At 45.4% G+C, this 242,042-nt stretch overlaps 10 protein-coding genes and 1 non-coding gene across 22 annotated transcripts; 7 read left to right on the forward strand and 4 right to left on the reverse strand.

Moving 5' to 3' along the window:
• Positions 1-26,543: 26,543 nt before the first annotated feature.
• RGS3 (regulator of G protein signaling 3) lies at positions 26,544-125,498 on the reverse strand. Of its 6 annotated transcripts, XM_060251819.1 has the most exons (24): positions 125,414-125,498; positions 117,559-117,708; positions 108,443-108,493; positions 105,613-105,671; positions 104,664-104,758; positions 103,685-103,753; positions 102,591-102,651; positions 100,301-100,391; positions 99,447-99,514; positions 92,839-92,920; positions 92,076-92,181; positions 90,228-90,573; positions 88,646-88,685; positions 82,705-82,889; positions 80,755-80,838; positions 78,585-78,696; positions 77,194-77,237; positions 65,332-65,460; positions 51,959-52,630; positions 43,402-43,478; positions 33,222-33,323; positions 32,325-32,386; positions 31,333-31,499; positions 26,544-27,860 (listed from the first exon to the last, which is right to left on the reverse strand). In XM_060251819.1, exons 2-24 carry the CDS (start codon positions 117,704-117,706, stop codon positions 27,675-27,677), a joined length of 3,036 nt encoding a protein of 1,011 aa, XP_060107802.1. In that variant the 5' UTR covers positions 117,707-117,708; positions 125,414-125,498; the 3' UTR covers positions 26,544-27,674. The 6 variants fall into 6 exon arrangements, with proteins under 6 accessions (XP_060107802.1, XP_060107803.1, XP_060107804.1 ...); XM_060251820.1 differs by lacking the exons at positions 117,559-117,708; positions 125,414-125,498 and adding an exon at positions 115,249-115,451; XM_060251821.1 differs by lacking the exons at positions 99,447-99,514; positions 100,301-100,391; positions 102,591-102,651; ... (4 more) ...; positions 117,559-117,708; positions 125,414-125,498 and adding an exon at positions 97,561-97,929.
• TRNAS-GCU (transfer RNA serine (anticodon GCU)) lies at positions 98,923-98,989 on the forward strand. Its single transcript has one exon. It is a non-coding gene; the product is annotated as a tRNA-Ser (tRNA).
• Positions 125,499-137,806: 12,308 nt separating the features above from the next.
• On the reverse strand, positions 137,807-150,830 carry C12H9orf43 (chromosome 12 C9orf43 homolog). 3 transcript variants are annotated; one of them, XM_060251735.1, is made up of 12 exons: positions 150,675-150,830; positions 148,074-148,280; positions 146,553-146,718; positions 145,226-145,325; positions 144,574-144,707; positions 144,230-144,308; positions 142,245-142,354; positions 141,740-141,917; positions 140,532-140,592; positions 140,288-140,430; positions 139,690-139,813; positions 137,807-138,184 (listed from the first exon to the last, which is right to left on the reverse strand). In XM_060251735.1, exons 2-12 carry the CDS (start codon positions 148,234-148,236, stop codon positions 137,937-137,939), a joined length of 1,506 nt encoding a protein of 501 aa, XP_060107718.1. In that variant the 5' UTR covers positions 148,237-148,280; positions 150,675-150,830; the 3' UTR covers positions 137,807-137,936. The 3 variants fall into 3 exon arrangements, with proteins under 3 accessions (XP_060107718.1, XP_060107719.1, XP_060107720.1); XM_060251736.1 differs by lacking the exon at positions 150,675-150,830 and adding an exon at positions 150,365-150,560; XM_060251737.1 differs by lacking the exon at positions 150,675-150,830 and adding an exon at positions 150,365-150,555 and having other exon boundaries at positions 141,740-141,914.
• On the forward strand, positions 150,676-154,262 carry POLE3 (DNA polymerase epsilon 3, accessory subunit). 2 transcript variants are annotated; one of them, XM_060251739.1, is made up of 5 exons: positions 150,676-150,891; positions 152,132-152,233; positions 152,525-152,610; positions 153,207-153,325; positions 153,424-154,262. In XM_060251739.1, the coding sequence occupies exons 2-5, from the start codon at positions 152,168-152,170 to the stop codon at positions 153,594-153,596; spliced, it is 444 nt and encodes a 147-aa protein (XP_060107722.1). In that variant the 5' UTR covers positions 150,676-150,891; positions 152,132-152,167; the 3' UTR covers positions 153,597-154,262. The 2 variants fall into 2 exon arrangements, with proteins under 2 accessions (XP_060107722.1, XP_060107723.1); XM_060251740.1 differs by having other exon boundaries at positions 150,684-150,891; positions 152,159-152,233.
• An 8,175-nt stretch (positions 154,263-162,437) lies between these two features.
• Positions 162,438-176,230, forward strand: ALAD (aminolevulinate dehydratase). Of its 2 annotated transcripts, none has more exons than XM_060251162.1 (12): positions 162,438-162,630; positions 166,275-166,414; positions 167,135-167,185; positions 169,224-169,320; positions 169,477-169,612; positions 170,285-170,368; positions 170,995-171,083; positions 171,543-171,598; positions 172,603-172,690; positions 173,695-173,781; positions 173,934-174,063; positions 175,003-176,230. In XM_060251162.1, the coding sequence occupies exons 1-12, from the start codon at positions 162,466-162,468 to the stop codon at positions 175,068-175,070; spliced, it is 1,191 nt and encodes a 396-aa protein (XP_060107145.1). In that variant the 5' UTR covers positions 162,438-162,465; the 3' UTR covers positions 175,071-176,230. The 2 variants fall into 2 exon arrangements, with proteins under 2 accessions (XP_060107145.1, XP_060107146.1); XM_060251163.1 differs by having other exon boundaries at positions 162,438-162,522.
• Positions 176,231-179,689: 3,459 nt separating this feature from the next.
• On the forward strand, positions 179,690-184,890 carry HDHD3 (haloacid dehalogenase like hydrolase domain containing 3). The gene is made up of 2 exons (XM_060251490.1): positions 179,690-179,816; positions 183,511-184,890. The coding sequence occupies exon 2, from the start codon at positions 183,518-183,520 to the stop codon at positions 184,253-184,255; it is 738 nt and encodes a 245-aa protein (XP_060107473.1). The 5' UTR covers positions 179,690-179,816; positions 183,511-183,517; the 3' UTR covers positions 184,256-184,890.
• Positions 184,891-187,388: 2,498 nt separating this feature from the next.
• Positions 187,389-197,961, reverse strand: BSPRY (B-box and SPRY domain containing). 2 transcript variants are annotated; one of them, XM_060251397.1, is made up of 6 exons: positions 197,153-197,961; positions 195,862-195,960; positions 192,852-193,082; positions 191,474-191,499; positions 189,776-189,900; positions 187,389-188,484 (listed from the first exon to the last, which is right to left on the reverse strand). In XM_060251397.1, exons 1-6 carry the CDS (start codon positions 197,381-197,383, stop codon positions 187,964-187,966), a joined length of 1,233 nt encoding a protein of 410 aa, XP_060107380.1. In that variant the 5' UTR covers positions 197,384-197,961; the 3' UTR covers positions 187,389-187,963. The 2 variants fall into 2 exon arrangements, with proteins under 2 accessions (XP_060107380.1, XP_060107381.1); XM_060251398.1 differs by having other exon boundaries at positions 187,389-188,489.
• A 2,224-nt stretch (positions 197,962-200,185) lies between these two features.
• Positions 200,186-213,448, forward strand: WDR31 (WD repeat domain 31). Of its 2 annotated transcripts, none has more exons than XM_060250962.1 (10): positions 200,186-200,315; positions 204,038-204,138; positions 204,937-205,057; positions 205,717-205,791; positions 208,769-208,913; positions 209,003-209,103; positions 210,037-210,104; positions 210,780-210,921; positions 211,932-212,094; positions 213,230-213,448. In XM_060250962.1, the coding sequence occupies exons 1-10, from the start codon at positions 200,301-200,303 to the stop codon at positions 213,388-213,390; spliced, it is 1,092 nt and encodes a 363-aa protein (XP_060106945.1). In that variant the 5' UTR covers positions 200,186-200,300; the 3' UTR covers positions 213,391-213,448. The 2 variants fall into 2 exon arrangements, with proteins under 2 accessions (XP_060106945.1, XP_060106946.1); XM_060250963.1 differs by having other exon boundaries at positions 200,273-200,315; positions 204,042-204,138.
• A 6,116-nt stretch (positions 213,449-219,564) lies between these two features.
• Positions 219,565-222,924, forward strand: RNF183 (ring finger protein 183). Its single transcript, XM_060250917.1, has 2 exons — positions 219,565-220,051; positions 221,640-222,924. Exon 2 carries the CDS (start codon positions 221,699-221,701, stop codon positions 222,278-222,280), a length of 582 nt encoding a protein of 193 aa, XP_060106900.1. The 5' UTR covers positions 219,565-220,051; positions 221,640-221,698; the 3' UTR covers positions 222,281-222,924.
• Positions 222,925-224,188: 1,264 nt separating this feature from the next.
• PRPF4 (pre-mRNA processing factor 4) lies at positions 224,189-236,711 on the reverse strand. Its single transcript, XM_060251806.1, has 14 exons — positions 236,552-236,711; positions 236,011-236,188; positions 234,897-235,083; positions 234,704-234,791; positions 233,631-233,710; positions 233,340-233,433; positions 232,761-232,855; positions 232,557-232,615; positions 230,979-231,102; positions 227,795-227,884; positions 227,212-227,334; positions 226,202-226,309; positions 225,991-226,109; positions 224,189-224,793 (listed from the first exon to the last, which is right to left on the reverse strand). The coding sequence occupies exons 1-14, from the start codon at positions 236,576-236,578 to the stop codon at positions 224,600-224,602; spliced, it is 1,566 nt and encodes a 521-aa protein (XP_060107789.1). The 5' UTR covers positions 236,579-236,711; the 3' UTR covers positions 224,189-224,599.
• CDC26 (cell division cycle 26) lies at positions 236,613-238,200 on the forward strand. The gene is made up of 2 exons (XM_060251808.1): positions 236,613-236,946; positions 237,841-238,200. Exons 1-2 carry the CDS (start codon positions 236,737-236,739, stop codon positions 238,015-238,017), a joined length of 387 nt encoding a protein of 128 aa, XP_060107791.1. The 5' UTR covers positions 236,613-236,736; the 3' UTR covers positions 238,018-238,200.
• Positions 238,201-242,042: the final 3,842 nt, after the last annotated feature.

Raw genomic sequence — 242,042 nt, forward strand, 5'->3', positions numbered from 1 at the left:
GATTGATTATATACTCTGCAGTCAAAGATGGAGAAGCTCTTTACAGTCAGCAAAAACAAGACCTGGAGCTGACTGTGGCTCAGTTCATGAGCTACTCATTGCAAAATTCAGGCTTAAACTGAAGAAAACTGGGAAAGCCATTAGGCCATTCAGGTTTGACCTTGATCACATCCCTTATGAATATACAGTGGAAGTGAAGAATAGGTTTAAGGAACTAGAGTTGATAGACAGAGTGCCTGAAGAACTATGGACCAAGGTTTGTGACATTGTACAGAAGGCAGCAATCAGCATCATCCCAAAGAAAAAGAAATGCAAGAAAGCAATGTGGCTGTCTGATGAGGCTTTACAAATAGCTGAGAAAAGCGAAAGGCAAAGGTGAAAAAAAAAGATTCACCCAACTGAATGCAGATTTCCAGAGAACAGCAAGGAGAGATAAAGAGGCCTTCCTGAAGGAACAATGCAAAAGCAATAGAGGAAAATAATAGAATGGGAAGGACAAGAGATCTATTCAAGAAAATTGGAGAAATCAAGGGAACGTTTCATGCAAAGATGGTCATGATGAAGGACAGAAATGGTAGGGACCTAACAGAAGCAGAAGAGATCAGAAAGAGGTGGCAAGAATACACAGAAGAATTATACAAAAAGGATCTCAATGTCCCGGACAACCATGACAGTGAAATCTATGACCTTGAGCCAGACATCCTGGAGTGTGAAGTCAAATGGGCTTTAGAAAGCATTACTAACAACAAAGCAAACGGAGATGGTATCCTAGTTGAGCTATTCAAAGTCCTAAAAGATGATGCTGTTAAAGTGATGCACACATTATGTCAACAAATTTAGAAAACACAGCAGTGGCCACAGGATTGGAAAAGATCAGTTTACATTCCAATCCCAAAGAAGGGCAATGCCAAGGAATGTTCAAACTATCGCACCATTGCACTCATTTCACATGCCAGCAAGGTCATGTTAAAGATCCTACAAGTCAGGCTTCAGCAGTATGTAGATCGGAAACTACCAGAAGTTCAAGCTGGAGAGGTAGAGGAACTAGAGATCAACTTGCCAACATTTGCTGGATTACGGAGAAAGCACGAGAGTATCAGAAAAACGTCTATTTCTGTTTCATTGACTATGCTAAAGCCTTTGATTGTGTGGATCACAAGAAACTGTGGCAAGTCCTTAAAGAGATGGGAGTACCAGACCACCTCACATGTCTCCTGAGAAACCTGTATAACTGCAACTGTCAGAACGGGATATGGAATAACTGATTGGTTTAGAATAGGAAAAGGAGTTGGACAAGGATGTATATTGTCACCCTGATTATTTAATTTATATGCAGAGTACATCATGCAGAATGCTGGCCTGGATGAAACAGAAGCCGGAATTAAGATTGCCAGGAAAAACATCAACAACCTCAGATGTGCAGATGACACTACTTTAATGGCAGAAAGTGAGGAGGACCTAAAGAACCTCTTGTTGAGAGTGAAAGAGAGCACAAAAGTAGGCTTGAAACTCAACATCAAAAAAACTAAGATCGTGGCATCCGGCCCCATCACACCTTGGCAAATAGAAGGGGAAGACATGGAAGTCGTGACAGACTTCACATTTCTGGGATCCAAGATCACTGCAGATGGTGACTGTAGACATGAAATTAAAAGACGTTTGCTCCTTGGGAGGACAGCTATGGTGAACCTGGGCAGTATAATAAAAAGCAGAGACCTCACCCTGCCAACAAAAGCCCATATAGTCAAAGCGATGGTATTCCCAGTAGTAATGTATGGCTGGGAGAGCTGGACCATAAGGAAGGCCGAGCACAGAAGAATAGATGCTTTTGAGATGTGGTGCTGGAGAAGACTCTTGAGAGTCCCTTGGACTGCAAGAAGATCAAATCAGTCAGTCCTAAGGGAAATCAACCCAGACTGTTCACTGGAAGGTCAGATGCTGAAGCTAAAGCTCAAGTACTTTGGCCACCAAATGAGAAGGGAGCACTCCCTGGAGAAGACCTGATGCTAGGAAAGACAGAAGGCAAAAGAAGGGGACGGTAAAAGATGAGATGGCTGGACAGTGTTACTGATGTAACAAACACGAATTTGAGCAGACTTCAGAGGATGGTGGAAGATAGGAGGGCCTGGCATGACTTTGTCCATGGGGACGCAAAGAGTCGGACTTGACTGTGTGACTGAACAATAAAACCATGAAGTACCAGAGATCCCCGGGTGAAAGCTCTGCCACAAATACACCAGGTACCTAAGGAAACTGGAAGTTTCTCACTGTCCCCCAGTTTGCAGTAGGGAGAGAATAATACTGGCCTACTTTGCAGGACTGGTGTGAGGCCTACAAGAAGATAAGGCATTTGGAAAACAGAATGTTCTGTCGGTGCTAAATATTGCATTATTGCATATTGCAGCTGAGTCCATGAGAATCAGAGTTGCTTCTGTGACATCATGATAGCATAGCCAATCCTTGCCACAAATAGGGTTGCCAGCTCTGGGTTAGGAAATATTTGAAGATTTTGAGGGTGGAGCCTAGGCAGGGCAGGGATTTTAGCAAGGCTGTGGCCACCCTCCAAAGCAGCCATTTATCCAGGGGAACTGATCTCTATTGCTTGGAGATCAATTGTAATCGTGGGAGATCACCAGGCCCCACCTGGAGGTTGGCAACCCTAGCCACACATGATGTCTTCACAAAACCCTTCCCCAAATCACCATGTAAACATTGCAGAGGTGTTCTTTAAGGAGCATCTATGTAGCGCTTTCAAAATGGTTCACTCGTATCACCTGACCTTATTGGTTGACAGCTCTGGTTTGGGAAACACCTGGAGATTTGGGGAGTAGAGTCTGGAGAGGGCAGGGTTTGTAGAGGGGCAGAGAGGGACTTCTGCATGGTATAATAATGCCATAAAGTCCATCCTCCAAAGCAGTCATTTGTTCCAGCGGAATTGATATTAATTTTTTTATATGTTTGTTTATGATGTTAAAAATACCACAATTTAGAAATAACAACAAAAATAATTTTAAAAACATATTTAAAACTATAATCTATCCTATAACACTATATTCACAGCTAGATTTTTATCTTTCTTACAGTGGAATTGATCTTAATAATCTGGAGATCAATTGTAATATAGAAGGGGTTGCCAAACGCTTAATGTAATAGCCAGATAGAATAAACTTCAGATGTTTGAGAGCTGCAAAACGGAAGGAAGGAAGGAAGGAAGGAAGGAAGGAAGGAAGGAAGGAAGGAAGGAAGGAAGGAAGGAAGGAAGGAAGGAAGGAAGGAAGGAAGGAAGGAAGGAAGGAAGGAAGGAAGGAAGGAAGGAAGGAAGGACATAAATGGGTGGAGGGAGAAGGAGGGAGGGAGAGGTGGAAGTAAAGCAACTTTAACTTTAAATGCATTCTCTAAGCTGCTGGCTGGTGGTGGAGGCTTCAAGAGCCACACAATATGCGTGAAAGAGCCACATGTGGCTCCCAAGCTACAGTTTGGCCACCTTGGTAATAGAGGGAGATCTCTAGGTGCCATCTGGAAGTTGGTAACCTTAGGTTAGACCAATATTATTATTCCTGTACTGCAGAAGGAGGCATTGGGGCTGAGAAAGCATGGCTTGCCCAAAGCCATTCACTGAGCAAGTCTACAGCACTGGCGAGATTTTAACTGGAGACCTCGGAACCCATACACAACCCATTCTTCTAACCACTATGCTATGCTGGCTGCAGAACTTCGCCAGGAAGTTTAGCTGTTTCTTACACACAGCTGGAGTCTGACGTATCCAATTAAGCATTTATTTTCCCTGAGTAAGAGAGAATTTAATGATTGTGTGATGCTAGAACCAGGCAGCCAAGGATCACACACATGCACACACACTCATCAGACCAATTAGCCATTAAAAGTCACACAATCTCCAGCTGAGCTCTATTGCTAGGGAGAAAAGCAGTTCCCTGGAGGTCAGATTTGGCTACAGGGCTACAAATCCCTTATGTTAAGGGATACTCTTTATTCCCAGATAGCACAATTCTCCATGTAAGGAGAAGAGGACAGATAAGAGGTATTCGTTGCTCTGGATAGTCGGAGAGCTTAATGTTTGTGGTGACTCTCCTGTAAAAGAATCACTGGCTGTAACTGCAAAGTGTTAAACAAAATCTAATTGTGGAAATCTGTGGGTTTCTGCAAGCAACGTTAAGGGCTAGAGAATCTGATTGAAGGATAATTCCAACTGCGGTAACATCCTGCAAGGTTGCTTTGCCCCCTTTTCAAAAAAAGCAAGTGGGCCCCCTTCATTTATCTTGACATTCTGTTTTTCTTGTTCACAGCGCCAGTTCATAACAAAATCCTGCTCGCAGGAATACAGCAAAGGCTTCCATTGACAAAGAGGCAGCTAGAAGGAGGGGAAAGGAGGCCTCCTATTGTTGCAGCAGGGGAAGGGGGAGGGATTGCAGGCCAAAGTTCTTGGTCTGAACATGAAAGTTTTTACATGGGTATTCCAGCAAAGAGGTTTATTGGGGCAAGATTAATGTCTGCGTTCCGTTTTTGTAGTTGGGGAGGAGCTGTGGCTGAGTTGCAGATCATCTGCTTGGCATGCAGAACGTCCCAGATTCAAGCCTCAGCATCTCCAGTTAAAAGGACCAGGCAGTAGGTGATGGGAAAGATCTCTGTTCGCCTGAGACCCTGGAGAGCTGCTGCCAGTCAGAGCAGAGGATACTGACTTTAATGGACCGATGGTCTGATTCAGTATAAGGTAGCTTCATGAACGACTGAATCTTCTTAATGCCAAGCAGCTAGATTAGAGTGTGATGCTGTAGACTGGAGCCTTCTGCGTGGCAACTGTTTCTCATGTTCCTTCCTTTGGCACAGTGGCAACAGAGCAGCCACACTAGTTTCCTCCATTGTTTCCTTGCCTCAGAATTCCCCCTCACTGCACCATTGGAGGAGTTGGTCTTTTTCTAATGGCAATTGACATTGTACAAGATGGCACTGGAGTTTCTGTGGCCACTAGTTTAATAACAAGACACAAGACACTTGCACTGTTCAGTGATGTTTGCATACATCCTCATGTTGTGATCCTTACTAACAGCCCTGTAAGGTAGGCCAGGATTATTCTCTCCAATATTGTGGATGGTAGCCTGTGAGGTTGGCACAATTTTTTAAAAAGTATTTTTATGAGGAATTTTTAAGCAAAACAAAACTAAATGTCCAATAAAAAGGGAAAAAAGAAAAGAAATCAAGAAAAAGCTGAAGAAACATACCAGTAAAACTTTCAAAATTTCTTGAAGACACAGACAAATACAGTTACTTAAGTCTAGAATTATGAAAGTTACACTAAATGACAATATAACCTCTTGTGCGAGGAGTTGTGTCTGCACCTGGAAGTCATGGCGACCTCTAATGACTGACCCCTGCTGGGGGCCTGGTAGATATTCAGACAGGTGGCTAAATGAAGCCTGCGCCCCCTCCTTCCCACCTTGAAGCAGGTCTCCCATCCTAGTACTCTGAATGTGGCCAAGTCCAGGCAGCCAACCATAAAACTTTGGAGTCAAGAACCCGGTATGCAAACAGAGGGTTTCCTTCCACCTCCCTCTCCCCACCCCAGCACTTTGCAGCCAGCAGCTCCATCCATTCCCCCTTCCCTGGCCCATTCCACATGGCTTCCTCCACCTCCCTCCTCTCCACCTGCTGCTTTCGCTGCTGCAGTGCACTGTGCCCTGCTCAGCTCCCTCAGATCTGGCTGCCGCTGATGATGCTTTGCAGGCTCAGCCATGGCAAAAACTAAAAGAAAAAAAGCAGGCTGTGACCCTGGAGGGCCCCCTGGGGAAGGGGGGCCCTGCCTGAAAGTCAGGGGGCAGTGCCCCTACTAGGCCCCCTGTGGCTACAGGCCTGCCTGGGCTATAACCTCAATGCTTCTTCTTACATTTCTGTTATTTAAAAATCTCTGTAAAGGTACAATTTGAAGCAGGCAGTTCACAATTCACTCTCTTAACCACTATGTTACACCAGTTTGCATGGAACTTTCCTACCCAGGGTCATCTTGGAAGTACTTCCATTCCTACACAAAAAGGAAACACACATCCACAGAGGGAAGCCAGCCACATGAGAATGGGTTTTTGGTAAAATGCCATGAAGGTTAATTTTGTGTGCGTTTACACAGAAGTAAGTTCTCTTTTGTACAATAGGACTTCTTTCCAAGTAAGTATGCATAGGATTGCAACCTTAGCCTTTTAGCCTCAGATGGCAAAACAGATCTAGAATTGATGCCTTGTCAGATTAGCTGGATCTTGACTCAGAAACATTCTTCAGTCTGTAGGCTAGTCCATTTTGCTATCAAACAGATTAGGAGTGAGGGAATCACATGATTCTCCCATTTGATCACCTCAACAATCCTGCAAGACATATGAACAGAAAGAAGGACTGATCCAAGATTCGTGGCTGAACAGAGATTTGAACCCTGGTCCTTCCTGCAACAGTACCGTAACAGTTACACCATAATAGCCTTCTGTTACTCTCTCCAGATCCTACCTAGAATGACAACCAACTATTTAACAGGGAATGCACAAATCAAAATTCCACAGGCCAGAATTGACCTTAACTGGAATTAAATGCGCCATATTGTGAAAATATGACATCACCAAGCCCCTCTCTATGACATCGTCAGGTCTTGCCAAACAGACAAAAGAAAGACCACCATCTAATTTCATAGATAAATTGCAGGCCTCTGAAGCCTCAGTTTCCTCAGGGTTGTGCGGGGAATGAAGAGGGGTTTTAACCCTTCAAACCTTCACTATCCAAAACTTTACTCCCTGATTTGTTGTGGACTCCCCTCCCCCAACCCTGCCCTCCTTAGGCTCCACCTCCAAAATATTTCCCAACCCAGAGCTGGCAACCTTAAGTCTATATTTTATTTATTTATTCCCCACCTTTCACTCCAGTGGAGACCCAAAGCTGCTTATACTGTTCTCCTTGCCTACTTTTTATGGCATTGTTTAGTTGGCAGCGAGGTACCCTCACACTACAGAGCCTGGCACCTTCTCAGAGCTGAAGCCAATAAGGGTCAGAGAACCTACCAAAACCCACTGAGTCGCCAACATGGCAATGGGGTTTCAGGCCACACCACACCCTGGAGGGTTGCATGCAGTCCATGGTTGATATGTTGTTGACTCTCTGGTCGATTGGCTTTCCCAGATAAGAAATATTTCCAGGTTCAGTGTAACATTCTGGCTGTTCAATAACAACCTAGTTTGGGCTGTGCCTGGCTGGCTTCCTGTCTTCTTCCAGCCTGTTCTTAACTGGGTCAATATTTTGCCTTTGACCTTGGCCAGAGAATGACTCCTGGACTTCCAATGGACCCTTTCTCAGCAGGGATGTATTGTGTGAACCTCCCTGGCAATGCTGACTCTAATCTGACTGTGACACAATCTTGGCTCTACCTGGGTTATCTGTGATGTGGGGTAAACAGTCATAAACTGGTATGACGAAACCAAAATGTCCCAGGCAGGGGGGTGATGGATTGACAGCTCCACGCCTGCGGTGACTGGGATGCCAGTTAAAATGAAGGACTTAGCCAAAGGGCACTTACACCCACTTTGCTGCCCACAGCCCTTTTCTGCCAGGGCTGAAATAGATGAGCAGGCTGGCGTGTTTCTTTCCGAGCTGTTCAGTCAACTGAATTCCCATTAACTCTTTTTGCGGTAGCCTCGTGAATGCAGATCTGGGGATTCAGTGGACTGATTGTCCTCCACAAAGGGGCATATTGTTTTCTGGAGAGTCACACTCTTTCATAAAGCTGAAAATAAGCCGGGGCTGCTATTGTTGAGGCCTCTACTTCCTTATCGGCATCAGTGGCCGCAGCCGCAACAGCAGGGAGCGACTCAATGGAAACAGTCCGGTTGCTTTGAGCTAAAAAAGACTGCTGGAACCACCAGGGTGGAAATGTGACAACTTCTGCCCACCTGCCCCTCCTCCCCACCCTTGAGGCCTGCACAGAACATCAGAGGACAGAACAAAGTATGGAGGGCACAGACTTCATGAGGACTAGCCACGTGAGGAATGGAGGGACAGAAACATGCCAAACCCTTTCTGGTGCCTCTCTGTCCACGAGCCTTCCCCGATGTACAGGGCAGGACTCCAGAATGCCTTTGTTGCTTCATTTTTTCCTTTTCCTTTTATAATTTATCTACTTTAAAAAAACACACAACCAAATATTTTTTAAAAATGAAACCTTGATGAACTAGTTAGAGAAAGTATAGCTAGATAAATGCATCATGATAACCGATACACAGGAATGAAAGATAAGGTTTTTACAAGAGTAACAGGAACAGACAAGTTAAATCCTGAAGCAGAACCCAAGCTATTCTTTTTCTTGCTATCAATAACATTCCTGCAATTGAGAGCCTTCTTAAGCAGGTCTACTCTTGAGTAGGTCCCATTTAATTCAATGGGGCTAACCCCCAAGAAAGTGATTGGAGGCTATATTACTTATTTAATATTTCAGTGTTCATACAGGACATTTAAAGCTTCAAAGCACCTCACATATGGTACAATCCATTCTATTAGACCACAGTAAAATTCCAAGTAGACTGGTTTAGGATTGCTCTGATAATCACCCTTGTGATTACCCTATAAGGCAGGCTAAGGTAATCATGGCCCTGAGAGTTAGAGATGGTGGGGGACAGAGATTATTTGGACCAGGACAATGTTGAGCCATTGGGAATAGCAGTGCCCTGGCGGTGTGCTTGTTTTGGTGCCTCCAGATACCAGTTCCCTATGTAAATGATTACACAGATTTCTTCTCTAGAGAAAGCATGGTGCAAATGCTGCTCAGAGTTTCAGACGGGAGGCTCCCCAAAACACCAAGACCCATCTGCTCATCAGCAGCGTATTCCAGTCTTTGATGATAGCCTGGATCAAAGACAATATTGTGGTTTCTACCATCCTATTTTTGGAATGCACATAATTACAGCTTCAGCCCTTGTTCCAGAGAAGCATGACATGATCTTGGGATAGGAAACTCTGAAGTCAAATGTACAAAAACATTGGAGTGACTTCCTTCTCAAAAGCCTCATTCTACATTTTTTTTAAAAGTGTATTTGGCCTAGTGCCCCTTTTCTTCCAACCCTAAAGCAGGGAAGATCTCTTTGGGGGTAGACAAATTGCAGAACAATCTCTCACTGCAAGTCACTCTTTCCAAACATGATCTCAGCCTGGAAATATTTATGAATGCTCCCTTGCTCTTTACGGGAGACTATTTGCCAGGATCTTGAATAATCAGAGTTCTGAAAGTTATAGTAGGAGGAGATACTTGGGATTTAGAGGCGGAGACTAAATAGGTGTTTAATTATGGCATTGGCTTGGCACTGGATCCTAAGTAAGCCATTCACATCTGGACAATTCTCTCCCCTCCCTTCAATCAATTTCTCTTAAACTAAACTCTTAAAAAACACATATTTGGAACATCTGGTGAAAGACTTCCCTCTCTCAGTAAGCAACAGTGACTGTGTTAATCCTGAAAGAAAGGAAAGGAAAAATAGCTTTTAAAAAATAAAAGCTCATGTGTTTTATTGTAAAGGTTTATTTTTAAAAACCCCCCACCAAAGGTAAACTTGCATTTCACAGGATTCTTTATCCAGAAGACCAGAAAGGAAGCTAAGTTTCAAGCATACACAGAGGGTGCATTCATGCTACACTAGATAATGCGTTTTGCAACCAGATTCTTACTGTGTAAGAATAGCAAAAATCTTGCAAAACGCATTATTTAGTGTAGTGTGAACGCACCCTGAGAGTTTTCAGAGAAACTAGAGGCCCTTGCTTTGTTGATCTTGAGCAGGCTGTGTGAGCTCAGCTTAAAAACAAAACCAAACAAAATCTACATCAAAGAAAAAGGCAAATTTGCTTGTAAGAGTTTATAAGGTATTGAAGCACTGCACTTTGTTGACCATATCTGAAAAGTGTCTATGGAAATTTTTTCTTCTAAAGTGAAACCTGAATTTTTCAGGAAGTAGAACTGTGCATCCAATATCTCACATCCTTGTCAATTTCCACTTGCTCCATGAAAAACATCCTATTTACTGGCCAGGGCATTTGGGGCCTACCAGATCCAGTTGTCCATAACCTTGAGGATGGGCTACTGGAATGTGGTCATCATGAGGCTGCTTCAGAGCATATGAATGCAATTCTTTTCCCTACCTGGCTACCAGCCAACATTTCAGTGGTCTAGCCAATACAACTGTGTCATCAGGAAACCTGCACTAGGGAAGAAGGAAAAGCCAATAAAACTCCAGATGTTGCCAGGCCCCAGCTGTGCTCCCCAGGCTCTTTCTTCTGCTCCCCATGACCCTACCCACAATCCACCTGTTCTGCCTGGCCTGGTTTCAGTGGCCCTTCAAAAGGCATGCAGTATTTTTGGAAAAAATGTAAATTACTTTGGGTCTCCAGTGAGACCATTAATATCTAATTATGATTAGTATTATATCTGCTCGACAATCATGTTTCCATCCCCTGCTCTCCTGCTGAGTGATTTTACGATGAGCAAAGGGCCCAGTTTGGTCTGGAGTCTTCAAGTTGCTGACATTTGCAGAACTCACACACAGATTCAGGCTGCCAGCTCTGACCTGGGAAATACCTGCTGATTTCAGGGCAGCACCTGGGGAAGGAAAGAGCTCAGTGGTGGATAGGGTTGCCAATCCCCAGGTGGGGGCAAGGGATCCCCCGGTTTGGAGGCCCTCCACCTGCTTCAGGGTCGTCAGAAAGCGGGGGGAGAGGAGGGAAATGTCTGCTGGGAACTCTATTATTCCCTATGGAGATTTATTCCCATAGAAAATCATAGAGAATTGATCCGCGGGTATCTGGGGCTCTGGGGGGGGGCTGTTTTTTGGGATAGAGGCATCAAATTTTCAGTATAGCATCTAGTGCCCCTCCCCAAAATACCCCAAAGTTTCAAAAAGATTGGACCAGGGGGTCCAATTCTATGAACCTCAAAAGAAGGTACCCCTATCCTTCATTATTTCCTATGAAAGGAAGGAATTGAAAAGGTGTGCCGTCCCTTTAAATGTGAGGGTCAGAACTCCCTTTGGAGTTCAATTATGCTTGTCACAGCCTTGATCTTGGCTCCACCCCTAATGTCTCCTGGCTCCACCCCCAAAGTCCCCAGATATTTCTTGAATTGGACTTGGCAACCCTAGTGGTGGATGTGATGCTATAGACCAGAGCTCCCCAACCACCAGGCCATGGACTGGTACTGGTCTGTGGCCTGATAGCAACCGGGCCACCCCTTTTGCCTGTCTGGGACCTGGGCGGATGAAAGGGGCAGCACAGCCTCACTCCGAAGCTGCCTCCCCTGTCTCAGAGCAAGGCCACACTGCCTCTTTTGTCCACCTGGTCCTGGGCTGGCTGAAAGGACAACAATCTTCCCCTACCCCTCATTTAAAGACCCACAGGATCTGCAGGGGTCTTTAAATGGAAGGGGAAGGCAGATTGGCTGCTTCTGCCCCTCGCTACCTACCAGGGAGGCAGCAGAAGTAGCCCCAGGCTCCCCCACATATACAGACCCTTGGGGTGCGGCAAGGACAGAGGCATGGGTGGCCTGGGGCAGAAAACTCCTCAGCACTGCCCCACCCCCAGACCCTGGAAAAATTGTTTTCCAGGAAACCGGTCCCTGGTGTCAAAAAGGTTGGGAACTGCTGCCATAGACTGTGCCTTCCAAAGCGGCCATTTTCTTCACGGCAACTAACTCTGCGGTCTGGATTCACATATAATTCTGCAAGAACTCTGGGCTGTACCTGGAGGCTGGCAACCCTGGGTCCAAGTTCATCTCCACTTTAATAGAAAAGGGGAAAAGGTTCTTGAAAAAAAAGGAAAAATGCTATGGAAAGGTCTTTCTAACACTTCCTAGTGTTGGTATGCTTTCTTCCTTTTGATGAAAACTGACCTTGCATTAGGAGCCTCTTTGCTACAGCATAAATGGTGTCATGAATAAGTGGAAACTTCCAATGTTACATAAAAGGAACACTTTCTCTGGCCATACCAAGAGCAGCAGGAAACAAAGAACCGTGAAGGAACAAGCTTTTCATTGTCCAACAGGCAGCTAATGTGATGGACAGACTGAGATTCGGATCAGGGAGATCTAGGTTCAAATTGTTGCTTGGATACAACACTCAGTAGACCTTGGGCCTCGCCTCTTGCAGCTGTGGAGAGCCAATTGTAGTATAGTGATTAAGGGCTGTGAACTCAAATTTGGAGAACCAGGTCTAATTCCCCACTCCTCCACATGCAGCTGCTGGATGACCTTGAGTCAGTCACAGTTCTCTCAGAGCTGTTCTCTCAAGAGCAGTTCTCTCAGATAGCCAGTTTGGTGTAGTTGTTAAGTGTGCAGACTCTTATCTGGGAGAACCAGATTTGATTCCCCACTTCTCCACTTGCAGCTGCTGGAATGGCTTTGGGTCAGCCATAGCTCTTGTAGTTGTCCTTGAAAGGGCAGCTGCTGTAAGAGCTCTCTCAGACCCACCTACCTCACAGGGTGTCTGTTGTGCGGGGGGGGGGGAGGTAAAGGAGTTTGTGACTGCTCTGAGACTCTGAGATTCAGAGTATAGGGCAGGATATAAATCCAGTATCATCATCTTCTTCTTAGCTCCACCCACCTCACAGATTGTTTGTTCTGGAGAAAGGAAGGGAAGGTGATTGTAAGCTGCTCCAAGACTCCTTCAAGTAGTGAAGAGTGGGCTATAAAACCTACTCTTCTTCTTCTTCTTTCAAGACCTGATGAGTCCTTGTCCAGATCCATTTCCTGACACTGAAGGGCCATGCACTGAGGAGATATCTGTAGTCAATAAGAAGCATTCCCATTTCTTTTGTCTCAGGCTCTGGTTCCTCCTAGGCTTGTCACTTTAAGCCAAACCTATAGAACAGAACTGCACCCATTAAAATCCATGGTGAGCAGGCTGAAAAACCACCCCCTCTCTTCTTAGCCAGGTCACAAATTTTAAAGCCATTAACAATTTTTAAGACAGGTATTTATGCAGGTGGCAACCACCTCCTAGAAGAGGCATTCTGCAGTTCTTGTTCAAACTAAAGGGAATGCCTCTTCTCATATGGCGACTGATGCAAAAAAACAAAACAAAACCATGCCTAACTGAAAAAAACGAAGCATGTTCCTTGCTTTGAAACTCCTGCTGTATTCAGGAATGTATTTAAGCAATCAGTGCTACTGCAAGGAAGAAACCATGGCAGCTTAGACTAGCTTTCCAAACACAATTAAGCTAAAAATAATAATTTAAAAATCAAAACAAATAAAGAAAAAACACAAGTGCATAGTAAAGCAAAATAAACTAAAGATGCAAACATATGTGGATTTAGCGGCTTCAATGATTAATGAGAAAAAGTCACACAGTGAAGGGATAGCGCTAGTTTGCGAACTTTCTGCAGGATGAGAGTCCTGATCTTGTTTGAATCATTAATTGTTAAAACTGAGAGAATAGCCAATGTCGTGACGTTTATACATCTGATTTCTCCCTATTCCCCCTTGCCGTTTTCACATTTCGTGGGTGATCATTTCTTTGAGAAATTAACAAGGAAGAAACATTGACACACAGCACCAGAGGCTGCGAAGGCAGCCGCAATGAGAAATCTGGATTCACGAGCTGATCAGAGGACTCACGTCGGGAAGAATGCAGGAAGCCAACCACAAACCCCTTTCCTGTTTGTGCCAACTCCCTGTGGGTTCTGCTTCCCCTCCCACGCATGAGCTCATGATTCAGAAGTGTCTGAGTTCTGCTCTCTGGAAGTTTAAATTTGATCTTGCAAGTGTTTGATCTGAAAGTTGGCTGTCTTTCTGGGATCACGTGGCAGTATGCCTGACTCTTGATTGGACAGCCTTGGAGCATGAGACAGAGTGCCACTTCATTCAGAAATATCACTAAAAGAAACAGGGCCTGTTGGGAAGGAAAGGAGCGTGGAAAAAAAACCGCCTAGGGTCTTAAAAGCCGATGGCGCAGGGAATGCTAGTCACGTTGCTTTTAAATGACATACAGATTTGCTTGCTTGGTGCATGGCAATACTCTAAACTGGAGGCTATATACAAATAGTGGGACCACAGTGAGTGAGTATTTTGCATATACTAAGCTAGAGGCTTTCAGAGAGCTTTTAGGAAACAAGATGCTTATCAGGGTGCTCCTGATGAGAAAATCAGTACTGTCAGTTTCCTCAAAAGACAGCTTGTCCAACACTATTACTTTCCCCTGTAATTTGCAGTCACCAGGGTAGTGTTTTACTTGATTATTCTGGGGCTCATCCCTTGTTCATGCAGGGTGAAAGTAAGGTTCAAATGGGTCTGGGCAGGGGCACCACCGCACCACCAGCCAGAACTTTTTTTGGAGCAGGAACGCACAGGAATGTAGTTCGAGCTGGCCTGGTGTCACTTAATATGCAAACGAGTTCCTGTTGGGCTTTTTCTACAAAAAAAAGCCCCACCACCACCCATGAACCTATTGTGCTCTGGCATCTTCTGCAACACATAGAAACTATGTGACTAGTTTGTCTTTACTTAATTACTTCATTTATGCCCCATTTTTCTCCCCAGCAGGAACCCAAAGTGCCTTACATTATCTGCCCCATTTCCATTTAACCCTCACAACAATCCTATGAGGTAGGCTAGGCTGAGAGAGTGCGACTAGCCAAAAGTCAGCCCAGCAAGCTTTCATGGCAGAGCCAGGATTTAAACCTGGGTTTCTGAGATCCTAGTCCAACCCTCTATCCAGTACACCATGCTGGCAGTAATGTAAAGAGGTTCTTTCCCGAACAAAGAAATGGAATATATTTAATGAAAGTAGGACATTAGAAAGCTTCAGCTCATCCCTATAAAACTAATGGGCAGGAAAAAAGAAGGGGGGAGGAGCTGGTTGATATCCAGTCTGGCACATGGGATGGGGAGGGCACAAACTGTTTGACCTCCAACTAAACTCCCGGTAGACAAAGGCTCAATAACACAACAAAATCTAGAACTCCACATCTCCTTCTGAAGCGTCAGAAGTGCATTTAACTGAGCTGAACACATATACTGACTCTATCTACCATCACTTCCACTTCCTCTCCTCTCTTTGCTGCTGCCCCTTATCAAGGCAGAGGCCCACTTTCTGTACAAGGACCACCCACACTGGTGGCATCACAACAACATGGAGACATTGGAGACCTGTGTGGTGTCACAGGAGGAGTGGTTCAAGATAAAGAATGGGGAAATTTCCCATCTCTCCAATTAGTGATGCCAGTCTCCAGGTGGGACCTGGGGATCCCCTGGAATCACAGCTCATCTCCAGACTACAGAGATCAGTTCCCCTGGAGAAAATGGATGCTTTGGAGGGTGGACTCTGTGGCATTGGACCCTACTGAGGTCGTTGTGTCCTCCACAGGCTCCATCAAATCTCCAGGAATTTCCCAATCTGGAGCTGGAACCCCCCCCCCCCACTGGTGACCAAGGAGAACCCACCAAGCCTAATTCCAGTTTCTATCTATAAATACTTAGGGGTGTAAGCAGGCCAATTTCCCTTTTCCTCTTTTTTTCTCTCCCCTCACCCTTTTTCATTGATTCTCAGTATTCCATTCCTCCTAGGACATGCTCATCAGGGTTCGTTTCTTCTTTTGGTTAATTCACAAAATCCTTTCCCTGGAAACCCAAGTATAGTTCCCGATTATGCCACAACCTCAGCCTGCTTTGGGTATGGCCCTGCTTCATTGCCCACCCCCAACAGACAAGGGAGCATCAACTGAGATTGCACCCTGACCTGGGTAGCCCAAGCAAGCCTGATCTTGTCCGATCTGGAAGCTAAGCAAGGTCGACCCCAGCAAGTACTTGGATGGGAGACCTCCTTGGAATACCAGGACCAGGAGGCAGAGGTAGGCAGTATCAAGCCACCTCTCTGAACATCCTCCATGCCCCAGTAGGGGGGTCATCAAAACTCACCATGACATCCAGGCACGCATGCATACGCACATATACAAAATTACCAAAAATAAAAGCAAATAAACTGAGATTGTATTCCTAACAGTGCATTTTATTTACATGATGTCAGTAATCCTTATGATGGCCCACTTACAATGCAATCCATCGGACTTAGGAAAAAGGGTTAACTACTTAAATTTGCACTGTTTGTGTACCATGAGCCTCTTCCCTATATTACAGATGCTGGGGTGGGAAGTGGGAGGGAAAGATCACATCAGGACAAACTTGAACCTGGGACATGCTGGCTCACTGGGCACAGCAGCTCTCAAGATTCTCTGTTGAAATGATGTTTGTCCGCATTTGGGCTTCAACCGAAGCCCACAGAAAAACCACCAAATGATGGTGTTCGCTGTTCTCCCCTCCTCGTAGTCCTGTTCTTTTCCTGGATGGGGCACAGCTACTTTCAGCTCCTCCTGCCTTGGCAGCAGCTTTCATTCTTGGCCTGTTTCTTAACCTGGCAGAGAGACTGTTGTTTTAATATACCCCTAAGTGCTGAGCACAGGAAAAAAAAAGAGAGTCTGGAGTGTATTTTTTTCCATCTGTTCTTTTCTGCACCCAGCAGTCATGTGTTTTTGCCAAGCAGAAAAGACTTCAGTTTATAGCACAAAGAGAACGAAGGAACTGAAGTGTGGATCAGTTTGGCCTGCAAGACGGGGCAGAACGGGAGATGTTGTGCATACCAGGATCAGTCACCAGCATCTTTAGTTAAAGGATGTCAAGTGGCAGATGCTGGAAAGGACCCCTCTCTGTCCAAGGTCTGTAGAGGTACTCCCAAGCCCAAGGAGAAAAAAAACCCTAAACTCCATGGTCCAGTAGCTCTATTAAAAGCAGCAGCTCCCCCCACACACACACACATACTCACACTCACACATGCATACAAGGCCTGTGCTCTAGGAACACAGGCTGTGGTGCTCCAGGATACAGCATTGGCTCCTGACAGAATCACAGCTTCTGTTTCTAAAAAGCAAGTGATTGCAAATGGCTGGAAGAAACCTTTTTGTAGGCTCCAATATAGGCAGATCTGCTTTGGGGGTGCCGCTGCCTTCAAGGCTAAAATTGTCATTCAAAGTACACATTAAACAAATAGCACAGTAATGTCATGGATCTAATAATGAAACTGGCCTAGCAGAAGCAGCCTCTTGGAACTGTGGAGCCAGGAGAAATGATGCACAGCATAAGAAAAAGATGAAAACAAACACTGCAGAAGAATATCTGGCCAACACAGGGAGTAGAGGAGAGGTAGCAAAGAACAGCTTAGAACAATGCAAAAGAGGCAGGTGTACACTAAAAATTTAAACCAGCTCAGCTATCTTTCCCAAGACATCCTGGGAAATGCAGCGCAAAGGAAGCTAGATCTTATGGAACAGAATTCTCAGCACCTCGACATACTACTATTCCCAAAATTCTTTGGGGGAAACCAGGGCTTTTTTTTTTTTTAGCAGGAACGCACAGGAGTACAGTTCCAGCTGGCTTGGCATCAGGGAGTGTGGCCTAACATGCAAATGAGTTCCTGCTGGGCTTTTTTTTGGTAGAAAAACTGGGGGAAACTATGAGCAGCCCAAAACACACATATGTCTGCAGAATAGGCATGCTCCAAATAGGGCCAGCCAAGTTATCCAAAATACATTCCCCCTTTCAGTTAATTCTGATTAGTTCCAAAGGTCCCTTTCATGCACACTTCAGAACTATTATTGCACAACGTGCTTTCCCCCTATAACATTAAGCAAAACATTTTTCTGCTTAAAAAAGTACCTCCAGATTAGCTGGAAAATAAAGCATTCCCTGGAATGTTAAATTTCTACACACTTCCTTAGTTATTTTGGGGGTAAGATGTGCTGAGCAGAATAATAATAATAATAATAATAATAATAATAATAATAATAATAATAATAATAATCCCTAGAGGATACAATATTTGCTTATAAGTGCCCTGGAACCTGCCCTCCAAACATGACTGTTGGTTCTCACCCTCCCAAACCATCTCAGCTTGCCAAGAATTGCAGCAGCCATGAAACACTGGCCAGAGACCACAAGAGCCAAAAGGTGGGCTCCATGGTGGCGCTGGAAAGGAGCTCCAGAGGCAAAACATGAGGGTACTATAAAAGCTCTCGCCTGGTGACTTTCAAGCGAGATCCAGTTGACTGCTCAAGAGAGCATGTCAAAAACATCGGCACAAGAATGGGATCACTTTCTGCAAAGATCTCCTCTGAGAGACACCAGGCCCCTTCTCCAAATTTCATTTTTTAAAAAGTACATCTCTCGCCATTTTGGTTACAACGATATTATGAAAATCCATGCAGCTGTTGATTATCCAATTTATAAGCTAATGAGGGGCAGGGAGAGAGAACCATTACTATGGCCATGGGGTTTTTTGGCAGAAAATCCCCAGCAGGAACTTATTTGCATATTAGGCCACACACCCTGACAGCAAGCCAGCTGGAACTGTGTTCCTGTGCGATCCTGCTCAAAAAAAAGAAGATGCCCTGATGACTGTGAAAGGTTTCTGTAATCATGGATAGGAGATACTTCTAGGGCTGTGTTCCAACTAGACCATAAAGCAGCTCTTTTAGGAAGGAACTCCACAGAAGGTGTCATTCCAGGGGGTTCCCTCTGTACTTATTTCATAAAGGAAAAACATAAAGGCTCAGCTTTATTTGATTCATAGTCTTGTTGCCCCTAACAACCCCTCTCCATCCCCTAAAAATAACATGGCAGATTTTTTTAAAAAACGCAACCAAGCAAATGGAAAATGAAATGAAATTTCCACAGCATTATATCCAAAGGAATCTAAGTGAGCGAGAGAACCCCAGCTGTTGTGGGTGGATTCTCCTGTTCTTTTGTAGCGCCATGGTAGAACAAGCACTCTCAGCATGTAGAATTCCTGGCTTCAGGATCAAACTTCTTCATTGTAAAGGCGCTCAGCCCAATAGCAAGGCTAAGAATGAAACCCAAACGAAGCTATTAGCAGCCTACCACCCATCAGCATAGATCAGGAGGTGGGGCGGGGGGGGGGGGGGACACTTCCAAGCAATTTTTCCATAAACCCAGCTAGGAAATGGGTACATTGGGGGGAATAGATCAAAAAGAAGAATGGAGGGTCTCTTCCCTCCCTCGGTCAATCATGGGTTATCAATCCCCACACTTCTTTTGGGTTTCATAAAGTACGTACCGTCTATGTGGCTCTGTCTACTTATTGTTCTCTGACATTTGCCCAATACCTGGTTCCATCTCCGGCCATACATGCTGAAAGTTTTCTGGGGCCACTTACTAACAGTTGCTGGTTGCCATCTCAGGCAGTATTTGATGCTGTATAGGTTTTTAAATATTATATTGACTCTGTTTTGTCTTTGTGGAGAAACGCCATTTTGGGCCTGTGTTTGTCTGGGAGTTGGCTGCAGGAGTCTGTCAAATTGGAGTCAGGCTTCGGCCTTGTCTTTTCCTCCTCCTCCCACTCTTCCTGTCTGGAACCAGCAATTCTGGGGGAGCCTCCTAGAGGGACAGGAAGTCCTTCAGGCCTGTCTCCCAGAATGCTGCAAGAGAAGCAAACCAGTTCCTGGGTGGGAACTGAATTTTTATATAGGAGTTTTTGGGTGGGAAGCCCGCAGTTAAAGTTGGCAGTCAGTTGAGTTCAGTCTTGGAGTAAAGACAGACTCGGGAAGGGTCAGGCTTGCAGCTGTCCAAGTAAGGTGCCTGCCCTGCATGGCATCCAGTTTGGGCAGGTATTGTAACAGGAGAGAAGGAGCATTTTTTTCCTTACTATGATTTATTTCTACTGTTCACTTTTTAAAAAATGCCTGTAAGTAGTTGTATACTTTAAACAAATGTTATGTTTGTTTAAAGTGAAGTCCCTCAGTACCACATAGTTTCCCCAGCCGCTTGGAACGCTAGGAGTGGGTTGGGTAATCCCTAGGGTGGATAAAATGTACAGTCAAGTGGTAATTGACTCATGGCAACCTTGTGAAGCTCCACCTCATGGGGGTTTTCAAAGTAAGAGACAAGCAGAGGGTGGCTTGCCATTGTCTTCCTCTTTATAACAGCCCCTATCTTCCTTGGTGGTCTCCCATCCAAGCACTGACCCTGCTTAGCTTCCATGCTCTGATGAGCTCAGATTAGCCTGGGCCCTGAATACATAGCATTTATATAACACTCAAGAATACTTGACATACATTAGTAATCTTTTCAAACAGTCTTGTAAGGTAGGACAATATTATTAAAGTCATATTGTCCACAGGGGGGGTTATAAGCAGGGTTGACCTAAGGTGTGCAGTTCCAGTGCTTCATAGTGACAGCTGCTTCAAAAATCTTTGCAGTTCTCTAAATGTTTTCAAAAAGCTGCAGGTAATTTCCCCAGAATCTCAAGGTATGCCTTCCCTAGGGTTGCCAGCAATGTTCCCTCTAAACTGAGGAGTCCTGTGAGCAAAAATTATACTTTGTGGGCTACTGGCATTAAAGTTATGAGTTAGCAATTTGGCTACTGCATAAATTGCTTTGCTCTGGGACCATCCTTCCTGAGCTAAAATAAAAAATGTGTGAGCTGGAAACTAAAAAAAAATGTGAGCTAGCTCACACTAACTCAGCTTAGAGGGAACACTGGTTGCCAGGTCTGTGTTGGAAAATACCTGGAGACTTCAGGGGTGAATCTGGGAGAGAGTGGGGCTTGGGGAGGGGAAGGGCCTCAGCATGGTACAATGCCATAGAGTCCACCCTTCAAAGTGGCCATTTTCTCCAGGGGAGCTGATTTCCTCCACCTGGAGATCAGTTGTAAAAGCAAGAGATCTCCAGGCCCCACCTGGAGGCTGGCAGCCCTACCTTCCCTGGGTTGCAGGGTAGGAGAGGGAGGCAATGCTTAGCACAGAGAATCCACTTTCTAGTACCAGGCACTCTCTGGGTGGGTGTAGAGTGATGGTCTGCTCCCTACAGAGCAACTCTAGCCTGTTTCTACTCCTACCTGACGTTCAGCACTTCCCCCTCAGAGGCTGAAATGTCTCTCCTTTGAGCTATTAAAGAGCCATTCTGGCGACAGCTTTCCCTTCCCATCACCTATAAATCAACATTGGCATTGCTAATTACAGGCCTGTGAAACTCTAGGAAATATTTGCCAATGGAAAAATAAAGTGAGGTTATTACACAGCTGTTTGGGCTAGAAAACATGGCTGCCCTTTACCAAAGACAGCACCTGCTAGTCAACAAACCAGCCGGCCTTGCCTGCTTCCCTCTAGCAAGAGGAGCATTTTCCTTCCATGTAAACTAATGTTTTATTAACTTCAGCCGTCATACAGGAGGGCTTTTGTGATTCATGAGAATTGCCTGTTATGGGACAGAGGTATGTACATAACCCGGTTTGCAGCTCTTGTGATGAAAATTTCCAATGTTGCCCCAGGCAGCAGCATTTTCAAAGAAAATGGAAGCTGAGCCTGGAAGGTCACCAGGAAAATCTGCATTCAGACCCCTTCTGCTGCCCTTCTAGTTAAGATTTCCTATGGTTTATGTAGGGTTGCCAAGTCCAATTCAAGAAATATCTGGGGACTTTGGGGGTGGAGCTGGGAGACATTGGGGTGGAGCCAGGAGCAAGGTTGTGACAAGCATAATTGAACTCCAAAGGGAGTTCTGGCCATCACATTTATAGGGACCGCACACCTTTTAAATTCCTTCCCGCCATTGGAAATAAGGTAAGATAGGGGCACCTTCTTTTGGGGCTCATAGAATTGGATTCCCTGGCCTAAGCCTTTTAAAACTTGGAGGGTGTTTTGAGGAGAAGCATCAAATGCTATGCCCCAAATTTGATGCCTCTACCTCAAAAAACAGTCCCCCAGAGCCCAATACTCGCAGATCAATTCTCCATACCCTCTGGGAATCAGTCTCCATAGGGAATAATGGAGTGCCCAGCAGACATTTCCCCCCCACCCCCACTTTCTGATGATCCTGAAGTGGGGGGAGGGCCTCCAAACCATGGGATCCCCTGCCTCCACCTGGGGATTGGAAACCCTAGGTCTAGGGCCAACACACCAGCAGCTGTATCTCAATCTCTGAGTCACCTTTGAATACAGAAATACTGTCCCATTATCTATACGTTTGCCATTTTCCAGTTTAGATCACTGCAACGCAGTCTCCTAGGGGCTGACATTGGAAACTGTCTGGAAATTGCAGTTGTAAAAGTTACCCTTTTCTCAGGAACACACAGAAGAGAACCAATTGGCCAAACTGTTGTTTTTTTCCTCAGGAGGTGGTGGTCTCTCCTTCCTTGGAGATTTTTAAACAGAGGCTAGATGGCCATCTGACAGCAATAAAGATACTGTGAATTTCGGGGAAGGTATTTGTCAGTCTCCTGCATTGTGCAGGGGGTTGGACTAGATGACCCTGGAGGTCCCTTCCAACTTTATGATTCTATGATTCTATTACTGTTAAAGTCATCAAAAAATTAGCCCGATCCAGAAAGTACAAAGACAAAACCACTACCTCCATAGGAACCACCCCCCACACACAGGGCTGGCCCTAGACTATCTGGCACCCTAGACAAAGCTAACTTCTGGTGCCCCCTTCCCCACACTAATAACCATGTGGGAGTTACCAATTTGGTGCCCCAGAAGGCTGGCACCCTGGACAATCACCTAGTTTGCCTAGGGGCAGGGCCGACCCTGGTCCTGCACTTTATTATCTGCCACTGAAGCCCTTCATGGGATGTCATCTCATGCAGATTCAATATTAGCATACATCCAGTGCCTGGCCGCCTTGGTGGTTGCCCCAGCACTTTCCCTGAAGAAAGACTCCAATTTCTCTTCACTTCCCATGTTTTGCAGAAGATGAAAACTTCATTTTTTTCTTCTGCCAGGCATCTGCCTGTTCTACTGTTTTTATTCTCTGAGCCTTCTTGGAAACTAAGCAATATAGGAATATTGCAGATAAACAAACCTCTGCCTGAATCACAGATGCTGGTTCACTGCTCAATGACAGCAGAAGCAACGATAGAGCTTTATCATCTTATTGCAGACTGCTGAATTATCATTTCAGCTGAAGTCATCTAGCCATGAGTCACCAAGGTACGTTCGTCACATGCCTTCGGCAAACCAGCTCCGGTCAGTTTGGCAGCAGGAGCCCTTTGCCTGGAGTCTGGCCAAAGCTATCCCTACTCTGGTCAAAACCAGGTTAGATTACCACAATTAGTTATACGTAGGGCTGCCTTTGAAGACTGCTTGGAAACTTCAGCGGAACCAGAATATACCTCTGAGGCTGTTAATTAGAAATATCGGAAGGGGCAAGTGGGGACCCAGGAGGCTCAGGGAGGGGGAGAATCCCAACCTAGTGTCTCATTGCTGGACCAACCACTTGCTGGACAGCTCACCTCTCCCCCACTCCCCTCATGTCCCAAGAAATTTGCAGGGGGGTTTCACTCCTTACGACATTCCCATGTTCCCCTCCAATCAGCTTTCCTGTGACCCAGCAGAAGAGGGTGGAAAGTGGAGAAGGAGCAGAGGCTCACCCCTGCCTTGCCCAACAGCCTGCCTCAAGCTCTGATGCCTTAGCAGTGGCAGAGGGCACAAGCTACCACATGATTCCAAAAAGGCTGGTTCAATGGTAGATGGGGGAGAAAGCGGCTTCCGGGAGGCAGTAGTTGTTTAAGAACCTTCTCCACTTTAAAGGTTTCAGGTCTCTATGCAAACCTACAGAGGTTCCCCAAGTTTAGAGAATTATCCCTCTTGGAGATAAAGTCAACATGGCCCCAATCTGTAGCTTTAAGTAACTATAGATGGGCCATGTCAACATTAGTGATGACTGTGTATCTCCAGTCACAAGTAAAAAACTGACGGCTTTGACCTCTAAAGTCCTAAACTTCTAACTCGTCTTTCCAGAAGGTGACCATCTTGTACATGAATGTACATGGCAGAGATTTCTAAGAGGCCTGCCTCTGTGTATCCTTCACCTGTGCAGGTTAGGTGAGCAGCTACTAAGGACAGTACTTTTCCAGTGATGGGACTATCTGCATGACTCCTTTCCTCCATCTGTTTGACCACAGCCAACATTTTAGGCCCCCAGGCAATGATACTGTTGTTTCCAATGTCTTTCAACGTTTTACAGTACAGTCTTAAGCCAAGCTATGCCTTTTGAAACAAAGCCCATTGTCTTCAATGGACTTAAAAGAGTGCAACTCTGTTTAGGATTGCTCATTATTATGCTACTGCTTTTGAATTTGTTGAATTATGTATTTTCCTGTGCTGTTTATTGACAGACGTTTAGCCTACTTATGAACCACAAAAGGCAGAAAACATTTGTTAGGTTAAGGGGCAAATCACAACTCTAAATGAGCAGGAGGGGGTTTTTTAGCATAGGGGAAATCTGGGAATTTCCAATAATCCACAGCAGAACCTCTTCACCCATCAAGGAACAGGAGAGATTGCATCTTGGTTAGACCAAAGTCCTTGCCAAGTAGTTCTCAAACATGCGAGGCTATAGAGGTGCTGTTTAATAGTTTAAAGGCAGCTGAGGCAGTAACATTTAAACAGGGCACTGTAAGTTTGCAGCAGACAACACTCAGTTGCCTATCTCTTTTCCGTCAGTCTGGAGAGGCAGAGGAATGCTGAACTGGTGTCCAAAGTCCATAGTGGATGTGTGGGAGTGAATTGAGTAAAATTAATCTGGCCAAGCTAAAAAAGACTGTAACAAGTGCTGGCCCAGCAGTAGGAGTACAGCCTGTTTTTGAAGGAGCCAGACTGCTTCTGAAAACCCTGGGTCCTGACTCCCAGCTCAGATACAGTACTGCTTGTGAGCTGTCCAGGGGGCATCACTGCCCAAGTGTGCTTTTCAGGCAGCTTGTGCAAACCGATTGGATCTGACCTTTCTGAGACAAGAATTACCTAGCCTCTTACTTCACGACATTCTGTTTAGATTAGTTTGGAATCGCCATAGTCCAGATCACAAGAGGGAGAAAATTATTAGGGGCAAGGTGCTCCAAGAAAAAGTCTTAGAGGAGTTTTAAATTGAGTTTGTAGACCCAGTTTAAAGCATTGGCTTTGACCTTTAAAAACCAAACTGGTCTGGACCTCCCCACACACCCACGATGTTACTGAAGGTCAGGTTTTGTGATCCAGCATCTATGCCGGGGGGGGGGGGGTAGACAAAACAGGGCTTTTTCAGTGGTGGCACCACGACTGCAGAATCTCCTTCCAAAGGATGCCTGTGACTACATCTGTCAGCCTTGTGAAGTGAGATTCAGGCAGCACCTGCTCAGATTTTGGGACCGACACTGGCATTGCTTAAGTTGCATTTATTTGGAGAGGATTGAAATAAATGTATGTTGAGTGCCACGTTGATTGTGAGCTCCATTAGGGAGAGTCATAGTGTGGCTGGCAAAAAATATATACAGATATCTCAAATCAGATAGCTCCCATCCTCACTTTCTTTAAAAAATAAAAATAGTATTAACAATTTAAAAAAATAGAAACTTTAAAAACTATGAGCAAAACCTATAACATAGGATAGGTACCCTATCACTTTTAATAAAATTGCATAAATTCAAAATATTTATGATTTCTAAAGGAGCTTGTACTCTGTGTCATTTGGTCTAATTTCTCTACTAGGGGTGACCATTTTGTTATCAATGTAAGGTATTTCTGATATGGGTCTGTTTGGGACCATCTTCACTTTCCCTTGCCTTTGCACCTAGGGCACAATTTGAAAAAGTTCTTTAAAAACTGCTTGCAAAATACTCACGCCTCCGCATCACTTCTAACTCAGGGGCAGGAGAATGTTCACAATGGCAATTAGAACAGAAGGAAAGAGCACAAGCCCAGGTCAGCCACAGAAAAGAGAGGGCACTACCATGGAAGGACAAACAACTGCTGTGATAGTTCTGGAGAAGAACTGGCTTTATGTCCCAAGTCAGGGAAATATCTCCAAAGAGGGGTAGAATTTGAAAATGTATAGTTTACATAGGCTCTTCCTGGGATCCCATTAACTCCATGCAGCTGTAGCTAGAGGTGACAAGAGAAAGTAGCTGATAGATACCTACTTCATGGTCTAGCCCAAAGGGAATGGAGACTGGCCATGGAAGATGCTTGGATTTGTTTCTAGCCAAGCAAAGCAGCTGGAAACAGACTGGGAGAGGCATCCCTTCAACAGCTGCTCCCTTCAACCACCAACAACAAAGGCTTAGCAAGCTTCACTCAATGGGGATTAATGGGACTTTCCTAAAAGGCCCTGAAGCTCAAGGCCTGGGCTGGGCAGAAAGAAACATGGATGAAAGCTTAAACTCCTCCATTGAATGGATTTTTCCATGCCAGGACCCAGCTATGAAGCTTGAGCAATAATGCTCCAAGGAGAGACGGGGTCTCTGAGCATGTCTAGAATATCTACCCCTATAATAACCAAAACCAGCCCTCCTATAGCTGCAAATAGAACAGGCAGCATCATGACCACCACTTGTTCCAAAACTATTTGTGGGAAGAAAAGCTCTCTTATTTAGATGAGCGATTCACCAAGGGGCAGAGCCCAGATGCCAAAGGCCAGGAATTGTCCTTGAAGTTAAATAAAGCAAGGGAAAGGGAAAGGAGAAAACAGGAAGAAATAAGGAAGCCAAGAAGAAGTTCTATCATCTCTTTATTTATCCTAAATAGCCATGACATCTCAAAAAAAATTGTTTTTACTAACTGCAGAGATGGTTCTGAATTGTAAACCAGGCACTTGGCCAAGAGGCTGTCTGGCAGACTCCTAGAGGAAGAACAGATAAGAGTCTTTCTGGGCCAAACACTACCAAGCAGGTATATACACACACACACATTCTCTCTTTCTCTCTCACACACACACAGCTTTCTCACACACACTCTCCCAATCTGACTTCACACTGCACAGAGATTTATACAGCTGGATTTATCTATACAAAGTTTGCCACTGCAGTGATATTCTGCATATCCCACCCACCCCCCATTTAACAATTTCCCAGCTGCCTGCTGCTGGGGTGGAACACATTCAGGAAGGACTCAAAACAGTTTAAAACAAAAGATGCTGAACACACAAAATCTGCACCCATTCCACTGCGAGACCTCCCCCACCACCCCCGCTGGACATACATTAAAAATGAAAGAAACGATATTGCACTTAAATTAAAGAAAGGGGGGGGGGGACTTAAGAAAGTTGAGAAGTTCTCCCAGACACAACTGGTTGTGCATCTGGTTAGAAGAGTTCAATAAATAACCCTAGAGACAGATGATTGGGGCAGGGGGGAGAGGGAAGGGAGAAGCAGTTGGTCTGCTGGCCGAGTCACATGAGGAGGGGGAGAGCGGAGACACTGAAGTGCTGATCTTCCCCAGTGTGCGAGTCTTCCTTCGTCTACTTTGAATCACCAAGGGATAGAGGAGTCCTTTGGGAAGGAGCTGCAATGCTGCCCACAAAAGCCGTCTGGTTCCTTCTGGAGTCCCTGTGTTCAAGCCATCTCCGTGGTGTTAGAGGGGGAAAGACAGCTTTGAATTTCACAGTGGTCTGGTGGGATCACAGACCCTTCGCCCTGTTCACATTGTCGTACCAAAGAGAGGGGAAAAATAGCAGTTCCAGGATGGGATGGTGCCCGACGACTTAGCTCTCCAACCCCAGGTCCCTTCCAGAGGCAGATATGGCTTCCATGTCCTGGCAGTGCCCTGCCAAAAGGCAGCCGCCACTCCTATGTAAACATACACCTCCCATACAGTCTTCCTGGAGAAGCAGGCCCTGCTCCCCTCTACAACACAGGGCTGGGCTTCTTCTGGTTAATGAGGTCCAAGTACAGCTCTGAGCGGAGGAAACGGGGATAGGAGTCCTTCTCCATCAGCCCATAGATACGTCTCTGGGCAAGATCAAAACAGCTCCGGCTTATGTTTTGCATGTTTTCTTTGGTGTGCTCCCGAGTATAGGAGTCTAGGTTAACCTGGAAAAACAGATGCCAAAAAACCCCAAATCAGTTACTTTACCTCGGCACAAAAGCAGAAACCATAATGTCAATTCTAGATCAATAGCAAAAAGGAGGGCAGATGTCGGTGGAACAGCTGAACAAGCAAGAGGAAACACCAGGTCATATGTTAAAAAGGTAAAGGTAGTCCCCTGAGCAAGCACCGGTCATTCCAAACCTTTAATCATTCTAGTTGCCCTTTTCTGGACTTTATTATAGCATTGGAAAAAGTCCAGAAAAGGGGCAACTAGAATGATTAAAGGGTTGGAACACTTTCCCTATGAAGAAAGGATAAAACGCTTGGGGCTCTTTAACTTGAAGAAACGTCAACTGCGGGGTGACATGATAGAGGTTTACAAGATTATGCATGGGATGGAGAAAGAAGTACTTTTCTCCCTATCTCACAATACAAGAACTCGTGGGCATTCAATTAAATTGCTGAGCAGTCTGGTTAGAATGGATAAAAGAAAGTACTTCTTCACCCAAAGGGTGATTAACATGTGGAATTCACTGCCACAGGACGTGATGGCAGCTACAAGCATAGCCAGCTTCAAGAGGGGTTTGGATAAAAATATGGAGCAGAGGTCCATCAGTGGCTATTAGCCACAGCATATTATTGGAACTGTCTGGGCAGTGATCCTCTGTATTCTTGGCTTGGGGGGGCAAAGTGGAAGGGCTTCTAGCCCCACTTGTGAACCTCCTTTTTTTTTGGCCACTGTGTGACACAGAGTGTTGGACTGGATGGGCCATTGGCTTCTCTTATGTCATCTCTGAGTTGGGGTGACGTTGTACCATGACATTTTCACGGCAGACTTTTTTTTGATTGGGTGGTTTGCCATTGCCTTCCTCAGTCATCTACACTTTCCCCCCAGCAAGCTGGGTACTCATTTTACCGACCTCGGAAGGATGGAAGGCTGAGTCAACCTTGAGCCAGCTACCTGAACCCAGCTTCCGCCGGGATTGAATTCAGGTCTTGAGCAGAGTGCTCAGACTGCAGTACAGCAGCTTTACCACTCTGCGCCATGGGACTCCTTAGGTCACATATTACCCCCACCCTTAAAAAAAAATTTTTTTAGCTCTATGTATGCGCGCGCATACCTGGAAGTCATGGTGACCTTTGGTGACTGACTCCTACTGGAGCCTGGAGGATATTCAGGGAGGTGGCTGAATAAAGCCTGCCCTGGATAAAGCCTGCTGGTATTCCAAGGAGGTCTCCCATCCAAGCACTTGACAGAGTTGGCCCCGCTTAGCTTCTGAGATCTGACATGACTGGGTTCACCTGGACTATCCAGGTCAGGGAAGTCACATCTTGTTTGGCTGCAGTTTTTGCGCAGAGTTGAAGGAGATGCAACCAAGGCACTCTTGTCAATGTTATGCGCCCCTGCTCCACTACCATCTCTGTTCACACAGATGCTGCTGCAAATGCTGGCCAAACCTGTGGCAGCAGCAAGACAACAGACTCAACAGCCAACTCAGCAAGACACAGCACCTCAGTCAACACCACTGCTCAACTCGCTTGCCTGTCTCCAACGTGCTACTCTGCCAAGCAGCCCAGCTAGCCTCCTCTCAGATGGAAGCAGAGTGGAAGAGAGAATAATGGCTAAACCTGCCTCAGCCCACAGCAGCTGGAGCTCTGAAAGGAGGCTCGCTGGCTGCTTGGCAGAGCAGCAAGTTGGAGACAGGCAGCAAGGCCGGTGGTGGAGTTGACTCATTTGCTGCAACCTGCAGGGTTGGCTCTTTTGGTTTGTTCTCCCACAGCTGCCCCAGGTTGGGCAGGCCTTGGCAGTTATTCTCTCTTTCAAGGGAGCCCTGGGAATTCTAGTTCTCTGGAGGGAAGGAATGGGTGCCAGCAGGGCTTTCTTTGTAGCAGGAGCTCCTTTGCATATTAGGCCACATAACCCTGATGTAGCCAATCCTCCCAAAGCTTACAGGGCTCTTAGTGCAGGGCCTACTGTAAGCTCCTGCAGGATTGGCTACATTGGGAGGGTGTCTAATATGCAAAGAAGTTCCTGCTACAAAAAAAAGTCCTGAGTGCCAGGGATCTCGAACGCAGCACTTTTCCAATGCAGCCATGAGAATCTGTTGCAGCACAAACAAATATGGGTTTCTGTAGCACCTCCAATGCTAAACATGTTTAACGCAGCAGATGCTTTTGAATCTGATGAAGTCTGTTAAAGCTTCCGTCACAATAAACCTGTCAGCCTTTGGCACCACAGAGCTCCTCGTTTACCTCTCTTCCTCCTGTTTCCTAGAATTCTCTGGGGGAAACCATGACAGGCGAAGCAGCATAAAACCCAAGCTTAAATGTACACAGTGTAGAGCGAGATGCCTCCTCTCTCCATGGCTGCCTCTTAAATTCACAAGTGAGGCCCACAAAAGGGGTCTTGAGAGGCTCCCAAGCAAACAAAAAAAATGGAGAGGGGGAGGCTTTCTGTGTGGTGCCAATTTAGACGGATATATTAAATCAACATTCAGTCTCAAAGAGTTTCCAAAAATTCAAACTCAAAAATTTCAACAAAGCTGTAAACTGTACGTTTTTCAGCTTCCAGACTGAAGGCCCAACTGTACATTGTGTTTCCTCACATCCTCCCTTGGCCCTGTCAAAAAAAATAGTCTGGTGCTGCGGTCACACAAACTAAACAATGCACTTCCAATCCACTTCCCAATTGGACTTTCCAACTGGATGTTGCCAGTTCACACAGTAAAATCCAGTTGGAAAGTGCACTGAAAGTGGATTGAAAGTGCATTATTTAGTGTGTGTGATCGCAGCCCGGGAGATAAAATATTGGGGGAGGGGGAAAAGAACCCAATTCCCAGGCACGCAAGGGTCCAATCAGGAGTGGGACTGCAGCACACAAGCAGAAGGTGTTTCACCCTTCTCTCCCTGTGCCATTTTCTGTACCTGAAACAGGCCTGAGGAGTGGCTATTTGCTCACCTGGGGAAATGCCCAGGGAGTACACACAAAGCTCCCAACAGAACAGACAGCAGCTCCCTGCGGTCATTTCACGTCAGGAAAATGTCTACTGGACGACTTCAGCCTCTTCACACACCATGGTCCCAAGGCTGCCGGCCTCCAAGTGGGACCTGGCGATCCCCTGGAATTACAGCTCATCTCCAGACTGCACAGATCAGTTCCCCAGGAGAAAATGGATGCTTTGGAGGGTTGAAGGCAAATAGATGGGGGCGGGAAGGAAGGGAGACGTGGATGCATTCTTTAGATGCATTCTCCAAGCAAGCTGACAGGGCAGTGGGGGCTTTGAGAGCCACACAATATGTGTAAAAGAGCCACATCTGGCTCCCAAGCTGCACTTTGGCCACCCCTGCCATAGACAAAACACTGGGGAAGGGGGAAAAGAAGGAACCTCCCTGTGAATAAATCTAAGTTTGCTCTGCAGGAGCAAGACACCTGTTATGCATCATCCTCGCAGCACCCTGCATTCCTACACTCACTTCTTTGCAAGACTGGATAGCAATGTATTCTGCAAAGATCTTCTTGGCTTTCGATGTCATCTTGGACTGGGATTTGATCTTCTTGTAGTCCTCGCATGACAGCCAGAACTCCAGATTCTCTTCACTGAACTCGGTGCGTAAGAAGGCGCGAAAGGCCGCCAAGCCATCTGGAATGAAGGAGGCACAGCCTTGAAATCCAAAGCAGGCACACTTGGAACCAGGGGCGTTTTTGGCCTGCTACCCTTTGGGGCACCTCCCAACCCATGGGGAAAAACACATCCCTCTACACATGAACACAGGAAGCTGTCTTATGCTGAATTGGACCCTTGGTCCAGCAAAGTGAGTCATGTCTGCTCAGACTGGCAGCAGCTCTCCAGGGTCTCAGGCTGAGGTCTTTCAAATCACCTACTGTCTCTCTGGTCCTTTGGGACCTGGGACCTCTGGGTATGCCAAGCAGATACTCTACCACTGAATCACATCCTCTCTATTAGTTACAAGGAACTTCATATGCAAAGATGTCCTCTGAACATCACATGCTAGGGCCAAGTGAAAAGGGAGGGCTACTATCTCCCTACTCTCCTCCTCCCACTTAAGAGCTTCCTGGAAATGTCTGCCACTGCCAGAAGTTTTGCCCAGATGGAACTGCAGTCTGACATCTGCTAACCTTACTCAACTGACAAAGCAAAGTGAGCTGTGGCTCTCAAAAGGCTCTGCCGCAATGAAGGCCATTTTTAAGGTGGCCCCAGGCTCTTTGTCTGTTTCAAGGAATGGTCAGAACCAATACTCCCTTCTAAGCTATGGAGTATTGTGAGCAAAAATTCTACTTAGGGAGCGACTAGTATTAAAGTTGTGAACTACTACATAAATCAGTTTGCTCCAGGGCCATTGTTCCTGAGCTAAGACAAAAACGTGTGAGCTGGAAGCTTAAAAACTGAGCTAGCTCACACTAACTCAGCTTAGAGGGAACACTGGTCAGAATAAAAGGTCCTTACATTTATGTTGAAGCAGCTTTTCCAAGGACTCTCCCCATTTGAGAGCTTCTTCCACAGTCGGCCTATTGGGTGGGGGGAGAGAAAGACAGTTTGCTTAGTGTGAGAGAGAGACTGAAATGACAAGCAGAAGGAAAAAATCTCTCTCCCACACCTGGTACAATACCTCCTCCGGAAAAAGAGATTTTGCTGAGAAAGATTCTCAAATGCTACTTCTTAAATTCCCTCAAACACAAAAGTGAATGTGTTCTCCTATCTTCCCCCCCCCCCTCCCGCTGCAAAAAAGATGAAATTTTATATTCTTTTCCTTAAGTGCTTAACTTTCCAGGCGTGCGTGCATTTACTAATATTCAGGTTTTTATAAAAACAAAAATATAAAAGGTAATACTAAAAAACAGTCTGAAAATTCTCATCTTAAAAAACAAAACAAAAAAACACCTCCCCGAGGAAAATACAAAAGCACTCAAAAGTTTTAAAAACGTCATGAAGTTCTGAATTGGTCCAAAATCTGCCCCATCCGTGCCAGTTCACCCTATTGCCAGAAACCCTTCAGAGCAGCATCCACCAACAGAGTCAGATTTAAGCCAAACAATGGGGAGAATTTCCAGGCTGACACTTTAGACTGGGGGCTGTAGGTTCCTGCAACCTCAACCAAACCATTGGGCATTTGGGCAAAGAGTTTTGAGGGGCAATTCACAAACAAAGCGCAGGGATGGGGAGGGAGAATGCCTCTACTCGTCTACTCTGAGAACAAAGCAAACGCCAGCCCAGTTTTGCTACTTTGGGATTCGAGGTGTATGTACAGCAAAAAGCCTGGTCCCCTGAGCTGTAAAATGTATTCTTGCTGTTCCCTTGGAAAGAGAAGCTCAGCGTCTCCTAACCAGGAGTCCCAAGACTTACCTCAGAGACTTTGAGACTTTGTCCAGTTTGCTTGGGGGGTGTCCTCCAGGAGATTCATTCCGCCGTCGGAAGATGCCCAAACGGTTCTTCATATCTTTGGCCCTGCAAGAGCAAGCCACGAAGAAGGATTAGTGGCGCAGGAAAAGAAGGTATCAGCAGTTCCGCAAGAGAGCCAAGAAGCTAATTAGATTTAACTCCTGCCCCTTCCCCCCCCCCCCACACACCATCACTGCCCTTGAAAAACGGTGCCAGGTGCAAGCCACCCTTAAAAAGGCATCCCCTAAACTCAGCTGAGCATGCTTAGCAGGGATTAGCAGCAGTGCAACAAGGCACAAAGCGCCTGGGCATAAGCAGAGTGCTTCCCGTCAAAGCACCACCCGCATCCAAGAGCAAGGCTAACGAATCCGAAGTCTTGTGAATGAGTTCTGAGGGGCGAGGAAAAGGCACTCTGCGTAGGCTCAGAGGCAAGTCGAGAAAAGAAGACAGGAAGGCGCCCTCTCGCCCCCATTCTACAAAAGCGCTTCTGCCCAACAACCGGGGAGGCTGGATCGCCAGCTTCTCCGCGGCCCGTCCCGAGCAACCTACTCTTTCATCGTGTGCCGCCGCTGCAGGCTGACGCCGAGCCGAAGCCCCCGGGGCGGCGCCCCGAGCAGGATCTCGGCGTGGAACTCCACGGGCTGCGGCTTGGCCGGGTCCCGAAAGAAGGGCATGGCGAGCTCCGGGCCGTCCTTGCCTTGAGCGCAACCTGCCTGCCTCTGCCCGGGCTCCTAGCCTAGCGCCGCTCCAGCCCACTCGGCCGAGGCCGCCTCCCCGGCTGCTGCACGTGCGCGACTCAGGCAGAGCAGGGAGGGAGAGCTGGCCGCCACGCCCCCCCCCCCCCCAAGCTGCTATTAATAGACGCGCGTAAGGAAAGCCAGAAGCCGGCCCAAGCGCGACCTGCGACGGGCTCTGCAGCTGCCAGGCACGCTGCGCAATGCCGCCCCCTGGTGGCCGAGGCGCGGAGGTGCAGGCGCTGGAAGGCCAGCCGCGGAGGCATTTGGCACATGGTCAGGGGGCCCCTGCAGGGCAGCAGCCAGGATTTTACAAGTGGGCGCGTTTTAAAATGTCAGAGGGCATCCTTTCCCGTCCACTGCGGGGCTTGCCGCTTCTCAGAAGCTTTCTAGGGAAGGGGCAAAACCTGGAAGCTCTGAATGTGGCTAAATTGCTGTATCCAACCCTAAAACTTTGGACTGAAGAAGGGACTGCACCTTATGAGCTAGCAGGGGGGTTTCCTTCCACCTCCCTCTCCCCCACCCTGGCACTTTTCAGCCAGGAGCTCCATCTGCCCCCCCTCCTCCCAAGATCATTCCACATGGCTTCCTCAGCCTCCCTCTTCTCTCCCTGTTGCTTTTCCTATTGCAGTGCACTGTGCCCTTCTCAGCTCTCCTTGCTCTGACTGCCATTGATGACACTTTGCTGGCTCAGCCATGGCAAAAAGAAAATGAAAAAAAAAACCAGACTGTGCACTGGAGGTTGGAGGAGCTGCCTGGAAGTCAGGGGACAGTGCTCCCACATGCCCCCCTGTGGCTACAGGCCTGGGCCCCTGGAAAGCAGGGCTCCGGGCTTGGGAATGGTTCAATGTGTTGCTGTCAGCGTGTTTTAATCCTGTCCTTCCTCCAAGGTGCTCAAAGTGGCTTAGGCAGACCTTTCCTCCCCCTCCTTCATTTTATCCCCACAACAATCACCGGGCTTCAAGGCAAGTGGGGATCTGAACTGGGGTTCCCTGGCCACTGGACAACACACTAAGTATTACACCAAGCTGCTTGGGATCTCTGCCCAGTTGCAAATTTCTCTTTCCCAGCAGGGCTTTGGTGCCAGGTATATAGGAAGCTGCCTTATGCAATGACCACTGGCTGAGGTAGCCCAGTATTGGCAGGCACAGCTCTCACTGAGAGCTTCTCAGGCAGAAAAGATGTCCTTCTCCAAATCAAAATATGCTAGAAAACAGAGCAATCTGAGCTCTTCCCAGCCATTTCAGTTTTCTGATGGTGTGATGTGTAGAAACTCGACAGGTGAAGATATGCAGAGAGGGGAGGGAAACAGTCCACATTTAATTAACTGGCTTTTTACATCCAGTGCCTCCTTCAAAGTGGGAATATATGCTTCCCCATCTGCAAGCCACATACAAGGTCATCCAACTTCACAACACTCCTGCAAAGTAGGATTAGGCTAAGAGACAGGCCCAACTTCAGAGCTTAGCAGATTATTGCACATCAGTCTTCAAGTGTGACACGCTCTCCTACATTGTACTCTCTTTTCTAGTTTTATTGCCTGGCGGAATACAGAAAATGTGCCCCAAACCTAGTCAGCCCAGGCTAGTCTTGTAAGCTAAGCAGGGTGGACCCGGGATAGTATTTGGATGGGAGACCTCCAAGGAAGTCAAGGGTCGCTATGCAGAGAAAGGCCATCTCCATCCCCAAATGGGGGATGGCCATCTCCAAATGTCTCTTGCCCTTAAAACTCTATGGGGTTGCCATAAGCCAGTTGTGACTTGATGGTTAACTAATTATCATCCGGCAGTGTGTGTAGATAGCCAAGAGAGCCTAAGATTGTCTGGCAACCAGGTGTTTAGCATTCTATACCACTAGTGTGGAATGAGCTGGACTTGTGGTGGTGAGCTGGACTTGTTTTTAAGGCAAGAGACATTTCAGAGGCGATTTGCAATTGCCTCCCTCTGCATCTCGACCCTGGTATTCCTTGGAGGTCAGCCATTCATTCATTTATTTATTTAATTCCATTTATATCCCGCCCTCCCTGCCGAGGTGGGCTCATCCGAATACTAGCTGAATACTACTGCTTAGCTTCCGAGATCTGACGGGATCAGGCTAGCCTTGGCTATCAAGGTCAGGCTATGACTTGATGGAACTTTCTACCTATACAGAAAATGTATTGTTGTTAATTACTACATCTTTATACCCTTCTGGTCTAAAAGAGTGAGACAAATAAACTAAGTCTCCATTCAGCAACAAACTATTAAAAACCACACCAGTCAACCTTGTGAGCCTGAGAGCAAGAACTTTACTGAAATGTTTGTAACAGCACCCAGCACCGTATAAATCAAACACAACCCATCTATTAATTAAAAACTACACTACAGGGAACATAAATGCCATGTAATCCAATCTGTCCATCTCCAAATGTAGGAGGATCCCCCACCCCAACACTCCTGGACACAAAACAAGGGAACGAGAGAAGGTACCTGCACTAAAGATTACTCAAGCAAGTGATCCAAGCCAGATGCTGCAGGCTGAAAGACAATTTCCACCCTCTCCAACAAATCAACATGCCCCAGGGGAGGCAAGTCCTTTCCCATTATTGCAGAGAATCAGCAGAATACTCCCTACTCCACTGTTACTTATTTTGCAAATTTACCTATTGCCTCTCCAGAGACCTGCACTAGGCAGTGCCTTTTATCTTAGATAAGCCCTTTCCTAAGAGACATCCCAGGGATGAGTTTATTAAGCAAACTTCACACATAATTCTGGTTGCAACTTGCAACTGTAGCAGTCCCCAAAGCATGGTATATGGAAGTGTTGAATTTTGCAGGGGGAACCCCCCCCCCCCAAACACACACACTTTAGCATTCTTCCATGCTGTCATGTGAACTCTTCATCTGTCCTGCCATGTATTTCTAAGAGGAAGCTGAGGACCCGGGCAACGGAGTCCTTCTGCCCCCACCCCTCAAATCTTCCACTCCAAAGCAACAGACCTCCAGCAGCCCTCCCAGTTCCCGGAACACAGAATGGGATAAATGAACCCTCATAGAATTATTTTCAAAGGCAACGCCTGCTTTCTCTCCTCACCCCCTTACTCTCTCCGGCATATAAAAGAATATATACCCAGGAGAGGCAAAATAGAGTTTAACTGCAGAGCAAACACAGGAGAGATGGAAATTCACCGGTGGCTTCAACCCCCACAACCTAGAGCCAAAACACGATGCAAAACGTGGAAATATTACAAAGCCCCCTGGCACATGCAGAACGTCTCTCGGCCGCTGAGTAACCAGGGAAACGCGCCGAATTGAAGAAAGGTTTCTAGTCCACACGCTCAAACCACAGCACCCATTGCAAAAACTTTTATCAAAGAATTCCGACACAAACAGCGGGTCTCGTTCTAAAGAAATTACGGTAGCTGCTGCTTTGTGGGAGACTGGCATGGAGTCGTCTCAAAGAGGGGACTAATCTTACCTGGCCAGGTACCACTCCGAAATGTCCCGGAAAGCGGGATACATCTTAGGAAGTTTCTGAATATGCTACAGCTACTGGAGACTAAGGGGAAATACAAAAGCCACCGGAATCCTCCGTTTTAAGGGGCAGGCAAAGACTCTCTCCTATGCACACACATGCAAAACACAAAGTTATGCCGGCCACAGACACCGGGCTCACTCTGGCAAATGACCATCCCTCGTTGCTGCAGCCTTAATAGAGCAGCTCTAAACAACTGCAGCCTCCCCTCCCATCGCCGCCCAACCACAGGCAAGCGTGGAAGCAGCGGCACCCCGCGGCTGGGCCCTGCTACAGCAACTTTGTTGTTCAGTCGCCGAGTCGAGTCCGACTCTTTGCTACAGCAACTACACGCCCATAATAGGCAAGAGGCGCCTCTTACAGCGAAAGATGTCAAGTTTTTCGACTGACAGCTACTAGACAAGCTCAGTTCTGGGGGCACATGCTCAGAGGCGCTCTTCGAGGCCGTGCCGGTGCCCTTCTCTTCCCCACACCGGAGAACCTAGATTTCTTTCACTGTCCTTTTTGGTGAAACGTTAGATAAAGTGAAACAGGAAACCAGGGCTTTTTTGAGCAGGAACGCACAGCAACGCAGTTCCAGCTGGCTTGCTGTCAGGAAGTGTGGCCTAATATGCAAATGAATTCCTGCTGGCCTCTACCAAAAAAGCCCTGCAGGAAACTATTTTAGGGGGATATCAACCATTGTGAAACAAAGGTTGTTGTTGATGTGAAGAGACTGCAATCCTGCCCACTGCTTATGGGGGAGCAAGCTGGCAAGTAAGAAGGGAAGTGCCATAAGGAGACAGGAGTGATAGGCTTGCCAGGCAGGGCCTAGAGATTTTCTGGACTTCCAGCAAATCTCCAGACCACTGGGATCAGTCCCCCTGGAGAAAATGGCTGCTTTGGAGGGTGGACTATACGTGGCATTGTCCCCTGTCCTGCTCCCCAGGCTCCAAAGACTCCAGGAATTCCCCAACCCAGAGTTAGCAGCCCTAAGGAATGGCAATGGCATGCAGGTGATTTGCCTGTTCACTAGTCTTGCTCCTTTTGCATCCAGAAGGCAATGGTGGTTTTGGCTGATAGCCTCTGAGCTCTCTTAAGTACCTCTGATCACTCAAAGAGCACCTTTTCTCTCCTGACATAAGGTTGATCAGGGCTGTAGCCAGGATTTCATGTTTGGTGGGGCCCACCGCAGGATCTGTTGTTGGGGGGGCCGGGGGACACCCAGTTTGGTGGCCCTGTAAACTGCCTTGAGTTCCATAAACTAACCCTCCCCCCCGGCCATCGCTCTGCATGCTTCGTTAGCGAAGGGGAGAGAAGAAAGCGAAAAGATCAGCAGCCATGCTAATACTTGTTCAAAGTGGCAATGAGCAAAGGGGACAGACTGGGGGCCCTCAAATGGAGGGGCCATACAGTTGGAAGGGGGGGGGTCAAAAGGATGGGCCCAGCCCCCCCGCCCCCCCTGTAGCTATGGGCCTGAGGTTGATCCAGGTGGGCAGCCATCTTGCTCTGAAGCAGTAGAACAAAGTTCAAGTCCATTAGCAACTTGAAGACCAACAAAGTTTTATTCAAGGTACGAGCTTTTGTGTGTGTGCACACTTCCTCAGATACTCTAAAATGGAAATTTACAGTCCGTACCTATCCAGATGTCTGCATTTTGTAAGAAAGGAAATATCAATCTATACCTGTGTGAGTTTCATTGCATTACAAAGAAACTCACACAGGTACAGGCTGATATTTCCTTTGTTACAAAATACAAGAAACTGGATATATATAAACTGTTAACTTCAATTTCAGTGCATCTGAGGAAGTGTGCATACACATGAAAGTGTACCTTGAATAAAACTTCGTTGGTCTTAAAGGTGCCACTGGACTCAAACTTTGTTCCTCCTTACATGAAGCAGCTTTGGTGGCTGCTTTGTTTGTGTTTAAGGGCAACATAAGGATAGTGTCTTTGAGCATGTGCAAAGTATGCGCTTTTAAAGACACTTATTTTAAATGCAGACAGGAGGGAAGGGAAAGTATAAATGCTTTTAACAATATAAAAGAACCCTCAGTTATACAGAAATGAAGGTAATGTTCCCCCTTCCCCACTGATCACACACAACCTTTCCCCCCCTGGATTTACATGCTCTTATTCCAGAAAACTGCAGAGGAGGATAGCATTCTGAGAAAGTCACTTCTCGGGGAGGATTGCCAGTTATTGTGATGATGTGTATGTGTGACCTTCTCCATGTAGCTTGGCTCATTTGCACGAGTAATATTATCCTTTAAGGACCTTTCCATTCCCCAACTTGGACAGCCCAGGCCAGCCTGATCTCATCAGATCTCAGAAGCTAAACAGGGTCAGCCCTGGCTAATATTTGGATGGGAGACCTCCAGGGTTGCTGTGAAAAACCAGGCAACAGCAAGCCACCTCTGAACAGCTCTTGCCTTCAAAACCCTACAGGGTTGCCATAAGTCAGCTGTGACTTGAGAGGAAAAAAACAGCAAAAAAGGACCTTTCCCTGGTGCATCTAGTCTCGATGGTGCAGGTTAGTCAGGAGTGGCAGGGGGAAAGGGGCTGGTGGATATGTTGAAATAACTACACTGCAAGGAAGCCGCACCTCTGCTCAGAATTCTGCACATGCAGGATGGGCACAAGCAGAATTCCCTTAACGGTGTGTAAGCACTGCCTATAAATGGAGGATCACATCTGGAAAAAATGAAGTAATAACAAAGAGAACATCTTAACACATGCAGAGGGCATTCCCTCACCAATAAATCTGGCCACCTTATACTCTCACAGTCGTGGAATAATACCAACTGCAAGCCAGTAAGGGCTACTGGCTAGAATAGGGGTCCCCACCTTTTATTTTTTTGCCATCAAGTCAAGCTGACTTCTGGTGATGCCTAGTGGCGCTTGAAGGGAAAGGGACATTCAGAGATGGCTTGTCATTCATTGCCTGCCTCTGCACCACTATCCTGTTATTCCTTAGAGATAACCTTTCCAAACACTAGGGCCTGTAAGACGGAGCTTTTCTACCAGGCATTTGGTTGAGGCAGCAGGCGTCCTATCCCATCGGCTGACCCTATGCTGCGATACCACCTCTGCTGAAATATTGATTTTATACTATCCGATGTTCAGTATATTATGATGTGTCCAACTGAGCCCCCAAATTGTATTGTTTACTTTTATTGGTTTTAATTGCTGTTTTACTGTTTTAAAATGTTGTTATCCACCCTGAGCCTGTCTGGGAAAGGGCAGGATATAAATTATCTAAATAAAATAGCCAGGGCTGGCCCTGCTTAACTTCTGAGATCTGACAAGACCAGGCTTGCCTGGACTATCCAGTTCAGGGCAACTACCCAACTTTTTTGAGCCAATAGGCAGTTTTGTAATTCTGACAGAGTGGTTGGCGCAACCACCGAATGTCAGGTGGTGAAGTCATGAGACACTCTAGTAGTAATTCTTCAACATTTCAGACAGGCTGCTTTAACAGGATGCCCTTTTAAAAATTAACATATTATTTAAAAATATTTCCTGGCATATACAGAATTTACCTTTAGCCATGCAGTGAAGATCCCTGTGCTGTGGTAGCAGCTGCGGTCAATTTAGAAATCTGTATTGTCACTCAGATGTCCAGAGGCCAATCACAAGGCCTGATGGGCAAAAACCCTACCTGGCCCCACCCACTTTCTAAAAACACTTAATGGACACCAGGAAAGGTGTTGGTGGGCACCATGTTGGAGACCCTGAGTTAGAGTGTTTCCACACTGCCAGGAAGCTCACTAGCAGTACAGCCCTAGGCCCTAGCCTGCCCTTCATGGCCCATTGATTCCAATGAACTCAGAGTGGGTTAACTCTGTTCAGAATTCCATTGTAGGTGAGTTGCTCACTTTCTCACAGGGAAGACGGTGCTGAGTGAACGCATGGGACTGCCTTGTACGGAGTCAGACCACTGGTTCATCAAGGGCAGCACTGTCCACTCTGGCAGATGGAGGTTTTCCAGGGTCTCAGGTAGAGGTCCTTTGCATCGCCCACTTCCTGATGCTTTTAACTGGAGATGCCAGAGTTTGGACCTGGAATTTCTACATACCCAGCAGATTTTCCACCACTGTCACGAACCCTCCCCCCTCACCTCCCACCCCCGATGGTGGAGAATCACAAACCACTGAGCTCCTTGGAGAAGGTGGGATCTGTTCATCATCAGCCCACTGTGGTTCATACCCTCCAACAGCACACAGACGAGTCAGAAATGAGCAGATGCTCTTTTTAATCCATGACTTTTGGTTCCCTACTGGCTTTGTAGATTTGGTTCTATTGTGTACACAAATTATGCAGTTTTTACATGCAATGTATATTCAAATGCAAGGCAGATATCATTCGCAACATTATTTTTTTATGCACGACAATGATGTGTCTCCTCCGAGCAAAGTCGGAAGCCTTCTGCCAGCCTCAGAAGCCTCTAATGGAGGAAGCTGAAAGAAGGCACATAAACATGCATCTTGGAAGATATCAGATTGGATATTAGCTGTTGATCTTTTCAAACAGGGCATGTCATGGACACGATAAGCACTGCCGGCAGTGTGAACCGTGCGAGCAGTGGGGACGACGATAGATTTGATGTTCACCTCCTCAGTCAAAAGCCTGGCAGAACTGTAATAGGTCCTGCTGGGCCCTGATTTTAAGTGGGAGCAGGGGTAAAATTCTAGCAGGAGCTCCTTTGCAAATTAGGCCACACCCACCTGATGTAGCCAATCCTCCAAGAGCTTACAAAAAAGAGCCTTGTAAACTCTTGGAGGACTGGCTACATCAGGGGTGTGTGGCCTAATATGCAAAGGCGCTCCTGCTAGAATTCCACCCCTGAGTGGGAGCATGTTCCACCAAGCCACAGCCAGGGCAAAGAAGGCCATGGCCCTTGTCAAGGCTAGTCAGATCCATTGGGCCAGGATCTACCAGAAGGTGTTAGTCAGCTAAGTGTAAAGCTCTTTTGGGGCATATATGGAGAGAGTCAGACCCATAGGTATGTTGGTCCCTGACTGCATAGGGCTTTAAAGGTCATTACCATAATCTTGAGCTGGATCCAGTACTCAACTGGCAGCCAGTGCAACTGGCACAACATCAGGTGACTGTACCCCTGCACAGACATTGCCATCAGTAGGCATGCTGCCACATTTTGCAATAGCTGCAAAATGATTCAGACCATTGGTCCATCACTGTCATCAGTATTGTCTTCTCAGACTGACAATGGCTCTCCAGGGTCTCAGGTGGAAGTCTTTCCCATCACCTATCACCTGATCCTTTTAGCTGGATTGAACATGGGACCTTATGCATGCCAAGCTGATGCTCTACCACCAACCCACAGCCCTTCCCTTCAAACTTTGGTCAGTGGAGTCACTGGAGACATTTCATGCATTTATGTATCATGTATGCATAATGCAAAGAAACAAAAAAAATGATCCATGGCTGTTCAATTCGCAAAAGAGAAAAGCAAAGTCAAGATCTGGATTTGGGGGGATGAAACAGCCAAGATAAGAAACTTGACATCATTCCTAATAAAAATAGGGAAATGCTTCATATGAACCAGCTGCTGGCCCAAGGCTGCCCAGGTCTTCTGTGACATCACAACACCAGAGCCAATGGCAGCCACAACCCTTCTATCTGTACAGCATCACTATGAGATCTAGGCAGATCAACCACTCACAGCTCTTTGAGGAAGGAAAAGATCAAAAATGTGATCAGACAGCAGGAGAGAAACAGAAGTGCCTTTCCATTGTCAGTGAGAATTCAGCAAGCCCCTGGCTTTCCAGACACAAGGGTGTGGCTACCAAACTGAGTTCAGTCTCAGCATTGGAAGCACTAGGACTCAGGCACAGAGAACCACACTTAGAGCCCACTGCTGGTAACGGGGGTTATCAGGCCTCCTCACACTTACAGGTTCTTGTTCATCCTTTTGCAGACAGCTATGGCTTCTTGGGCGCAGGCACAACCAGGATCCAGCATATGCTGCTGCTGCGAGTGGCGGGAAGAGAAGAATATGTGTTACTATTTATGGTCCATTATGTACATACTTATCCTAACCCCTTAGGACCATAGCATATAAAAACGTTAAAAACTAGGCTAACCAGATTATACGCTGAAAATTCAATAACTGGTAATGCTTGGCAAGAGCTGAGCTTGCTAGACTGAAAAGCAAAAGGAAAAATGGCAAGACAGCTTGTTAAAAATAGTCTTGTAATCTCTAACATTAGTATAAAGCTCAATGCAGTCTTTCAGTTATTCTTTTGACTGTCTTTATTGTTCTTAAGGCAACTCAGGCAACCATGAAAATAGGATCCAAATCTTTAAAAAAATCAAAGAAAATCAAAGAAAAACCCAGTTATTGGATTTTAAGATAATAAAGTTTCAGCTTTCAAAATCCAGGATTTCTATGTTTGCATCCAAGTGCCACAATGTACTTTTGGGTCTCCCCAGGAGTGTCCATTCTCCCCTCATGCATAGTGCTGGGGCAGCCTCAAACAATCATTTACATTTTAATTATATTCATTTCATTTTTATCCTGTCCTTCCTCCACAGAATTCATGCCCTGCCCTTGTGGCTCACAACAACCTTGCAAGGTAGTCTGAGCTGTGAGAGAATGATTGGCTGAAAACCACCCAACAAATCCTTGGAGCTGGGATTACTAGCAAGTCAGCCCTATCATATCCCAAAGTGCTCATTCTCCTATAGTTGTGCACAGGCCTCGTTTTGGGAAGGAGCTCACAGGAGTAGCGCTCCGGAACCTCTTAATTTTATTGTGCTCTTTCTTTCTTAACTCTCCCCCCCCCCAATACTTTGTTCAAGCCCTGCGAGAATTTTGCTGAACTCTGAGATTTGAAAAACTTTCTAATATTTTCCCCACAAAAAATGGGAAAATAATTAAAACATAAAACAGATGGAAATCTTCCTCATGCCACTGTGACCGCATAGGAGAAAGTAATTTACAAAGTATGATGGGAGTAAGGTTTTATTATGACAACCCTACTTCAAGAAGCATTTTAAGGTAGAAGCTGAGCTGATATAATTTAGTACACCTTCCGGTGATGTCAGGGGTGTGTGGCATATGCAAATGAGTTGTGTTAATGAGCTCTGGCACTTCTTTTTCTACAAAATGACCCTGGTTGTGCAAAACATCAAAGCCTTGGGAGCCCATATGTTCTAGTCATTGCAAGAAGTTGAAGGGAATTTTGCTTGAGAATCCACACACACAAACACACCATTCATTTCTGCTCCCTGCTCCTGCAGACCCAGCCGTGGGAACCGGCTCCCCAGCCAAAACCTCAGGCCCCGAGCTTTCTTAGGCTTCCTTCCCCACTAGGTGAGGCTTCCGGAGTTTATCGCAGAGGCGGCCGCCTTCCCAGGCAGATATATCTCCAAGCATTCTGTGTGCTCCTGGCACTTCCAGCTAGCCCCAAACACATTTCCTCCCATTGTTGGTGGGGGAAAAAACCCACTCTGCTTTCATGCAGAACAAAAGACAGAGAGCAGATGAGTGCTACATGGCTCTCCAGAAGCACTGAAATACATACAAATACATGATCCCACCGGAGGGAGTAGAGAGAGGGAGCAACCCATCCCCAGCAAGGAAGGAAGAGTGGTGTGTGTTTGTACAAGGCTTTATAGCTCTAAGCGACTTTTGTTTTGCTCTGAATTGCACTGACTGATAAGGTGAAGCTGACTGGTGGATGGGACTGACTTTTGAACACAGAGAGTGCCAGGTGGCCTTTTGGATCTCCTCCAGTTCTGTGATTATTCGGGTGGATACAGGCTGGTATGCTGAGAGCACAGGAACTATGCTGAGTATTGTCCACAGTCTCGTTCCACAAGGGCACAAACTGGCACTGCCCACAGAGCTTTGGAATTCTAAGAAGCTCTGTGTTCTGTTTTTTCTTTTTTATAATCAGGTTTCTAGTCCTTTGTGAATTACTCCTGCTATTCATTTTGCTTGCCTTGGGATACTGAAAAGTGAAAAAGTAAGAACCATTCGCATTTATGCAGCGCTCAAGTGTTCAAAGAGCTTCACTGATCCATACATCTGGAGGATGCTTCCGTTCTTGACCCCCATCAGTCTGGCTTTCGTCCGGGTCACGGGACAGAGACAGTGCTGGTCGCTCTGATGGATAATTTCCAGCGGCATTTGGATCGAGGCAGCTCGGCAGAGCTGGTGTTGTTAGACCTCTCGGCAGCGTTCGATACGGTCGACCATCAGCTGCTGACTTGCTGTCTCGCCAACGCGGGGATTCAGGGGTTGGCCCTACAATGGCTCTCCTCGTTCCTTGATGGTCGGGGACAAAGGGTGGCGATTGGGGGTGAGCTGTCCCAGAGGCACTCGCTTGATTGTGGGGTGCCTCAGGGGGCAGTTCTTTCCCCAATGTTATTTAACATCTACATGTGCCCCCTTGCCCAGATTGCCCAGAGGTATGGGCTGGGTTGCCACCAGTACGCTGATGACATCCAGCTCTATCTATTCATGGACGGCCAGCCTGACTGTGTCCCAGAAAACCTGGACCTGGCATTACAAGCCGTGGCTAGATAGCTCAGGCTGAGTAGGTTGAAACTAAATCCAGCGAAGACAGAGGTCCTTTGCTTGGGTCGCCATGGTCTGGGAAGTGAAATTCCCCTACCAGCTCTTGACGGTGTGCCACTGACAATGGCGCACAGGGTTAGGAGCTTGGGGGTACTACTTGAGCCTGCCTTAACCATGGAGGCCCAGGTAGCAGCCACTGCTAAGTCCACATTTTTTCATCTTAAGCAGGCGAGGCAGTTGGCTCCTTTCCTGGAGCAGGACCATCTGGCAACAGTGATCCATGCAACGGTCACCTCAAGGTTGGATTACTGTAATGCCCTCTACATGGGACTGCCCCTGTGCCGAACCTGGAAGTTGCAGCGAGTGCAGAACGCCGCTGCTCGGCTGTTATTAGGGCTCCCTAGACGGGAGCACATTCAGCCGGGCCTTCGGGGACTGCACTGACTGCCAATAATATACCGAGTCTGGTACAAGGTGCTGGTTATTACCTTTAAAGCCCTATATGGCCTAGGACCTGCCTACCTTAGGGACCATCTTTTCCCATATGCCCCCCAGAGAGTGCTGCGATCTGGCTCTCGAAATCTGCTTGTAATCCCCGGGCCAAAGGAGGCCCGGTTGAAGTCAACTAGGGACAGGGCCTTCTCAATCACAGCCCCTTGCTGGTGGAACCAGTTACCGGAAGAGGTCAGGGCCCTGCGGGACATTGGACAGTTCCGCAGGGCCTGTAAGACACTCCTCTTCCGGTTGGCTTATAACTGACCGGCACTGAAATACTCTGAAGGAAGTCTATAAGATAGCACACTGACATTGACTGACGTATTGATATATTAGTTGTTTTAATTATGTAAATTATTGTATTTTAATTCTGAATTTTATTGTTAGAACTTTTGTGCTGTGAGCCGCCCTGAGCCCGCCTCGGTGGGGTAGGGCGGGATATAAATCAAATCAAATAAATAAATAAAATACAATAAACCTGTTAAGGCCAGTATTATTTATCCCTTTATTGATGACAGGAAGAACTGAGGCTGAGAAAGAATCGTTTGCCTAAAGTCTTTTGGGGCAGAGGCAAAATCCAGTCTGAAGGATTTCTTTGTTCATGTTCATATATGAACAATATATTGGCACAATGTGGCCAACACAAGCCAGCAGTCCCTATGTTTTTCAACAGGTTCTTTCTTTGTCCTCCGCCCTCACTGGCTTGCAATCAATAGGACTGCCGTATTTTATCACTTGCCCTGCTGCTTTTCCTTTAACACGTGTGTGTATGTGTTTGTGACTTCATTTCCATGCCAGAAAAAAAAAACTGCTGGCAGCTTCATTTCTGCAAGTCTAGCTGCAATTAAAGGCACAGGAGCAAGAGCGGTTCAAAAGGTGACCACCCCCAACAAGCCAAACAGCTCAGAATCTATTGATGTTCAAGGTCATTCCACCCAAGCTGAAAAAATATGCTCCCCATATCATCTTCCTATACAACACTTCATTCCATCCAAGGTAGACTTAGTAAAAATCCCAGCCCAGTTAGGGACTGGCTGGAAGTCCGTTCTGTATAACAGTAGCCATAGCAGCCGACCTCTGCAAAGGATTATAACGGGCCACATGGTTTAATAGCGCGCCAGACTTGACAAACGCCTGTCTTGTAAAAATGGGCTACAAATAGATGTTGCATTCTGACAGAAGATGCCAGCAACAGAACATTAATAAGCAGTACAGCTTTCATGAGGGAAGTGCAAGGTCAGTTCAGATCTCACATAGTGCCAATTTTATGTTGTTTGAGCAACTTGTGATCATGAGAAATGATTCAGACAACACCCCCACAGACAGTAATGTCCAGGCTGGAGGCGGGGAATAGCCACTAATCAGTCAGTCATGGCCATCTTCCTCTCTACCATCAGTCTAACTGTGTAAATGAGGCTCAAAGTTGCACATGCATTTAATTCTATGCCTTCGCCAGCTGTCAAGTTCTCTGCTGCCACTAGAGGGCAGAAATGCACTTCTAGTACCCTGTGGGAGGGTCACAGAGGGGGACAACGTGTTCAGATGGCAAGCGTCTGAGCTCCATTTACAAACAAGGGAATGCACCAGGCGCTGGCCAGTCTCAGCCCTACCAGTGAGCTTGACTTCCTGCAGCTAATTGGTTTAGAGGCCTGTGAGCTTCCAAGCAAGAGCTCCAGCCGAGGCTGAGTATCAGTAGAGGGACCTGCTACAATCTGGAGCGTTACACGAGCTCACGGTACCCTCAAGCTGCCACCCCAGATCCAAGCCACATTGTAGGTGGGACAGGACCCCCACTTAGGTTTACCTCTTTAGGACCCCTGGGGTTGTCAGGGCAAGCTGGTGCTTTTGCCACTATGTGGAAAGAAATACAAAAATATGATGCATTCAGCAGGGCCGGCCCTGCCACTAGGCAATTGCCTAGAGTGCTGGCCTTCTGGAAACACCCATGTGAATCAGTGACGTTATCAGTGGGGGGGGGGGGGGGTTTGCAGAAGTTAGCCTTGCCTAGGGTGCCAGATAGTCTAGAGCAGGCCCTGGCATTGAGTTCTGTAGACCCTCACTGCAAGAGGAAGTGGAAGGGAGGAGGTGAAAAACAGACAAAAGCAGCTTCTTGTTATATCTGGTTGCTTATATCTTCTGCCTGCCTTGGCAGACCTTTTGTATCTTTAAGAGGAGGCAGAAATTCAACATGTAAAAGTATTGTTCATTTCTGCAGCTCCATGTTGGAAGCTGTACCAGTGGAATTTCAGCCACAATCCTCCTTCTGAAAGCCATTTGCTTTGGTTTCCCCCTCTTCTATTGGATGCACCATAAAGAGACTCAGAATTCCAGATCTTTCTCATCTTCAAGGCAGAACACAAGAACTGGGAGTTGGGGAGAGTTCCGGGCAAGATCACATGCTGAAGGGAAGGGTTATGGCCTGCCTTTCAAAGAACAGAGGCCCTGGAGTCATGGAGACGCTCCACTCTGAAAGGTGGGGCTGCACATTAAGCAGCCAGCCAGAATGAGAGGAAGTGGCTGGCTCCAGGGTGGAAGCAGGGAAACCAGCCAAGAAGCATGGGCAGCTCAGGGTGGGATGTGGGCTCAGAGGCAGAGTACAAAATGCATCTGTCCTTCGTGATGTGGCATAGTGGATCAGAGAATGAGCTGTGATCTGTTCAGATCTCTCCTCTGCCACAAATTCACTCTATGGCCACTCTCTGTCAGTCTCAGACACCCCTCCACAACATGGTGATAACAGCATCAGCCTACCTTACAGGACAATTATAAAGATAGCATTGAAAGCGCCACAGAAATGCTTTTAATTTTAATTTTAGATTTATATCCCACCTTTTCCCACAAGTGGGTTCAGGGTGGCTAACAACACACGTATTATTCATTACAGAAGATGAGAAGATAAAAGATGGGAGGAATAAAATTGGTTATGTAATACATTTTATTGCCCTGCTTATGAACAGAAACTTCCAGGTGTCACAGAATTCTTCATCAGGGAGAATGAAAAAAAGTTCTTGTGTGCCTTTGATATATGTACACTAGTATCAAACCATGCCTAATGACAAACTTATTTTGTATGTTGCCTCCTCTCTAACGCAGGAACCCCTTGGATATTCACTGTGGAAAGAATCCATGGCAGGGTTCAGTTGACTTAGTATGCCCCAAAGTATGTGCAGAGTAACTTTTCATCACTGTTAAGTAACTGCAATACATGTGCACTTCTGGGGTCAGAGGGGTTTCAGCTTCAAAAGGACAGGTTCCAGGCAGGGCTGATCCTCAGCTCCCCATACTTGGGATATTATTTTAGTTCACAGCCTTGCTTATCAGGCTTCTGGCAGAGAAGGCTGATGGTTCTGAATCTGGGTGCACAGAAGGCATGCAGGCCCAAAGATAGACACGGCACAGGCACTTCAAGGATAAGATTAAGGAAATATGTAACCTTCTCCTCTTCTAGCTTTTCCAGGACAGGGAATGCATCTGAGAGAGTTACATTCAATTCTAGCTTCTAAACCCTTAAGGGAAAGAAAATTACTTTAAATAAAATCAAAAGCTTGAAAAGGGAGATTCTTGTGATGCTGAATTCTGATCCAAACAACAGAATTGCTAGTTTTTCAGCACTGGTGCAGAATTTCAGGATGCACACAGCTCAGTGTGCCTCTGAACGGAAAGGTCAGAAGGACTGGACAGCTATCTAAAAAGACTGACGTCTCAGAGCCTCTCTTACAAGTTAACCAACGCAAGCAGAGACAGACCCATTATCCTGCCTGAAACAAAATCAAGTCTTCCAGTACGAGGCTGGCTCATAAGAGTCCCACAATAATATCTAACGTGCATATAGTACATTCTGCATTGAAAATGCTCTGCATACATTACCACAGTCAGCCTGACAACTACCCAGTAACATAGGCCTGTGCTGTTACCCCCACACTGCAGATGGAAAAACAAGAGAGATGGGCTTGCCTAAGCTCACAAAGGAAGTTTGTGGCAGAGGCAATATTTGCACCAGGGACTTTCCACATAATAGCTCATAATAACACATAATAACGACATGTTCCAGTTGTGTGGAATGGCATTGAAATTTTTTTTTAAAGGTAAAGGTGGTCCCCTGTGCAAGCATCAGTCATTTCCGACTCTGGGGTGACATCGCATCACGACGTTTTCATGGCAGACTTTTTCTGGGGTGATTTGCAATCGCCTTCCCCAGTCATCTACACTCCCCCCCCCCCCAGCAAGGTGAAAAATAAAGGACAGCCTAAATAAGCTCAGAATGATGCCATGGGAAGGAGCGACTCCTGCCTCCCCTCACGCCATTTCCCAAACATTTTAAGGGTTGCTAGCCCCCATGTCCTGGCAGGTGTTCCCCCACTTTTGGGAACTTTGAGAGTGAAATCCCACTCCCAAAGAGTGATGTTGTCACACAATGTCCCTAAAGTGGTGACATAACTTTCAGGTGACAATGTCCCTAATACGGTGACGTCGCCCCATAGAATTTTGCCCCCAAACCAGAGTATTGTTACTGATTGATGATATCACGTCCGGGTGATGTCATCACATGTGCGACATCCCGCCCACCCCCCGAATGTCCCCCAAATACCCCAGACACAATGAAGAGGGGACCAGGCAACCTTCAGTATCGGGAGCAGCAAAGACAAGGACTCCCCCACCCAAGTGCCATTCCCATGCTGTAAAATGGCTCAGGGGGCAGCGGCAGACAGAAGCACTTCCTCCTCCATAGGGCGCATTCTGAGCCCTCTTGACCTCGCCTTTCTTTTAAAAACAGCCATTCCCTGCAAGTGTGATGTGGCAGCAGGGAACCCAAGCTGGGTCTGGGGAACCCATCCCAAACTCATTGAAGCTCTGACTGTGTACTGCTCTCCCAGCTTTGAGCCAGAAGATAACCTCTGATCCCACCCCACAACCTTGTGCCAACAGTCTCCAGGGCCAGCGTGCTTCTTTCCTCCCCCAAGAGCTCACTAATGCTTTCCCTGGTGTGTAAGAGGCTATCCCTGCACCCCCCAGAGCAAGCAGGAGAGTAGGAGGGATTTGGTGCTTCTCAATCTCAGGAGCGCAGGGTCTACTCAGAATCTGCAGAAGCAAGCCAGGACAACCCTGGCCTAGAGCCTTAGAAACAGCTGAAGTATTGTTATTTCTTATTCCAAAGAGACCGTCAGCCAAACGGAACTGGGTGTTTGTTGTTTGCTCCGTTAAACAAAATGCCCCTCCCTCTCCCATTCACCTACAGAGTGGGGAGGAAACTGCTATCGGGAAAACCCCATGACAGGGAAGAACACCAACAGCATAGAAAAACGGCACGATGTGGGAGCAGCTAAATCAATCAAAACAGGCCGTGCCCTCCCCGCCTCGGGGCCAGCATAGCCCACCCATGAGTTTCTGTCCCCCTCCCACCCCCTCCCTGAAAGCCACCCAGTTTGCATACCTTCCGGTGCCCAGCAAAGAGCAGACCGAACTGGTGAATGGAGCTCCCGTTCCCTGTGAGCTCTTTCTTGAGCGTCTTGGGGGATGGCATTGTCCAGCCGGCGGTGGGGCTCTGCCCCTCGGCATAATTCAGGCTGGTGTCGGAGCTGAAGCAGTGGCCGCCCCAGGACTCGTGGAGGAGGCTGCCTTCACTGTGGGTGCGTCGCCTCAGGGAGTTCTGGACACTGAGGCGGCAGGCTGTCTCACACTGCAAAGTGTCGATCATGCTGGAGCGCTTCATGTCGCCCCTGCACAAGTAGGCCTCATCGTTTTCCTCTTCTTCGTCTTCCTCCTCTTCTCCATCTTCCTCTTCTTCCTCCTCCTGATCCTCTGGGCTTTCAAGCTCCAGAGTGGCGATGCCTGCCGTACCCTGGCTGAAGGTGCTGTCCAGTTGCAGCTTGGGGATTGTGAAGGCCACAGGACAACTGCAGGGCCCTGCCTCCTCCTCCTCCTCCTGGCGTTCCACAGGGCTCGTCTCCTTGTCCTTTTCCGTAGGGGCATCGGGAACCTCCTTCACAGTCTCCTCCGGCATCCCCTCTGCCAGGTCCCCTTTCAAAGGGTGGGCAATAGGGCTGCTTACATCTTCCCCCACAGAGGGCATGGCCCCTGGTTTCTCTGTCTCAGGCTCAAACATCTGATGGAGGAGAAAAGGGGAAAGAGTGAAGCACAGGCAGTAAACATATTCCAGCATTTCAAGGAAGGGGAGACAATAGAAGGCTGGGTTAATGCCTTAAAGCACAAAACTGGCGCTGGGTCCCACATCTGTGTGAAATGGATCCACTTGTCTCTACAATTCAAAATCCTGTTTAATCCCTCCTGCAAAAGAATCATGAGAAATGTAGCTCGGGGAAGGGGCAGAGAGATGTAGTGACCGTGAAGTAGGTTCAAATCATTCACAAAGGTTTCCCAGGCGAGCAGCCATTCTCCTTCAGCTTACCCCACCTCACAGGTTTGTTACGAGGACAGGCAGGGCTTTTTTTTTTAGCAGGAACACAGTTCCAGCTGACTTGGCATTGAGGGTGTGGCCTAATATGCAAATTAATTCCTGATGGGCTTTTCCTACCAAAAAAGCCCTGAAGACAGGCAGCATGTAATGACAGCCTGAGCTCCTTGGAAGAAAGAGGGGGTAATAGTTTGATATTTAAAATCACCCTCCTACGTTCATTTATAAAACTAACGGTCCCCAGCGGGGTTTCCCATCTGGAAGCCACGATGGTTAAGCAGGACTAAAACCTTGTCTGTGTTGCCACAAAATGGGGGAGGAGGGAGAGACTCGGGCCAACCAGAAAACGCTGTCAGGTTCTGAGTCAAGAGTCCTCCTGCAGTGGAGGCAGCTGTTTCCGAGTCAGTGCTCCCTACAGACCCAAAGATGATGCCTCCTGGGCTCTTCTGAAACCACCTCCTGGGCCCAGTGAGGTGGAAGAAAGCTAGAATTGAATGGGTGTTTTTGCTGGAGTAAGAAACAGGCATCAGAAAACACCATCTGCAGTCACTGTGATTCCTATGGGCACTGCAACGGGGATCACCACCTGCGTGAAAGGCAAACTAATGTCAGATTCATTGACCAGCCCGGACCTGGGGAGACAGGGGGAACTAATCACACCTAACCCAGAGAGTCTGCTCCACTTAAAGCTGTGAGCTCATGGGTGAACCAAAACTGGCTTTCCATCAGCATCCCAGAACAGCCACTGCCCTCAAACACCTCCTGTGGCTGTAGGAAGGGAAGCCGTCTCCCGCACTCCTGGCACCTGCCGACTGCTTCCTTAACAGGAAGGCAAAGCAGCCCCCCGAGGAAAATGACATCTCTGGTTCCAATAGCAGCTTCTGGAAAAACAGAAGATGCCATTGGCTGTGGTTCAGCTACAGAGAAATCCTTTTGACGCTGCACCACTTAGTGAAATTAGCCTTGCAGACTTTGGGGGCCCATTTTGCCACCACAGTGACTGCCCAGGCTGTTGTCACCAGGCTGCGCCATAGAAAGTTCTCTCCAATCCATCAGAAGATGAAATGGCCCTTAGTCCCCTGGTGATTTACTCCCAAGAGAGTGTCGGTAGCAGGACTGCAGTTGGAGAAACACTCTTAACTTCCAGACTTTTTGCGCAGGGCTTCGGCAATCGCTTGCATCCATCGAATTGGCTATCAAACATAATTCTAAAGGCAGCATAACGCAATCTGCTTGGCTCTTTCTATGATTCCCTGATCCCATCCAGAGGGGAAGGTAAGAGGTTCTAGGACAGGGGCAGCCAAACTTGCTTAATGTAAGAGCCACATAGAACAAACACCAGATGTCTGAGAGCCGCAAGACAAGGAGGGAGAGAGGGAGGAAAGCAAATAGATGGGTGAGGGAGGGAGAGGTAGAAAGAAAACATATTTAACTTGAAATGCATTCTCCAAGCTGTCAGCTGGCTTGGCGAAGTGATTTAAAGACAGAAATGCCTTTTCCAAATTGGCCAATGGGGTGGTGGGGGCTTCGAGAGCCACACGATAACTGTAAAAGAGTCACATGTGGCTCCCGAGCCGCAGTTTGGCCACCCCTGTTCTAGGAGGAAGGGCTTCATTCTGGCAGCCTCTTCCATAGAAAAGAACAAACCAATAGAGAAGTCAGATGGTACTGAACTCTTTGGCCAGAATCTCAATCTCTGGGGGCTACAAACCCCACCCACGAAGGCCTGGTGTGCACAAACCTCAGGAGAGTGTAAAAGGGAGCCCCTGCAGAACTCTGTGGCTTTGTTGATTTGCTTGGTAATTTTGTGCAACGAACTGGTTGAAGGTGAAACTACCCCTCAAGACTTTGCTTATGGGCTATAATCATTCTTGGGAAAGGCTGTAGAGACTCATCCACGAACTGCCCTCAAGACGCATCCCTGTGCTGACGACAACCCACATTAGATAAAGGCTGCACAGGAAATGAGCAAGCTCTTTTAAGATGGGAAACTTTTTCGGATTAAATTAAACCCTGCACAAATTCAATCAAAGGACCTGACGCGAGCGAGATATGAACTAAAAAGCTCCTGGATGCTCACGGCACTGAAACGCCAGCCCTGCAGCTCATCTGGGCTCTGCTTTGAAGCTGGATATGAACACAACAAACAGGAACCTTAGCTGTTGTTTTGGGGGTTGTGGTTGCCAGCCTCTAGGTGGTGGCTGGAGATCTCCTACCACTACAACTGATCCCCAGGTGAGAAAGATCAGTTCATCTGGAGAAAATGGCTGCTTTGAAGGCGGGCTCTATGGCATACCCTTTTGAAGTCTCTCCCCTCCCTAAACTCCTCCCTCCTCAGGCTGCACCACCAAGATCTCCAGGTATTGCCAAACCCAGTGGTAAATTGAGGCCCAGTCCCCTAATCCTGGATGTGTATGAGCTGACTGTGGTTACTTGGGAAGGGAGATGAATTCTGCCTGGGCTCAAAAGAAAAGTTTCTTTCCCCAGTCGGCCTACTGGCCCTGCTGGATCAGATCAACGAGTTTATCTCTCCCAGCATTCTGTTTCCAACACAAGACAGCTAGACAATTTGCAAAAATTTACAAGTAGGGTAAAAAAGCAATCCCCATCCCCATGTTTGTGGCAAGCATCAGGCACGCTCAGGTATAGTGCCTCTGGATGGGAAGTTTCCAGCCTATCACAGTTGGCAGCCATCAACTGGTGCAAGGAGCAGCCGGCTCTTGTCCTCCACTCCCTCCCCCTAGTCTTTCTTTCCATAATTCAATCAGGTTGACTTGCTCCTTGTTTCTGCCCTGATGCCAGCGTGGCCAACTTAAACAAACAGATGCAATCAACTTTCATACGGCCTACATTCTTCATGGGTGGACGTCATACAGCTGCAGTTTCTTTATCAGCTCGCGGCTGCAAAGTTGCCACTTATGGAGCAGAGGGAGGAACTTGGGACTGATTAGCAGGAAAGTGAAGAGGTACTTGTGGGGCCTCCACAGTGTGCTCCGAGAGGATAGAAGGGCACCTCTACATTAGGGTGGTTTGGTACTCGGTGCGCATCTCTGACGCACGTTTGGTGTGCTTGAACTCTGCAAGCCTTGCGGCACTAGAACACAGCTGCTTGAATCCTCCATGTGGTAGATGCCAGGAATGGTGGGTTGTGCACTTGTGTTGCACAGTTTGCAAAGAGCGTGGGGCACTCCTTGTGTGCAAGATCTTGACACCACATGGAAGTAGGGTTGGCAGGTCTCCACAGCTACCAACAGGGGATGGGGAGATAGGGCTGCTGGGTTGGGGAACTCTTGGATATTTGGGATGTAGAGCCTGGGGAGGAAGGGAGATCAGGCCATACAGTCTACCTCCCAAAGCTTTCATTTTCTCCAGGGAAATTGATTTCTGTAGTCTGATGAAGAGCTGTAATTCTGGGAGATCCCCAGGTTTTACCTGGAGGCTGGCATTCCTACCATGGAAGACAAGGACTGCAAATGCAGCTCCAAAATGGGGCAAATCACTCCACTGCCCCCACCACCAGAGCAGTTTGGGCTCAGGAAAACAGTACAGCCAGGAGCCCTCCCTGCTGTGGTCCCAGGGTGCATGTGCCCACTGCAGTTTTAAAAAGCAGTTCCCCACAGCAGCTGTGTGGCTGCAGGGAAAGCAACGCTAACCCAACTTATGAAAAAACAGAGATCAAAACACCCTAGCCCCGATCCATTGCACAGTGCAGATCTGCTTGATCTTAACAGGCAGAAGATCAATAGTTGTTGCTTTTGCATTCAGGAACACAGACAGCCTATATTAATTCTAGCCTGTTGTGTAGTTGTTCAAAATAATGCTCAGGATGCTCAGATTGGCAGGACTGCCATACTTTTCACAGCAGAATGACATTGTGTATGTGAGCTGCTCTGCACACCAGCCAAAACCCCCTCTTCAATCCACCAGTCCACAAATACAGAAGTCCTGCTTTCCTTAGCATCCAATCATCCTATCCCCACAGTTTACAGGCCAGGCCTAGTGCCAGAATTTGGTGGTGGGGAAAGGCAGATGGTCCACTTAAGGAGTTTGGGAGAAAGAATCATACATCAATGCAAAGCAAAAACATACCCCCAAACAAAAGCAGACTAATTTGCACATGTCGTTAAAGGTAAAGTAATAAAACTTCAACAGCGCTAAACCAAAAGTGCAATCAGTCCCAGTGCGTGTTGGTTGTTCCTGGGTTTCTGCTGGAAGATGAGAGCAGCTTACCTTCTTCTTGAGAACCTACATAAAATACTGCCTGCCTCTTGTGTCACTGTAAAGTAAAAGGGCTGGAAATTCACTTTGAAATAAACAACCCCAGAAAGCTAAGGCCAATGAGAATGGAGGTAATGTTTTCTTTGCAGAGGCTAGCCTTCCATGAGCCACTCACCAACCGCACATCTCAGCCAGGAGTCCCTGTTCAACTGCAATAGCAGTCAGCAGCCAAAAGCTGTGCTAGGGAGAAGAGGTAAAGGACTGCAAGCAAACACTGTAACATCTTTCACTCCCCCACCCTTGCAAGGAGGCAGCTGGTGTACAGCACATCTGTACCAGCTAGTCTGCTCCTCCATCTCACATCCTGTCCCACTGAGCACTCCTAGGTTTCTTGGCATCAAACAGCAGAAGCACCTACCCAGTTTATGGCTCTCCAGGCTGCTGGTCCAAACCACCCCCCGCAACTGAAACCCCAAGCAACCAGCACCACGGCACTTCCCTGGCACCCTGCAGAGCCACGCGTTGTGAAGGTCTTCCTGCAGCCAGCCGATCCTTCTACGCTTATTAATGCTGCAGGTGTAAAAGCTGTTCCCCAGATAGTGATCCTCAGAGTCCACTGATCTATTTCCGGCTCTGCCAAGGCTCCCTAGAGCATCTTATACACCACAATAAGGAAAAGGGCGAGTGACCTTCTCAAATAGGAAAAGCCCCGTCCTTTGGCTCCACTTGCCTCTTGGATTAGCTTTCCTTGGGCTCCCTGTTCTTTCAGGACAAGGATGGATTAAGGCACTTGGGGACCCCTGTGCTAAACACAATTTGAAAAGCTCTGCCATTGAATCCACAAACCATTAATCTGCCACTGCTGTAATCTGCAATCATGTTACTATGCATATGCAAAAGCCGCAGGTGAAATTTCTGGCCTCAAGCCATGGAGTTCCACAGAAAACCTGCCTACTCATTCACTTTTCAGCTGATTCAGTTTGTGTTGCTGTTTCAGCACTGTCAGTTGTTCATTTCAGTTAAAGACTCTCCCCACACCCACCCCAATCATTTTGCACTGCACCATACGTTTCGTATTCTCAAGGTAGCCAAAAGAGGTTATGCTGCAGTGCATCATGGCTACCCTCTCCCAGTCTTACAGCTTCAAATCAATTTGCCACCCTTGAGAACTCCTTAGGGCAGGGACTGTAAAATGCCACATACATAGATGGCTCTGTATAAATAATATAAATAAAAGAACAACTGAGCCCCTGACCTGGATAGCCAGGTAAGTCCGATCTCATCAGATCTCAGAAGCTAAGCAGAGTCGACTCTGGCAAGTACTTGGATGGGAGACCTCCAAGGAATACCCACTGCTGGGAGGCAGGGGCAGGCTTTATTCAGCCATCTCTCTGAATACCCTCCATGCCCCAAGTAGGGGTCAGACACCAGAGGTGGCCATGACTTTCAGTTTCTCTTTCTCTCATATATGCACATAAAAATACAAAAGAGCAATCTATCAATGTAGCCAAGGGTGTTGTCACTCAGCACAGAACAGCATGGGTAGAGGGCAAGGCCCTGAGGCTGACTGATCAAGGGATGGGTCAGTTACCCCGCATTTTCACTGACTAACGCTGACTTATATCTTTGGACCAAGCCAGCTGCCCAGTCGCCTCTCGTGGAGCTTGGCAGCAAACAGAAGGAGCAATGAGGGAGATGCGTGAGCAGGAAGCTTGCTGAAGAGCAGGTCTGATTAATAGGAGCTCTGGCTTTTAATTGGCAGTTAAGCTGCTGATGGTTTAATCACACCAATGAATCAATAGATGCTTTTCAGCCCCACTCACTCTGTTTGAGAGAGACAGTGTCACCACCAGATTCTAGTGATTTGGCTGAGAAGGGGGGAGAGTTTCGGCAACACTGAAGGGCCTGGCCTGCTCCTGGATACATTCAAGGGTACTTTGCAAAAAAACCCCAACAACACCACAAACCAAAAAACCCCAGAGCATGGGTTGTCATTCTGTTTGTTGTAGCTACATAGGATGGTCCTCCATCTAAGTATTCATCTAAGCCTTCTTCAAAAGCCATCCATTGCTGGTGGTGATAAACATGGTGATAAGCCATTGTTGGTGGTGATAAACCTGGCAGGGGAATCTGTTCAATGGGACAGACACTGCCAGTAAAGGTCTAGCACTGGAGAGAATATTCCCTTCCTTCCTCTCCTCACATATTGGTAGCCAGGGCTTTTTGGGTAGAAAAAGCCCAGCAGGAGCTCATTTGTACATTAGATCACACCCTCTGGTGTCACCATTTTTGCGCAGGGCTTTTCTGTAGAAAAAGCCCAGCAGGAACTCATTTTCATATTAGGTCACACCCCCTGATGTCACCATTTTTGTGCAGGGCTTTTCTGTAGAAAAAGTCCAGCAGGAACTCACTTGCATATTCAGCCACACCCGCTGACACCAAGTCAATCAGAATTGCGTTCCTGCTCAATAAAAGCCCTATTGGGAGAGCACACTGCATAGGCCGCCTCGTGAAGGTGCCCAGGTACCAGCGAACTCCTCTATTGGCCATTTCAGCTGCACCAACAACCACCAGTGGGGCAGTCTCTTCCACAGCCCCTTTTTATCCTGCAGAGTTTCTTTCTATCTGCGTGGGACAGAACTTCATAGAAGTCCCCAGCTATCGAGTGCCTTCTTCCACTCTAGCTGTGTTTACCTACCACTCAGCTCAAAGCGCTGCCCTTCCCATTTTTAGCTTTATGCTCCATGTCAGCTAAGTGCTAATTATGCAAGGGACTCACTTATCATTAAGGCAGGCTGAAGTGCAAGTATGGTCCTGGCTTTGGAAACAAAGAGGTGCTGGTCAGGCTCCAACACGCCTCAGTGTACAGGGAGCAACTGGCAGGGCCTTGTCGTTCCCCAAGGGAGTGTGGGATGTAAACACCTCCCTGCCAAAGCAGGCTGCCATGGAACATCACAGACACCTGGTGACTTCCTCTTGGCACACGCCAAAGAGCAAGTCTTTCCAGTGAGCACATTCAGGTCGATTAAGGAATGCTGACCTCATGTTCCCTGTTGCAAGGCAGGGAAAGGTAGGGTAGATTTGAGGCACCCTTTAAAGGGCAGCCACCAGTTCGTTATTTCATGTATTTATTGATCTCAGTGCTCTTATACACTGTTGTATGAAATGCACTCACCTTTGGGGGAATGGTTGCAAATATGTATAAAACCTTAAACACTGAGTTTGGGTGTATTAAGGGGATGGAAAGGGAGTGCCGGGAAAGGATTTTCCCTTAGCAGAAGAAACACAACAACAGGAATGTGCGTGCACAGTGCATGCATGCATGAGCATGCATTGCCAGTTTGGGGGAAGACTAGGTCTGCATTTGGCTTTTCCACTTCACATAGCAAGAGCCAATCTATTGCTGAACTCAATAGATTGAAGATAGACAAAAGGAAGTACCTTTCCCCCCATACAACACAGTGTGGGTGAAATTCACTGCTACAGGATGTGGTAATGGTCACTAACTTAGATGGCATTAAAAGGGGATCGGACGCATTCATGGAATGGCACTCTCTCAATGCCTGTGAGGCACAACCACTAAATGGAATCTCTGTGTTCAGAAAGGGTATCACTCTGGAAACCCAGTTGTTAGAGGGCAACAGGAAGAGGAGGCTTTGACTTCCGTGCTCCTGTTTGTGGGGCCTTCCTGGACATCTAGTTGGCTACTGTGGGAAATCAGAAGCTGGAACAGGTGACTTTTGGTTTCATTTGGTAGAGTTATTGTTAACACTGGGCTGAAGAGAGGTAACAGCCTGGCAATGCAGAAATCAATAGCACAGTCTTTTATGATAATCAAGAAAGGCCTCTGGGCCACTAACTAGGATGGCAACTGGCTCTTCCCCCACCACAAACACTCCAGATCATTAATGTGCCACCAAAGGGTGGCACAGATAGCCAAAATTTGGGGTGGCTTCTTGGAAAACTGACAGATAGCATCAACATTCAAGCCTGTCTGGAACCTGGACCTGCTCATCTGAAAATCCTGCTCCTTATACTTCCAGCCATTTAAGGATAGGCTGTGGTTATTCATTGCTGAGGTCAATATATTCTCAGCATGCTCAGCATTCCCATATGCTCAGAGGCTCTCTTGGCATTTGTTACTCCTTCTCCTTCAGATAAACTCTAGGGCTCACTGGAAAATGGGTTTCAGGCTTGGAGAAACCTTGATGCAGCACTGGTTTATTTGTCATCCTAAGCACTTGCCAGGAAAGATGTGATGTAGATATGATCAGCTCCGCAACCACCAGCCACCACCCTAAACTTATTTTCTATGCCAGGGTTCAGCCTGCAAACACATTAAGTAATCCTTAAAGAAGAAAGAACGCTTCCAACCATGTGTAGACTGCTTTCCTTCGCCAACAAGTATGCACAAAACCATTGCACACATGGAGTCCAAAATCTGGGCCAGTTCTGCACTAGACCTTTAATCCTAGTCCAGCCCTGTCCCCAAACTGATTTTCTACGCTAGAATCATAAACTCATAAAGTTGGTTTCCATGATGCCATAATTCAAGTGTAGAATGTCAGTTTGGGGACAGGGCTGAACCAGGATTAAGTGAAGGTTTTTACCAACTGAGCAATTTGAGTGTGCCAGGGTGCGTGTTTGTATCCACTTGATCTCATCCTCTACTCATGAGCAAATCCCACACCTCCCAGTGCTCTTTTTTAAAACTTGAAACTATACAGACAAGACCACCAAGGACAAACCCTTCCTTGTGGAAGAACCCTTCTTTCCAGAAAGACTGAACTGAATGAGTTTCGGATCTATGTGGATCGGAAGGCTTCTTCTGCATCACCCCACCCATATCTGGCAACCACTTCTAACTGTTTCCTCCCCACTTCTCTTTGCATGCACTGGGGGAGAAAGGGAAGGCAGGTGCAAAGGAACAGCATGGAGAAAACTGCCACGTGGCAGTTTTGAAGCACAGTAGCCATAACAGCAAAGCAGGGAATTGTCCCCACAAGGAAGCAATCCACAAAGACCTTCACTTTCAAACAGCCCTCCCAATAGCGTGGCTCCCAGAGCATAGCCTGTGGGCATGATGCACTCCAACTCCTCAGGTTTCTCTGTCCTGTCCTGTTACCATCACCCTAAGCAATATACCCACAATAAACATGTACAATTGCCAGAAAGTCCTTTGAACTCAAGTTTTTGCAAGAATAATTTTGCTTAGCTATGAGCTTAGTTAAGGCGGTGGGGGGACGGCTGCTCCTGTCTGTACAACAGCTGCAAGGGAGGGTTCTATGCCCTTGCCCCCCTTCCTACTCCCCCAGCACCATCAAGTGCTTCTCTTCCCATTAATTGCCAGCCTCACTACCCAATCTGCTGCTCCACCTACCTCACCCATCCTGATACCCAGGTGCCACTTAAAGAAAACCAGCACTGCTCCTGTGTCATTAGCAAAAAGCTAGCTGAGAAAAAAGAGTGGGGGAAAGCTGCATCCTGCTTTACCTCTACCAGTCAGGCTGCTACAGTGGCAGAGGAGCGCAATAAGGGAAAGCATTAAAAAAAGCTAGTGGTCTCCCAACTTCTTTTGCAAGTTGTATTGTACTTTGCAAGAAATCCTACCAAAAAAACCCAGTGAGACCTTTTAGTTTAATGCACCATAAAGCCCCGATTCTCACATTCCACACACATAAAACCAACACCCCTTGAAACTTAGCATTAGTTAATCTGGAATTAACTACCACACTCTCGTTCTCAACTTAAAGCCAGTAAGGAAGACCTGGTATCCCTGCAAGCTGAAATCTTGCACTCGTTTTGATTAAGAGGTAAAGCCCGTCCCTTTAGCTATCCCAGCTGTGAGTTTTGCTGGGTGGCTTATAACACTTTAACTACCTGTGCCCCCCAAATGCTCACAGTCACATATGAATAGTTATTAGCACCACGAAGCCACAGGTACATTACAACAAGACAATTTTAAAATCAAGCAAACAAAGGCTAAAGGATGCCGAAGGCAAACAAAGCCTTCTTAAGTAATCTCACATGTTTGTTCTCAAATCCACCCAGATAAAGACACAATATATACATATATGCCAAGCCCTTCCACTCCCATATCTTGATCTGAACTGCTAAAAGCCAGCATACATACCACAGCACCTAACAAAGTCCTGAGCTGGGGGCTGGAGGACAGGAGAGCAGGCACAGGAGATGCCAACTCCCAGCTTTCACGACAAGCTTGTGATCTCCGAAGCTACCGCTTGGCACCACATCATTTAAAAGGACCCAGCCCTAGAGAGACGGGCAGTGAGGTGGGTGAGGCTGCTGCTGACCTGGTGCCAGGCATCTACTTAGCAGGGTTTCAGAAGGGGAGTTCTGGAAAGGGGCTGCAGGCCGCAGGAGGAAAGCCAGAACGGACGGATGGATGCCTGCCGGCTCCGTTTCTCTTCTCTGCAGTGAGCAACTATCCTTGGCTGGGAGAGCGACACTCACACAAGATTTTATTGTCCTCTCTAAATCACATCATCATTGGATTAAGCCCCAGTTAGGACCTTTGCCAGAAAGCAGCCAATTCAAATTACCCTCATAACTCCAGATGCTGAATTGATCCTGGCTGGACAGAGGCAGGCACGGCTGGCTCCCACCCTTCCCGGGGCTGGCCAGGAACAAAAGCTTTCAGAACAGGCCTGCCTCACATTGGCCGGGGTCGGAGTGGTTTCCGGTGCACATCGCCTCCCTCCGGATCGGAGAAAAAAGACTCCATGGTGCAGCCAGTCCAGTGCGAATGTTCCTAAGACTGCTCCCAGGAAACGGCCCACAGAAAAAGAAGGGAAAGGACTGGGGATGCCAACACTTTTCCCACAGGGCTCTTGCGCCTTCAACAGCTGCAGAAATCCCACGTGTGAGCCCTTGCACTTTGCTTGAGTCAGCTCCCCATCCTGTAGCCACCATCCCTTCCCTGTCAATCAACCAGAGGCAGACCTGTAGCCACGGGGTGGGGGAGCTGTGGGGGCACTGCCCCTTGATTTCCAGACGCCCCCCCCCCCCAGACTACCAGGGGGCCCTCCGGGGTGCAACTGAGAAGCAGCAAGCCATGCAGTGGATGGGAAAGAGTGGCCCCTGACTTTTAAAAATATATTTCAGTAACCGACACATCACTGTAGCTTATACGTCAGTTATGGATTTTAAGCTATATGCCAGTTACATTTGGGAATGTAAGGATGCTACAGTATAAAACCAGTAATTGAACATAACATTGTAGCCTAATGCTACTGCAATATGTCAATTACCAGTTTTTCTTAAAGCCCCAAACAGCCCTCCATATCGTCATGGATTCTCCACTTCTCCAAGCGGTGAGGAACTGCAGGGCAGGGAGACAGGATGCTGTTTCCTTCTGAGTAAGAGAGCACTGGAACCATCCAGCGCCTTCTCTGGTTCATTTGTTTGTAAAGATAAGTGGTGAGCGGACAGATAGACCTAGTCCACAGAGCAGCATCCAGTTGGGGACCCTCAGCACCTTTTTCCAGACAACTGCACAACTCAGGTCTGCCTCCTCCTTGCCGGCCACAGGGCATCCCCCCAGCAGCCTTTTCTCTCTGCCCAACCACATGGGTCTTAGCCTCTCATCCCGGCTGATGTCTGTATCCTGGCTGGTAGTAGCTGCTTGTCATCAAAAGTCACTGCAGGAGCCCCTTCCTCAGCACCCCTGGTAGAAACAACCACATCTCCGTTGGCAAGCAACCAACAGATCCAGGGCAAGGAGGGGAAAAGGAAACAGCCATTATTATGCTGTACCCCCCCCCCCTCCATATTACAATAACAAATCAGGACCAAAATAGCCTTGAAAAATAAACAAGGGATTTCTCAACTTGCAGCCTCAACCATCGGAATTTGCCTTTGCAGTCCAGTGGATCAGCCCTTGAGATGATCCATGTGCTTTGTACCCAGATCATTAATTAGCTAGAACTGGCAGGCCAGGTGGATCTCACAAAGGCACAGCCTGCCCAGCATCTCATAAAATCATAGAATCATTGAGTTGGAAGGGACCTCCAGGGTCATCTAGTCCAACCCCCTGCACAATGCAGGAAACTCACAAATACCTCCCCCTACATTCGCAGGATCCTCACTGCTGTCAGATGGCCATGTTTAAAAACCTCCAAGGCTCTCCCTCTCAGGCTTGCTGGCTTCCTTACCTTATTCTCTGCAGGAGGGGCTGTCGGGGTGGTCATCTGCTGCTTTGCAATGTTATCAGCCAAGCACCAGCAGACTCTCTTCTTCTGCTCATGGGAATGAGCCTCCAAGCTCAGCAGGCACTCCAGTTTCTAGTGTATAGGAGAGAGGATGAGGTTAGCCAAAACTCTGCTTAACACCTGAATGGAAGGAGCCAAAGCTCAGCTGTCTCCTAGATTCACAAGCTGGGAAACTCCAACTGCAGCTGACAAAATCCTATACAGTCCTCAATGGTTTCCATCCAGCATACCTGAGAGCCTAACGGTCTCCAACCTAAGGATCCTTTACAGCCTCTAATATCTACAGAGGGCCTCTTTCTCGGGGCCAAGTCACATGTGGCTCAGATTCTCGGATGTGTATTTTATTTGCAAAGAGCACACCAGGGGAGGGGGAAGCAAGATGACAATATGGAGCCTGGCAACGGCACTCGGAAAGGTGGGAAAATTCATCCCCTCCATGTTGTTCTCCCAACTGGAAATTTTCTCCTGACTACCTGCCCCCCACAGGTCCTTTAAGTCTCAGGAAGGAAAAAAAAGACAACATGCGTCTGTCTTTTTCCCTCTTACGCAGGACTAAAGCAATTGGGAGGGGTGTTTCTAAACTGCAAAGAGCACATGGGGGAGAAATTAACCCTTTTCATAGTAGTATGGCCCTGATCCACATTATCCTTACACACACTGCGGCTGTTATTTTGCAGCTCAGATACATATCTGGGAATCCTTCTATGGATGTCCAGCATAATGTGTCATTTTGTCCTCATTGACACCGTGCATGCATCAGATTCAGATGGGAAGTATGAAAAAGAAAGCATCTCTCAATGTCTATCCCCCAGTTATGGAGACTTGCCAAAGTCCAAAGCTTCCAGGATGACAGGCATACCTGGATTGGCCTGGCACTGGGGGCTTAAGGTTAAATCAGGTTAACTCAGGAGACAGTTAGCACAGTTAAACAAAGCAAGCAAACGCAAGTGAAACAAAGCAAGCAAGTTTGTGGGCAGCAGTGTTTTTGTAACCTGCCCTGAGCCTTCAGAATGAGGAAGGCTGTAAAACAACATTCAGACAGACAATGTTTCCATTACATCACACATGAGGACTAGGCAGGAGGCTGGTGCCTGGTTTTAGCCAAGATGCCTCTCGGGACTCCATCGCCCAGGAAACGGACCTGATGCTGAATGGCAGGGATTTGTCATTCACTTACAAAGGTTGCCCTCATTTCAACAGTGGCTGTTAAAGCAAAGCCTGTCGTGAGGAGGAGGCAGTCGAATGGTACAATCTGTATGCTGTGCATGCGTGCTCCATCCCTCCTTCGGTTTGTCTTTGTTTTAACTGGATTTGTTGTTTCTGACAGGTATTATGGCTGCCAGGACTCCCGTCTTGGTTTGAGGACTGCCTTCCTGCTTAGTCCACAGCAGCTTCAGTAGTACCCAGCTGCATCCTTTGCCTCAATAGTACCCATTTTCCTGTTACTCTGCCTGCATGCCCATGGCTTGCAGTGTGACTCTTAGGAGACACTGAAAGTTTTCGGGGAAGGCTGCCCATTGGGAGGGACTCTGGGTAATAAAACAGCTGAAGCCACAACAAGGCTCCTTCTCTGGGGAGTGTGCATTTGTATTTCCAACCTTCTGCAAGCAACAGAGCAGCTGGTGCCAATGGTCATCTGTGGACACAAACTTGTGAATTCTATGCTCTTTAAATATCAGGGGCAGAGGACCAGGATCCAACCAGGCACAAAGCTTTCCGCCCATGCAATTTCCCCAACTTGAAACAGCTTGAAGGAACCACTATTTGGTCTGTCAGTAGCTGCAACGTTTACTCCAACAGCGTGAATAGCAGCTATCCCCCACCCCTGATACTACAGTTCTGATCAGGATCTGGCCCTTATGCACCTGATTTTTAAAGGAAAAATAACTGCTAGAAATTCCATTTTTTGGAATCCCCCGAACCTTGTGTAGTTGATCCCAGAGGCAGTCTAGTGATGGCTTTAAGATCTCCAGTAAGTCCACTGCCTGCTCCTGGAAGCTTTTTCTTTCCAGGTGGTGGTTCCTAACACATCCTTGCTCTTAGCTTTTCTTCCCAACACCGCAGGAGAAGAAGAGTCCAGTTACTCTGGGCTATTTGAGAAGCATGAGTGGGCTATTTGAGAATGGAGTGAGATTCTCTTGCACTCTGCTTCCTCCATGGCCTCCAGGCTCTTCTCCCACTGGGAAATAGATCTGACAGGGCCCCAACATACTAGCCCTATTCTGCAACCAGCCTTGAAGTTCAGCTCCTTCACTAACCCACAGAAACATCTCCAAGTTCTCCTCACCTAGTTCTTTTGCAGAGCCCTGCAAAGGGATGGGTTTTTCCCCCCTCTGTAATGACCATTTAGAAAATTCCTTTTAAAGTTGCCTGCCCCCAAGAACAGCCCATTGTCCTTTTGGGGTGGGGTATTTTTGTATTTGTATGTGAATGTAGAATCATAGAAATGTAGAGTTGGAAGGGACCTCCAGGGTCATCTAACCCAACCCCCTGCACAATGCAGGAAACTCACAAATACCTCCCCCTAAATTCACAGGATCTTCATTGCTGTCAGATGGTCATCCAGCCTCTGTTTAAAAACCTCCAAGGAAGGAGAGCCCACCACCTCCTGAGGAAGCCTGTTCCATTGAGGAAGTTCTTCCTAATGTTGAGCCGGAAACTTTTGCTTTAATTTCAACCCATTGGTTCTGGTTCTACCCATTGGTTCAACCATTGGTTCTGGTCCTACCCATTCTGGTTCAACCCATTGGTTCTGTGAATGTGTGTGTGCACTTGGAAGTCATGGAGACCTCTGGTGACCAACCCCCTACTGGGAGCCTGGAGGATATTCACAGAGGTGGTTCAATAAAGCCTGTGCCTGCTTCTGGCTCTGGTATTCCAAGGAGGTCCCCCAGCCAAGTCCTTGCCAGAGTTGGCCCCACTTAGCTTTTGAGATCTGACAAGATCAGGCTTGCCTGGCTATTCAGGTCAGGGAGAACAGCCCATTGTTCAGAACAGAAGGGAACACATCAGTGAGACACAAAGAGTGAGATGCGTGGAGCAAGGGATATAGATCCCCTCCCCATAACAGAATGCAGCAGTGAGCATGGGTGCACTGGTCTTGTACGCTCACATAGATGAAGCGTGCACTTTAACAGAAGGCTCCAGCTTGCTCCCCGGAGCACCAGAAGAGGGTGATTTACGAGAAACCAATTTTGATTAAAAAGGCACAAATGGAACTGAGACTGAGATTGGGTGGGAAGGACAGAATTGGCAGTACTATCCGTGTAGATAATACACCATTTGTATGGACCATCAGAGTGTCCCCCAAGAGGGAGCTGGAAAGACATTTCCAAGTGCTTTCCATCAAGAGCAATTCAAAAGCTCGTCTCCTAATCCCTCTGCCCTCGCCACAGCTAATGGAATTAACGGCTTGCATCAATTCGATTAGGTCCGGCTGACAGTAATGTCATGCAAACTTGCTGCACAGAAAGGGAGGAACGGTCTAAGAGATGGCTCACATATGTACCTGACTCTCTTGATCAGAGGAGGCAGGATATTTATTTACTTCTATCCTGCTTCCTGGAAACTTGACTTTCAAAGTGGCTTCTGGTGAAATACAAAATCTTGTACTTCTACAGAAGGCTAGGGGGTAGAGTGGCCTTAACCCCACTCCTTTGACTCTGTTCAACAGCCCCCACCCTTTGAGGGTTTGTGCACTGTGTCATAAGACAAGCTAGGGACCCTGTTGGCATAGGGTTGCTGGCAAACTGTGGGGGTGGAACTGGGGGAGGGGAAGAATCACTGACACAATGAGGTCATTTCCAAGTGAACAGCCAGGTCATAGCCCCCCTCTAGAATTCCATCTATCTCTTTGGTAAATACCAGCAAACAGAGGGAATTCCTAGAGGATAGTCACTGGAAGTGACATCACAGAGTCTGCAACGTTGTCCCTTCCATTTTTCTCCTAATGCAGGCAATGGAGAATGGGGATGGCAACTGGCAAGCCTATGTTAGTATACCATTTGACCTGCTGCCTAACCCTGTCAATACCTGAGCTAAGTTACTCCCAGGCTGATGGTATTGGGAGATTTCAACATCCATAATGAGATGACACAATCAAATGCAGCTGACTGCCATGACAACCATTGATCTGTCTCAAGCCGCATGGTCCCATGCACATAGCTGGTCATACCCTCAGTGCCATGCTCTCTACACAGTGCATATCACCAGCTTTGGGAGTAGAGGAGATGAATATATAACCTTGCTGTCCTGGACAGATAATTACCTAGTAGGGTTTAGACTCAAAGCCTCTGCAACAGTGGAGGACCCATTGCATTGGTAACACCCTCAGAGAAAGATGGATTCCTGACAGTCACTGCTGAGAGGGGGGTGCAAAGGTCCACCTGATATGGCTGACAGTCATGCTGAAGAACGAACAAGCTTTTGGAATTAGGAGGCACTATCTGCCCTCTCCCTTGCATTGAGTCTCACTTGATCGCCTGGCTCTTAGCAGAACCGGGGGATTAAAGTGCAAGGGACAACAATTAGAGTGACTATGGCAGAAAACTTCAGCTGAGTCAGACCTAACACAGGCTAGAGCCCATTTGACATCTTACTCTGTGACACTGATGGCAGCAAAGAAAAGGCTCAACTACTATTGCTTCTGTACAATGCAGTTTAGGGTTCTAAGATGCCTATTAGGACTGTCAACCTTCAGGTGGGTAGTAAAAAAAGGGGAGAAGGTGGGGCCTGGAAATCTTCCAGTATTATTAATGATCTCCAAGCTGCTTTGGAGGGCAGGCTGTATGGCCTTGTATTCCCTCCCCAAACACTGCCATGCCCCAGGCTGCATCTCCAAAATCTCCTGGTATTTCCCAGTGTAGAGCTGCCAACCCTTTATCTCCCCCTGATCTGGGGAGCAAATAGGAGAACCATCAACAGCTCACTGTGATTAATTTGCGAAACCCTTTGCAGATAAAAATAGTTGCTATCCAATCCAGCTTCCCCTTAATGCCAGTTAAACAGACAGATCCTGATGTTTCTGTTTGTCCCATTCAACCTAAGGATTTAGATAAGCCTCTCAGAGTTGTGAGGTCTACTACATAACCTCTAGGTCTATGGCCTTTGCAGCCCCTGAAATCAGCCAATGGTGATCTGCTATGGTGCTAAGCATCTATTAGCAACGCCTCTTTGAAGAAGGGATGGTTCGATTGAAGGAGGCCACAGCTGGATCCTCTTTTTAATGTAAGAAATCTTTATAACGTGCGGATTTAAAAATTACAGACTGGTTTCAAACTTCCCATATCTATGCAAGATCTTAGAGTCAAACCCTCAGTGCCATGGAGCGCAGGTCCATCAGTGGCTATTAGCCACAGTGTGTGTGTATATATAAAATTTTTGGCCACTGTGTGACACAGAGTGTTGGACTGGATGGGCCGTTGGCCTGATCCAACATGGCTTCTCTTATGTTCTTATGTTAGTCAGTGGTAGCCAAGCAGGTTTAAATATTCTTGGATGAAAATGAATATTTAGATTTTTTTAGTCTGGATTCAGGCTAAGTTACAAAGACTGCCCTGAGCACCCCATTAGATCATCAATGGAGGAGTGTTTGTTGGTTCTCCTGGACTGCTCTGCAGTTTCTGATACCATTGATCATGGTATTCTTCCAATCTAGACCATCTGGCTAGGATGGGCCTGCAGGAGCAGTTTTGCATTACTTCCTTGAGAACACGTTCCAGAAGGTGGTGCTGGGGGACTTTCACTCAGCCCCACTGACTAGTAACTTACAGGGTACCACAGTGGTCCATCTTGTCCCTCTTTGATATTTAACTTCTACATGAAACCACTTTGAAAGATCAACTGGAGATCTGAAGCACAGTGACAAGAAGCAAATTCCAAGGAGGCAATACAAGTGGTAAAGTGGTGCCTGGAGACAGTGAAGGATTGATTGCGTGTAAATAAATCAAAATTTAATCCAGACAAGATGGAAATGCTGTGACTGAAGAATAAGACAGATCTATTCAGGCTCTGCAGCCAGGAGGTGATTGTAGACTCAGCATTGTCCTTGGATAAACAGATTCTGAAGTTGCCTCGACCTCTTGCTTCCAACTAAGGCTAGTTCACTACCTGCACCATTTTCAGAGAAAGTTGCACTTGCCTCAGTCACACATGCCTTGGTAACATCCAGGGTAGATTACTGTACTATGGCTCATGTGGGGCTGCCCTTGATGATTGTTTAGAAACTTCAGTTAGTACAAAGCCCAGCTGCCTGTGTCCTCCTCACTGGGTTGTGCTATAATAATCATACAAACCAGTGATAACCCAGCTGCACAGTTCCTAAACTCAATTAAAGGTTTTACTGCCGCCACACAGAAGGCCCTAATAGTCACCACTTCGTTTCTGATGATGGTGGAACCTAAAGCAGGACCCCTATTGAAGTTGTTTGCATTTAGAAAATGCATATGCTGCAGACCAAGGATCTGCTCTGGGAGGCTCACGAAGTAAAAAAATCCTGTCCAATAAAACCATAAAAACCACGAGATAAGAATTATCAATATTAAAAAAAAGCCATAAAAACAAGCCAAGGGAGTAGAAACAGGATAAAACAACACTCATCAGCCTAACATGGTATTCATACAAAAAGGTCCTCAGGCTAGAAGCAGACCATAAAAGTCACTTTAAAAAAGAGAGATGGAGCCAGCTCAGTTGAAGAGCCTGCGTAAAAATTAATGTTTTGGCCTGGCACCCAATGGACAGTAAGAAAACAGCAAGGGGAGCCTCAAGATCTTGATTTTCAGACAGGGGGGAGTTAACCTCAATGCTTCAACCGCAATGAGAGGGCTCCCGCTGGGAACTGAGAAAATCCTCTTGCTACTTTCTTCCCCAGGACAAATTCACAGTCTTTGCAACCTGAAGTTTCCAGGTCAGGAATATATACATTTTGTCTGAATTGAAACTGAAAGAATGCTCCATACTTATCCCTTTAAATTGTTTGCTTTTTGAGCAGGAGTAGGCAAACCCTGGCTCACGTACCAACAGCAGCATACCAAATCATTTTGCTCAGCATGCAAGGGCAGTTATCCGACCAAGCATCCAAGGCAAGGCAAGCCCCTGAGGCACCGACAGCCCCACTGGGGTTCAGCTTGCTCAGGGTGCATTTGGCTACGTACAGCTCTCCTCTGTCCCCGCCTTCTTGTTTGCTAGCACACCGAAATCATCACAGGTAGGAGGGTTTTTCCCCCAACACTCAGGCCAGAAAGGTTGCCTGCCCCAAATTTAAAGTGTGTGAGCCTCCTCATGTTTTTATATAAATAATTGGCTGTGACTCATGATAGGGACGCAGCAAGTCCTGAATGATGACTCATGCTCAGATGTAACGGGCAGCCTCCTCCAAGAATGGAAAGTTCTGTTCACATCTGCATATGGGGTGTGATTAAATTATATAGTCACATTGGATGCAGAAGAATTATCCACCCTCTCCCACTACAAACTGTACTGGGAAGGAGCCAAAGCCAAGAACAGCTACTCATGCAGAGATGCAGCAGATGGCCTCCTCTTATGCGGAGACACTGTATCTCACAGAGGGCTTTAATTTCTTTTTCTTTCCTTCCACTTTTAAAAAAACTTTTACTGTTGTTGCCCAATATGTACTTTGGAAATTATTGTATCTGCAAGGTCTTACCTATTTCAACAGTAGGCCTCAAGCCAGCATTTAATACACTCTATCTGCGGGGCTGGCAGGGCAGGACAGAAGGTTCTCCATGGTATAAGGGGGACTTCAAAGAGATACTGACTGAAGGAGCAGGTGCTTTCTCAACAGGCTCCCCTCCAAGTTCCAGCTACACAAGGCCTTTGCTGTAGAGAGTCAGGCACTATGCCCAAGGATATCATCTCCAAATATTTTCTCTAAGTCAGAGTTATTCACTGTTCAATGCACAGGGATGCCCCCTGCTGGGAAATAAGGCAAAGTGCAACACTGTTATTCTTGCACTTCTTGAGATGCAAACAAGGCAGCTGGCCACTAAGAACAGGAAGAATTTCGTTCAAATGAAGTTGGTTTGCAGTCAGGGTGCTACTTGATAACATGAAGTGATTTGGACTTGGGATGTGTGCTTAAATAGGTCATGGGATATGCCGTTGTACCAACTGTTGCTTGTCAAAGGACTGATGTCTTCATTTGTTTGTTCACATATAGTGTTTTCCTCAGCCAGAGAGAAGAGGTCTATACCAGGGGTGGCCAAACTTGCTTAACATAAGAGCCACACAGAATAAACATCAGATGTTTGAGAGCCACAAGACATGAACATCAGATGTTTGAGAGCCACAAGGAAAGAAGGAAGAAAAGCAAATAGATGGAGGGGAGGAAGGAGGGGAGGGAGAGATGGGAAGAAAGCAACTTTAACTTTAAATCCATTCTCCAACCCACTGACTGGCTTGGCTTGGAAAAATGAATTAAAGAGACAAATGCCTTCTCCAAGCTGGCTGACAGGACAGTGGGGGCTTTGAGAGCCACACAATATGTGTGAAAAAGCCACATGGCATGAGGCTCTGAGCCCCAGTTTGACTACCCCTGGTCTATACAATGAGGAGAACATTTGAAATCTACAGTTTGGCTGAGGCTGCAGGCTAGAACTTGGAGTTTTTAAAGGAGCAAATAGAGCTGAAGGCAACTAGCCTACTGGCTCAGGACGCCACAGTAGTCTTTCGCTCTACTTTGAGAAAGCCCACTTTTCATTGCTGCTATTCCTAAGGTTTCCCAAACACGCATCAGGCCGGCCACACATTAGACCTGATCTTTGCGTCCGGGATTTTGGTGGACGATATCGCTGTAGAAGCGGTACCATGGTCGGATCACCTGGCCCTCAAGGCTCGTATGAGTGCGCCGCCCCGACCCTGTATGGGCGGCGAGCCTATTTTGGCTCGCCTGCGGAGCCTGATGGACCCTGAGCGGTTCCAAATGGCTCTGCGGGATCCCTGGCCCCCTAGCGATTCCCTTGATGACCTAGTAGAGGCCTGGAATGACAAGCTATCTGGGGCAATCAACGAAATCGCTCCCTGGCGCCCTCTGCACCCCCGTAATAGGCTGGCTCCGTGGTATACCTCGGAGTTGCGCCAGCTGAAACAGGGACTCAGACGACTAGAGAGGCGGTGGCGGCATACTCGTGACAAAGCGACGAGAACATCCTACAGAACGTTTATGAAGTCTTATGAGATGGCAGTCAAAGCCGCAAAGAAAGACTACTTTGCGACTAGGATTGCATCTGCAAATTCGCGCCCAGCACAATTATTTAAGATAGCTGAGAATTTGACCACTCTGCCTCAAGGCAGACCAAACATGAGGGAATTGGAAATAGGCTGTGAGGCTTTTGCGAAATTCTTTGCAGATAAAATCTTGTCGCTCCACCAGGACTTTCCCGCCACATTAGATGCAGTACAAGAACCCGAGGCTCCGTGCCTGTCCTCTGGTCTTGCCTTGGACCACTTCGACACACTCAGCCTAGGGGAAGTCGACGGAATTCTCTCTACTGTGCGCCCTACAACTTGCGATCTTGACCCATGTCCCTCCTGGCTAATTAAATCTTGCCAGAGGGAACTTAGATATCCTATACGGGATGTCATAAATAGATCCCTCTTGGAAGGGCAATTTCCAACAGCATTGAAAGAGGCTATGGTCCGCCCCCTCCTCAAAAAAAGTACAGCAGATCCGGCCGAATTGGCGAACTACCGACCGGTCTCGAACTTACCATTTTTAGGTAAAGTTATTGAGAGGGCAGTGGCACTACAGTTACAGAGTTTTTTGGATGACACTTCCGCCTTAGACCCCTGCCAGTCCGGCTTTCGTCCAGGCCATGGGACGGAGACAGTGCTGGTCGCCTTAGTGGATGACCTCCAACGGCATCTGGACTGAGACGGCGTGGCAGTGTTAGACACGGTTCGACACGTGTTAGACCTGTCGGCTGCGTTCGACACGGTCGACCATCGGTTACTGACCCGCCGGCTTGCCGACGCAGGGATTAGGGGGTTGGCCTTACAGTGGCTTTCCTCCTTCCTTGATGGTCGGGGACAAAGGGTGGCAATTGGGGGAGAGCTGTCCCAGAGGCACCAACTAGTGTGTGGAGTGCCACAAGGGGCAGTCCTCTCTCCGATGTTGTTTAACATCTATATGCGCCCCCTTGCCCAGATTGCCCGGAGGTTTGGGCTTGGGTGCCATCAATATGCAGATGACACCCAGCTCTATCTACTAATGGATGGCCGACCTGACTGCGTCCCAGAAAACCTGGACCTTGCATTGCAGGCCGTGGCTGGTTGGCTCAGGCTGAGTGGGCTGAAGCTGAATCCGGCGAAGACGGAGGTCCTTTGTTTGGGCCGCGGTGCCCCGGGAGGGGAAATCCCCTTGCCAGCTCTTGACGGTGTGCCACTGAAAGTGGCCCACAGAGTCAGGAGCTTGGGGGTTCTTCTGGAGCCTTCATTATCTATGGAGGCACAGATAGCGGCCACCGCGAAGTCCGCGTTTTTTCATCTTCGGCGGGCAAAGCGGTTGGCCCCCTTCCTGGAGCGCCGGGACTTGGCAACGGTGATTCATGCTACGGTCACCTCCAGACTGGATTACTGCAACGCCCTCTACATGGGGCTGCCCTTGTGCCGAACTCGGCGGTTGCAGCTGGTGCAGAACGCAGCGGCTAGGCTGCTATTGGGGCTTCCAAGATGGGAGCACATACGGCCAGGGTTGCGCAAACTGCACTGGCTGCCAGTGGTCTACCGAGTTTGTTACAAGGTGCTGGTCATGACCTTTAAAGCCCTATATGGCCGAGGGCCTGTCTACCTGAGGGACCGTCTCTCCCCATATGAGCCCCAGAGAGCACTGAGGTCAGCTGGTAAGCACCAGCTGAATATCCCTGGGCCAAGGGAGGCCAGATTAAAGACCACCCGGGATCGGGCCTTCTCCGTTGCGGCCCCACTACTCTGGAACCAACTCCCGGAGGAGGTACGGGCCCTGCGATGCGTAAATCAATTTCGCAGGGCCAGTAAGACATACCTCTTCAAAATAGCCTTCGCTCATACCGAGCTAAGATAGTGTCGCTGTGTATGTTTCTTTTTTCTACTAAATCAAGATCTATTTAGCACCTTAATGTTAATTTTAATGTAACTGTATATTAATTTTATTGTTTTATATGATTTTATTATATTGTATTGCATTTCTGAGTTGTGAGCCGCCCTGAGCCTGCTTGTGCGGGGAGGGCGGGATACAAATAAAAAGTTATTATATTATTATTATTATTATTACCTTCCTCTCCGTTTCAGCTTCCAGGAGGTAACGTACACTGCCTCCACCAATAAAGTGACACAGAAGAAGCTGGTTGACAGGTAGAGGTTGTATGCCACAAAACCCAGGTTTGTCTGTGAGGTAAACAGAGCCCCCAAAGTCCTTTCTTGGCAGGCTCAGATGCTCCCTTCTTCCTTCCCCTCAGATGACAAACAGGGACTAAAGACTTCTGGGTTGCAAATACACTGCAGTTTGATGCAACTTCTGAGCTGAGTGAAACTGTGGTTTTGTTCCATTGTGTACAAACCAGGATGGATTAGAATCCTGACTTGCAGGCAAGAGAACAAAGCCATAGTTTGGGGTTTCATTTGACTGAGACGTCACAACCAACTGTGGTTTGTATCAAACTAGGAGATTTTCAGTCTCAACCCTTTGAGTTAGGGGAGGAGGAAGGCAGTACTTGGTGGCTCATTTGTAACACAATCCAGCTAAGTTTTGTTCCTGACATCTGAATGCAGCCTCTAGAACAGTATCACAGCACATACTAACACAGTGCTTACCTCAGCCAGATAGAGGATGCAGAACTTTAGATCCTCAGGGGAATCTATAAAGGAAGAATTTAAAACCTCATTTTAGATTTCCATACGCACTCAGAATGTGGCTTTCACAAGAGGACACATCTTCCTAGCTAGGGGAGTTTATTTCCTGTTCTGCTCATCATTTGTTTGCTTTTACCCATCCACCCACACACTCCCGAAACAAGAAAAAAAGTGTTGAATCCTATAACTCTCTTCCACTAAGTTTTCATTCAGCAGAGAAATGCTTCTTCCCCTGACCTGTAGCCGAGCAAGCCCAATCTTGTCAGATCTCGGAAACTGACCCTGACAAGTACTTGGATGGGAGACCTCCTTGGAATACCAGGACTGGGAAGCAGAGACAGGCTGTATCAAGCCACTTCTCTTAATGTCCTCCATGCCCCAGCAGGGGTCACCAAAAGTCACCATGACTTCCAGGCATGCACGTGTGCACACACACACACACACAAATACCAAAAGAGAGTGGGAGAGTGAAAGGCTTCCTCTGATAAAGTCTATCTCCACTGGAAACAGTCATTCTCCATAGCAAAAAACAAACAAACAAAAAGTGTTTCTTTGTTGAAGGAAGACTTAGTAAAAGGGAATCATAGGATCCGACTCCCCAAAATGAAGTGGTTCTGAAATTACTGGCCTCATCCCACCCTCCAATTGTTTCTGCCACAGATCAACAAAACCCTTTTCATGAAATTATCCTAACATTATTATTGATCCTACCTAACAAGGGAAGCTGGATATGTCTGGCTCCCAGTGTAGGGTATTTAAATATTTTGAAATTTCATTTAGGAAAAAATATGCATCAGGAGGAAAACATGATAGTGGTTTTATGATTCTGGAAAATGTGGTATTTTCTCTGCCATTTTTTCATAAATATTCACATTTTCATGCATTGTATTTCTGATGAAATAAGCTTTCATGGGGCCAAAATGCTGAAATATGTAATAATAAATACTAGAGTTCTGAGCCAGACCATCAAGCTGATTGGTAGTAGGTGGTTCAGGAGTGCCAAAGGCCCACCTCAGCACCAATATATAGTTAAGTACTGGAAGTCATCGATTCAGGATGTTATGACACTAGGTGTTTATATTTTATTTTTAAATATTGGAAACATTCATAGAGGATGGGCTAATCAATCAACAGAGCAAAACAGAACTTCTATGTTCAGATGCAGTCTCCCTCCAATGCCAGGTGCTGGGACAGACAAGAGGGGGTGGGCTGTCACTTTCAAGGCCCTGCTTGTGTCAAGGAACCTCAGTTGGAAACAAGAAGGCTGAACTCAATGGACTGTGGTCTGCCTGCAGTTGGACAGCTTGAAAGATGTTGAGCCCCAAAGCCCTCCTTAAGCATGGGAGACTCACCCTCTTGCAGTCTGACATCCTGCAGGTAAAGCGGATTCCGGAGGACGTTGCAACGGCCCGGTTCGTCTTCTTTGGTGAACAGCAGCAAGTCTGAGTAGATGAAGAGTGTTACCTGGACAAGGAAGGAAAAGAAGTTAAGGCTAATAGGACTGGAAGGAATTAAAACACCCCAGCTGCCAAGGAGATGACTGTATGCACATAAAAAGCATCAGCCTTTACCATCTCAACACATACAAAATATAAGGCTTGTTTTTCCCTTCCCCCCAAAAAAACAGTGACTCTTTCATTATTAGCAAAGATAGAATTGAAAATAAGTTGATTACAAAAGTCAGCTGAGAACAGTCTAAGGCTTGATTTAAATGTGACACCAGCAACACAAGAACACTTCCCTATGGGACGCCGCACTCACTGGGGTGTTACTTGTGTAAAATAGCAGATCAGCATGAATCCTCTACTGGGATTTTGCATTCACATGGGGTCCATTCAAACCACACACAGGTAGCTGTCATATTTCAAATGAGATGTACCACAGGAAAGTGCTTTCACTTCAGTTGGTGACTCATTTAATGAAGTCTATGGCTCCTTCAGGGTTTTACTGAGGATTCCCACCCATTTAGAGAACAGGCTGCAAAAATAAGATCTCTGGTATTTTAAAGTCTTCTGAATTCCAACCAGTTTGTAGCCTCTGGTTCCAGGACACATCAGCATCCTTTCCCCATTCTGACACAAACCAATTTCCTCCACCCCAATGAATTGGTAGAGTGCTGCCATCAGCCCCCTCTCATATGTGTTTTCTTTTAAGGTAAACAGGTCATGTGCCAAGAGAATGCTGAACATGGAAGTCCTTCTCTGCTACAGACCCGGAAACCCATGGTCCAGATCTTGGAAGGTCATGGCCGTGGGAACTGCAATCAAGTCTAGACAGGATGTGATTGAAGCCGGACTAAGGATCCAGGCAAAGGACCGGTTCTGGCACAGATCCACACACAGTCCGTAACCACCACTCCATCCTGTCTCCCACTCCATTTCATTTCATTTACATATTAAGCCACATCATAGGTCTTGAAGTGCCTTCCATAAAATGCAAAAGGCAATGAAATCACCATTGCAACAATAATTAAAAGTAACACAGACAACTGCACATTTTTAAAAAAATTATGCATATCCCACTTTCCTCCCTAATGAGGACCCAAAGTGCTGTACATCATTCCCCCTTTTACCATTCTATTCTCATAACAAATACCCTGTGGGGTAGGTTAGGCTAAGAATGTGTCACTGGCTCAATGTCATCCCTCAAGCTTGCATGACAGAGCAGGGATTTGAACCTGGGTCTCATGGATCGTCACTGGACACTGCAACAATGCTTGACAACACTTATCATAGCCGAACTCAGCAAACGCACCCACCCACCCATTAAAAACTGTGGAATTTATTGATAGAAAAGAAATCAATCTCTGGGAGTGAAAAAGCCTTAATGGGAGACAAAGAGTGATTGGTTGAAGGAGGGGGGAGGAAGCCGTGTGTCTCTTGGGAGAAAGTCCCCCCCCCCCAAAAAAGAGTGCACCAGTCCTATATCAAAGGCACAGGAACAGAAAATGTTTATCTATTTATTTACCTTAGATTTCTATCCCACCCTCTCCGCAAGCGGACTCAAAGCATCAGAAGGCAGCGCTGCCTAGCGGGAAGCAGTCCCAGCAGGGGCTTTTCCCAGGTGGGCACAGCCAGAGCACCAGTCATATACAAGCCAGCATTTCATAGAGGTTAAAAAACAACTATGCTTGAAGCTCCATTCGGGCTATGAAGCCTCTTGGAGACCCTCAACCGATCACACACTCTGCACCTAACCTGCTTCACAAGGCTGTCAGGAGGATAAAACAAGGCAAGGTGGAACCGCAACTGCTGCTCCAAGCTCACTGGGGGAAGGAGAAGATTAGAACAAGACACATAGAGGATTCCATAGCAGGAACTTGGGGGAAATGGGGCGTGCTGCTCTTGTTAAGACTTTGTCCCCGTCCCGTGTTCCTGCTTTGGCAGCATAGGAGACTCACTGCATCCATTGTTTTCTTTGTAATCAAGGCATTAGGAGAGCAAATATGGGCTTGCTTCAATTTGGAGCTAGTGTTAATAAACATGCACGTTGATGTGGGTTGGGGGAGGCCAAGATTCTTACCTTTGTAGGTTTGTTTCTGGTCTCATGAAGAAGCAGCTCTTCTGACAAAAGCAGCGTTCGGGCTGGATTGCAAAGGTCAAGAGGCTATAAATAAGAAACACATATTTAGGGCATCCAAGGAACTCCCCTCGTGCCCCCCCCCCCACTAAGGGCCACATCAGCTTCTCACTCCCTGCAAGCTCCTGAGTGCAAAGCACCTCTTGTGGAAGGAAAGTCCACAGTCCAGCTAAGTGATAAGAAGGGGTGGGAGTGTTTTGTGAGTGGGGGGATGGACAACTTCACACTTCAAACACCTGCGTCATGCAGGAGGCTAAGAAAAGAACTGGTGTTCTCTGCTTCTGCGTGTAGAGTGACTGTTCTGCAAAGCTGGGGCTTGGCTGTAAAAAGCCACAAGTGGGAAACTTAGCTGCAACAGCCCACAGCAGCCACCCAGGTGCAGCACGTGGGAAGCAGGAAGTGCTTGCAAAAGGTGCCCACATGAGAGAAGAGATGAAAAGCCCTACAGCAGGTAGCTTTCTTCCCTGCCACAGCTGCCACCCCCAAAGTCTATAGACATCTTGGTTTCTGAGTGGATACTGGAAGCTGACAAAGCTTTTGCTGAGGCGCCCCAAATTCACCACACTTGCCTATCTCTTCCTTTGCCATGATGTTAGAAATGGCTTGACCCGATTGGAAAAACCAGACACCTTCCCAGGGTAGCACAGCTAACCACCTATTTCCCTCCCTACTTACCTCCCTAGTACATTTTTATCCTGCTCGTCCTCCAAGGAGCTCAGGGTAGCATATATGGTCCCCCAATTTATCTTTATAAAAGCCTGTGAAGTAGGCTATACTGAGGTAGTAGCACTGGGAGCCCCACAACTAAGCGGAGATTTGAACCCACATCCCCCAGGTCTGAAATCCAGCGCTCTCCCACACTGGTCCTCTGAGCAGCACTCATGTTAGGGCTCTTATGTTTCATCCAGAACATGCTGCTTTTTCCACAAGCCCAAAGGTTACCCCAGCATTTCCTGAAACGTCACAAGCGTTCTGGGGTGTATTTTCATTTGCAAGAATGTGCTGTATATTACCCTCCACCAACACCAAGGGAGCCGAAAAGGCAGTCTGAAAGAGACCTGAATTGCTTGTCCCCCACCACCACCCCCACCCCCGGGCCGCCTGTTCTGTCTATTCACAAAGTTTCTGTCCTTCAGTTTTCAAAATATGGTTGGCAATTGTAGGGTGGGGATCTCCTCTTCTGCCTGCCTTACAATGCTTTTTGCCCACCTTTCATCCTCCAGGCACAGGGTTGCCAACTCCAGTTTAGGAAAGTCTTGGACATTCTCCCCCCCCCCCATCACCAAGGGAAGGCAAAGTTTGAAGGTGAGGGGGCTCAGCAGGGATATGACGCCACAGAGCCCACCCTCCAAGGCTGCCAGTTCCTCCAAGGGGACTGATCTCTGTAGTTTGGAATTCAGTTGTAATTCTGGGAGAACTCCAGGCCCCACCTGGAGGTTGGCAACACCAGACTGAGCTGGTGCTGCTGATCCTTAGCCCCATCCCCTCATCTGTCCTTCCCCTCTTTCAGATATACTATTCACACAAGTCCCTCTTCTCTGGCCCCACCTCCCTCCTCCACCATCAAAAGCTGACTGTAATCCTCCAGCATCCAGGCCATGGATACGAGGGCATCTCAATGCACTTCAGTTGCCTTCCAGACAAATCTATTGGCAAGCAAGGACAGTTCAGCATCACAGTGCCCAGCAGTCAAAACCATACACTGGAGGGATCGAGGGATTGCCTGCCACCAGCCAAATGAGTCAGGTGGGTACCAGAGGGGCAGTCCTGGTTTTTTTGTAACAGATAAGCACCTCTGCAAGGAGGATGTCCTTTCTACTGGGTTTCTTGGTCATCTGCTACCTTTGATCACCAACCTCATCAGCAATGCCTGCAAGAAGCTGAAAGACCTACCTGCACAAAGATGGGGAAGACCAGCACTTTGGGAGCCAGCGTCACATATGTGCCATAACTGGAGTGAGCAATGTTGGGCCTCACCAGAGTGCAGTTCTGGGAGTTGCTGCCGTGGCCCTTGATGGTCTGCACTGTCTTCATGAGTCGGGATTTCTTGCCATGAGAACCCCCTTTACACGTATTGCCTAGAAAGAGGGCAGAGGAAAACAAGTGTGTCAGGAGGGCTGATATTTGTTGGCAATTTCTGCCCCAGATTGTTTGAGCTCTTATAATAAATCAATAGCAGCTTAATGCCGGACCACATCTCAGACCATGCCTGCCTGTCCCAATCTGTAATTTATTTCAGGGTTTTTATCAGTTAGTTACTGCAAGGACCTTTCTTGCTATTGAAGCTCATTTGGAGAAAGGATTTCATACTACCCTTCTTCCACCTAGGCTGACCAGATGGGGAGGAGGGGAGGGATTTCAATGGGGTATAATGCCATAAAGTCCACCTTCCAAAGCAGTTGTTTTCTCCAAGTGAACTGATCTCTGTCGCCTGGAGATCAGTTGAAAGCCCAGGAGATGGCCAGCCATCACCAGGAGAGCAGTAGTCCTTTTTAAAAAAAACCCCAAAAACCTGCTACATTAAAAATAAAATTTTGGCCAGCGCAGCTTTTCTCTCAGCTGCATGAGCTACCTTAGCCAAAATTCCTTCAAAGCTTTTTATCCTCCCTCTCCAATATATATAAGTGGATTTCAAACTAAAAACTGTTCACAAAATGGTTTATGAGTAAAAAACAAAAACAAATAAAAACAAAATGGAAAAACTCTAAGCTTAGGGAAAAGAAAACATAAAAACACACAAAAACATTGAAATTATCCATTAATTTCCAAACAGCAAACTGTATAAAGGACTTACACTGAAAAGAGACCAGGGAGGAATACATACAGTCTTGCACATCTCTGGAGACACCACAGAAAAGGCCCTGCTTCTAGATGATGGTGACTTTGCCTACCAAAATGAAGGGACTTGCAGTTCCAGAAGCTCTTCCCTTCTTTGCATCTGGTTGTGCCCATGCCTTGAATGAAGCTTTTATCTCTTGTGGGCTCAGTCAGTGAGTAAGCATCTAGCTACCTCCTCACAGATCTTCATAAAGGTGCTCTGTCAGTTAGACCTGCTGTTATCTGTTTGCAGTGGTTACTTGGTTTGTCGGTCTTTTTGTCCTTTATGATTTTACAGTCCTCCAAAATGGCAGGATGTGCACATGTGGTTTGCTTTGAAAACCTAAGCCTGCACCCCAAAAGAGCAGACAAGTAATTGATATATATGGGAGTGCTAGTGTGTGTGCTTGGAATAATGGTGCTTATGCATTGCTTTTTATAACAACATGTTTACTTAGGGAGATCAATAAGCTCTAGCAGTGGTTCCAGAAAGTTTTCAAGTTAATCAAAGCTCTTTAAGCTGAATTTTTAAGGGAAGGGGGGTGAGAGGGAGGAAGCTGATGTTGAGCAGGATGGGGAAAGCTCCATCTCAGCCTTAAGAGAGAATGGAGGTGCAAAAAAAAGATATCAGGTTGCAAAGACTTGCTACTTTCTCACTAAAAACAGAAATGCCAGCAGGAATTCAGACCTGTACCTAGTAAGCATTGGAAGCAAACTAAACTCTGCAAACAAAGAAGTCAGGTTGCTTGGTGCAGAAGTTAGGTTTGCTTGGTGCATACTGTTGGCTCCTCTTTTTCAGCATGAAGAACACAAACCCTTCCATGCAGCTTTAACTGACTGGGAACACCCGGAAACAGTCGAGGAATTGTTTTTGTAACTTATTCATCCACTGCTCGGTCCCAATGCAAAACTTTTCCAAGAGTCAATAGGAAACAGAGTCTAACGGAAACATTGAGTCAATCCAGGTTATTATTGGCCAATTCGCTGAAGGCATTTCAATGAATTTCCTACACAGCCATTCCTGTTGCAGAGAAACTGGAAAACAAAATTGCTAGTGCACAGTTTCGACTGCCTCCACTTCACAGTGGCGTTCTGACACAACAGCAACCCAAAGTTGCATCTGTTTTGCCAAGTTTGGCTTCCCGGATATCGAGAGAGTGCTGATGATGTCATCCTTGGTCCAGGCTGGCACAGACCTTACTACAAGGTAAGGCACCGCCCCCACAGAACTTGGAAGCCCCAAGCAGCAGTGAGAGAATGAACTAACCCACAAAGCACAATTTTAATGAAGATGATATTGGATTAACATCCTGCCCTCCACTCTGAATCTCAGAGTCTCAGAGCAGCTCACAATCTTCTTTATTCCCCCCCACAACAGACACCCTGTGAGGTGGGTGGGGCTGAGAGAGCTTCCACAGAAGCTGCCCTTTCAGGGACAACCACTGCCAGAGCTATGGCTGACCCAAGGCCATTCCAGCAGCTGCAAGTGGAGGAGTGGGGAATCAAACCCGGTTCTCCCAGATAAGAGTCCGCTCACTTAACCACTACACCAAACTGGCCCAGTGCTGCGGGTTTTAACAGTTGGTGCATTTTAAAAAGACTTTTCTGCTGGTGTATGCTTTTACCATGTTTTATTTTGAGCAACTTCGATGGAGAGGCAGCATAGAAATTTTCTTGATAAGCAAACAACAACGAATCAATTGAAAAATGAAGGGAACACAACAACAACTCCTCACTGGAAAATTCTCCTGCAGAAATTCTAATGAGCTCAGCAGCACCTGTTCAAGGGTACACCAAGTTGCACTTTGTTATCCTCCTTGGGCCCCCAGACTTGGGAGAAAGGCATGAAAGCCAGCTTTAGGCTATTCCCTCAGCCAAATACCACTCACATCTGTCAGGCAGGAGGAATAATAACACCACCTAATCATTCAGGAATGCTGCTATGGTGATTGTTTCAAAGTTGCAAGTAAAAGTCTCTAGGCACAGGGGAAAAGAGCAGAGGAAGTCATGTGAATTCACTCTTTAGCTGAGTGGCTACAGAAACAACCGTAAACTAGTGTGCTTATAGCATGGCGGAGTGGTTAGTGTGTTGGACTAGGACCTGAGAGACCCAGGTTCAAATCCACACTCTGCCATGGAAGCTTGTTGGGTCACTCTCTCTCAGTTTAACCTACCTCACAGGGCAGTTGTTGTGAGAATAAATGGAGAAGAAGAGAACAATGCTGTAAGCTGATTTGGGTCTCCACTGGAGAGAAAAGCAAATGTAACTATCTAAAGAAATAAATATTGCCTTTGCTATGAGCCTGTTAAAGGGGTCTTTGGAAAGCCTGCTTCTCTCTCAGCCTCCAGCCCATTTGCAATGCAAGGCCAGTAATAATGATCTACCTTGCAGGGTTCCTGTAAGGATTACAAAAAAAGTATCTATGCAAAGCACTTTGAACACTTAAAAGGGCTGAAGTAATACAAAGCATTTGCAGATCTTCCTGTGTTTTTTGGCCAGCTTTCTCTTCCTGTATCAATTTGCAAGCAGATGGTAAAAGCAAAAGGCTACCTCTGGCGAACCTGCAGCCTTTAGCCCAAATTCCCCCAAAGCCCCTTCTCTCTAGGAACTGCACAGGGAGATAACATTGCTCTTCCCCTGCTCCCAGAAGGCATCAATGCTTTGGCGGGATCAGCAACCATGATACCAATTTAGCCCCAACCTATGGACAAAACCTGGCTTGGGAAATACCTGGCTAGAGAATATCTGTGGCTGAAGAAACAGATAGGGCCTGCATGGTGTCTGGAGAGGGCAAGATTTAGGGAGGGGACTTCAGTAGGATATAATGCCATAGAGTCCACCTTCCAAAGTGGCCATTTTCTCCAGGTGAAGTGATCTCTATCACCTGGAAAGCAGTTGTAATCCCAGGAGATCTCCAGCTGCAACCTGGATGTTGGCAACCCTACTATGGGCATACCTTGCAATCACACATTTCATACTAAGGAATGAATGGCAGGGGGCAACAAGCTAAGGGAAAGAAAGGGATGGCCTGCCCACTGTCTCAGTTCTATTTCTGTCCTGGCCACCAGATTTCCATACATATCTCTCTGGTTCAATTCAAAGGGTGTTCCTCGATCAAAGGCACGCTGGGAAAGATGGAAAGCAAATGAAACTGCAGTCCTCTCAGAACCAGGTAACCCATGCCCACTTCCACTGACAGCAAACACTCCTGAATGTGGCTGGAGAAACAGATAGGGCCTGCTCCAAAGTAAATAAGTCTGGCTTATTCCATTAGCCTTTTGGAAAGAGCTTGTGTGCTCTGAGGTAAACAACAGTCCAGACAGAGGAAGTTAATTGGCAAGGGCTCAGAACAAGCTGCTGCTTGCCATTTGCCCAGGGACCAGCCCCAGAGGGGAGCAGGGAGACCGCCAACACTTCCAAAATCCACTGAGACAGGCGAGCAAACTTTTAAGGAGCTCTTTTGATGCTTCTTGGCCAGAAGCCACTAAATGGCAGCAGTAATAACAATATTTTGCATTTCTACAGCACATTTCGAACATTCAAAGAACCTCCAGTTCTTTCAGGTTAAATTCTTACAACAGCTCCCTCAAGTAAGCCAATATTATCATCCTTTCTGTGGTGCAGTTAGGTGGGGTTAAAGGTGAGAAAACAGTGGTTCACTTAAGGGCCAGACTACTGGGATGTTGAAGTTCTCTGATGGGAACTCCCAGACTATTTTTGGCACTACTTAAAACCATCCACAGAGTCGGATATGGATCAGGCAAGGAGTTCTGGGGGAAGAGGGCTGATCCAGCCCATACTGTTTTTTTATTTTAAAAGAGCCCCTAGAGCATTTTCAAGCCTTGGTAGAGAAAAAAGCAGTCTCAATATATGTACCTGTCTTTTTCCCTTACTGGGACTTAAGCAGCACAGGGAAGTCATTTCTGACTGGATAACCCATGGGGAGGAGGAAGAATTAACACTACTTGCTCAGTGCTCTAATCCATTTCTCCCACAGCTGCTTTCCTGGATTTTCCAACCAAAGATCTCAAAAATCATGCATAATTTGGCCCTATGATTACCTCAAAATTCTGTGGCTGAGACATAACTTGACCAAACCCACAAAAGACATTTTTGTGACTACCTCATGACAAACTGAAGCAACCAACTAAGAGGAGAAAATTATTTCTCTAACTTATAGTCCTGCTGATATAACAAACAAAACAGTCTTATTTTTACACTAATTTTTAAAAGCCAAAAGGTTCTTAAGGTTTTGTATGTAGATAATCTGCAAAACAAGGTACACCCACAAATCTCAGATCTTTCACAGGGTTCCAGTACATTTTCTGTTTTAATAATAACCACTTTTTCAATAGTAACTTCATGGCTGCAAATACAGGCAGACTTCAGCTTTGTAAAGGGACTGGAGCTTTAAAAACCAAGTTCAATTTCACCAGAAAGTCACTAGTTCCATTTATTATGGGAGAATGGAAGTATCTATTTTCTGATGAAACAGAGGAAGTGTCATATTGCCTACTTGTAAAGTCATGGAGGGCTTGCTGAGTCACAAGTTCCACACAAAATGATAGCTCATGCTCAAAAGCACATTTGCACGTAACAGTGAGCAGAAAAAGATGCCAAGATTCAAAATGCAGACACCTCATCAGGCATCTGTCTCCAGAGTGCTTATTGTTTCATTTAATGTTCCTTCCAATGCCTGCCTGCTAGAGAAAGCCAAGTCAGTTTGGTGTAGTGGTTAAGTGCGCGGACTTTTATCTGGGAGAACCGGGTTTGATTCCCCACTCCTCCACTTGCAGCTGCTGGAATGGCCTTGGGTCAGCCATAGCTCTCACAGAGTTGTCCCTGAAAGGGCAGCTTCTGTGGAAGCTCTCTCAGCCCCACCCACCTCACAGGGTATCTGTTGTGGGGGAGGAAGGTAAAGGAGATTTTGAGCTGCTCTGAGATTTGGAGTGGAAGGCAGGATATAAATCCAATATCTTCTTCATATTCTCTGACAAACCCAGCAGCTAAACTCACCTCCAGGAGTTTTGCCATCCTGGTACACAGGCCTCAGAAGCTGAAAGACACAAAGCAAGAAAACAGGAGTTAACTCCTCCATGAAAGGCACCACTGCAGCTGTTAAATCTTCCATATGTGCTGATCTATGACCTTAATAAACTATTAGTTCATTCATTCAATTTCCCACAAAACTGAATGTTGGGAGCAGAATTTAGCAAAAGGGAAACCTTAGCTTTTATTTCCTAATTGGGGGACAGCATCTCGAATAAAATGCAAACACTCTAAAAAAAACCCCCAACATCTGTGCCAGGAAGCCTGAAGACACAGTCAGCATGCCTGGTTCCATCTTGGGAAATGTGGTAAGAACAAGGAGCCCCAGCTGATGGGCTGAGAGAGACTCATGCTGGAGAAACAGCTCATCAAAGGGTGAAACAGTTCTCAGGCATTAACTGAAAGATTCCAGGTCTGAACACCTCCCCATATAAAAGAAATCTCTTTCCAGATAAATCCAATAGCGTGTCAGGGAAATGGCTAAGCTGGAATCCATCTCCCTGACATCTAATTTTCTCCATGCAGGTAATTTTATTTGAAGGCAAGTATTCCATTCTGCAAGGCCCCATCTGCAAGCCAAGGTGGTTCACTCCAGGAGCACTTCTAGCTGTCAAGGGTTCTTGCCATTTCTATTTCTGTGTACCGAATGTCTTAAGAATGAGGAGGGAGGGGGTGCACGACGCCTGCCTTAGCTATGCTCTGTCCATTGCAACAAATATATGTATTTATTTCAGCCCTGCAGAAAGGAGTAGGCCAGTACCGCAAGGTCGCGTTTATCTTTTTGCAGGGACAACTCAGCTGCCAAGTGTCTAGAGAGAAAAGGTAGTGGTGGGAACTAATTTGTTTGCTCTGTGCGGGCTTTTTTGCACTGTATTTTGGTGGAATGCATAACGGCCCTTGGTGAGGTATAAAAGACTGGTCACCTCATAGGTGAACCAGTTCTGACATAGTCATGTACTGCTACTGATCTATCTATCAATAAAGACAGCTTTCTGACCACACTGGAAGTCTTCTTTAATATAGTCCCAGAGCTGACACTAGCATGCAGTGAAGCTTGGGGTGCAGCTTGTTTGTTCTTAACTTGAAAAAGAAGACCGTAGATTTATACCCTGTCCTTCTCTCTGAATCAGAGTCTCAGAGTGGCTTACAATCTCCTATATCTTCTCCCCCCACAACAGACACCCTGTGAGGTGGATGAGACTGAGAGAGCTCTTACAGCAGCTGCCCTTTCAAGGACAACCTCTGCAATAGCTATGGTTGAACCAAGGCCATTCCAGCAGCTGCAAGTGGAGGAGTGAGGAATCAAACCTGGTTCTCCCAGATAACAGTCCACACACTTAACCACTACAACAAACTTGGCAGGTGAAAAGGGCAGTGCCAATTCCGAGAACTGGTGTTCCTTTTCTGAGAGATGTAATGAAAAGGCACATGAACAGAAGAGCTGCCTGGGCCTGAAAACCTCTGTGAGCTACTAGAAGAGCATGGGTAAGCAATGGGCCTCACAGCCCCCTGAAGGGCAGGGCTGGATTCTCTTCTGGGGTGCCCATACCTGGCTTCCTGGATTGAGAGGTGCCAGAATGATGTAGTTCTTGTCCCCACCTGTAGAGGGGGGTCGAGAGAGTGGGGGCATGGTACGCTGGGTGGCCTTCCCAAGCTCTGTGTAGCGCTCCCAGCCGTTCAGCACCAGACCCTCGTTCCCATCATACACAACGTGGCAGCTTTGGCGGTGCTCAGGTGGACGCGGCCGCAGCAAGCTGTTCTTTTCCCGTTTGTTGGGTGGGGACTGCAAGTCATATGTTGATTTGCAAGAAGAGCGGCGGATGACGGCTTCTAGGCCAGGTTTGACCCGAGGAACGATGCGCCACACCAGTAGTATGATCTCCCGTGAACAGTTTCTGCAAGAGGTGTAGGTATGAGGGGGTGCATCAGTGTAAAAGAGGACCTCATGTGGGTTCAGACTCTCCCCCCAAAATAAAATACACCAAGCACCATGAGATGGGATCAAGCTAATTTAACTCACAACCTCATGATTTCAGAGCCCATTGCCCCATTACCATCAAAATGCAGCCCAGACCTCCAACTTCCTCAGTCCCAGAGTCTCAAAGGCTCCCCTGCCTCCCCATTTTAGAGAGTCTTTCACAGAGGACAGATCTAGCAACACCTATTTGCCGTAGCTGCTAATTAGAGGATATTACAAGCTATATGCCAGGGGTGGCCAATGGTAGCTCTCCAGATGTTTTTTGCCTACAACTCCCATCAGCCCCAGCCAGCATGGCTGATGGCTGGAGCTGATGGGAGTTGTAGGCAAAAAAACATCTGGAGAGCTACCGTTGGCCACCCCTATGCCATGAAAATTAAATGCAGCCTTCATGTACAAAGGCAATAGACTCAAGTGCCAGTTGCTGGAGTCAAACAAGTGAGGAAGTATGTCATCACAGACACCCCCCCATGTTAGTGTTGACCTGGATAGCCCAGGCTAGCCTGATCATGTCGGATCTCAGAAGCTCAACAGGATCAGCCCTGGTTACTGTTTTAATGGGAGATCACCAAGAAAGTCCAAAGGGGAGGGATGGTGGCTCAGTGGTAGAGCATCTACTTGGTAAGCAGAAGGTCCCAGGTTCAATCCCCAGCATCTTCAAATAAAAGGGTCCAGGCAAGTAGGCATGAAAAACCTGGAGACCCTGGAGAGCTGCTGCCAGTCTGAGTAGACAATACTGACTTTGATGGACCGAGGGTCTGACTCAGTACAAGGCAGCTTCATATGTTCATATGTCCCTACTTGTGTGTATAGACCCCTGAGTGTGAACTTCCCCAGGCAATCAGGAATTAATTGGGAGGAAAAGACTAGATAAATTAATGGAGGATATATCTATCAGCAATAATTATCCAGAATAGTTAAAATAACCCTCCTTTGTCCAGAGTCACTATCTCCGAGTTCCAGATGCAAGGACTAATAATCAAAAATGGCCATTGCTTGCATGCCCCAACAGGACTTCAGTATAATGCCATTAAGTATGGTATGTATTATCTTTTCTCTTAACTGCATTATTTTCTGCTACTGCAATTCCATTTTCTGCAGTGTTCATTTTTGCATCGTTTCTAAAATTTGTAATCCTAATCCTAATCTCATGCTTTTTGACTGTACTGTTTTACACTTGGTAACCTGTCCTGGGTTTCAGTGGGAAAGGGAGGTGACTATAAACAAAGTTAATAAAATCATGAATTTCCAGAAACATTTGGATGGCCACTGGTGGGAACAGACAAAATCCTGTAGAGCAGTTCCTCAGACTCTCTCACCGGAACCCCTCCTTCCCATCCCTCTCTCCTGATCCCCAGTACACTCAGAGCTTGGCTGCAGTACAGCCACACCACCCATCAACACATGTGCCATAGTCACCGGATTTCATGAGCCAGCTCCACACACTTCCAGTGCTCGACAGGTTGCTCATTGAGTTTAAGGACAGTGTCCAGTTGCTGTAAACCGGCCTTCTCCGCAGGACCACCTGAAAAGGAGTGCGTGTGAGAGTTTATCTGCACAGAGAGATTATCTAGAAACTCACCCACATACAAGGTTTTTAGACATCTGTTTTTATATAGTTCTATCCATGGTCCAGCCCCTGCCCCAAAAGAGTAGGGGGATAAGAGTAGGGTCCTGCTGCTGCTTGCACTCACCCTGCTCAGGCTGCTTGCATAAGAGACAGCTGCTCACATCCACCCTGTTGGGGCTCGGTGGCAGTCCATCATGCCTGCCCCAAGCATGGCTCAGCTACCTGGCTTCCAGTGACAGGTCGTGCTCATCTCACATAGGGCAAGAGCTGTGTCTTGCTTAGGTTTGGTGAGGGGACAGGCATGGCAGGAGGGCTGGCACGGGGTGGCAGAGATTCTGTGGGCTCTGCTTGAGCTTTGTGCAGGGCCCCAGAATCACCAAAACTGCCCCCTGAGGAACACTACGGCTCTGTAATGAAGGATCTTTATCACGTACACCAAAATATAATTGCCAACTTTTTCAAAGAGAGGCAGAGACAGTTGTAGCACAGATACACCCTTTAAAGAAAACATGTGGCAGGTGTCAAGAGATGCTCAAACATATTTTTTTAAAGACTACCATTGCAAACCAAACCAATCAACCCACTACTCAGATCCACTGCCCCTGGTCTCACCAGAGTCCACAGCCTGCACCCGGACAGGTGAGTCACAGCAGATGGTGAACCCGAAGCCATTTTTTCCTCGTGGGATTGTGATCTGAAAGCAAACAACAACATCACACATTTTAGTGTTTTTTAAAAAGTTGCATTGTAACATGGTCTAGCCCTACAGTGGTCACAGAAAGGCAAAATCTGGGGCTTGGAACAGGGGACAATATGAGATGTTCCCTGCGTGAGCTCAGACCTTAGAGGTGCAGCCAGCCATATTAGGGACCATTTTGCTCTGTCCTTGTGGTCTAACTTCTGGAACTTTCCATTTGCCCAAGGTGAGCAGTAAGCAGAAAGGTTAAACCTATCATGTGGAGGACCATCTAGCCCACATCCATTACCACAAACACCGTGCTACCTAAGCCATATCCGGGATCACAGAGAGGTTGCTAACACCACAGCAGCTATTAGTAAGAATTTGTCATAATCTTCTGACAACTCAAGGGACTTTCCAAAAGTCAGAACTCACTCTGTGGTTTGGACCTTTAAAAGGATTTGGTATTTGTGCAAAGATTTTCAGTTCCATCAGCTAGCATAATGGAATGTTTCCTCTTGGTCTTCTCTGAAGTTGGTTTAATTCTCACTTAGAATCTTTGTGTTGCCAGCAGCAACATGCACTCCATCAAAGTGCCCATCTTTAATGGTCAACCAGTGGCAGGAAGAAATGAGGGAGCACATGAGGCTGAGGACTTCTGAGGCTCATTTTGGGACCAAGCAAACTGCAGTTTTTCTTAGCTATCTGAATACAGTTATCTGCACTGAATACTCACCAGCTTTGATTCTTTAATAGCAAATCTCCCACATTAAATTGCTTCCAGTTATTACAGTATTAAGATGCAATGATTTCATTTACACTTGTACTGAAATTTAGGAGAGCAGCTCTCCACTCTTTGAAACACTTCTGTTTTTACTCCTGTTTTATTGTATGTGTATTATATGAGTAAATTTTGCTCTATAACTTACTTTTACTTTCTTTTCTTTTTTTATCTGCATTGTTCATCTCTTCTGAGATACTTGGAATAGGATCTTAAAAGGGAAGGGAAGGGAAGTGGATTTCCATGGGAAACACTCTCCGTGGCAATACTAGAGCTTTCCTGGAAAGTAAATGGGTGTGGAAATGTGTTGCACCCACATAAGAAGCAGAGCTTACGTGGCCTGCCAAAGGTATGTAGCTGTTTTTCCCCCATTACAGAAGCATAGAAGGGAACAGAAACGTCCTGCTATTGAGTGTCAAATGTTAATGACGCTATAGATTAGCCATACAGAAAACAGATAACATTAGCTGCTAGGTGTCTGCACTGATTACCAATAAGCTCATAGGTCCCAAGGTGCTGATTCTTGCCTTTAAATTTGTCTCAGCCTAGGCAGTGTCTACCTCAGAGGATCTCTCCCACACATGCATACCTCCCTTTTCCCTCAGGTGAACACTGCTTTATGTCTTCTCATTTCTTGAGAACTCAGAGTGACACCCCTCCTACAATTGTGATACCTGTCCTATGGAAGTTTCCCTTTAGGAAGACAACTGAGCAAGATGTTTTGGGCAGTCTCAACTTGTTTTTAACTCTTGCCTGTTGCTTTGGACATATTTCCTCTTTTGCTTTCTAAATACTTACATCAGGGGTGGCTAAACTGCAGCTTGGGAGCCACATGTTGCTCTTTCACACATATCGTGTGGCTTCATTTGTCTCCTTAAATCACTTCTCCAAGCCAAGCCAGCCACTAGCTTGGAGAATGCATTTGAAGTTAAAGTTGCTTCCTTTCCACCTCTCCCCATCTATTTATTTGCCTTTCCAACCTTCCTTCCTGCTCTGAAACATCTGATGTTCATGTCTTGCGGCTCTCAGACATCTGATGTGTATTCTATGTGGCTCTTACATTAAGTTTGGCCACCCCTGAGTTTCATTGTTTGGTTTCATTGTACATTTGCAATGATGTTCTTTCTTAATGGAAAAGAAGTTCCATAGACAGAGAAAGACAGTTTAATTGGATAACCCGAGGGAAGAGAGGAAATGCTGTGTGACTGGCAGCCTCCTATAAGGGTTCTCCTTGAAGTGACCTGTGGGGCATACCCATTCATGGTCGGGCCAAGATGCTCAGAATCACATCTCTTGTCAAGTCCTGGTGATTCCAGAGATGTCTGCCAAGTTTCCTGTTTGAGCAACAAAGGGGAAGGATCTGCCCTTCCGATTTCTGGGAAAGGCAGCCCAAAGGAAGATCCCTACTGAGGCCTCCCATGTGAGCCCCCAGGGCCTAGTCAAAGGAGACATTAGTTCAATGACACTCCTTCAAGCAATCCTGAAGACTGGGAGACATGGAAAGCATCCAGTGACAGCTTGCAGCAGACCCACTGAAAGTAAAGAAGGGGTATGCAAGCTTTTTTCAGTTCATTCTCAGTCACAATAAACATACTCATTTCTCTCGCTAACAGGATGTCAACATTATTAAGGCATTTCCACAACAGAAGAAATCTAAAACGGAGTATGCATATAGTATGGGCGGGGCCATAACTCAGTGGCAGAGCACCTGCTCTGCATGAAGATCCAAGGTTCAATCCCCAGCATCCTCCATCTTCAAATATGTTGAGTGGTAGGTGGGGCCTGTGAGACCACCTCTTCCCATATGAGCCCTGGAGAGCTTTACACTCTTCCAACCAGCACCTCCTGATGGCTCCCGGTTTAACTTGATAATCCCAGAGAAGAGAGGAAATGCTGTGTGAAAGGCATATAGGGACGTCTGCTTAGCCTTGACCAGAGCGAGGGCTTCTTCAGTCCTTTCCCCCAAACTGGTGGAACATGTTCCCACTTGAGATCAGGGCCCTGTGGGACTTACTTCAGTTCTGCAGGGTCTGTAAAATGGAGTTGTTCCACCAGGCCTTTGGTTGAGGTGGTGGATGGTCAACCATTCCGGCCTCCCCTGTCCATGGTCCCATTCCCAGTACCCTGCTGTTCTGGATATCACGTGGGCATAGGAGTTTCCTGGGGTACCTATCCCTGCCTGACATGAGGCACAGGTTTTTGTTATTATCTGTTGTTGCCATTCATTGTTCTATTGGTTTTTATTGTTTAATGGTTTTATATTGTAAGCCACCCTGAGGCTTCTCCTGGGATAGGGCAGGATAAAAAGCAAACGGACAGGTGATGTGACATACCTCTATCTTAGGTCTTGGAGAGCCATTGCCAGCCACAGTAGAAAGTACTGACCTTGATGGACCAATGGTCTGGTTCAGTTTAAGATAGCTTTATGTGTTCATGACTCCTCCTTATGAGAAATAGCTGAAACTCATGCAAAGAGAACCAGTGTGGTGTCCTGGTTAAGAGTGTGGGACAAGCATCTAGGAGACCCAGGTTTGAATCCCCACTCACGTTATGGAAACTTGTTGGAGGACCTTGGGCCAGTCATACTCTTTCAATCTAAACTACCTCACAGGGTTGTTATGAGGATAAAATGGTGTGTGTGTGTGCACCTGGAAGTCATGTGTGTGGGTGTGCATGCACGTGTGTGTGTATCTGAAGTCATGGTGACCTCTGGTAACTGACCCCTACTAGGGACCTGAAGGATATTCAGAGAGGCGGCTAAATAAAGCCTGTCCCTGCCTCCCGATTGCTGGTATTCCAAGGAGGTCGCCCTTCCAAACACCTGCCAGGGTTGGCCCTGCTTAGCTTCCGAGATCTAATGAGATTGGGCTTGCCTGGGCTATCCAGGGCAGGGCTACAGATTAACAATTCTTGAATCATCTGGATGTCCAGCTTGCACCCCAACTAAGAAAACAGAAAAAGTTGGGAGTTTCAGTCAAGAGAATATTAGAGAAATGGGCAGGCAGCTCTTCCTTCCAGACAAACCACAGAAGCCCAAGACACAACCAATGAACTGGGAGTTACCACAAAGCTGTCCAAGTTTAACCCAACCTCTGGGGACAGGATTAATAATGGCTGTTAGTCACAGCAATAGAACTTCCATGTTTATAAGCAGTATACCTTCAGTTACTGCTGGCAAGGTCGAACAAAACAAGGATTGCGCTCGCTATCTTCTCCTGTTTAAGAAGTCAAGATCAGTTCAGCTTTGGTTCTGAACCAGAACCGCCATTCATATGAGATAAAAATAAATGTGTAACTAAAGGCAAACGAATCAGAAACGACACACAAAGAACAGTGCAGTGCAGTTCCATGTGGGTTGACATCCTAACTCAGCAAGGACCCCACTACGTGGTTTTAGGCAAGCCACTCTCTCTGTCTCTCAACTGCATTCTCCCCCATATGTAATATGGGGATAATTATAGTCTACCTCACAGGGGTGTTGTTCACTTCAGGAAGCAATATGTAAACACTAAATATTAGAGTATTACAGCTATTACATCTCTCACACAGATCTTTTACCACCACAACCACACTACAGCCTCAAATGTAGTCAGGGAGGCTCCAGTCTAAAGGGACAGACTTTAAATTGGTTGGAGAATAAACTACATCAACCCAAGCCCTTCTGGGAGCCTGTCTGTGCCCTACATTGCCTCTTTATAGTCCAGTCACATAGACCAGGTCCATGGTATTTAGCCACTGCTGGAAGACTCCCACGACATAAGCTTCCAGCCACCCCTGTTTTGTCTCATGCACCCACACCATAGCCCCAAAGAACTGCACGGCCTTTACACCTGACACAGGCACACACTGGCTTTTGGGATTCAGAGGCACCAACCTGCTGGTAGCGCTGTTCAGAGCACACTCGGCATAGTCCATTGAACCGACTCATGTCCAAGGCCTTGAGGCTTGTGGCCGGCCCATTAAAACCACAGCATCCCCCTTTCTCCCAGGCAAACCAGAGCAGGAGAGACCCCCTGTCTCCTTGCTGCCAGACAGCTGAGAATAAGCCTCTGCAGTCCTGGCATGGCTGCCCATGGGAACCCAGCAGCTCCGCAGAAGAATGGCAGGAAGCCACCCCTCACCTCCCAGGCTGCCTCCGCCATGTGCTGCTTTACGATAAGCAAAGAGGCTTCCTGAGAACTCCGAGGGATGAGGAAGAGAGAGAGAGTTCAGAGTCAAATTCCTGTCAGCTCTCTCGCTGAGGCGGCCTTTGTTCCCTGCCGCATTGGCTACCGTGTTCTCACAAACACTTGGAGGATGCTGAAGCAGCCATTCGCTGGCGCTGCCACTTCATGACAAAAAAGGGGGGGTCCTTGGATTCACATTCATATTCAGGGGGAAGGTCCACAAGCAGCCAAGGAAATAAAGCTGTTTTATAGAAAACTCTCTTTCTCTCACACACACATACTCTTTGCCAACAGAGACCCCAAGCAAGCAGCGAGGTCTATTGACATAGCTGGGAATTCACGCATTCTCATCTTCATATCCAAGCACAGAAAACAATAACCCCCCCTCTTAACTAAGTTCAAGGCATATTTGAAGACTTGCCTTCTCTTTGCTAGCCCACAATCCCTTTAGCTCTGAGCATCATCTGCTAAGACAACGAAGTGGAGAAAGAGTCACAGTTGTGATGCCTTTTCTCTTCAGCAGGTGTACGACAGGCAGAAAAGATGCCATGTGCTGAATGCTCCTTTAGAGCAGAGCATTAAGGATGCCAAGAATGCTTCACCTTTAGATTTCTGCCTGCTTTGCAAGCTGCTGAAAAACACGAGCCTTCCTCTGCCCAGAAGCAGCAACTGCAGAGGAAAATCTTCCATAAAATGTTGGTGGTTTAGAATTTGGAGGAGGGGTGTACATAGGAGAAGGGCTTTTTGTGTCTATTTTCCCTGCCTCTTCCAAACTGTAAGCCAAACTAGACATTTGGCAGCAACTGTGAGTCTATGATGCCCTGTCACAGATCAAAGCAGCAAGAAGAAGGAACACTTTGGAGATGAAGAAAGTTTTCATTATAGCATTCCCCCGCCTCTACTTTTCATTCCAACACACTGCACAGATGTCTGGTGAAGAGGCAAAGAATTAAGTTTCTCCACCCACCCTTCCATTGCAATTTTGTAGATATTCAGCAGCAACCAGCAGTTCCCTCTGAATATATTCAACTGCTGCCCTTGGGATCTTTGATTAGAGATAGGGAAGGGACGGTGGCTCAGTGGTAGAGCATCTGCTTGCTAAGCAGAAGGTCCCAGGTTCAATCCCCGGCATCTCCAACTAAAAAGGGTCCAGGCAAGTAGGCTTGAAAAACCTCAGCTTGAGACCCTGGAGAGCCATTGCCAGTCTGAGTAGACAGTACTGACTTTGATGGACTGAGGGTCTGATTCAATGTAAGGCAGCTTCCTATGTTCTTATGTTCATATGGTCATGGTTCAGATCCCAAGCAAAAGATCCCAAGTTCAGCCTCTGACAGCTGCTAATCAGCAGATGAATATTCAGCTAGGGTGTCACATGCTCATGACATAGGGTGCCTAATGAACCGACTCTGTCTGGGGCAGATTTAGGTGGCATCTGTTGGGCACTGTTGTGAAGATTTGAATCTTAGAAACTGGACCTCCAGACTGGTAGATACCAACATGAATTATCTACCAGTGGCTGATCCTAGCTAGCAGCGCAAGTTCAACATCCATGAACAAGAGCAGATTGTCAAGCCAGTAAGATGCTCACACCTACCTTGAGCTGCTCCGCATTCTCAATCTGCTGGCTCCCCAGCAAGGGGGCTGGCTGGGCCAGCATCAGCTCTGTAAAACAGTTAAGAAGGGGCAGGGGTCATTTTGTAAGGGAAAAGGTGCAGCAGCTCAGTAGCAAAGCTAATCTGCATATGCCCTGGGATCTGTGTGCAGAGGGGAGAGAACTCCCCACTGCATGCAGATCCGGGCTGGAGGTCAGGAGCTGTGCTCCTGTGAGCTCCCGCTGAATTCAAGCCCTGTGTATCAGTCACCAAGCTTTGGCAAACGGCCTCCTCAACACTGAAATGTCCTGCTTCCCACTCCAGCAGATCCTGAAGCCAGAACTGCCATTCACAACTAGGGGAAGAGTTAATACCCTGCACTTGCGGATGCCATGACAGTGGAGACAATGGGTGCCATCAGGCTCCAGAACGCACTCCTCACTCTCACCAGGTGCCTCTCGCTCTATCCCTTTGCCTGCTTGGCACAATTATGGGCACATTGCCAGCAATTTCATATTATCAAAGGTGTACAAGGAATTGTTCCCTCTATGGTGTAGTCTGGGTGCTTCGAAGTGGGCAGAAGCAAGGGAAATCCAGTGGCTTCATGCCTTAGATCCTCAGGAACAAAGGCTAGCAAAGGCCTTTGTCAGCCCCTTGAAAACCATTTATGGCCCACGGACTCTGCCTTATGAGGGGAAGTTAACTAAAACAGTTCAGGTGAGAACTGGCCTGTCCAGTGCTTACCTGCCACACAAGAGAATCTGTGCAGGCAGGTCTGAGTGGTAGTCTAGACAGAAACTCATCTTCCACAATCCTCTCTCTCCGACTCCCAAAGTGACTGGACAGAGGTACCCACCTCCACTCTGCTTCAGCCGTCGTGCAGCCACTTTCAGGTGCTTTGTCCTGCCCAGGTCTTCCCCCAGCAAGTAGTACCAGCCACTGATCTCCTAGCCACAAAGAAAAAGCAAAGAGTTGCAAAAGATCCTAAACCTTTCAGAAATTAGAAACACTCTTCCAACTTGCAGCCAAAGGTTTCTATCTAGTCCATGTGGCATTGTCTATCAGCAAAGTGCCAGTCACTATGATAAGTACCATATCTGCGTGTGTGTAAAATAAAGGATTTTGTCTATCACAAGGACCTCAGCAATTTTTTTTGGGGGGGGGGGGGGACGTTTCTGCCTCAGCATGCACAGCATGGGGAGGGACGGTGGCTCAGTGGTAGAGCATCTGCTTGGTAAGCAGAAGGTCCCAGGCTCAATCCCTGCCATCTCCAAAAAGGGTCCAGGCAAGTAGGCATGAAAATCCTCAGCTTGAGACCCTGGAGAGCCGCTGCCAGTCTGAGAAGACAATACTGACTTCGATGGACCAAGAGTCTGATTCAGTATAAGGCAGCTTCATATGTTCATATGATGTTCCTACTTGTAATTCCACTGAGGAATAACCCATCCATTATGACAGATGTAGCAGGAAGGTTTATTGGACTGTACTGTTGTCACCAAGAGGTAGGGCATTCCCCTCCTAACTCCCTGGAATGAACAGCAATAATTAACTTACAAAGGAGAAAAGGACACAATTTGGGACACCACAGCAGTGAGGGTTCAACCTGCTCTCTAACCCTAGTGATTTGTTATCATCTCACACACACACACACACAGAGGCACTGAGATTCAAGTCTGCTGCTATGTGCAGAGTCCCAACCTCTTCATCTGCAAAGCCCCCATCCTAAATTCTGTTTCTAGGCTGTAATAGCAGGTGGTGAAAACTCCAATCCTTGGTTTGCCACCTTTAAAATGGGGATGTTGGTGCCCTTCCTCACAGGCTTACTGTAAGGCGACAAAATTGATTTTAAGTCATTTGCTTGTTAAAATTGCTAAAACAAGTCTCCAGCAGAGGGCAACAGTATTCTGCTAACACCCTCATCTCTCTTAGTTTAACAATCAAGATTGCAAACAATTAAGAGAAGAAAGTGGAAAAGGCAGTGAGGAATTCCCACCTTTTCACATTTATTTGTAAAATATTATTCTCCAAATACAAGCCTGTTTATATTAACATTCTAAGCTTTGGAGCTATTTGATTTGATGATTGAGGGGGAGGGGGAGGGTACTACCATTTCTTCAAATTATTGCTCCCTGCCTCCCTTCAGTTCCCTCTGCAAAAACCACCACAAAAGCTTTGGTACAATGCCTTCGTCTTCCTCCCCTACAGAAGCTACTTAAGTATCCATAACCCGGATGAATGGAGATTCTGCCTGTTTCTCCCCATCTTCACCTTCTTCCATTAGGTGCATTTCATGTCAAGTTTCAGATCTGCAGACTCCTAAAATAAGTAAATCTCTATCCCTTTTAATTACAGGGATATGCCTTTTCCCTTATACCTCCGTAATGAAAGGTACTAGAGACTTACTTTAAAAACATGAAAGCTGGGAATTCAGAAAAACTGGCAGATGCTATAATGATGCGGCAACTGCTAAATTGAAACAAAATGCCACCACCACCCCCAGCCAAAGTGGAGGAATGGCTACTAAGATAATTGGGGCAGGGAAATGTAGGGAAGCCTGCCCCATGGAAGCCCTATTGCTGAGGCACTGTATCAGCAACAGTAAAACCACACAAGTCCATTCCCATGAGGAAAAAATCAAAGTCAGTAAAAACTTGGCCGTATAGCTCTTGCTGTTGGTACCACTTCAAACCCACAGATGGGGGGGAGCAGAGAGTGTTCTAACGCTCTCCAATCAAAATTATTCCATTCATGTGGAAAACTAGTTTACCATGGAGAAAGCTAAGTCCTTTTGACTAATAGCTTTTCACAGGCAGGGAATCTTCAACAGTGGATAGAGCAACGGTACTGAATTTTGTGCTATCCATATTTTCAGTGGGCAGTAGTCTGTGCATTCGACACAAGCAACCTCCGCTAGTCAGCTGGGCTCAGACACCACCCCCTCCCCACAGCCAGCCAAGCTGAGCTTAGGAAGCAAGTGCCCTCCTTATGTTCCTTCTGCTGTTCTTTGCTTTGGGGCAAAATGTCTCGCTGTCACTCCCAATCTTTTCTCCCTGCCATGCAGCCACTAAAATACAGAGTTTCATTCTCTCCAGGACAAGCACTACAGCTGCGTCCCCATTCCCCTCCACACAAGGAGCCGTCCATACCTTGTCTGGGCTCAGCAGGGTCTTCACACCAAAGCTCATGCAGCCGATAAGTTCACTCTGCCTGGGGAAGAATTGGTAATAGAGATAAGCTTCTCTTCCACGGAGGGTTCTGTTCCTCCCATTCCCAATACTGTCCACACTGCTGCATGACCAAGGACATTTCTGAACAAGCGTGGCAAGGGGGGGGCAGGGAGGCTCAAGGTTACACTGTGCTGTACCAGTCTGTTTGCACCCCAACATGTCTGGATTGAAGGAACCAAGAAATCCAGATTAGGGCATCATGCCCTTAAACTGGAACTATCTAGATATGGCCCAGGAGATGAGGAAACTGTGAAGCCGTACTGTTCTATTTTTATTTGGTTAAAATTAGTAGAACACCACTCAGTAGAATCCTCCTGAGATAATTTGCAACAAAAACATAGTAGCAAAAGCATGTCATTTTAAAGCATAAATAAAAATACACTAAAGCCTCTGGAGAGTGAGGTAGAAGAAAAAGCTGGCTAAGCAACATTAGAAGTCAAGCAGCCATTGCATTGGAAGAGGGAGAATCAAACCCACTGAAAACCTGGGGGGAAAGAACAGGCTTTGGCTAGTCTTTTAAACTTGATAAGCGTGACATCAGGCAAACAGTTGTGGGAAATGAATCCCACAATAAAGGTGCCATCAGTGACAAGGCCCCGTTCCAGAGATAATATGCTGGTGAACCAGGGTCCCAGAGGTACCAGGGGAAGTGTGGCTCAGTAATGCTGTCAGTCCTGCACTCTGGACAGCTCCCTGGTGCTGATGGGATTGGGGCAGTACTTCTGGTTCCATTAAGGTGAGCCCTGGCAGAAAGGCAGGGTGGTGGTGGTGGAATGCAAAGTTTAGCACCCAACAGCTGCAAAAGCATCTATTAGAAACTGCTAATCTTCCTTCCACTGGCCTTGTGGTTGTCCTTGGATTCTGCAGATGGCCTCTTTGACTTACATCCTGCAACTGGACACCCAAAGGCTACACTTACCCTGGTCAGCAGTGGCCAGGCTGAGAGCTCCAGGCAACCCTGCACAGAGCATCTGCTTTGTGCCAGCTTGAACGTACTCTAGTCTTGACCTTACCTGGAATTCCTTGGTTGATTCCAAGTTGTGATCAGCAGACGCTTTCTCTCATCTTCATCTTGCAAAGGGCTGGAATATGAAGTGGAGAGGATGCAACCACGAGCCCCCAAAACACAGCCAGCCCCACAGAGTAGCTAGAGATGCAGGCAAAGAGTTCTCCCCATTCGACCTCGCTTGCTGACAGAATCCAGCAATGATGCAAAGCTGGGCACTAGTCACTCATTTACACAGATACTGCCAAGCAACTGGACTTTTTTCCAGGACTATACAGCCGCCTCCACACATATACAAGTTCTTGAAAACCCAGCCTCAGGAACAGGTGCTCTTGAGCTAAGAAGGACAATAACGATCCCAGAGGAAAGGATATAAAGAAATACAGTTCAAACAGCCATGAACTTACACTGTAGAAAGAGAACAGACAGCAGCTCAATACCAGCACTGCCCCAGATTTAAGATTCTAACTCCAAGCAAAGCAAAAAAAAAAAAGTTCAGCTACCCAAAACATCTGTCGTCCAGCTCCTCCAAGGACATGCTACAACTTCCAGAAATCCTTCTACCCGGCTTAGTTCGCCCCTGCATCAAAGGCAGCGCAGAGTCTAGGAAAAGATGCTCCCCTCCACCCCATTCCACACAGAAACTACTAAAATTAAGAAATGCCAAGGGTGGGAAGGGCAGAAGTCCGCCTCTCCTGCTACGTGTGTGCTGACAGATAGTAAAAGGTTTGAGGCATTTGGGCTGCGAGAAACAGGAGAACAGTATCTGTCATGCCTCATTTTGATGCAGCCGTTAACCATGCATGAGGCATGTTTTTAGACATAACGGCACACAAGACAGGGGGAGGAAAGAGTGCAGGGAAGCATGTGGAAATCTCCTTGGCTGGGATCCTTGGCTAACTCTTTCAGTGGACTGGGCCCAGGCTGAATGACAGAGCTGATGGTGGGCAAAGGTTGATCCCCACCCCCCATCTCCCCATACTCACAAGAGAAAGTGCTCATGGAAAACCGGATTTTTGTTGTCTGGAACAGTCTTGGTCTTTTGCCTGCACCTCCGATCCGTGTCTGGTACAATAGACATCTTCATTGGAAAAGAAAGGGAGACACTTTCTTAACCCCCTTTCTGTATTTGTGGGGGGGGGGGGGGGGGGCTGTCCAATCAGACTTTCTACTAATCCAGCTCTTTCAGCAGAAAACCAACCGGTGGGGGGGGGGGCTGGATTGCAAGCCAAATGAAACTGCAACTGAAGTTTATCCATACAAATTCTGCATTGGCATTCCCAGAGGATGGTGGAAGAATATCCAGATTAGCACCCCCACCCCATTCTAGATATTGCCAGGTTCCCCCAATATTGGAAGCAGGCAGAAACAAAACCCAAGATCAGCACACTTGGTTGAAAGAACTTCACTAGGAAAGGTCCATACACCAAAGATGGAGAAAGGCACCACTTACAAGGGTCCTTGGCAGATGTTCCTCCTACGGCAAAAAGGATGCTGCCGTGGTACAGCACATCCTTTGCAGAGTTAATGCAGGCTGCACCAGAGCTGGAGAAAACCTTTGCAAACCCACACACCATCTCCCGCCCAAGAAAGAATCAAGAATGCTCCGTTATCTCAGGCATTTTTATGCACCAAAAGGATCGACCAAGATGCTGCAGAGATGCCTTGAATCCCACAGCCACTCAGAGAGAGGCTTAGTGCCTCTTACTTCCTCCTTCAGGTCTCACAAATCTCTGCTGGCAAATGGAAGGAAAGTTCTTTTTTTATTTTAAAAAAATCAATGGGGACAGACAACGCAGTCAGCAGCCTGGTTTGGAGGAGGGCCTGAACAGAGAAGAGAAGAGGAGCCCTGTGGGAGAATTCACCACAAAGAGATTGTGCACGCCAAGGAAGCCACAGCCCCACCAACTCCCTCCCAGAGAATGGCAAGCCCACCTTGACAAAGGAGTCGCAAATCCGGTATTCTTTCCCCATCAGGCCTTTGGCTTCCATAACTAGATGGGGGGGGGGGGGGAGAAAAGGAGGGGGAGAAATTGCATTTCAAAACCGGCATGAAAAAAACCTGCTTGGCATAGAGCACACGATCCTTTAGCTGATAGGGAAAGAATAAATAGAAAGCTGACTTGGCAATTGCTGGCTGTGCTGCATAGAGAGCCTTCAGCCCACAGCTTCCAGCCTGTCTCTCACTCTCTCGGCTCCACTCCCAGGTGCCTTCAGTTCTCCACTCAGCCCAGCTCCTGGCTGACTCAGCATAACCTGATAAAACGCTCATCTCCTTGTTCATAGAGAACAGCCAGGCTTTAACTGAGTCCTGGGTTCAACCACAGAGTCGTGTGTATTCCCTAATTACTCTGCCCTAGTGTGGGATTTCGGTGGGTGGGTGCAGCATTCAGCATCCTGAGAATCGGGATAATTTTCTAGCCCCTCTGCCGACAAATGCTGAATCGATCGATTCTAGAATCTGCAATGCTGAGAACTCCCCCGATTTACCGAGAACTGAAAGGATGCCCTTACTTGGCAGTAGGTTGGCCTGTGCCTGCCCAGTAAGAGCAAAATCTGAAAGGAGTAAAGAATGTGTGTGGGCAAGCAAATAATGTTTTGCTATTAGTGAAAGCTTACTAAAAATATCCGAGCCTGAGAGCTTGGTTGGAGGCAGAGGCAGTCCTGTGTCCAGATGCCAAATTGCATTTCATGCGCCTGACTTCCTCCGGCTCATAGTGCTGGGCTCTGTGCTCATGGCCAAAAGCATCATCAAGTTAAATATCAAAGGCCACATCCTGATTTCAGCTGCTCCACCACCACAGTTAAAGAGAGGCTGGGGATATTTCTGTTGAGAGTGGAGGAAGCAGAATCTGACCACAGCATGCTTTGAGTCCCATGCAGTGAACAGCTAGAATCTTTCATGCGCAGCATTCTGCTTTGACTGATGGTCCTATTTGCTCCAAGTAATCTCACCCCGCTCCATGCCATGATGGGAACAACAGTGCGGTACTGTGGGCAGACAGCCCAGCTAGACAATAGTGGGGAAATGCAGGGCTGCCACTGAAATTAGCAGTAGCAATAAGCCTCTTTCCCCCTCATAACATCTGGGAGCACCTTACCTGGGTCTTGATCAGAGCCAGATTAACAGTTAGGCCAAGTAGGGACTGGCCTATGGGCCCCCACACCTTTAGGGGCCCCAGGATGACTCCCCCCCCCAGTTTTCTCCCAGCTTGCACGCGCAGCCAGCAACTGAGCTGGTCTTTGCCCAACTTGCTGGGTGGCGTTGTGGCCAGGTTTGCCTTTCTATGCCTCTCCACTGCAGCTTAGTAAAAGAGGCTTTTAAGAAGGTGGCTGCAGGCTGCAGGGGGGGGGGGGCATGGGCAGCTCAGACTCAGATAATTTGCAAGGGGGCCCCCAAGGTTTTGACTGCCTAGGGGCCACCACAGGGTTTAATCTGGCACTGGTCCTGATAACATCTTTGTTATGTTTCCCTGCCCCAGTGATGTATCATTGGATGCTGCTGGCAGTAGGTGAGGAAATGCAGAAAGTGGTGATGCCAGGACACAATTAAGTTGCACTACAGCATTACAGAGCTGAATGTGGTGGGGAGGAACCAGATTCACAGCTGCCATTTTCAACAGCAACTGTCTGAATGTCAGTTCTGGTTCTCTGTCCACTATGCCACTTTGTCTCCAAGAGCCAACTTGATGTAGTGGTTAAGAATGGCAGACTCTAATCTGGTTTGATTCATGTCCCCACTTGAGACCAGCTGGGTGACCTTGGGCAGGTCACAGCACTCTCTGCCTAAAAATAAACATAGCTCACCACCTAGTGGTGCCAAAAAAGAGCTACAGCTTCACATAGCCAAACAATCCTTTGGGATCTCCTGGCTGCTCCACACACAATGCCAAATGATAACTGAATTTACCTCCTAAGCATACCCTATAGGAAGAAATCGTTTTAGGAGAAGGAGATACATCAGGAAAAAAAGGCAAGCAGAGTAAGGAGTTAAACATACACCCTTTCTCTGCTCCAAACTTTACCACCTCAAACTACTTTTTCTTTATAAGGAGCAGCTGCTAGGATTTTATTATTGACCCAGACTCATAAACAAAACCCCTTCATCTCTAAAACCTTGATATAGTCACTATGAACCCGTTGTGCTTTAAAAATAAAAGGATCAGTTTATTCTTGGGCCCATAGCAATGATGAAGGAACTTCCCCACTTTAGAACATTTCTAAAGAACATGCCTGCTTCCCTGGAAGACAAGCTGGATATCACAGGAAATAGAAGAGCAACAGGTGGCATGGTGAAGAGCCACACATGGTTCCTGAACCACCCATTATCAGTGCCCTATTTCAGGGGTCACCAACGGTAGTTCTCCAGAAGTTTTTTGCCTACAACTCCCATCAGCTCCAGCCATTGGCCATGCTGGCTGGGGCTAATGGGAGTTGTAAGCAAAGAACATCTGGAGAGCTACCTTTGGCCACCCCTGCCCTATTTGATCTGCCACAGAGCAATCCTGATGCAGAATAGGGGACTACCAGTAAACCTGTTCTAGCTTCTAGGTGTACAGATGTTTCCTTGGCAAGCATAGCTGATCCCCTGGTAGTTCCCTCCTTTGGTCAGACCTTGGGCATTGAATCACTTTCCAATGTCTCTCAGATCAGCCATTCAAGATCTGCTATGGACGTGACGCATCCTGCCTCCCTTCAGTGTCCCTGGACACATAAAGCAGTGCACACATCCTGATCCCATTAGACCCAGGCAGCAGCTACTCACCGTACAGCATAAGGTCCTTGCCTTGCATATTGATGGAGAGCTTCAGTTGACCTAGAGCAGACAAGAAAGACCATGAATGGCAATCTGTGGCCTAATAGACAGAGAAGATGGAACAAGAACATAAGAAGAGCCCTTCAGGATCATATCAGCGGCCCATGTAGTCCAGCATCCTGTCTCACTTAGCAGCCAAACAGATGCCCTGGAGGATGAACAAACAAGTCGAGGCCTTCCCCGATAGTGCCTCCTAGCACTGGGTTTAAGAGATTTCCTGCCTCTGACTATGGGGGTTCCCTTTAGTCACCATAGGTAGTCCCAGTGACCTGCTCCAGTACACTACACAAGATGGTGGGGAGAATAGTAATGAGCGGCCAATGTGCTAAGGCTTAGTTAAAGTCTGTCTTGCTGTTCAAATGGGAGCAGAGGGGATTAAAGAACCCTTTTGCCATCTGGCAGAGAATCAGTAGGCAGGAATCAATGTTGCTAGACTCTCAGCCCTTGCTCAGTTAAAAATACAGCTTCTGTTAAAAATAGGTTGTGGACCAAGGGCTTAATAGATTGTTGCAGAAATGAAACACAATCAAGATTTTGAAGCATTTTGCAAATGGAGAAACAGCAGCTGCAGGCATATGACCAGGGTAGTCTAATAGATAGCAGTAGAAGGGTTAGTCCAGTTCTGTGCATCACTCAGAGCTGCTCCCCAGTGCCTTGTGCTCTCTAAATACCTTCTCAAAGGACATCTTTTGTGGATTTCTACTTCTGCATGGTTAACATAGAGTTTGCAAGACGAAATTACAAGCCAAATGTCTGATTTCAATCACAAACTCAGACAGAATTTTTCTGGTTTGCTCTTTACTTTAATATCACACAGCCAACAAGGTTGACAGTCCACAAAAGTGGAAAAGTAAAATAAAACAGTAATCCTGAAGAAGATACTTGGGTAGCAACCTGCAGCTTACTTACTGAAGATCAAGAACTGTGCAATGCAACAGGGGATATAGCTCAGTGGTAGAGCATTTGACTGCAGATCAAGAAGAAGCATGCAATGCATGAAGGGTGCCCCCATGCGGACAGTTGAGGGTAATAGATCCCAGTAGGCAGCCGTGTTGGTCTGAAGCAACAAAACAAAGCAGTAGACAAGTGCACCTTTAAGACCAACTAAGTTTTATTCAGAATGTAAGCTTTCGTATGCTTTTAAGCAGACTTCATCAGACATATGGGAATGGATGCAGCAATTCTTAATATGTGTGCAGTGTGGAATCATGGGAATGTTTTTAGCAGATTAAAAGAATCACAAATAGGATCTGTGTTTGTCAGTGTGGGACAAAACAGCTGAAAAACACTAGGTGATAAAAAGCAGACTGTTGTCGTAGGGTTGCCATAAATCTAGGTGACATTCTGGCTTTGTTAGTTTAAATAGAGGGCATGTTTACTCAAGAGATTATAACATCCATATAGTTTGCCATAGGATGGGTTGGTATATGCAATACGACAAACATCCAATATCCCCCATTTGAGTATGTCAATACAAAAAAACAAAAAACCCAAATATTCTGATACACTGTTCTAAAAGAGAAATAATATAGGCTAGCCCTTAGAAAGACAGGGTGCATTAAAGTATAGTGGAAGGTGGGTTAGTATATGTAATGAGACAAACAGCCCACATCCCTCATTTGAGCATTATTCTGATACACTGTTCTAAAAGAGAAATACATTGGAACACTGTGGATGCACAGCTATACTCAGTGAGAGTTGTTTAGTATCTGTAATGAGATAAAAAAACAATATTCCTGTTCTGTCCTGGGGAGGTGTTTGTTCCAAGTTTTATGATAATTTGTAATTCAGCAAATTCAGTTGAGGGTAATGCAGCAGAAAGCTCCCAGGGCACAACTTCAAATCACCCGGAACGTAGCAGACATATATGTGTTGAGGGGATAAGCATACAATAACTTCCCTGATGAATCAGACCAAAAGTCCATCTAACCCAGCATTTTATATCCAGCAGCCAGCCAAATGCCTCTGTAAATCCACCCAGCTGGGTGTGAAGGCAACAGTTAATACATTATCAGTTTTCGCTATATGTTACTCAGAGTTATCCTGCTACTGAACACAGAAGCTCTAGTTAGGAACCATGATCATTGGCCTCCGGTGGACCTCCATGCAATTGTCTAATTTTTCTAAAGTTATCTTGATTAGCAGCTTTCTCTACAGCTTCTATTTGCAGTGAATGCGGCAAATTACTTAGGCATTGCAACAATTTCTAGAAGGATCATATTAATCAACTACAGAAGAGTAGATGCCAGGCAATTCCTGCAGAACGGAAAAACACAGGTAGGGTGCCATCACAGAAAATGCTCTTTGAGGTCTTTCTGTAGAGGTTTGTTGCAGCAGGTCCTTAGTAGCCTAAGCTCGGTAGGATGGAAATACCATGAACAGGATATGCTGAAAGCTTAAGATGTTTATAAAAACATTACTATCAGTAGCATTATACATGTTTGCGTACACACACACCTTACACAAATACTGGGGCTTCAACTTTCTTGAAAATAATCCCCCCAAGCTTGGAAGCCCCATGTCTCCTAAAGCAAAGATGTACAACAATAGCAAAAGAACGACACACTGCATCTGCTCAGAGGTACCTTTCTCTTTTCTTATTTAATTCCCATCTTTCAAGGCTGATTTGAAACCCTAGAAAAGGAAGCGATGAGGAAGCATCCCCAAACCTGGGAGCAATCTCTTTCCCTTTCCACTTCACCCATCCCTCTTGGCTATTTCTCACCCAGCCAAGGCCAACAAGAGGCCTTGGAGTGGCCTTCGGATTTCAGGAGCCATGGGAATGAGAGGGTCACTGAGCAAATGGCCCCGCTGTGAGAGCAGAATGGCAAGGACCCAGCCAAGTGTGACATGGAGCCTGGCCCAGCTGGCTAGCCTGTCTGGGAGGAATCTGGCCAGCAGCAGGATCTTCTCCCAGAAAACAAAGCCAGTGGGGCAGACGTTTTGGCAGGGAGACTGCACAAGGCTCCTAGGCCACAGCAGGGAAACTCCAAGTGGAGTTTTCAGGATTATGGGCTGCCGCACCCCTCTCAAGCAGGGAAAACCTTCAGGGTTGGAAGGGCTTAAGCAAGAGGCAATTACTGGGCCCTAAGAGCCAGTAAGTGGTAGGTAGGGCACACTCCAGAGTCCTTTACTTAGATCAGGGGTGGCCAACGGTAGCTCTCCAGATGTTTTTTGCCTACAACTTCCATCAGCCCCAGCCATTGGCCATGCTGGCTGGGGCTGATGGGAGTTGTAGGCAAAAAACATCTGAAGCGCTACCGTTCGCCACCCTTGCCTTAGATGATTTGTGCCAGCTAGTCAAAATACCATTAAAATATAATATAATATAATAATAATATAATATAAGCCAGCAAATTTACTTCTGTATCTGTTTATTTCAACCAGGGTATTGCCAAGCCTGGTTAAAACCAAGGCCAAAATCACATTATGCATTGTAAGGCACTGGCATGCTTTTAACCAGCTTCCTCTGACTTTCTCAGTGGGATCTCTCTTGGAGCTGGGTGCCACCAATTATCCCAGCTTCATACACAGAGGAACCATCCATTACCCACAAACCAGTGCTGTTAACAGTCGCAAGGGTCATATGTACTGATCTCTACATCCCTCTCCAGCCCCGTAGCCAGAATTTGAAGAATTGGGGGGCCCTGATTTTTTTCAGGGGGGCACATAGTGGCCCCAACCTCCATGGCCTTCTCTCCTACCACCGCTGAGGAGGAAAGCTGCCAGCTCGTTGCCATACAGCCTCCCCCCTCCCCACAGTTGCCCCAACGTGATCCCTTTCCACCCCTCTTCCAGCAGCTCTGGTGGGGAGCCACTCAGAGGTTTAGATACGTGCCGCACGGTCTCCTGCCCTTACCTGTAGCATGATCCAGCTAGGCAAACCCGGCGGGACAAGGGGGGGTGTGTGGAAGGAGCCACCAAGTCGCAGCTGACTTCTGGGGCTACAAGACCTCTGATTCGGATTTCTTCCTGTCGGAGGGTGAGCCAAGGCTGCCCAAGTGCAGCTCCCTCGCTCGGGTGGCCAGCGAGACCAGGCCAGAAAACCCCTGCAGGTGAACATCACACTTCCACTGATCCCCAGCCCCGGACTGCAGCCAGGACCTCGAGCCTACCCTATCCTGTACTGTCTGGCAGAGAAAGTCTGCAATGGAGCCATCCGCTCCCTACCCCCACTGCCCCACTTGAGGGCCAGAACGGCCTCTTCTTGCAGGCGCCCTCTAGCCCAATGTCAGCCCAACGAGAGCTTAACTTTCAGTCCTGGGCGCTGAAAGTGCCCCGTTGTTTCTGCTTGCTGAGGGGTCAGAGATTTCTTCCAGCCCCTAAGGAAGCAGAAGCAACTCGGAGCTTAACTTTCAGTCCTGGGCGCTGAAAGTGCCCCATTGTTTCTGCTTGCTGAGGGGTCAGAGATTTCTTCCAGCCCCTAAGGAAGCAGAAGCAACTCAGAGCTTAACTTTCAGTCCTGGACGCTGAAAGTGCCCCATTGTTTCTGCTTGCTGAGGGCTCAGAGAATTCTTCCGGCCCCTAAGCAAGGAGAAGTAACTGTGTATGATCACAGTCCCCTAAGCAAGCAGAAGCAACAGGGTGTATGATGATGGCAGAATGGAGAAGGATGCAGCCGAGGCACTGGAGGCTGGTTAGGGGCCCCCGCCTAGTAGTCAGGGGGCTGTTCACCCACAGGCCCCCTCGTAGCTACAGGCCTGTCTCCCTCACTGGGTCATCTGTACTGATCTCTACACCCAATCACACACACAGAGCTGCAAGTTTCTTCAAAGGGGCATCACTCTGACGTTTTTAAGCTAACCTTCATAGCTATCAGGACTAGAAACTTGCATCCTTCTTTTAAAGAAGCACTCAGGATAGTGGCGATTACTGAAAAGCTGAGTTTTGGGCAAGAGTTAATCACAGAGTCAAGAAATAAGGTCAAGCTATATACTGATGCGAAAACAATACTCCATTTCACATTTCAGAGGGCTGACTACCACCACTGAGTACAGTATCTGACCTTGGCAAGCCTCAGCTCAAATCCAGCACAGTCTGCATGCATTTTAAGCCAAGATTTTAAGCTGTTTGGGTCTGTGAACCAGCAGTTAGACAGAGGTTCCCAACATCGTGTCTTTGGGCCCACAGTACCCACCAACACCTTCCTTGGTGCCTTTTGAGAAAGTGGGTGGGGTCAGGTGAGGCTCCTGCCCAGCAGGACTTCTGATTGGCTGAGCAGGTTAAAACAGCATTGTGTTGGTGGCAGCTACCACTATAGAGTTGGTTTTATTCTCTTTCACTGCTCATTCCCAGTGTACTTTTTTAAAAATTATTCCTCTTGTCCACTGCACTTCGGCTTCCTGCATGTGTGCGTGCATGCATGTGTACACACGCATTTGTGTGGCTTTGCCTCACAAGTTGGCCATTTTGTGGTTGTGCCCACAACTCTCTGTCAAAATTCCAAAGGTGCCCACAGGCTCAAAAAGGTTGGGGACCCCTGGGTTAGACTGCTAGGCTAGGACTGGGGAGAAATGAATCCAAATCCCCCCTCAGTTATGAAGCTCACTGACTGACATTGGCCAGTCACTCTATTTCAGTCTCAACTTCCTCACAGAGGTATTGTGAAGATAAAATGGAGGGGAGAACCAAGGCCGCCACCCTGAACTCCTTGAAGGAAAGGAAACTAAAGCATGTAATGAGTTAATAGCAAGCCTCATTTTGGGCAGCTCACAGGAGCAGAGCTCTGGAACCTCTAAATTTTATTGTGCTCTTTCTTCCCCACCCCCCCTAAAAAAAAACTTGCTTCTGGGCTCCATTGTTCAAACCTGCTGTGATAATTTTGCTGAACTCTAAGATTTGACAAACTTTCTAATATTTCCTCCCATTAAAAAATGGTAAAATAACCAAAACGTATAAAGCAGACAGATGGAAATCTTCATCAGGCCACTGTGGCCACCTAGGAGAAAGTAATTTTAAAAGTATGATGGAAGTAAGGTTTTATTATGACAACTATAATTCAAGAAGCATTTTAAGATAGATGCTGAGCTGATATGATTTAGTACACCTGCCAGTGATGTCAGGAGTGTATGGCATATGCAAATGAGCTGTGCTAATGAGCTCTGGCACCTCTTTTTTCTACAAATTGACTCCTAGTTAATAGAGCTCTTGCAAAATGCCAGAAAGATGCACCAAAAGTTAGAATACATAAAGGGTCTCTGTCGGCCACTAATATCTTCCCACTTTCCTCATACCTGAGAGGGAAGGGATGCACACTGGAGCATCTGTCAGGCTAGGAATTAGCTGATGGTTTAGAACTTGCAGATTATTCCAGACTCCTCACTTGATTACTGCAGTCCTCAGCAGTTTCAAGCATGGTTAGGATTTCAGCCACATAGGACCACTTCAGGTATTAAGTGCTACAGAAATAGCTGGAAAAGTCTTTCAATTGTGAGAATCCTACACACACACACACACACATACATTGTGTGATGAGGACCCATGGTATTCCAATGTGAATGTCAAGAAACTGATCAAGACAAGCCCATCTTCCCTGCCAGCAACATGGGATTCATCCATTGAGGGTCCCAGCCTTTTCTAAGAACTGACAGGAAGGCGGGACCATGGCCAGCTCCTGCCGTAGACATGCACACTATTCCCGTGCAGGAAACTCTCTCTTTCCCTCAAACAGAGAGACACCAGTCCCGGAAAAAATCACAAGCTCCTGGCAACCACCTCTGTTTACCCTCATCCCCGATCTCCCCGCTTGGACTCACCAAATGTTTTCAAATGAAAGGAGGAATCTAAATGGTTCACTGGCCTAGAACACAGGGAGATTCTGTGGACCGTTCTGCACTCCATGGCTCACAAATTGCCACAGCAGAAAATACCGGGCCTGCTTTCCCAGGAGCTGAAGTCTGTAATGAAGCTTGGCAACTTCAGAGAGGCCAAGTTTTGTCCCAGGCAGCTGGGGTACGGCTTTGTGTTCTAACCGCCACAGTTTGAATAGGACAAAAGGCACTGGATTCCCATTGGTGGATTTGAAAGCAGAACTGCACCTGACTGCTGAAGCCACCAAAGCCTTTGCCGTGCCCACAACATGCACCGTCGCCTCCAACTAAGCTGATTTTCAAAGCTGCAATATTTGCTCTTTCCTTTCCAGTGCTGGTGCAAACTAACTTTGCATTCAACCCTGCAGGAAATCTTGCCCTCTGTACACACTACAGTCATTCACCTTGTCAACATGCCTGATTTCTCGCTTTGCTCTCAGATGCACCCTTTTTGTATGCTAGCTGCTACATGTTGAGAGCTATGAAACCTAGACACCGTTTACATAGGCAAAAAAGCACAAACTTCTTGTGGTGTGTAACAGTTTTGTGAAGTCTACCCCCCCCCCGATCCAAAAGCACTCTTGCAGCCCCTTGTTTACTAGACACAACTCCCTCTGTGATTTACTGAAGACTCAGCCATATTTACTTAGAAGTTAAGCCCCAATGATGCCAACAGAAGTTAACTTATGATAACAGGAAGACAACGCAAATGTTCATGGAGATCACCCCAAACTGTTCCAAACAGTAATGCTCCAAGTAGGGGCTGTAATGTGTAAAAATCTGCCTACTGTAAGGATACTCCCCCCCAACTTTGTGGAAAGCATCTCCAAGCCAGCACCACGAAGAGCTGGAAGTTTTTCACTGCTGGTATTTCCTGAAATTTTCCCAACAACCTCACCCCCTTCCTTCCAAGTTGCCTGTATAAAATTTCCCTGCAAATTTTTTTTTTAAAAAGCATGTTAGACTAAAAAGCTCTAAGGGTAGGCTTTCCAATGCTGTTCTAGTTTCCCATTTGCAGGAAATTACTAAGGAGACAAAATTTCAGAAAAGTGTAATCCCTCACCCATAGTTCAGGCTACCATTATCACCCTGTTCTGCTGTATATCTAGATTAAGGTGTTTTGACACATGGACAGGTTGTATGGTTTCTCATTGCTGCTGCAGCTGCTAATGCAACATAGAAGAGGCAAAGTGGATTCCAGTTGCCAGGTTTCCCCACATTTTCCTATCCCTGTCTCCAGGCCACATGCATCCCCACTCTCCAGGGAAACAGGGGGTTTGCCCTCAGTTTTGTGTTTTAATTGCAACTGAATATCATTATAGCAGTACAATGTTATCACGATATGTGTAACATGTTCTCTGACTATTCAGCTTTCATTTTTTAAATGCAGTCTCCGCAGCCCTGGCTGCACATGATCCCGAATAGAGAGACCCAGTAGCAGCCTGGCTGCAGCATTCTGCACCAGCTGGAGCTTCCGGATTCGAGACATGGGCAGCCCCATGCAGAGGGCATTATGGTAGTCTAGTCTCGAGGTGACCGTAGCATGAATCACTGTTGCTAAGTCGCTGTGCTCTAGGAAGGGTGCCAACTGTCGTGGCCGCCTAAGATGGAAAAAGGCGGATCTTGCAGTGGCTGCTATCTGGGCCTCCATAGCCAATGTGGGCTCCAGTAGCATCCCCAAGCTCTTGACTTTAGGCGCCAATATCAGTGGCACCCCATCAAAGGCTGGTAGAGGGATTTCCCTTCCCAGGCCACCACGACTCAGACAAAGGACTTCTGTCTTTGTTGGATTCAGCTTCAGACGACTCAGCCTGAGCCACTTCTCAGCATTTAATTGCCTTCTTTTTAAAAAAAAAGAAGCTCCTTGGTAGCAGGGGGAGAAAATAGCTGCCAAGGTATAAGGCAGGGAAAATGGCAGCCATGTGAGCTAGGAAATCCAAACTCCCCCCCCCCCCCCGAGTAGTCATCCAAGCCCTACTGCAATCTTTCGCAAAACTTTAGAGAAAAGCTAGCTTGAAAAAAGACTACAGAAAAGCCAGGGAAACACAGGGAGGTGCACAAATGAACCACGCTGTTGTGTGGAAGCAGGAAAAAAACCTGCTTTCCAACAGTTCCGAACCCTGGCCAAATAACCTATTCAGAAATGTCCCAGGCCTGAGATTCAGGACAAATACTGAATTCAAGGGCCAGTATTTGCTGTAAGGCAGCTTCAGGTGTCCATACTCTATCTTACTTCACTAATCTACCAGCACCTACCCTTGCCTTTGACACAAGCGTGGCTGATCTTTCTCCGCCGCCTCAGGAGCAACTCTGATTGCTTCCTCAGTAAAGTCTGATCTCTGAAAAAGTCTCTCTTTGGAGGCTGTTCAGATGCCTGGTCCTCAGGGCACATCTTGGACTCCATCCCTGAAAGGAAAACAGAGTGTTATCATATCAGTAGCACTCATAATGTGCTGTGTGTGACACAATTGTACACCCCAGTCACAACACCCCTGCAAGGTGACTACTGTTCTTTAACAGTGACCCTCAGTGAATGTGCCAGTGGCTTTCCTTTGTGATTACTATTCACTATTCCCACGTTTTGGCCTAGGGTTGCAAACTGCAGCTTGGGATTTGGGGATGGGGCCTGGGGAGGGCAGAGTTTGGGAAGGGGAGGGACTTTAGCAGGGTACAAGGCCACAGAGTCCACCCTTCGAAGTTGCCATTTCCTCCAAGGTTACTGATCTCTGTAGTCTGGAAATCAGTTGTAATTCCAGAAGAACTCCAGGCCCTTCCTAGAGAAGAGCAATTCACTCTGGCCTAAAGCTATGCCTGAGAGGAGCCGGGGTTGTTTGACAAAAATATGAGTGCTGTGGCTGTGGATTTTTCCTCAGTATCAGCTAAATGTTAGGAGACCCTGCTAGCCATGATGACTAAAGGGAACCTCCATGCCCAGAACCAATAAACATCTGCATGTAGCAAAGCCAGCCTCCAGGTGGGTCCTGGGGATCCCCTGGAACTACAGCTCATCTCCAGACTGCAGAGATCAGTTCCCCTGGAGAAAATGTGCTTTGCAGGATGGACTCTGTGGCATTGTACCTCACTGAAGTCCCTGCCCTCCCCAGGCTCCATCTCCAAAACCCCAGGAGTTTTCCAACCTGGATCTGGCAACCCTACCTGCCACCACAACCCGCTGCCCCCATCCCCTGCCAGTGGCCAGTGAGGACCTGGCGACCTTATCTAAATGTCAGTGCTAGGATGCAGCACTGGGGAAGGCCTTGGCCTCTGTGCCCTGTCTGTTGGCCCTTCAGGGTCACTGGTCAACCACTGTGTGAAAGAGGATGCTGGACTACATGGACCACTGGTCTGATCCAGCAAGGCCTTCTCATGTTGAAATGCTCCAGTTTCTTATGCCCTCTTGTTCCAGGTTCCAGCAAAGCTTATATACATGCGTATTGTGAAAACAAGGTTTGAGGGAGAAGTGGTCAGGTGCAAGTCAGCTGAAGGCAAAACCTTGTAGAGTACAGCTAGATTTCTCCTCACCTCCACCTTTCCAGGACCTGATGTGAAATTCTATATTTACTGCCTCATACAGAAGTGCCTCTTCAGTGCTAACTGTGCTTTACTTGTATATATCCATAAATAACACAAATATCACAAGGATCTAGGAGATTCAGGTTTGAATTCTGCCTCTGCCATGGAAACTTACTGGGTGACCTTACTGGGTGACCAGTCACTCACTCTCACAGTGTTGTTGTGAAGATAAAACAGAGAGGGGTGGAGGGGAACTGCTATATGTCTCCATTGGGAGGAGGACTGGAACATAAATATCAAAACAACTAACATGCACAAGAAACTAGTAAACCCAGAAGGGACCCTGCCAGACAATTTCAGTACTTGGGGAGTGCAGCACATGTAATATTGGTGGCATATGTATGGCTGCCAGCTCCAGGTTGGGAAATACCTGGAGATTTTGGGGGTGGAGCCCAGGGAGGAGAGGGACTTCCATGGGGTATCATGCCATAGACCACAGTCCAAAGTGGCCATTTTCTCCAGGTGAACTGATCTCTTCTACCTGGAGATCAGCTGTAATCCCAGGAGATCTCCAGCTACCACCTCGAGGTTGGCAACCCCAGCTGTAGATGTGAGTTTCTGGTTCCTTGGAAGAAACTGAGTTTATCTCTTGACAGCATGTGGGACAGTCACTATTTTACTTTACAGGAGTGCCTCTTTGCCACCATCTTCTCTCTGCTTATATATTTGTAAAGAAGAAAAATAATGCTCCAGCACTCTCATCCAAAGGAAACCAAACCCAGGAAGCACTGCCCAGGAAGGGCTCAAGGAATTGAGCAGCATCTAGCAACAGAAATAACTATGTGCCACATGATCATTCTGTGGCAAAAATGGCCTTTTAGTTCATCTCAAGCTAGCAAATTGGCTGCACTAAGGGGTTCAGCCTTCCTACAGCCTGCCGGAGAACAATGTTTTTCCCCAGAGCAAATGACTTTCCTTTGGTTATGCTTAAACAATATTAACCCAGTGCACATAAATTCTCAACCCTTTGCAAAACAATGGATTGGCATCTGGAATGGACTCATTCTCTCTCTACCCCCAAGAGAGCTGTGATTTTGGACAGAGAGAGTCTATAAATCAGGTTGGCCACATAGATCACCTTCCGGGGAATTTCATTATCTTTTCAACTGATTTGTTCTTGGAAATCAGGAGGAGCTGTGACCTGCATAGCCCAGCCAAGCAGTTTGAACTTGTCAGATCTTGGAAGCTAAGCAGGGCAGACCCTGGCAAGGACTTGGAAGGGAGACCTGCAATGGAATACCAACTTGTGGAACTTGCAGCCCCAGCATGGCAACTAGCCTAGATTATTCTAAAGATTAGACATACTCCTGGAGCCATGTTTCCAGGTTTGTTTTTCTAAACTAGACTGGGGTGGGGGTGGGTTGTAGGGGATGGGTTAGCATCCTCACAGCATTTTGTTTCAGTCTGTGTTTTCACCACTTAGCTGCAATCTTTCCCATACCTGAAAGTTACACTGCTACATACATGAATGCATACATACATACACACAGATATATATATATCTGACGTGCTGTTAGTGTTCATGTTCTTCCCAGTAAAAACTGAGTGACGCTGACACTTCGCATTTACACATAAGGTTGGGAAGGGAGTCTGGAGACTGCGGGGCTGAAGCCTGAGAAGGGTGGGGTTTGGGGAGGGGAAGGACTTCAGTGGGATACAGTGCCATAGAGTCCAGCTTCCAAAGCAGCTATTTTCCCCAGATGAACTGATCTCTGTCACCTGGAGATCAACTGTAATAGTGGGAGGTTTCCAGCCACCACCTAGAGGTTGGCAGCCCTATTTTCAATGATCCAATCCCTTCATATATGCTTGGTAGCCTTCATAACAGCCCTGTGAGATAGGCCAGTTTTATGAATCTCATATAGCAGAGGGCGAACATAGAATCTAAGTGTCTTCTTTACAGCCCCCTAATGAGTTTGTGGCAAAAGAAAGAAATGAATGGCCTAGCTGTTGCAGTGAAAATAAAAACTAGCAGGAGAAATAGGAAAGGGGGGAGTTTAGGTTTCACCCCAACAGAGATACAAATACAGGCTCTTTAAAGCCAGGCCTAGTTGCAGAGGCTGGCAATGCTCAGCAAAGCATCAGCCTTCTAAGACCACTGAAGGCAATTATCTATGATGGCTAAATAAAGTCTCCATGTTCAGAGGCAGCATGGGACCACTAGCAGCTAAAATGCAGCTTTACCTGGGGACTTCCCAGAGATAGGATCTGATTGGCCATTGGCAGGAAAAAGACATCATGAACAAGATGGACACTTTGGTCTTACATTCTCACAGGGCAAGGATTTCCCTGCCCACAGCTCATACCATGACTGTACATCAGCCAGTGCCCTACAGCAACCCCAATGCAAGTCCTCACCAATCCATTCTGCCCTTTACATCAGGCAGCCCTTGTATGCTTTGGAGGCCCAGTCTTTCCTCACCATGGCGGCCGTCCATTTCTAAACATAACAAGCATTTTTTTCCTTCTTGCCTTGCATACCATCAGTTGTATCCTAGAAACTCCCTCAAACGTTCAAACACAGCTTCCTAAAGTCTGCATTTTATTGCATTTTTTCTCTCTGTGTGTAAATCTCCTGTTGAGGAGGAGACAGAAGAGGCTCTGGGAAGAACGAGGGAGAGTAACCCAAGGTCATTGTTTCTTTAATGCAGCTTAACAGTAACTGGGGCGAGGGGGGTAAACTTGAGAGAGACTCTCTTTCTTAATGTAGCCCAACAAACAAAGAAATAAAGTGTACTTGCAGGGTGGGGGAGGAATTCCTGAATCTCTAGCAAAGCATAAGGTAGCAGGCTACTCAACCAACAGAATCAAAAAGATCTGTTGCCAGTAAACATTTTGTTCCTGGTATTGAACAATCTGTTTTATTGTTTTTGTTTTAATTTTTGGAAGTTATGAGGGTTTTTTAGCTGAGAAGGTCGAGGTGGAATGTTTGAAATGAAATTGATACCCCAGATTTGGTGCTTGTTTTGTTACATTAACCAATCTCCTAAAGAGCCACAATGGAAAACAGCCAGATGTTGGGTGACTGGATGCCAAAAGCGATCGTGCTCCTGGATTTTTATTTGCAGTGTGGACAGAGAAAGTTCAGCACTGCAATTTTTCTGAACTTTCCAGAACTTCCTCTTCTGCACAACTGTGAATGCTGTTTATTAGATGTCTTATGCTGTCAGATTTTTAAACATTTTTTGAGTGTCAGTGAGAAAGGCAGGCTGTAAATGAATAAAATAAAAAACAAATAAATACAGAAACATTTTCAGCTCTACCTGTATTAGGATTGCCCACTGACCAGGAAAGAAATCTACTATGGCCTATTCCTATGCCTTTAACAGCAGCTTTATATGCAGCAATCAGTAGGTGTGCAGCTTCTCACATTAAGGAGATATTAAAAGGTTGTTACCTGCTAATGTCAAAATGTGGAACTGCTGTAAAAGGCATGGCTACAGAGCCTGACTGAAAAGCTGGCAACCTGTGAATTAGATATGACTTTCTCACATACACTGTTGAGAAAGACTGAAACTGTACATATGCACGAGACCTCACAGGAAGGTCCCAACCAAAGCTGTGTGCACCCTGGGGCAGGGTAGCAAATTTCATCTCCTGCTCTCCTGAAGTTAATCAGTTGCAAATCTCTGCCTTTCAGAAGTCCTTGCTTTAATGAGTAACCTGTACTTTGCTCTGTAGTTGGAGGCTGGAGGTGGGTGGGCAAGGGGGTGCTCTAAGGCTCCTTTTGCTAGGAGCACTTGGGGTAAAATGGACTTTCCTGCTTGCAAGAGCTTCTGTAGCATTCACACATGCAAAGACTTGAGACAGTAGAATGGGCTGCACCACTTAAGGTGGAGGATCACGTTTTGGAACGCTCCTCCATGTTAAGAACTACTTGCAAACAGAATACCACTGCAGCAAAGGGAAGAGAGGGAGAGGAAAGCCTTCCTCCCCTGTTGTCCTACATTCCTGTTGCAGAGATTTCTTTACCAAAAGAAACACATTTAGAAAAAGCTAGTTGAAATGCCACAACACACTCTCCTGCCAGCCCGTGTCAACCAGAACTAACTAGAAGAGTATCAGACTAAATCTGGGAGACCCAGGTTTGAATCCCCATTCATGCCATGGTAACTCACTGGGTGACCTTGGGCCAGTCAAACCTATATCTGACAGTTGTTGTGAGGATAAAATGGATAGGAGAATATTGTCAGCCAGTTTTTCCCAGCTGGAAAGAAAGCCAGGATATATATTAAATAAATAAAATTAATATGCTTTCCTGGTGTTCTTGCAGTCAGAAATCCCTTGCAAGTTATGTGTTCAGAACTCAGTTCCCAGGCGCAAGCAAATTTGGTTGAGGACTGTGGTGCAGCCTTCCCCCACTCAGTAAATTTTCCTAACCAAAGTGGCCCCTCCAAGGGGTGCTATTTGCCCCACTGGGGAAACTTGCGTGCAGCCCATCTGTACACAAATCTTTCCACAATAGGGCAAATCACTCCTCCCTGCCCAGGGTCATTTTAGGTTCAGAAAATGTCATACAGAGGATCTTAAGTCCCCTTTCTCCATGTGTTGTGACCTCTATCCAAGTTAGCCCCCCCCCACACACACACACACGCCAAGGAATTTAGTTCCAAGCCTGGAACTTGCAGCACACATGTGATTGCCAGAAAAGGAAGCAAAATGTAACAAATTGTGAGGCCCTAAGGTGCTAGTGGGCAAACTAGTTGTTTTTGCTATGTTAGACCAGCAAACTTTCTTCTCAAAACTATAACTGTCCCTGTTGTCTAGTGACAGAGTGTCAGATTAGGATCTGAGAGACACAAAGAAACTTGCTGAGTGATCTTAGGCCAGTTACTCTCAGCTGAACCTTCCTCACAGGGTTGTTGTGAGGGTAAAATGAATCCCCTCTGGGTCCCTATTACAGAGAAAGGCTGAATATAAATGAAGTAAACAAAGTAATAAAAAATGAATGCAGGCTTGTGTTTGTGGTGGGCATCTGCAGCGGTGAATTGGAAAGGGGGACAAGGATTGTTTAACCTTTTCTGCAACTTCTGATACCTCCCAGCAAATGATCCCCTCAGACTGCTCTTCTTTCTACACAGCTGGGCTCAGTGGGATGTTAAAACAGCCCAAGGACAAACCAGCTGAGGGACCCTGTGGTGGCAGCAGGGCTGCAGAGGCTGCCCACCTTAGACACAAGCAAGGTAGCAACGTTGGTACAAGCTTGTCTGTTGCCTCTTCTTTCCTATCTGTGAGTCTATACCCATAATCATCATCATCGCTGCTGCCCATGCCCAATTTGAATCCCCTCCTGCCATGAGGAAAAGCAGGGTTAAAAAAAAAAAAACTTAGGGACATTGCAAGTGATAATCAGAGGGCACTGAAAGGGTTAAACACCCACCTGAAAAAGTCTGCTGTTATGTTAATCCGCCCCATCCTAAACCTGCTTGCAATTTTGCAGTTTCCCTCTTACCAAAAAAAAAGTGTGAAGCTCTGGCAATGCAGAAAACTGTTGCCTTCCATTCAAAGCAGTTCTGATGCATGACTTCAAAATTCAGAATTAGTTGTTAGATTTTCTTCTGCCCCTGCAATGCTAGAATGATACATCATAACTGTTTCTTGGTGTGGAAAATCAGATTTTTAAATATATATTCTTTTCTACTTCTGGACTTTTATGGCTGCTGGACTCTTAATAGCTTCAAGCTCAAGTGATGACCTGCCTTTGTGAATGCATCATTGCAAGATTTAACAGGCTGTAACACGGCTGGCAACCCCCCCCCTTCCATTTTTTCTCTTCTTTCGGCCTCCTCCCTTACCTGCGAGGCAGCAACACAATCTGGAACTAGTTTAAAGAAACTGGATTCATGGATGCCAACTGGGAACTGCTTTTAGATTATACTGAATGATTTTATTTACTCAAATAATGTTTATATTGTATTTTACTCTTGTTGTATACTGCCCAGAGCGCTGTGAACTCAGGGATTGAGAGATCCATACATTTAATCTATAAATAAAATATATTATAAACACCACAGATTAAATTTTTCACATCATTTCCTATGCTGCATTTTCCATCAGACTCTGTTCACACATTCAACTACCGGTCCATCAAGTAAATGAGCAATGAGAAACCAAGAGAAATATATGGATGTGAGTGCTGCCCCTAAAAGAATTGCACAGCGCATATAAAAAATGTTTCAAGCCTTTTCACAGGCATCCCTGTGTTTGTAGTGACAAGAAACTGAGGCTAACAGTGATTCATGCAAAGTTTTACAATGAGCCTGTGGCAGACAAAGAACTTGAACTCAGACCTCCTTAGATGTCAAGTTCAATTCTGACTCCTGGATCACATCAGAAACATCCCCTGCTTTCAAAGCATCCACCCCACTGACTTCGTTCCCATAAGCTCTGCTTTATTAAAACCATTAAACCATTAAAAAACCATTAAAAACCCCCTATGCCTTGGGACTTTCCACACAGCCAGACCCATCATTTGCCTATCCATCAGCCTTTGAACAAAACAAAACCATCTCCTACAGAAGGGAAATCTGGCCCTTACCTGTAAATGGGGCCAAGGAAATATCCAAAGGAAGACTAAAAGGCTCTCAAAGGAACAGCCAAACGGATAACAGCTGCCAGTAAGCCGTTGATACTGGGATTGTCCGTCTGCTAAGGATAAAAGGCAGGGGAGGAGGGAGAGAGAATGGGAGGATTAACAGTTTCCAAAGAGGAGGAGTCCCAGAACATGTCTTTTTTTTCCTTACAAGTGTGGCATTGCCAAGAAATCCCCCAACAAGCTGCAAGGACTTCTGCCCCAAGGAGCCCAGCAGAAACTTACCAGTCTGTTTTGCCTAGTGGTAGGAATTTTTGAAAGCCAGACATGCTCACTACCTGGACCATCTCTTCCCCCTGCTGCCTAAGAAGAATGCATACCTTTTGCCAGGCTCTCCAACTGAAACCAGTTTTCCTCCCCAGTTCAGAGATAATGGAATAAGATGTGTTTTGTTCAGGAGGATACTAAAAAATAACAGTACCTCAGGATCCTCTCCTCTGGTCTGCGGTGTGTTTGCCAAATATTGTTCAAAATCAGCCTAGACTTCAATTTCCACCTAAAGAATTGAGTAAGGAACTACAGCTGCGCTACCTTGAGAGCCCTGCTGGGAACTAACTTGAGTTGAGGGATTAACTTGAGCCTTGTTCACAGCAGTCAGCCAACGTTGACTATAGCAGTCAACAATTTTCAGGGAGGAATTGCAGAGGAGCTGTTTCCATCCCCAGCTGAGCTGCTGAGAGACTCTTTCCCTATCGCCCCCTGCAAAGCATAAGAGTCAGTGTTGTTTTGTTAAATGCAGTGTCAAAACACATAGCCTTTAAAAATCAAAGGCAACATTTGCCAGAAGGCTCACAGATGGCAGCCAGAGGTTAGGATGGTATGGAAATTTTGCTCCTGTACAGGGAATACTGCAGCTCTTTTCTCAAAAACCAATTTCATCTATACCCATCCATCAAGTTTCTCTTCATATTGCTTCGGGCAGGTGTGGTAAGAAAGTAAGAGCAGGAAAATAAAGTCACTAATGCAGCGCTCTACACTTCTTGAACAAGGATACCACTGGAGAAAGTTAATACTGAAATGAAGTCAATTACTTATTCTAGACCAAGGGTCCACCTTTAACCCCTAATGGGCTTACCTCTGATTTTTCCCATCTTCCTCCTGCTTTCTGTTTTTAACTTGAAACTATTTGGGTGGGAAAAGCCACGAGTTTCCCTAGTAAGTCAAATTGTGCATTGTTTCAACTCAGCAAAATGACACAGAGGGAAGGCTGAGGCCCCTTCTCCACACACATGGTCCCCATCCAAAAGGGAACCTGAAACTCACTGTTGCACAAGGTGGAGATCCTAGACCCAACCTGTGTACTCTTATTTATTTATATGTATATCCCGCCATCCCTGTTAGTGGGCTCGGGGTGGCTAACAGACCATTATGACCTGTAATGTGTGTAATGTTTAAATATTCTCTCTTCTTTTGCACAACATATTTGTGTTGACCAATGTGGCCAACTTATTTATTCACGGGTACTGGTACGAGGCCTAAATTATGTGCTGGATTTTTTACTGATGCTTTTCAGAAGTAGTTTTTCTATTGTGATCTTAATATTTCTAAGCCACCTGAGAGCTTCTTTTTTTTTCTGATTTGAATAATTTTTATTATCACATATATAATCAAGAATAATCATACATATACTCACACATACAATACCAACATATACTTACTACCTAACAAACACACCTAACAAACCCTACCAAACAACACATAACAAACGACCCCAAACAACACTTAGTGGAGCGATGAGTCATTAAAAATTATCAATTTCAATATTTCCCTGTCATTTCAAATCCTAGCGTTTTAGCCCATTCATACATCGGGCTCCATGTCTCCTTACATTCTTCCATATTTCCTCCTTTCAATCTACAAGTTAGTGTATCCATTTCAGCTGCTTCCATTAATTTAGACAAAAATTCATTCTTATTTGGAGTTTGCGGCTTCTTCCAGTATTTCGCATACAATATCCTAGATATTGTTATAATATGCAGTAACAATCTTTTGGCTTTTTTAGGTAGTGAAGTTTGACAAATGTTCAATAAGTATAGTTCAGGTACATGAGGGATTCTTATTTTTAACATCTTTTGGGTCCAGATAGATATTTGTAACCAATATTTTTTAGCGTAATCACATTTCCACCACAAATGATATAACGAGCCCTTAACTTTTGCGCATTTCCAGCATTTATCTGAACTATTTGGAAACGCTTTGGAGAGTCTTTCGGGGGTATAGTACCAACGGTAGACCATTTTGTACAGGTTTTCTTTTAATAGAGAGGATTTAAACAGCTTATTATTTTCCCTCCATATTTTTTCCCAATTATCTAAATCAAGAGTATATCCGAATTCTTGCAGCCATTTAATCCAGCTTTCCTTCACATTTTCCTCTTGCATCTTAGTTTCTAACAGCCATGTATAACATCTGGAGATCATTTTTCTATCAGATTCAAATATGATATCATCAAATTTATTTAAATTTTTTGAAAAACCTAACCCCTTATCTGACTTATACCTAGATTTCACTTGTGTTCTCAACCACCAATCCATTTTAGAAATTATTTCTACATTCAGTTCCTGTCTAGCATTTAACAAGCTTCCATATGTATAATCCTCTTCCCAGTTGAAAAGGTGGGGTTGAGTCGATGCCTCCACCGGGGAAAGCCATTTAGGAGTATATTTGTATATTAAATTTTTAATCTCTAACCAGTTTTTATATAAGGATTTCCTTATTTCATGTCTCAAAAATTTGCTTCCTTTTGTTGGGTGATCATACCAAATAAAGGCATGCCGTCCTTTGGTCAAATCCGCTCCTTCCATTGTTAAGAGTCTTTTATTTTTTAGAAGTAACCAGTCCTTGACCCATGTTAAAATACAAGCTTTATGATAAGTTTGCCAGTCAGGCAAGGCGAAGCCTCCTCTTTCTTTGCTATCCTGAAGAATTTTCAACTTAATCCGCGGTTTTTTATTTTGCCAGATGAACCTTGCTACCATTTTATTCAGCTGTTTAAAAAACGATTTGGGTAATATTATTGGTAGCATTTGGAACAAAAATAATATTCTTGGAAGTATATTCATTTTAATTGATGATATTCTTCCCATAAGGGAAATTTGTAGGTCATTCCATCGTTCTAGATCTGTTTTGATTTCCTTTAAGATTTTTTCATAATTATCCCTTACCAGGGTTTTTAAATCAGCTGTTAAGTATATACCTAAATATTTAACTTTCCTTTCACAACAAAATCCTGATTTGGCTTCCAATTCTAAGATCTGTTCTTTTGTCATATTTTGGGACAAGAATTTTGTTTTTTGAAAATTAATTTTAAAGCCCGCTACCTCCCCATATTGCTGTAAGGTTTTCTTCAGTTCTGCTATTGAGCAATTAGGATCTTCCAAGGTAATTAGAATATCGTCTGCAAACGCTTGTATTTTGTAAACTTCCTTTCTAATTTTGACCCCTTTGATTTCCATGTTTTATCTCATTCTCTGTAATAAAGGTTCTAGTGTTAGTACAAATAGAATAGGTGATAGCGGGCAGCCTTGTCTTGTTCCCTGTCCAATCATTATTGGGTCTGTCATAGATCCGTTGACATTAATCCTTGCCTTTTGGTCTGTATAGATCGATTTAACCAATTTCACTAAATTCTCTCCGCAGCCAATCCGATTCAGTGTTTTCAGCATAAAGGTCCAGTTAACGTTATCAAACGCTTTTTCAGCATCCAATGTTATTGCTGCGAACTGTTTCTCGGGGTGTTCTTTGTAGTATTCCAGGATATTCATTATCATTCTTAGGTTTTGCCTCATAACTCTCCCGGGTATGAAGCCTAACTGATCCTCGTGTATTATATCTGGTAGGATTTTTTTCAGCCTTTTCGCTAGTATAGCTGCAAAAATTTTATAGTCTGCATTTAATAGGGAGATCGGTCTATAATTTTTGATTTCAACTGGATCAGTTCCTTCCTTATGTAGCAGCGAAATTAAGGCCTCCTTCCATGATCCCGGAATCTCATTTGTTCTATATATCCCTTCCAGAACTTTTTTATAAGGTAATAAAAGGGTTTCTTCAAAGCATCTATAAAATTCTATTGGCAAGCCATCTAATCCAGGAGTTTTGTTGTTTTTCTGTACCCTTATTGCTTCTACAATCTCCTGTATTGTTATTGGATCATTCAAAGAATCCCGTTGCTGGTTTGTTAGTCGTTATAACTTAGTTTGTTCTATATACTCCATTTGCTGGTTTTCCTTCAAATTCTGTTCTTGATATAACTTTTGATAAAACTTTTTAACTATTTCTTCTATTTGGGATTTCTGTGTCATTTCTAGTTGCCTCTCATCTTTCAGGGATTTAATAATTCTTTTTTCCCTCTCTTTTCTCAGCTTAAATGCAAGCCATCTGCCAGTCTTATTCGCATTTTCAAAATAGTGTTGTTTGGCCCAAGTCAGTTTTTTCTCTAGTTCCTCCTGAAGTATTAGGTTTATTTGATGTTGTAATATCTGAATCTTCATTCTTATCTGTTCCGTGCTATTTATTTTCTGTAGATCTTCTTGTTTCTTCAAGCTTGACAATAATTCATTATATCTTTGTGTTCTTTGCCTTCTCCTTTGCGCTGAGTAGCCAATTGCTAATCCCCTAAAGAACGCTTTAAAAGCATCCCAGATAGTTTGTATAGGGGAATCTTCCTCCCTATTACACTCAAAAAACATTTTGATTTTCTCTTTGGATTCTTCCACAAATTTCTTATCTTTCAATATTTGGAGATTCAGGGTCCAACGAGGTTTCCATCTTGCTTTTTCTAAGGTTATCTGCACTGGGCTGTGATCTGCAAAGGTTTTAGGAAGTATATCCGCTTTATCCACCTTTATTGCCACTGATGTTGACATCCATCCCATATCTATTCTCGACCAAGAATCGTGAACTTGAGAATAGAAGGTGTAATCATTTGTTCGAGGATTCTTCATTCTCCAGATATCTATCATATTTAGCTCGTCCATCATTTTAAAGAAGGTTTTCGGTAGAGAGCCACGTATCTTTTTGGTCTTCTTTTTCCCAATTTTTTTATCTTTGTAAACATCCACCACTGCATTAAAATCTCCCATGATGCAATAATTTGTTGCTTCAAATTCCGTCAATTTTTGATGTAAACCAGCGAAGAATTTTTCCTGATTATTATTGGGTGCATAAATATTTCCCACAATCGTTTTTTGGCCTTCCAGTTCGATTTCTACCAAAACTATTCTCCCTATTTCATCCCTGTGAAGTAACTTGGATTCTATCCCTTCTTTAATGTATATAGCCACTCCTCTTTTTTTTTTCTTTTGGTCTGAGGAATGATATAGGGTTCCCAATTTTTTATTCAGCAGGTAATTTCGGTCTTCCTCCTTGATATGCGTCTCTTGCATACATATTATATCTGAGTTAGTTTTTTGTAATTGATGAAAAGTCTTCTTCCTTTTTTGCGGTGCATTCAAACCATTTATATTCACCGATGTGATCTTGAGTCCCCCTTTCTTCATTTTTCCGTCTGTAAATTACTATCTAATAATTTTCCCCTTTCTTTTAGGACTTGTAGTCTTGTCTTTATCCTTGTCTTTCCGTTTGTTTTCTTCTTAGCACTTTCTTTATTGATTCCGCTTGCTTCTTCCCCTTCTTCTTGATCCTCATCCTCATCTGACTCTTGAGACTCTTGAGCCTCTATGTCTACATTCTCCCTCCAAAATTCTTGCATTTTCTCCACAGAGGTTAAATTAATCCTTTTACTTTGAAACATGAAAAAAATCCCTTCTGGGACTAACCATCTAAAGGAGATGGATTGTTTACTCAGCCAAACTGTCAGTTTTTTGTAACTCTCTCTTCTCTGCCTTATACTCCATGGTATATCCTTCAGCACTTGGATTTTGTTCCCTTTCCACCTCAGGTCATTTTCTCTAGCCATTTTCAGGACTTTTTCACATGTTGAGACCTTCAAAAATCTCACATGAACTTCTCTTGGTAGATTGGATTTTTTAGTGTATGTTGTTGCAACCCTTCTTATCCAATCAACTTCTTGCATTATATCTTTAGTTGGCTGATCCTCTCCTGTTGTTAGGATTTCCTCAATATTCTTATATATATCTTCACCTTTTTCCTCTATTATGTTTTGAAGCCTCAGTTTATACCTAGCTCTCTCCATTTCCATTTTCGTTGTTCTATCTTCCAGATCTAATGTTGTTCTTTCTATTTCTTTCATGCTAGCAGCCATTGTTTTCCCCTGTTCATCTAAAACATCGACTTTAGCAGACAACCTATGGGTTTGCTGTGTATTTGCCAACACCTGTTTCTGGAACTCATCCATTCTTTGGTTTGTTTTTTTAATGTCTTCTTTAAGCTCTGCCTTTATCTCCTCGAGAGCCTCCTGGTTTTGTTTAAAGCCTGCTTGCATTATACTCTGAAGCTTTTCTACTGCATCTTGATTTAAAGCAGATGTAACAGTCTTCCCCACACCTGGAGGTGTAGCTTGTGCTAGTTTCTTGATTTTAACATCCATTTTATATCCTGAACTAACAGTTTTGCCACTTTATTTTTCCCCCCTTCAAGATTCTATTTGATCCCTCGTTCCTTCTTCACCAGGATCTAGGAAAGTTTTCCAAAAATACCTAACCTGGTGCTTAGAGTTTTTATACACTAGACCTACTATTTTATAGTTCTTACCAGGTTAGTTATGCTTTATTTCTTTCTGTAATGTTCTACTCTCCTTCCCAGAACCTCTCAGAAGATAATACCCAGTAAATAATACCTAATTCACTAACTAGTTATAAACAATAATAATTATAAACTAAAACAATCCAACTCTAAGCATATTATCAAGTAGTGTAAAAAACAGTGTAAAAAACAGCATCAAAAATACAGAGAAAATTCATTCATTTCCAAAGTCAGTTAATATTTGTTAGTCAATTAATATCTGTTAGTCTATTAGTTCATTTATATCAACATATACTTCACCCTCCTTAGTCCCAGCATCCCTTGCTCCTCTTTCTCCTCCTTTCTTCTTCCCAGCAGGCTTCACTTTAAAGTCCAGTTCCAGCCCTTGCCTTCACCATTTTTGTATAATTAATATCCAGTCCAGTCCAGAGTTAGTGCTCAGTCCAGTCCAGTCCAATCCAAAATAACGAATGTCCAGTCAGTACAGAGCAAGAAAAACGAGAGTTGTATAGTCCAGTATCCTACAGTTAGAATCTTTGGCTGGGCTGTTCCATTCCGACCCCCACTCTTCAAGGGGGAGGTGGCCGCGGCGAAAACCGTCGCTAAAAACCCCCTCCTCCTTCTTTGTATTTCAACACCTGTCCTTCGTCTTCCGTTCCCGGCTCCACACTCGCCCCTCAAGTTCACGCACCTTCCACCATCTTTACTCCATGTTCTTCACCTTAGTTTCGGTTCTTTCTCTCTCTCTCTTTGTTTCTCACCGAAACCCTTCGTTACTATCTCTTTCCAATCTTTCCGATCTCTTTCCAGTCCACCGTTCTACCAGCTTCTTCCCTGCTTCACCTTTCCACCCCTTCTCTCTCTTAATCACTTTACCCTACTCAGTACCTTCCATTCAACTTTCTTCTTCCCCTCTTTCCACCTTTCTTGTCCCGTTCTCTTTCTCCATTCACTGGATCCGATTATACTCAGTCTCTCTATTTCTGTATCTCAGGTCTCTACTTCTTTCTCTCAGCTTGTTCTATCAAAGTCTTATTCAAAAGGAGAGAGGGGATCCATTAACGCTTACCCTCTTCAAAGGCGGCTACCGCTGTCCGCTGTCAACGCCGCCATTTTCTGCCGCTCCGCTCCGCACCACGCCACCAAAGCTTCTCTTTCAAGTTTTCCTTTCACAAAATGCTTACAGTCCCGTACATGCAGCTCTTTCAACACAGTCCTTCCCTTCAAATGCTCCTTTTAGCAAACGTTGGGCTATTGTAGGTTCACCACACGCTATCGTCTCAAACGCTCCTTCTTTTCGGCGGCCCGGTTAGTGCCCGAAGGCATTGCAAGTCTCTGCCCAGGGAAGGCAGGGAGTCGATCGGAGAAGCCTTCGCTGCTCCTTTCGGCCCTCTGCAAGCTCCCTTCAGCTGCAGAGGCGTCCCCAGACGCCTCTTAAGAGCAGAACCCAAGGGGTACACCAAAGTAGCACGCCGAGGGACGCCCAAAAGGCTCGCAATTCAGGCGTCCTCCAAGAGCACTTGGATAGGCGCTCTGCCTTCACCGCGCCATCTTGCCGAATCCCTGAGAGCTTCTTTTTAAGTGGAAAAGCAGAAAGAAAAATTTCCTAAATAAAACTTATCTGGTCCCTTCATGGTTGGTCTTGGTTTCTACAATGCATTGCAGTGTCAAGTGAGTCTTGATTTCAAATCCCAACTCTGCCATGAAATCTTGAACCAGCTTACCAACCCTACTTTCTCAGGGTTCTTGTGAAGATGAAATGCAGGAAGGGGTTAACTATGCCCACACTGCCCTTGGAGGGATACAAGTCCAATCAATGAAGAAAATCATCTAGCAGCAAGAGCTTCAGAAAAACAGCTTGACTGCTTTCTCAGATGGAGGGGGAATGAGGAATCAATGTGCTTCCTGGATAATCACAAACCCAAAGAGGCATTTTGCTTTTCTGGGACACATGATATAGGAGTACAAATCCTTATGAAATACAAACAAGCTCTCTTCCCCCCCTCCCCCCCACTCTTACATGTAAAACTAAACAAACCTGCTTTGCCATATCTTGATTCATTTTTGAGGGAGAGGAACAGAAAAAATGACTTTGAGGGTCTCATTTGGCCTGCTGACTTGTCGTTTGCCCATTCTCACGCTACATCTGAATTGCAGCAACAGAATGTAGAAATATAATTCCGATTCCAGAGGAATAGCCACATGACTTCACTGTGGTCAAACCACAAAAAGGTTTGTAGCATCTTAAGGACCAATACATTTATCATGCATCAGCTTTTGCAAGAAAGGATCTGCTTGGTCAGAAGCCAGTTCAGGTTTCCTTGTTACAGCCTGCAATGAGCTATGTAAAAAAATAAACTTTAATTCAGCAATAAAATAAATCTGACACCCACCCTCTACTACAGAAGTGCAAAAAGTTAACTTTTCTACAGTACCTGTGTCTCTATTATCAAACTCAATCCTTCCCTGATTACAGAAATATTCACAATTTGCAAGGTAAAACAGAATATTGGCCTGTGCAGTCAGGAACATTATCCTCTACTTTCACTGCCACAGGTGCATGTTCCTTCAACAGGGATTTCTTGTAGCTCTGGTTCCAGGTAGAGGAGGGTATTAGTTAGAATTCCCAAAAGAAAATCCCAAATAAGCTCCTGCTTATGTTCCATCTCTACCCTTCATGAGATCAGTCAGCAGATGAAAAAAGCAGGCTTTCAAGCAAAGGATCGATACACCACATCCTCAGGGTCAGACATGGTGGAGACTGAAATGTTTTCTTACTCATTTCTGCACTACCTAAAATGTCTGTTGGGTTAGTTGCCCTCCATATATCTGCAGCACTTCCAATTTTGCTTGAGGAAATGAGCTCTCTCAAATTCCAGTGCTTGCAAACACCTTTAAATCAATCTGAGTTGGTACAATATTTTTTGGAGCCTTGGTGTGTTCTAATGTGGCTTCCAATTCAACCTTGGATTGACCAACACTAAGAGGAAAAGGTGGCAAGCTGCACTAGGAGGCATCTTGAGTCACACCCAGGGGCTGCCCAGATTGCAGGTCGAAACCGTATTTGCTTGACAGTCTAGGAAAAACAGAATAAAGCAAAAGTCAGGTGGCACCTTAAAGACGAACAGCATTTACTTCAATATGAGCTTTCATGAATCAGAGCTCACTTCTTCAGCTGTTCATTCTGTTCTTCCCAGGGACACAAACACACACTCTCTGTGCCAGGGAAAATGTTTGCTTTGCCTGGAAGTATATTTTGTTTGGGGAGACAAATTTGTTGCTTTGAGCCTAAGAATGCCTGCCTGTGCGTTTGCTTTGGCACTCCTAGAGAGTGTGCACAACCTGTGCTTTTGTGAATAAAACTATGATTTCAAGGACATCCACTGGTTTCCCCCTCACCTTCAGTAGTAAGGCACTTACTGGAGGCAGGTCTTCTTCTGTGGCGGCTCACCATCTTTAGAACTCCTTCTCCACAGCTGTTTGCCTGGCACCAAGCTTACTGAGCTTCACAAGGCAGCTGAAAGCATTTTGATGCTTCCAAATATTTTATTGATGGCTTCCTGTTGAATGTTCTGCATTGATAGCTGGTTAGAGAGCCAGTACAGTACAGTGATTAGAATGTCAGACTAGAGATGGGAGACCCAGGTTCAAATTCACAGTCTGCCATGAAAGCTTGCTGGGTGACCTGGGGCCAGTTGCTCTCTTTCAGGCCATAGGGCTGTTATGCGTATAAAATGAAGCATAAATAAAACAGAGGAGAACATCATAAGCTGCTCTGGTCCCCTACTGGGAGAAAATCGGGATATGAGTAAAATAAACCTATTCTGCTTTTAAGATCAATTCTATTTCAGTAGTGTTTCATAGAGGGCTCAGTGACTTCTGTGTTATTGCTTTGGCTTTACTGCAAAATTTTACAGCTCAGATTTTATATGGTAATTTGATGCTTCCATTTCATTCCCTGTAACTGTCTTTATTCTCCTGGCTTATGTTTTACATGCTGTTTTAGCATTTATTTTTAATGTGACCTTGTGAGCAGTTGAGAGAGGGATACAAATTATTAAGTAAAAAGAGGTATTAATGTGTGAAATGAACATCACTCTCTAGGTATTTGTGTAAAAAAAAATCCCCCACTTTGCTTTATGAATGTTGGGTTTACACTTTGTGAATGCTCAAAGGTTAAGTTCAAAGTGCCCTTAGCAGAAGTGTGGTTGAAAAAAATAACCATTTTCCTACCACCACCTTTTGAGTTCCTTCTAAGTTCCAAGCTGCAGAGTTCAGGACATGGCAGCCACCAGTATGATCCATGAAGGCAACCCAAGAGACAGGATGGATGGGCTTTATGCACCTACATAATTAGCAACTTCCAGCCTCAAAAAGACCAGATGGCTCTCTTCCCTTCCTGGTGAATTTACATGAGAGTGACTTTGAGCATTTGAGGAAGAAGCAGCTCTCTCTTGGAGGAGAGGAACAGCCATTCTTGATGTGAGGTAGCCCTGCTTAAGCCACATGGAGAAAAGTTAAAGACTCCATGGGAACTCTGAAGGAGGCACACACTGGCACAGGATTTGATGGCAGAATGGAGGAAAGCTGCAAAACTGAGATAAACAGAGCCTGATAAATGAACCTGGGCCCATTAAGAAAAATGTACCTGTCAAGAGACAACAAAAATATAAGTTTTAGACCTACAGAAACAGGACTGTGTTTATTTCTATTTCACTTTCTCTATGCTCGAATGCTGTAGTCTTTTGCTATTCAGCTGTGTACTTTCACTCATTTTACCCATTCTTTGCTTATATTCCTAAAGGAGTTTTCTTTTTCTGAAACTAGAGTAATTCAGTTTTTTCAAATAGAGAAAGCCCACCCTGGATATCCCAGGCTAGCCCACCCTCATTAGATCTCTTGAAGCTAAGCAGGGTAAGCCCTGGTTAGTATTCAGATGGGAGACCACCAAAGAATACCAGGGCTGTGATGCAGAGGCAGGCAATGGCAAACCACCTCTGAATGTCTCTTGCCTTGAAAACCCCAAGAAGTCACCATGAGTCAGCTGTGACTCGATGCCACTTTCCACCAACAACCACAGAAAAAAAACCTCATGCTTATCAAAGAGAGAAGTAGAAAAAAACTGCTTTATTGGAAATATCTCTAACCAGGGCTTTTTTTCTGGAAAAACTGATGCCGGAACGCTCAAGAGAGGAATAAAGGAGAAACACACGGGTGCCCCTCATGAACTTTCAGACATTTTTTGAGAATTTTGTTTCCATGAAGAGGTTCCGGAACTCTGTTCCACTGCATTCCCTCAGGGGAAAAAAGCCCTGTCTCTAACCAGTGATATTTCTAAAAGATTTCCCCTAACTTGGTTGGATTGGGGAGGGGATTTTGACTTCCTCCCCAGATTTTCTTATTGCAAGCTATTAGACTACAATTTTGTTGGTAACCTGTTGGTGATGGTGGAGAGTAAACCCTATTTGTAAAAGTGAAAGGGGTGAAATAAAACCGGAGAGGCAAAGTCCTCATTGTGGGTCTAGACTACAGACTACCTAAAACCTGGGCCAGTTGGGTTAAAAACAAGGGTCTGAGAGGTCATTTTACCACAAGCAGTTCTTCCTACCTTCTTGTTATTACAAATACAGCTATACTAATGGCATTTGCTTCTAGAGACAAGGACCACAGAAACAGTAAAACTGAAGATGTGGGATTTTAATGATTTTAAGCCTAAGAGCATCCAACCTCCTTTATACAAAAAGAAGTAATTGTCTTTGGAGCAGGCTGCCATGTGTGCAACAGATGCCTGCACACCCTTTCAGATTTAAGTAAGATCTTGTAAAGGGTTGTCGCTGCACTCAGAGATGAGGGGAGAGGGGGGAGGGGGAGGAGGGTTAGGGGACTGGAGATTCTCCACAGATTTCTTAGCTGCTTCCCTGAGCCACAGCTCACTGCTGTCAGTTGAGGGATCACCCTGAAGTAGTGCAGCCTCTTTTCGGATTGCGATCTGCTTGCAGTACTGCTTGTACATGGACTCACTCTTTGACATTTGGTGAACACTGTTGTCATAACCTTAGCAAAAGGAAAAAAAATCCATGAATGCATTCAGCATCAGTGCCTTTATACATGCATACTTGAAAGAACAGGTTTGCAGGTCTCTTAAATTCAGCATCACTGATGGAAACACAAATGGCATGGCACCTGTACCCTTTGCCTCATCCTTGGTTGGGGCAAGAGCTACTTCCCTTCTTGGAGAGAGATGGGCTAGAATACTGTAACATTCTGCCTTGGAAATATGTCCAGAAATCTGAACTTGTGCAGAACAGGAAAACGAAACATATTGCCTAGTGCTTTTTAAAAAAATCTTTACCAGTTTTCCACTTTGCTTGCATGCCAAATTCAAAGAGCTGTTGTAAAGCCCAAAACAATCTAGGTAGGCAGTCGTGTTGGTCTGAAGCAATAGAACAAAGTAGGAGTCCAGTAGCACCTTTAAGACTAACAAAGTTTTATTCAGAATGTAAGCTTTCATATGCACACATACTTCATCAGACAATGGAATGAGGTACAGTGAGCAGAGCTACATATAGCTGGTGGGCAGTGGTTAAGAATTCAAAGTGGTACAAAGTTAGAATCCAATGGCAAAATAGTGAAATTAACAAATTGACAGAACATTTGGTCTGGATAGCATTTCCATAGGAAACCAATAAAACAGTAACATCTCATTCTCCCATTCTGATATGTTCCTGTTTTATTGGTTACCCACGCAAATTTCATTATTTTGCCATTGGATTCTAACTTTCTACCACTTTGCATTCTTAACCACTGCCCACTAGCTATATGTAGCTCTGCTCACTGTACCCCATTTCATTGTCTGAAGAAGTGTGCATGCATACAAAAGCTTACATTCTGAATAAAACTTTGTTGGTCTTAAAGGTGCTACTGGACTCCTACTTTGATCTGGGTAGTTAAAAGACAACTTACCCATGCAGGAAGCTGCCCATCAGTTAAGTCCTTCATATTACCCTTCCATCTTTCTCCAATAATATGGTAGCTACCAAAGAGAGGGCCTTTTCTGTGTCACCACTCAGGCTCTGGCTCTCTCTCCACAGGCACAAGTGCCCATGACCATCTCTGCTATCATTCTGGCATGAGACAAACCTTGTCCTCTTTCTCTGAACTTTTAATAGTACTTAAAGAACTTTTGCCTCTGGTTTTCTGCTTTTCAGAATCTATGTTTACAATTGCAGCTGTTACTTCTATTTATGTATTTGGTTTTACTTTGTGTTTATTTTTATTCTTTTTTTGCCATCTGTTCTTCTTCCATGAATTACTTGCAGGTAGAAATTTATCCAAACTAATAGGCCAGAATGGGAAAGCTCTCCCCCACTTTTGACCCTATACCACAGCAGACGGTACTCAGTATCATTAGTACATTTGAACCTGAAAGTACCAACTTGCTGATGGACTGATCCTCTAGGAATCCTCCTGCCCTATTTACTGCTATTTCCATTTACTGATAAAATGGTTTTTCAAGACACTAGCCTTAGCCTAGTGCTGTAACAGATGGCCACACTTACCCACCATGAACAGACTTGCTCTGTTGCTTTTGTACTCCACAAACTTCGAAGAAGCCTTCCTTCTATTAATGGCCACTTGTGATGTCTGAGGGCTACACTCTGGCAGCTGTGCCTTCTCTGCTGACTGGAAAGGATAAGTGCAGGCAATGGTTATATAGCCAACCAATCAATGGTTGTTGCATCTGGACCATCAAAACACATACTCAGAAAGTATGACACATTGGAGGAACTTAACTAGAGGCAAAAGTTGAGAGCGTCCCAAGACTGCATATCTTGGCAGCACCCTCACAATTTTGTTTTCACAGATTTTGACTGATTTAACAGACAGACATCTTCTCTTCTCATGTGATCTGGGAATGGCAGTCCTTGGGCAGCAACAAGGGACCTCCCACAGAGGATTATCAGTGTGACATCAAAATACAATTCATGGGATTCTGTGGAAGAAGCTATGACTGGTTAAACTGGTATAAAAAGCAATATGCATGTATAGTTAGTTCCCTAAAATTACCATCATAACCTGCCCTGTCTCCTTCAGCTCTGTGGCATGGTGTGCAAAACTCCTGATAGTAAACCAGACAACTGGTTTGCTATCACTTACTGATTCCTGGAGCTGACAGGTTTGGCAAAGTAACCTTCCTCCTTCACTCCTTTGATCAGAGGCCACTGAAGTCTGGAAAGTGAAAGTAGTCCTGTTCACCTGCTGTGCTAGGGATGATATAAGGTGCTTTGGAATCCCAGAGCCTAAAACAAAGTCAGAATAAGCGAGTTAACTTTTTCTAGAAAATGCTATGGGTGCCACCTAGAACAGGCAGTACACAAAGCCAGGATTACAATATCCAAACCTTGTAAAGGAACCTGGAGTTGGCTTTGGATTCTTCCTAGGCCTCTTTCTTTCACAGGAACCTAAAGAATGCAATAGGGGTGGTGTTAGGGGAAGATAAGCGTTTTTAGAGTCAAGGCATTGTCATTGTTTCTTGCAAGCTAAACACAACAAAATCATTTGTATCCTAGACAACCACAAGTGAAGGAATTTGGGTCACACCAGATAATAAGACAGAAACAAAGCTAATATCTAGTGTGATTTGCTAAATAACAAGTAATATCAGTCTATAGCTGTGCCTTGCCTATTCCCCACCTTACCATGTCTCAAAGCCATTCAAAAAGGACTAGAAAAATACCTAATTTCCAATTTTCAATTTCCTTAACCAGCAACCCATTATTAGGTCATTCCCAGGGTATTAGGTCATTCCCAAGGTAGATTCAACTTTTTAAAAAATATTAACAAATATCATTTTATCAATTATTATCTTTCTTTCCATGTTAAGACATTAGACATCAATACACATAAATGCATCCAAGTAATTTCTTAATAATACATCATACAACATAAACACAAAGCACATGACATCTTGGTGATCAAAAAAGCAAGCCATACTTCAAAATGAAGTTTTTAAAGAAAACTGCTTGCACTGCCAAGAAATCCCTAAATCTAGAGACAGCTCTAAGGAAACGATAGGAGAAAGGAGGAAGCCCTGACATGTGTAAACAAGCCCTATTTCTGCAGATGGCCACAGAGATCCACGCAATCTAGAAACACTGGTTAGAATGGCTTCTGTGTATGCACACATAGCATGCTAAGTTGCGATTGATGAGATATAGCAGAGTGCTGGAAAGAAGTCAGGTTCAATCCAACTCTTATATCAAATGCAAAGTAAGCCTCCTCTGAAAACTAGATCTGGAGACAGAATATAGCACTCCAACAAGGAAATGTGGCAGCTAGTCCCACTGAACTTTTAAAAAGTTGGGAGTACCCCAAGGCTGCATACCCTTCTTTCAAAAGCAAACAGAAAAGAACAGGAGGGGGGAGGAAGACTCAAAATCCAGCAAAAAGAGCCACAAGTTCTATAGAGGGTTTTAACATCGCTATGCCATGTGCATTTCTGGATCTGAGACCTTCAGCCAAGAATCTAGTAAGATAACACATATTCCCCTTTAAGTTCTTCTCCAAGTTCTCACTCCTCTTAGGTTCAAATCTGCACAAACCAAGTACCTTCTGCACAATAAGTGGGAATTCTTTGCTGCCTGAAAACACTCTTTTCTTGTTCTCCAGATGGACAGCATTCTTCTTCTGCACGTCTGCTAAAGGAGAAAGCTGCAGGTGCTGTGGGAAGAACTTCCTCTTTCCAGGAGGCCTTGCCACAGCTTTCCTTTCTTTGTCTGTAGGACTACTTCAGAACAAAACCAACACAACAGTCACTGCTCTGGGATAAATACACCCAGCTCCTGAGCATGGAACTGCAATCATTTTCATTTTCCAAAAGAATGCAAATGTTCACAATTATGGTATTTGTATTTTCAACAAAGTCTGAAATAACATGGCAAAGCCTTGAAAGACAAGGATGGCACTTCTTGTCCCAAAGGCTCCCCAATGCTCCTTTGTCACACTGAATTCAGTGGGCCAGGATGCCAACCCATTTCTTTCAGTGGCAGGATTTGTCTTCAGGCTCTTCCCTTAACCAAAGCATTACTCGGGACAGCTGCAGCTTGTGACTGACCTTGGTTTATTGGCAGGAATCTTTAGGTTCCTTCTTAGGTGCAAGAGGTAAGGCTGGCCTCCTGTTGGGACTTTATTTGACTTTTTGCTTTTCTGAAGATTAGGGCAATGCTAGCAAAAGGAGAAAATGCAGACATACACAAATAAGTAATCCAAACACACAGTTTACCCTTAATGTCAAATCCTGCCTCATGACTGCCAATGTCCCCTCCATTCAGAGGGGAAACTGGGAAAGAAGCTAATTGTGATGTAAAAGTTGTGGGAATAAGGTACTCAAGGTTTACACGAAGGCCTCTGAATGGGCCTCCGAGCTCCAAAGGCTGAATTGCACAACTCTGTCATTTCGTGCCTGCCACAGAATTACATAAACTGGATATTCTCCCTAATCTTACACACTTCAGTTTGGAAAGACTTCAACTTCTGTTTGGGGAGATCAGTGGCCACTGGTCCCACACCTACACTCTAAGAGCAGCCTAAGTCAAATATTTCACTTGAGTTCAGTTCCATTTCCAGGCTAGTCATAGGCCACAGAATTCCTTATAAAACAACATCACAAGACATGGTCCATATCTTACAAATTACAGCAAATAAAAGCGTTCTGTCTTTTTTAGTTGACCAAAATGTTCCATGACAATCAATGACAATATGAGAAAGAAATAATACATACAAAATTCCCATTAAATTCAGAAAACCAAAATTATGCTTTTATTACAAGTTCTCTGCTCACAACCTGAGTTCAATCCTGGTGGAAGCTAGGTTCAGGTAGCCAGCTTATGGTTGACTCAGCCTTCCATCCTTCCAAGGTTGGTAAAATGAGTACCCAGCTTGCTGGGGGTAAAGTGTAGATGACTGGGGAAGGCAATGGCAAACCACCCTATTAAAAAAGTCTGCTGTGAAAACATTGTGATGCAACGTCACCCCAGAGTCGGAAATGACTGGTGCTTGCACAGGGGACTACCTTTACCTTTATTAGCTACTGATCCATATACATTCGAAGTGTTGTGTTCATCCAGGAAAATAATTCAGGAACAACAGGAGAAGAATGAGGAAATGGGAAAGGAGAATTAAGGAAGGGATAGGAAAGAAAAAGTGGGGCAGCAAGAGATAGCAGATCATAATCAAAGCTGGTCAGCATAGCAGGGCACCTGCAAAAGTCCACAGCCCAGTACAGGGCCCTGTCTACTATGAGAGACTCCAATGAGAGACTCTTGACCCATCTGTTTTGACAAAGACCATGAGAAATAGCCCTTGCAGCCTTGCACCTTCAGGATAATCTCCCATTTCCTAATGGGAATGGCTTTACAAGAGGCACTGCTCCACAGCTCTCTCATGTGACTACTGCATTTTGCTCCCTCCTGGCAATTCATTAGCCAGGAAATGGGAGCCTATGATATTGTAAGTGCTTCTGGGTTAATCCTCTATTTTGGAAGGGAGATGCATTAAAGCTACTTTTGTATAAGAGAACCACTTCTATTGCCTCTTTCCAGCATTTCTCTGATAAGGAAATGAAAGGCTATTTCAGAGGCCCCTGTGGTATCACAGTCACCTCCATCTCCCATTGCCTGGTTATGAGACATGTTATCCAGCCCACACATCCACTCAAATTCTAAAACTGGCTCTCATCCCAATGGCTGTTGCATGATGCACTACAGTTGTCATCAAAGCACCCCAGAAAGGCATCTCTTGTGCCACAGAATATGTATAAGGTATTCCTTTATATATACGTTACAGATCACAGAGCTTAAATTCTAGGATTTCTGTTACCCAGTCATCAACATTAGGTAAAGTTGGATTTCTAAGCCTATAACAGGTAAAGCTTCTTTGATCATTTCGTGTCAGGAAAAGCTTCATTTGTGAAATCTTGATGTGCCAGGCTGCTATTACATAAAGATACAGGAGCAGGGCTACATTCTGTTTAAAGGCAATGCTATTTTAGAAGATTTCTGATCTAGCAGTAGGAAGAAGAATTTGGACGGAGAAACTTACAGTCTCATTGCTGTTCTTAAAAGACAGGAGGCTTTCCAAAGCAAGGTCTTTCACACACATCCGTTGTGTAGGAGTCCGTCTAAACAAAGAGAAGCTATGCTGTTGACTTCTTATGGATCTTTAGTGAGGATTACAGGGATCATTTAAGAGGTAATTGCAAGCAGTTTCTGTGAGTGTTAACAGGATGAGACTCTCTATATTTGTAACCACACTGTGCTGGATTTGTTGGCAATGAAGGGAATCCTTTGCTCTCAATCCTATACCAGTAGGAGATATCCCCACTTAAGGGGAAAGCTGTTTTTAGTGCATACCATGTCATGCTGTGTATGTAGTAAGCTACTTACATTCTCGTGGATGGTCTTTTGCTCTGCAATAATTTATGCCGTATATCTGGGATCCACCTCACGATCAAGTTCCCATAGGCAGGCTGGTAACCCAGTTTGGATGCAGCAAGATCACTGAGATCTGTCACCTGTAACTAGCGTATGGGCATAGGGAAGAGATATAAGGAAAACTTGAAGCCACTTGCTCTGAAAGAGCTCAAAAAGATCACAGTTTAAAATTTCCAAGTAATCTAAATGCAAGATATGACACCTGAAAAATGGAATACCTTCTCAGTAATTCAGAACTTGGCAACATGAGTGCTTCAGACAGACACAGATTAAGTATTTTTGGTGACATGATAAGCAACACAATTCTGCCCTGTCTGGCTTATTTATTTCTCAGGGTTTAGAGGGAAGGCAATAAGCTCCCCAAAGTTTGCTTAAATATAACTGACCAACAAATCAATCAGCAAGCAAATTTTCACTATTGTTTTGATATCATGTTAGTTCCCATTGAGACAAAAAAGCAGAATAGAAATTGAACAAATTAGGGTTGCAGAAGGTCTAGGTAAGCCCTAAATAATGTGTCTGGGAGCTAAAAGAAGCATTATTGAAACTATTGAGGAGCTGCACCTACCCCAAACACCCATCGCCAGCAAATTGTTGAACTTACTTTTTCAACTTGTCTTAAAGAGGTGAAACTTATTGGTGTGTAGTGGGGACTGTGAGATTCCACCCTAGAATTCAGCCCTGGGAAGTGATTTCTTTCAAAACTGAAATATGCAAACAAAAAGAAAATGCTCAAAAGCTCAAGCAGACGATGTGCAATGGATAGAACTTCTGTCTAATAAATACTCACTACTGTTCAGTTTTTGTCCACACGCACTAATTGGCATAGGCTGCAATCTATCAGTGCATTCATTTGCACAAGCCAGACTAAAATGTACAAGGGTTGTACAAAATCAGTGCCTCCTTTTTGTGTGCCTCCTGTTCCTCTTACCAGGACTTGCACAGGCAAACTTTCTGGTGGATTCCTGTTGCTTCCAGACTAAGACCCTTTTGAGCTACTCAGTTGCTCCTTTATCAATATCCAATGCAAGTAGAAATAAATGTGGCACTAAACTGAGTGTGGTGTCACATTTAGTTTTTGACCTGTGCTGGGGACATTTTTAAAACCTTCTGTGACATTTCCCAAAAAGGAGAGAACCCCCTGGAAGCAAAGAAAACTTCAAGAAAACTCATGACATCCAGAACTGAAAAAAACACATCCTCACAATGCAGCAGCAAAGCAAGAGCTAAGGGAAGGGGGAGGGGGCTTGTCCCTGCAGAGCACATGACCATTAGGTCAGAAGACAGCCTCTAATGAGCTCTGCAGGAGAGAGGATCCCCTTGGAGTGTTCAAGAAATACCAGAGTAGACGTAAGAGAGCCTCTGGTGATTGGCCTTTGCAAGCGCAGTCCCAATGTGGGACTGCACAGAAGACTAAAGATGAAACGCAGGTTAACAGGGAAAACACGGAAATGCAACTGGTTGGCAATGATGTCATTTGCACTGCTCATAAAAACAGCATGAATTAATTATATCTATTCCAAATTGAAACATATATGTATGTGGAAAAAGAAAGCACTGCAATTTTCTTCCTCAGGTACCAACATGTTATAAATGTTTTGGGTTGGCCTTGCAATCTAGGCTTAATTTACTAGGAAGGGTATGGCATAACTTTGCAGTGGTTGCCAAAAGATTCAGAGGAAAATATCATTTCTTTCTAATGGAGGTTAAGGAGTAAAAATGGTTGAAGCTTTTCCAGGCATGGAGGTACTTAATATCACTTCCGAAATAACATCTCATTAAGTTTCCATTAATTGGACAGGCCACTTTTTTTTCTCCAGGCAGTTGGGAACTGTAACCATGCAACTCAGTTTGTCAAATAATGTAAATCCAAAGCCTTGATTTCTAAAAGCATATATGTGTGAGGAAAATACAGATTTGAATATACTGACCTTAGTTCAGATATAGGGGGGACAAACGCCTCAATCATCGTTGGACTTGTAGAATAGTTACTATCATTGATGCTGATGATGGAGGTGGAACTTTTAGCTTGCTTGATCCTTCTTCTATAAGAATAATTGAGTGGGAGGTTGAAAATTTTCAGTGTTGGCAGTTCATCTGAAACAGAAACAACTGTAAAGCACAAATACTGGGACAAGAAAGGCAGACAGGGAAAGTTTTCATTTAATATGTATTGTTTATCTCCAATTTAAGTAAATAGCATCTTTTATAAATATACTTCTCCATTTTGCTTTCAATTCCTTTGGACTCCATACAAGCTAATTAGAACATGCAACTAGGAAAAGGCTTAAAAACAATTCTGCTCTTATGTTCCTTAAGAAAGTCAGATTTTAAAATATGGTCTGTATGTTTATAACACTCCACCACTCCACAGGGGAATCTCAGTCTCTTACAGCAAAACAAAAATGGTGTCTTGGAGTTCCATAAAGATGAATATTTTGATTGTGGCAATTTTTATGGACAAGAGCCCATTTCATCACATGCAACTAGATCTCAGCCTTGAAAGCTTATGCCACAAAACAACTGAGAACTTTCAGGGTGCCACAAGACTCCTTTTGGGTTTCCCCGCTAAAATATGACTACCAAAATGAAACTTAGTTAGGTTCAGAGCTTAATTCAGCCATGTTCTATCTGAGGTTTGGGTTTGAGAAAGGAACTCTGTGTCCTGCCCAATGTTCCTTCTAAGCTGCAGTCTTGTGAGCCAAAATTCTACTTTGTGAGCTACTGGTATTAAAGCTGTGTGCTACTCCATAAATTATTGTGCTTTGGGGTCATCCTTCCTGAGCTAAAACAAAAATCTGTGAGCTGGAGGCTAAAAATCTATGAGCTAGCTCACACTAATTCAGCTTAGAGGGAACACTGGCCCTGCCAGTCTCTATCCATGACCTACAAACTCTACCCATAATCTGCTAGTCTACCCTGGCTCCATTTCACATGCCAAGTTCCCTCAAGACCTGCTCTGATGCGCCAGGTTTATTTATTTATTACACTTGTATCCCACCCTCCCCAAACGGGCTCAGGTCGTGTTCACTCAGGCCCTCCCCAGGTTAGGGGATTAATAATTTTGAAATCAGAAGTGCTAATGTGCCAGACAGCAACAGCTGCAAAAATACCAAGTCCTCCTTGCCCGATTACTGCCTCTACAACTACTGTTGAGCAGGCTCATAACAGATGAAGGGGAGGAGCTCAGTGGCAGGCTTTAAACACAGAATTTCCAAGGCATCAGGTTTCAAGTTGCACGTGTTAACAAAGGTTATCTTTCTAGGTCTGAAACCACAGAGGACCACTGCCATTTAAACTGCAGAGCTAGATGGAAAAACTAATTTGATATAAGGTAGCTTCATAGGTTGTAGAGTTCAAACTTGACCAACGTGGCCTAGCACCTATTTGCTACCAGGAGATACATGCATCAAACAGGCAGCTGATTCCTTTCCAGCTGAATGCCTGCTTACCTTCTGTTTCTGTAAAAGGGGTCTCAAGTGAGTTAAGTTTTTTTAGAATGATCCGTGGGTGCCCCTTTTCAATCCTCCGCATCGCTTCCCAGCATGGCGGGTGTTGGCAAGCAACCATATTGCAAATGGTTTCATCCCACTGGCTGATGTCTGTAGTCACCATTTCTGCAGCTCTTTCTTGGGTTTAACAAGTAGTCTGAAAATGCTCTATATGAGGAAGAATGTGAACCAGGAATAAGCAAGTTTTACTAAAGGAATGGGTTACTGGCCATTGGGGTCGTTTTGTAGAAAAATAGGTGGTGGAGCTCATCCAGGGATGGTTATGCAGCTGCATCTACTATTCAATGGACAAGGAAGGTAGGTGGGGAGGAGGAGGGGGGTCTGTCAGAAAGGTTCAGTGTGCGCCTCTGAGCTCCTGCTGAATTCAAGGCCTATTAGCCAATAACAACCCCAGTACCAGTAAGAACTGTGTCAGCTACCGAATGACTTCTGGTCACAATTCACAATATTGATGCTGGTCTCTAAAGGCCTTAACACTTTGATTCCTAAATAGGCCACAGACATCAGCTCCTCTCGGTTGTGCCATCAAGTTCCAAACACACACCAACGTTCCCATTAACAAAAGCTTAAAATAAAACCATATACCAATATACAAAATCTAACAACACACAAACAACAGGGGTCAAATGATCAGAACAAACCAAGAACAATGATGTGGACTCATTGTATTTGTCTAAGTTCAAATGAAATTAATCAGCTTTCTAAGTGTCAACAGGAATAAAGTTGAACCTAATCTCTTGAAGTAGGGTGTTCTAGGGGCAGCTACTAAAAAAGTCCTGCTTCCAAGGGAATTCAACCATGTTGCCACACAAAATGGTACTGAAAGGCACACCTACCAATCTCAAGTGTGAGGGAAGCTCAAATGAGATAAACAGATCAGTGAAATACAGTAGCTTTTTGCATGTTGTAGCCAGCACTGTGAATTAGACTAATTGTTCACCAGTTCAGATGTTCCAGCACAAGCTTAACATGAGGATATCTGCTTATTATGCCCAAACTAATTCAGCTGCAGCATTCTGCATCAAGCTGTTTCCAAACTGTTTTCATGGCCAACCCCACATAGCATTTTTTCCCATAGCTTAGAAGTCACAAAGCATGAATGACAACAGTAAGATCTCTGTATTCCAGCAAAGGATGAAGCCAGCTACCAGCCAAAAGTGGAACAGCATAGCCATCACATAGGACTCCAAGTGTAAAGCTGAGTCCAGATTATCTAAGGAAAGTGTGACTCCACCTAAATAGGCCTCACCCCATTGTTCTGGATTGAGATGAATTGTTGCATTTAAGGGTGCTTTGATTTCTAAATAAAGGATTTCACTACTCAGGGTCTTCATCAAGAAAGCGGTAAGGGGTGTTTGGAATCTGAAAACTGCTGGATCAGACCAATGGCCCATCTAGCCCGTGTGTGTGTGCGTGTAGTGGGAAGAAAAACACTTTCCTCTCCAAAGCCTCATTTACTTTGTCTATTGTACTTTTATCCTACTCTTTTTTTTAAGACCTTGGACAGAGTGTACTAAGTTTCAAACTCAAGGCTATTTTCTCAGTCCAGGAGAGAATGACCATCCCAACATCAATTAGTGAGCTTAATAGGAATCCAAACCCAGGTTTCCCTGGGTATTCACTAGCCTATTCTCAGACAAATATTTGAACCAGCTATCAGATTTTTAACCAGCCCATCCCGCAAATATCTTAAAGTGTCATAGATGTTTCCCCACCCCCCTTCTCCATGTTGCTCTCAGAACCCTATGAAGTAGGCTAGGAGTAAGAGATCAAGAATGACTGGCCCAAACAGATCTTGCAAGCTTCACTGCAAAATAAGCATTCACATCACGGTCTAGAGAAACTGTTTGCGGTTAAGGGGGGAAAGAGCTCTGTATGCCCTCAGAAACCCTGTCTCCAGTTTGGGAAATTCCTGGAGATGAAGCTTGGAGAAGGGAAGGACCTTGGCAAGGTATAATACCATACAATTCATTCTCCAAAGCAGCCATTTTCTCCAAGGGAACTGATATCTGTTGTCTGGAAATCAGTTGTAATTCCAGGAGATCGCCAGGCCCCACCTGGAGATTAGCAGCCTTAAAACACTCTGGACCAAGGCCAAATTTCCTTGCTTAATGAGAATTCGGGAAAGGTTCCAGAGCTAAAGCACAGCAGGGTCTCCTATCCTCAGGAAGCCTCCCTCCCGCCTCATATATTCCCCCTCGATACTTAAAAGAAAAATTAGCAGCCCTCACACAGAAAACTCTCATGCAGGGCCTTCTTCCCTTTTCCCCGCCTTTTTCCCCTCCCTGTCCCAGCGACGTCTAAAGACTGGCACACCCAGATCCCCGCCTTGGCCTAGGTAGTTTCCCCTATGTCGCCAAGCAACGCTGAACGCTCTTCACTAGCTTCCGCCAAATCATTCCCTACAAATAGAAAAACAGAAAAGCTAAAGTGACGCAGAAGCCTCAGCTTCCGGCAAACGGAAACACTATTACCGCTCTATCCTGCAGTATCTCTATGTTCAGAACCCCTTGCAAATAAGAGAAAGTGAAGGCTTTATACCGGAAGTACAGAAAGAGAAGAGCTTAGTAGTCTGGGCCTTCTCTCTCCTTCTCTCTATGACAATGGACTCTACTTAAGCAGGGCCGATGAAAGTTGAATGCCTGTAAAGCTCGCTGCGGAGCACGCTGGGATGGAGGAAGGGGGGTGGGGCTTAGAGAAGTGCGGTTAGGACCAACGAGTCGTCTTCCTTCGCGCGTCTTTCGAGCGGCGACGGACGGTGAGCTTGAGCACTGGGGTATGTCCGAGTCCGGGTATGGGAAAGGAGGGCTCTTGCTTCTCCCTCTAGCAGCTAGGGAGGGGTTACTTCTAATTGCTTTGCATTCTGTGCATGGCTTTTTCTCAGTAGAGGCACTGTTTCCCATTACGTGGCGTGGGTGCATATACTTTCTTCCTACAGCTCAAGAGGGGTGGCCAAACTGTGCCTTGGGAGCCACATGTGGCTCTTTCACACATATTGTGTGGCTCTCAAAGCCCCACCAGCCGTCTTGGAAAAGGCATTTATCTCTTTAAATAATTTCTTCAAGTCAGCCAGCAACTTGGAAAATGCATTTAAAGTTAAAGTTGCTTTCTTTCCACCTCTCCCTATCTATTTGCTTTCCTTCTTTCCTGTCTTGCGGCTCTCAAACATCTGATGTTCATGTCTTGCGACTCTCAAACATCTGATGTTTATTCTATGTGACTCTTAAGCAAGTTTGGCCACCCCTGACTCAAGGAAATGTTAATTGGCCTTCCTATGAGTGGGTCTACCTACTTGGAGAGCCTCACATCTCTCCCTGGAGCCCATTTTCATCCTACTCTTTTTCCAAGAATTTAGACATTCCTTTTCTTGTATTTTGCCCTCACAACAATCCTATGAAATAGGTTAGGATGAGTGGCCCAAGGAATCTTGGTGAGCTTTGTGGTGTGGTGTTGATTGGAACTTCTCAAGTATGTAATACTTCCCTCCAAGTATGTAATAGCCATTGATATCTAAGCAGATTCATATCAATCAGTCTTATAGAGTCAGACTGTTGGTTCATCTAGATCAGTACTGTCTACATGGGTTCCTAGGCAGAGCTTTTTTTGGGCCTGGGATCCTTTGGAAACGAAAGGGTGTGAGCCATGACCCAACTCTCCCTATTTGCTAGGGATTCCTCTCTATTAAGCCTGTTGGTAAGGTTAAAAAATCAAGTACTCCAAGGGCAAAGAGAGAGTGCGAAGGCCAATAACAAATTTGTAATTAATATATTGTGTAGGGCTTGCCTATTACATTTTGTGCTCTTCCTTCACTGAGCCCAGGGTTATGGATATGGCTCTCCCTTTCCCCTGGAGTAATTGTCTCTAGGTTATGAGCTGAGATTCTGGATGAGTGAGGGTTTGAGTCCAGGTGTCATGATCTGGTGCTCTAAACACTGCATCAAGCTTGCTTTTGTAAATGTGCTAGAAGCATGGTCCTTTATCTTTTCATCTTTCTCTAGCCCTCTCTTACTGCTGTCTGTTTCCAGTTGTCCACAATGGCTGAACGGCCTGAAGACCTGAACTTGCCCAATGCAGTCATAACCCGCATCATCAAGGAAGCGGTAAGTAAGGGGTGTTTGGAATCTGAAAACCCGGGTGGATCAGACCAGTGGCCCATCTAGTCCAGCATTGTGCTTCCCACAGTAACCAAGTGAGTGTACTTGGTGGTGGGTAGTTTTAGAAGTCCAGCGTGAAGTAACAGTAGCTTGCAAAGTTGGGCAGGCAGCTGAACTAAGGGATCCCATTACATACAATACCCAAACAATCAAATCATTCCTTGATATCTCTTAGTTCAAGATGTATTTCCCAGATAAACTAGCATCTGTTTGGTCTCTCTTCCCCCCACCCCTTAGCTTCCCGATGGAGTAAACATATCCAAAGAAGCCAGGAGTGCTATCTCCCGAGCTGCCAGTGTGTTTGTGCTGTATGCCACATCTTGGTGAGTGTTACCTCTGTTAAGAAATAAGAATGTATGACTAAGTTTACTTAGATCAGAACTTTGTTACCATTTAAGCTGCCTTTCACAAATTTTGATCGCCACTGTGGTAAGGCTTCTGCTTTGCGTTCAGAAAATCTCACATTCGATCCATGATACTTCCTGTTAAAAGTATCAGTAAGTTATGAGAAAGGACTGAGACCTGCTGCCAGTCAGAGCACTAACCAGGGCTTTTCTTTTTGAGCAGAAACACATAGGAACGCAGTTCTGGCTGGCTTGGTGTCAGGGTGTGTGGCCTAATATGCAAATGAGTTCCTGCTGGGCTTTTTCTACAAAAAAATCCCTGGTACTAACCGTGATAGACCAGTTGTGCTCCAACTCTCTGTTTAATGCAACTGATACAATTTAAATTTGGCCTTGTTCTATCTGCAAAGCTCAGACTCTAAATCATGCGCAAACTATTTTTGACAACATTTGGCAGCAATGTAGATCTTGTTTACAGGAAATGTTAAGCACTACTCTTATAAAGAGAGTTCTTTAAATATTCTGTGCCTGTCAATGATGAATAATTTTCACTTTGCAACCTCTTCCTTATTTAGTGCCAATAACTTTGCAATGAAGGGGAAGAGGAAAACTCTGAATGCCTCAGATGTCCTCTCAGCTATGGAAGAAATGGAGTTCCAGCGATTTGTTGCCCCTCTGAAGGAATCTTTGGAAGGTAGCATGAATCTTGTTCCATTGTAATTCCACTGTTTTTTGCAAATGGATTCTCCTTAAATGTGGGCTGTGTCTAACTTTGGTGAATTGCTCTTCTAGCTTACAGGCGTGATCAAAAAGGCAAAAAAGGAGCAGTGGAGTTAAAAAAGAAAGACAAAGATAAGAAGGAAGATTCTGAGGATCCAGATAAAAACCGGGAGGATGAGAATGAAGAGGAGGACGAAAGAATGGAAGAGGAGGAACAAAATGAAGAGGAGGAAGTAGATAACTGAGCAGCTTGATGACAGACTGCCCGTGCCAAGCATCCTTCACATGTGGAAGGAAGTGATGTTGCCTCACATTTTGCAGTAGATTGCCCTGCTGGTCGTTAAGGCCCACTGCCATATTTGGAAAGCCCCAACAAAAGTCTCAGACTACAACTGCTTGGGGCAAAATCTGTTTTGGAACAGAGTGCTAGTGGTGCTGATGAAAAGGCTGCTTTCATCTATTGTCTGAACGGCTTATTAATGTAAAAGACTGGGTTCGGGATGGAAGCACAAAGCTGTTCTCTCCAAAATTGGGTGAAACAGACATTAAACAAGTCAGCTTTGCTAACGGTGTCTGAAGTCAGTGGTGCTTTGATGCATCTCTGGCTGGTTGGGTTCAGATTTGGGACATTCAAAGCTCAGGTTGCAAAACAGATGGGGCTTTTTCTCAGAGAAGCCCACCTTGGTTTGTGTCACGGTGCTCCAGCTTTGCCTTCTCTTTTTTCCTGATAATTCTGTTTGGGTCTCTGTGTCCAATGTGTCATCTTTACCCATAGCTCTGGTTCTCCTGATGCCTTCCCATGATTCAGATTTGGAGTTATAGATTTCTACTATGAACTATCCAAAGTATGGCTTGTTAAGATGAAGCTTTTCTTCTAAAGCAATTTAAATTAAACAGAACACAGAACTAAAGCAATATTTCTCTTTAAGTTTATGAACTACAAGGTTAGGAGAGGCTTGGGCTAGGTTGCCTATAGGAGGATAATCTTTCTTCAGTAGATGGAAGTTTTTCTGGCCAACAAATGTGATTTTCCCTCCCACTTCAGCCCAAAATGCAGCTTGGGGTTGAGGTCCTTGTCCTAGACTATCACGGTCAAAGGTGAAAAAGAGAAATACCATGCTAGGGCACATCCCTCCACCTTTCTGATACCTTCACCTCACCTTATAACAAGGAGTGACATATCCACAAATGCTGTCTGTGCGGACACTAGCCAATAAAGGTACAGATCAATGATTTACAAACAACCTTATTGGAACAAATGCATTGCTTTGCTAGGAGAGATACAAGCCTTTGAAAGAACAATTAAAAGTGGAGAAGTAGAGAGGATGAACCTGATGGCTTTCCGATGTTGGTAACTGAAGATGGGATAACTCCTGCCTTTGAAAGTGTACCCAGAGTAGGTCCTTCCCTCAGAAGCAGAGATCTCGCCCACTAGGTTTGATCCCTAGGCTGTTGTGCCACAAAAAAATGCTGGAGAGTTATCTGTGGAAGATGAATTAAAGTATTCCAAGGGTAACCATGTTCCATATGTAAATCATGGGTTATGCCATTTTTATGTTAAATACATAGAGCATGCAATTAAAAAGATAGGGAATGCTGAATGTTCTGAACAAAGCTAAACCTGAAACACTAATGATCCAAGGAACTCAGAGTAAGAGACAACCAAATTTAGTAAAGATTAAAACACCTAATTCTATTCTAGACACATCCAAGTCTAAAGGGTGGATATCCTTTTTCTCAGTGTTTAACATTTGGTTTATATATGCAGGCTTGCAAGCTCCAATGCATGTTAGCTTCCTTCAGCAGGAACATTTCAATTATGAAATGTGTATCCTTTTCCTATACTACCATATTTATGTAGTGCCACCAGTACTGAAAGATGATTTTATTTCCATGTTGAATATAAATTCAGCTATGCAATTATGAAATAAAGTAGATTATAGTCTTTTTACTAACTGGAACATGGGTTCCCAATCTTTTTCAGCTTGCTGGCACATTTGGAATTTTGACACAGATTGGTGGACACAACTCCAAAATGGCTGCTGCAGGAGATGGAGGACACCCATAAATTGTCAGGGAGTGCGGTCATGTATAACTCTAATAACTCTTCAGCACTTCAGGCAAAACCTCTGCTTAATAGGATGTCTTTTAAAACGAACATATTAAAAATATTTTCTTGCTTGCACCTTCTGCAATGCACTGAAGATCCTTATACTGTGGTGGCAGCTGCTGCGAAAGCGACTTTTTAAAAATCTGCACCTCCAACCAGATCTCCAGTAGCCAATCAAAAGCCTTGCTGCACAAATATTTCCTCTTAAGATGCCATTCAAACACTGTTCTCCATTATGTACTAGATAAAACATGTGCCATTATCACCTTCATTTTATGGTGGTTAACATAATCTGATTGGTGACCTTCCCCCTGCCCCTTGAAAATTTTAGCATTGGTATGTCAAAATTTGAGCCTTGGTATAGCATGGCAAACGATAATGGTTTGCTTTCTTTTTTCTCAAAAAGTGCCTTAAAAACTTATCTAGCACTTTTCATTATTTCAATTCCAGATGAGTAGCTGTGTTAGGCTCGTTTCTCCTTTGCTGCTAAAAGACTATCGACTCACAACAATTTAGGCTGGGATACATTCTGTTAGTCTCTAAAATGACACTAGACTCCTAGATTCTCAGGCATTCTAGTATAGTGTACGACAGAGTCTACTGAGGTCAGACCTGAGCAAAGGAGGGAAAAGAAGTGGAATTTCCCATTCTAATAGATTGTTCATAGATGGTATGTTTATGGAAGCTTAAGGGTTATCAGGATCACAGAGTTGGAAAGGACCTCCAGGGTCATCTAGTCCAGCCCTTTGCACAATGCAGGAAAGTCATAAATAGTTCCCCTACGCACACATACACACCCAGTGACCCCTGCTCCATGCCCAGAAGATGGCAAAAACCTTCAGGATCCCTTGCCAGACTGGCCTGGAAAAAACTGTTGACTGACCCCAAAGTGGCAACCCTAGGCGTATAGGAAAGCTTCCCTGGAAGTATGGAAGCTGTCCTGCAGTATCCCAGGGCTTTTTTCATGGCACCTTATGGATGAACAGAAACCAAAACCCAAGTTCTGAGGAGCTTGCTATCTGCATTTGATGGAAGGAAGAGTTGTGGGAAACCAATAAGACCCAGTCTGATATGCTAGTACCAGCCTCTCACGGCTGTTCCCCTCCCAATTTTGGAATACAAACACATAGAAATGCAACTACTGATAAAAAGCATTACCCAGAAGGCATCCATCACCCTCCCTGCAGATAATTCTGAACCACCCAGACCAAAGTGTGCTGCTTTAAAGAGCCAGCAGTTGGAATAAGCCAAGAGCAGAATGCTTCCTGATTCAGAGGGTAAAATCCTTTCTTGATCCATGAGCAGTCATAAGCAAAGCTCCAGAAAGAGAAGGCTGTGCTTGATGGCTCTGCAACCAAAGCAACATTAGCCCCAGATGGGGGTGGATGATGAGATAACATCACAGTGTGGGTGCATAAGAAGAGCTAGTACAAATGCCTGATACTTGCGCTGGCCTTTCTCCTTGTATGACAGCACTGTGGGTAAGAGAAGCCTTTGCAAAGCACACATTGCATAAGGTGCATGTATGTGCTGTATGAATTTCAGGAATTCTTTAACCTCTAAAAATAGGTCTATTAGGGTTTAGTTCGTTACTTTAATTGCAAAGCTAGGAGATACCCCAGTGTACATATTGTGTCCACAGTACATAGCTATAGGGGGTAGCTAAGGGGCACTACTTATGCTGTCAAGTTGAACCTGGCACTGGAAATGGAGCTTGGGGGATCAACCTTGGGCTGTTGCCAATCAAGCCTCCTTCTGTTCCAATTAAGCAAAAAGAGATTTGCAAAGTTGACCTGGAAGTGAAACCATTTTGGTTGTGGCCAAGAATAAGGTCCAAAGAATTAGTAAAATGTTAACGTCATTCTACATTTATTAGGATATATCTAGGCTGCCTCTTTAGAGTCCTGCTCAAGGTGGCTTACAATTAAATGGGAAATTATAGGTTTTGGCTTTGTGCAGATATCCAGCTACTTAAAATTAAAAACCACCGTATTAAAACACAAGTCGCTGAAACCCACGCAGCATCAAAATGATTCATGAATCAGAAGCATTAAAAAGCTGATAAGAAAATTCCTAATTAAAAAACTTGGCAAATAGGTGAGACAAGAGGCTAAAAGAAGCAATGTAGGCACCAGGTGAGCCTCAAGGGGGAGGGTGTTCCAAAGACAGGTGCTACCACAGAAAATGCCCTCTAGCTGCCACCTGCATGCCACTCTGAAGGCAGAGGCACAGAGATCAGGGCTTGAAAGGCAGATCTTAACTGGCGTGCGGGAGAGCAGCTTGGGAGGAGGCAGTCCTTCAGGTTAGTGGCCTCCAAGCTGTTTAGGAAAAGTAAGAAGCAGCACTTTGAATTTACCCAGAAACAGATGGATAACCAGTACAAATCTTTCAGCACAGATGTGGAACAATACCAATCCAACAGCAGCCTGGTTGCCTTGTGTTGAAAAAGGGCACACCAAGGCAAAATAATGAAACAAAATGATGCCAAGGGATAAGAATCTTTAATAATTGTACACAGGGTTTTATTTTTTTTAGAAAGAAAGCCCAGCAAGAACATATTTGCATATCAGGCCACACCCCCTGAAATAACCATGGCTTTTTGTTAAAAGAATTGCATATTAGGCCACACCCCCTGACACAAAGCCAGAACTGTGTTCCTGTGCATTCCTGCTCAAAAAAAGCCTAGATTCCCTTGTTCCTGGGAGCTCTTATAGCATAGCAGCTCAATGAAAAAGATAGAAAGTCCCCCATTCAAATCCATCATGGTCCCACCACTTCACCATACTGGCTGTTGCAGGATTGTTATCACGAATCCAACAAAAAATGTTAGGTTCTTAGAACACTGACAGAGTTAGATAAAAGCTAAGAGTTATTACCGTGAATCAAGATGCTAATGGTTCAAATTTCACCTTGGCTATGAGCTGACTCTCAGTGGTCTGCCGGTTTTTGTCAATCAGATTTTGTTCCTTTGTCTAGAATATTTGGCTAATAGCATTGGCACACACCATACAAAACTGTCATAAGGATTATGGGTCATGTATGTGAAGCTGTTGTGCAAGCATTCTAAATGTTACCAAAATGCTTAGTTCCTTTTGGGAGCAGGATACTGTTTTTCTTTGCTAAACTAAGGGCATTCCTATTTACAAGGCTTTCTTCTCTTCAGCAAGGTCCCATAACATGGGTGCTTGTTAAACGGGTGTGAGAAACTGCATCTCAACCGTGCTATGCTGAGCATATCCTTAGAATGCACCATCTAACTATATATGACGGTTATAGCAGCTGCAAACATACAAGCTAGCCTCAAACACCTATAGGGGCCAAGGCTTGTGGTACAGTCCCTGTTTTGCGCATAGAAAGTTCCACATCAATCCTTGGCATCTCTGGGCAAAAGAATCTCCAGAAACAGGAGATAGGACAAGACAATACAGGACAAGACAAGACTGAGTTAGATGGAGCAATGAAATGCTGTTGCAACACGGTAGATCAAGCCAAGGAGTACGGTAGTGCAGTGGACCAGCAGTTCTTATACGACTATAGAGGGAAGAACTTCAGAATGAATCTTAAAAAGTCAGGAAACGTTTTCTAAATTCCTTATTCCCCCATCATGCATCTTAAGGTGGTGTACACTGGAAGATTCCCAGGAGTTCTCTAATCTAGGCAGTGATTACCGCTTCACTTCAGGAGGGCTGGCAGCGCACGTGCCTTCCAACCAAATCCTGGTCCCAGTTCAGAGGAGGCAAGATTTCCACATCCTGGATTTCCACATCTGCTGGATCAACATAATGCTGCACTCGCCTTGTAGGAAACACAGTATGTATTTCTTATCATGTACACCATCGTCCTGCAACTTATGTAGCAAGACTTCAGCCCTGCCTTGAAATTCCTTGTGTTTTTGCCAAGTGAGATTTTGCAGTAGTTTTCCATATTTTGATTTTCTCCCCAACAGAGACACAAAGAGGCTTACAATAACTGTTTACTCTCCTCCATTTTATTCTCACAACAACAACCCTCTGAGGTAGGTCAAGCTGAGAGAAAAAGAGAGTGTGGACCAAAGTCAACTAGCAAGGGTCTGCAGCATAGTGGGATCTCCCATACTCAGATATTCAGACCAGCACATTAGGCTGGTTGTAACACAGCCCTGTTCAGCAGTGATATGGTGCATGCTATTCTGTTTAAAAAAAGACAGTCCACCAGCCGCTTCCGACTCTGGGGTGATGTCACATCACGATGTTTTCATGGCAGATTTTTTACGGATCCAAGTGGGCAGCTGTGTTGGTCTGAAACAATAGAACAAAGTAGGAGTCAAGTGCACATTGAAGACCAACAAAGTTTTATTCAGAACGTAAGCTTTCGTGTGCTCCAAGCACACTTAATCAGACGAGGAATCAGGTACGACAAGCAGAGCTACATATAGCTGGTAGCTCAGGATGCAAATACTATTTTGCAATCTAAACCACTGCCTACCAGCTATATGTAGCTCTACTCATTGTACCTGATTCCTCGTCTGATGAAGTTTGCTTGGAGCACATGAAAGCTTACGTTCTGAATAAAACTTTGTTGGTCCTAAAGATGCACGACTCCTGCTCTGTTCTTTTTACAGGGTGGTTTGCCATTGCCTTCCCCAGTCATCTAAACTTTACCTCCAGCAATCTTGTTAGCCAGATATTAACTCCAATCTCAAAAGGGGGGTTGTGTTGCAGCAGTTTATGTGACTGAAACTGGGGCTCAGACTTACAAAACTGATATGCTGTCGGACACAGGGCTTCCCCTAATCCAGTGATGATTAGGACTTACTGCTATTCCATGATAATGGAAAAACTGGTCTGCCTGAGTTCAGAGACTGCAGGTGAAGCAGGAGAGGAATCTCAGTGAACATATGGGACACAGGAATTTCAATAATAATAAACAACAATTCCAGGTGTACATGAATCCATAGTCCTCCAGGACCATCAAGTTGTGGATAGAGTGACTTCTTGGATGTAGGTTATATAACTTGCCTAAGTTCATACATATTTCCCATATTAGAGCTTTGTTGACTGAAGCCTCTTCCCTGTCGGTCAGTTCTCACCTTGTACTGGAGGGGGAAACACACCAATTACTTTCTATTTGAATGACTCCACTTGGACATGTGAAGCTGGTGTGATAAACAGTCATGCATGCTAGGCAGGTGTGGTCAAAAGACACTTGACACAGCAACCTTGGCTGAAGCAGGTAGGAGCCTGGATGGCAGCCTCCTTTGTACACCACAATAGAAGAAAGTTGTAAAACAATAACTACATAATAAACATGCCAAATCAATTATTTTACATGTTCTCAGTGTAATGGTGGAGCCATAAAAAAGAAGCTTTGTGCTAGCAAACCACAATATAAAGGTATTTTATAAAATGGGCTCCAGTTTGCCTTCGGGGGTTGAGGGTATAAATTTAAAAAGACCGACCTAGTCCAGCACATTGTTTCTGACAACAAGCCATACACCTTTGGGAACTACTCAGCAGAACCTAATAGTGGTAGGTGGTCTCATGCTCCTCTCACCATCTGGGATTTAGGGATAGACTACTTCTAAATATGGAAGTTCTATTTAGGTAAAACTGCTAATAAACTCCAATAGGCTTATCTTGTTTTGTAATTTTGTATTTTATTGCTTCTTGGTTTTAATATATTTAGTTTGTAATCCCCGGGCCAAAGGATGCCCGGTTGAAGTCAACAAGGGACAGGGCCTTTTCAGCCACAGCCCCTTGCTGGTGGAACCAGTTACCGGAAGAGGTCAGGGCCCTGCGGGATATTGGACAGTTCCGCAGGGCCTGTAAGACAGTCCTCTTCCGGTTGGCCTATAACTGACCGGTACCAAAATATCAAAATACTGAAGGAAGTCTATAGATAGCACACTGTTGGATTGATGTATTGATTTTAATGTTTTAATTATGTATCTTGCTATTGTATTTTAAAATTTGAATTTTACTTTTAGAACCTTTATGTTGTGAGCCGCCCTGAGCCAGCTTCGGTGGGGTAGGGCGGGATATAAATCAAATAAAATTAATTAATTAAATTGTAGGTTTTGTTATTTAATTTATGCTGTAATCTGCCCTGAACCCATTCACAGGAAAGCGCGGAACATAAGTCCGCAAAAGAAATAAATAATGAAATAATGCTTTCTCATTTGTCTCTAGACACAGCTCCAGCATCAGTTTTCAGGGCTGGGGTTTGTCTCCTCACCCAAAATCTCCCTCTCCTGGGGTACCCAATGAAGTTAACAGGCAATCCATTCAGGACAGATTTTTAAAAATTCTTTACTCAATGAGTAATTAAATTGTGGAAACTATTGCCAGTTGACTTAGTTGGTCAGGAGTATGAATGGCTTTAAAGGGGGGATGGAGAAATTCATGGAGGAGCAGTCCATCAGTGGCTACTAGCAATGGTGACTGGGTTGTTCAGTCAGAGGCAACAAACTTTTGCATTATGAGGGGGGGTGGGGTGGAATGAAAGGAAGGGCTTGGTATGTGTTTTTTTTGGCCCAGCTGGGAAATTGGTGGGCTGCTGTGTGAAACAACTTGCTGGACTAGATGGGTCACTGATCCCATCCCTAGACCTGAAATAAACTATAAAAACGTGACCTCTGAGAATGTGCAGAGTGCGTTTTTCTCATCGTTGAGTTAGTACAGCAAATTATAGCACACCAAGGAAATAAGGAGAAGGTCTAGGTCACCAGTCTGAGCTGGAGCCCCTCTCCGTCTCACAACACAACCCACAGCGCTTTGAATCGCAAGCAAACCTTCCGCAGGTTGTCCAAATCAGTCCGGCTGCGCGCTCACGTTAAGCCACCTCCTGGTGTGGGAGCCTGACTCTTTAAGCGGCAGGGCGAACGGGGCGCGGCCATGCAAATAGGGGGCGGGGTCGTGGGGGCCGCTGGGAAAATAGCCGGGGCTCTTCCCACGCGGAGACGGTCACCTGTGCATAAGGACGAGTGCCTGCCTAGTAGTGGGTAAGCTGATTTGGGGTTTCCTTCAATGCATCGACCGTGCGTGGCCGGATCTAGAGAATCCGAGCTTCCGGAAAGACGCAGGGTCAGGGGGAGGTCTATGGGGGAAGTGTGTGGGTTTTGGGTCTGCGCCTGGACGGTGATCGTTGTCCCGAATGCCTTTCCCTCCTCCATTCTATCTTGCGGCTTTCTGGTCTGTACTTTGGGGATGAGGGTCAAGCCTGCTCGCTCCTATTTTCATTGTATTTAGTAATCCCTACAGACTTGCAATGTGAAAAATGCTTTGCAAGGGCTGCATCTATCCCAGCTAGCGAGGAGTTAATGATTGGCTCATCGGGAGTAAAGTTGACGGAGAAAAGTGTAGCGTGTTCATGGTAGCTTCTTGGGGAACGGCTAAGTGCTAGGGAGGGGACGGTGACCAGCAGCTTGGTTCTTCTCGAGTTTGCTTACCCGCCAGTGGAGCCTGGCTTGTAAATTCCGCACTATTATATTATTACAAGCAACCGGATCTTGTGCACACTGCCTTGGAAGCAAGCCTTTCTGCATTCCAAGGGATTTATGTGCACAGTTAAGGCTTAAAGCTTGCTTTTACGTGCTGGATAATAACTGAAGACCGTAGTTCTCCTCTTTAACGGTTAACCTCTCCGCAGATACCGTGCTAGCAAAGCAAGACCTTGCGTTTTGAGGGCAGGTCTATTCAGAATCCTACTCTGGTCTATTCAGTGGCCCTTATTCCCAGGAAAGTGTTTTTAGGCTTGCACTAGATCTAGGTACACAGCTGTGCTGGTCTGAGGCAGTAGAACAAAGTTAAGAGTCCAGTGCCACCTCGATGACCAACCAAGTTTTATTCAAGGTATAAGCCTTTGTGTGCATGTGCACTTCTTCAGATACACTGATGTGGAAGTTAATAGTCCATACATATAGGTAGTTCACCTATATGTGTGAACTGGCAACTTCCATTTTAATGCATCCAAAGAAGTGCGTGTGCACACGAAAGTTCATGCCTTGAATAAAACTTGGTTTGTCTTAAAGGTGCCACTGGACTCCAACTTTTTTGTTAGGCTTGCACTGTTACTCAGTGCCTTGTGTCTTGCAGTTGAAAATGTAAGCCAGTTGCACAAACTAATTGTAATTAATCACAAGTGGCCTGGGACGAGAAGTGGAGATGCAACAGTGGTGTTTGGTGTGATAGGTTGGCTGCCTGTGGAAGCCTTGTACTGGCTTCTCTCCTTTCCCTTTGCTTTCCTCAGAGTCAACATTTGAATCGTTTTTAAGTTTGTATGTGAATAACCTTGCTCTCCCTGCAAGCGGACTCAGGGCAGGTTATAGATCACTTAAGTCATGACAATGAAACAATACGGTATCACCATTATCACATAAATTAGGAAGATTAAAGGTTAGAATGGTAATAAAAACCAGCATAAGACATTGCCTCGGTAGCGATGCTATGACTGGTGCCCATGGGGTGGCTAAGAGATGGAAGAAATTGGACGCCCGCTGCCTCAGCTAAAAGCCTGAAGCTCCACAACTATTGGAACCTCTATGCACTCCTAGTAATAATGCTTGAAAGCCATAGTAACAATAGACTTCCATGTGCATTGCAGTCCTTACAACAGCCTTAGAAAGTAGGTCAAGTAATGTCACCTAATTAGCAGTAGACTTGAAACAGACCGAAATAAGTCCTGTGCTTAAATTACAGAGTTTGTAGCTACAAGGTGCAGCAGTAGTTGGCCCCTTTAAAAGGATGGGATGAGACAAAGGGTGGACAACAGATCTTTCAGTTGATTTTTGGCTGCAGCGCCTAATTGAAGCTTCCAAGTTTGAAGGCAGTGAATACTATTTGCTGAGAGCGCAAACAGTAGTGTTGCCTTTGTGCCCTGTTTGTGGGCTTCACAGTCACATCTGGCCAGCTGTTGAGACTAAAATGCCAGGCTAGGTGGGCCTTTGATCTGACTCAGCAGAATCTATTAATTTTTGGCCAAATCTGCAGTTCTCATTGCAACACATTTTGCGTTGCAGCAGTTACCATCTCTTCAGCCTGACCTTGAATCTTGAGATAAACTGAACTGCAAAACGCATCCCAGACTGTTGTTGTTTTGGCTTATATGGAGCAAAGCCTCTATTTTCTCCATTGGCTGAGGCTCCTCCCTTGGGGAGGAAGGGGGGAGGGAGAGCTTGCTGTGCCCAGCTCTCTCAAATGTGTTGCTTCATGAATAGTTACAGACTACAATCTTGTAAGTGGCAGTATTTTCCCTGCAGTTTTGTAATGGCTGTTCTCTGTATGTGCTAAGGTTGTTTAACTAACTTGGTACAAATGGAACCTGCTGGGGAAAGGTGTGGGGTGGGGTAGTTCTGGGTGTTTTTCTGATTATCAGCTTGTAAAATTGGTGAGGGTGGTGGTGGAAAGTGTCATCAAGTCACAGCTGACTTGAGGCAGCCCTATAGGGTTTTCAAGACAACAGACTTGCCCAGGTGATTTGCCCTTGCCTTTTTCTGCATAGCAACCCTGGACCTCCTTGCGGGTCTCCCATCCAAGGGCTAGCCAGGGCTAACCCTGCTTAGCTTCCGAGATCTGATGAGGCAAGGCAAGCATGAGCGATCCAGGTCAGGGCAACAGATCTTGGACTGAATTTTGAGACACATAAGTGACTTTACTGTCATAGCAACTTTTAGTTATCTAGCTCTTTGTATGCACTGGTGTCCTGTGTTACACTGGAGGTTTGCAAGTTGTATGCCAAGGGAACTCCACAGTTATTTGGATGATTATCAGGGATTCCTTCATGTGAAAATAATGAATGGCAACTAAGATTTTTAGAGTACACGTTGCTACTGACCTGCCCAGACAATGTGCAGCTGTAATAAATACTCTGGGACAGAGGTGTCAATCAAGCCCCTAGAGAGGTCCTATCAGGCCCGCAAGCAACTGGCTGTAATCTGCTTTCTTCTCCCTCTCTCCTGTTTCCTTCTGCATCTCAGCTTGCTTTACCAGGCTTGCTCAGTTCCACAGGAGCTATGGAGCAAAGCCTCTATTTTCTCCATTGGCTATGGCTCCTCCCTTGGGGAGGAAGTGGGGAGGGAGAGCTTGCTTTGCCAGGCTCTCTCAATTGCACAGCAGAGCTACTGAGCCACGCCTCTCTTCCTTCTATTGACTGAAGCTCCTCAGAGCAAGAGTTGTCAGTTATCAGAGACTGTTAAACAAAGTACTGCAAGAGTGCTAATGTTTTAAGCATGTTTTATTTTAAGTTTTTTTTAAAAAAAAATCTTTAATTGTGTTTGTCTGTGTCCTTTATAAAGTTTATATCTCCACTACCTGGCATTACATTTATGACACACATAGCCCAACTCAACTAGGTCTCATGTATGTCAGATCCAGCTCTCATAACAAATGGGTTTGACACTCCTGCACTAGGGGAGTGTTCTGAGGGCAACAGTAAAGCCCAGGACTGCACATGATAGAATAGGAGTGTATAGGACAGGGGTGGCCAGACTTGCTTAACATAAGAGCCGCATAGAATAAACATCAGATGTTTGAGGGCCACAAGACAAGAACATCAGATGTTTGAAAGCAGGCAGGCAAATAGATGGGGAAGGGAAAGGTGGCAAGAAAGCAGCTTTAAATTCATTCTCTAAGCTGTCATCTGGCTTGGTTTGGAGAAGTGATTTAAAGAGAGAAATGCCTTCTCCAAGCTGTCCGACTGGGTGGTGGGGGCTTCAAGAGCCACACAATATGTGTGGAAGAGCCACATGTGGCTCCTGAGCCAAAGTTTGGCCACCCCAGGTATAGGAACATGTTCCATATCAAAACCACTCTGCTTGATGGCTGTTTGTTTATTTCAGAATCTCTCCAACCAGAACTCTACTATGATGCAGCTAGAGTCTCTCTTGCACAGTGGCTATTTCCACCCCGTGCTGCGGTCATGGCAGACGTCAGCCACTGCTTTTGATGCCACCAATCTCATCTACCCCATCTTTGTGACGTAAGTCAGATGTTACAAGTGTGTTCGTGGTTTATGGGGAATGTGTATCGTTAATGAACTTAGTGCCCTGCCTACGTTATCTTGTGATCCTTACAATAATCCATTAAGGCAGACCAGTGTCATCCCCATATTGCACATAGGAGGGGGATTAGGGGGCCAGAGAGAGCACCTCTATAGGCATCAAATGAATTATTGGCAGAAATGAAATTTTAGTTGGAGACTGTCTGGTTAGTTACCACTCAATAACAGTTCAACTGGAACTTTCTGCCTACCAAACCATACCACTTCCTTGCAGTGAGAGGCACCGAAGTATGCAGCATCCCCTTTTTCAACAGAGCAAAGCATCAGACCCCACTAAGTTGCTGTGTCAGTAGCCTCCTGGCTGCTGTCTTTGGAGGGGTCAGAAGTCCCTCGTGTACCAGCAGCAAGAACCGGGTCAAAGGAAAACAAACCGCTTGGCTACACTTCCTTGAGAGGGAAGCATTGTGACCAGAGTGCTGGTCGCATCCTGCCTGTGCAGCCATTTCCTGTTTCCCAAGAGCTGCAGGATCTGGCCAGCGGTGTATTGTATTGGATCACCACACAAGTGCTTTCTCAGGCTGTCCTGAAGCCTGCCAGCCCTTTCCGCTTCCATGACTTGCTTTCATCCTGAGCCAAGAGTACAGTCCGTACCAGGCGCCTCTGAATGGCTCATCTCTTTCTCCTGTTTAACTCTTTCAGAGACAGCCCTGATGCCGTGGAGCCCATTCCTAGTCTGCCTGGCCAGGCCCGGTAAGTCACTCAAGGCCTCTTTTCATGGGCATGTGGCCTTCCTATAGGTGCATCCGGTGTGGCTCCAATGGGACTTCCCACTTGCAGGAAGTTTCAGAGAGTGAAAGCTTAGAAAGGGTCACAAGGTCTGTCATCACTGTTGGTTTACAAATGAGCACGGGCAGTTAACGGGCATCCAGACATACAGTGCTAGTCTGCAAAACAACCAAGGCGTCTTTTCTCTGGGCCTGGCACAAAGTTGAAATGTAGGCCCTGCTCCCATTGCATAATAAAATCTCATGAACCATAGGATGAAGATCTGTTTAGTTTTCGAAATATCCTTTTTGGCTATAACGGTTGCAGTTAGAATCAAGTCCCCCTAGAGCCTTAGGCCCTAAAAAGGTGTTCCTGTCCCTGCCCCAGGTATGAGCTCTGAGAGCAGCATCAGTTTGTAACTGATTATTCCCAGCTAATTGCAGAGCAGATATATCTCTTTGGGTGGCTATGTGCAAACTCAAAACAGTATTTCTCTAGCCTTGTAGTCCCCACATTCACTAGCTGGTTTTGGCCTCTAATCTGGCTTGTAGGTGCATATAGTTGCCACCAGCCATTAACAGCCATAAAACAAACATCTTTTAGCCTTCTTTCACTTAGTTAATAGCTGATCTTCTCATGTTGTGGCCATAACATGAAGGAGGGAGACATACGAGAAGGGTGAGCCATGTTAAGAATTCCCACCCCTATCCCCAGTTTGTCCCAGTAACAGTGACCCAGGAACTTCCCTTGTAATCTGCCCTTCCCATGTGATGTCTTCATTTCACACATCAGGCGAAGGAATGTGAGATACCCTGTAACATGTGAATCAAGATAGGGTGGGCTTGGAGAGCATTGCTAAGGAGTGAGGAACGTTTGATGAAGGGGAAAATATTGGTTAGTGGGGCTGTCCTTCATTTGGGCAAGTAAAAATCCAGTAGGAAATATATTTATTTCTGAAGCTAGGGCACAGCTGGTTTCTTCCAGTGATGTGGAAGAAGGGAATGTGAAAACGTTGCTTGCGTGGGGCTTGAGAGATAAAGGAGCCTTCAAGGGTAGAGCCGATGCTCTCCTCTCTCCAAGAGGCCACTGAGTTTGCCTCTGTCTCCCCAAGATAAAGGCTCTTTTGTTGCTGGCTGCAAATGCAAGTTGAGAGATAAGGTTCTTCTCAAGGATTGGGCCCACCCATTTGGGGTCAGATAATATCCACCCATCTCTAATCCGTCCTGGCTGTGTTGGGGGCTCAAAGCTGCTTAAAGGTCCAACCTCTGCTGTGTCTGAATCTGTGCTTATGTTGGCCAGAACACTTGGATGATACTCTTAGCAACCAAGCAGGTTGGCTTGAACTTGTACTAAAGGAAGACTTGGCCCTCCTCCCCCAATTCTCTGCTAACTTTTAGCAGAATAATGTATATAATGTCATGTAGAAGCTCATTATTATAATTTATATCAAACTATCAATATGCATGGTGCTTCACGGAATATCATCCACAGAGATTAATTATGTGACAGTCCTGAGAGGTACAGTAGTGAAATTGTTGCAGGGAATTCTGGGAGTTATTGGAAGCTTGTCAGGGTCTCCTTTAGAAGAAATTTGAGGCTGCTGGTACAGAGTTTGCCCTTCAACAAACTGTTACAAGATGGCAAATGTAGTCTAAGACATGTTCAATAATCTGCGGTGTGGCAATGAGGCCCAATACATCTGGCAAGAACCCCGCATGAAAAGACTGTATCTGAGAACATCCCCCCAGAATTCTTTGTAATAGGCACTGATTTTGTGGCTGGTCCAACTAGGTGAGTTCTGTGAAGACAAAGGTTGAGGTTGGACTGGGAGGTTTTGCTACTGTCACAAAATGATGCCCCCTACTGTTTTTTCCATCTTGTTTGTATAACTTGCTCCCTATACCCTAGTTTAATTGCTTAAGAAGCAGGGGGATCCTCCAGGTCCAGGTTGCTCCATTACTGCATCTTTGTGTGAAGAAGATCCTAATGTCTTGCATGCTGATCTGACCCTCTTTCTCCTCAGGTATGGAGTCAACAAGCTGGAGGAGATGCTGCGCCCTCTGGTGGCTGATGGGCTGAAGTGCATTCTGATATTTGGTGTCCCCACTAAAGCAGCCAAGGTGTGAAAAGGGATAGCAGTGGTGATGGCAGCTTGCAGTATGAACCCAGGACCTTCCATATGCATAGCCTGTGTTCTACCATTTGGCTGTGACCCAGTTCTTCTAACTGGCTACATGGCATCCCCAGTTATTCATATCTTGCCCCCCTCCCCATAGGATGAACAAGGCTCTGCAGCTGATGCGAAGGACACACCGGCAATCCAGGCTGTGAAGATGATCCGGTCTGAATTCCCAGAGTTGCTGATAGCCTGTGATGTCTGCCTCTGCCCATACACTTCTCATGGACATTGTGGTAAGTGCTGTGGGGCACTGATGCAATCTGCCCTCTGTTTATAGGACTAATATGCTCTTTGGGTTGTATGTTTGTTGGACCAGATGATGCCAGAGGGGCAAGAGGCAGTGGTCTGCCACTGTGTCTGGAATGACATTTCACTGAAACTGTAATTGATCATTTGCATTTATTTCTAGTTGCTTTGAGAACCAGTTTTTGTTGTTGTTGAAAGGCAAGGTAAAAATGCAGATCAGTAACAATATCATATCTGTAGCAAGGAAATTCTGCAACCTTGTATATGTTTTCTTCTGGAACAACAAATGGTCAAGAAAAGTCCTCCTTATTGAATGTGACTGGAGATCTGTGCAAAGAGCACATGTGCTGTTTTCTGACCATTGGGAATACTGTCCAGGGTTTATTGCCCCTCTGTGTCTCCTGTGTTTCTTTTTCTGTATTTATTTCAGTGTTAGGGGCTAGAAGCTGGGTTTTTGTTTTTAAGAGAAGGTGAAATAGTGTGGTAACAGCCTGGGCTATTGCTTCTGCAATAGAGGATTTGACTGGTTCTTAAGCTTGCTTCACACAAGCCTAACTGAAGCAGTGAGATAGTGAGAGCAGTGGAGAGTGAAGCCTCTTCTCATCACATCTGGAATTGGACATGGACAGTGGTTTTTATGTGTTCCTCTGTTCTTTCAGGCATCCTTCGGGAGGATGGCACCCTCCAGAACGAGGCCAGCTGCCAGAGACTGGCAGAGGTGGCACTGGCTTACGCTAAGGCAGGTGAGTGTTGAATTGATTCCATTTCAGTTCATTATGTTTATTAGAAATACTGCCTTAAGCAATCAACATCATAAGGAAACTTTCACAGGATCAGGCTAAAAGTCCACATGGCACATCATTCTGTTGCAAACAGTGGCCAGCCAGATATCCTGGAAGACCCTCACACAGGGCATAAAGCCTTGCCCTATACTTGCCACCTGAACAACTGGCATTCAGTTATGCTGCTTTTGAACATGGAGGTTCCATTTAGCCAGTATGGCAAATAGCCATTGATGGGAGCTGACCGACTTGAACTTCTCTAATCCTGTGTCCTGTGGCAGTGAGTTCCGCAAGTTAATTATGCATTACACAAAGAAGTGCTTCCTTCTACTTCTCCTGGTTCTAATGCCCATCACCTTTATTGTGTGCAAGTATTTGGGGAGTGGGAGAAAGTTCTCTCCATCAGTTTTCTCCCCCATTACACATAATTGTACAGGAATAAGAGATTTATATTGATACAGAAGAACAAACCATGAATTATGCAAGCTGGTTTTCACCCCTGCGTGTGTAATAAATCAACCACAGTTAAAGTATTAATTGCATAGCTTCTTATCTGGAGCCTCTTGTGTCCTTCATCTTTTTTCCAGGATGCCATATTGTTGCCCCCTCGGATATGATGGACGGGCGCATCCGTGCGATAAAGGAGGCCCTGATCTCCAATGACATGGGCAACAAGGTGGGTGAGAAGGCCACAGAAGGACATTGGAGGCTGCCATACGAGTGCCCCCTAACCACTTGAGCCCCACACCTTATTTGTGCATCATGTCCTGGCCCTGCAACAAATTTATATACATGGGATGGTGGCTGTGAACACAAGTGCTTTTGACTGAACACGACTGCAGAGAGGAATTCTTTTCATGTCAGTTTGACCTCAAATGCTGTTTCCAGTCTGCAAGTCATATTCTGCAGTAAGAATCTAACCTTGTCCTAACTCTCCATAGCCCTGAAACCTCCAGTCAGTTTCCTCTTTCTTCAGGGCTGTAGTAGTAGATGGGGGGCACTAATAAGGGTTCCAGAGCATGATTAAGCTCTTGAGACACACTGGTCGTGGTTTTCAAGAGCTTGCTCGGAGGACGTGGTGAGAGGCCTCAAACTCAGCCCCCGGCACGCCCTCAACTCTCTCTTGTGTCTGCAGGTTTCCATCATGAGCTACAGTGCCAAGTTTGCTTCCTGCTTCTATGGCCCTTTTAGGTGAGTCTGTGTTGAACCTTCGAGTTCATTTCTGACTTCTGAACAAGAGGGTTTCCATTTGGCCTAGCAAGCTGAGGCTGTAGTGTAACTCTGGATTCATTGTTGACTGATCTCTAAGCTGAACAGCATGTCTGAGGCCTGTCTTTTCCCCCCAGGTTGCCATTCTGGTTTGGGAAGTACCTGGAGATTTTGTGGGTGGATCCTGAGTAGGGCAGGGTTTGGGGAGGGGGAGGGATCCTGGCAGGATATGATGCCATAGAGTCCATCCTTCAAAGCAACCATTTTCTCCAGGGGGGACTGATCTTAGTTGTCTGGAAATCAGTTGTTAAAGTGGGAGATCTTCAGGTGCACCTGGAGGTTGGCAGCTGTACCCCCATGCCGAATTTCAGATAGCTTCTCAGGACATGGAGTTCATGGAGTGCTATGGTCTTAGGCATTGTATATAAATAATGATAATCACAACCTCTGCAGAGGTTGATGGTGCTGAAGAATCTCTTGGAAAGGTCATTGGAAATTTTAGTTGTCATTTACAAGGCCTTGCTTTGTGTGTCTCTGTGTTTAAAAAAAATCCCTTTCCATAAGTTCATGGTGAAAAAATAAAATTGTTTATAAATCAATTTGAGTTTGTATGGCAAATTTATAGATATAATTATAAATGTCATAGAAATCTAACTTCAAGCAGTATTAAAAATAAAAATAAGTAAATATTAATGTATAGCCAAAGCTGCAGATTTTTTTTAAAAAAATCATAATTTTAAGCCAAAGGAGGGAGTTACAACTTCCTCACTTTTATTTGAAAGAATCTCGATTATTTTTTTAAAAAGTATTGGCTAACTTGGGATCATTGTTAGTGTAACATAAAATAGACCCCTCTGTCCTGTCCCCCCACTTCTGAAAGGAAGGCAAAGTTAACCTGTTTTTCTCAAAAGGCCTCTCTTTGTGGGACACTGTGGGGAAATACCTTGTAGTTACCTTCCTTGATCTTCTCCCTCCCGCCCCCGTAGAGATGCAGCCTTGTCCAAACCCGCCTTCGGAGACAGACGGTGTTACCAGCTTCCTCCAGGGGCTCGAGGACTGGCTGTGCGAGCAGTGGTGAGTTGCCCCATCTGGAGGCCTCCTGCGTGTCCCAAGCCAGGGGATTCCACTTGGCCCTGAAGAAGAAGCCTCAGCCTCCATCCTTGTCCTCTTCTCTCAAAGCTTTAGCTGCTGCTATACTAGGCACCACATAAAAGCACTCCGCTGGGAAGACTTGGGGTCATTAAGCGGGGCTGGGCTGTGAAAATCCATAATCCTGCTCTTCTTGCAACACAAACCAGAGATCTCCTTAGTGGATTTACTTTGTTCAGGAATGGAGATTAAAGCTGAACTTGATCCTCATGGGGTCGTCCACTAGAGATTGTGCTGAAGTTTCACCCTGCTTCTGTCTGTTTTTTGTGAATATAACTTTTTGTGGTGGGAATGACATAGTAGTGAGGTGGAAATCAAGAACCAGGTCCTTGCTAGATTGGAGGAGGGAGAAGTGGAAAGAAAGCAACTTTAACTTTAAATGCATTCTCCAAGCTACTCGCTGGCTTGGCTTGGAGATGTGATTTAAAGAGAGAAATGCCTTCTCCAAGGTGACCAACAGGGTGGTGGGGGCTTCAAGAGCCACACGATCTGTGTGAAAGAGCCACATGTGGCTCCCAAGCTGCAGTTTGGCCACCCCTGGCATAGGAGAATTCCCAAGGAGCCTGCAGTTTCTCAGGTGTCAAACAGCCTCTCATGTCCCTTGACTATTAGCCTTTAAAAAGAATGCTGTGTACAAATTATGTCATCCGGGGGGGGAGGGACCAAACTCCTTACAAAATCTATCCCTTCAGTGTTTCCACCCCTAACAGTCACCTGGAGGGGGGCAAGTTTGCTGAGCCAAATAACTATTATTGGCACATGATGTGTGTGTGCAGAAACAAAGCAGCTTTGTTCTGCTGTGGGCTCTCTTTTTGTTACTTGAAGTCTTCCTGTTGTACTAGGCAACAGTCATGCATACTATGCTATAAACTAAGGATTTTTAATCTAACAGCTTCCCTCTGTTTCTCAATTTTCTACCCAATCCCCAGGACCGGGATGTGCGAGAAGGAGCAGATATGCTAATGGTAAAACCAGGGATGCCCTACCTAGACCTTGTGCGGGAGGTCAAGGATAAAGTAAGTCACCTGCTTCCTCCCCCCCCCTCCCCAAATAATGAGAGATGGCATTGGCTGACTTTGCCTACACCACTTTCCTTACGATCTTGGACTAAGGCATTCTGGCTGTTGCAGCATCTTGGTGGAGCTGTGTACATGTGCTTCTTTTCCAGCATCCCACCCACCCGTTGGCTGTTTACCATGTCTCAGGGGAGTTTGCCATGTTGTGGCATGGAGCACAAGCTGGTGCCTTTAACTTGAAGACTGCAGTTCTGGAAGCCATGACAGGGTTCAGACGAGCAGGTGAGAGGAGAAGGAAGACCAGAGGGGCCCAGAAACTGCTATGAGGACCCCGATGGCAAGAATATGTTCTTGGGTGGGTCAGAGTGCCCACTGCCTGCCTGGGTTGCTGACATCATATAGGCACTGAATCTTGAAGCATTCCTTCTGATGTGCTCCTGTGTTTTGCATGTCAGTAGTCTTAAGCACCTACATAAAGACAGTTGGCTCAGTGAATTAAAGACAGGTGCTCTTCCTGCATATATTTTATGATTGAATGTGCAATGTAAAACCACTGGAAGGGGCTACAGTTCAGTGGGAAAGTTCATGTGTTATTCAACATATGTTGTATGCAGAAGATCCCAAGTTCAGTCCGCAGCATCTCCCATTAAAGGATCCCAGGTAGCCACTTCTCTCCTAGAGATCCCAGAGGGCCACCGCTTATCAGTGTAAAGAACTAGATGGAACAATGGTTTCATTTGGTATACGGCTGCTTATGTTCAAAGGAACAGTGGTGGAAGAGAGGATATTTTGAAAAGCAGAAAAAATTAAAGGGATTCCAGAATTTTGCACATAAAAAGAAACTGGGAGAAGCACAGAAGACATTTAAGCCAGGAAATATAAATTTTAAAATGCTGAGACTTTAAGAGAGGCTTAGAGTTGCAATAGCCTTACAGTAGAGCATATGCTTGGAATGTAGAAAGTTCCTGGTTCAATCCCTTGCAGTGACCCTATATTTATTACATTTTTGTCTCACGCTTCTTCGGAGGAGCTCAAGGCAACATGCATAGACCTCCTTTTATCCTCACAATCATCCTGTGGGGTAGGTTGAAAATTGAGAGGCCAGAGTTACCAGGGAACATCATGGTAGAGGTTTTAACCCTGGACTCTCTTGCCTTACTTCTGCAGAGTATCTACAAGCTGCTCTGCTCTGCAATAAATTGATTTTTTTTTTTATTCTAGGGGCTGACATCATCATTACATACTATGTGCCTCAGCTTCTGCGGTGGCTTAAAGAAGACCAGGCATGAAGCATGCGCCTCCCTCTCTCCTGTGATGGGAGAGGAAGGAGGAGTTCGGCAGCAGTTGGCAACAAGGGGCAGGCACCCCCTGTCTTTTTGAGAGACTGAGCACGGCTTTGGGGTGGGAATGGATGCAGACCATGCACCCTCCTACCTGCAGTGCTCCTTAGTCACCAAAGGAATAATCCCTCCTAAAGTGCTGTTGTAATCAAATCCTGAGGCCCTTGCATCCTGAGCTGGTGCTGCACCCTTCTTTTTTACAAAATATGCATGTTCAAAAATGCTACAAGCAAGGAAGAGTTAAGTTCTTAGCCCTGTAAAACTCCTTGCTGCATCAGTAGTAGATGAATTGGAAGTGTTTGTACAGCAGAAGAAGATGCTTGTAAAAAGTGCCATTGAGCTGTGAAGGTCAGACTGAGGCCTTCTGGGAGTAAGGCCAACCCTTTCTCTGCGATCCCCTAATTTAAAATCTAACAAGGATGACAAGTGCTCCTTTATTCCACAAACTAGAAGTAGTTATCTAGAAGAAGTCTGCCTCTATATCTATCGATAGATACAGATATATACATAAACACATGCCAAAATAGCAAAAGAGTGGCTGTAGGATTGACTATAGACAATCACTGGTATCTTAATGGTTGCCAGGCATATAGACTCATCCTGTACGTGAGGGATGTGGTTATTTTGAGAATATGAGCCATATTTTAGATGGCTTCAAATGTTACCACTATTTTTACCCTGGTAGGACTCCTGTGTTTTTAACTAGCAGTATGATAGAAATCTTAACTAGGGTAGTTTCTCTTGTTGAAATAGGCCTTTTTTATACACAACAGCTGGCCAAGGAATGAACTATGACTTGATCAGTTAATCACTAGTTTGTTAAAGTAGACTGCAGAATTGAGGTCATTTGTAGTCCAGCTGAAACCACTGGGGCCAGGCAGATGGGCAAGTGATTTGTAGCTGAAGTGTATTTACATCTGAGTGCACGAGCTTTTGCCCTTTCCTTTCATGTATTTTGACCACTAATGTACTGCCCCTCTCAATGCTGTGTTTCCGTGAACAATGAGAAAATTACCTACACCACCTACAGAGCTGGAGTCCAACCTTTCTTTATATCATTTTAGATTAAACTTTGGAGGGAAAGTAAAAAGTACCAATACTTTCTGGAATACCTTTTTTATTTGGTTCTAAAGGAAGCATGCAGGAGAAAGTAGGGTTTTTAAGGAGGGTATTGCTATGCAGGTGGGCAGGTAAGGAGGAAGGCTACACTGGTAGTGGTACGTGGCTTTAAAACCATTAAATCCAACAAAAATATGGCATCAAAACATTGGGCAGGAAAGAGGTATCACTGAGGGGATGCCAAATAAAGTCTTTACTCATTGCTGGAAACTGGCAACAGAAGTTTGTGTGGGGAGAGAGCACCCAAGTTTTGGTTAAATGTTGATAATAGGGTTGCCAGGTCCCCCTGGCCACTGCTGGGGGATGGGGGTGGTAGGGTTGCCAGATCCAGGTTGGGAAACTCTTGGAGATTTGGGGTGGAGCCTGGGGGAAGACACTGACTTCAGTGGGGTACAATTAGGGTTGTCAATCCCCACGTGGGGGCAGGGGATCCCCCAGTTTGGAGGCTCTCCTGCTTCAGGGTCATCAGAAAGCAAGGGGGGGGGAAATGTCTGCTGGGAACTCCATTATACTCTATGGAGGCCAATTCCCATAGGGTATAATGGAGAATTGATCTGCAGGTATCTGGGGCTCTGGAGGAGCTGTTGTTTGAGATAGAGGCACCAAATTTTCAGCATAGCATCCAGTGCCTCTCCCCAAAATACCCTCCAAGTTTCAAAAAGATTGGACTAGGGGGTGCAGTTCTATGAGCCCCAAAAGAAAGTACTCCATTATTTCCAGTGCAGAGAAGGCATTTAGAAGGTGTGCAATCCCTTTAAATGTGATGGACAAAACTCCTTTTAGAGTTCAGTTCTGCTTGTCACACCCTTGCTCCTGGCTCCACCCCCAAAGTCCCCGGATATTTCTTGAATTGGACTTGGCAACCCTAGGTACAATGCCATAGAGTCTACCCTCCAAAGCATCCATTTTCTCCAGGGGGACTGATTTGTATAGTTTGGAGGTGAGCTGTAATTCTGGGGGATCCACAGATCCCATCTGGAGGATGGCATCCCTAGTTGAAAAAGAATGCCATAAAGGGATTGTATTATGGGCTATCATAGTCTTACCTGGTCTGATAGGACCTGTTCCAATCCCTTTCTGACATGCTAAGGATAATCTCTAAATTCTGTCTTTTCTACTCTGCAGTTCTCAGGGCTTGTTGGAGGGATCTGGCCTATCAAATTTGTATGAGCTCTGTCGCAGTTTATAGTGCAGGCATAGTCGACAACAGCAAAGGGAACTCTGGATTGTGAGGGATAAGCTTTCTTAAATCTTTTCCTTCACATTTGCCTCCCAACACACAGCTAATAGATTGGGTTTTCAGGTTGTTAATAAGGAAGACTTGGGTAGTGCCTTGGGTGAACTATGCCCTAGAACAGTGGTGTCAAACATGTGGCTTGTGGACTGGATCTGGCCCACGCAGGTCTCAAATCTAACCCTGAGCAAGTTCCTTCTCATGCATCCTTTTCCAGGGCTGCTACTGCAGCTGTACTGTAGCTTGCTCTCCCCCCCCCACTTTCTCAGTGGCTCTTTGCTTCCTGTTTCTTGCCTCCCTCCCTTCCCACATACAGAGCCTCGTGACTGCTTCCTGCTTTGTGCAGGAGAGATGCAAAGACAGGCCTCTCTCACATACACACACCCCTTCTGCTTTCTTCTCTGGGACTGCTCCTCTTTTGGGGAGGAAGGAAGGGGGAACAAAGAGGGGGGGACACAAGTAGAGTCCCATCATGACAGCATCAAGACCAACAACATTTTCCTCCATCTATAATTTTATGTGTAAGCACATGTCATCTTGGGAGGGGGAGATGGTGGATGGATGGATTCTTCTAACAAGCACAGTGTACACTGAAGAAATTATTTTGGCTTATTCTGAAAAGTTTGAATTAGAACAATTGGATTGGTCCTTATATCTTGGAGAGTGGAGTAAATGATAATAGTGCACATTGGTAATGAGACAGGAAAACTTGCTGTCAACTCAGTTCGGGAGGATGCATTGTCTTGAGCTTCATTATCAATTGCAATTCAGCAGTCTCTCTAATCTCCCTTTGAAATTCCCTTGTAAGAGCATTATTACTCTTAAATCAGCAACTGAATGTTGTGGTGTCCAATGTCAGTCTTATGTTCGTTTACTCTTTGCTTCCTCCTGGGTGGAACTGAGACGTAAGTTTCCCATCTCATTACCAATGCTGGTATCTCTGCACCTACTACCCCTCTGCATATCACACCTAATCCAATCAAGACCACTATTGCCATTCATCTACTATTGCCATTTGACATCTGAAATCACCTTTATAAAATTTGTATCTCTGGAACCTCGTGTTATGTTTTATGGCCCAAGAAAGTGACATTTATGTCAGATCCAGCCCTCATAACAAATGAGTTTGACACCTCTGCCCTAGAAGGTGTCCCCAGATCCTCCACAACATGCAAGGGGCCATTGATGTGGAAATAATTAACACTGAAAAATTGGGAACTGCCTTCTTAGTGGGAAAAAGTATTCCAGCTCAAAATACAATACAGGAGAAAGTTCATAGTTCTTCATTCTGCTTGTATCCCGCTCTTCATCTGAATAAATTGGCTAAGAATATGTGGGTGGCGGGTGGGTCCCAGATATCCTGCCCTACCTAGCTGCATTAGTTCACATCAGAAATGGACATGTGGCAAGTATTTTTCTTTAGAACCAGTTCAAAATTGGTGATTACGATACTCATTGCTGTAGATTATCCACCACTTGAATTTGATTCTTCAAAATTCTTTACAAATTCCATCAGATGTGAATAACAGAAGGTGAAATGTGCCAATAACAAAAGGTGGAAACTAGCTCTCCCTCACCTATTACATCAGCCCTGCAGCTCATGCCCTATAGACAGAATTTAACTAGTACCATTTCCCCCATCACTGCTGCTTTATGGCTGGCAAAGCTTCACCTGTTGTATTTCTGGCTGTCATATAGCCTTTAAAAGAAACTGGAGCCCTGCTAAGATGGGAGAAGTACCATTTTTAGGCAGCAAGAGATAGGGTTACCAACTTCCAAGTGTGCCCTGGGGTTCTCCAGGAATTAATGATCTCGTAGTCACAGATATAACTTCCACCGGAGGTAATGATTCTTTTTTGGTGCGGGTGGGGGGCGTCACATCACTTTTCAGGTTCCCTCTCCCCCGCAGGCAGCACTCCCAAATATCCAGGAATTTATGAGGCCGGAGTAGGGAGTCCACCGAACTCTGCATGTACCCAAAGACAGACACCTTTTAATTCTGACGTTCCAGGTGAGGGTCTGTGATTTATTCTGACGTTTTGACACACGAAGCACAGATTTCCCCCCATGAAAATCTGCAGGGATGACAGTGAGTCGCACCTATTGAATTACTGCCTATCTGACACAAGGCTGAAAGGCACTAGCCTGGCAATTCAAAACCCAGTACTGAGAGTCAGTCCTGGATGAGGTTTAACTGTTGATTGTCTCTGCTCTTCGCTGGCCGAAGAGCCCTGTACACACGAATAGGGCAAAGTGAGGGCGGAAGTGACTTCGGCAAGCGTCTTCGAGTGTATTTCGCACATGCTCAGTGCAGACGAAGCTGCATGAGTCTTGGTTGACAGGTAAGGGGGTCGAACGGTGCTCTAGAGCGGGCTGGTTGTTGCACGCCCCCTCTGTTATTCGGCCACTGTTTTCTTTATTCCTGTTATAGATTATCTTTCCACGGCTAAAGACATGTCGCCGTGCTAAGGGGGAGCTACTAAAATGGCACGGCACTGCAAAGGATCTTTGCTATCGGCAAAGTCGCGACCCAGCAGTTGAAATAGATTCTGGCTCAGATTTAGTCCTTTGGAAGAGGTGGAGAGGGATGTAATTCGTTTTTTGGCAGATGCAAACATTCGGACACACACAAACACCCGCACGAATGAGTCTGGGGTTTCTCTATTTTTCATATTTCTCATGTGGCTTTTTGAGCCTTCTACCTACGTATGTGATGAACAGATTGCAGGCCTGCTTTCTCTCCGTGCTCAGAGGCCATGCTGTGTTTAAAACGTACAGTAACAAATTGTAGAATGCTGGATTTATTCAGTTAGATAATTTCTGTGACCCATTTTTGGTCTTTTGACTCTCCAAGCAGCTAACAAAATCATAATGCAATACAATAGCAAATATCTAAACCATTTTAAGAAGTGATAGTGGAAGCAGCAAGATATTTTAAGTAGAAGATCCCTTAACTACTGTAAATACATTCTGGAGCATTTATTTATTCAATTTTTATCCTGTCATACCTCCAAGAAACGTCTGATTCCTGCTCATTTCAACCTCACAGCACTCTTGCAAGGTTACACAAAGAGACCACCCAAGGCCACAGAGTAAGTTCTTAGGACTCTGTATTTGAACATTCTAGCCCCTACCCAACATCTGACTTAAATTAGGAGGTCATGATAAACTAGATATTTTGCAGGAGGAAAAGAAGCTGCCTTAAACCTATTTATTTATTTAATCACATTTATATCCCGCCCTCAGGGCAGCCAACAACAGAGTCAGTCTACTGGTCTATCTATGTTGTCTTCTCCGACTGGCAGCAGCTCTCCAGGGACTCAAGCAGAGAGAAGCCTTTGCCAAGCTGAGATCCTCTAAGTAAAGGTGCCAGAGACTGAGCTTTGGCTCTTTTTAGTTCAAGGGGGTGCTGGGAAGAAGAATGTGGCGTGAAGTCACAGCCAACTCAGGGCAATCCCATCTGTGGGGTGTTTGGACCAGAGAGGAGCAGAGGCAGTTTTCCATTGCCTTCCTCTGCATAACAACCTCAGACATAATTGGTGGTCTCCCATCCAAGTACTGACTGGCTGACCCTGCTGATCTCCCAAACTTTGATGAGCTTGGCTAAGCTGGGCTTTTCAGGGTACTGTGGGGAAACAAAAATCCAGGACTTCTGGTTCCCATAGGGACTTTGGTTGCCAGACAAATCATATTATTTGTTTTCATGAAATTTGGGGGTTGGCTTTCTATTCTGTCTTTTCTATCAGGTAACAAAGGTGTCTGTAAAGATATAAAACCACTTTAAAGCAAAATAGTTACACTTTGTTTTAAAATATAAACAAAACACTCTTTTTGTCTGTGCTGGCTGGTGAGAACCAGCATGGTGTAATAATTAAAAGTGACAGACTAATCTGGAGAACTGGGTTTGATTCCCTCCTCCTCCACATGATGCCTGCTGGGTGACCTCAGGCCAGTCACAGTTCTCTCAGAACTCTCTCAGTCCCCCACCTACCTCACAAAGTGCAAGTTGTGGGAAGAGGAAGGGAAAGGTTATTGTGAACTGCTTTGAGACTTCTTAAGGTAGAGGAAAGCAGGTATAAAAGCTTACTCTCCTCCTTCTCATAGTAACAACACATGCTCAACCATTGAGTCACATAGTCTTGCCCAAGGACAAATGTGAGATCATACAGTGAATCGGACTCTCAAAGGCAGTTTAATTTCTAAAATGAAGAGAGGTGTTGTAGCTCATAATGCCTTATGAACTAATCACTATCTTGGGATAAGCAGATATAGTATGATATCTGATATGATACCCTTCAGCAAACTCATGATCCTCGCCCCATTCATAGAAAGAGAGGAGCAAAGGCGATGAATAGGTATTGCCCACCAATTATGAGGCGGGTGGCAGGTTTGACTGGTTGGTTGTGTGACATGCTGACATTCCAGCTTAGCTCAACCCAGCCCTGCCCTGCTTTCTACCAACTGGTTTGTCTACCCTTTCCTGCTGGGCAACACAATAGGCATGCTATAACACCCTGACCAGGCAAAGATGGAAGGGGAAATCTCTCTTACCAAGAATCAGGAGATTTAAGGACTTCACTGGCTTTAAGAGTTTTTAGAAACCATAAAGCTACCAAGACTTGCACTGGACTCAATATGATCATAGAGGTATATGAAATTATAGATGGTGCAGAGAAAGTAGATGAAAATCATTTATCTTTTGCATTACAAAGGGGCACTCAGTTAACATGAGAGAGGCAGATTCAGAACAGGCAAAAAGAATTGCTGTTTTACACAATGCATAATTAACTTTTGGAACTCACTGCCATAAGATGAAGGTATGTGCATTAGACGGCTTAAAAAAGGAACTAGATGTCTTGGGGTTCCTTTAATAATTTTAATTTATTGTAGTCCATAAACTGGGAAATAACCTATATTTTGTGGGGATGAAATAAAAAAAATCAAATGTAAAATTGAAAGAGTGTTCAAATAAAATGTAATTGATGTATGCATTCTAAGCAAATCCAAGTTAGAATTGTCTTGAGTCCTTCGCCCTCCATTCCCCTTAATTTCACCCCTGCTAAAGACCCCGGTCTACTGCTTCCTCAGTGCCTACAGGGAAGGTTACCCATTGTGTCTCTGCGTGAGTCATTGGTTTGAGTCACATAGAGCTGTTTAAGAAGGAAACCACTTTCATCATCTGGCTAGTCACTACATCCCACCTTCTCTTTCCCAGGCACAGCCTCTGCACTGTGCTCTGTCATTTCAAATTACCCTTAGTGAATTATTAAACAGCTATTCATTCCACTTGCTGACCAGATGCCTGTTTTGTAAATCATTATACTTTTAAGTTGTGTTTTGATATTTTGGAACAGTCTGTATTGGCAGAGATTGAAAGGTGTTTGTGTGGCCTGGTGTCTGTGCAGGAGCCAAGGTTAACTTCCCCAAGAGCAAAGATTCTTCCCCATCCACCCCACCCCCTCTATGAGCAAAGCAGGTCCAGTTTCCCCGTTCTGAAGGGGGAGGAGTCTGTTCTCAGAACTTGGAGAGGAACACTGTAAAGCTGGGATGGCCAACCTTGCTTAACGTAAGAGCCACATAGAATAAACACCACTTGTTTGAGAGCCACAAGACATGAATGTCAGATGTTTGAGAGCCACAACGATGGAAGGAAAATAGGAGGGAGAGGTGTAAAAAACAACTTTAAATGCATTCTCCAAGCTGCCAGCTGTCTTGGCTTAGAAGAGTGATTTAAAGAGAGAATGCCTTGTCCAAGCAAGCTGATTGGGTTTGGGGGTGGTGGTGGCTTCAAGAGCCACACAATATGTGTGAAAGAGCTACATGTGGCTCCTGAGCTGCAGTTTGGCCACTCCTGCTGTACAAGATTTTACAGATAATGGATGTTCTCTTAAAGGGAACATTGTTGCTACATGGAAAACACATCTGCTAGAAATGAGCTGACAGTCATCTCAAGCCCTTGTATTTGGATGGGCTATAAATCACAGCAACAGGGAGGTGTGACAGGATTTCTGCTGTTACTCCTGTCTCTCTTTCCAGGCCATTTATGTGCTTTGCCACAATGCTGAAGCTGCGGCTTTTGACATGGGACGTGAAAGATACTCTACTTCGACTCCGGATTCCCGTGGGCAAGAGTTACGCTGCTGAGGCCCAGGCTCATGGCCTCCAGGTGGAAGCTGAAGCACTCAACCGAGCCTTCCGTTGGGCCTACAATGCTCAGACCAAGCACTTTCCCAACTATGGCCTAGACAGAGGCCTTAGCTCAAAACAATGGTGGCTGGACGTAGTCATGGAGACCTTCCGGCTCTCAGGAGTCCATGAGGACAAAGTCCTCCTGCCCATTGCGGAAAAACTCTACTGTGATTACTGCAGCAAGCACAACTGGGAGGTGCTACCTGGTGCCATTGAGACCCTTCAGCAGTGCCAACAGTTGGGCATCCGCATGGCTGTCATCTCCAACTTTGACCGGAGGCTGTCAGAGATTCTAGCTCAGTGTGACCTCCAGCAGCACTTTGAGTTTGTCTTGAGCTCAGAGAACACAGGCTTTGCTAAGCCAGACAAGAGGATATTTCTGGAAGCCCTGCAGATCTCGAGGGTACCCCCTCCCTTGGCTGCCCATGTTGGGGACAGCTATATGAATGATTACAGGGCACCAAGGGAGGTGGGAATGCATAGTTTCCTGGTTAAGACAGCCGGGAAACCTGCCAGCTGGGAGACAGAAGTGCCTCAAGAGCACATCTTGCCCTCACTTACATACCTGCCCTCTCTTATAGAGAAAGGCTAAGTGAGGGAATTCAATATTTTGCAAAATTACTGTTGTCGTCCTTCTTGGATTGGATCACTGACATTGCTATCCAAAGCAGAATTGCACCCAAGTGCATTGAAGTCAAAGGGCTTAGAGAGGCCTGTTACTGTTAGAATAGCATGGGGCTGCTTTTATTTTTTTTTATTTTTCTGCTTCCCTACATTAAAAAAATGTAGACAGCTAGGACATCAGGCAGAGACTGTTACCTTGCCCTCATGATGATGTTTCCTTCCCACACACAAGCAGCTTGTTTATATGGAAAATCCTTCACAAAATGTCCTGTCCCACTTACAAATCAGAATTGGCACAGTGCAGGGAGAATTCTCCCACAAGATTTTACTGATTGTCTAAATCCACCATGTTATTCTTGCTAAGGAGAGAAGGAAGAATGGAAAGGGGGCCTCATGTCTAACAGCCTGGTGAAATATCATATAGACAAACTAACTCATGGAAGTGTGACCTCCTTTGGATATTTCATGTTTCTGGTCCCAGTAAAAGTAGCAGAGGGGGGGAAATCCATTGTTTCTGAGATTGACCTTCCTTCCCCTGATACTTAAAAGTACATTTTATTTAATTCACAATAAACTTCAGTCCTGACTGGGATTAGTCTCTCACCAACCATGCAAAGAGCCTTTTCAGTAAATGGAAAAGTATAGACTGGAGGTGGTTTCTTAGATAATTAGGGTTGCCAGCCTCCAGGTGGGGCCCTGGAGATGTCCTGCTTTTATAGCTGGTCTCCAGCTAGCAGAGATCAGCTCCCCTAGAGAAAATGGCTGCTTTGAAGGGTGGAATCTATGGCATTGTACCATTCTGAGGCTCCTCCCCTCCCCAAATCCTTCTTGGCTCCATCCCCAAAGTCTCCAAGTATTTTCCAACACAGACCTGGCAACCCTATAAAACAGCAGCTTGCTCAGAGCTGTACAAGTCAATGAAACATGGAAGGACTTGAACTCAGGTCTTCCTGATTTAAGTCCAATTTTATAGGATACACTGGGCATGCATCTTGAGGTGGGGAGGAAAAAATTGACAGTCTATGGGGCAGTGATGTCTGGGGCCAGAGACTACAAGAACACGCACGTTATATGCTGAAAAACACAGAGCACAAACTAGAAATGTTTCTTATGGAAAGACCTAACCCATTTTGTCCTCAGACTGTATATACATACACAGCACAAAGAAGCTTGGAGTGTTTCAGATTGCAAAGGCAAGTCTTTATTGATTGCGGTGGGTGGGTTGTGTGTGTTTCTAATCATGTTCCAGATGGATGTTATCTCTCAAAACAAATTCAGTTCAAACTCATTTGTTCTGACAATTCATATATGACACCTCTCATGTGAGTATTGCATATTCCCACAGTTGGGATGTCAGCTTTCAAGTGGGACCTGGGGATCCTCTGGGATTATAGTTCATCTCCAGGATCCAGAGGTCAGTTCCCCTGGAGAAAGTGGATGCTTTGGAGGATGAACTCTATGCATTGCACTCCATTGAGGTCCCTGTCCTCCCCAAACTCCAGGAGTTTCCCAACTTGGATCTGGCAACTGTCATTGGCCAGTTGGGACCTGGCAACCGTATCCCATGGCATTTGTTCCTAGGAAAATGAGACAAGTTCTGATAAGGCCACTACTGAGGTTTTGGTTACTTTATGAAATGTGGTTGCATATTTCACAGCAACCTACTGGCAAGTATCTACAGCAACCTAAGACACACCTCCCATACACACAATGCCTGCACTGTTTCCTTGTTCTGAGGGAGAGCAGCAGTCTTGCTGTCCCAGGTGCTCTCCTCCCCCTTGTGCAATTCTAAAGCAGCACAGAATATAACAATTGATGCAGAATTTAGTTTCCTCAGAATTTCAGCTTTCATTTTAAAACTGCTTGCAACCAGAAGATGATTTCCAGTGGTAGGGCTCCTTGTCCTTGATAAGAGCTTGCAAAACCATAATAATTTATGCATAATAGTAAAAAAAATGCAGATTTGGCTAAGAGAATACAAGAGCAATTATATGTCCTGAGTGTATAATTTATGCAGAGGTCAAAAAAGTTCAGTTTCACTTGGCACAGAAATTGGAGTGTACAGGGAAGAATTTTTGTTATTGATTTGGCATGAGTGACCAAACAGTCCCTAGTTGCCTCTCTTGGGACAGAATAGGGAAGAGTCATGGCCAAAGCAAAGCACTTGTTTTGTATGCAGAAAGTCTCAGGTTTAATCCCAGGCATTGCCAGTCAGAGGGATTGTGGGTAAAGGGTCTTGGGAATAGGGTTGCCAAGTCCAATTCAAGAAAAATCTGGGTACTTTGGGGGCGGAGCCAGGAGACTTTGGGGGTGGAGCCAGGAACAAGGGTGTGACAAGCATAATTGAACTCCAAGGGAGTTCTGGCCATCACATTTAAAGGGACAGCACACCTTTTTAAATGCCTTTCTTCCATAGAAAATAATGAAGGATAGGGGCACAATCTTTGGGGCCCTCTGGTCCAATCGTTTTGAAACTTGGGGGGTATTTTGGGGAGAGGCACTAGATGCTATACTAAAAATTTGGTGCCTCTACCTCAAAAAATAGCCCCCCCAGAGCCCCCAATACCCGCGGATCAATTCCCCATTATTCCCTATGGGAATCGTTCTCCATAGGGAATAATAGAGTGCCCAGTAGACATTTCCCTCCCCCCCCATGCTTTCTAAAGTGGGGGGGAGGGCCTCCAAACCAGGGAATCCCCTGCTCCCTCCCTCTCTCACACACACAAATACTTACTAGATCTTGTTCCTGCAGAACTTTACTTGCTGTGAAAACGAAAGCAAAAGAAAGGGAGGGGCCGTTCTCCATGGAAACTGTTACTGACCCTTTCCCAAGAAGCCCTTCCTGTTTCCTGCTCAGCCTTAAAGGCACACATTTTACAAACGGATACGTTTGCAGGTTTCTAAACCTGCAGGAGCTCTACAACTACATGATGACTGTGGGGGTGGGTCTTCCCCTGCTGGCCAGCTGGCTGGGGGCGGGGAGAAGCCTGTAAAAAGGGGGGATCCCCCGCTGGGCCCTGGGGATTGGGAAGCCTACTTGGGAAAGATGCTGGAGTGTAAACACCAGTCAAATGAGGAAACGTTTGAAGGGCCAATGGTCTGATTCAGTAAAAGGCAGCTTCATATTAACAAATATAACATAACTGTCTTTTTGAAGAGAAAATGAAACAGCCCTCCACACGCATGCCCCATTCTGAGTCATCTGCACTGCCTGGTGCATAGTTTGCAGGTATGTACATCCATACAGTCTCTCTCTTTCACATACAAATGACCAAACCACAAGCCGGTATAGATCAAAGTGTCATCCCACCCAGTAGCAAGGAGGATGTTCCCACGCACTGGGATCCTGGCATGTTGGATTGGCTGGTAAAATGGTTGACTTCAGGTATACCACTGATTAACAGTTTAACTTCTCAGATTCCCGGCATTTCAGGATCCCTTCAGCTTCCTCCATTCTAGCCAATGAAGCAGAAGTAGTCATTGCACTTGGCATTTAAGTTGTGCTTTGGATGTATTCAGTTGTCTATGCAGGCTTGTGAAACATTAAGGAATCCTAATTCCACAAACCGAACGGAGCCATAAATGTAACATGATCTATATAGTTTTAGGAGATAGTCTCAGTGTTCATCAAAGATACATATGATCTCTTAGCCTGCCCCTCAGCTGAGTCTCACTCTCACTGCATCAGAGAGATACTTTGATCAGCTACAGCCAAAGCGGGGAAGATAGGAGCAGTGAAGTTTTCATGATGTGCATGAAGAACAACACAGGATTCTGGGTCATAAAACAACAGTTCTCCCACATCCAAGTCCACCAGGACCCCAATTTCTATTGGGCATTTGAGGAGGTCCACTGTTTGGTGACAGTTGTCATGTGAAAACCGAAACTCCTTGTCATAGCGGGAGAAGACCCAGGAGAATGAGTTGTAACCCAGGCGGGCTTCAGGACCTGTGCCCTTACGCTGCAGTGATTTATATGAGATACCCAGTTTGTATGCACCACTACTTGCCACGGTGACTCTCCATGCATGGATCCCTTTGTGGAATGATTCTTCAGCCAAGGCGTTGGGCCAGTGGTCAAACCGCTCTGGACCATCAGGGTCACTTTTTACTTTCTTAGGGCTAAAGGTCAGTGTTTTCTTGTCTTCTGAGAGCGTCAGGAGTGGGCTGACTGTTTTCTCATCAATGTGGATTTCATCTGCGCTAAGAAGAAAATGAAACAGGTTCATGTATGTTTGTCAGGCCAGCTGGAACAGTGTTCCTGCTCAAAAAGAGCCCTGGTTATACAGATGACCATGGAGGCAAATTGTATAGAGCAGGGGTGTTGAACATGCAGTTCGGGGGCCAAATCAGGCCCCCAGAGGGCTCCTGTCAGGCCCCTGAGCAACTGACTGTCATCTGCTTTTTTCTCCCTATATCTTGTTTCCTTCTGCATCACACCTTGCTTTGCAAGACTTGCTCAATTGCACAGCAGAACTACTGAGCCAAGCCTTTCTTCCTTCTATTGGATGAGGCTCCCCCCACCAGTCCCCTGGGGAAGGAAGGAAAGAGCCAGAACTTCCTTTGCCCAGTTCCCTGAATCCCATGGAAGAAACACGAAGAAAGCATCTTTAAGACCAATGAGTGCTAACATTTTAAGCATGTTTTAAGTTTTTAAAAAATATATTTGTGTTTGTCTGTGTTCTTTATAAAATTTATATCTCTGCTACCTAATCTTAAATAGGTACATACATGGCCCCACCTGACATGGCCTGGCCCAACAAGGTCTCATTTATGTCAGATTCGGCCCTCGTAACAAATGAGTTCAACACCCCTGGTATAGAGCTTCCTCAGAGGAGAGGGGCTGTGGCTCAGTGGTAGAGTATTTGCTGGGTATATAGGAAGTTACAGGTTCAGTTCCCAGCATCCAGTATGAATAGACAATATTAACCCTGATGGACCAATTCTAGAATGGTCTGATTCAATATAAGCCAGTTTAATAGCATCAGTTCAACTTCAGCTGTGGGCTTACATGTAGCTAGACAGTTATACAGAAGTGAATTCTGTGGAACTAAAGATACTAAGACAGCTTCTAAGACTGAGCCTCAATATGATTCAAGGTCTGGTTACAAGGCAAACACACACACAGAGAAAGGTGCTCAACAATATATACTTGCAGTGGAATTTACAAAGAGCAACATGGGGCCCTGCCATGGATAGCCCAGGCAACCCCAATCTTGTCAGTTCTTGGAAGCTAAGCAGGGTAGGCAAGTAGTTGGATGGGAGACCTCCTTGGAATACCAGAGCTGGGAGGGTAGGGCCAGGCTTTATCAGCCACCTCTCTGAATATCCTCCAGGCCCCCAGGGATCAGACAACAGAGATCACCATGACTTCCAGGTGCAAACACATACACAATACAATACAAAAAATACTCCCCCCACCCTCAAAAAAGGAGAGGGCATATATGGGCAAAACAAGCCTCCATTCTCTGGGAGGATGAGAAACCGACCTGAGTTCCAGCACAGAACAGCAGCAGCCCACAGCCGGCTCATTAATGGACTCTGGATGCACTGTGGGTTAAAGTTTAACTTCTCAGATTCCTGAGGCTTCAGGATCCCCTCCGCTTCCTCCATTCTAGCCAATGAAACAGCAGAAGTAATTGAACTTGACATTTAAGTTACTTTTTGAGGGCAACCTGTTCAGTAGCAGAAGATTAGGGCAGATTTGATTGTCTTTATGAGCTATACCTACATTTCTGACAGCAATACTAGCCTTGCAAGATAGGCCAGGAGTATTAAAGCAGTTTGCCCTGTCTCTCTCATTAACTGTGTGGATTTCTTTGTCCTCATTTTCGCCCTCACACTTTCTATCTACTGTTTTTATTGTTTAAGCAGTGCTTTTACTTCCTCCTCTTAACTTCTGCTGCTTTTATTTATGTCTTTCTACGTTTTTAGCTCTTGGGTAGCTTATCAATAATGCAAGCTTCCTAAAGTGTTTTTTTTAATTGAGTGGTGGCTAATAAATGTTTTTAATTAACTAATTAATTTTTCCCAATGTGGCTGAAAAAAGCAGTTTGCCCAAAGCCAGTTCATGACTTTATAGCTTCTCATGCTTTCAGCCAATACACACTATGCTTATTTTCTTAAAAAGCATGACATGTTCTGTGGGTCTCTGAATGGGGCCAAGGAGGAGAACAAATTAGGAATTTTCCTCTTAATGGTACTAATTATGCTCTTTGGAATGAAACAGTTTACACAACTTTCAGGATGGTCAAAAGGGAGGAATCTAACAGTTCCTTTGGGGTAGGGGGGTGACACTCCCTGGAGACCAGATTCAATGGCTGGTGAAAATCAGTACTTAGGCCCTAATCCTGAGCCATTTATGCAGCTGCAGAAAGCAAGGGGCACACAAAGGGTTGCTAGGTCTGAACTGGGAAATAACTGGAGATTGGGGGGGAGGCTCCAGGTACAATGCCATAATGTCCGCCTTCTGAAACAGCCATTTTCCCTAGGGGAATTTATTTCTGTAGTCTGGAAATCCATTGTAATACCAGGAGATCTCCAGGCCCCACCTGGAGGCTGGCAACCTTAGAATAGCAAGACAGCTTTGTATCCCAATCTCCATAGCTCTACAGTTTCCACTGAGCAGCACCCAAATGTTGCAGCTCTGTGGGAATGGCTATGTGCAATCTGTGCATCTGTTGCTGCAGAACACTGAAGTCTGGGGATTTCAGATGTATTTTTAAAATGACAAGGTTCCAGCCCTTAAGATCAGTTATGCTCAAAAGGATGTCAACATTGCCTGGTAAAGTCTCAGAAGGCATTTCAGTACTCCATATGCCTTTTGGTTGGCCAAAACAGAATAAATGGGGGGAAGCGGAATCTACATACTCTCTCTGCAATACAAATACGACAGATACATAGACAAACAGATATGCAACTTTCCTGTGTGTGCGATAGTTATGCCCATTTCACCCATCTATGCAAATCTGCTTCATTTAAATCATTTATCTTGCAGAATTTGGATTCCATCAATACACTTAATTTTGCATGTATAGTTCTGTGCAAGGGACTAAAACCAGGGCAAAGCTAGAGAACTGAAAGTGGCGTGGATGGTGTACTCATCCCCTGCAAGAAATTGGGGGCCGGGGGGACACAGCACATGAGCTTGTTGTCAGAACAAAAGAAGCCAGCACCCTGATACTCACCTTTCATAGATCTCCTCTTCTGCCTGCTGGAGTAAAGGAGAGAAAGATGAAAACTTCATCCCATGAATCTTCTTGGATATGCCCCAACATTATATAGGAGCTGAGTGGGTGTGTCAATCAACCCCTTAGATTGGAACTCTAAATACAAGTGGAATAATACCCTTTCAAAGACAGAGAGTGACTGCATCTGTTTTTAGCTCTGAGGCAATCTCAAAACTGACACCTTTTGCTGCCAGTAGTTGGAAAATAATCCATGGCCCACCCCCCAGGTTTAGTTCACACCCGCACACAGGAGAATATGATGGCAGAGTACAGAGGTGGAAGAATGCTCATGACATGTCTGATGAAGGGAGCTTTGACTCTCAAAAATTCATAGCCAAAAAAACTCTTGTTGATCTCGAAAGTGCCACTGATGGAATCTGCCTGTTCAGGTCTCAAGTGGGAGAATACAGTTTTGAATGTTCCTTTATATAAAAACTCCCTGAAAACAGAAAGCCAGTTCATCAGGAACTAATAATTTTACTTTTTTATTGCTTGCTGTGCTGGTCTTCTGTTTGCAGAGGGCTTTAAAAAAACATAGTAGTGCATTCCAAAATGCAATCATCCATAGCCTCTCCCTCCTAGGAAGTGATGCAGTTCTGGACTGAGGTCTCTGTCACATAGAATCATAGAATTGGAAGGGGCTGTACAGGCCATCAAACCCCTGCTCAATGCAGGATCAGCCTGGACAAGTGTTGGTCCAGCTGCTGCTTAAAGACTGCCAGTGAGGGGGAGCTCACCATATCACCCAAATCATCTGCTTGCATGAACCAGGCTTTATGCATAACGTCTCCAGTGGTGTTAACCAGAATCATAAACCAGATTCTGAAGACAGTGAAGATCTAACCCTGCCTAGTGGATGTGGATATAGCCATGCTGACGAATTCTGGTTAAGGTCAGCAAGGCAGAGACTACGCAGGAGAGGGGAGAGAGTGTATGATTCTACAGTTGTTCCTTTAACGTGTAGCAGCACACCCAAAGTTAGGAGGGGTCCAACGATGAACAAGCCAATGCTGCCCCACTGCCATAGTGCAAGCCCATCTGACCTTAAACACAAGCCTCTGTCAATCACAGGCTTCATCACCTAGGTTACCAGCCTCCAGGTAGGGCCTGGAGATCTCCAGGAATCAAAACTGATATCCAGACTACAGAGATAGTTTCCCTGGAGAAATGGCTATTTTGGAGGGTGAAATCTATGGCATTATACTCTACTGAGGTGCCTCTCCTCCCTGGGGAGCACCTCCAAAATCTCCCAACCTAACCACCACAAATAAACTTGCAGTGTAAGGAAACTGCATGGCAAAACAAGGGCCACTCATGACAGATTAAGGATGGTTACCACAAGGCTACGGTCATCTGTAGCAGTGATCATTGTCACCAGATAGGTCCGGAGGGTATCCAGTTTCTGCAGCGACTCAGTCCAGTGGACCTGCTGGGTAAGGATGTTCTGGTGGGCCCGCTCCTCCTCCGTATGCACCATCTCCAGCAGCCGCTGCTCCTCAGTCTCACAGACATTCCTCACAAGGTTCAAGCGCCGGATCAGGACCTCTCGTGCACTGCTGGCCGCACTCTGCCAAAACACAAAATGGATTGAACTTCTCAGGGTTACAATTCCTCATAATTAGTTTGTCAAGGGAATTCAGATATTGCAACAGCTGTGGTCACAGGGAGAGTATCTACAAAGGCCATTTAGGGAAGGAGTGGGTTAACTTCCATCTGGTATCACCTATTTCTTTTTTTAGTAGATTTCTTGTGGTACATGAATGTTACTTTAGAGATCCCAATGATACACTCTTGTTTAGACATAGGTTTTATTGTTGTAGGCCGCCCTGAGCCACTTGCAGGATATAAATCTAAAATTAAATTAAATTAAATTCCTGGTAGTTCATCAGCTCCTCAGAGTAGCTTGCTCAACCCTGAAGACCCAGGAAAAAAATCTCAAAAAATCAAAAGAGCTTTTCTTTCACAGGATTTTTCTGCATGCTGCTCAGCTGATATCTTTATTTCTGGTGCTCTTTCTATTCCATGCCCTGTTTCTAGGGCAAAATAAACCTTGGTAACATGTTGGGGGGAGCACAGAGTGTGGCACATGTTGGAGGAACATAGAGTAGCTTCGGATTTTTCTCATTACTCAGAAATACCTCTCACTAAAGAAAAGGCTGGGAACCCCTGGTATATACTGTATGAAGTGGTCTTAAAAATGGCTACATGAACGCTAAAGAGGGTTATCTCAGGACTAGGATTGTCATCTTTTTCCAGCCAGCCCTGCTTAGATCAAGAGGTCAAAGTACAGTAATTGAACAGGGGGTGAAACTCCCTCTCTTTCTTCTTCCCTCCCTTTCCACCTGCTAAGTGGTGACTCCTAAAAACCATAATCTAGAAATATGACAGCCCAAGAACTAGCTGGGTTATTTACATATTTATTTAAAGGAATTTCCCTGCTGCATCCCACAGCTGATGGCTCCCAAAACACAATACAGTATAACAATAAAAGCAATTTTAACAATGAAATAGGTCCAGGGCTTATTAAAAAAAATACAGCCATCTGAATGTTTAAGATCCCTAAAAAGGCCACCATAAAATTAAGAGATTAGCCAGTTCAAGGCACCACATTCTTCTCCCCACCTCAGATGAAACATCTCATGACCAGGTAGGAAAATGTGTGAGGGGGATTTATGGAATCGGGGGAAGGAGCAGTGACCAGTAGGAATTCAAACTATTTCCTCCTTGCCGAATTTATTGCAAATTCTACCCTAAAAGCTCTCAGGAAGCATTTTCTTCCATATTAACCCCCCTCCCCTGCTCCTGGCTTGTGAGGCCCTGTTTAGGATACCATCCTTTATGAATGCCAGGCTGACAACACCAGGGACAGTCCTGATATCATAAACATGGGCTGGTCTTTTGAATCCTTTGGGAAGCAAACAAAGGCATTTTTGTTCAGTCAGGCTTTTGAAAACTGAGACCTCCAGTTCCTGGAATTAATATGTTTTCGAGAACCTAGTCTATTCTGTTCTTCTTTATTAAAATTATTCTGTCTTGTTTTTACATTGCAAACTGTTTTCTAAACCAAGCATTGAATAGAGCATGGGTGGCCAAACTGCAGCTCGGGAGCCACATGTGGCTCTTTCACACATATAGTGTGGCTCTCAAAGCACACCCCTTATCAGCTGGCTTGGAGAAGGCATTTCTCTCTTTAAATCACTTCTCTAAGTCAAGCCTGCCAGCAGCTTAGAGAATGCATTTAAAGTTACAGGTGCTTTCTTTCCACCTCTCCCTCTCTGCATCTATTTGCTTTCCTTCCTTCTTTCCTTCTCTCAAACATCTGACATTTATTCTATGTGGCTCTTACATTACGCAAGTTTGGCCACCCCTGGATTAGTGGTGTATTAATGATTCTAATAAAAATCAGTAAATGGTCAGATGAGAACTGCAAAGCAAGACAATTGAGGGGCTCTTTCTCCCCTTAAGCAAGTTTTTCTGCCTTTCACAGCTTCATCATACGCCCCTGGAATTCAACCAGTGCAGTTTTTCCACTCCACATCACTGCATAGCCTGGTAAAAAAAAAAAGCTCTACCAGTTCCATTTCTGTTTGCAGTGCAGTGGCTCAAAGAAGTGGCTGCTACAGAGATGTGATGGGTGAGGCACTCTGTATGATTTGGCCCCTGCAGCAAATGCATGGAGGTGTGTTAGTCAAGCAAAGTGTCAAGTCACAGCTGACTTATTGCAAGCCAGCCCTGTAGTGTTTTCAAGGCAATAGACGTTGAGAGGTGGTTTACCATTGCCTGCCTCTGTATCACAATCCTGGTATTCCTTGGCAATCTCCCATCCAAATACTAGCCAGGGCTGCCCCTGTTTAGCTTCCAAGATCTGACAAGATCAGGCTAGCTTGGGCTATCCAGGCCAGGGTTGTAGACCTCATCAAACTATTGTTCGCTCTACTTGGACTGGAAGTGCAGTCTAATTCAGTACAGACCAGATTCAGGTGTTTACACATTAAGCTCTGCAGGACCCCAAGCAGAGAAAGGCTTTCTTGCTTACTTTAACAAGCTATGAACCTGAGATTTTGCTCATGCCCTTCCCTTTAATAAATAAGTTCAACACCCATCAGTATTATACAGGGGAGCATCTTCTAGTAAGCCCATTGTCCACCTAGGCCAGAACTATCTGCTCTGACTGGCAGTGGCAGAAGAACTCCTACCAAGATGTTCAGCTGCTGAAGGTGCTGGGATTGACTCAGGAACCTTCTAGAAACAAAACAGGCTCTGGGGTACCAAGTTGTCTCCAGTGCAATGGGAGCATCTCAAGCTGATCACACCCCTTCATCCCAGTTCCTCCTGAGAATTCATACCACAACATGCTGTTTCTTCTCCGGAAGCACCTCTGTCACATATTTAGTGGTCACGGCACTCTGCAGCTGAAGCGTCTCACATTGATCTACAATTTTGTTCTGAAACAGAAGAAGTAGGAAGCTGTAATTGCTATTTGCTACCTTATCATTGCTGTCACACACACAAATTAAGTCACCATTTGAACAGAACACAAGAAGAGTCACACTGGACCAGACTTTTTAGTCCAGCATCTTGTTTCTAACCATAGCCAACCAGATGCCTATCAGAAGGTCTCCAAGCAACCCCCAGAGGCCAAAGCCTCTACTTGCTGTTGACCAATCAGTAATGGATGTTCAAAGGTAGACTGCCTCTGAACATGAAGGTTCAATTTAGCCCTCGTGGTTAATAGCCACAGATGGGCTATCTGTCAATTTGTACTTGTCTTTTAGGACTAGCAGCCAGCTGCCATTCTAAAATGGGAGTGCAACTCAAGATTACAAGTTCTGAAGTCCCAACTCACCACCTATCTCCAGATATTTGTGGGGGGAAGCCTCAATTATGCAGTAGGGGGCCCTTTGTGAATCCCCAGAGGGAGCCAGCATGGTGTAGCAGTTACTGACAGACTACAATCAGGGAGACCTGCATCTGAATCCCCACTTGCCATGGAAGCTTACTGGGTGATTCCAGGCCAGTCACACACTCTCTGAGACCAATTTCACACTAGACTTTAACCCTGGTATAGCCCTGTCCCCAAACTGACATTCTACGCTAGAATCAGAGAAATCAGCTCTATGACTCTATGATTTTAGTGTAGAATGTCAGCTTGGGGACAGGGCTAAACCAGGATTGAAGGTCTAGTGCGAAACTGGTCTCAGTCTAACCTTCCTCAGAATAAAATGGATGAGAGGAGGCCAATGTAAGCTGCTTTGTGTCACCACTGCACTGAACAGCAAGGTATAAATTAAGCAAAAAAAATAAAACAAAATAAATCAAGCATCACACATTCCAGAGATTGCAGTCCCTTAAAAGAAAAAAGTTCCTGGTAGGTGTTTCTACAACTTTAATAGCAGAAATTCAACATGGCTGGATTTGTATGCCAGAAGAACTTATCCCGTTGAATTGCTGCCTGACACATAGTTGATAAATACGAAGTCTGTCAGATTTTCTTTTTTGAAATTGTTTAAAAGAAGTTCCGGAGAAGGGGGGGGGGGCGGCAAGGCGACGCTTATTTATACCCTCCCACAGAACATACACTAGCGCCGCGCCACCACCGCGAGAAGGGACGCAGCAGCCCGCCCAGTCCAGCCTCACCCGCCGCTCGACCGCCTCCTCCGCCAATGGGCGTACGCAGTGGCCGCGGCAGCCGCCCTGGCTGGGGCACTGCGCGCACACCAGCCGCCTTTCGGTGCTGCAAAACCAGTCCAGCTCCAGGGTGTGTTGCGGACATATTCCAGCCCTCTCGTGTCCTTCACCGTGGCCTTGGGCCGAGCCCAGCTGCTCCTTGCGATCACCTGCTCCGCTTGGTCCCGGTTCCTGAGCCATGACTGAGGGACGACAAGAAGGAGCGGCCGAGGCACCTGCTGCTCAGGTGGGCGGAACGGACTGCACGGGGAGTCTCGGGAGCCGCCCTTCTTGCCTTGAACACGCCCAGCCGGTGTGGAAATCACCGCGCTGCCTCGCCCTGGAGCCTCTCGCAATGGCCCTAGCGTTTGCATGTTCACAGTTCTGCCGTCTGCATTCGTGGGCACGGGACTTCCATGGACAGGAGCAGTCTAGCCCTAAAGAACAAGGGGGCGTTTACCATTGTTTTGCACTTGCTTGGAAACTTTCCAGAGACACCTGGCCAGCATATTATGGAGACCAAATGGACATAACTGAATCAGACCAGAAATAACTACCATCTTTTTGGTTCTGGCGCTGGGTCGATTTGGCATCAAGTCCAGCTCTGCAATCTATTTTGAATGCCAGTGTGTCTGAAAGGCAGGGGCATTTTGTAGAAAAAGAGGTGCCAGAGCTCATTAGCACGACTCATTTGCCACATGCCCCCTGACGTCACCGTAAGGTGTATCTACCTTAAAATGCTTCTTGAATTATAATTGTCATAATAAAACCTTACTCCCATCATACTTTTTAAATTACTTTCTCCTGTATGGCCACAGTGGCATGAGGAAGATTTCCATCTGTCTGCTTAATATGTTTGGGTTATTTTCCCTTTTTTTGTGGGGAGAAATATTAGAAAGTTTGTCAAATCTTAGATTTCAGCAAAATTCTCACAAGGGGTTTGAACAATGGAGCCCAGGAGTAGTATTTGAGGGGAAGGCGAGAAAGAAAGCACAATAAAATTTAAGAAGAAGAAGATACTGGGTTTATATCCTGCCCTCCACTCCAAAGAGTCTCAGAGCGGCTCACAATCTCCTTTACCTTCCTCCCCCACAACAGACTCCCTGTGAGGTGGGTGGGGCTGGAGAGGGTTCTCACAGCAGCTGCCCTTTCAAGGACAACCTCTGCCAGAGCTATGGCTGACCCAAGGCCATTCCAGCAGCTGCAAGTGGAGGAGTGGGGAATCAAACCCGGTTCTCCCAGATAAGAGTCCGCACACTTAACCACTACACCAAACTGCCTCTCCATTTAGAGTTCCGGAGCTCTGCTCCTGTGCGATTCTGCCCAAAATAAGGCATGCTGAAAGGTATGCAGAAAAATAGCCACAAAAAGGAGTTCTGAGCATGTGCAAAGTGTCTTCCTGAAACACTGGAATAAATGTTAATTTGAATGTTTGTATGCATGTATGTTCTACATGTGTCTATCCAGAATATCTGCTGCCATCACGATTCAAGGCTGAATTTATCATTTCCAGAAAAAGTGATGTTCTGCTGAAAATTAACAATTTTAAAAACATGCCACCCAGCAAAAGCCCAAATCCAGATCCTCAAACTTTGAGTGGTTTCCGCTTCTATTTTAGAATGCTGTTGTACATCAACAGGTTTTTTGATTAGCTTACCTGTAGTGAGGGAGAAGGGGAAGAAGATCCAGTTTATTATGACTAGGAAACTGGGAGATGATCATGCTGCAACTCAGAGCTCTCCTTTTGTTCCTGCATCTGTCTGAAACTCTGAAGGTCCAGCCAGGAAAATCTGTAATGGTGGCTCTGAGCATGTCCTCATTTTAGGTAAAAAGTCATTAAAGAGAGGCACTAGAGAAGATTATAAAACCAGGCATATCACGAAGAAAGTACTTGAATTCAGAGTAATCTGATGAAATCTATCTATCATCGATCTATCCATCATCTGTCTATCCATACATCATCCATCCATCTATCGATGTATATCCTGTCCTCCCTGCAAGCGGGCCCAGAGCAGATCATAGCAAATTGATGGGCAGTAGATTTAGAACAGCATTACTGATGTAACTAACACGAATTTGAGCAGACTTTGGAGGATGGTAGAAGACAGGAGGGCCTGGCATGACTTTGTCCGTGGGGTCGCAAAGAGTCAGACTCAACTGTGTGACTGAACAACAACAACAAGATTTAGGACAGACAAAAGGAACCTCTTCTCACAGCACATAACTAACCTATGGAACTCACTGCCACAAGGTGCAATGATGTCTATGAGCATAGATATTTTTAAAAGGGACTACTAGACCAATTAATGGAGCAGGATAAGGCTACCAATAGGTATAGCGTCACTGGTACTAACAAAAAGCCATTTATTATTGCATCAATTGTAAATCACCACTCTTGTACATTTTTTAGCTTTGCACCAAAATGTTATCAGTGGTTTCTCTTCCATTTAAGGCTTCTCTCAAAGTATTTTCTTCTTCTTTCCTTGTATCCATGCACTGACTGACATTTACAGTCCATGCATCTGATGAAGGGGCTCTAGCCCACTGAAGCTGATGTCATAATAAATCGGCTGGTTTTTAAGGTATCCAAAGATTCCTTTTGGGTTTTACTGCAATGTTAGTCATGATGACTACTGAAGCCTTCATGTTCAGAGGCAATATATCTCTGCTGGGGGCAACAGCAGAGAAGGGGTCATAGCCACCCTCCTTAGAGTTCCTATGAAGTGACTGCAGTTTCATAAGGAATGCTGTACTAGATATCCCTTTGGTGTGATGCAGCAGTGCTCTTTGATGGTCTTTATGCCAAATAACCACAGTGAGCAAGATCAAAAGTTCCAGGCATGAACTCCTGCCTCTCATACCTTTGGGGCTATGCAGCCTCCCCTCTCCAAAGTCCCTTACAAAATCACCCCAAGTAATTAGAGGGTTTGGAATTGCAAACTCTGTTCTGCACCAAGGAGTGAGTCCTGGCACCTCTTGGTGTGAGAAGGGAAAACAAGCCTTGAGCTCAGTCAGGTAGTCCCTCCCTGACAGAAAAGTCTCCGCCCCTTGACTGTTGGTTGCCAGGGACGGAGTGGCGGAACAAAGCTGGGAGGATGCAGAACACTGGAGAGATTAAATGGGAAGCAGGCAGGTAAGGACAGGTGGGGGTAGGGAGAGAGAACAAGGCCCCCTTCATCCAGCCAGCCCTGGAGGAAGTCACAACAAACAGTCCCATCATTGTAGACCCCTGTGAAACAGATGCCAGAGGGTGTTCTTCTCTCATGCCCACTGTCTTGCCCAGGTTGGCAGATTTCCACATAGTGGTTTCCCCTAACTGGGAGAAGTGATCCCCCTCTTCCTTTCCAAACACAGAAAAGAGGCAACCTACATGATCAAGGCAGGGGGGGGGCACCCCTTTCCTATCATTAGGGACTTTTTCAGTTTAGAGAGACCAGCCAGAGATTTTCCTCCTTTAATAATATTCGATCTCGGTGAAAGGAGAGGCGTTGCTTGATACCCTATTGAGCATACACCAAAGAAGACACTTCAAACTTCAGTCAGTCTAGAACAGTTGAAAGAGGGTTAGACCAATTTATGTGGGATGGATCCATCAATACCTGTGAGCCAGGACAGCTGAAGCCAGGTGTAGAGTGTTTGGTGGGGCAAACAGGAGGGCTGCTGTCTTCATGCCCTGCTTTTGGGCTTCTTTTGGGGGGCTCTGTTCTGAATGCAGAGCTGGGCTAGATGGACTCATGCTCTGACCCAATAGGGTTCTTCTTTATGTTCTTAAAAAGTACATCTGCAAACTAGACGAAATTTATTTTTATTCATTAATTTTATTTATAAACCACCCTCCCCCAAAGGGCTCAGGGTAGTGTACAACAGGTTAACACATATAATAAATTAAATATCAATTAATCAATTCCAGAATAAAGCTATTGAAAGAACATTCTTTTAGGATGCTGGGTTCCACAGATGACAGATACTGTCTGCTCCAATTTTAATGACAGCAAGAAAGATTAGAGATCTGCCTATACCTTCTTGCACTGAAATTAGGATCCCAAATGTCTCATTATGTGCTTGGCGTGCTACCTGCTGGATCAAACAAAATATTCACCTTGCACACATCCAGCAGCAGCCAGCTAAGATGCTTTCCACAAGCAAGACATTAATGCTCTCTTTGCCTCATTATATCTGGTATACAGGAATCCACTGCCTCTGAATATGGAGGTTCCACTTAGCTGTGATGGATAATAGACTGCCTTCCGTTTTTGCCAGATCAAAAGTATTTTAAAAAATTATTAAGTTGATAATTTATATTGATATTCTATTGCTGGGTGGAGGGAAAGCTAATGACGACCAAGTGGAGTATGTATAATACAGGGTTTGTAATGGTTGACTCAGCCTTCCATCCTTCCAAGATCAGTAAAAAGAGTACCCAGCTTGCTGCGGGGATAGTGTAGATAACTGGGGAAGGCAATGGCAAACTATCCTGTAAAAAGTCTGCCGTGAAAGCATTCTGATGCGACATCACCCCAGAGTCAGAAATGACTAGTGCTTGCACAGGGGACTACCTTTACCTTTAATGGCTAGACAACAGTTTATCTTTTCAGTCTCTTGGATGTATATAAGACGTAGCTGTTTTTCACTGCTTGTTTAATACAAAGGGGAAAAGATCAGAAGACTGCGGCTGCCAGTGCCTGTAGCAGCTGCTTCATCAGCCCATCTCTACATCCCTACAAGTGTTTTTTTCCAGTAGTATTTATTAATTTTCAACTAGGAACCAATAAGTTAATAATGTTTTCCCCCAGCCATTGTAGGAGCTTCAGACAGTAAAGTGTCAACAGATGAAAGCTACAACCATTAATCGAGTGAGAGCATTCCTAGCTAGGGAAGAATCTAATTTACTAGACTGACTGAGGAAGGAAACAGAACTCTCCTCAGAATCCTGAGAACCCTGGCTAGAAGTTTGATGGTTGCAGGTTCCAGAGTCATTGTTTGCTTCTTGTGTGGTGCCACAAACTATGCATTTGTCTGTGTATGATTCCAGTGGTATCAATGCAAGCCTGAAGTTTCTTTATGAATTGCACTTTTGGATCCTGGAAATGGCAATCTGAACAGGCAGGCAATGTGAAGATTCAAAGAACTGCAATGTAAGATGATCCCTAACTATGTTGCCTTCAGAAAATTCACCTAGGTTCATTTGAATTCATACATGGTAAGCATCCCTGACTTCAATCTGCCCTGGTTAGTACATGGATGGGAGATCACCAAGGAAGTCCAGAACTGCTACACAAAGGCAGGCAAACCACCTTTGCCTTGAAAACCTTATAGGGCTACCACAAGTCAGTGGTGACTACACAGGAAAAAAAATGATATACAGGAGGACAACTTTACCCCGATTTTCCCCAAGAAGGCCCTTCTGCCCTTCCCAAACCTTCCCCATTTTTAAATTGGTAGTTTTCCAGACCTGTTTGTCAGATGGAATGCAGAGTCAGTGTTACAAAAAAAGGTATGAAAATGGATCTGGGGTAATGGGTGGTGCACAAATATCTTTGGGGGGCATCTAACAGCATGATCCAATACAGGTGTACCTGAGAGTACAACCCATTGAATACTGTGGGCATAGGATCATACTGTAGTGTAGGTTTTTGGATCCCAGCCATTTAATATTTTTTATGAAATAGGAGGGAAGAAAATAGAGAAATTAAATATCCTAACACCATGTTACAGTAAAGGAAAGATATTTAGGTAAATTAAGTTCAGAAAGAGATTAAAAGGTCAGTTTCAGGTAACACAACTTGGAATGCTTCAGACTGTGGATGGAGCTCTTTCTATCAGTTAGGAGGATCAAAGGAAGACTAAATTTGCAGGTGCCACTTCAAGGAATTGTCACTCTTTCTTCTACCATTGCTGTGTATATGTGAAGAAAAAAACAACAGGTCAGATTTAATTGCACTTCTGCATGTCTGAAGAACAGAAAAGCTATTCTAAATGCGCTTGTATAGAATTTCTGTGTTGACCGATGGCCAGGCAAGAAGATTGATTTATGATTGCATTTCAGTGCCTATTTGACTGTGGTCCTAGAGTTTCCACTGTAGCTCAATTCTGCCTCAAGGCCAGTTTTGGAAAAAAAAAAATAACATTGGCAAACCCCAAACCATTGCAGACAAGAAAAACATTTATCAAATATCTTCTGTCCTTTCTCTCCCCCCCTCCACACAAAAACCAACATGCAGAATTACTATACATTTCCTTAATGACAATGACAAAAACTGGAAACGTTCCAGAGCAATCCATCATCTTGAGTATGAAGCAGCATCTGACATTCCTTCTTGCACCTTCCCTTGTTTTGTCTATGCAAGCATGCAGAGCTAAACGTTACAAAATCTGTCTAGGGCACATCCCTTCATTCTTGTCACTTTATGAGCAGCACCACAAACTTGAGGTCCAAGGAGATCTAGGGCAAGAACACCAGCTTTATCAATGGTGTTTGATCCATGATGGACCATTCACACATGCACGTTATGATTTAGTGGAATGGCCACAAAGGCATGAAACCTGAACAAGCCTCATTGAGCCTACATAATAACTGGAGGGAATATTAGAAATACAAGGGGTAGAATTTTAATTGTACATCTCTCTGAGCACTCTTGCCATTCATAAAATATTAAAACTAAAATACTTTGAAATAATAAAGACTTGGCTGCCAGATGGTTCTGGAGTCAAGAAGGATGGAATGGAGGAACAGGGCAGAGGTAAGGATGGACAGAGAATACAAGAGAATTAACTAGCAGAATAAGCTCAGGATGAGCAGCTTGCTGTGATGTGAGCAAGTTAAGTCCCTTTTTAATTCCCTTCCTTGTCTTTCAGCCAGGGATTCTTGCCAGGCTAAGTGCTTTCCTTGCTGCTTACTCAAAGGATATCATGGGCAAACTGCAGAGCAAAATTCGCAACAGGCCCTCTAAATACAGGTAAGGGGGAACTGCTTGCATTTTCACAATGAATGAGTTCTGTGGTGTAATCTGGAAGGAAGGGGTGGCAGTGGCTTTGATCCTCAGGCTCTGTTCTACTATCAGTGGCACTTTCTTCTACAGCATAAAGCCCTCCACTGACGCAAGATGCTCTTTGAGTCTCAGAAGAGTCTCTTGCAACAGGGAAAGTCTCCTTGCATCAGAGGAAAGCACTATCAAATGGGGAATGGATCTGTGGAGTCACTCCCATGCTTGATCGATTGAGCTTTTCCCTTTGTTATTTATTCATCTATTTGTACCCCGTTTATCTCCCCAAATGGAAACTCACAGCAGGATACAGCAACATTCTCTCCTCCATTTTATTCTCCCAACAACACACCTGTGAGGCAAGTGAGGGTGAGAAAGACTTATGAGGCTTCTGTGGCAGAGAGAGGATTTGAACCTGAGTCTCTCAGACCACAGGCCAGCACTCAAAGCACTGCACCTCAGTCTGTCCGATATCATGTATCTGATCCATTATTATCAATTTTTTTCATACAATGCTTATTAAGTGCACAGTGCTTTACAAAGTACAGGATGACCCCAAGGAGCTTACCATCTGAAAATAGACCTAGAGAACAAACAGGGGGAAGGGACAAAAATGGAAATGGGGAGAAAACAGGGAAGAATCTTTGTTCTGGGTAGGTTTTGTTTCAGTAGGGGACGAAGGGATTGTGTGAAATGGTGGCTGAGGAAGATTGTTGAGGAAATCAAGGGCTGGCGCTAAATCCCCATTTCTCTTTTCCACCTGCTTGACAGGGCTGAGGAAGAGAGCCCGCCTGCCAAGACTGTTCTGCAGTACAGCCCTGCTCACAGGGATGCTGTCACTTCTGTGGCTTCCCTTCCGCCAGATCTGTGCCTGTCAGGAGGAAAAGACAAGGTTGGTCGGGTGTCACTCTTGGCTGGCAACAACTGGAATCTTGGTCTCAACGGACGCATCATCTGCCTTGCTGTCTGGTGGCTTCATATATGTGGCATGGGAACTGTGACTTCAGCTTTCAGAAGGATTGTTGTTGTGACCAATACTCCCTCTAAGCTGTGGAGTCTTGGGAGCAAAAATTCTACTTTGTGAGCTACTGGCATTAAAGTTGTGAGCTACTGCATAAATTGGTTTGCTCTGAGGCCATTTTTCCTAAGACAAAAACGTGTGAGCCAGAGGCTAAAAAACTGTGAACTAGCTCACACTAATGCAGCTTAGAGGGAACACTGATTTTGACTTGGTGGCAGAGTACCCACTTTGCATGTAGAAAGACCCAGGATCAATTCACGCCATCTCAGGCGTTGAGGAAGTCCTTTCAGTGCCTGAGACCCTTATGAGAGACACTACCAATCAGAGGAGTTAATACGGGGCTAGATATGTCGATGGGCAATGGCCTCCCCATCAAGCCATAGTGCCCAGAATTATTTGCTGAAACCAGCTTGTATATGGTGTGTTGTGCCATTAGTCCAAAGTAAAACATGTTAAAAGTAGGAAAGCAGTGATGCTATTTGAAGTGGCCCATAAGGACCTATCCAAATAATCTCTCTTTCCTTTTTCAGATGGTGGTTGTATACAACTGGAGATGTGGCACTGTGGTTAGGCGGTTCCTGGGACATGAACGAGAAGTCACAAAGGTAAACTGAGCTGGTTTGATTAGAAGAATAAAGGTATGGTCCAAGAAGGACCCTGGCTCAAAACTTTCCACAAAGAGCAAATCATTGAGTGCTTTCACACATACTACATTTTATTGCAATTTGCTATTAGATTTTACTGTGTGAAATGGGAAAATCCACTTGCAAATGATCGCTGTGTGAAAGCACCCATCGTCAACCCTTCCCAATCTGCAATCGAAGGGAGAAAAATACTGGCTGATCTTACTAGGCTATTATCAGGATTACAGCATGATAATGTGAATGAAGCATTTTGAACATAAAAATGTGTACAAACGCTAGATGGTATTATTAATCTTACCTGCAGACCTGGCTCCTTTCCATCCCTCCCTAACAGATGGGGTGCAATCAGTGTTTCCTCTAAGCTGAGTTAGGGTGAGCTAGCTCACAGATTTTTAGCGTCCAGCTCACACATTTTTGTCTCAGCTCAGGGAAGATGACCCCAGAGCACACTAATTTTTGCAGTAGCTCACAACTTTAATACCAGCAGCTCACAAAATATAATTTTTGCTCACAAGACTCTGCAGCTTAGAGGGAACATTCGGTGCAATTACTATCTCAGTGGTGAAATAACGATCTCTCTTTTGTTGGCAGACTAGTGCGCCAGCTTCAATTAGCCACAAAAAATGCTCTGTTTAGAGCTCTCTCTTCATGGGGTTTCAAAGGAGACCACATTCCTCCCAGCTTTTACAAAAGTGTGTAGATCTGTATTATTTGGGAAGGATCTCTGTTGAGGGCACTTGGTCATTAATGATTGTCATTTTAGCAGTCAGGTTTTCCTGTTTGTTAGTTTGATGTGTCAGCTAGCTGTTTTTTTAATTGAAAGCTGCCCTAATAATGAATAAATGTTCTTAAGGAAACAGTTAATACTGGGTGTAGCCACTGGTCATCTATTCTAGGGCCAGTGTTAGGGTTGGGTAATAGTGTTGCACAGTGGTTAGAGTTTCAGACTAAGATCTGAAAAACCAAGGCTTGAATCCCTGCCCTGCCATTGAAACTTTGCTGGGTGTCCTTTGGCCTGTCATACACTATTAGGCTAACCTATCATACAGCATTGTTGTAGGGTTGCCAATCCCCAGGTGGGAGCAGGGAATCCCCCGGTTTGGAGGCCTTCTCCCCGCTTCAGGGTCGTCAGAAAGCGGGTGGGGGGGGGGGAAGGAAATGTCTGCTGGGAACTCTTTTATTCCCTATAGAGATTTATTCCCATAGAAAATAATAGAGAATTGATCTGCAGGTATCTGGGGCTCTGGGGGGCCTGTTTTTTGGGATAGAGGCACCAAATTTTCAGTATAGCTTCTAGTGCCTCTCCCCAAAATACCCCCCAAGTTTCAAAAAGATTGGACCAGGGGGTCCAATTCTATGAGCCCCAAAAGAAGGTGCCCCTATCCTTCATTATTTCCTATGGAAGGAAGGCATTGAAAAGGTGTGCCGTCCCTTTAAATGTGATGGCCAGAACTCCCTTTGGAGTTCGATTATGCTTGTCACAGCCTTGATCTTGGCTCCACCCCTAATGTCTCCTGGCTCCACCCCCAAAGTCCCCATATATTTCTTAAATTGGACTTGGCAACCCTACATTGTTGTGAGGATAAAACTGAAAAGAGGTGAATAATGTAAGCTGTTTCGGGGGCCCACTAGGAGAAAAGGGGGATATAAATGATGTAAATAAACACCATTAATCTAGAACACCAATTTGCTCCATTGAAGAATATTTTAAAATCCCAGTGATTATAATGTTAAATGTGATGGGGGGCATGCTCAAGTGGGAATCTTAAGGAAATTATTCTGAACTTTAACAATTATTTTTCATTTTTGATGCTGTTCCTCCTAGATGCTCAACTATAGACAAACATTTGAGCTGAGCAACAGGGTTCTGGCAATTTCTGTGGGTAATAAAGTAACCATTAATCTTTCCTTTTCCTTTGAAGCCCTGGCTGGAAAGGGGGCAGCCCCACCAGATGATGAAAACTTGCTACAACCCTGTATTAATCAGGATTCTGTTGTCTGCCAACAAGGGCAGGTGATAAAAAAAACCCTGAAGATTTGAGAGAAAATAATCTCTTTTGCATAATAATGTTTATAGGAGTTGAAGGGGCAATGTATAATACTGCAGTAATCCTTACACTTTCCCTGTAATGTAGGCCGGTGTCAATAGGGGTGAGTGTCTGAAACTAAGTGATTTGTCTAAGACCTCTTCTTAAATCTGTGGCAGAGATGTGATTTATTTTTTAAAGTATTCGTGTATGCCTGTGTTGTGTGTGTGATGGTGACTTTTGGAAGTCATGGTGACTTCTGGTGAACTCTAGTGTGGCTAGGATGATTTTCAGAGAGGTGGCTCATATTAGCGTCCTGGCCCTGGAATTCCTTGGAGGTCTCCCTTCCAAGTACTTGCCAGGGTCAGCCCTGCTTAGCTTCCGAGATCTGATGAGATTGGGCTTGCATGGGCTATCCAGGTCAGGGCTAGAGATTTATTTTAGTGTTGATTTGTACTTCTGTACTACAATTTATATACTTTTCACAGCAGTTTGTTGCAAATGTCAAAAACCAACTGAGAACGTAAAACCTGCGTGGGCAAACATAATCAAAATCGATACACTGTCAGCAGTGCTGACAATCTCAACCATAAAAACAGCAGCACATTAATGCAACTTAGCCTTACTCTCATAGCCTCAGACTCAATGGACAAAGGGGACTGGGATGATAAAATGTCCACCAGGAAGCCAAGCCCTATGCTGCTGTGGTTTGGCTTCCTCCGAACTGCTAGTGGTCCTCTTGCACAGCAGCCTTCTCTCTCTGCTGATGGAAGATGCTACCCATGATGTAAACCAATGATGCATCAAAGTCATGACAGGCCAAACAGCATGGTTTTCAGACAACCCATATGCCAGGTTTTCTCAAGGGGAAGAAGGTTGGTTTGAATCCACCATTATTCTCTCCTGCCCAGGTCACTGGTCTCCCCCATTCCAACTGGCTTTTCAGTGCTTCACGAGATAAAACTGTGCTGCTTTGGGAGTTGCGTGGCGCTTCTGGGCCGGTCCAGTGTTTCTCAGGACACGAGCTTGTAGTCACTGGTTTGGCTGCTAGCCCAGGTGAGGCAGACGTGGATCTTGTCTTGGAATTCTAACACGAAACAAACTTCTTGCCATGCTTTCTCACAAACACTCTCTTGCTTGTTCAGCTTTCCGACAGCTTTGCACAGGTTCCCGTGACAATACTGTTTGCATATGGGACATAGAAACGGGCGATTGTTTGCACAGAGCTGCCATTTCAAGGAACCTGGTAAGAGCAGGTGAAACTTCTCTGTTCCTTATGTTGAAAAGAAAAATCTCTCCTAATAATGCATGCCAAAAATGTAGATCTTTGCTTTCTTTCTTAAAAAAAAAAAAAGTGACTCACTGTTTTCTTTGATATGTGAACAGAGCCCCCATGTTCAGAAGCAGTATAGCGCTGAAAACCAGATGAGTGAATCAATAGGGGGAGGGTTTCAAGTCCTCTCATGGACTCTTTGGAGAACTGTAGCTAGGCAGTGTTGGAAATTCGTTGTTGTTGCTGTCAACTCATAGATAGCAAACCCATAGGGTTTTGAAGGCAAGAGGTGGTTTGCCATTGCCTACCTCTGTATAGCAACTCTGGAATTCCTTCGTTATCTCCCATCCAAATACAGCCAGGACTGGCCCTGCTTAACTTCCAAGATTTGTTGAAATTGGGCTAGCCTAGGTTATCCAGGTAAGGTACTGTTGGAAATAGGATACTGGATTTAGATAGAACTGCAGTCTGATCCTGCCAGGGCTGATCTTGTATTACTTAGACAGATTTGTGAAGAATAAACTGATCAGTAGCCATAACCTATCGTGATCATGGCTAAATGAAACCTACATCTACAAAGGCAGTATACCACTCTATGCCAGGTGCTGAGGGCAGGCAACAGTAGAGGGCTGTTGTCACCAAGTCCTGCTTGTGAGGAAGCATGTGGCCAGCCACAGTAGAAAAAAGGATGGTTCTATAGATCTGATTGGGCAGCACTCTTTCTATATTCTTAAGAGCTTTTGATCTATGCCAGTAATGTTGTTTAAGAAACAAGCACAATAAATGCTTTGGAAACATGCCGTTTGCTTGCAGTTTGGCCTGGCATTATCCAAGAGCTAGCCTTGAATCCTACTATCCTCCCTGCATAGAAATAGCAGCTCTGCTGCCATTGTTTCTGTCTTGCAGGTAACACACCTGTGCTGGATTCCTGGTGAGCCATATGTCATCCAGACATCAGAGGATAAAACAGTCAGGTCTGTGTCACTGGGTTCAAATGAAATTTTGCATGAATCCAGCATCTCAAGACTAAACTCTTCATTAACATTTAGTTCTGGGGTGGTTTAAAAATACGGGTTTTTTTGCTGAAATGCTACTATTAGGATTGCTTTTTCAAGAGGGTCAAATAAAATGGAGCAAGGAGAGGGCTTTTTAAGCCTTTTACTTCCCTGATGCTTTTACCCTGCTAGAGAAAACGTACAAATGTTTGCTAGGCCAGGTAGTACAGATAGTTTAGGGTGACAAAATATCATGCTCTAATGTAGGATGGATTTTAAGTCAGTGGAAGAGCATATTCTTGGTAATCTTGATGTTTGGGGAGGCACAGTGAGAGGGCTTCTAGCCCCACTGGTGGACCTCCTGATGGTACTTGGGTTTTTTGGCCACTGTGTGACAGAGTGTTGGACTGGATGGGCCATGGGCCTGATCCAACATGGCTTCTCTTATGTTCTTATATCCTTTGAATATAGAATGTCCATGTTCAATCTCCATAATTTCCAGGTAAAAAAAGATCTTGGCAGCAGGTGCTGAGAAAGCCCCCTCACTGCATAGGACCCTGGACAGCTTTGTGCCAGTCAGAGTGGACAATATGAGCTAGCTGGAGCTTCCTGCACTTGCATTCCAGCATCTGTTCATTCTCGACTTCATTTCAGGATCTGGGACACCCAGGAATTACAGGTGGCACATTCCTTTCCTGCCAAACAGCACATCCAGACATCCTGTGACGTTAGCCCAGATGGACGCTATTGTGTCAGTTGCAGCTCTGGTTTTGGTGGGGAAGGCTGTGAAGCTACGGTGAGGCGAAGCCTGGCAAACTCCCACTGATAAAACATAATCCAAGACCAAGATAACGGAATGGTGGCAGAGCTGGGTGGAGTTAACAAAGGCTGTTTTCTCTATTTAGTCTCTGTTTTCTGATGCCTTTCCGTGGTAAAGAAGGCTTTGTCTGAGATACCTAGGCTCTCCTTGAAGAACTGCAGTTCCAAAGGGTTTTTTTTTTTTTTGGAGGCGGGGGGAGGACTGATTATCAAACCAGTTTTTAATGTTGGCATGACTTAGTTACCCAGCTCTATCTTTCTTTTTGTATATACGGGCTGTGAAAATTAATTGAAAATAATGTAGGTAGCAACTACTGAAATCACAGAAAGTACAGTCAGGATTTGCTGAAGTGTGGGGGCACTTTATAAAAGGAAAGTCCATTGGCACGTTAAATAACTAGCAGCATTTATTTCAATGCGAGCTTTTGTGAGTTTTTCACTTTTTCATACGTGTGAAGGGACGATCACACTGGGAATTCTGTTTATGGGGCAGATTACAGGTGGTAGAGAGGTTTGGTGCAAATTCTGTCATGACTCTTTCAGATGCAAATTTGTTATGTAAGGGAAAAGGGAGGAGCTAACAAAGGTTGTGTGAATCCTGTTATTACCTTCCATAACTCCACCTTTTTATGAATAGCAGAATAGATTATGCAGATATGTATAGATGTGTGCTTGATGGTAGAATTGTAATTCACATACTCAGAGTTTTTTTTGTAGCAGGAACTCTTTTGCATATTAAGCCACGGACCCTTGATGCAGCCAATCCTCCAAGAGCTTACAGGGCCTACTGTAGGGCCATGAAGGATTGGCTACATCAGGGAGTGTGGCCTAATATGTAAAGGAGATCTTGCTACAGGAAAAAAAAGCCCTGGCCATACTTAATAATAATGTGGAGCAGTGATATAATGCCCCACTCATAAACCAATCTGGATAATGGGTGGGAATTGCAGGATTCTCCCCCTCAGAGGTGTTCCTTTTCCTTTCCAGCTCTGGGACCTGCGGCAGACAAGGAGCAGTGTGCGTGAGTTCCGGGGCCACTGCCAAACTACAATGTCCTGCATCTTCCTCCCCAAAGGCCTCACCACCTTCCCTGCCATTGCCACTTCATCACATGATGGCATGATAAAAATGTGGAGCCAGGAGACTGGAGGTATAATAAATCTCAGTTGCCAGGGGACAACCAAGCATAACAATTTTCTTCCTGAGTTAGGGCAGGGTCCATCTTGCTCAGCATTTTGATTCCAATGTCCGCCAGCCAGGTGACACTCAGAAGATGAGAAGCAGAACATGAAGCCATCAACCCCCTCCCATTGTATGTCCTCTGGTTTTCAGATAGGGTTGCCAGCCTCCAGGAGAGGCCTGGAGATCTGGTTTTACAACTGATCTCCAGCTGGCAGAGATCAACTCCCCTGGAGAAAATAGCTGCTCTCAAGGGTGGACTCTATCTATGCTGAGGCCCCTCCCCTCCTCAAACCCCGCCCTCTCCCAGCTCTGCCCCCAAAGTCTCCAAGTATTTTCCAAAACAGACCTGGCAACCTTAGAGATATACTGCCTCTGAAGGTTCTATTTAGCATTCATAACTAAGACCTTTTGATAAATCTATAAATTTGTCCAGTACTAGCAGCAGGAGTGGACTGGATAGTAAAAATGACCCTAGAAAAAGCCATGCTTTGTGGCCCCAGTGGTGCTACAAGCCAGCTCTGCAGCGGTCACTCAGCTCAGCAGTGCAAGCAGTGGATATTACTTCACCCAGGACTTCCTCCTGAAAACCAGCGGGAAAGTGGGAAAAGACCGTGAACTGACATTACTCTCCATTATAACTGATTACAAGTCTGAGTCAAGTGCCCCCTGAGACTGTCAGAGTTGCTAGAGCTTGGCTCTGCTTGCTTCTGGCCACCAGTGGCCCTTTAGGGCAGTGGCCCACCAGCGAATTTCCCTGTAAATTGAATGGCCAATCTGCCCCTGGTTAGCAACCTTCACTTCATCCTGTTGCAGCTGAGTTTCATAAATCAACTGCAGATTGTCTGCAGAACTAACTTTAAGAGGTTTTAATTTTTTAAAATCGCATTTTATTTCCCCCAATTTCCAGCCTTACAACAAGGATGGGATGCAATTTCCAGATGGGATGGTAGAGGCCAGATCCTCTCTCCACCTTGTAACTGCCCAGACAAGGACAATAGCAAAAGACATTCTTGCAAGTCACCAGTTATGGCCTTTGGCCATTTGCAGAGAGAACAAGGCAGACTCTGTATGCAATGACCTCTGTGCTGTTGCTTTCTCCCCAGCCTGTCTGACCACCACCTGCCTGGATGGGGCTGGGCCTCTGCCTTCACTATCTGCCTGCGAGACAGGCGGCCTCCTTTGTGCCAGCTCGAACTCTGGGATTCATTTGCTGAGAGTCAGCTCCGCAAAAGCACTGGAGCTGCAGGAAGTGGCCAAGTTCTGACCTGAAGAGACCAGTTAATGCAGCAAACTGTGGCATCATGGGAGAATGGGCAGCGTATGGGTAGAAATCTTAATTTAGGACGTGTGGCAGTCTCATGAAGCGAAAGTGGCCATTAATAAGAAGTGTCATTTGTGTTGAGCTGTGTGCTGCGGTTAATGTGATGCGGGAGCTCATCTAGTGAAGGTGGTTGGACCTATAGCAACTAGGTAGAGGCAACAGAGATCCAAGTGCTCTTTCTGCTGGCTGAAGCACAGCAAGAATGTGGCTGGGGACAGAGCAGTGCCTTGTGATTCATTCACTTTCCACATTGCTTCTATCTGGACAGGTTTTTACATTAAATAGCAAGTGAATGGCATAGACCAGGTAGGGGTTACTGCCCTGTTTCTCTCCACCCAACATTATTTAATAGTCTATCACTATACCTCACTCTTTCAAGGAACATAAGATGCTCTACCAGGAATGAGATGATCCCATTTCCCTCTCACCTCATGATAGTCCTGTGAGGTAGGTTAGACTGGCAATAGTCGCCCAATAAGCTTCAAGATCTAAGTGGGCCCTTAGCTTGTTTCTTTAGGTTAGAGTGTCAGATTAAGAACAGATTCAGTTGGGAAGCCATGTTGGTCTGAAGCAACAGAACAAAGTTTGAGTCCAGGGGCACCTTTAAGACCAACAAAGTTTAATTCTGAGTATAAGCTTTTGTGTGCATACATAATTCTTCAGATACATTGAAGTAGATTTGTAATGGTTGGCGAAGTCTGTTTGAATGCATCTGAAGAAGTGTGCACACACTAGAAAGTTTATACCCAGAATTAAACTTTGTTGATTTCTAAAGGTGCTATTGGACTCAAGCGTTGTTAGAACAGAAACAGGGAAGACACAGACTTAGATTCCCAGTTTGGTGTAGTGGTTAAGTGTGCGGACTCTTATCTGGGAGAACCGGGTTTGATTCCCCACTCCTCCACTTGCACCTGCTAGCATGGCCTTGGGTCAGCTAGAGCTTTGGCAGAGGTTGTCCTTGAAAGGGCAGCTGCTGTGAGAGTCCTCTCAGCCCCACCCACCTCACAGGGTGTCTGTTGTGGGGGAGGAAGGTAAAGGAGATTGTGAGCCGCTCTGAGACTCTTCGGAGTGGAGGGCGGGATATAAATCCAATATCTTCTCCTTCTCCTTCTCCTCATTCGGCATGAAGCTCACTGGGTTAATCATTTAATCTTATTTACCTCACAAAATGAAGGAGGGAAAACCGCAGATGCTACCTTGAACTCCTCAGAGGATGTGGAGAAAAATCTAGCGAATTAAATTAAACCCAGGCATCTCCCATCTATTACATTTTTGTTCTTCAAGAATTTCAGGGCTGTGTAGGTGGAGTTATCCCATTTTATCCTTACACCTGGAAGTAGATTAACACAGGGACTACCAAGAAACCACTGACTGCCTGAATAGATGAGGAATCTGTACACTAAAAAAAACTTTGGCAGAGAATCTTAATTTTTGGAACTGGCAGATCTGCTTTTTTAAAACTAGCTTTACAGTGGCTAAGAATATCAAATTAATATACGCAGCATTCTATATAAAAGATGGCACAGCCCCTGGGCAACCAGTCAAATAAGTAATTTTCAAGGCATTCACTTCCAAGTTTTTGTTATTAACCCATCACCACACACAAGTTTCTCTTACAAATCAGCATGCTTATTTTCACACCTTAAGGCCTGATGTGATAGATCTGTTTTTCAGCATCAGTGTGTATCTTAGGCTACAATCACACACACCAAATAATACACTTTCAATGCACAACTGGATTTTACTGTGAACTGGCAAAATCCAGTTAGAAAGTGCACTGAAAGTGGATTGAAAGTACATTATTTAATATGTGCGATTGCAGCCTTACATTCCACAAAGTGTCTAAACACCCTGGTAATACACATCATTCCACAATGCTCTACACAGTTAGCCAAGAGGTAAGACTCAGGTCCCAAGTGCAGGCTTGCAGAATAAATTAGTGTCAGGTATTCAGGGTACTACAACAAGCTCTACAGATCATAGGAAGGTCCATTTGAAGGACTGGAGGTAAATTATGTCCAGTTCTTGGGAAAAGAGGTTTGGGGGGGGGGCAGAGGAAGTGTTTCTTGTCTCTTTAATTGGTAGATTGTGATGGTGCTTTTTCAGAAGTTTTAGAGTTTTTAGACCTCTTCATTCCAGAAACAGACCCCTTGTCTATGTAGCAGAATAACCCTCATTGTGACTGGCAGCAGGTCTCCATCCCTGCTACTAGAGATCCTTTAAACTGGAGACATTGGGGGCTTAACACTGGACACCCTGCATAGACTTCTACTGCCCCAATGTGCTCCTTTTTCCAACTTCAATGTGTAAGTGCAGAATAGCCTGAGCCCAGCAGTCCCTGCTGTTGTTTTAAATAAAAGCAAGCTTCTAGTCCACATAGCTGCAAAATTAGGCATGGTCAGTTGACAGTACCTGGTGAAACCTCAGAAGCAACAGGTGGACTGAGCAGAACTTCTCATGTTTGAAAGGTGCAACATCTGTGGTTTACAATAGTTTCAGAATTCTGCAAATAATGTACATGACATTTCTTTTGAGTTAATTAAAAAATAACACAGAACACTCTCCATTTCTCCTCTTGAATATTAAAAACGAACCCTTGACCCTGAACTTATTAGGAGTCATTGCTTCTCCTTCCTATTCAGTGAAAAATACTGAGTTTGCTCTAAACACTGAACAGGTAGCACAGGTCCAAGTTGTTAGCACTTCCCAAGAAGGACAATGTAGTTGAGCATTTGTCTGTTCTTGGTATACACTTGCAAAACACACACACATAACAACAACCTCAAGCCAAGCAGCTGGTATGGAACATGAATGCTGAAGGAAGATCTAAACTGATCTAGGTACGGCGTGGTAACCCAAGAAACACTGCCACAGGTAGCATCACCACCACAAACAGCACAGCAGCAGCACAGATCAGACTGGGGTAGTTTTCCAACAAGAGACGACCTATCTCACTATGCACAGATCTGGGGGGATGAATACTAATGAAGTTCCGGGGCTGATTGTCTTGGGAGATGGCTTTGTACAAGTCCACTGTCACGAGAATCTCCCTTCCCTCTTCTTTAGAGTCCCCTGGTAGCCTTTTCAGATAGCACAGGTGAAATCCATCCATCCAGACCTGTTCAAGCTCTTGCATCCATGGAGGAAACTGCTGAATGATTTCCATGTTAGCTGGGAGGCTGGGGATCCCTTCTTGGGGAAGAGGGATGCTCTCTCGACAGAGAGGGCAAGAAAAGGTCTGGTTTGGCTTCAGGAAGGCACACAGTCTGGCCAGGCACTCCAAGCAGAAGGTATGAGAGCACGACAAAAGCAAAGGAGTGTTGAACGCATTGTTATAGGCAAGGTAGCAAACGGGGCACTCGAGAGTAGATGCCTGTGTTTTATTCTGCCCACTTTGGTTTGCAGGAGAAACATCCATTGCTTACCTCTTCCCTTTGTCCATTTCAGTAGCTGCTTAGAACCAATCAGGCATAGAGCTACCTTCCAGGGGTGATGTTTCTCCCTACATCAATGCCATTGCTGAAATTAGAATCTGCTATATTTCTTCAATGACCTGCTCTGCTTCTCTCACAAGCAGGGGGTGTCTCACCAACCCCAAATTCAGATGGCCAACAAAAAATATCCACCTCTTCTATCAACACTTCTGGAGTTTCAGGCAGTAGTGTGAAAGTTTTATGAGGCTCTTCCAGGGTGCTTGTTACATCTCAGAATTCCTTAGGAGTTCAGCCCTTCTAAGAACTTCTGAAGCTCTGCAGTCCTTCTCTCAAGCTCAGGTCCTGGGCTGGCAGTCTGTTGGAGAGTTTTGGCAACAGATATTTAACTCCGAATGTTTCTTTTGGCTTCCTCTCCTCACTAAGCAACCAGGACTTGTCTAAGCTAGCTTGTCCAGTCTGGCATGACAAGGCAGAGAGAGTAAGCAAGCACAAACTCTAGGAGGGTCGTGGGTCATGACAGGGCCCAGGTATTCCTAAACAGACAAGTGCAGCCAGTCTTAGGAGTACACATGTGGGTGTACACTGTCACATTAAGTGTATCCCAAATATCATGAAGAAAGATGCCCTAAGCATATGTCCAAGAGAAAATGCAAAGCAATATGCACTTTTTAAAAAATCTACTTTTCAGCATAGTGTCCATATGCTAGCATGTCTAAGCAGCAGGGTTGCCAGGACTATGCTGGAAAATACCTGGAGACTTTAGGGGTGGATCTGGGAGAGGGTGGGGTTTGGGAGGGGAAGGGAAGGGACTCAGCATGGTACAATGCCACAGAGTCCATCCTTCAAAGCAGCCATTTTCTCCAGGGGAGCTGATCTCTGTCAGCTAGGGTTGCCTAGTCCAATTCAAGAAATATCTGGGGACTTTGGGGGTGGAGCCAGGAGACTTTAGGATGGGGCCAGGAGACACTGGGGGTGAAGTCATGAGCAAAGTTGAAACAAGTACAATTGAACTCCAAAGGGAGTTCTGGCCATCACATTGAAAGGGACTGCACACCTTTTCAATGCCTTCCCTCCATTAGAAATAATGAAGGATAGGGGCACCTTCTTTGGGAGCTCATAGAATTGGCCCCCCGGTCCAATCCTTTTGAAACTTGGAGGGTATGTTGACAAAAGGCATCAGATGCTATGCTAAAAATATGGTGCCTCTACCTCAAAGAACATCCCCCCCAGAGCCCCAGATCAATTCCCCATTATTCCCTATGGGAATCATTCTCCATAGGGAATAATAGAGTGCCCAGTAGGCATTTCTCTCCCCCCCCCCGCTGCTTTCTAAAGCGGGGGAGGGTCTCCAAACCGGGGAATCCCCTGCCCCTTTCCCTCCCTCCCTTCCTCTCACACACACATTTACTGGGTCTGGTTCCTCCACAACTTTACCTGCTCTGAAAATGAAAACTAAAGAAATGGAGGGTCTGTGCTGATGAAACTGCTGCTGACCCTTCCCCATGAAGCACTTCCTACTTCCTGCTCAACTTTAAAGGCACATGTTTTAAAAATGGACCTGTTTGCAGGTTTCTAAACCTGCCAGAGCTCTACAGGTACATGGTGACTGTGGGGGTGGGGCTTCCCCCTGCTTGCCAGCTGGCTGGGGGAAGCCTGTAAAACTGGGGGATCCCGTGCTAGGACCTGGGAATTGGGAAGTCTACGCCACCCCCAAAGTCTCCAGATATTTCTTGAATTGGACTTGGCAACCCTATTGTAACTGGAGGTTTTAGGGCCTAAACTGGGACCTGGAGTATACATGCATATGACCTGTGCTACACCAAATCAGACCACTGGTGCCAGTAGGTAAATATTCTCTGCTCCAGGAGCAGCTCTCCAGGATACCAAGCAGAGAAGGCTCCTTGCCCAAAAGACATGTCAGAGATCAAACATGGCACCTTCTCCCCACAAGGCAGTTGTTCCATTGAAGCCCCTCTCCATTAGCTTACATTTTGCAGAGGAAGTACGCTATCTGTTCCAGCCTCTGCCAATAAAACATGCCGGAATTCATAAAACACTGCAGCTGGTCATAAATCCTAGCAAAGTGTGTATTCAACAGAAAATCTCCAAGGATACCAGATAAACATGAGCGATCAAAGAGTTCAGTCCCAGCCACCACTCCAGGTTAAGCCAGGGTGCAGGTTACAGCAAACACACAGGTGACAGTGAGCGATAAGAATCCTTTCCCTTGTGCAACAGACTATTTGGGGACTTTCCCACATGGGTGCCTTTGCAGGAAATAAATGTGGTGCCTGGAGGTCCATCAAGGCCATAAACCAGCCAAGGTCTACATTCTGGCATTTCTTTCATAACTGCAAAGTCCACTCAGAGGTAACCAACAGGGTGCTGTTGATAAACAACTGAGATCTTCGGGACCTCCACCACAGGGAACTGTGATGGAAGCCTTGAACAAGAAGCCTTCTGACCACAGCTGCAGGGATTCCATGGAAGGAAGGAGTGTGGGATGTGAGATAGTAAATTCAGCATCTCACAAATCTCCAGTTTTTCTTTTTAAAAAGTTCTAGCTCTTATGAATCTATGGTTGGATTTTATTTTTTGAATGCACAAAATATACATGGTTCTTCCAGGAATCAAAAAGGAGCCATGTGTGTCCTCTTCCATCCCCCCATGGAGGACATCTCAGTGTACCTGAGAAAGGGTCAGCCTGGCCTAGTCCCTTCAGCATCTCCATGGCAGCCTTGGCCCGCCCTCTTCTGCCTTCCACTGCTCTCTCTCTCTCCTGTCTCTTCCAGTGGCAGGTCTTTGCAGTAAACAACAGCTGCCTACCAACCTCACAGAACAGAATACCAAGCCTCGCTCAAGGGACAAGGTCCCTTGGTGATGGAAGGAGGAGGGTGAATACCCTCACCTTCGGCAGCGCCAGCCAAGGAAGTGTTGGCCCTGGCAAGGCTCCCTGCCCCCTTCTGAGCCAGAATCCTAGAATCAGCCCGCTCTCCAGGTGAACTCTGCTCCTGTCAGCAGCTGAAACATCAAAACAAAGAGGAAGCCGGAGACAACGGGGGAAACAGAGTGGAGGAGCAGGCAGCAGTGTCTGCTACTCAGCTCCTTTGTGCCTGCCAAGCTGCTATAGTTCTCTCTGGTATCCAGGCAGGATGAGGCCCATTTTCATGGTAAGTCTTATGGGGCAAAAGCAAAAAAAACCAGGGTGGGTTGAAGAGATCATGAGGTGGCCATGTTGTCAGACCCACCCCAAGCATAATGCATCCGACTGTGGTCAGGCGCTGATCCTGCTAGCTCTTACTAATACCAGACTGTCAATGGACATGGCCCTTTACAAAAAATGAGAGACAGAAGAGGCCAAGTATCTGTCCCTCAGGATTACAAACAAAACATTCCAGAGGGGCAGGCATGATAGTCTGGTGTAGTAAAGAATCCAGAAGAATCTTAAAGACTTTGTTATGACAACAGGAAGTGGTTGGGACCAATGTTCTCTCTAAGCTGCAGAGACTTGTGAACAAAAATTCTACTTTGTGAGCTACTGACAGTAAAGTTGTGAGCTACTGCATAAATTATTGTGCTTGCTTTAGGGGTCACCCTTCCTGAGCTAAGACAAAAATGTGTGAGCTGGAGGCTAAAAATCTGTGAGCTAGCTCATGCTAACTCAGTTTAAAGGGAACACTGGTTGGGACTAGAGCCCACTTCAACAGATACATGATGTATCCCCACACCAGTACCAAAAGGGGAGAAGTCCTTACTAGTTTGTCATTTCATTGGCTCCATTGTTTATTTTTATTTTGCCATGAGTTTGTATTTGCCAACTATACTTCCCAAGTCTGTTGAAGGGACTCTATTGCATGATCTATTTTCACATGCTCAACAGCAGTGGGGGTTTTTTAGTACTACTGCATATTCCAAGGGTCTGAAAACTGGTTCCACAGCTGAACTCAAGAGAAGCCCTGTCTCCAGTTCCCCTCTCACAAACCACAGGGCCAGAAGCAATTGTTCCACCCACCTCCATGGACGAGACGCATCATTTAGCTGTCACCATCCATTGAATTTTTACACAATACGGATTGCCTCAGCAGCTACATCTATCATCTGCCCTAGGAGTGGGAGGGCTTCTTAACTCCTTGTAGGCATTTTAAAATTTCTGAAGCTTATTTTGGAAATAAAACATTATATATTTTTTAAAAAAACAGGGCTTTTTGATAGAAAAGGCCCAGCAGGAACTTTTTTGCATAGTAGGCCACACCCCTTGATGCCAAATCAGCAAACTAGTTGACTAGCTTATTAATGGAATTCAATATGACACAACGTAGAGAATAGCTACCTTGCTGTCTTTAAAGAAGGGATGATACACATTCCCAAAAGGATGATTATTTACAAAAATTGTAAGCATTCATAGTGCGCTTCAGCCCTGGGGAAATCTGCATGATTTGATTGAATTTTTGCTTACTGTGGATTTTTATTGCATCTTCAGGGTTTTGACAGGAAGGAGCAAGGCATGGTCTCCCCCACCCCCACCAATGGAAATGGTCAGCTGTCCCCTCTAAGGTTTCTGCAGGCATTGGCTGCAAACTTCCAGGCACAGCCATGTAGGCTACAAACTAGTTCAGAATTTTAGGATATTGGCACTATAGGTCATTTACCATGTTCTACACCCCTTTTATAACCATAATATAAAGTTCTGCATATGTACATCAGTGTTTTATGTGAACAGTTCATTAAACCTCTAGTGACTTTTTTTGTCTTTCCCAGGTAGCACCGTAGATTTACTAAGTCTGTGGCCCAAGCTCGGCTCCTGTCCAATCGACAGCATGACTGAGAAGCAGAGTCCAGGACCAGCAGCCGACTGCCCAATTTGCTGGAATCCCTATGACAACACTTTCCGCACACCCAAAGTGCTTCAGTGCCAGCACTCCTTCTGCATTGAGTGCCTGGCTCACTTGAGTCTGGTGTCTACAGTGCGGAACCGGCTGCAGTGCCCGCTCTGCCGCCACCCCACCACACTCCCCTCCGACCAGACAGTGACTGAACTTCCCACTAATGATGCTGTCTTGCGGCTGCTGCGCCTGGAGCCCAACCACATCATCCTGGAAGGCCGGCAGCTGTGCCTCAAGGAGCAGCGCAAGAGCAAATACTGCTTGCGCCAGCCAAGGGTCTACACCCTCGACCTGGGCCCAGAGACAGACTCCAGCACTGTAAGCCGCCAGGACCTGAGTCCCATGGGGGGCACTGCCACTGCAACCACCCTACCCAATAGCTCTCCACCGTGGAACTGTGTTCGTGACCCCCAGCTTCGCATATTCACCTACTTAATGGCCATCATCTTAAGTGTGACTTTGCTGCTCATTTTCGCCATCTTCTGGACCAAGCAGATCTTTTGGGGCATGGGTTGAGAGCAGGGATGGAGGGGCTGCTCAGGGACATATACAGCAAGGAAGCAGAGGCCCTACATTTGGGGAGGCTGTGTGGAACGTGGGAGTTTTCCACTTCCAAACATGGCGAATGGGAGCCAACAAGACAGTGCACTTGAATGAACACCTGCCATTGTGCCAAAACCTCTGCTTCTGCTGAAGGACTGCACCGCTGAAAGCAAAACTTGGAGAGGTGAAAGGAGGGAAGGAGATAGAATCATGAAGCCTTTCCGATACCTCAGATCTTACCCCCCCACCCCCGCCCCCAAGTCCTGAGCCTGGGCACAGTTGCAGCCCTCTGAATGCTGATGTCTTAACCAGATAGGAAAACCATTGTGCTCATTGTTTTCTTTGTAATTGTGCTACACCCACTCATGGTGTGCTTTATCTCCTAAGCACCCAGTGGGTTCTACCTTAGGTTTTTCTGGTTGGGGCAAGCTAATTCATAAGAACTTGTGCCACTCAGCTCCCCAGGAAGAAAGCAGTTATTCCAGTGCTCCCAAGCCTACTTTTAATGAGCCCTCTACTGCACTGGCTCAAAGTGCCACTACAAACCGAAGGCAGGCTGCCAGCCTCCCAAACTTACTTCAAGAGAGCATTTAAATTAAAGGACAGATGCTTAATCCACCTCTTCTGACTTCAATGATTTCTATGATTTAGCTAAGGGGAAATAGGGGAAGAGGAGGAAGGAGAGAGAACTCTTTCTCTGGTTGGTCTTCTCTTGGTCAAGGAAGAAACTGAAGAGGGTCAACTTATAGGGCCAAACTGGCATTGTGCAAAGGGGTATTCAGTGAAGCAGGGCTGAAAACCACTCATGCAACAGACATTTCCATGACATACCATCTTAAAAGGGCCACACAGAAAAGTTTGCCAAGCTGGTAGAGTACAACACAGCCCAGGCCTGAAGCCCTAAAGGAACAGCTGGTTGCTCTGTAGAGGGGACCAGGCAAACTAGGCAGAACCAGTGGCCTAACTGCCAGTAGTGAAGACAAAAGATATTTATCTCTTTGTCACTGTGCCAAAGGTTTCAGAACAGCAGCAATGCAGGCTGTTTACACCAACTACTGCTACACTGTGACTGAAAAAACAAGCAGGCACAAAGAAACAAGGAGAAAGGTAGGGTCAGGCAGCAGAAAGCCAGTTTAGTGTAGTGGTTAAGTGTGTGGACTCTTATCTGGGAGAACCCAGTTTGATTCCCCACTCCTCCACATGCTGCTGGAGTGACCTCTCTCAGAACTGTTCTGCACAAGAGCAGTTCTGGGATAGCTCTTTCAGCCCCACCTACCTCACAGGGTGTCTGTTGGGGGTAGGGGAAGGAAATTGTAAGCCGCTCTGAGACTCCTTCAGGTAGTGAATGGTGGGGTATAAATCCAACCCCCTCCTCCTCTTCTTATGACTGTCCTTGGCTGAGCAGTGACCAACTGCAGCCTCCTCTCCTGTTGCATCAAGTTCCCCATCTGCTCATTGTGGCTCTTTCAAAGCTGGGGGGGAGGGAATGATCTTGTTGGGCAGCAGCTCAGTGGGACAGCACCTGGTTTTGCATGCAGAAGGTCCCAGTTTCAATCTCCAATTAAAACACCCCAGGTGCTGGGAAAGACCTTTCTCTGCTGGGACCTGCTGTCAGCCAGAGCAGGCCGAGTCCTATCCTTACACCAGCAGCATATATTGTGAAGGCTTCCTCTCTCGGCTTAACAGTGCTGTGATAACTCAGCAGGATGAGGGCTGGTAGATGCAAACCACAGCATGGTAGCCACCATGCAGGCAAGCACTGTGGGAGGCAGGCTACATTTCTCTACAACTTTGGAGGCAAAGTCATCAGGTGCTGAACATGGCTGCCTCTTTTGGCAGTAGAACAAGAGTATATGTGTAGGAAAAACATGCAGACAAGGCTTTGCAATTTCAGCAATGATGTTGCTTTAATATCTCAAAAAGCCTCTATTTAACGTGGCATGGGGTCCTACTACAACCACCCAGGAGGCAAACCTCTGCTGGCACAGGGTGTTTTTCCAAAGGTGGCAAGGAGCAGTCTGGCCATCCAAATGCCAGACTAGCAAGAAGGGTATTCTCGCTGCAGTTGGTCAAAGTCATGTGCACACCCCACATCTGTTGGCAAGGGAAGGAGGAAAGGGACAGTACAAAAATAAACTCAGTCTAGGGTGATCAGGGTATGTGGAGGATCACCTGTGGCCCCTGATCCTGCTGCAAGCCAGGTACTTCCACCAGTAGAGCTCAAGTTGTCACATCAGGTGTATTCCTTTGGTGCAGAAGCTGGGAAGGGCCAGTTCTGATCAAGGGAACTGCCTATTCCGCCATCCATAGCTTAAAGGTCCTGTCGTAAGAGCACGTTGCAATCAATTGTCCATCTAGGGAGATATCCAAGCCCATCACTTTGCCCTCGTGCCCTGCCAGAGTTTTCAGAGGGGACCAGCCTGGGTGAGTCCAGACCTTCACTGTGTTGTCGTAGGCACCGGTGAGTAGAAAGTTGCCATGATTAGCTGAAGAGGGGGGGAAAAACAAACATGCACTAAAAAAGTAGGAGTGCTCAGAAAACTGGACACAGGACCTCCAATACAGTGGTTATGCTGTTCCAGCTTCCCACCTAGAGTGACACCTGGAACTAGCTATAGGCAGAGACCAGGAAATGTAAAGGAACTGTGACATAAGATCAAGGGGGCACTCTTGAGAAGGCTGTTTCAGAACTGTTAGAACATCTTGGAGGGAATGGGATCATTCCTACATAGTGCACAGAATCCTAGGTTCTCATTTGAAAGAAAAGCAAGATTCTAGTTCAAACTGTGGCAGAGAAAAGCTTGAGTGGACATGACCACAGCCTGCAGTCGCATCAAATTCTCAAGCTTCTCCACATGGGCCCATCTCTGGTTCCCCTCTCATCCCATCACTCAGGTCCTCACAATTACTCTGCTGCTTCCAGGTTTCTCAGCTTGGCCTATGAGGTTTCCTTACAATGCTGTGGTCAAGTCTTCTTGACCCAAAACATAAGAACATAAGAGAAGCCATGTTGGATCAGGCCAATGGCCCATCCAGTCCAACATTCTGTGTCACACAGTGGCCCAAAACCCCCAAGTGCTATTGGGAGGTTCACAAGTGGGGCTAGAAGCCCTTCCACTTTGCCCCCCACTCCCGCAAGCACCAAGGATACAGAGCATCACAGCCCCAGACAGTTCCAATAATATGCTGTGGCTAATAGCCACTGATGGACCTCTGCTCCATATTTTTATCCAATCCCCTTGAAGCTGGCTATGCTTGTAGCTGCCACCACCTCCTGTGGCAGTGAATTCCACATGTTAATCACTCTTTGGGTGAAGAAGTGCTTCCTTTTATTCGTTCTAACCCGACTGCAATTTCATTGAATGCCCAAGAGTTCTTGTATTGTGAGAAAGGGAGAAAAGTACTTCTTTCTCTACTTTCTCCATCCCATGCATAATCTTGTAAATCTCTATCATGTCACCCCGCAGTCGAAGTTTCTCCAAGCTAAAGAGTCCCAAGCATTTTAACCTTTCTTCATAGGGAAAGTGTTCCAAACCTTTAATCATTCTAGTTGCCCTTTTCTGGACTTTTTCCAATGCTAAACAAATCTGGAAAGTTTCCTGCTTGAGAAACTCAGCGTTTTTTTAAAAAAAATCCACACTCAGTTCTAGCTGCAAGGAGGAGGCAGCTGCAATGAGACTTACGTTCAAACTTCACTCCAGTCACTAGGTTCTCATGAGCAGGGATAGTGTAGATGCATCTCCTCTGGCGCAGATCCCACACTTTACAGGTGTTGTCACCGCTGCCAGTGGCAATGTGATACCTGCGATGGGAGAGGGGAAATAAGCTCAGGAGCTGGAAGGGAGGAGGAGCATATCTTCAGGGAATTCAATACCTTCAGGGACTGATTCTTACCCATTTGGTGAAAAGTTGATCCCATAAATCTCTTTGAGATGACCCTCCAAGAACATGATGCAGCGCCCTGTACGAAGGTCCCACACCCGGCCGAAGGCATCCAGGCCACTAAAAAGTATCAGAAAGAGTGAAATGCACACAGGCCTTCAAATACTTTTGCTCTGGGTAAAAGGCGTTCTTGGCCCCTTTGCTTCTCTGCTTTACTCCAAACTTGGGACGTTCCTGAACAACATCACAGGCAGCCAGAGAGGCTTTCTGTGAGCAGAAGGAACTCTATGCTTTTATCCCACCCTTCCTCCAAGCAGCTGAGAAGAGCAAACACTTCAATTATTGCACTTTGTCTCCAATAGGGACCAAAAATGGCTTATATTGTTCTGTTCATCCTCATAACAACTCTGAGAGGTAGGTTAGACAAAGTATGTGATTGATCAAGGTTACCCATCAAGCTCCCATGGCACAATGGGGATTTGAACCTGGGACTCCCAGATCTAGTCCAACACTCTGACCATTACTCTGAGACCACTACTCTGACCACTACTCAGAGTCACACTGGTTGGCTGCCAAAAGGTAAGTTTTTGCTAAAGCTACATGACAAGGTCCTGCAAAGCAGAACTTCAACTGGAGCTTCCCAGCAAACTATGATTAGTAAATTTAATAAATGAGTGCTTTTGTAAGCAAGGCTGAAGGAGGAGATGCCTAGATTGGTACTTACAAAGTAAAAATAACATTTTAAAATCATCTCTTCATGTCCAGCCTTAAGGGTCAGCCATGGAAATCCCTGATTTAGCAACATTCATTCAGGGTGCAAACATCAGAATTTTTAGCCTAGGTTTTTTTAGTCCACTTCCACAACAGGTTAAGAACTGGAAACTGGGGTAGGATCTTCCATGCCAGAAGCCCAGTTCTCCCTCTTTGGGAATTGTGGGGCTAGGAAGAACAAACCTAATCTCTAAGTTAGTTCTTGCTCCTCAGCCAATGCTGCAAGGTTCAGTTTGCATGCACAGATTTACCCAGTGCCAGAGAGGGAGCCATCAACATGGAACGCAATATCGTAGACCCCTTTGCTGTGTCCCTCTTGGTGCAGAATTTCTTCCTGGGCCTCCAGGTCCCACAAACGCCATGAGTGGTCATAGCTGCAAGTTGGGGGGAAAAAATAGCTGCATAGCTTGCAATATGGCACCAGTCCCATCCCCACCCCACCCCCAGCAGGTCAGGAGAATGCTTAAACGTGTCCTGAACCCCAACCCATAGTCAACATTTCTGACTATATTTAATCTAAGATGGTTTGAGCTCAACCTACACTCCAGGTATTTAGAAGGGCAGGTCGGTGGCAGTAGTGGGAACTGTTGGGCTTGAACAAAAAACACCTGTGAAATTGAGTGGGTGCCTTTGCCACCTAGGATACAAACCAGCCCTTCAGGCTTGTGCTGTCCCCATTCAACTTTTTACAACTTCTCTTGGGTAGATCTTGGAGTTTCCTTTCTGTTATGCTTTCAGAAGCCCCTTCCAGCTGTGCAACTCTCCCCTCCCTTTGAGTTCTGTTACCATTTCCTGTTCTCACAAAGTGTGCCCCAGACGGGGAGACCCCCTTACCAAGTGGTGCCCAGGAACCGACCAGAGGGGTGCCATGCCACCCGTGCCACTCTCATTGTGTGCCCTTCAATGTCAGCCACTGGCTCATCACTGAAAGAAACAAAAAGATGCCTTACTTGAGACCGCTTGTTACACAAAGAAACTGAAATGATGCACAACTGGGTGGGGATGCTGCCATTTTCTCAAGGGCACAGCAACTGAAAAAGGGTAGGAATTCCCAAGTTTTCAAAGAGGAAAGGAAAACTCGACACTTCATACCCAAACCACAAAGAGTTACCTGTCTGGTAAGAATGGTTGCTAGATCCAGGTTGGGAAACAAAGGCAGCTGCTGGCCAGAAGGAACTGGAAGCTCTTAACAGGTGGGGGAAATCATCTGTAAACTAGTCTGTATTCTACAGTTACTACAATGGTTTCAATTATTAAGAAGTCTTCTGGCATTTTAAAAACTGGGGTTTTATTCTAGCATAAGCTTTCATGGACTTCAACCCTCTGGCACAAGTTCTTCCACAGTTGGAATAGTCATAATTCAGCTGCTCCAAGCTCTTGCTGTATCTAGGGGTTAGACCCTCAAATAAAACATGCATGGCATTAGCACTGCTAGAAACCATATACATATGTGCTCTGGAAAACCAACTGCTAATCCTACAAGTGTACAGGTTGACTGTGGTTACTAAGTGCCAAAGGAACAAAATTTATACCCTGCCTTATGACCCTCATAAGGGCCACCAAGACAGCTAATACATACATAATAAAATCACACCTTAAAAACCAATAAAAACACATCATTAAAATAAAATCAAAGCTAAAACCCACATACAAAATCATAAAAACAATAATTAAAGCATAGCACAAGAAGGAGGAATCATTCAGGGAATGCCACGAATAACAAAGAAGTCTTCACCCACTGGTGAAGCTTCAGAAAGAGACAAATGAACATCCCTGGGAAAACAGCACCAGAGTTTTGATGCCATGACCGAGAAGGCTCTGTCCTAGGTTGCAACACACAAACTCAGAAGGTGTGGGGAGATGACTAAAGTGGTTGGGTAGGTTCATAAGGGAGTTCTTAAATGCTCAGAATAGACTGGCCAGGTCCCAGGGTGGGGTTGCCAGATCCAGGTTGGGAAACTCCTGGAGATTTGGGGATGGAGCCTAGGGAGGTACCTCAGTGGAATACAATGTGCCATAAGAGTCCAGCATCCATTTTCTCCAGGGAAACAAATCTCTGTAATTTGGAGATGAGCTATAATTCTGGGGAATCTTAATATCCCACCTGTAGGCTGGCATCCCTAGCTCAGAATCACTCCACATTTCACCCAACATTCAGAAGAGGTTCCTCAGTCCAAAGGAAAGAGGGCCCCTATTCTACCATCTCACAACCTCCTGCTATGGTGAGAGGGAGGATTGCTGAGGCACAATGTTTGAGTCAGGGACCAATTTACCATCATTGAAATTTCTGTCTGCAGCAACAGTGTCAGACAGAAACAAACCTTTTCCCCCAAAGGGCCAATTAAAGAGCGAGTTTGCTCCTTCTCAGCACATCCCTCAATATGCCCCAAACAATCTTGCAGCTTTCTCAGAGAAACGCAGTGCTTGGAGTAGGTTTGACCTGTGGGAACAAACCTGGCACTACCAAGAGGGGACACAACTTAGGGAAGAAGAAGAAATTGGATTTATACCCTGCCCTACACTCTGAATCTCAGAGCAGCTTACAATCTCCTTTACCTTTCTCCCTCACAACAAACACCCTGTGAGATAGGTGGGTCTGAGAGAGCTCTCCCAGAAGTTGCCCTTTCAAGGACAACTCCTGCGAGAGCTATGGCTAACCCAAGGCCATTCCAACAGCTGCAAGTGGAGGAAAAGGGAATCAAACCCGGTTCTCTGCACACTTAACCACAACACCAAACTGGAAACGGTGAAAGCACCCAGAGCAGTAAGAAAACTCAGTGTTAGCAGCACTGTAGTGCTGGCAGGTGCGGAGCCTGGAAGAACACTGATGATGCCATTGCCCCCTGCCACCCCTGTGGTCTGTGCCAAGGACACACAAGCAATAACCTGACTAAATATCTTCATACAGCTTTAGAAGAAGCAGAGTTGGAAAAAGAAAACAAACTTATAAACAAGTTGTCATTAAGAGCAGAAAAGTTTTCTCAAGATCATTTTTTAAAATTTACTCTGCTTTGGATGTGAGATTCTTGAAGTAGCACGTGATCAGCAAAAAAAAAAGTAGCAAAAACAAAATCAGCAGCAATTTAACATCTAGAACTTCAACTAACAGCAGATATAAATAGTGAGAAAACAGTTTAAAAGAAAAAAAGAAGACCTCAAGAAATTACTGGGGAGGAGAAATCCCACTCTTCCAGCCGTTCCTCATTCTGTCTTATTCTGCCTCACCCTGCACTCCCCCTTAATCCACTCCCCCCTATCACTCAGTTTTCCACCCCATCCTGCCTAGTCATCTATACACTCCACCATCTGTTGTTTACTTTCTCTACTTTACTAAAATCAATCCTTTTTTTGATTTGCATGGCACTGAAATTAGCGGAGTTTTCACAATGCTGGCTACTGGGGAGAGGGGGTGTAGGAATATGAAGGGATAATTATCAAAGGGTCAGGACCCAGAGTTCCCTCTCCAAGCAACTCAAAGTATCCAGTTTAGTTATCCTGCCATATCTAAACACACCTCTGCATGCTTGTCAATTAAACTCCCTCATTTAAATAAGCCTTCACTCCCTGATACAGTATGAAGCAGGCAAAGAAAACAAAAACAAAAAAAGAACTCACAGCCAATTCGAGACAGCCCCTGAAAACTCTGCTTGGCCCCAAAATTACCAGCAGACCGTACACTGAGAACAAGCTAATATATATATACATAAATCTCCAAATGAATCCACAAATGTATACTAAAATGCTAATTTGTTTCTTATTTATTAAAGGCAACTCTTTCTTCAAATGCATCATCTGACATTGTTCATATTTCAAGGCATCACTAAACGCATTTTACAGTAATATCTGTGACTTACTCCAGTCAGCTCTCATTTCAATTCAGTGGACAACCTGTTTTCTTGGAGGAATATTATCAGTAAACTGTACTCAGGGACCCCTGATTTTTTCCCACTGGAGATTCTACGTTCTACTAGAAAGTTAAAAGGATGGAAGGAACTCTGGGCTTCGAGTCCAGATTTACCTCTCCAGGCTCCAGAGCTTGACAGAGCCATCAGCTGCACATGAGGCCAGGTTCACGTCCTTCTTGTCCAGGGAGATGGTCGCCTTGGGGTGGAAGACAATTGCCCCAACATTGGTGTTATGCCCTTGGGAAGTGAAGAAAGGCAATTAGTTTATAGATCTACTTCTGCTGCTTAAGCTGGCTGCTTTTAGTTTAGTTGCCTCATCACTGCCCCCACCAGGACAATGTAGAGGGCAGCCTCGTTGATCTGCAATAGGAGTTAGATTCAAGTCCAGTAGCACCTGAGACACCAACAAATTTTCAGCATGCAAGCTTTCGGAAATCAAAGCTCCCTTTTGTCAGTATCTAATGAAGATACTGATAAAGGGAGTTTTGACTCTGGAAACCCTATTCACTGAAAATCTTTCTGGACTCCAATCCAGCTTTCCTATCAAGATAAATTCTGATATTCGGCTGACAAGATGCTTTTTTCAGATGTCCTATGTCAGTTACTGGTGGAACATTAACAAAACACCTAGATATTTCAAATAGCACATCTCAAGGACTCCAAACACTCCACATACATTATCTCAGAAATTCTTATGAAAGAATAGTACACAGTAGGAAAGTAAGCCTGTACAGCAGATGGCCGGGGGGGGGGGGGGGGCGGAGAATGAGAAAATAGGCCTGCTTTAGCAATTCATGACTGAGATAAGACTTCAGTTGGGGGCTCATGTTCTTTACCACTTTGCTGTGCTAGCATCCTTTGACCTCTTATACCCTAGGTAGATTCCTGCTAAAGGCATAGCAGGGGGTGGGTGGGAAATCACCTCTCTGGATTCAGGACAGTCAAGTTCACAAAGCACAGGTTTGATTCACAAAGGACTGCTTGTGATGGCCCTCCTGCCCCAAAATCTAAAGGTTTTGCTCCTCCTCTCCCCCTCCACAATGAGAAATAAGTGCTGCAGGGTTGCACTTAATACAGATCTTTGGAAACAGGTTTTGCTTAAATACTCTCTGATCACTACTTGGGCAGCCTAAGAAGGAATCTTCTTAAAATTAAGACTGGCTATTAACATCAAACTCATTTTGCTTTCTGCTGCCCCATGTCTTCTGGCTTACTCACTTAAGCTCGCTCTAATTATATACTCCATGGGCATCTTGATGCAATATATACAATCAAGAGGAAGCTGCCAGGAACCTCTCCATTTCTCCTGGCTCCTGCTGAAATCCTTGTCTCCCTAGCATCCAGCTGCCTCCAACGGGGCTGCTTGAGAACGGAAGCAGCTAGGAATTCCTCCTTCATACCTGGATCCAGTTGAGCCAATAATACAGAAGTTTTGTACCAAGCTGTAATACCAGTTGCTTTTTGGAAAAAACAATATATGATGCACTTTGGAAGCTAGTGTTTGCAGATGTGTGGGATGATAATTAGAATATGTCTTCTCTGCTCTCTGATATCAGGTCTCCACAAGTTAACTGGGGTGTATGTTTGTGTTGGGGTGTGTGTTAGTGGATGATGTTTTTATTTGCCTTCCTCCAGCAACTTGGAGAAAGGCCAGTAAAAGAACACTGCTTCAGCAGAGAAGTTCACAGTACCTCGCAACGTATGGACGAGACTGCAGTCAGGCACAGACCACAGCTTGCAAAGTCCACTCCTGTAGGAGTAAATGAGAGGTAGTCATTAGGAAAGGACTGTGATCCCTCCAGTCTAGGTTTCCAGACACCTACGATCTCACTAGATGCCTTCCCCACACCCCGGCAGTCTCTCCTGCACAAGATGTAAGAAGTGGGAATCCTTACCAGCAGGCTGTAGCCAGGAGTTTAGAGTTAGGGCTGAAGTGACAATATGAGATTGGACGGTCATCCCCAATTTGACTGCAAAAATTATTCAATGACTAAAAGAGATGGGGAAGAAAATACACATACATTACTATCAGAACAACCAAAGTGTTAACTCAAAGAGGGCACAGCCAAGATGTGCAAAAGGGAACATGGATTCTAGAGATGTGAGCTGCCCTCTCCCCAAATGAACCAAAAAGCAGTGCAGTATCTTTTCTACAAATTAAACTGCCTTATCTGGAACCAGACTACTGGTCCATCTAGCTCCACACTGTCTCCTCTAACTAGCAGAGGCTCTTCGGGGTCTCAGAAACAGAATCGACAGCACCTGTAGCTAAGACCCTTTAACTGGAGATGGCACGGAAAAGCGTATGCTCTACCTCTGCCATATGGACTGAGGGGGGAAGTGCAAACAGACAGAAAAGCTCTGCCTTCCAAGATAACTTATTTAGAGATGATGATAACTTGGGATTTAGAGATGAGTCTGGGCTGCTGCTATCTTGTGCCTGAAAGGTTAGTCATGGCAGGAAGAGTCCTAACCCTCAAAGATTTGTGCAGCTCCTGCTTCTGAGATGTCCTTGTGGCTTCAGGGATGTCTTTCAGCAACCGAGCCTCTTCCAACCGCTTCATGGCCCTGGGAGAGGAAAAATGGCAGATGAATTAGGCCTTCCCCAGACAAAACCAGATTTTGTATCATGCCTGCAATTGGCCTGCTAGTCGTTGTGACAAGATTTTCAGCCAGTTGCATCCTGCCTGTTTGTCAATGTGTATTTAATAAGCCTGCATACTCAGGTCCTTGTCTGAGCTGATATTTTGTCCACAGTGCCTTACCGAGGCAGGGAGTAGTTGGCAATCCACAGTCTGGCAGTTTTCAAGGTGTTTGGTCCTTCATGGTACCAGGTTTGTTGATACTAAGGAACAAAGAAACAAAAAAAGCAGAAATCTCTAGTGAGATTTGGTTAGAAAGTGAGCATGCCTGATTCCAGCACAGAGTCCCCCTCACCAAAGCACATTCTGCACTGAATTGTAACAGTCAGGTTTTGATTCTTGTGAGTTGCATTGGGAGCCACTTTTTGGCTGATGCCAGCATAAAGACTACAAGGAACAAGTAGGATAGTGACTTCGCTTTTTATAATGTGACATGAGGCATTATTAATGGATGATTCTTTACTACATTTACAGCATGTGTACCAAAGTTCTGGGGCCTTTTATGAGGCCCCAGTACAAGAAATTTGCAGGATGTATACGTGTGTGTGTGTATCCAGATTAATTATGACACCTTTTTAGTTAATCAGAAGGTAGTTACAGTGCAGTCTTAAACAGGATTATACCCTTCTAAATCCATTAAACTCCATGGACTTAGAACGGTGGAACTCTGCTTAAGACTGCACTATTAACCCATTAACCTAACAGGGTGGTTTTTAACCTTTTTAGACTTGCTGTGCTACAAGCCAGATGGCATCAGTGTCATGTGACAGGAACAGAAAGGACCAAAATTACATCTGGTGTCAAGGCCAGGACCCTGGACAAGAGACCAAGATAACTGCGGATGGGAAATATAAACTGAGCATCAAGACAAGTAATATAGTGAGGAATGAGCCAAAGTTCAAAGCCAATGAAGAACCCTCTCCACCACCAAGTGACTGTCTTACTGTCTAACTGCTACTCTTAGCATGCATGCAAAAGTAAGATGCTCTGGTGCCCCTGCTCTCTATCTATGCACATCTGCTGGTTCTTCTGGAGCTCGTGACCCAGAAAATGTTCAATAACTCCACTGACCTAGCAGACTGAAAACTGCAGTCCTAATTAAAGCATACTGGATATCAAGCACAGAGAAAAGAACTGCAAAGGGCCCTAAAAAGCTTTTCCAGATGCTACTTTGTACCATGTTTTACATTTATTACCTCTTCTTTTGATTTCTTAGATTTTTCATCATCTTTCTTGGTCTTCTTCAAGGCATCTGTGCCAACCACTGAGAGAATATTACGTAACCTGAATAGAAAAGAATTAACAGTTCAGCTAACTCTGATTAGAGTCAAGCTAGCTCTGTAAGAAAAACATGGAGTATGGGTAGCATTCCTCCTCAGTCTCCCTCACCTTTCCCTCCTCTCTGCAGGTCCTTCACCAAAAAGTGTGATGGGCTCCCCCAGAGCTCGTAGGCATGCCTTGACTTCAGAGTCATCCGTGGAAACGTTGATTTGTCTGGCTCGTTTTCTGCGTTCAAACTCAGCCAGCACTTCTGCCTGGCGCTCACTGATATGATCTTCCAGGTCAAAGACTTCACCTGGCCCCAGAACAAACCCATGATGTGAGATCAGACTCCCAATAACATAGAGCCAGAATGCACCTTCCCTTCTAAGATGTCCCCTACAAACCTGGCTCTTTCAGAATAAGGGGCTAGGTTCAACTTGCTTTGTTTCTATCAAACTATAAGCAGCAAATGTGGTACTCTTGCCCTCTTCTTTCAGACTCCAATTCAACACACAGCTTTTTGGGGAAGCCTTTGATTTAACCTTAGTCCTCACCTGCAACTAAAACTAATTAGGTATAACTGCATTGGCATATATTTACTCCTTCACCATCCTTCTCTGCTTTGTTGCACTCTCCCTAGTGCATTCAAATGATGAGCCTCTTGAGTTTTCTTTGTCATTTGCTACTTTCCTGGCACATTTGCATTATGATACACTTCTTATTTTCTGCAAATCCTTCCTCAAAACCCACCAATTCTTCAAAGGCACAACCCTTCACCCCCACTCACTAACTAAACCTAAACACAGGGTAACAGAAATGAACATAGATTCTTCCAGGTTCTCCATACCTCCAACTTCTTCAAATGCTGAACTGGAATATCCCCAGATCAAGGTTCTGTTTTCTTAGTTTGTAAAATGCACAGTAGAGGTGCTGAAAAGTGCTGTCCAGTTGCAGGCAACTTATGAAGACCGTTTAGGATTTTCAAGGCAAGACATGTTCAGAGATTATTTGTCATTGCCTGCCTCTGCATCGCAACCCTGGACTTCCTTGGTGGACTCCCATCCAAATACTAACCCAGGCCAAGCCTGCTTAACTTCTGAGATCAGACTAGCCTGGACCACTCAAGTCAGGGCATAAAATGCCCACCTGTTAATAATACCTCCACATTAGACAACAGCCTTTCTCCTGAATCAATGGCAGCATTTACATCCTGCACGTATGGCTCATGGTCACGTCTTACCAGTGGTGATGTTGATATTGCCAGCCTCAATTGCAGCTTTAACCCCATCCTTGCCCAGCATCCCTGACTCCCCCTTAGAGAGTCGTTCTCGTTCCTTCTCTTCCAGGCTTCCATAAAAAATAGGGGCCTTCTTGGCAGGAGGTGCATCACTCTCATCTGAAGCCTTCGTTTTTGCACCCTGGAAAGAAAGAAAATAACTCAGTACAGGTTCACAAGAGTGAACATAGGTTACCCACCCACTTTCTACAATAGCGTTACCATAAGATGAACTACACACAGGAAAAAGAAGTTCTCTCATCTCTGCCACGTGTTTTGCTTTGCGGGTGGGGGGGACCCACATGTAATAACTTTTGCCTGATGCCTCGGTAGTTCACCCGGGTTTAATCTCCAGGGCATATATTTTTGCCTCGCCAGTGTGCACAATTAACCCAACTTTTAAAATATATTCTTTCCCCATTCTATCTATGTAAAAACAGAATTTAAATATACAGTTTCTCGCACAGAAAGCTGGAAACTACCTCACAGACAGAGAGTTACTAACCGCGGGGGGCCTTGACGCCGCCATCATGCTCCTTTAACTCTTCGCTTAGCCCGAAGAAAGCATCAGAACATCACCAGGCAAAGCACTTCCGGGTTTCCGGAGCAGATGCTTCCCTTAGCAACGACGGCGCTCTCATTCAGTCCTAGCGCCGTGCCGCTCTAGGCTTGTTTTAGCCTGCCCTCTCCATGACCTCACTGTGGGACGTTCCTCACAAGCACTTCCGGGTACCATGCGGCGTAAGGATTACGGGAAAGGCAGAAGACCCGAAGGCGAATGGTTTAGCAGGAGGCTGCCTGGTCTCCGTCGCTCTCAGGATGCTGCGGCGGAAGCCGACGCGCCTTGAGCTGAAGTTGGACGACATCGAGGAATTCGAGGGCGCCAGGAAAGAGCTCGAGGTAAGAGGCGGTGTTGCTAGACGTGTATGTGTTAGAATTGCCACCGGGCGTGGAGAAAAATGTTCTGCCCAAATAATAGAGGCTTTATAGGTGGGAATGGGCAGCTTTTCACGAGAAGGTATGCAACACCCTATTCAGCGATTTTTTTTTTTAAAGGGTAAAGGTAGTCCCCTGTTCAAGCACCAGTCGTTTCCGACTCTGGGGGTGATGTATCACGACGTTTTATTGGCAGACTTTTTACGGGGTGGTTTGCCATTGCCTTCCCCAGTCATCTACACTCCCCCCCCCCCAGCAAGCTGGGTACTCATTTTACCAACCTCGGAAGGATGGAAGGCTGAGTCAACCTTGAGCCGGCTACCTGAACCCAGCTTCCACCGAGGATCGAATTCCAGTCGTGAGCAGAGCTTAGGACTGCAGTTTTAACACTATGCCATGGGGTTTCTTATTAAGCTATTAACACCCTATTAATAAAGGAGCAGGGCACTTTCTTTTGAGTCAGTTAGCTGCCCTAATACAGGTTGTGTGGAGAGTGTGCTCTCGAGCGTGTGCAACGCACCTAAAGAGGTCTTCATGCAAAGCAGACTTTCTGCTAATGAGCCACAGTATCTGTTGTGTAAACCAAATAAAACAGGGAACTGATGCTGGAATACATTTTGTTGGTCTGAAGGTGCCACTTGACTTGTGTCTTTCTTTGTAAAGAAAAATGTTTTGCTGTTTCTCCCTGGGAGCTACCCAAGACAATTTTTATTTTGCTGCTAAAAGTAAAGACTAATGTGGCTGCCCGTCTGGAAGAAATATTGACCTAGTCCTAAGAAGTGAACATAAGAAACTAGGGATTAGACCTGGGGATCTTCTGTGTTGCTGCACAGCTTTTTTTTTTTTTTTTTTTTGCAGAGTCGCAAGAAGCAGCGTGAAGAGGTGGATGTAGTGGGAGCCAGCGATGGTGAGGGAGCTCTAGGACTGAGTAATGACCACAAGAGCCGGGAACAGATGATCCATGACCGCATTGGCTACAAACCACAACCCAAACCAAATAATCGTTCTGCTCAGTTTGGAAATTTTGAATTTTAGAAAATGGGAACTTTCAAAGTAGGAATCCAGCCATGGTTATGGAAGGCTGGTTTGGCTTGTCATTTCTGAGATTTGTCCAACCAATGGAAGCCTTTCTCTTACGTGAAACAGACTGGATTTATTTCATTTGAAGCTATGTTCCAACCTTAATTACTGTGTTTTAAATAAATGTATGCTTTTTAAGTGGTTGATACACTGGTGTATAATGGGGAGCCTTTTCACATTGAAATGGGGGTGATGGCATTATCACCTATACCAAAGTGGCTTAGTAGTTCAGCACATATTTTGCGTACAGAAAGTTGCTAATTCAATCCCGAGTTAAAATGAATCTCTGCTACAAGGGATGCTCAGGATAATAATGGGGAAGATCATTAGTACTGGAGAGTCACACTGACAATTCGTATCAACCAAACGAACCACACGTCCTAGGCACAGTCCAAATCCACATGAACAATAATATATAACATAACTTTAATCAGCAGAGAATCATTAAGCACCTAAAGATGCCTTATGCCACTACTGGGAGTAAAGCTCCTACCTCTGCACAACTTGGATATATGTCATGGGAAACTTGTTTTAAAAGTTTTATCTTAGGTTCATAGTAATACATTATTCCAGTGAATAAAGCAATTGCCTACTTTTGTGGAACACAGAGGCATGGGAAACAGTGCTCAGAAGAGGTATGTGTCTCCTGAGCCACTGAGTATTGCTGGGCTAGATGGAACAATGTTTTGTCAGTGTAAGGTATATGAATACCTGCCTAGCCTCCTTATATAAATTCACACTCCACCTTTCTTTCACTTTGAGGTGGTTAATATGCACTTTTCTGCAGGTTGGGAGTTGTATACAATTATACGCTGAATACTACTTCAGTGGAGTTGGAGGAATATTAGTTAACTCTTTGGAGGTGGTTTCTCATCATAATCCTAATGCATTGCGATTTCTATTACCAACCAGTAGTAAGATGATCCCCCCTCTTCAAGCTGCTGTTGATTTAATTTTATTATATGTGGCATAAGAGACTGATTAGTTTATGTTAGTGTGATAAAGTGGCTAGCAGTGCCTGTGCAAAAGCATTTGTGATCACCAGCAAACCACAGCAGAGTCTCATTTTTAAAGAAGCCATTTAAGATTGGTCATTTGGCTAGTCAAACAGCAGTCAGTTGACTCACATATTTTTAAAGCATTAATTTTGGGAGCAAAAGACAAAATGAAATTTGATATGCTATGTGGAAAAATAAGTATCTTATCAAACAATGAAAATGAATTATTCATTACAAGTTTGTTATTGTAAGTGGAAGACTAATTGAACAGTTATTGTGGGAGCTTGGTGTTATAGGATAAGAACAGGGAGGGGCTGTGGCTTAGTGGAAGAACCTCTGCTCCGTTGTAGGGGCCCAGTTCCAACCCCTGACACTTCCAGCTAAAACTTAAGACCTCTGCCTGTGACCATGGAGAGCTGCTGCCAGTCAGGATAGACAGTACTAACCTTGGTAGGCCAATGGTTTGATTCAAAATGAGGCAGCTTCATGCGTGTTCAACAAAAGACTGTTGTGAACATAAGCAGCAGCCCCTTCTGTTTGGTGACACTGTTGCAGAGCTGGGTACCTCCCTCCTGCCTATTGCTAACATCTTATCATGTAATGAAATACAAAAGCTGCTACCTGCACAGACGTTTTTCTTTCATGAAACTGAACTGCAGTTAACAGGCTGTCAGTCAACAGTATCTGACTGGTCAACTGATTGGTGTGTCAGATGTAAAGTTGATACAACTCTTATTGCCTTGCTTTTTCATAAATCAGGACACAAATATCATGTTAAACTTTTTGAATGTGGCTCATGTGTCTGAATGGAGATAATATGGACTGTGATTGTTTTCTAAAGTGTATACATGGGAGGTATGTTAGCTGCATCCCATGGTTCGTCAACTCTAGATGATCTAAAGTATCCTGTTGCAGGTGCACCTGGAGAAAGGGACACATTTGCCACTGTGAAATGAATTAGATGGGCCTGTGACACATGCTAGAGCCCAAACTTCTCATGCTTGATCATGTATCAAATGCAGCTCCTTTGTGCAACTTAGGATGGCTTAAACACATTCCACACATCCGCTACTAGAATATATATTCTGCTTTATTAATGACATACAGACTGATTCAGCATTTATACACTTGGATGAGATGGGCACTCTCTAGACCATGGACTTAATACACACCAACCCTGGCATGTGTTGGAAAAGGCACCATTTGTTCCTCAGACACATTTGCCTATAGCAGCTACCTGATCCTGCATGAACTAAGATCAGCTCGATGAATACAGCATTACATTGCTTCCAGCATCATACACAAGACACACATTGACCAATGAGTACAGTGGGAAAAGAGATTTTTCTCAGCACTAGGGATGGGCATGAATTGAAGTATAAATTGTGGTTCGTTCCAAATTGGTTTGGGTACTTGTGCTATGCACGACCTGCAAAACGAAGTGACTTGTTTTTGGGTGGTTCATCTGTGTTATCAGCGGGGATCCTCCTTGCACGCTATGATGTGCTTGGCGTGATGTCACCCGGAAGTGATACTACTGTGCCAGGCACGTCACCCTAGCAAATGTGCCTGGAGCACTGGTGCCACTTCTGGGTGACATCACGCCAGGTACATTCACAGTGTGCTGGCACTTTCTAGCCTTCCTAAACCAACAAACCACAATTCACTTAGAAAAATTTAAAAACCATGAAATGAACAGAACTACTTAATCGGGCAAACCAATGAACAACAAAATGAACCACCATTTTTGCGTTCCGTGCCCACCCCTACTCAGTACCCAGCATATCCTAAGATGTATGCCCTTTGTATACATCTGTAAAGAAACAACTTGCTTGAGGGCCTGAAAACCCAGGCTCTGCCTTGAATGGTTCAGTTACTACCTGTCAGCTATCAAGTAACAGATTGCCATAGGATGGCAAGCTGACAAATTTGTGTAGGCCCAAGGTATCTACCAGTAGAGGCAGCTGGCTGAAGTGTTTCAAAAGGTGCCTTACATTAGAGTGGCAGAGGTATGATTGATTTATTTCATGACATGCTATAGCTAAAACTCTGCTTGACTGCAGATATTCTGTAGCAAGATTGTAATACGCTGGTGCAACTTCTAAGGTGCTCTACTCATATTCACCACCATCACTCATTTGTATCACATTCAGGGTCTGAGAGCAATCTTTTATTCCAGTTTACAAAAGGTTTTCTTCCAGGTAGCATGAAAACAATTATCGCTCAACCCTATGTAAGAGGCTTCATACAAGTCTAGTTTATAAGCTGCTGTAAGGCAGCCAACAGTCATCTGTGTTCCACTCTTTACCTTATCTCTCTGGTGGGAGGAGGAAGCATCATAAGCAGAGCCTGCTGCTCAAACCTTTTTGGCTGAGGGGTTCAAGTGGGTGGCAAGATCAAATCAAGATGCACCAAACAATTCAAATTAGTTCAGGAAACTATCACACAGTGATGCTGCATTTCAAACTGAAATTCCTTTCTTGTGGAGGAAAGGGATGTTTACAATATAGTTTTGGTCCTAACCTGATAATGAGCATTCAGATCAAAACTTTCAACCACATTATTTTCCTGTAACCACACCCAGTTGAAGGTTTTTATGTTGCTCAAGGCAAACTAATATAATTGTTTTGCATATTGCGCAAATAACCAGCATACTAAATAAATGAGAATCTTTTGAAACCTTTAGACTAAGGAATGTATTATGGCACAAACAGCCATAGCCCAGAGGGCATCTTTGTAGAAACACCTCCAGTCCTCTACGAACGATAACAGCTATGTCCTTGGTGGCCAGCAAAGATCAGAAGGTTCTTACTGGTCCTTCTTGGAAAGCAGAGGAAATCAACCCAGGTATTCATAGGGCATCCATCCAGGAGTACAGATGCTGGCTCTGCTCTCTACAAAATTTACACAGCTGATGCACTTGCCTCTGGGAATTTGTACCCACCCATCCTAATTCACCAATCCTCTACAAATGCCCATAAC

The sequence above is a fragment of the Heteronotia binoei genome, chromosome 12 (genome assembly GCF_032191835.1).
Source record: "Heteronotia binoei isolate CCM8104 ecotype False Entrance Well chromosome 12, APGP_CSIRO_Hbin_v1, whole genome shotgun sequence".
Taxonomy (NCBI): domain Eukaryota; kingdom Metazoa; phylum Chordata; class Lepidosauria; order Squamata; family Gekkonidae; genus Heteronotia; species Heteronotia binoei.

What these genes read in the sequence shown, in the direction of transcription:
- HDHD3 (XM_060251490.1), top strand. Translation starts at nt 183,518, where the DNA reads ATGTGCTTTGCCACAATGCTGAAGCTGCGGCTTTTGACATGGGACGTG.
- C12H9orf43 (XM_060251735.1), bottom strand. Translation starts at nt 148,236, where the DNA reads ATGGTGACTACAGACATCAGCCAGTGGGATGAAACCATTTGCAATATG. An exon ending in CCCCCTATATCTGAACTAAG is followed by an intron (nt 145,326 to 146,552) that starts GTCAGTATATTC and finishes TGCATATTTCAG; the next exon opens with TTTTGAAAGAAATCACTTCC. An exon ending in ACTCCAGGTTCCTTTACAAG is followed by an intron (nt 140,431 to 140,531) that starts GTTTGGATATTG and finishes ACTTTGTTTTAG; the next exon opens with GCTCTGGGATTCCAAAGCAC.
- WDR31 (XM_060250962.1), top strand. An exon ending in CTGCCATTTCAAGGAACCTG is followed by an intron (nt 209,104 to 210,036) that starts GTAAGAGCAGGT and finishes TCTGTCTTGCAG; the next exon opens with GTAACACACCTGTGCTGGAT. An exon ending in TCAGAGGATAAAACAGTCAG is followed by an intron (nt 210,105 to 210,779) that starts GTCTGTGTCACT and finishes ACTTCATTTCAG; the next exon opens with GATCTGGGACACCCAGGAAT.
- POLE3 (XM_060251739.1), top strand. Translation starts at nt 152,168, where the DNA reads ATGGCTGAACGGCCTGAAGACCTGAACTTGCCCAATGCAGTCATAACC. An exon ending in CCCGCATCATCAAGGAAGCG is followed by an intron (nt 152,234 to 152,524) that starts GTAAGTAAGGGG and finishes CCCACCCCTTAG; the next exon opens with CTTCCCGATGGAGTAAACAT. An exon ending in GTGCTGTATGCCACATCTTG is followed by an intron (nt 152,611 to 153,206) that starts GTGAGTGTTACC and finishes TTCCTTATTTAG; the next exon opens with TGCCAATAACTTTGCAATGA.
- CDC26 (XM_060251808.1), top strand. Translation starts at nt 236,737, where the DNA reads ATGACCTCACTGTGGGACGTTCCTCACAAGCACTTCCGGGTACCATGC. An exon ending in GCGCCAGGAAAGAGCTCGAG is followed by an intron (nt 236,947 to 237,840) that starts GTAAGAGGCGGT and finishes TTTTTTTTGCAG; the next exon opens with AGTCGCAAGAAGCAGCGTGA.
- PRPF4 (XM_060251806.1), bottom strand. Translation starts at nt 236,578, where the DNA reads ATGATGGCGGCGTCAAGGCCCCCCGCG. An exon ending in CAATATCAACATCACCACTG is followed by an intron (nt 235,084 to 236,010) that starts GTAAGACGTGAC and finishes TTCTGGGGCCAG; the next exon opens with GTGAAGTCTTTGACCTGGAA. An exon ending in GCCAACTACTCCCTGCCTCG is followed by an intron (nt 233,434 to 233,630) that starts GTAAGGCACTGT and finishes TTCCTCTCCCAG; the next exon opens with GGCCATGAAGCGGTTGGAAG.
- ALAD (XM_060251162.1), top strand. Translation starts at nt 162,466, where the DNA reads ATGCATCGACCGTGCGTGGCCGGATCTAGAGAATCCGAGCTTCCGGAA. An exon ending in CACTTCTCATGGACATTGTG is followed by an intron (nt 169,613 to 170,284) that starts GTAAGTGCTGTG and finishes CTGTTCTTTCAG; the next exon opens with GCATCCTTCGGGAGGATGGC. An exon ending in TGCTTCTATGGCCCTTTTAG is followed by an intron (nt 171,599 to 172,602) that starts GTGAGTCTGTGT and finishes CCGCCCCCGTAG; the next exon opens with AGATGCAGCCTTGTCCAAAC.
- BSPRY (XM_060251397.1), bottom strand. Translation starts at nt 197,383, where the DNA reads ATGGCTCAGGAACCGGGACCAAGCGGAGCAGGTGATCGCAAGGAGCAG. An exon ending in CAGATGACCGTAGCCTTGTG is followed by an intron (nt 191,500 to 192,851) that starts GTAACCATCCTT and finishes CCTTTACTCCAG; the next exon opens with CAGGCAGAAGAGGAGATCTA. An exon ending in GAAGAGGAGATCTATGAAAG is followed by an intron (nt 189,901 to 191,473) that starts GTGAGTATCAGG and finishes TTCATTGGCTAG; the next exon opens with AATGGAGGAAGCGGAGGGGA.
- RGS3 (XM_060251819.1), bottom strand. Translation starts at nt 117,706, where the DNA reads ATGGAGTCCAAGATGTGCCCTGAGGACCAGGCATCTGAACAGCCTCCA. An exon ending in CAAGGACCTTATGCTGTACG is followed by an intron (nt 105,672 to 108,442) that starts GTGAGTAGCTGC and finishes CCCCCCATCTAG; the next exon opens with TTATGGAAGCCAAAGGCCTG. An exon ending in AAAAGGATGAACAAGAACCT is followed by an intron (nt 33,324 to 43,401) that starts GTAAGTGTGAGG and finishes TTGCTCTTGCAG; the next exon opens with GGCCAAAGATATGAAGAACC.
- RNF183 (XM_060250917.1), top strand. Translation starts at nt 221,699, where the DNA reads ATGACTGAGAAGCAGAGTCCAGGACCAGCAGCCGACTGCCCAATTTGC.